This window comes from Populus trichocarpa, chromosome 11 (genome assembly GCF_000002775.5).
Source record: "Populus trichocarpa isolate Nisqually-1 chromosome 11, P.trichocarpa_v4.1, whole genome shotgun sequence".
Classification (NCBI taxonomy): domain Eukaryota; kingdom Viridiplantae; phylum Streptophyta; class Magnoliopsida; order Malpighiales; family Salicaceae; genus Populus; species Populus trichocarpa.
The window spans coordinates 3,711,098-3,999,455 of NC_037295.2; the positions used below are offsets into that span (position 1 = coordinate 3,711,098).

The 288,358-nt window shown below is 33.2% G+C and overlaps 21 protein-coding genes, 1 long non-coding RNA gene, 1 other non-coding gene and 1 pseudogene across 52 annotated transcripts; 12 read left to right on the top strand and 12 right to left on the bottom strand.

The window, feature by feature from the left end:
• Positions 1–889: 889 nt before the first annotated feature.
• LOC18102981 (TIR-only protein) lies at positions 890–2,079 on the bottom strand. The gene is made up of 2 exons (XM_024611572.2): positions 1,469–2,079; positions 890–1,296 (listed from the first exon to the last, which is right to left on the bottom strand). Exons 1-2 carry the CDS (start codon positions 1,957–1,959, stop codon positions 1,182–1,184), a joined length of 606 nt encoding a protein of 201 aa, XP_024467340.1. The 5' UTR covers positions 1,960–2,079; the 3' UTR covers positions 890–1,181.
• Positions 2,080–12,039: 9,960 nt separating this feature from the next.
• On the top strand, positions 12,040–17,812 carry LOC7485568 (COP1-interacting protein 7). Its single transcript, XM_024581508.2, has 9 exons — positions 12,040–12,430; positions 12,554–12,730; positions 13,340–13,476; positions 13,604–13,656; positions 13,753–13,805; positions 13,903–14,055; positions 14,474–14,739; positions 15,374–17,064; positions 17,149–17,812. Exons 1-9 carry the CDS (start codon positions 12,363–12,365, stop codon positions 17,338–17,340), a joined length of 2,790 nt encoding a protein of 929 aa, XP_024437276.2. The 5' UTR covers positions 12,040–12,362; the 3' UTR covers positions 17,341–17,812.
• A 4,001-nt stretch (positions 17,813–21,813) lies between these two features.
• On the top strand, positions 21,814–26,907 carry LOC7485567 (uncharacterized protein At4g04980). Its single transcript, XM_002317190.3, has 9 exons — positions 21,814–22,234; positions 23,382–23,567; positions 23,660–23,755; positions 23,854–23,983; positions 24,180–25,521; positions 25,637–25,802; positions 25,909–26,073; positions 26,161–26,313; positions 26,440–26,907. The coding sequence occupies exons 1-9, from the start codon at positions 22,004–22,006 to the stop codon at positions 26,638–26,640; spliced, it is 2,670 nt and encodes an 889-aa protein (XP_002317226.3). The 5' UTR covers positions 21,814–22,003; the 3' UTR covers positions 26,641–26,907.
• A 4,384-nt stretch (positions 26,908–31,291) lies between these two features.
• On the bottom strand, positions 31,292–32,309 carry LOC127903994 (polyphenol oxidase, chloroplastic-like). The gene has a single exon (XM_052445375.1). The coding sequence runs from the start codon at positions 32,244–32,246 to the stop codon at positions 31,515–31,517; it is 732 nt and encodes a 243-aa protein (XP_052301335.1). The 5' UTR covers positions 32,247–32,309; the 3' UTR covers positions 31,292–31,514.
• Positions 32,310–36,532: 4,223 nt separating this feature from the next.
• Positions 36,533–38,546, bottom strand: LOC7485450 (polyphenol oxidase, chloroplastic). Its single transcript, XM_002316596.3, has one exon. The coding sequence runs from the start codon at positions 38,502–38,504 to the stop codon at positions 36,732–36,734; it is 1,773 nt and encodes a 590-aa protein (XP_002316632.1). The 5' UTR covers positions 38,505–38,546; the 3' UTR covers positions 36,533–36,731.
• A 10,880-nt stretch (positions 38,547–49,426) lies between these two features.
• LOC18102982 (uncharacterized) lies at positions 49,427–50,667 on the top strand (annotated as a pseudogene).
• Positions 50,668–52,265: 1,598 nt separating this feature from the next.
• LOC7485564 (dof zinc finger protein 4) lies at positions 52,266–54,158 on the bottom strand. Its single transcript, XM_002316595.4, has one exon. It carries the CDS (start codon positions 53,660–53,662, stop codon positions 52,745–52,747), a length of 918 nt encoding a protein of 305 aa, XP_002316631.1. The 5' UTR covers positions 53,663–54,158; the 3' UTR covers positions 52,266–52,744.
• A 7,856-nt stretch (positions 54,159–62,014) lies between these two features.
• On the bottom strand, positions 62,015–68,773 carry LOC7485563 (uncharacterized). The gene is made up of 18 exons (XM_002316594.4): positions 68,451–68,773; positions 67,603–67,719; positions 67,352–67,480; positions 67,190–67,252; positions 66,965–67,072; positions 66,081–66,158; positions 65,070–65,162; positions 64,885–64,971; positions 64,292–64,393; positions 64,052–64,171; positions 63,877–63,939; positions 63,626–63,774; positions 63,235–63,316; positions 63,056–63,114; positions 62,859–62,904; positions 62,609–62,700; positions 62,457–62,526; positions 62,015–62,267 (listed from the first exon to the last, which is right to left on the bottom strand). The coding sequence occupies exons 1-18, from the start codon at positions 68,685–68,687 to the stop codon at positions 62,196–62,198; spliced, it is 1,767 nt and encodes a 588-aa protein (XP_002316630.2). The 5' UTR covers positions 68,688–68,773; the 3' UTR covers positions 62,015–62,195.
• Positions 68,774–76,959: 8,186 nt separating this feature from the next.
• Positions 76,960–78,731, bottom strand: LOC7485449 (uncharacterized). Its single transcript, XM_002316593.4, has one exon. It carries the CDS (start codon positions 78,503–78,505, stop codon positions 77,159–77,161), a length of 1,347 nt encoding a protein of 448 aa, XP_002316629.4. The 5' UTR covers positions 78,506–78,731; the 3' UTR covers positions 76,960–77,158.
• A 6,095-nt stretch (positions 78,732–84,826) lies between these two features.
• On the top strand, positions 84,827–87,004 carry LOC7485562 (flavanone 3-dioxygenase 2). The gene is made up of 3 exons (XM_002317189.4): positions 84,827–85,498; positions 85,962–86,322; positions 86,714–87,004. Exons 1-3 carry the CDS (start codon positions 84,963–84,965, stop codon positions 86,936–86,938), a joined length of 1,122 nt encoding a protein of 373 aa, XP_002317225.4. The 5' UTR covers positions 84,827–84,962; the 3' UTR covers positions 86,939–87,004.
• Positions 87,005–92,663: 5,659 nt separating this feature from the next.
• Positions 92,664–95,470, bottom strand: LOC7485448 (protein RTF1 homolog). Of its 4 annotated transcripts, none has more exons than XM_024581458.2 (2): positions 95,334–95,470; positions 92,664–94,958 (listed from the first exon to the last, which is right to left on the bottom strand). In XM_024581458.2, exon 2 carries the CDS (start codon positions 94,944–94,946, stop codon positions 92,946–92,948), a length of 2,001 nt encoding a protein of 666 aa, XP_024437226.2. In that variant the 5' UTR covers positions 94,947–94,958; positions 95,334–95,470; the 3' UTR covers positions 92,664–92,945. The 4 variants fall into 4 exon arrangements, with proteins under 4 accessions (XP_024437226.2, XP_024437225.2, XP_024437227.2 ...); XM_024581457.2 differs by having other exon boundaries at positions 92,664–94,970; positions 95,334–95,450; XM_024581459.2 differs by having other exon boundaries at positions 92,664–94,954; positions 95,334–95,444.
• A 6,998-nt stretch (positions 95,471–102,468) lies between these two features.
• On the top strand, positions 102,469–104,997 carry LOC7485447 (uncharacterized). 2 transcript variants are annotated; one of them, XM_002317188.4, is made up of 5 exons: positions 102,469–102,606; positions 102,692–102,906; positions 103,730–103,903; positions 104,173–104,408; positions 104,510–104,997. In XM_002317188.4, exons 1-5 carry the CDS (start codon positions 102,537–102,539, stop codon positions 104,760–104,762), a joined length of 948 nt encoding a protein of 315 aa, XP_002317224.2. In that variant the 5' UTR covers positions 102,469–102,536; the 3' UTR covers positions 104,763–104,997. The 2 variants fall into 2 exon arrangements, with proteins under 2 accessions (XP_002317224.2, XP_024467445.1); XM_024611677.2 differs by lacking the exon at positions 103,730–103,903.
• An 18,997-nt stretch (positions 104,998–123,994) lies between these two features.
• Positions 123,995–126,238, top strand: LOC112323384 (uncharacterized). The gene is made up of 4 exons (XM_024581386.2): positions 123,995–125,438; positions 125,508–125,712; positions 125,810–125,973; positions 126,069–126,238. Exons 1-4 carry the CDS (start codon positions 123,995–123,997, stop codon positions 126,236–126,238), a joined length of 1,983 nt encoding a protein of 660 aa, XP_024437154.2.
• A 563-nt stretch (positions 126,239–126,801) lies between these two features.
• Positions 126,802–194,589, top strand: LOC7485446 (flavonol sulfotransferase-like). Of its 20 annotated transcripts, XM_052445653.1 has the most exons (4): positions 126,802–127,621; positions 136,792–136,842; positions 151,329–151,501; positions 165,478–165,841. In XM_052445653.1, the coding sequence occupies exons 1-4, from the start codon at positions 126,839–126,841 to the stop codon at positions 165,488–165,490; spliced, it is 1,020 nt and encodes a 339-aa protein (XP_052301613.1). In that variant the 5' UTR covers positions 126,802–126,838; the 3' UTR covers positions 165,491–165,841. The 20 variants fall into 20 exon arrangements, with proteins under 20 accessions (XP_052301613.1, XP_052301614.1, XP_052301612.1 ...); XM_052445654.1 differs by lacking the exon at positions 136,792–136,842 and having other exon boundaries at positions 151,278–151,501; XM_052445652.1 differs by lacking the exon at positions 136,792–136,842 and having other exon boundaries at positions 126,804–127,742; positions 151,399–151,501.
• LOC127904052 (uncharacterized) lies at positions 150,400–165,074 on the bottom strand. Its single transcript, XR_008056849.1, has 3 exons — positions 164,943–165,074; positions 155,573–155,879; positions 150,400–150,629 (listed from the first exon to the last, which is right to left on the bottom strand). It is a non-coding gene; the product is annotated as an uncharacterized LOC127904052 (long non-coding RNA).
• On the top strand, positions 174,492–175,540 carry LOC18102986 (cytosolic sulfotransferase 11-like). The gene is made up of 2 exons (XM_052445663.1): positions 174,492–174,931; positions 175,009–175,540. The coding sequence occupies exons 1-2, from the start codon at positions 174,521–174,523 to the stop codon at positions 175,075–175,077; spliced, it is 480 nt and encodes a 159-aa protein (XP_052301623.1). The 5' UTR covers positions 174,492–174,520; the 3' UTR covers positions 175,078–175,540.
• A 4,353-nt stretch (positions 194,590–198,942) lies between the features above and the next one.
• Positions 198,943–207,671, bottom strand: LOC18102992 (wings apart-like protein 2). Of its 2 annotated transcripts, none has more exons than XM_024581129.2 (13): positions 206,969–207,671; positions 205,915–206,014; positions 205,117–205,456; positions 203,450–203,562; positions 202,509–202,637; positions 202,282–202,375; positions 202,077–202,187; positions 201,379–201,977; positions 200,986–201,251; positions 200,102–200,252; positions 199,808–199,905; positions 199,647–199,728; positions 198,943–199,361 (listed from the first exon to the last, which is right to left on the bottom strand). In XM_024581129.2, the coding sequence occupies exons 1-13, from the start codon at positions 207,484–207,486 to the stop codon at positions 199,278–199,280; spliced, it is 2,685 nt and encodes an 894-aa protein (XP_024436897.1). In that variant the 5' UTR covers positions 207,487–207,671; the 3' UTR covers positions 198,943–199,277. The 2 variants fall into 2 exon arrangements, with proteins under 2 accessions (XP_024436897.1, XP_024436896.1); XM_024581128.2 differs by having other exon boundaries at positions 201,379–201,980.
• Positions 207,672–215,909: 8,238 nt separating this feature from the next.
• On the top strand, positions 215,910–225,201 carry LOC18102993 (RNA polymerase II C-terminal domain phosphatase-like 1). Its single transcript, XM_024581244.2, has 17 exons — positions 215,910–216,716; positions 217,720–218,196; positions 218,506–218,716; positions 218,884–219,041; positions 219,200–219,270; positions 219,421–219,526; positions 219,680–219,763; positions 219,996–220,628; positions 220,717–220,780; positions 221,097–221,224; positions 221,357–221,410; positions 222,152–222,248; positions 222,728–222,963; positions 223,066–223,152; positions 223,722–223,787; positions 223,904–223,977; positions 224,387–225,201. Exons 1-17 carry the CDS (start codon positions 216,399–216,401, stop codon positions 224,493–224,495), a joined length of 2,973 nt encoding a protein of 990 aa, XP_024437012.2. The 5' UTR covers positions 215,910–216,398; the 3' UTR covers positions 224,496–225,201.
• A 667-nt stretch (positions 225,202–225,868) lies between these two features.
• LOC18102994 (clathrin light chain 2) lies at positions 225,869–228,869 on the top strand. Its single transcript, XM_006377264.3, has 3 exons — positions 225,869–226,421; positions 227,950–228,103; positions 228,193–228,869. The coding sequence occupies exons 1-3, from the start codon at positions 226,054–226,056 to the stop codon at positions 228,643–228,645; spliced, it is 975 nt and encodes a 324-aa protein (XP_006377326.3). The 5' UTR covers positions 225,869–226,053; the 3' UTR covers positions 228,646–228,869.
• A 530-nt stretch (positions 228,870–229,399) lies between these two features.
• On the bottom strand, positions 229,400–234,370 carry LOC18102995 (cold-responsive protein kinase 1). Of its 4 annotated transcripts, none has more exons than XM_024581369.2 (7): positions 234,057–234,370; positions 233,536–233,643; positions 232,399–232,514; positions 231,477–231,687; positions 231,144–231,381; positions 230,374–230,524; positions 229,400–229,961 (listed from the first exon to the last, which is right to left on the bottom strand). In XM_024581369.2, exons 2-7 carry the CDS (start codon positions 233,612–233,614, stop codon positions 229,632–229,634), a joined length of 1,125 nt encoding a protein of 374 aa, XP_024437137.2. In that variant the 5' UTR covers positions 233,615–233,643; positions 234,057–234,370; the 3' UTR covers positions 229,400–229,631. The 4 variants fall into 4 exon arrangements, with proteins under 4 accessions (XP_024437137.2, XP_024437136.2, XP_006377327.3 ...); XM_024581368.2 differs by having other exon boundaries at positions 233,536–233,667; XM_006377265.3 differs by having other exon boundaries at positions 233,536–233,646; positions 234,057–234,369.
• Positions 234,371–250,660: 16,290 nt separating this feature from the next.
• Positions 250,661–262,169, top strand: LOC18102996 (mediator of RNA polymerase II transcription subunit 16). Of its 3 annotated transcripts, XM_024580983.2 has the most exons (17): positions 251,225–251,374; positions 252,172–252,352; positions 252,878–252,946; positions 253,179–253,267; positions 253,433–253,545; positions 253,764–253,865; positions 254,362–254,447; positions 254,973–255,560; positions 255,890–256,508; positions 256,665–256,744; positions 256,905–256,987; positions 257,716–257,952; positions 258,360–258,531; positions 258,783–259,306; positions 259,570–259,746; positions 259,914–260,282; positions 261,331–262,169. In XM_024580983.2, exons 5-17 carry the CDS (start codon positions 253,511–253,513, stop codon positions 261,478–261,480), a joined length of 3,222 nt encoding a protein of 1,073 aa, XP_024436751.1. In that variant the 5' UTR covers positions 251,225–251,374; positions 252,172–252,352; positions 252,878–252,946; positions 253,179–253,267; positions 253,433–253,510; the 3' UTR covers positions 261,481–262,169. The 3 variants fall into 3 exon arrangements, with proteins under 3 accessions (XP_024436749.1, XP_024436751.1, XP_052301215.1); XM_024580981.2 differs by lacking the exon at positions 252,172–252,352 and having other exon boundaries at positions 250,661–251,374; positions 254,357–254,447; XM_052445255.1 differs by lacking the exons at positions 252,172–252,352; positions 253,433–253,545 and having other exon boundaries at positions 251,294–251,374.
• Positions 262,170–263,169: 1,000 nt separating this feature from the next.
• On the top strand, positions 263,170–264,888 carry LOC18102997 (uncharacterized). The gene is made up of 4 exons (XR_008056807.1): positions 263,170–263,502; positions 263,687–263,701; positions 264,370–264,514; positions 264,688–264,888. It is a non-coding gene; the product is annotated as an uncharacterized LOC18102997 (transcript).
• Positions 264,889–267,501: 2,613 nt separating this feature from the next.
• On the bottom strand, positions 267,502–268,816 carry LOC18102998 (stem-specific protein TSJT1). Its single transcript, XM_006377268.3, has 3 exons — positions 268,479–268,816; positions 268,138–268,378; positions 267,502–268,038 (listed from the first exon to the last, which is right to left on the bottom strand). Exons 1-3 carry the CDS (start codon positions 268,688–268,690, stop codon positions 267,724–267,726), a joined length of 768 nt encoding a protein of 255 aa, XP_006377330.3. The 5' UTR covers positions 268,691–268,816; the 3' UTR covers positions 267,502–267,723.
• Positions 268,817–281,667: 12,851 nt separating this feature from the next.
• LOC18102999 (subtilisin-like protease SBT5.3) lies at positions 281,668–285,574 on the bottom strand. The gene is made up of 11 exons (XM_006377269.3): positions 285,429–285,574; positions 285,061–285,170; positions 284,896–284,993; positions 284,623–284,787; positions 284,178–284,280; positions 283,549–284,080; positions 283,302–283,399; positions 282,976–283,218; positions 282,768–282,879; positions 282,417–282,630; positions 281,668–282,307 (listed from the first exon to the last, which is right to left on the bottom strand). Exons 1-11 carry the CDS (start codon positions 285,507–285,509, stop codon positions 281,751–281,753), a joined length of 2,313 nt encoding a protein of 770 aa, XP_006377331.3. The 5' UTR covers positions 285,510–285,574; the 3' UTR covers positions 281,668–281,750.
• Between the last annotated feature and the right edge of the window lie 2,784 nt (positions 285,575–288,358).

A 288,358-nucleotide genomic window follows, 5' to 3' on the forward strand; every position in this document is an offset into this window, starting at 1 on the left:
CTCCAAGATTTTACTTGAGCCTTTTGTTCCTTCTTAGTCTAGCTCTATTACTATATGTTTAATTTATTGGCTTAGGAATATTTATCCAAATAGTTTTAAATTTTTTTTATTAATATTGGTGTCCGGTCCAGTTTGTGTGCATCTCAACTAATCTCACGGGTCCTGAAGTTAACGACCATGTAAGCCTCCAATGGCCCTAAGATTTATGAGACTCGAACTGATGACCTGTAGAAAGCAAATCTAGGACCTGATCAGTTGAGCTACACCCCTCAGGATTAAAATAATCTAAACTTTCAATGTAGATGCATGATCCACTTTCATTTATTACATATTACTCTCCTATTCAATACGCTTAGTAAATGCAAGAAATTAAAATATTTCTTGAGACACCATTTAATTGTTTATTGTTTAATTAAATTTTGAATTGATTCAACATAGGAGTTGTTTTTTTTATAAAGTAATTATTATTTTAATCCCTCACAGCTATATTATTATAGTTGAATTAAATCGATATATATAAAGACTAATTCATCTAATTTCACACCAATTAATCTTTTACTCGTACATATTTTAGGTTTCTAGAAAAGCCCAGGAAGAATTTTATGGCTTTCTTGAAGCTCACCACCTGCCACCTTCACAAAAGCTTCCTGGAAATTTATTAAGGGTGGCTATCTCTCTCCTCTCTTATGTGTCGAATGATTATTTATTAATTTAGGTTTTTTGTCTTCAATGCACGCATGCAGCATCGTGCACCATCTTTCTTTTAGCCGGCCTCTCCGTCATAAGACACAACCAAACACGCTCTTAACTTGTTAAATTAATGTAGGCATATTGCTGAGGTATTTTCGCAGCAAAACATCGCCAATTTCGTTGTTCTAGGGGGAGAGAGAATGCATTCATAAGAACAAAAGAAATGGAATACAAACACAAACATACCAAAAAAAAATTTATTTGAACATGAACATATGAACATTGTTAGATTTTTACCTCGCTAGCTCTATAGTCTCTGGTCTCTTTGTATTTTGTTTTTTCTATTGTTTACAATTACAAACAACAAAAAAATCTCCGAATGAACAATTGATCGTTACAAAAATTAACAAATGAAAAAATTTCATGCTTATTTAATCAAGTCACGATGCATGTGGTTTTGGATGCATTTATGTGTGCTTCATCTTGATTTCTCAGAAATAATTCTTCATAAAATATTTACGCTCCTTGTGTGTTTCTTCTCCATCCACCTCGATCAAATTATGAACGACGGCCTCCGCAGCGGTTGTCAAGAATTTAGACCAATCCCTGCATAAAAAAAAAGATCAAGATTAGAAACATTTAACCATATATAAATTAATCAGACATTAAAATTAACACTATAGTAGAATGAAATAATAGGTAATAATACTAGTAGAAGTAGTTAGTATTTTTTGTTCAACATTTTGTGCTCCAAAGTAATTAAAAATGGTACACATACCCTTCGAGGGTGTCAAATGTAAGTCCAACGGTGTACTTTGCCTCTTCAAGAGCATAGGCAAACCTTTGCAGCTCTTTGGGAGGACAACGCCCGTTATCCTTAACATGAAGCTGAGATGGCTTGACATCACAAAATATAGGTATAACTCTTTTCTTTGTCTCCATTAACAAAGCCAATTCATGGAGGCAAAAGTATGACTCGCAATAACGCGGCGAAAACACAGCAATCCCAACTTTGCATTCATGGATAGCTCGATCAATGCTGTCAAATAATTTGTCACCAGGTCTCATGTTCTTGCTATCCAAAAATGGATGGAGCCTGAGTCTAGAAAGATGATCGAAGAGCAACCCGGAGATGGTCCTCTTGGTATCGATGCAACGATGATTAATGAAGACATCACAGGGTGGTCGTCTGAGGGATTGGATTTGGTTGTGGTGGTTCCAGATTTTACGAACCAAGTTCTTGGCTGTCGATGCTGAACGCTGCTGCATGGCTTGATGAAGAAGATGGGCAAACAATAATAACAAAAATCTGTGGACAACAATGTAAAGAACTTGGTCGTATTATTTGTGATTTTTATAAGTCCTTCAACTGGGTTCGACGCGTTAGTATTTATAGATTACAAAGTGAAATTGATAGAAAGACTGAATTTTATTGCTAGCTAGTTTGATTTCAAGGTAGAGAATTCTAAATTTGGACCGATCAGGAGAAAATACCAGGCATTTGATTAGGCAAGACACAGCAAAAAACAAATAAAAGGAAGTAAAGAGGTTTGAATTATTTGACTCTCTAGGTTTACGTGCATAAACCTTCAAACACGTTTATTATAAATTTTTTTTTTTGTAAGTCCGCTGACATGGTCGCTCTAATTGGTTGTCTGTTATTTTTCAAAATTCAACTTTCTTTTTCCCCCTTTATTGTTTAAGGATTATCTATCAAAAGGTGAATTCTTTTGGCCCCATCACAGTCCTTCGTTGTGGTCCCTGATCAAGACTTTTTTTTTTTTTTTAATTTCTGATTGCCCACCAACATTTTCCCAAGGTTCTGCAATTAATGCGGCTATTAAAGATCTTTTCACCAACCTTGATACTCTTGTCGCTCGAACCATTAAGAAAATGACACTTCTCTTAAGAACTTACCACAATAATTAATCCTCTCTTAATTAGATATACGAAAATATTAGTTGCGATAACTGCTATCTGTTTAATCTTTTTTTATACATTTCAAGCCACTGTGCAAAAACCCAAGGGTTAATCAATTAACTCTCCCTTATCTTGTAGAGATGTCAATGAACGTCTATGGATCGGGTAGCGTAACATTGTATTTTAATTTAAACCTAAAATAATTATTTAATCTCAACTTGAACTTGAATTCGTATCTATTTTCAACATCCAAATCCGATATAACCCGGATCCAAACTTGAAAATATTAGTTGCGATAACTCGATCCAGTTTTGGATATTCAATAACCCGGATCCAAACCTAAATATAATAATTTATAACTATTTAGTACACAATTAACTTAGCATATATGTATGCATTTAAAAGAAAATTAATGTTATTTATTTATTTTGGATTGATTTCAGGTTTAAATTCAGATTAAATTAACTAATATTCATTCCTAATCTAAGACTTAATTGTAAAATTTGTTGGGGTTGCGATAATTACTTGTAAAATTTTCTATAACATGTTTTTTTGTATTTCTATAGGTTGCGTACGTAAGACACTCAAGTTTTCATTTTGAAAATGAAGTTTCTTTAGGATTGTCGTAGATTCTGTGCAGTTTAAAAAAATAAATTTTAAAAAATATTTTTAATTGTACTTTAAAAAAAATACATGTTTAATTAAAATTATCATAAAATATATTTTTAGGAGCAAATTAAACAAATAAAAGCATGCCTCCAAGAATAAAAAGTATTTTGTTATAACTTCTACGAAACTATGGTTTAAAATATAATTATATGTGAGATTCAGTGCAAAAAAAATAGAAATTATTTAACAAAACAAATAATTTTTTTTCTATGATTGTATAAAAAAACAAAAATTACTACAGTACCAAACCATATTAAAGTCATTAATAAAGTGAGGTCGATGCCCGCATAATTAATTTATAAGTATTGCAGTGTGTGTGTATATATACAGCATGCTGTTGCGAACAAGATTCTGTCTGAAGACTCTGAACAGATTCAATACTGTCGTGTGTGTGTCAGTGTGTGTCGTCTGTAGACACACACACACACGACAGTATTTAATCTGTTATACACACACACACACACACACACACACACACACACACGACAAAATTTAATCTGTTCAGACAGCATGCAGTTGCAAACAAGATTAGCGATCAGTTTGAGATATACTTGTGGTTAGACGTGGTGATGATTGTGCATGCATTAATTCTATTTAAGGTGACAGCTGGTTTTGATTTTATGTGGAAAATGCGGTACGTATAACCATCTAAATGATTTATAATCGTGCAAGTACCCCTAAAAGTCTCACATGTAATGACTAATTTTTGTTGGTTTATCCATCGATAGATACTACCGACATATTGTCAATAAATCTCATATTTCCAAGGATAATCAGCAGAATTATTGACAACAGATATCTATCGATGATTATCTTGGTATAAATCAAAACACTAAACAACTTTATGTGATTCTCCGATGAAAATTGACGCATTTAGCCAACAAAGTTTTTATTTTTGTTGGTAATTTCATAGATGGAGTGAATAATGTTTTTAACCCTATCACAAAATAATTTGACATTAAAAAATATCATACCAAAAATTTAACTTAAATAATACATTTAATATATATTGAGAGTAAATATTTATATTTGTTAACATTAATTTAAAAGTAAAAATCAATTATAAATGTTTAAGAACATTAAAAAGAGGTTGCAGGTGGAGAGGAAAGGGGAAGAAAAATACTCTGGAGGTCCGTAAGGAGAATGATAATGACTGGACATGTATAAAATCATCTCTTCCAATTACTTCCTTTCGTGTTGTTCACATTTTATATATATTTTGGCCCTCAAATCACAAATTTGTTGTTCAACCAACTTCTTAACGGCTCACAATCTTTATTTTTAGAAGATGCATCATCATAACATATTATTGGTAGAACTTTTTGTTTTTACACTTCATATATAAATATCTAATTCCACCTCCACTAATATTCTTTGGATTTGAAATACAAAATTAATAAAAGTCTCAATCCCTTTACAATAATCTTCCCTACACAACCCTTGTGGTGAATCTCGATACATCCAATAATGATTATTCATTACTTAGAAAACATATATAAAATAATGATGACAACATTTCTTAATAATATAACAATTAATTCAAAATTCAACTTTGGTAATTAAAAATGAATTCACAATCTAGTAATCAATAATAATTTTTTTTTTACAAAAATGTAATGATCGATGCATCAAAATATTAACCAATTAAATCCAGTTAACAATATTTAATCGGTATCCAACTAATTATCTATTATTTGTTCAATTCAAACTTATTCAATCTAAATTAATACCATTTAATTGTTATCAATTCAATAAAAAAAATCAATTGCCCTAAAATTAACAACATAACAATAAAACTAACAAAATATTTTTGTTACCCATTAAAGTTTACATCATTTCTTTCATTATAACACACCTAATTAAGTTTCAAAATCAATTTCGTTAAATTACAAAAAAAATCAAAATTTTCAAATTCACAAACAAACCCTAACATACAAATCAAACTTTAATTTTATATGAAAAGGTTGTTGAACACTTAAATATACAAGCAAACTACACTACAAATAATCCATCTCAAATGAATACATTATCTTAAAACATACGTGATATAGAAAATATTTTAAAAAAAATGGTACCAAGAAAATGATACTCACACTACAAAGTGTTGGATGATCAAATTTATGATGATGGGCCTAGATTTATAGCAAAATAGGTGGCAGGAGTTGCTATTTTGATTTGCAGTTCAAGAAGAAGAAGAGGAGAGTGGGGTTTTATAAAACTTTTAGATTTACCGACAAGATTTTTGACGGATTATTGCGACGGAAAATACCAAAAGTAAATTTGTTGAAAAATAATGATGTGTCATATTAATGATGAAATCACCAATATAATATTTTTATTATTATTATATTATGTTGGTGATTTTATTGGTAATTAACAACATAATATATTCAGTTGGAAATGGCTGATAGAAATATTTTGTCACTATTATAATAAAAAAATTACCGTTATAAAATATTATATTAGTAATTTTGTTGTTATTTTACAATTTTATGGTAGAAATAATCGAGGAGTGTAATAATTAAATGCATATAGTCATAAATTCATAATCATCAAGTGAACATATATAACTATCAAATCAGAGTTGCAGCAGGTTTTAAACATAGAAAGTATAGGTAACAGATTCTCTTGAATTTCCAGTAGTAGCATTATCCATTATAATTAATTGCCGGGGAACAAATGTTATTTGTTTAATTCAAGTCATTTTATGTAAATATAAAATAATAATTAACTATTAGAATAATAAAGCATAGAATTGTATTAAATTAAATGAGCATAAAATAAATTATATGGTTTAAAGTAATTTTTTTTAACTATAGCAGGAAAGACAGTTAAAGAAAGTAGAAGGAAGACAAAAGAGGCACAAGAGCAGATTGTTCTATCCTGAATAGCACCAAACCCTTATTTATATAGAAAATTAATGATATATATATATATATAAACAACTCAAGTTTTAGAAACAAAAAATAATTTTTTCAAATTAAAATATTATTTTGCAATCAACCCAGATCCCAATCAGAGCAGCGTTTGAGTAATTTAAGTTGAAAGCTCACATAACATAGGCCTCCCCCACTCTAAAAGTTTTGATATTCGAGGAATTTAATTTCAACTTTTAAAATTTTAACTATATAAACAACATGAAAATCTTGTAATTTTTTAATGTGAAATTGAGAGTTTAGATTTTAAAAAAATAAAAATCGTCAGTCAAAGATTTTTTAAGATGAATTTCTCGTTCATGTACAATTTGAACCATTTCACAATATTAATTTTGTTATATATTATATATTGATCCGAAAAGGAAAGGAAATTTCTTATATTTGAGGAGCATGCATGCCCAGAACTTGATGGGATGTGTATATTGGACACAGTATTGTATCCATCCAAATTACTATGCACGCTGTAATGTAGGAGTACAAGCAGGTTCGCTTTCCCCTTCTTGTTCTTTGTTTATCAACCAAAGAAAAGTAATTATTTTAGTTTAGTTTGTATGAGTGCTTGACTCGTGGAATTGACAACGCGGATCTTGACTCAGTTAAGATCCAAACAGTGAGGACGGGGGACCTATTCTCTTCCTCGAGGGCTATAAAAATCGTCACCAAAGTAATTATGAATTTCCACTGCAGTCACCTTTGGGGACAATCTTGAATAGTATTCTTGTTCGTTTCTCAAGTAAGAATTAGTATTAAGGCTTGAATCTCGAGAAGAATATTAAAACTTTGCGGGGCGACTCAAACCGGTCCATAATTTTTGTTTTCGAAGAAATCGAGTAGTGTTCGTTTAATTAATCATCAAGGCTTGTACTCTCTAAGATGATAAACATTCAAGAATTTGCATGAATTTGAGTAAAAAACTGAGCATAAGCACTAATTGGGTACATAGATGCTCATCCATGCTTGAAATCCACTTGCTAATGGAACTTTCGCCTCATATAAGCATGTTTTTTCTATCTAAAAAGAAATGGATATTGTCTTTTTTATTTTATTTTTTTTTAGTGTTAGAGAATAATATAAATCATATTCTAAAACTTCATTTAACAGCTTAAAATATTGGGTTGAATTGATTCTTTGATAAGGTATCAGAGCCTTGATGATCAAGTGATCACAAGTTCGAATATCATCATTCCCTATTTAATTGATAAAAATTAAACACAAAGTAATTGAGTCTGTGCATAAATCATATCCTAGAACCCTTACTTAACAGCTTAATCTATTGGGTTGAGATGGATCTTTGATATTTAGTGCATGTTTGATGTTATGATAGCTTTTTTTTGAAAAAAATTATTTTTTACTTGAAAAAAATATTAAACTAATTTTTTTATGTATTTTTTGATAATTTCTATGTACTGATAATAAAAATAAAAAAACAATTATAAAAAATTATTTTAATATATTTTCAATTAAAAGTTATTTTTATTATATGTTTATAGGTATTTAATTACTTCTATTATATCCATCATTCGTAGTAAAATCTTCGAAAGTTCTTCCGATGACAATTAGACTCTACATTAGAGGAAATTATACATGTAATTTGCACGTAAACTATAAGTTTACAAGAACATGCAAGTAAACACATAGGAAGGAGGCTAGGAGACATGAAGGCAACGGTGCTTTCCTTTTATTTTATTTTATTAATTTTTCTGCCCTGAGCAAGCTTGCTCTGTTTGTAATTGGGCCTATACTAAAGGTTAATGTCCCAATCGGCTTCAAGCTTTGTTATCTTAAGAATTTGACCATGTTTTATGGGCTTTCATGCTCTCAAAAAAAAGTGGATGTCTCAGAAATATCAGTGATTTGCCTCCGTGTCTTAAGAATACGTGTTTAGATAATGTTTTATAATAAAATAAATGGATAAAAAAAATTAAAAAATATATATTTAATTAAAAAATAAAAATAAATTTCTTTCTAGAATATATATTTAATTAAAATATATATATTTTAAGGTTCTTCTCATTTAACAAGGGTTTTCGCTTGAAACGTGAGCTGCCGATACTTTGCTTGCTTGCTTGAGCATAATAAAATGTCGGCTAACCCCACCAGCGGTCTATTTCCAGCTAAGGTGATATATAGCTGTCTCTTGGTTGGCTTGAATCCAACTACTACAAATTGATGTTGAGATTCTGATAATTCTCCCGAAGGAAGGAAAAAAAAAAGATAATTCAAGTTTCCTAAAACAAAATCTGAAGGGTTCACCTGATAATCTAGAACGAATATAAGAGGTAATTTTAGATTAATGTTTTCTTTTCTTTTCTTTTCCTTCTCTTGGATACAAAAATAAAACTTCAGTATGAATTTATATGGTAAAAGAACCATTTCATCAAAAAAAAATTAAACTATTATATGGGATTTTAAAATATAATTTATATAATTCTATAACACATGTCCTCGAGTAAAAGATTTTCGGGCTTAAAACTTACACGGGCTCTCATACTCCTTTATATTTAATTTTTATCAAATAAAATGAGGGTATTGAGAATCGAACTCGTAACCACTTGATCAACAAGGTTATAATACAATATCAAATAATCATGACAGCTTAATAATTTAAAATATTAAATAAAGCTTCAAGATATAATTTTATATTATTTTATAATACATAATTTCAAGTGAAAATCCTTCAAATTTAAAACAAAACAATATTATTTGTATTGTGGATAAAATATCCCTCTTTTCTACACCATTTCACGTGCAATATAGTGAATGAGACCTCTCGCATGACATAACTCTATCTTGAGCAAAAAACTTTGGGGTTATTCTATGATTTCGTCTAAGTGTGTTTGGTTGAGTGATTGTTTCTGTGTTTTAAACAATCATAGTAATTCAACCATTTGGTAATACTCCAACAACAAATTTATACTGGTGAGGCCTACTATTAATTGTTAATTGTGGCACGACCATAAATTTACAAGAAGCAGCAATTTCTTGCTTCTTGAGCTGGAAAACTCGTGAACAGTGGAGCATGCTCCACTGTTCATGGGTTTCCTTCCATGCTCCACTGTTCACTGTTCATGAGTTTTTTCCATGAACAGTGGAGCATGCTTTACTGTTCCGGCCGGACCGGTCTGGTTCAACGCTTAAAATGCATTGAATCGGGTCAGATTTAACAAAATAAAAAAATATTTTTTTATTTTTAATTGTGTTTTATTCGAAAAACTAGTGTTAAACATTATTCAATGACACTACATAAATTAGACGGAGATCGCTTGATGATGTAATATTTGTAAAATTTGATCGCGATCCTAATTTTATTCCTGATTATATTTTACCTATGTTGTTATGCTCTTAAAAAATTTAATGGAACAATAAAAAATATTTTATATAAAGTATTATTTATTTCATGATATAATAGTAATAGTTAAATCTACAATATTTAAATTAAAAACCATCAATATTAATATATATTTTTTAAAATTATTTTATAACCTTAATTTCAAAAGCATTCTTAATCAAACACATTAAACTACTTTTTCTTCAACCTCAATTTCAACCACAGTTTTAACCAAACACCTATTTTTTCAAACCAACCTCAACTAAAAGTACTTTTTATAAAATAATTTTTTTCAAATCACAACCACAACAGCGATCGCAATACCAAACACACTTTAGAATATATATATATATATATATATATATATATATATATATATATATATATATATATATATATTGTAAAGTGAGTAAATAATTAGTGACTATCAAAAAAGCAATATTAGGTAGCATAGATGTGGTCCAATAACATTGTACAGCCATGATTTTAGTGTCTTTATAGCACTTTTTAATAGATTTGTTATTGCTAGTTGATGGTGATTAATATTGTAATAATCTAATAATTTTGAATTTTAAAATTTTCAACTAATCAATTATGTGAGTTTTTTAATATTAAATCTTTGAAATTCAAAATTCACTTTTTATAACTTTAATTACCACTAACTATAAATTGAGGATTAGCCATGCTTTTTGCTTTTCAAAATTAAAGTATTTTTTATAATATTTTTATAGATAAATGCTAAGATAAGTAATATCACCGACACAAAGCATGAGAAAGAACAAAAGTTAACCTTAACGGGTGTAGTTCACTGGTCAGGCTCTAGGTTTGTTCTTTAGAGGTCACCAGTTCGAGTCTTATAAACCTCAGGACCACTGGAAGTTTTCATAGTCGTTAACTTAGGATCCATGGGATTAGTCGAGGTGCGCGCGCAAGCTAGTCCGGACACCCACGTTAATAAAAAAAAAAACAAAAGTTTCATAAATCATGTTTATCGCTTTTGTCTTGTGCATTTTAAAAAAAAAAGTGTTAATTACTTTTCTCGCATATTTGTATCATAGAAATTTTAATTAAATTTCATTTATATTTAGAGGATAATTTTTCCAGGGAAAAAAATATATTCCAATAATAATATAATCTTCAATTTTCATACTAATTGAAGAAAAACTTACACATAAATACTTAGGATTGCTCATTTAGTGTGTATTTATATCATAATAATACAGGATACCCTTTTCAGGGAATATATATATTACAATTATATAATCTTCAATTTTCATACTAATTGAAGAAAAACATACACAATAATACTTAGAGTTTCTCATTTAGTGTGTATCTATATCATAGTAATTTCAATTAACTCTTATTCATGTATATTTAGAGGATATTTTTTTCAGGGAGAAAAATTGTATTCCAACTATAATTTTCATACTAATTATAGAAAAACATACATATAAATACTCATGGAAAAAATTAGGAAAAACTGCCCTAACTATTCTATAGCTAGACTATTTTTTCACTTTGTTTCCATTTTTTTTCAAAATCAATCATAAACTCAAATATATATATATATATATATATATTATAAACTTATCACCTTTCAGATCTGAGCCCAGAGCATAAAATAGTGGTGCTCGGTTTGACTGAATTTGGTTCATTTTCTAAGAAAATGAAAGCAAATCGATAGTGGATGGCAAAATTAAAAAAAAATGCTCCTCCTTTCTGAACCCATTCAATCTCAACCATGTGATTTACTTTTGCATCCAACACTTTTGAGAATTGAATTGATCAGGGCATACGTACATAGAAGGAATACTTATTATTTGTTTGCTAACTGTGAAGGAGGATAGCCTTTACATGCATTATGTTTTATGATCTGTGGAAGTTTTTAGGCAATTAGGTATTTGATAAAAATCTAAAATAAAATGGTAATTGTAATAATTTTGACGGGATAAAAGCATTTTAGTTATTGATTATATTTTATAAATAATTTGATTTTCTTGTTGATTTTCTTGTGGGATATAAATTGTTATCAACTTAAAAACTTTAATTTTTAAGAGAATTGAGGCAAAGTAAAAAAAATAACATAACTACATCATCATCAAAGTAAAAATAATAATTATTATAAACTTTAATAATAATAATAATGAGCAAATTTACTTAACTACCAAACTTATTTTTTAAAATTTAAATACGATTAGATGAGGTTGAGACACCTATATTAATAAAAAATATATTAAATAAGATATTAAAAATTAAAAATATTTATTTTATTACGTTATTACTTTGTGTGCCAAGAGGACCATGACAATGCAACACAAAGGAACTAACATTAATATTAACCTTATCCATTAAAAAAAAAAAGATTAAGAAAGCAAAATTGAAGAGACGATTATGATCCATGTAATTGTTGACTAAAAAAAATCATCACAAATCAATCAATTTGTAACATGTTGATGATACCTTCACTCAAATCCAATCTCATAACAAAGGACGTTTACCAAATCTGGATGCCCATTATTTGTGGGGTCGTCCCTTCTAAAGACAGCCAAAATTACTCCTTGCTCCTGCATGTGCAAAGCTTCATCATCTCTTGCTGTCGCTTCTTACATGATCATGTCCAGTTCAGCTTCACCTAAGCATATTCAAAGGGTGATGCCCACGTTCAACAACATTACTATTCCTTAGCCTCAACATGCATGACTGAATATTATACCAAGATTTCATTCAAAGAAAGCAACCTCTCTACCCTAATACCTTTCTTTTGATCCAAGACCATGCATTATGTTTGAGTCCTTTTGACTTCCCTCTTTGCTTCTCACATGGTCACAATGAATTCTTCAACTCTTCTTGACTATGCCCTCTTTCAACTCACTCCAACTCGAACCAGGTACGACATCAATATCACACTTACTTTCACTCTCTTTAATCTCAATTCACTTCGAGGTTTTTGTCCTTGAGGCTAAAGATCTCTTCTTTTTTTATTCGTATGTTGTTGTTTTGGTGTGTGCAGGTGTGATCTGGTTCTCTTCTATGGAGGCAAGAATGAGAAGCTGGCTTCTGGGTTATTTGAACCATTCATTTCACACCTTGAATATATTAAAGATCAGATTTCCAAAGGAGGGTATTCCATCAAACTTTGCCCACCAACCAAAAATGCTCCTTGGTTCACCAAAGGCACTTTTGAGAGGTAATGAATCTAACGTGTTACTCTGTTTTTTCTTGCTGGGAAATTTAGATGTTGGGCTTTAAATCTATTGAGCTATTTGATTGAATTGCTGGATATCATGGATTTGTTTTTGAATTTGAACAATGGGTGAAATTTGTTCATTTCATCATAGTTGTTGCATATTATTGTTTCCACTTCTGTAAATAGTGTGAAAGGTTGTGGATTCTTCATTGAATGAATGGAACTGGAATTTATTATCTACACAAATACAGAGTTGCTCTTGAATTGTGCTCGAAGTTTTTAAATTTACTATCGGTTCTGATTCCATACGAATCCCCAAATCCTAATCTCTTGTTAATCTTCTTAACAAAGAAATTGCTTTTCCATGGATTTGGTTTGGTCTTTGCCATTTGTTGGCCATGTTCAAAGTTAAAACAAACTGGAATTTGATTTTGGCACTGAATTTAGCCTATGTGATTGAGTGTAAGCTATGTGATGTTTGTGTAAATTTGAAACTTTACCCGCACTAAACCCAGGATATTACCAGAGAACCGAGGAGTTCAATTGCTATTTTGTTTTTCTGTTTTGTGGTGGTGCACTGAAAGACGATTTATCTTTTCTTTTGTCTAGATTTGTTCGCTTTGTTAGTACACCAGCAGTGCTCGAGAGATTTATCAGTCTAGAAAGAGAAATTCTGCAGATTGAGGAGAGTTCCGTTCAGGCCAATGAATTGTCAAACACAAATGTAGCTGGACAGCTGGAGGAAGGTATCATCATCAGGATCTAAATCATTATTGGCAATAGTTTCGATCTGTGTTGGGATTGATTTACTTTAATCATTTGTATAATATGTACCACTTTTCAACTCTGTACTGAATAGCTTTGTTTTATCAGGGAGTGGACCAGCTGCCAATCGTATCACACGGAAGTCAAGCGATTCCTCCAAGGTATATCACTTTTCCATGAAATTTTTTGATTAATTGTGATACTTAGCAGAAAATCACATCAATTCTTTAATTATCTTCACCGGTAATTGTTCTCAGCTAAAAGGTGAACTTGAGAAAAGTGATCATGCTGTGCCTGAGGAAAACTCCAAGTAATCCTTCTTTTTCTTTTTTTTAGCAAACTTTGTGTTTATGTACGTGTTATCTTTCTGGAAATGTCACTCATTGATCGTTTGTTTTGATATCAAGGATCCAATTTCAACGGCTTCTGGAAGCCCGGAAAACATTGCTTCGCAAAGAGCAAGCAATGGCTTATGCCCGTGGTCTTGTTGCTGGATTTGAAGTGGACAACATAAATGATCTCATCTCCTTTGCAGATGTTTTTGGAGCTTCACGGTTAAGGTATGACTTGGAGATTCAGTAACTGTTATTCATTGTTTTGAGAACGAATTTGCTGACCAGAATTGATGGAAAATAAAGCCAAAATCCTTTCTTTAGTCACTGTGTGTTCTTTTTTAATTAGTGGATTTGCATCTTGTGTTTCTAATTTGGTTAATTTGAGTACAAAAAAAAAAGCCAGATTTTTAACAGTAAAAATGAATCCATTTTTACTGGTTGAATTCTGTTGGCTGTAAATATGTATTTACATGAATAGGAGAAAATGTCATCGGAGTCATTTGAGCTTTGGGATGGCGGCTGAAGCGGCCATTTATTCCTTTGTTTTGGCCAAATATCTACATTCCATTAGAGTAATAAACTCCATTGCAGATTTATCTGAATAGATCCTGCAGCCTTGAAATCTAGTGGTGTTTGTATGCAGGGAAGCATGCAACAATTTCAAGGAGTTATGTAAAAAGAAGCATGGGGATGGTCTTTGGATGGAAGAATTAGCAGCAATGGAGGCATGCCCTCCATCAGAACTGTCATTTTTGGGAACTTCAGGAATTGTACTTGCAAATGAAATTAGTGCCCTTAATCAGAATGTCATGCTAAACTTGGCAAACAATGGGGTATCCACTGGTGATTCTGTGCCCAAAGGATCTTCAGATGCATCAAGATCTGATTCAACAGCAGACAGCAAAAAGGGTATTGTGTGTTCTTTCCTTGCTCACTCCTTTCTTCATCATGCATTGTCTCGAAGCATCATCTATTTTGGTTTATTTATGATAGATTACTCGAATAGATCTAGGGACACATTCAATTCATCACACATTAGTGTACTTTTCAATATTGTTGTTAATCTCCTGTTACTTGCTGTGTAAATCTTTCATGAACCTGAGGTCCTGTGCTTTTTTTGGCAAATATGTAAAGCGTTTTTTCTCTTTCTGAGTATGGTGAAATTAGCAGTACTCATTGTATAGTTAATGCCATTCATGTATGATGTAAAAAGCACCGCCGATGACCCCTGTTTTGATGCCCAAGCAACAAAAGACGGCTCCAACTACTACTCGCGGATTTTAAATTTTTGAAAAACTTTAATCTTGGAATAATAAAGTTGAGATTAGTATGATCTGATTCCTTCTCTTAATTTGAAGTAGATAGTTTCACAGTACATTAACTACAGGTAATGTAGTCAAAATAGTCTCTGTTGCCCTTGATTCTTGGTGTTTGCTAGGTTATTCTGTTGTTATTTCTTGCTTGTGCATAAGGCACGAAGTCTCCATACTACTTTCCAATAAACAATTTTCTGTTCTCTGATGTCAAATACATTAATTTGCAGATGGAAGCATGGCAACATCTGACCAGATACCATCAACTAATGCCAAAGTTCAAGTACCAATGCAGTGGCCATATATGTACAATTTCCAAGGCCCTGTTCCTCAATTTCCTCCATATCAAGGATATCCTTTCCCTACCATGCAGCCTATTCCTCCTCATTATCCAAGAAATATGCAGTGGCCTTCTAGTGTGAAAGAACTTAGTCCAGGAAAGAAGGATAAATCCATGAACAAAAAAGGATATGAATATTCAGGAGAAGAAAGACAAACAGAGTCCAGTGACTCTGATGTGAATGATTCAGATTCCCATACGGATCAGGAAAAAAAGCGCTCTTCTACAGATGTTCATTACAAGAAAAAACACAGGAAGAAGTCATCTAAGACCGTGGTTATCCGCAACATTAACTACATCACCCCCAAGAGAAGAAATGGAGGAAGTGGTAGTTTTTCTGATGAAACTTCTACGGATGAGGATGATTTCATTGATGAAGATACCATCAAACAGAAGGTAGATGATGCAGTTGGACCGTTGGAGAAATTGCACAAGTCAAATTCCAGTACACATAGAAGAAAAGGTTTGAACAAGAGTAACCACAAGTCAAATGAATCAAGTGATTCTCCCAACCAGGATTTTGCTGATGGCCTTGTTTCAAATACATCCAAGGTAGGAAGAACAAACGAGAATTGGGATACTTTCCAGAGCCTTCTGATTAAAGATGATTGCACGGTTAATGGAGTAGAAAAGTTGCAGCCAGTGGATGTTCGGGAAGAGCATTTCATAATCAGAAGTGCTGGAGATGGAACTTCATCAGGGATCAATCCTGCTATGGAATTGGGACCAGAGAAAGTACTGAACAAAAGGATGGCTGCGGGTGATTCATTTGTTGTGACTCAGAGGGATGGGGAACATGAGGATAGAGTTAGGCCGGAAGATATTGAAAATGCAGAGGGTTTTAGACCAATCATGAAGAGAAGGGACTCGTCAGATGAAGATTTGCTAATTTCACGAAGATTAGAAGAATCTAGTGGACTTGGAGGTATCTTATCTCGTACTAGTAGGACATCCATAATCAAGCCTGGAAAAGGAGATGATTGGTTTGTTATCAATCATTCAGGGAAACCAGAAAGCCAGGATGCAGCCAATTGCATGCTGTCACTAGAGGGTGATTCTTCAAATGCCAAGCCAAGTAGAAAAGACGTACTTGTTGATGATTCTTTCATGGTTCACGCTCGATCAACTGCAGATGATCCATATGATTCACAGTGGAAAACTGACATAAGAATGGCCGCGGATCTAACTTTATCTTCCCAGCCAGAAAATGGAACTGCAGATCATAATCATGAAGTACTGGATGCCTATGAACCGAATGACCTTTGTGCGGTCCTTGAACGGCATTCTGGATTTGAATCTACAAGAGAATCCTGGGACACAGACCGGGGAATTGACATATCATTCATGGAAGCTCAGAGAAGCCCGAACGTTGAATCTGGAGATCAAATTGAGAAGAAGCTTCCTTCAAACACTGACAAGACCGCCATCAAGAAGAATGGAATTATTGGGAGAAAAGTTCCAGAAGTGAGGTCTAAAATTGTGCAAGGATACCTCGGTAAGAGCAAAACTGAGATGACGTCTAAAGGCAAGAAATCATCACTTGCCAGTAAGCCCGCAATTCAGAAGAGCAAGCAAGAGAAGGTATTGATTAGGTTGCTTATTCAAGCTGTTCTTTAATATGTTTCACAAACTTTTCAACTTCTTACAAAACATGCTTGTGAACAGGAAGAAGAGACTAGGAAGAAAATGGAAGAGTTAGTGATTCAACGCCAAAAAAGGATTGCTGAAAGAACTGCAGCAGCTGCCGGTGCTCTGGCAGCAACCAAGAGAGTATCATTGGAGAGCAAAACAGTGAAAGGTTCTCCCAAGTCTGACAAAAGAAATCATTCCTATACCCCCGAGAGACAAACAAGATAGGTTACCATCAAAATCAGGACAACTCAAGAAAGAAAGCTCAGATGGTGAATGTGTAGATCCTCAGTTACTGAAATCAATGCTTCACTTGGTCTTGAGTTCGATGGGATTAACAGTATGCAAGATAGGTTACTATCTACAAGAAATGATCCCAAGACATGTGCCATAAAGTGCCTCAGTCAGTCCCACTTAATCAGATACTCTGCCATGTTCTCGATATTTTCCTTTGCAAGCAATAACTCGACGGGTTGCTTATATACTTTTAAGATTCATATAATGAGCGATGATGTATAGTTCTCATGTGCTATTCTTGAGACTTTGCCTATTTAAATTCTTTCACATTATTGTGCATGGAAATAATCTCCAGCTTGTTTCTTCGACGTCACAGGTCTGTAATTTGTATCTTGCAATGTAAGGCTTCATTATTGCCAAACAGGTTTCATGGTTGCTTCTGTAGCACTTCTATTTTCTGTAACACTTGCGTTTAATTTGTCGCAAATTGTATTTGGTCCCATTCAATCCTACCTCAAGGCTGCCAGCATTGTGGGAGGACTGAGAAATACGCAAGAACAAAAATCTCATCCTAAAAGTGGCAGGCAAAATGAAAGGAATGAGCACACCAGCAATGCTTCCTGTACTAAAATAACTTCACTACTGACATGAAAACTGCAGTCACTGTACAGTATTGTAACAATCCAGAACTGTTTTCTGCCAAAATTGCGATAATCATGTCCTCAAATGTTGGTACTGCCAATGGGTGCAGCATGCCTTTGACTGTGCCTTCAAGAACTTTTCCATCTATTTTAAGGCACAAAGCTTAAGGTTCCAAATAACGTGAAATATGGAGGTAGAAATTCCATAAATATGGTATTGCATGACCCACCCCAGTCCCACCACCTCCACCTCCATTTCCACCTTATCTCAATGCCTCCATTGTCCTCAACATCTCCAGTCCCACCACTCCCACCTCCACCTCTACCACCACTTATATCACCCTGTCCATTATTATCATTCTGTCCATAATTACTGTCATCAACCATCTCTGCATTTTCTGAACCGACCACCACCACCCTCTCTGCAGGATAAAACAAGACATGGGTAAGCACCATTGTGAAATTATTCCGGGAAGCAAATTACATATGGATGGAGGTCCTGACTGTTTCACGTAGCATTACCACAGATAAATAAATAAAATAATATCACATACAAAATCAAACTACAAATAACTAATTCAAATAACACGAGTCCTTTACTCCCATAACTAGTCATACATACATACATGTGAGTGTGTTACATACAAGTAGTAGGGTGTTTGCAGGTCCTGTTAGACCCTTACAAATAGTTCTCTGCAACTTTAAATTAATCCTCAAATAGACTTTATTAAAGATGAATTCGCAAAAAAAAACTTCTACAAGATTTGGATTTTTCATGATTGTGATGGACTGAGGTGGTTGGTCTTGACCTTTTCCAATAAATTTTCACATGAAAAATAAGTCTCATGTTAGAATTGTCTATTTCCATCAATAAATGAAGAGTCTTTTTCTTTAATTGAATTCATGGTACGCTTCACTACTTAAGTTAGTAAGTGAGATATGTGTGAAGAGAAGGTGTATGAAAGAAAAAAATGAGTATGTATAGAATAGGTGAGCACTATAAGTCAAGTGAACTTGAGTCGTATTTATTTTTTCTAGTAACTTGTGGTATTTATCGAAAAGTTACATAAGCTTACTTTATAAGAGCATCTCCAATTGGAGAGGCAAATGGAAAGGTAAATTTAAAAACATGTCCTTTTAACTTTTGTTTCTTTATTTTATCATTCCAACGCAGTAGGCAAAAAAAAAAGCCAAAATGGCTATTCAATTTGAGAAGAGCTATTTCTACAGGTTTCTGTAAAATAGCTAAAATGGAATTAACGTTGCCAACAACTATTTTTATAGCCGTTGGTCAACAGTGTTTTTTTTCTCTTTAAAAGCAAGGAAAGAAACAAGAAAAAGTGTATGAAAGAAAAAAAATGAGTATGTATTAAATAGATGAGTACTATAAATCAAGTGAACTTGAGTCGTCCTCCTTTTTTCTAGTGATTTATGGTATTTATTGAAACTAAAAGTTACGTAAGCTTACCTTATAAGAAGGAAAAAATTATAGATATATCTACTTTTTTAGAAATGTAGTTATTGATTGGTGTGTCATGCTTGTTATTTATGGATATATTTACTTTTCTAGAAATATAGTTATTGATTGATGTGTCATACTTGTTATTTATAAATAGGTTGGTGCTTGAAAGCAAGTCATTGATGAAAAACATAATCAGGCTAAAAAAATTGGTGAAAAGTCAAACTTAAGAACAGGCACTAAGGGAAATGGTTGTCAAGGCTGGAGAACAGAGTTAAGCTAGTCTGTTTGGGAGTGTGGTTGCGGTTGTTTTTTAAAGTATTTTTCATGCTGAAATGCATCAAAATGATGTTTTTTTATTTTTAAAAAAATTATTTTTGAGATCAGCGCATCAAAACGATTTAAAATATACAAAAAACAATTCTTATAAAAAAAATTAAAATTTTTTAGGAACGCGGTTCCAAAACCTTTTCTCTCATTTGTTTTTTCTACCTTCGATGGGTATAAATGAAGGGTTAGTTGGGCCAAGACTAAAGAGAGTTGGGTAGGAGAGAGAGATCGAGAGTAGGGAGAGGCCCAAAATAGCCAACCCTGGTTAGGCTAGTTGTAGCCCATTCGAGGGCTGTAAAAGATAAGGCAGCCCAACCAAGGGTTGCTAAAAATGGCAACCACGGTTAAGCTAGAGGCATCCCATTTGATGTTATCATTAGCTCTAGCTTTTTAATGGTTGAGTGTAGCTGTGGCCATGAGAATGATTGGTTTTGTACAGGGAGATTGCATGGAAACTTTGCTCTTGGCTATATTTTTATGTTTTAAAGTATTTTATATTTATAAATATATTAAAATAATATTTTTTTTATTTTTTAAAAATTATTTTTGATATTAACGTATCAAAATGATCTAAAAATACCAAAAAAATATTAATTTGAAACAAAAAAATATAAAAAAATTATATTTTTTTAAAAATACTTTTAAAATACAAAAACAAACAGTGAATAACCGTAACTAGCCTTATAGCATGATCGATAACTAGTGAATGATTTATTTATACTCCTAGCTCTTAAAAGTTTTTAATGGAGGAGGTGAATAATTGGAGGAGAAGCTACTGTTCACTGTTAATTATGGAATTGGGCAGTTCATCGGAGGAAAAAAGGTTGCATGTCAGTTCGATCTAGTGTTTTTCGTATAGAAAAAAACATTAGTTAACTATGATGCTTATTAGTTATTGGGTCGTGTCTTGACATAAAAGATAAGTAAAGCTGTGTGCAGAAAATAATATTTTGTGCATGGAATGTTTATGCGTTGACTTCTGAAAACCCAGAAAAATACATAGAAATACATGTCAAACATAAATAATGAATTAATCTTTATATTTAAATACTTAATTTTTTTTTAATCCAAGAATGAACACTGTCAATTTATCCAAGAATTTAAGATGTTAAAATAATGAATTAATCTTTATATTTAAACACTTAATTTTATTTTATTTTTCTGCTACGAACCAATGTAAGATGCGCACCTAAACTAATGCAGATTTATAATCTTGTGCTATAACTAATTACCAGTTAATCAGTTTCACAGGCAGGGGCAGTCATCATAATTATCAAGCTAATTACTCATGTAAAGTCTCTGAAAAAGTAATTAAGTTTTAACAGTTTTACTTAAGCTGAATAAAACTTAATCTTTTGTTTTTTATTATTATTAATTTGTGTTGCTTTAAATTTATCTAAATCAATCCAACCATCTATTAATTTCAGAATTATTCAATATTAATTTAAACCAGGTCTAATGACCTCTGATAGGTAGGATGTCTGGAATAGTGATGGTAATTTATTTTTAAAGTATATTTTATTTAAAAATACATTAAAATAATAAATATATTTAAAAAAATTATTTTTGATATTAGTATATTAAAATTATTCTAAAATATTTAAAAAAATTCAAATGTTGTCCTAAATGAACACTATGTTGGGCACACGGTTTTGATTTTCGACTGCTAAGTGGGAAAATTCAGAAATATTGTGTTAGGAATGCCATATAAAAAAATCAAATTATATGATTTTTTCTTACATTTAATAAAATACTATAAAACTACTATAGTTAGACAAGAACATAGAGGGTTTAGAAAGAGCTACAAGGGAGAATAATTAGAGTTTTGTTTTTACTTTTTCCCCTCTCTATTTCCAGTAAACACTATTAAAACAGTCAAAGTCTGGAAGGAAGGAATTATGATTAATTGCGAAAGAGATTAACACAAATCACAAACTTAGACAGGACTATACAATCTTAGTTGGCAAACTCCAAAATTAGGCCTATCCTAGTTAGTCTTAGTAACATATCCCCCATTATCCTCAGACAGTAACCTAAAAGAGTGGCACGTAGAATTTACGAGGAGGAGGGAGGGTAGCTGATGATATAAAAGGTCACCCACTCGTTCCATTTTGCCCTGGCTTTCTCTCTGAGAATAGTTCCAAAGCAAGGATTTTTCTCGTTTTTCTCATTTTTTTCATCCCCTCTTACCATCTAACTCTTACGGGCTGCACGTTAATGTTTCATGTTCGAACTCCCCCTGTACTTTGAATGTTTCTGCTGTTCTTCACGACAGAAACTTGAAATATCCCCTCTGTCAATCTCTTGTTTGAACAAATATCTATGGTTTACCATCATTTTCATTCTTGTTACGTTTCTTTATGTTAATTCTGGTTCTAGCTTAAAAGTTATGTCAACTGGTATCTTCTGTGGTTTAAAGCCTTTGCTTTTTGGAGGCAAGACTTCTAGATTTGAGGTACATGAGTTTTCCTCCTTTTTTCCTTTTTAATGTTTTTCACTTGTTATCTTGTTGATATGATTCTTGTTGTAGAGAAGGAATTGTCCCAAAGTGAGAGAACGTTTTAGGCACAAGCTAATACAATGAGTTCTCTGCTAAATTTATGTTCATCCTGTCAAATACTATACTCTGCGCAGTTTTATGCTTTCATGGCAGAGAGATTCATGTTTCCTCTGAAAGCCATTTCATGGCACTGCCTTATGTTTCCTCTGGTTTCTTTTTCTTCAAATTCATCTAAATTTCCTGCCACATCTTCCTGAAACTACTTGATTATAAAACAAATAAAGCAGAAACAAAATTCCATGACTTTTCCGATCAATAAATCTGTTCCTCAAAACTTGATTCATTTTCCATTTCACAATACAAATGCTTGAACTGCTAAAAATAAGAAACTTTATTTATAGAATGTATGATTTCAATTAACCAACTCGGAAGTATATATAAATATATAGGAAAATAATCAAATAATTATGAAAATAAATCATTTGATGTGGTACTTGATTTTCTCCACGATTAGTGACTGTATTCTTTTGATTTCAATCTAAAATATATTTTCTTGATTTGTTTTCTAAAAATGCACCCTCAAACTTATGAAGATTTAAAATATAATTTGAAGTTATACTCCATAAACAAGAGAAATAATATAAAAGCCATAATAAAAAAAAATGATCTTGATTACAAGAACAACAAAAAAAACAAGACTGGTAAATTATAGAATTAGAGTTTTTTTTGTAAGGGATGTACCGTGATGATAGAAAAATAATGCCAAGAACAAAAGAAAATAAATAAAGATTTAAAGAAACTAATGTTAGGCAGGCAGCAATGATAAATAATGTTATCTACTAGCTAGTAAGTAAAAAACTGTTTAAAGAAACAAATTGTTTGATATGGTAGTTGATTTCCTTCGTAATTAATGATTATATATATTAAATGGATTTCAATTATACTGTCTGCTGTGCAGTTCTTAAAGTAATTTGCTCATGTCAACTTGATTTTAATGAATTATCATGAGATAGGAAAGGCTGCAACACACACACACACACAATGAACATCCGGAAACAGCATTGGCTTAGCAATATTGACATGAAAAGGAGTGATATTGCAGGTGGTGAAAAGCGCTCACCTAGTCAAGGGTCAGAAGAAGGAATCACAAGAACCAAAGATGGAGCGTTCACGTTCTCGTGGATCTCCAGGCAACTTCATTTTGATGATGGAGCTCAGGAAGAAAATAATTACCTTCAGAGACATCATTGACCTACCACCTTTCGATGGCTCTCTGAGCATAAACGAGGTATCTATCATATTTAACACAGGATCATCTGTTGAAAGCAGTTGGGATTTGAGAATCGTGCCTTGAATCTCAAGTCATTTGTCTTGTTGCAGCTGGTGATGGGAACAATGAAAGATCTGCACAAGTTTTACCCTGAAATCATACCCAGTAGTCAACTGTCAGAAGTTAAAGGAGCATCTATCGATAAGGTTTAGTAATTAGTTTCATCATGGCTAGGCCTAGACAGTTGTTGGATGCTCTTCTTTTAAGATTTCAAAGCTGATCATCCAAATGTATGCTCAAACAGGTTCTCATCTACTTTTGTGAGGCTTTGAAATCAATTGGGGATTCATGGATGATGAATCAAGAATGGATGGACAAAGCTACATACAACATGTACAATAACAATGATCACAGGATCAATTCAGAACAAATAGGTATGTCACACAACATGTACAACACATCAGTGTTTTCTTATCCATGTTTTCGGATCTTGTAAGGAAAAATGGAACAGAAACTAGATTGAAAGAGGTTTAGAAAGAGTCAGTGTGAGAAGCTTGATTATTTCCATTTAATTTCTCTTGTACAACTAAAGGTCATGACTTCTGTTCAATTTTTTTCCTGATTTCGTAGTTGAAATTGCTTTGGCGACACTCACCTGCCTGATTAAGATACCAAGAGAAATGTTTGATGTCATGGATGAATATGAGCCAAATAAAGATTGTTCAAAATCCAACGCATTCAGCAAAATCTTGACGGGGTCCTATTCAGACATCAATAGCTACAGCCCATGTGGTGCTTCTCCAGAGACTCCTACATCAGTTCTTCCTCAGTTTATGGGTTCTCCTGCCTCGGTAGAATTTGCAAATTTTTATTGCTCTTCTCCTCGTCTCCGGTCTCTGAGAGCTCAGGCACTTGGGAAATTGAACCCCATGGACATAAAACGTCTCTCGTTCCAATACATGCCTTCAAACCTGGAAACTCAAGACGGCAACAGTTTGAACAGAAAAGACTCTGTGGATGATGAAACAATGGCAGAAATGGAAGCAAAGAGCAAACCTTTGTACCAAACGAGCAATTCAGATGAGGAACTGATGTTTGAAATGGAAGCAAGCAGCAATTCTGAAGTGAAAAAAGCTTCTGGCATTGAGGATCCCAGAGATTACAGCTCCAAAACACGAATGCCACAGATTGCAGCATCTGAGATTACTATAGTGACAACTAAAGCCACAGGATTGTTAAAGCCATCAGCAGCATTGTCACAAAATGCATCACAAGTTCCACCAGCGCAGCCACTCATATCCTCACCGATGATGGTAGACGTGGTAGCAACACCACTACAACCACCATCTACTCCGCAACCACTGAAGTTGCAACCAGATGTAGCAATCCCACAGCCACCACCTCCACCGTCACTGCCACCAATTGTGCTGCAGCCAACGACTGTTACAGTGGGAAGTGTACCACTTCCGCCGCCGCCGCCACCTACTATGTCAAAAACTGTAGCAGCAGCAGCAGCACCTCCACCGCCACCACCCATGGCATTTGGAACCGCAACAGTGGCACTCCCACCACCACCTATGTTATCAGGAAGCGGAACAGTATCACCGACGCCGCCTCCGCCACCACCTCCTCAAACATCAACTGCAAGAACTGCATCACCTCCTCCCCCACCACCCATGATGTCTTCAAAAGGATCCATGCCATTGCCGCCGCCACCACCACCGATGCCACTCGGAAATGGAGCTGCTCCACCACCTCCTCCACCTGGTGCAGCAAGATCCTTACGTCCCAAGAAAACACAGACTAAACTGAAGAGATCAAGTCAGATGGGTACTCTGTATCGGGCTCTTAAGGGGAAGGTGGAAGGAGGAAATCAAGTTACTAAATCATCTAGTGGAAGAAAGGGTCCAGCTTCAAGCAGTGCTGGTGGAAAGCAGGGAATGGCTGATGCACTAGCAGAGATTACAAAGAGGTATGCTTTACGAAGAACTTAACAATGAAAAACAATCTGTTTGGTTGAACTTTATTTGAAGGGCAAGGAAGAAGTCATGAAGAGAACCAAATGCGTTTCTTTCTCTGTGCATCAGATCAGCATACTTCCAACAAATTGAAGAAGATGTTCAAAAGCATGCGAAGGCAGTCACAGAGCTGAAGGCTACCATCAGTAGTTTCAAAACGAAAGACTTGACAGAATTGATCAAGTTCCACAAGCATGTTGAATCCATTCTTGAGAATTTAACTGATGAAACACAGGTGAACATAGCAGAAAAAGTTTGTTATTTTCACTATTCTTCAATGTCCGCATGTCCTGTCCTATCTATTTCTATCTCATTATGACCTGTATTTCTTCGCATCGCAGGTGCTTGCAAGATTTGAAGGTTTTCCTCAGAAGAAACTGGAAGCATTAAGGACTGCAGCTGCCCTAGGCTCGAAGTTGAATGGAGTAGTCTCTGAACTGCAAAATTGGAAGATACAGCCTCCACTAGGCCAACTTCTTGACAAGGCCGAATGCTACTTCAACAAGGTAACTTTGCCAGCGTCCTGAACTCATTGTAAAACTACCTTCATTGCAATATTTTGGTAAACAGCTAAAAGAATTGATAACATACAGATCAAAGGAGACCTTGATGCCTTGGAGAGGACCAAAGATGAAGAATCCAAGAAATTTCGTAGTCACAACATCGACTTCGACTTCTATATCCTTGTACAAATCAAAGAGTCAATGGTGGATGTTTCTTCAAACTGCATGGAATTGGCACTCAAGGTAGATTCACTTATGAATCACATCTTGATGCAAAACTAGATGCTAAATTTAAACAACTTGATGATCATCTCAGAAGGTGATTCCACTTTAGAAGAAGATTTTTCTTATAATTTTCTTCTGCTTCAGGAGAGGAGGCAAGCAAAAGCAGCAGGGAAAGCAGTAACTAGAACCAAAACTGAACCTAAAAAGGCCTGTGCTAAAATGCTTTGGAGGGCTTTCCAATTCGCATTCCGGGTTTATAGCTTTGCTGGTGGACATGATGATCGAGCTGACAAGCTGACAAGAGAATTGGCCCATGAAATAGAGACTGATTCTCATGATCAATGAGTAATTAAAAATCATTTAAAGAGAAAAAAAAATAGAAAACGAAAAGAAAAACCCCACTAAATAGCTATGCTACTCCCATTTGTAACAAGTAATTTTGGAGTTCATATTCTTAAGCGATTGATTACTTCTTTTTTTAAAAAAAAAAAAGAGTCAATTGATGATTGAGGGAATTTGGACTTAGAACCTCATTTTTGGAAAAACTTGGCTACCGATTATGCTGTATCTCGGCCATGTAGTTGATTGTTAATTCTGTCAAATTTTTTTGCTTCCCGACTTCCGACAAGAAATGTAAGAAGCGGCATCTCAGACATCACTGTCTTTTCATCTTATACATCAATGCTCAAATTTAAACACAATATCAATGACGTTCTTGTCTAACAATTATATTTTGATTGATACCGGAAAATTCCAACACTACTAGAAAAGAGGGTAACTAACATCGATGCAATTTTAATAACAGATTAACAACATATATATATATATATATATATATATATATATATATATATATATATATATATATATATATATATATTAGTAACGGATTTAGTAACGAAAATTCAGACTAGCATTGTGAATGACAATGTGGAGGATAGATAGGTGTAAGGATAGTAGATGTTCAACATTTTAGAGAAATAGAAAACTCATAAATCTTAGTGATACATACCTTCAAAGAGATTGGAATTTAGATAACTCATCACTTGTTGAATCCACCAAAGAGTACAAACCGATGAATAAGAAAATGCTTAACTTGATGATATGTTTTCGTGGTTGGAAAATATTTTTATAAAAAATTAAAAAAATTATTTAATTTTTTTTATTATTTTTTTGTGCTAATATTAAAAATAAATTTTAAAAAATAAAAAATATTTATTTTAATATATTTATTTTCAAATATAAAATATTTCAAAATACAATTTATATCCTAACTCTCTCGACAATTCACTATCTTCCACGTCAGGAAAATAATACGAAATTCAGACTAGCTAGCTGCTAATGGGTGATAAATTCTTCAAGTTGGCAGACTTTTCAACAAAATATCTGTCATTATGTGCACCTCCTTCTAGTCTAGTTAGCCTATGTTGCTGTTTATATTGACTGATAAGGCTATCTCCATACAAGTGCGTTGGAGTGAAGATATATTGTCAAAGCTCCACTAAAAATTTGTTGACAAAGAGGGGAAATCTTGCTGGTTGTAAAATATGGTAGAAAAATCTTCAGGTCTACTGATTTCTTGGTTTCCCGGCCTGTACTCTTGTCAGTAAAATTACTGTAACTATTGGTAAGAAGCACCAAATCATTCACCGTTTAATGCGTCCAGAACTAGACACATCCAGCGTTTCAGGGATATATGGCATTTTAAACTTCCAAGGTCTTTGTTTAGCACCAGTTATCTCATCTTCATGTTTCCATGTACCGTTCCAATTTATAAGGATTGCTCCTGCATGGCTGCATCATTGATTCTGATAGTAAACCATTGATCAATGGTCATCGTCTATGGTATCTGCAATTTTCTGGTCTTAGTTGGTGGCTAACGGTAGCAAAAACTCGTAATTTTAACTCGTAAATTCGAGGGAGGTGTAGGAGACACCTCCTCTACACATGTGTCGTTGGGAACCCAAAGCATAAATTCGTAACTCTGTCCCTGCACATCACTCAGGCGTACAGTAGAATTTGGTGTTTTAAATGTGTAGCAGATGTTCCATCCAGTGACTGGGTGTACAAAGCATGTATTTTCAAGAGCTTCCTGCACGTCTTTTTTTTTTTCATGAACTAATATAGTGATTGATGAGTTATATGAAACAATATGCATTATCTTTCAGTTTAGCAACAAACAGTAGTAACCAAACAGTTGAACTTAGCCAGGATTTGTCGTGTGTTGATTTTTTTTTTAATTTATCTCTCAATATTGTTTCATTAAGAATTTTGTTTTATTTGTATTTAACTTTTATGGGATTAGTTTCAGTTTGGTGACTACAATCTTTTTAAAGGTTATTTTAGGTCATTTTATAAAATTAATTTATTTTTAATCTTATATTTTAACATTTATATTTTTAATTGGTGTTCATGTTTTTTATTTTACTTTTTTTTATGTAGGGTTATCACAACCCTATATCAATAGTCACCGGATTAGGGAGTTAACTTGAATTTTTTTCGTTGTTTTTTTTTAAAAAAATTCAATTTCATCCATCAGCATTTTTCTTATTGAAATTTTGCTTTGTTGTTTTTTTAGGTTGCCTTTTATACAGTCAATCCTGACTTCATAACCATGACCACAAGTTTTGAAGGTTAACACAGGTTAACTTTGAATTTTATAGGTCCTTTTTTAAAATTAATTTTTTTTCAATTTTATTTTTCAACTTTTAATTGATTTTTTTGTTTTTTTCTTACACTTTTCATTCTATGGAGTTATCTCAATCGTGTACTCATGGTTGCAGGGTTAACAAGTTAACCCGAATTCACCCAGATCTTTTTTTTTCGTTGCTTTTTTTATATAATTAAATTTTTTTTACTTTTGCTATCCGCCATTGAGTTGTTTGATGGTTGAGCTTCATGATTTTATTCAATTTCCTTTCATTAACGACTTTTTTATATATTTTATTGACATGGATAATCATTTAATTTAATAAAATATTTATTCTAAGAAACAAAGTTAATTAACATAACTGAGTACATGGCTCCTGCTATGATATTAAATATTTTAGTTTTAATTATCTCCTGATCAAATATTAATTTATTTAATTTGATGTGTATATCAACCTTTTAATTTATGATTGAATTTTATATATATATCCAAAATATATTAGAAATGCATGTATATTCCTCTCTTTTTTCTAGCAAAAAAATATTTAGTCCGCGGAGAAGTACGGATGAAATAGCTAATTTATTATCATAACAAAGGGAAAAAAACATAACAAGTTTACTCAATCAATAAATAAATAAATTGAAGAAAAAAAACGACTACAAGTATTTCTCATATAGACATAACAACTAAGATATGGTAGCTGATTTCATAAAATTTACATGCATTCATTTTCCCCACTTTTGCTTGGGGGCCGGCGGGGGTGTTTCTGACCGATTTCTCTCCATAGGCTCTGCTGCTATTAATCCTTGTATACACATATAGTTGTTGGATCTAGTTTAAACATGATAAATAGTCAAAGTAATTGGATTGATAAGTCAATTTTACAGATTATTCAATTAATTTATTTTTTTCAAAAAAAATATCTTAGTCTTAATCCTATCGTTAAAGTCAATCTAATTATACACCAACCTATTAAATAACTTGAATTTAAATTAATAAATCAATATTAAAATTAATTTAAATTAAAACTTGGGTTAAAGATTTGTGAAGTTAACTTGTAGGCGGGCAGAGTGGATATACATGTTTCACCATTTTGGTTTCCTTAAGTAAAATCCATGCCCCTTTTTTTATCCAAAAATTAGTTTCACTCATAGTTTTGAAATCCGGTCTGGCCCGACGGGTCAACCTGGACTGGATTGAAGAAAAAATAAGAAAAATCATGATTGGGTATGACCCGACCAACCTGGTGGGTTGACCCAGCAAAACCCGGTCAAAAACCCGTTTGCAACCCGTTGATTTTTGTTTTTTTTTTGTTTTTTTTTACTAAAACGACACCGTTTTGAATTTTCTTTAAAATAGGGATTAACTTGGCCGACCCGGTGACCCGGTTAAAACCCAAAACTCAGATCTTGGACCGGGCCAGCCACCAGACCGGGTTTAAAAACTATGGTTTCACTAATTCAACTAGCCACTCTGTGTTTAGATGAATTGATTGTGATTATATATATATAGGTGACCCTCGGACGTTTAGCTTATTTGTCTATAAGTAGATAGGCTCCTCGTACTATAATCCAATCAGATTAATGTAAGAAATAATTTATGAATTCAAATATATATGAGGTTGATTATCTTGGTGTTCTTCGGATTTCAAGGTTGGAGTACTAGTTTCCATCGGCAGATGACTGCAAACGGCCCTTGCTAGTGCCTCAGAAATTTTACCATATGAGGGCCTAATCTTGCACTTCAAATTATAGTGCATAAATATAATTGACTCAAAGCGTGATTTTAATAAATTTAACCCGAATGAGCAATAAGACGAGTTCAGGTGCGAGCTCAATTAGGTCAATTGCAGGATCCAAGCACCATAGCTTAGCATGATGGGAATAGTCGAAAGGATTTTGTCCCTGAAAATTATCTACCGAGCCAGACCTTCATGGGGCCTAGGCCTGAAAAGGGTCGCCTGGCTATGCAGATTTGATGGGGTTGAACGGCAAGCTCGAGCTATTGTTGGAAAATGTTTTCAGTAGTTTCAATCTCCTTGTCTTTTGATTTGATGTGGTTGAGGTGCTGCCGAAGCTTTATATGGAAAATATCAATGTCGCTTTCATGTTAATTCATGAAGTTGGACTACCTCCAATAAATTTGGAAAATAATATATTTAAAATAATACTTTATAAATAACCGCTGTATTCTCAAACACCCGATGGAAATTGTGAAAGTTCGATCAGCATCTATTTTTTAAACCCATGTTTGATACGAGGCATCTCAAGTTTTTTACATAAAAGATGAACAGATTCGAAGTCATAAGCTTCTTTGCACAGAATTGTAATGAATTTGCACCAAAAAAGAAGAAAGGAAAGAAGAGAGAATCTCTTTCCTTCATAATATTTTTAGATCTTGAAGACAACATTTATTTGCTAAACATAAGATTACTACACGCAGAAATGAAATTAAAGCACATTATATAAGAAAGACAACATTTCTTGCTAAACTCAAGAAGCCAAAAAAGTTAAAAAAAATGCATAGCATATATTTACACACAAACGGACATTCTCAATCTTGATGACGATCATTCTTTTACATATTCAATTTTGACGCCACCAATAACAGGGCTCTTGCCGGACCTAGGGACCAAAGTCACCACCACGCTATCATCATCTTCAGCCTCCAAATTGTTCAACAATTCATTAATGGCTAGTGTCAAACTAGCCTTCCCTTTCGTCCTACTCGTATGAGGCACATTCACGAAGCTCCCAGCAAACTCAGCCTTGTTCGGTCCTCTGGGTGATGGATCATCCTCGTCATTAACATACACATCAAACTTCACAAACTCACCTCTCTCAAAATCAATCCCTTCTATCACTAAAACCTCCTCTTCATCTTTTTTCTCCTTTTTACTTCTTGATTTCTTTGGCCTCGAAACCTCAGTACTCACCACTTTATCTAAATCTAAAGGGAAAGCGCTGATTGCTGTCAATACCATGTTCTTTGTTTCAGCTGCCTGTGCTGCCTTGCCAGGGCCAAGATCCCCTCTCCCTCTTCTGGTTTTGTCTACAGCTGAGACTGGCTTTGCATCATTGGCATATGCATCACAAAGAGCACTGCTTGCATAATAAAGACCTCCTAAACCAAAGAGGACATCTCTTCTGTTGGTAGGCTTTTTGGGATCGAGATCATTAGTAGCTTTGCATGAAACAGTGCTAGGCGTTGAAATATGTTCGAGTACCTTAGGGGAGAAGGGGCGGAGGAAGGAGCTCCTAAAAGTGGTTGGGGAGAATGATAAAGAAGAAATATACGCCATCGTTTCCTTTTTTTATATGTCCAGATAAAGATGGTGCTCGATGGTTTATTTATCAAGACAAAGGATAATTTCCGTCGCTATATATAAAATAAATCATGTACAAATGAGTCGGCAAGGATGTTTGATGTGCTTTGGTGCACTCTAAATTATATCTTTAAACTCGGCTCTATCTTGCTAATTGATTTGAAAATCTCCAAGTTTGAGAGCCTATCTTCGAATATTTAGTTAAATTACATGAGATATTAATCTGACCAAATTTATTAAACTTGGTCAGAATTTCAGTGAAGTAATCTAAATCTAAGCTAGAAAACTAATGTTGTTGTTTTAATAAAAATAATTTATACTCAAATTTTTTTTAGTTAATCTCCAATTTATTCTATAATTATTATTGTTAAAATCATTCATTAAATTGTAAAATTATATAATTTTACGAGTCAATATATATATTTAATATTTAATTTTAAAATAAAAAATAAAAAACTAATAAAATTAGATTTTATCCAATTAAAATCATACAAAGTCACCCTATTACATCAATAATGATTTTACATATTTTTATTCTATTTACTGGGAAATTCATTTTTTTATTTGTTAATTAATGTGGGTATCCGAACTAATTTACGTGTATCTCAATTAATCATATAGGTTCTAAAATTAATAATCATATAAATTTTTGTTCTGATATTTATAAAATTTAAATTATAATATTTAAAAAATAAATATAAAAAATAACTAGTTAAATCATGGTTGGCATTGCTTCCACGTCTCTCAAAAACAGAAAATGTTAATTAAAAAATATGATGAAGAGTTCAAAATGTTCAAAATGCTTCCACGTCTCTCTGACATTTGTTTTACGTCTAATCGCTTCAAATACGCTTTATGCTATATCTGTTTTTTATATATAATTTTTAATTAACCTTAATTACAGAAAATTCCAATTAAATTTTAAACAAAACATCCACACTTATATTAAAAAATTCATATAAAAATTATTTTCGGATGTACAAAGTGATGATAGTGTAAAAAATATACATTAATTCTTACTAAAATAAGGTTTTATATATATGTATATATATCGAGAGAGAGTATAAGAGAAGTAGGTGGTCAAAATGAACCCCTGTAGAAGGATATTGAATTAAATTCCCGTAGAATTCCCACTAAAATTCCACAAACAAAATGTTATGTTATTCTACCTCAAGCTCTCTTTTCTAGTCGGTAGAAGACTTGTGGCTCACCCTCCCTCCCTTGTTAACTATTCAACGCTTCAGATTATTACGGAAAGGAGAATTAGATAAACCACTATTCACAGTTATTCAATTGAAGATGATGAATACTACTTGAAAAATACTATGTAATTGTTTTTAATGCTACAATGACTGATTAATTAATATCCATTATTAAATGGATTTTTTTATCCATAAATGTTATACCGTAAAATTAAACAACAAAAATAACCTCGTTGATTTACAAGATTTGACAGCTTTATCCAGGTTTGCAGGTATTTATTTTTGTTAGTTTTTTTATTTTTTTTATTTCATTTTTTATGAGATTGGTTCGGTCTCATAACCATGATTATGAATTTAATATGCTAGCTCGGGTTGACACAAGTTGTTTTATTTTGTTATTTTTTATTTTAAAATTAAATTATTCTAGAATTCAACTTTGTTATTTTTCTTTTTTAATAAGCTCTCTTTTCTTTTTGTTATTGTTATCACTTTTCTTTAATAAAATTTGATTCATATACTATAATTGTTTTTCTACCATAATATAATTGAATTAACTGAATTTTTTTTCTTCTCTAAAATACGTTAAAGAGCGCCGGTGCATTGTTTTATTAAGTTTTTTTTATAAGAAAAAAACCCTGTCCTGCTCACTGCCAGCGCATACCCACCAGTATAGTACTTTCAAATTGCAAGTGCTAATAATTTATTGTGTTTATTTATGAATTCCTGCTCCAAAGCTAAGCAACCACAAAAAATACGGAAGCATGCATTCAATATGAGATGAATACATTTAAAGAGTATTATATATGTTGCCGGCTTGCCGGTAGAGTTATCACCGGGGATAGCACTTCTTCTTCTTCTTCTTGGTTTTTTTTTTTTTTAATAATTCCATATCTAATATTTTTCTTTATACTAGAGCCAATGTTTATTTCTTATATTTCTCCAGTTTATCTAAATTTTTTTTTTTAGTTTAAGGCTTTATCTTACTTGTTTTTCTTTTTTCTTGTCACTTACTCTTTTATGGGTTTTTATATTGCAATCAAATTTTATATAGATGGCTAATATTGTAATTTACATATATCATTTGGTCAAAAGATTGCATACCATGTGAGAGATCTGGACAGCAGAGGAATTGATTAATTTTTACAAATGAAGTGTTAGTTATTTGTTCATTTGTAGAATAATATCAATTTCTTACTTTTAGTTTTCTTCGTAAGATATCATAAAAGTTTGAAAGTGTAGTTATAGTTATTTTTTAAAAAAAAAATTATACCGAAATGTATTAAAATGATTTTTTTTTATTTTTTAAAAATTATTTTTAAGATCAGCGCATCAAAACGATTCAAAACATACAAAAAAAAAATTAAATTTTCACAAAAACAAATTAATTTTTTTCATAACTTGCACCGGATTCCCAAACGTTATCATAATGTTTTATCTTAGCTCCCGTAGGTTAGCTTATTTTATTTTCTATATATAGACAATCTTATTGTATTGTTTTTAGGAACTTAAATAGTAATATAGTGTAATATAAAATTATTTTTAAAATTTTATTTAATAGTTTAAGTTTTTTAGTTGAGATAACTTTTTAATATAATATCAAAACTTTAATGATTAAGTAGTTATGAATTTAAATTTTATAATATTTATTTATTTAATAAAAATTAAATATAAAATAATATAAATTCATACAACTTTCAAGTTTAAATTACTTTTATTCAAGTAAATGTGTTAAAAGAATAAAATAAATTATATATTAAATTATATATTAAAAGTTTTGAAATCCTGCCATTATGAGGAGATAACACGGCGATCTGTATCAGGACGAAAATCAATTTAGATAGTTACGTACGTGAGGTATCATTTTTATATATATTATCGAATTAATGAGCGCCGCCCTCATCAATGAAGGCTAAAGTCCTTGTACAACGATACCAGTTATAAATTAATGGCTTTGGGGTAAATATTAATGACCTGCTTTTAATTAACAAAATTTACGCATCTAGCCAATCGGCTGCCAAACTATTTAATTTGATGTTTTTTTTTTGTTTTAAATTGTATTTAGATATATTTTAAAAATATAGCTGATTTAAAAAATATTATATTGATTTTTTTAGTGTTTTTTAATAATTTTGATATATTAATATTAAAAATTAAAAATATTATTTTAATATATTTTTAAACAAAAACTATTTATAGAATTTAATATCAGACATAACATTTAATTTGCATGGTGGCTTCAACTGAGATTCGCCAACGAACTAATTAAAGAGCATTAACTGATATTATAGGTATGGAGAAATTTCGACACTGGTTGTAGATTTAAAGCATGTTTGGCAGTGTGTAGCAATTATTTTTTAATTTTTTATGTTGAAATGTATGTAAAAGATATTTTTTTATTTTTTAAAAAATTATTTTTAACATCAGCATATCGATCCAAAATATACAAATCATATTAAATTTTTACAAAAAAATATTTTAAGAATATAAAATACCGAATAATCTGAAGTGTTGAATAGTTAACGAGGGAGGGTGAGCCACAAGTCTTCTACCAGCTAGAAAAGAGAGCTTGAGGTAGAATAACATAACATTTTGTTTGTGGAATTTTAGGGGGAATTCTACAGGAAGGTGATTCTCGTTAAAAATGTTTTTATGTTTTAAAAATATTTTAAAAAAATTTTGAATTTTTTTTATTTTTTTTTTGCTTTAAATTAATATATTTTTAAATATTTTTAGATTATTTTGATGTGTTAATATCAAAAATTATTTTTAAAATATAAAAAATATATTATTTTGATACTTTTCTGAATAAAAAATATTTTGAAAAACAATTATAACTATGGGCCTAAATGGAACTACTTCTCTTATACTCTCTCGTTTTCATATATATATATATATATATATATAACCTTATTTTAGTAAGAATTAATGTATATTTGTAACAATATCATCACTTTGTACATCCGAAATTATATAACATTTTGTGTAGTATTTCTTCATTTATAAAACAGAAGGAAACATCGCAGTTGTTACTGTAGAGACAGGAAAAGAAGGCATATCAGCAACAGTGAAATCGATCTTGCTTTATTTGCTGCAAATAAGACACGAACATACATATGTCCTTATTGCCACTTGCCATATGGGCACATATGATAGCAAAATGATTAAAAAAACAAATTAAGAGAAGAAAAAGGAAAATCACATCATGCTAATCCAATTGCTCCACGCACAAATCTCCGAACATGTTCTTGATGATCATCAATTAATCTTGATCAAACTCAATCTTGATGCCGCCAATTTTTGCTAGACCCTTGCCATACCTTGGCACCAAAGTCACAATCAGACTGTCATCACCCTCAACATCCAAATCCTCCAAGAGATCTGTAAGAGCCAACCTGAAACATGTAGTCATTTTCTTCCCATGTTTGTGCTTATGGGGCACATTCACAAAACTTCCAGCAAACTCTGTCTTGTCTGGTGCACTAAGGGAATCATCCTCATCATTAATGTACACATCAAATTTCAAAGCTTTAGTTTTGTCAAACTCAAGCCCTTGAATTACCAGAAGCTCCTCCTCGTCTTCTTTCTCCTTTTTGCTTCTCGATTTCTTTGGCCTTGCAACCTTAACACTGATCACTTTATTCAACACTAGAGGGAAAGCAGTGATTGGTGTCAATGCGTTCTTTTTCTTTTCAGCTGCAATTGCTTCCTTTTCATGGCCAAAGATATTGCTAGCCACTTTCTTGGCTGACCTTCTTGGTGTTGGCCTGGATTGTAGCCAAGGAATTTCAACATCTTGATAAACATATCCTAGGTTTCTTGAATCCAGGCAATCTCTAACCTTGACACGAACAGGATTGGCATTTTCATCGTAGAAAAAGAATGAGGCATTAAGCCAATCAGGGTCAGTCAGGTCAGTTCGCCTGCCTCCTAATGTCTTCCATACTGACCACATTCGGTCAACGTTCGAGTGATGACAGAAAAAGATTGGATCTCTAGCAGCTGAGTAGAAATTGCCCATGTCTTCAGAGTTTGGTTGAGTGTTGTCACCTGTCCAGATATGAACTGGACCGTGTGGAATATTCTCAATTGGACCTGGTTCAGGGCCTGGTTCATCACCAGCACGGTATGCACCACCGAAAAAGAGCCTAGGAGTCTTTCCATTGGACACCATTTGCCTGTACATAATGGTAAGGTTGCTAGATAACTGCTCTTCGTTTGAAGTGGGGGTGTCTGTGCCACTCCAATCAAGATCAAGCAATGTTGGTGGTTGGTGATTCTTGTTGCGGAGACTATCATACAGTGGTGAATTAGGATCGGCATACATGGCTGGCAATTGCATGCCACCAGGAGAATCCCAGTTCCAGAAAGGCAAAGCAAAAGTTGGATCATCAATCAATTTGCCTAAGATTTTCTCATAGAAGTAAAGATAGTATCTATGGAAAGGAAAGAAGAGCCAAGAGTTGTGAACTTGAATTTCTAAATTAGGAAACCCCACTTGGTCATAAGCACCATTACAATAAGCACAATGAACATCGGCTTGTTGCATGAAGCTACGTGGATCATCTTCAGGGAGAGCTTTCATGAGCTCAATGGCTTTCTTGTATTTAGCTATGTAGTCCTTATCAGCTAAATGAGCTGCTGGTCTAACACGTAATGGGGCATTTGAAGGAGGGCGCTTGAAGTCTAGGATCTTGGTAGATGGTACTGGAGGGCAACAGTTTGTTTCATTCGCACCGGTGGGCAAGTCTGCCCTGCCACATTTGGAGATATCAGGAGCAGACACTGGCGCAGCGAAGGCAAATGGATCACTAAGACTTGTTGCCCCATACAGGCCTCCTAGACCAATAAGTAAATCTCTTCTGGTGGTAGGGTTTTGCGAATCATCATTTGTGGCTCTGCATGAAAATCTAGGGGTGTAACGATGGTTTCTCTTCTTGATCAAGGAAAGTTGGGATGTTTTAGGGAATGAAGGGAAGAAAGTGGAGCTAGAGATGGTGGTTGGCGTGGTGGTGGAAGGAGAGATAGAAGCCATGTTTTGTTTTACGAGTATGTTAATGATAAAAACTGAACACCTTTTGCCATGGTTTTATAATGAAATGGCCAAAACTTTTTTTTCTTTTTTCTTTTTTCTTTTTTCTTTTTCTTGCATCCACAAAAAAAAAAAAAAAAAAAAAAAACGAAGACTTTTCCCAATCTTAAATAGGAAAACAAAGTTCTAAGTTGACAACTTGATATTTATCAAAACAGTGACCAATAGCATCGTGGGGAAGCGAGGAATTCAGGCAGCAAAAGGTATCGTGTAAAGACCAGATTCCGAGGAATTATCTTGTTTATGGTACGGCATGCATTCACATGTTAAAATCTCCAAGTTTCAAGCCTTTCTAGCTAGCCATGCTCGAGATTTTCAAAGAAAAATTGATTTTAGAAGGTAGCGCGCATGTGCATAAAATGTTAAACGGGTTAGTTTACCAAATCAATTAATTACTTAGCAAGCACACCATTAAAATACTGGAAAATACCTTGCAAGATGTAAGAGGGAAAACGACATTGTAAAGGCTGCTAGTGATGGAAGATGCATGCATCGGGCTCTCTCTCTCTCTTGTATATCTATTCGGAAAAACATGCAGAAATTATTGATAAATATTATAATAGAAAAAAACTTGAAAAAACACAAGGTTTAACAATGTGTTTATATTTATAGGAGCGAAGAATTTTTATTTTTTATTATATTATATTAAAATAAAATTATATAATATATATTTATAATAAATCTTATACCATTCCTCGCAACCCCCAACCTCTTAATCATTATTAGCTACAAAACAGAAAAATAAATCCCGAAGGTGAAGATTACTGCTTCTCTTTATGAATTACACATGAATCTGAAACACCAATCAAGGACGGGGAGGTTAACGAATGAGATCCATGACTGATAAAAGTAGGAAAAAAAAAGTTTAATTTGTTTGATATTTTTAAATTAGTTTGTTCTTACAATATTTTATTTGGTTAAGGAATTCCACCAAACAATATTATCCTCTTTTTCTTACAATCATTTGGTTTTTTAAATTAGTTTTTATATTCCAAAACATTGTATATATAGTTCTCTTACCCAAATTATAAAAACAATTCAAATATTTTTCACATTAAAGTTTTGTTTTTCATGGTCCAAGTCTCAATTGAAGTCTTGAGATGGGAAAAAATAATCACCTCTATACTATCAACGATCAGACTAATCCTCTTTTATCACTTAAGTTCACAGCACTTCAATTTAAAATAAAACAAAAACAATCTAGATATGATTAAATATGAACACCCCCACTTGCCCTCTGGCGGAGCAGATCTACCAGAGCATGCACGTCAAGGGATTTGATTCGGGGGACAGAGTGGTTTGTGCCTGTAAACTGCTGCCGGAATACAATATTTTTTTAGCAAGTGACATGCCACTACACATATTTAATTGATTTCTCAGGCACATTAATTTACATCGTCGGAGAGACTACTAGACACCAGCGAGTTGGTGGCTTGGTGCAGACGGCGAATTTATTAATGAGAAAAATAAGCGACAAAACCATAAAGAAAGTCCTCGATTACAATGAACTTTTCAAAGAAAGTGAGATACACTGTTTTATCCACCGGTGGTCAATATTATCTTATTAATTATAGACTTTTCTATTAGACTTGTAGATAACCTCGAGGTTCGAGCCACTAAAAACCCGTGGGCTGAAGACCACTTGGCACGTGGAAGAATCAAAAGATAGATTTGAGAGCAAGTTCTGAACAACTCATTCGGTCAATGAAAAGCCATCTTCTTGGAACCCGGTATTTTTTTTTATTTTTTTAGAAATATTTTAAGATAATTTTCTTAAAAAAATCTTAAATAGCTTTCTAGATGATTTCATGGAAGGAAAAAAATAAAAAAAGCTTGAAAACCCTTACAAGAAATGTCTAAAATTCTGAGGGATTGAATAAAGATCACCACACATGCTATTTATTAGGACAAGTACAAACACAAGATGGGGAGTGGAAGATTATGATGTTCAGAATTGCAATTGACGTTCCTCTTCGTTGAATTTAGGGTTAAAGTAATGGCTATTAGGCCAAAAACAATGAAGATTCATGACAAGTTTTGATTCTTACTCCAGCTCCATGTGCTAGAACCACCGCCATTACATCGGCGGTCAATGATCCGTGTAAGACTGGCTCGTTAACATGGAGTTTTCTTAATTAATTGCTGAATTGTTCAACCGACACTTCAAGTTTCGGGGAGAAATAAAAACAGTAATAGGGTTTGCAAAGGGCCGACATTAGGTAAAAATCATGCTCGAGTACCTTCACTCTGTACACCTTGCCAGACCAATCTTCTATTGTAAATTTGGTGAGATCAACTCGTCTACCTCCATTAAAGCTAGTTTGAGTTCCTCTTGTAGTGCATTCATTAAGGAAATTAGATAGAACGGGGCTAATTTGATCAAATTTAAACTAGTAGCCTGGTTCCATCAAACTCGGAATGTTAAGGGGACCATGCATGTCTTTATGATTTGTGGACGAAAGTTAAGGGCTTGAACCTCCACTTTTTCCCCCCACCATTTTCTCAACCTCCAAAATAGTGTTGTATTTTCGCTGTGAGTTGAATCTAAATTTTTCAAAACATAAAATAAATAATTAAAAAAACTAAAAAAAATTAAAAATCGCCTACTACTTATATAAATATAATAAACGTCATATAAACAGTAAATTTTATACTCAGTTATGCCGTGAGCTATCTAAGTTCCAGGTCAATTTATAAGGTTGATTCAGGTTTTATAACTAAGGTTATAATACTATTATTAGTTTTAGTTTTAATATTTAATATAGACTAAAAAATATCTAATTATTATTTTTTAAATATATAAATTTGTGAGTAATTCATAATAAAAGTATAATAGATTTTTTTATATTTTATTTTATTTTATTCATTTTTAATTAAATATGATACAAAGATAGTAAATATATCTTACACAACGTTACCAAATACAATTTTACTTTTATCTCCTATCATGTTTTTTTTTTTTTTGTCTTTATTTATTATGTTTTCAGATAATAATAAAATATTAATTAAAGTGTCAAACTAGTCCAACTTTAATATAATGAAAACGAGCATAACTTCTCCTATAGTTAGGTGAGAGGTTGAAATTTTTCATGAGAACATAATTACATAGGAACACCTATTTTTGTTTTAGACTTTTAGGCCAAAATTAGGCCTGGTTTCAGAATTTAAATCTTTTCATGTGCCAGTCCCTTCATTTTGCATATTTTTCCAAATCAAACCTCCTACTATAAATTTGATCAAATCAATCCATCCACCTCCATTAAAGCTAGTTTGAGATCCCATCGTAGAAAATGGCATTCCTCTGGCCCATTGATCTAGTGAAGAAGTTAGACAGTACAGCTTAAATCACCTCTAATTAACACTACAGGGCTAATTTGATCAAATTTAAACTAGAAGCTTGGTTCCATCAAACTCGAGATGTATAGGACAATGCCTGTTCTTTTGATTTTTGGACAAACGTTATGGGTTTGCACTTTGCAGAAGAAGCATGAGTTGGGTTCCACACAGGGCCTGTTTTATAGCTTCTCAACCTTCATGTGGTTATCTGGCTTCATGGAACTCTCATCTGCTCCTCCTGTTTTAGCCCCTTGACCATTTTCTCAACGGCGGAAGGTTGAATTTGTTTTTTACTGGTTTTTATGTTTGTAGTGAAACAAATGTAGTAAGGTGTTTGGTTATAAATTAAATTGTGTTTTGTACTGCAAGACCAACTAAAAAATTGAGTTTGAAACGTAGTTTTTGTAAAGTAATTTTTACATGCGTTTTAACTGAGTTTTGTAAAACCCTATTTATTTTTGCGTTTCAAAAGCGCTTTTGAAAAAAATTGAATTTTTTTTATTTGTTTCTTTGCTTCAAATTAATATATTTTTGATGTTTTCAAATCATTTTGATGCGTTGATATCAAAAATAATTTTTAAAAAATAAAAAATATATATTATTTTGATGTGTTTCCAAGTAAAAAAATTTTGAAAAGCAACTGCTATCACACTTCCACCAAATGTTTTATACATGTTTTTTTGCTACACATGGACTTCAACCATAATTTTTACCAAACACGTATCTAAATACAACTAACCATAATTAATCATAATTTTTTTAAACTTATTTTTTAAAAAACCACAGCCACAAAAACTACTCAAAAAACAAACTCTATGAAATAGAATGTGCCCCTAATTTTGGATACCAACCTCAGTTTCCACAGAGGTAACCACCGTTATGGTGCCTATTTTTAGAGGGTATTTGAATGGGAGGTGGCTTGTGTTTTTTTGAATAAAAAACATGTTTTTATAATTTTTAAAAATATGATTTGTGCTTAAAAGATATTATACTTTAATAAAAAAACCACCACCCCTCCAAACCAAACACACCTTTAAACATCACGACTGTCATGATCAGGTCGCAGAGAGTCATTTGTCACGAATATTGTTTACTTCAAGTATGCTTGATATTTTTTTATATGGATGGAGAAAAGCTTATAAGTGGTGATTAAATCTAGTCAGCCAATGGTTATCCACAACTAATTCCATAGCCGTGTACTAATTATATTCAATTTGTACTTAGTTTTTCTTTCTCGTGATTAGAAAATATGCAAGTTGTCAGTTTGCAGCCATTAATTAATTACGCTGTTTCATAAATTATTACTTGAGAGAAGGAGATGCTCGATTGCAAGGCTGTTCCGTGAGGACAGTGCTCTCGAGACTGGTCAATATGAGACTGCTTCTGAGAGGGTATATATTTCTACCTTTTCAATTATTTACTTGACTTTTTTTTTTTTGGTTTTTTTTTTTGTTTGCTTCAAATTGCAAAATGCTGGTGGTAGACTAGCAAATCACTACCAAAAAAAATAAAAATAAAAAATGCTGAAGGAATATATCTTCAGTATATCTATCGGTATTAAAAAATATCAACAGAAACGGCAATGAAATACTACTAATAAAAAATATCAGTCAAATTTAATATTTCTTTAGTATTTTATAGGGGTAATTATTTTCGGTTCAATTCTTTTTATTTTTATTTTTTTTTTCCAACTTTCTTTTTTGTTTTATTTATTTTTTTTTTTAAATTATCTTTGTTGATTTTACTTTTTAAATATTGAACTGGTTAAAAATTTTGCTTTGTATTTTTTTTTCTTGTGTTTTTCCACATAGTTTTTTTTTAAAAAAACCAAAACCGGTTCAAACCGACCGGTTTCGCTTCGGTTTGGTTTTTTAGGACAAAAACTGGCTCAAACCGGTTTGGCTTGGTTTTTCGGTTTGGCTCAGTTTTTGTCTGGTTTGGCTCGGTTTTTTTTTTCCGGTTTTTTCCGGTTTGGGTTCGGTTCGGTTTTTTCGGTTTCAAGCTTATAAAACCGAAACCGAACCGAACTGGTCGGTTTTTTCAAAATTTTAATCGGTTTGATTAGTTTTTTTTCACGGTTTGATTTTTTCAGTTATTTTTTTTTAATTTTCTCGGTTTAATTAATTTTTCAGTTATTTTTACTCACCCCTGATATTTTATTTTATAATATCGAAGAAATATTTGCACTTAAAAATCAACTTTTACAGTTCATTTAACATTGGAAATTCCATCGCTATTTATTTTCCTGGAATTTTCGTTGCCTATTCCATCCATAAGCTGTTACATATTCTGAAAGTATTTTTTTATAAAAAAAGTTTCAGAATGGGTGCAAAATTTCCCATGAAAAGTAACCTAAAAGGCTTTAAGCCTTGAACATTTTTTTCTCATAGTTTATATGGCTTATGGCCCAAATGATAAGTAAGCAAACCCAACAGAAGTCTGGAAACCTGTTCACTTATGAGGTTGGCAATTGTCAAATCTTGAGCCAACATGTCTTCCATTATTCTTATGTCGAATTCTATCCCTTCGAGCTTTGTTTTCAGTTCTGTTACTCTTATGTCACAGGTTACAGAGAAACAGAGTTCATCACTCATGGTATTCATGCTTTGTCGTGGTTCGAGAAATTTATTTTTTATGTAATAAAAATGTTTGGCTAGAAATAATCCAAGAATCTTTAGTTTAAATAGTAATTTAAATAATATAACAAAACAATAACAAAATAGATATAGGGAAAAAATAACAATATATATATCAAACAATTTAATTTTATTTTTTTAAAAAAAGCCTATCCGGTCTACACCTAGGAGTTTTTAGCACTTTTACTTGTCTTAAACCCATCTCGAGAAGCAAAATCATTCGATCTTATAGGCGTGTAAATAGCTGAATTTAATATATCAATTACGTTTAATTAATGGTATTCATTAACTTGGTATTTGTTTTTTAAATTAATATGAATCTCCGGATCAGTTTGTATGCATCTCGATTAATTTTATGAATCATGAAGTTAACAACTATATAACTCTTCAGTAGTCTTGACGTTTGTAAGACTTGCTAGCAGTTTACCCCATGATGTGGAATGTAGTTTGTAAAATCTAATTTTATTTAGATTTTTTATAATTAAAATAGATATTTGTAAAACACATCATGATTTAAATTCTTCAAAACATATATATTTATTTAAATGAATTTTTTTTTCTTATTTATGTATTTGTTTATCATATATTTTTATTAATAGTATATTTCTTGGATTAAAAGTGAAGTTAATTAATATAATTTTTAATAATTTAAAACATATCTCTTCAATCTAAACTTCATTTTCTTATTAATGTATTAAAAAAAACATGCATTTTTTTTATTAGAAGTATTGTTTTTTAAATAAAAAAATTATCATGATCTAAAAAGAGAGTTTCAATACGAGAAAATTGAAAATCATGAATTGATATTTTGTATACAATTGAAAAAAATAATAATTAATTTGATAAAATTTTGTAAAAATATTATAATAAAAAACTAACAAAATCTAAGTTTTATTTTTACTGAATATTCATGATCCCAATATTTTTTAAATTGCATATTAGATTTATATATAATAATTAATGAAATGATTGATAATATCATAAGAAAAGACTATAAATGTATTTGAAATCAAAGCCAAAATTGAATGGTATTTATATCAGTGTATATGGCTTATAGCTAATCTGATTGTTAAATGTGATACTAAATTTGTTCATGTAAAAGTATATTTATTATTAAATAAATGATTTCTTTATCTTTAATATTCATTTATGTTTAATTAATGAATAGAGAGTAAAGATAAAATCCTTGAGACAAAAAATTTTTGCAAATAAAATTATAAAGTTGTTATAATTATGAAATTTTTATTACATCAAAACATTGTTCCTAAATGTTCTCGGTCAATACTCTATTAATATTGAATATTAATTAGAGTCGTTGAGATTAATACATATTATGTTTCTTTTTTTTATGAAAGAAAGCAGTTGTTCTCATAAACTGAGATATAAGGAATACTTGGAACTAATATATAGGTGCTTGTCACATAACATGTACACTATACTAACTCGCATGACGATTCCATATGAAAAGATCATTTATGTTTATGGAAAAAATCATGTGACAGTTGTGTAAGTTCTCATAAGCTGAGGTATAAGAGATAATTGTAACTAATATATAGATGCTTGTCACATGACATGTACACTGTACTAACTCGTATGAGGATTCCATATGAAAAGATCATTTATGTCTATGAAAAGGCTTATATGACAGTTGTATAAATAATTATTGAACTTGATATTATTAAGTTATCTTATATAGAAAATGGTATGCTTTGATCCCAACTACATGTTGTTCTAATCAAGGATAACAAACAAACATATATTGAGTATAACATGAACTATATGAAAGTATTTGAGTGATCAATAAAGGATTCATCACCCTATATAAATTAGAAAAAATGTTACTCATGTTCTTAAATAGTATTAATTGTGAAATCCTTGTGCATGGTGTAATGATATCTGAAAACAATTTCAAGTCTTATTCAAATGATCAATAATTATGGAGTTGAGAACAAACATTATTTGATAAAGAAGAAACACTCAATGCTATAAAGTCTAAATCAGAATATTCTTGACGAATGAATAATAATTACACTGATAAACTACTTACTGGAAGGTTGAGTTAAACAACTTATGACTTTTCTAATATTTAAAGGATCATGACAATTTGCTAGATGATGCACTTGATCTTTAAATATAGATCAATTATTGAATTGATGATAAATTGAATTATTGAATTTGTTTAATCCTATTTTATTTAGAATTGTGATTTATAATTAGGCCCATATATAAAAAAAACCTAATGGGTCATATATATAAAAACTATTAATAAAAAATTAAACTGGGATAAATAATCAAGTGAGATTTGATTGTGAATAAGTTTTAGAAATTGAGGATTACAATGTAAGTAGTATAAGGGTTACAATTCTAGACCTAGAAAAATTAAGCAGGTACTTGGTTGAATAAATTTATAAAAGTTGTCATGAAATAATAAACGTGATATTATTTAGAGGAAATTTTGATATTTTTCTATTTATATGGTTATTAGGTTTCCTTATAAATAGAATGATATGCTCATATTTTTTATGTAGAGAAAAATTATATAAGTTACAGAATCTACGATAAAGAAACACCTGAAAACATAAAAGATAGAGCTAGCACTCAAAGGCATAACGATTCCTCTCTCTCTCTCTCTCTTAAATGGATTTTAGGTGACTTTTCTCACTCGTGATTCATATAGATTACTGTTAGAAGCTCGATACTTGGATGATTTGTGGTTTGCGACTCATATAGATTACTGTTAAAGGCTCGATACTTGGATGATTTATGGTTTGCGACAACTCATCCTTAAAAAAGTTGATCAAACCTTAGAAAGAAGATCTAATCTTAAAGTACTCATTGCTCAAATCCTAAATGACCCTAGATTGTTTAAATAGATCTTTGATACTACCAAAAAAAATTAAATTATAACTTCTGTTGCGAGATAAATAAAAAACTAAAAAGCAGTATAAAAAAAAGCTAGTCACTTTAACTAAAAATGTTAGGTCAATGCTATTGTCCTGATACAAAGAAGGCCAAGTAAGTGGCTTGCAAGCGAGCTTATAAGGGTTAGGCTTGCGTCCATATTCTTCTTGCTTTTTTCTAAGAGGGTAGACATTTTTTTTAATAAATAAATGATGTGTTGTTTTCTGTTGTAGATGACATGTCATTTATTGGTAAAGATTTTTGTCATTGGAGATGGTCGAAGAGTTAAAATCTAAGTTTTGGTATTCAAAAATTCATTTTCAACTATTTTTTATTTAAAAACACTTAAGAAACACCCTAGCAATCTTGATACCAATTTATAATCTCAAAACGTTTTTAAATTGACAAAAAAAATTCAAAACTAAACTAAATAAAAAAAAATTGAGCTTCAATCTATTTTTTTATGCAAAATAAAAGTTTAAAAATATCTTAATGGTAAAAGAAACTCAATGACACTAAAACTAATGTTTTTTACAAGATGGCTAGTTGATCATATTTTCTCTCGTTACTTATTTTTCTGCTACTTTTCTCCCATATTTTAAAACTCAAGGATTGAAACGTAAAAAGATAAAATTTACGACTTAAATATAAAATTTTAAAATTAAAGAAATAAAAAAAATAATTAAATAGAGAATCTTTGAACAAAAATGAACTTTTTTTCATGAATTTGAAAACAGCTAGGATTTTTTTTTTGGTTTTATTTTTTGTCATCCTCTTACTTGATTTTTATATTATAAATTTAAATCTAATTTCATCAATTCTATTTCATTTCTGAAAGCAAAGAATAAGCAAAGAAAAGAAAATAATCAAGACAAAAAATATCACAAATATCAGGATGAAATTGAGAAAAAAAATAAAGTTTAGTGATCAAAGTGAAAAATGAAAAACGACACTGTTCATTCAACACAGCCATCCGTAGTGATTTGTGAGTGACTGACAGTGGCATGTTTTCTTTTGGCTCGATTGCCGGCAGTGCTTTCTGTTTGAGTGAACAGCAAGCAAGTTTTCTTTTAACTTGATAGTATGATGTGTATACAGGAGTAATAAATAGTTATTGTTTGTATATTTAACACCTTAGTTCCAACTTTCCATCCATTTTATTCTCGTGTGTTGAGTTGAGAGAAAGAAAAGGTAGAGATTTTTTTCTGTTTTTTGGGTTTGGAAGATGGGTTCCTTAACATCATTACCGGAAGTGGTTTTTGGGGTTTGATCTGATTGCTTTGGCTCTTGCTGTTACTGCTGAACAGAGAAGGAACACTATAAGTTTTTCTTCTTTTGCCTTTGCTTTGTTTTTTTAGAGAAAGCATTTTTTTTCTTCTTCTTCTTGTAGCTTTTTAAATTGGTGTTTCTAGGAGTTGTTGTTATAGTTGTGGTGGAGGTGGAGGTGGATTATGAGTTTTGCTTTGTGGGTTGTAGAGATACGAGGGTTTTTGTTAAACTGGTTGTGCAAAAATTAGAAAGTTGTTGGCTTTTCCACTTTTAGGTTTCTTTAAATGCCTGGTTGGTTTTGTTTCTTGAGTCTGGTTGGTTTTGCTTGACAATTGTTAATTTATGTGGTGATATCTTGTAGTGTTTGGTCTGTGAAATTTGTGAGCTTTGTGCAAACAAGAACTTTGAAGGAGGGCAAAGAAATTAAGGAAAAGAGAAATTTCTTGTGCAAACAAGAAATATCTTGTAGTTTTCTTTACTAGATTTGGTGTTTAAGTCCTTTGTGGGAATTATTTATGTTTCTGTATGAGTGCGTGTGATCTTAAGAGAGATAAAACACTTGACCTTTTCCTCCTTGGTCCGGAGAAATTTAAAGAATTTATCATCCGAAATATACAGAAATCAGTAATGAATGCTACGGTCTCTTCCCTGCCATTGCTTATGTTGAGTGTTTTGTTTATTTCTAAGAGCTAGCTGCCTTTTGATTTGAGTGTTAGGTTAAGCATGTCACTGAAAGTATATAAAGATGACATTTGCCTGGTAAAACTACACGGAAAACTGTATTTGGAGCATATTGATTTCAGGTTAGCAAATGCTGTGTCATTCACTGGTAATTAACCAGCAAGACATTAAAGACCTTGGTCTATGAACAATTGCATGGAGTCAATCTCTTGGAATGCTTTTATGCGTGCTGGTTAAAGGGCCTTTGGCTTCCATATATGGATACTGGGTATTAAGAACTTAGTATTCATGCATGTGAGCTGCTGTAATTGGGTTGTTCTGTGCTTGTTATAAACTTGTAGGTTCATGAGTCTGATGTTCTGTTAGTGATGGATGACCAAGTATCTGACCAAATAGTTAAATCCCTTCTTGATTGAGTACATCATTTAGTAATTTGTTCTTTTCCCTTCATGATTCGTAGGTAAGTAAGATTAACGTGAGTTTGCACCTGCCAAAATCTGGTACTCGTTCCACCACAGAAAATGGTCAATTGCAGACAATTTCTGATGGACCAATTTGAACCTATCCTTCTCTTCTTTTACAGTTAACAACTGAAAAAATAGGAAACGACAACTATCGTCACTATGATTCAGACATTGCAACTGGCTTAGGAGTCAGTGCACTCCTGTTCCTTATGGCTAGTCAACTGCTAATAGTGGTGGGCTGGTCGATGCTTGTGTTGTGGGAAGGCTACGAGACCTAGTGGGTCTAGAGCACGAGCGATTGTCCCTATTTATCACCTTCTGGTTTGTGCTTTAGCAAACCTTTTCTTAACCTTAATATTGCTTTCCAAACCTTGTCCAAGAAAAAAAGAAGAGAGGTGCTATTTTCTATTTTCGCTAATTTGAGCAACGCATTCTTGTACCAGGGTATTCTTCTTTATTGCTGAGGTCTGCTTGCTGGCAGCCTCTGCTCGTAATGCCTACCACACCAAGTACTTGTCAGATCCTTCTCACTCTTGCCAGAAGGTGAGGAAGGGAGTCTTCTGGGCCGGAGCTGCATTTGTTGTCTTGACTAGCGTTGTATCCGAGCTTTACTATGTTAGCTATTCCAAGGCTAATGATGGACTACTTTCTTATAACGGAGACACTGGTACAAGGACGGGGAATCTATAACCTGAGCTGATTTGGAACTTCTGAAAGTATTGAGTTTGTCTCTGTTTAGTTGGCCTGCATGTTGTGATCATGGACAATCAAGTGTTAACATACGTATATTATGCCAGATTGATTTTGATTAAGTACAAATTAACTTTGTAGTCTGGTTTTATATTTCATTTATTTCTTGTTCGTCAGTTTCTTCGTTAAAGCTGCTCTTGTTCATCATCTTTTAGTCTTTTTGATACACTAGGATTTAACTTATATATCTCAAAGAATGAGCAGTATGGTTATAAACAACAGTGTTTCTTGGAGATTATTTCTACTCTCATTATAAGATATAACTGCTGATCATAAACCAGAAATCAGCAGTTCTGTTCTCTTTCTTCAGATAAAGACATCAATTTTTTTTTTCAGGTGAAGACAAGCATCATTTTCGGTTAATATTGACTAATAAAATGTGTCCTGTATCTTTCGAAAATTTGATTTTGTCCAAAATAAAGCTTTCCTGGAAGCCAAATGCTTTGCAAGCTTTTAGCCTCCATGTCAATTCTTTCATTCAAAATTTGGTGGCTGATATTCCAGATCAGGTTCGACCCCATGGTTATTTGGCCTCTTGCTTTTTAATGGACCCGAAAAATTGGACGTAACGTATGCAGAACACGTGCACCAGCCAATGAACACATTTGATCACCGCAACCAGCATAAGCCCCACAAGGTAGAAGAAACAATAACCTGTCATTGAGAGTTGAGACATCACTTCTGTTTCTAACCATAGAAAGTGCTTGGCATAATTTCCCAGAAAGATCAAGTTTGTGATTGAACAAGTTGAGTAATACTTTCCTTTTTTTCCTACTTGTAGCATCAATAACACCACTTGGAAAGAAGCTGAAATATAATTATCTAATTAGATGCATTTGTCGACTTGTCCAAGAACCCTCCCCCAGAATCAGAATATACGAAAAAATTTCATTAGATGAACAATCCATCATTAAATGAAACTTCATTTTATTTGAATTTGTTTGCAAAGATCATAAAATAAAAACATCCTTTCTATTTTAGTACTTGGAGAAGGATTGCTGCCGTCAGGGCTCTAACTAGAGGTGTAAGTGGGAGCCACGGTCTTCTCGAAGTTCAAAATGATCTCTGAAGTTTAATAGTTATTTCATATAGGTTTTATCTAATTTATTTTTCTATAAAATAGCTCATTCTAATTTAAAAAGAGAGAGTTATATTTTAGTCCAAAATCAATCATTATTATATACATTTTCTTATGTGTAGAATATTTTTTTATATCAATATGTTTTACTGTTCTTCCAATCTAAATTCCCCACTAGCTGCCAAGAGAATTTCAATGTTCAAGGGGCATGCATGCTAGTTAACCAAGATTTTCAGGCTTTCTGGTCATCAATTCTGACCTTTATTTTAGCAGTTCAGTGCTGCTATAATCCATAATCAACGCCAACGGTCTTTAAAGATAGAAGAAAACAAGCCTTTGGACTAATTATAGCCTAAACTTGCACAGATTCTGCCCAACTACAGTGCCGAGGGGATAAGAACAAGCATTCTGGACAATTTACATTAACATATAATAACAGCCATCAAGTGCCCAGATATGTTTTAAGGATTTAAGAGAATCATGCAGAACTCGTCATGAGAATTCTAAAATGCTCGAAACTCACTGCAAAAAGTACTTTCCATCAGGAATATCTGTCAGGAATAAAAAAGTAGAAAGATTCCTGAACAAGTGGTGAGAAAACAAATCCATATATCCAAAGAAATATACATACCCAGAAGAATCTTCCATCACATCTACTTAATAGCCTAGCCAATAGCTGGAGAAGACCCCATCACTCATCTCTCAACTTAGATACCTTCTCTATCACAATGTGAACCCTAACCCCTTAAACCTACTTCATACGGAAACTTTTCCTTTAGAATTGAAACAGATGGAGGTAAGATAAAGAGAGAAAATGACAGCAAAAATGGACACCTTATACTATAGCCTGAAGCTGAAACTGGAAAAAAATAAAAAACCGGTGTGGGGGGAGAGACCGTTTGAAACAGTCTACTTCTAACTATAATAGTTACCTCATTAATATAGGATTGTGATTCTTACAAATGAGACTGGCCCTTCACATAAAAACATTCAAGTACTTGAAAAAAAAAAAAAACTGAGAAAGAAAGGATTTATACACACTTCTAATAAGGTTAATAAAGACCTGGGCTATGGTTTGATTTCAGAATCATCCCATGGTACATTGAGATCAGCAGAGACGTAATTCTCTATATCATCCCAATTCCAGTAATTTGTCATGTCCATTCCACTGCTTGTATTTGGCACTTGCAATGAATGAGTGATGGTGCTGCTTGTGGGAGGCATGGTGGTGGTGATGGTTGAGTCCTCCATAGATTCTCCAGTGTAGTTATAAACATTTGAGGGCTGAAAGGAGGTGCAAATTGAAGATGGATGTGTGTCAAAAGAACTTGAATAAGGAAACAGTAAGCCTTGATTTTGAGGTATAGACACAGATGAACCCAAAAGGACACCATTGTTGTTGACGTTGAAACTTTTGGTGTCAAAGTTGTTGCAGCTGATTGAATTCTGTTGCAAAACTGAAGATGGTGGATTGATCATTGCTTGATACAGAATTTCAGATAAATCCTTTTGACCACCAAGTACAAGATCGGGAAGATTCTGCTTTTGCTGCTGAGCTTGAATTGCCAACTGGGGATTAACCCAATTAGTCATATTGGTCGCGCTATTATTGTTGCTTGGAGCAGTGGTGCTTGCAGTAGTGCTTGAAGAGGTGGTGGTGTTGGAACTTGTTTTTGATGTTTTCTGCCTCTTGTTTTTGCGGCCGCCACCAACAGGAACATTTCGGAGATTGCCGCCTTTTGTCCAGTGTCTCTTGCAAGACTTGCAAAAATGCCTAGGCTGTGACTTGTTATAGTTGTTGTAATAACAAAACTTTGTGTTTGTCGACTCACACCTTGGACACTTCAAGGGCTCGAATTGCAGCTGGTTTTGTTGCTGCTGCCTCCTTATTACAGGAGGTTTAGGCAGCTCCAAAGTATGAGCCTGCAAAAGGGTCTGGCTCCAATCTAGCCCATCACCAGTAACCTGCTTAGAACTCAACCCCATCTCTTAAAACACCACAAGATTAACAACTAAATAACAACCAAGAGAGTGAGAGGAAGCAAATTTTCTCTATTTTCAGACAGAAACAAAGCAAACAAATTCTAACTGGCTAGCCCTTGGACCTTGGAGCAAGAAGAGAAATCAATATGAAGAATAACAAGAGGATGAGGTTGATCCTTGTGAGGCGAACAGTGAAATATTGCTCAAGTGAAATCGGTGATATAATTGAGTGAAATGTTGCTAGGAAATGGGTAGGAAGGTGATGAGAAGTGAGCATGTCTATTCGAGTCACTATCTATCTTATTAGTATAGTCTCCTCCCTAAATACCAGTCTATATTAAACTACTGTTCCAGGGAAATTAATGACGATAACAAGAACTTGAGAAGATCAAGCTTACTCAAGCTACCTAGCTTCTTTGTGGTCTCAGAAATTCTAGATTGATATACTCAGCACCCTTCCCTTACATCTCCACACAATTTAATATATATATATATATAGAGAGAGGGAGAGGGAGAGGGAGAGGGAGAGGGATGCTATATTGCTATATATTTACTTAGTCCTTAAGGTGGTGGCGGGTTCTTGACACGTGGGTGTTTACAGGCCCTTGATAGTGCCTTGAATGCATGAGTTGTAAAGAGGACGTAGATGTTTCTTGCTGCTTCATGCTATAATTTAGAAGTCTGTGGGGGGCGGTAAGCTAACGCACGCACAAGAATATAGTTGGAAAATTGTTATGAAATGAAACTACACTACCATTGTGCGGTCTTCTCATGTCTCTGTCCCATCCCATTTCTGTAATCAAGATATTTAGGCACAACTTTTTCCATGTTAAAATTAAGTTTTTGCTCAATCAACTCATAAACAAGATCATTCATGGATCATGAAGAACTTAATTAGTTTTTGCAATTTCATTTTTTTAGATTTGAATTCAAAATGAATACGAGTAAGAAGAAAATGATCTATCACTTGAATCTGCTCTGCAAAATCTAAGATTGTTGCTTATCAAAGCAAACCAAAAGGAAGCAAAGGGTGGTTCTTGTCAATTATGGATGGAGATCATAATGGGATGAGTTCGGACATATATTATATGATCTTGTCGGATCTAAAACCCTTTTAAATTTAGCACTGAGGTATGTATAGCAAAAATATTATCACGTAGAAAAAAACTTGATTAAAAAAAAAAACTTAAAAACCATTGGTGTTTTATTATGATCCTAAACATATTATACTATTTATTAAAACAATATAATAATAACACTTTTAACCTTTTAAAAAACCGACAAAGCTTGCAATTGAGGGTAAGATTGTATTTTTAATAAGATATATTGGATATTACATAATTGATGGAGGATAAATTAGTTAACACATATTTTTTTTAATATGATGAAATGTTAAAGAAAAAAATATATAACTTTGGTCCAAGAGCTTTTTTTATCTTTTTATTATTATTTGCAAATTAAAATTTAAGCATACTCTTTAAAGCAAAAAATAATTAAACTTAGCTTTTATATCTTTTTATTTTTTAAGAACATTGAAGTAACGAGATTGTCTTTTAAAAAAACACATAACCATGGTTTCAAGGGTAACCTCAGTCTCATGATCTGAGACAATTATTTAAAGTATTAGCCCGGTTTAAGTTCGGTTTATTTTTAGATTCTTTATTAAAAATTGATTTTTTTCAACTCATGATTTGATATTGGGTTATTACGTCTTGAGCTTTGTAGGTTTATTTCGATTTCATATCACAGGTGACGGGTTAATCAAGTTAACCAAGGATGACTCAGTTTTTTTTCTCAATGTCTCCTTTTAAGAAATTGATTTTTTTTCCGATTCCATCCGTTAGCATTAAGTTATTGACCTTTGAGCTTTATAATTTTTCTATTTTTTTTTTCTGCGGGGTTATTCTAAGTGCGAGTTAGTCAAGTTAACTCGAGTTTTTTCATATTTTTTTACTTAAATTCAACCTTTTTTGCTAGGTCTCTTTTTTTTTAAAATCTTGTTTTTTTTCTCTCGATCTCATATCATGGGTTAGTCAAGTTAACCCTTGGTTACTCTGGGTTTTTTCTTCGACATTATATTTTTTAAAATTAATTTTTTTTCAATTTCATCATTTGATAATAGGTTTTTGGGTCTTTTGCTTTGTGATTTTTTTCTCTTTATTTTATGCGGGGTTATCTCGATCTTATATCTCGAGTCGCTTGTTAGTCAAGTTAACCTAGATGACTCGAGTTATCATCGCTTGAACAATTTTTTTTTGTTAGGAAGAATTTAACCCAACCCGTGGCTTAACACAGACCTCCTATCTAGTATATGATAATGATGATGATGGATATATTAGAAACTTATTTGTTAGTGCGGTAGCTTCCATTTTTAAGTGCTTTTTAAAAATGTGTTTGTCTTTAAAAAAGTTAAATTGATGGTTTTTGTAATATTTTTTGATGATTTTGATGTAAAAAAAAATTTAAACAAATATATTTTAATTTATTTTCAAGAAAAAACCACTATTAAAAAATATATTACATGTCAAATACCAAACACGCATTAAATACAAAATAAAAGCAGTGTTATTTATGGAGTTCGGTCTACCAGGTCAAGAGACATTAAGACTATGGATTAAAGGAGCAAAAACCTGCTCGTTTCTCATGCTACATCAGATCAAGGGTTTCTCAACGAGCAAACTGGGCATCCACTGCCATGGATCCATAACTTGATGAATTAAATAGTAGGGTAACAAACAATTGCCATCAATCACGTGATAATATATATATACCTCAAGGATGTTTCATGCCCAGCAGCATAAGTTGATCTGAAGATGTTCTATATAATGGAATAAAAAATATATATTAACGAGCTTCTAATTTAATGATGATGAGTTCCTTTCATTTAAGAAAATTACTAATTTAAATCTTATTTCCAGAGTATTTAAGCTTAAAATATAGTAGTAATTGTAAGAGGTCGCCAAAGAAGGATACTAGCTGCTGCGAGTTGTTGGATCATCAGTACATAGATGATCAATTACCACTGATGATCAGGTGGATTACAAAGTAACTCAATTTGGAAGTTTACTTCAACCTATTTGAGAGTCAAGTAGCTTTCATGTAAACAGTCAACTAGATCATTTTTTTTTTTCATTTTCAATTTTTTCTCATTTATATCCTTTTATAGCTTAATTAGAAGAGATTAAGCTCGAAATTATACTCGAAATTATAATTTTAAAGATAAAAAACTAACATGTAATTAAAACACATAAAAAATATATGGCTAATCACACATTAACGACAATTTTTATTTTACTTCAAAAATTTATTTTCTCTATTGTTCATTTCCTGGGCTACAGAAAAAATAGAGAAACTTGCTTGAAAATGACAAAGAAAGAGAAAGTGGTTGGTAGATATCGATTTTAACCCAAAAAAATCTATTTTATTATTAAATGATTCTATTTGACAAGAGAAGTTTCATGATGAGGATATTCTTTAATCTTCAACTTGCATGATATGGTAGTTTTGGACTTAGGAGGTTTTATAGATTTAGTTTGATTTTTTTTCAATTTTGTTTTAGATTATTTTATATGGGTGAATGACCATAAAAAATAATAATATTGGCTTAAGCACGAGGTGCTGTCTTTATCTTAGGCTCGTACATGCATGTTATTTTCTTATTAGCTCTCTGGAGCTTTATTTTTTTATTTTTTTAATTTAATGTTGTATTTTATCATTTATTGTAAATTAATTATTATTATTTTTTATCACATGTTGCGAAGGAAATGAGAGAATTATATCTAACTAGGTGGCCGTCACATACAATTAGGACCACGAGGGCCACATGTATATGATTAAGCCACGAACAAGGCATAAAAAATTAGTAAGCTCAAGCTTATCTGAACAAAATCAAACCTTTATTGAATGTTTTTTTAAGGGAATGTGAATAAATAGAAATCAAATACATGGTCGGTTGGTTAGGTAAAGTGACTTTGTATGGGCATTTCCACGTACATCATCAGAAATGACAAACCAGAATGTCTGTCGAACAATTTAGAAAGTGACATGCCATTGCTAGCTTAGCTTAGCTTAATAATGAATCATGCTCCATATGAACTGGTCTAATCCGCCCAGCTGAGAGGCTAATTAAAAACATTTCTTATTAATTAATACTAAGCTCATCTTGACTGATCATGTCAAGAATTTATTATGATTTCAAGTCTCGAACAACCACCTCCTGGGTGGCTCTACGTGGATAGTGAGCTCACTAGCATGTTATCTTTCGAAATTAGACGGTGTCATGATGAAGAATTTTTCTCCGAATAATTGTTTATAGTTTAATTAACTTGATCGCGACATGATTAAAAAAATCTGGATTTGAAGTTTGGTGGCTATCGTATTTCCTATGTTGTTTAATTTTAAATTATTTTTTTTATATATATATTTAGATATTTTAATAAGTTGATATAAAAAATAATTTAAAAAATAAAAAATACTATTTTGATGTAATTTTAATAAAAAAAAACTTTAAAAAACAACAATTACTATATTCTCGAGTATTCTTTTACTATCATTGTCATTAACCAACTAAATATGATAAATTTAATGTGAGATATAATGATCCGAAGATTGTCATTGGATGTGTGGCTGCATCAAGGGCCTATCCGGTTGGACCACTCGTGGAATTCCAGGGTAGATCGACCGTGGATTCTCAAGGTTGGTGTGCTTGAATGGTCAATTCCCTTGCGTTTGTTCTTGGAATTGATAAATCTAGATGTTACATCATGGCTTATGACCATTATAAAGGATCATCACAACATGGCAAGCAATATTCCACATGATCAGAACAATAGATTCATCCAAATTCGACATCGAGCTAGGTAGGTTTGACAAAATGGTTTATGATCTCATAAAATCAGCATTTGAATATCAGAGCTAATCAGTGAAAATATATGTACACAGCAGTTTGTACGAAACGGGTCGTGGTGATCATGAGGATGTAGGGTTAAAAATTCCTGACGTTGCCTCATAGAGATTTAGTCTAGTACAGTGATAAATAATTTATTTTTCTTCTAGGGTTTCCATTTGAAAGTTTCAGGTTAAAATCCCCAGAAGGATGAGAATGGAGATTTACAAATGAACAAGTTCATACTCATTTTGAAAAAATAAAAACAAAGGTTATAAAGAATGGTTTGCAATCATGAATTCTTGAGTTTTACTATTTTTTCAAAGTGTTTTTAAATTATTTTTTTACTTAAAATTAAAAAATATTAAAATTAGAGTTTTATTATATGTTTTTAGATAATTTTAATATATTAATATAAAAAAATCATTCTAATATATTTTCAATCAAAAATCATTTTATATCATAATATCAAACACAAAATCAACAAAAGTTGTCGTATTGAATAAAGAAAACATGAACCAATTTAAGACACAATTGTCATTATATATAGATGCATGCATCTATGCATTACTTAAACCATGTACTCGTGCAGTCAGTCATGAAATTGTTTTGATTTCTTCCATGAAAGAACCAAAAAGCAGCTGCTGATAACAGCTCTAGCTAGCCTTATCAGAATTATTCCTCTGTGGAATTGTTCTGTAAAGCTTTGTTCTTTTCGAATTGGAGACTTTGAACACGATGCTGATAATTAATTTCTCCAACAATTCTTAGTGGGAATATCTGGCTAGACTTAGGCTTTGATTCAGATAGCAGAAGTTGCTGAGAAAATAACTCATGAAGGAAGAATATGAATGGCTTTATGAAGAATATTTTTTGACTATTCTAAATTATTTGTGATAGAAACCTAACCAAGCTATCAGTTTAGTTTCATGCGGACCATGCAATCAGCTATCCTTAGATATACACTTACTAGTTAGTGTCAGATCGTATATCATAAAAAAGATTCTTTGAATTAAGCATTTGTTTGGTATTGGATTATTGATTGTTTTTTAAGTATTTTTTATTTAAAAATATATTGAAATAATATTTTTTTTATTTTATTTTTCACATCAAAACTATATGAAAATATATAAAAAAAATTATTCTCAAACAAATAAATTTATTTTTGTTTTATCAAAATTGCTTTTATAATGCAAAATCAAACAAGCTATAAATGTTTAGATTAAAATAGTTTTTTTTTTACAATATTAAATTTTATTTGAGATTTTATTTAAGTAAATATGTTAGAAAATAATATAATTTTTTTTTAAAATTTTATCTAATAATTGATTGAAATGATTCTTTCATAATTAGGTGATGATAATGATTTTTTACGGGGTGTTTGAGAGTATCATAATAGTTATTTTTCAAAGTATTTTTATTTAGAAATATATTAAAATAATATTTTTTTATTTTAAAAAAATTATTTTTGATAAACACATTATTATCAAAATAATGTAAAATTATTAAAAAATATTAATTTAAAATTAAAAAAATATATATAATTTTTTTAAAAAACACTTTTTTAAGACGCAGCAAACCGTTACTTAATTTCTTTCTCTACGCGTGTGAATATCATATCATATAATATCATGTCATGTCCAGAAGTTTGCCTCGAAAACTTAAATCGAAGGAATATTCACTGCAGCATTTGGAACATTCAGACTCATCATCAATGAATCTGATTAAGTTGACGAAAATGTAAGAGATGACAGCCCAAGTCCATCAAGCTTGTCAAGAATGATGCTTCAAATCAAGGGCACCGCACAGATTATGCACAAAATGACCATTTTTAGTGGTGAGCACAGGAGGACCGTCTCGTCCTCTACATAGCCAGACACACAGAATCTGTTCATGAAATTATTATTATTATCCACTCATACCCTTCCAAATGCGGCTGCGAATTGCTGTGGAGGAGGTGATGGTGGTGGGTCAGTCTGGGGAGGGAGGCAAGGGACTGGAAGAAGCAAGGAATATGATTAAAGTGCGGTGAGTAGTCATGCTGCATGGACGTCTAGCTGAAAGCTTAGATTTTGGTGTCACCAACAGGTACAAGTGCCAAGTATTAGATTCTTTGTTCACTGAGAAAACTTAGTGCCAAAGGAGGAGGGTCGCTTTCATGGGCTGCTGTGTGGTGTTTTTTTTTTTTTGCTGTGTGAAGTGTCAAATATGAGGCCTAGCCACAAGGCCGTGTGTAGGATCATTGTTTTACTGTTATTTGTACCTTCGTCTTTGTTTGAATCATGGATTTTATGACATTTCATTTTCTTCCCCACCTTTTTTTTTTTTTTTTAATCTTCTTTTGTTACATGGGATTGATTGGCTCCCAAGTCAAGTGGTGGTGGCCGATACAGAAACCAAGACATGCACATCTTCGTGGATTTCCTTTTGGGATGAAATGGTATTGATTAACACTTCTTCTGTTAATATATATATATATATATATATATATAAAGTTGTGTGTGGAATCCATTTGTGAAGTGCACTATTTGTACGACTATTTGGCCCCATATAGCGGTTTATAAAATTTTGATTTTTTTATTTAAAATTAATTAATTTTTTATTTTTAGATAAAAAAGGCATTTGAGTTCCATGATTTATTATTATTTTTACAATCGCATGATTAGCGAGTTGATAGTTCATACTGTTCTCTCGTTGCTTAACAGGGAAGTAGCTTTAATGCTACGAGCTATCATGGAGGATTATGAGAGTGCCTGTTTTAAACTAAATTATATATATGAAAATAAATTTATGATTTGAATTCAATTATAATAAATTTATGTATTTCATTTTATTATAAAAAGTATTTTTTATTTAATTACAAGGACCCTTATATTTACCACTTCTTTAACTACCATCCCTATAATATTTTAAAAACTTATATATGATTTAATCTAAACAAAACAAAGACTTTGGTTAAATTGAAATTTACAAGTTCTAAGTAGTCAAGATGCTTACTGTTCAAAAACAGGTTGGGTTGTGGTCCTCTCTGTACCATTTTCTCTTTATGCCGAGTAGCGGAAATCGAATTCTAACACTCCTCTTTTTTCGTTCCTATTTAAATAATCTGGAAGGGATAAATACTCTCATACAAGCAAGCTTACGTAAGCTTGCTAGTTCTATTCATATTTTGACAGTAGAGGTAGAGAGCCACACTAGAAGATACTGAATGAGACCGGGAGTTGATTTTTTTTACACAATAAAGGTTGTTATCAAGGAATCCTTTCACCAATCAAAACATAGCTCCATCCGTTTCTCCTGGTTTTAGCCTCTTGGAAGCTAGCTAGCTTCCATTGCCATCCCCTTCTTTTAAGGATTCCGTGGATAATTTTCTACTTGTCTATTTAGAGAGGTTCTCACGTACTGATATTTTAACCATAACTCCAAGTGGTAATCAGAGAAATCAAGAGCATAGGTTGAGATTGATTGCATGGTAAAACAAGTGGGCATTGCTGGTGGCTCTTCATATTATATCAAAACCCATACAACAATGCTGAGAATTCATGAAATCATCTCATGCAAGTGCAGAATTAACCAGAATATGCTTATAATTAATTCCCTCAAGACTGTTGATCTCCATTTCTAATAAATAGCCTAATAAGCATAACCACCTTAGAATTTGAAATCCTTTTTCTTCGATTTCCCATCCTTTTCCTGCATCTTACGCTTCCTCTTCTTCTCATTCTGCAAAAAGATTAAAAACAGTAAAGATCTCAATACCGTAAATTATTAATGGCGATCAAGGCCACCTCTCAAGTTTTAGGCATATCTGGAATGAGAGGTCTAGCCAGCCACTCCAATTAAATCATTAACTAGTTTTATCTGAAAAACAAAGATCATATCATTAATTTGATAAACAAGTAAATGGCAAACCTCTGCAACCATGTCACTGAAATCCTCTCGCTGACTACGTAGCTTCTCCTCCTCTCTTGCTTCCTCATATCTGTCAAATGCACCAAAGTTAGAAACCAATCTTACATAACATTCATGATTTGACGACAAACATTTACAAGAGTTCCACTTACTTCGAAGGCAAGACATTATCCATAACTTCCAATTCTTCAGGTAGTAGAGTAACATCAACTCTATCTGTTTTCTGACCTCTGAGCAGATCAACCTGCAAAAGATTGACACATGTTACGCTTACTTTTGTGCCAAAAATATGCATAATCAGAACAGAAACTGCGAAGGCTGGTTCTTTTATTTGAACATTTGTTACTACATTTAACTCCCTTCAAATAGAAAACGTAACACAATCCCCGGTGTATTACTTACCCTTTTGGCTGCTGTCTTGTCCTGGGAGCCAGTGTTAACCACATATCTGCAAGCAAAATCAAGTTGAAGAATGAGAACAATATTAAACAAGAAGACGACCACACACACACACACACATATATATATATATATATATATATATATATATATATATATATATATATATATAAAGAAGGTGGTTTAGTTATATTGCATACGTGTGTGTTGTTCCAAGTAGAGTCCCTGCAGCAATTCTCTCTTGTTTTTCTTCAAGAACCTTTAAGATAGGCAAAGACAAAAAACATACATCAGAACTAGCTTTCTCATCAAAATGCTAAAAGTATAGTTAAGTATAAACATGCATGAAACTAACACAATTTTGAATAGTGAAACTCACTTGATAAAGAGGCCTCTCAGGTTCCTTTCTCTGCTGCTTACGAAGGTCAATAACATCAGGAGTCTCAACTCCAGTTGGTGTGCTGCACAAGGAAAACCAATTCAATTCACTGAATAAAATCATGTACCTTCAACATGATGAGAAAAAAGAAAAAGTAATACTAGATAGACATTGGCAAAACAGTGTGCTTAAAAGTAATGAAATGGCCAGCCATATGATTGCAATAGCACACAATCATCGAATCGTGATTAACTACACAATTGCACGCATAGAAGGAACAGCTGGCAGCATGATGCTTAAGCACACAATGACCTCGATTAACAAACAATAAACATAATTGCAAGGTGCACGCACTAGTAAACATCAAAAAGTGAGGATTTCAACCCAATACCTTGAAAGGCTATCAACAGATTGAACACCATCCTCCAACTCCTCTTCATCAAGCTGTTCCTCCTCCTCTTCCTCCTCCTCCTCCTCCTCCTCCTCCTCTTCTTCTTCCTCCAAATCACCCCAATGCTTGGACTTATCAACTGGCTCCTCCTGCATTGGGATCCAACAGATATTAGAACTAGTACCAAGTTATACAATCAGAAATGAATGATGATTCCAAATTACAAAGGAGAAACTAATTAGGGAAAGTACCTCATAGTTGGGCTGTTCTTGTATCTGAACCCCAAAAACATCTCCATATAAAGGGCGCCCGTACTGTTCACAATTGATGGAAGTAAATAAGAAATGCATTGAAATAATTTTGGGTGGACAAATAGGGACATAATATGAATCATGTAAATGTGTTGGAACAAGAAAAACAGCTTACTTCATCAACAGGAGGCTTGCCCCAGCCACCAGCATGATATCCAAAGCTAGCTCCAGGAGGAATAGGAGCATTAAGTCCAGGAATTTTTAGATGCGGATATGATGGAGGAGGGCCATATCTCTAGAAGAGGCAAATCAGTCAATATAAACATTAGAAATACAGGTAAAAAGTGAAATGAGCACCACTACAGACAAGCAGTGAACTTCAACATCAAGTACAGGAAGTTATAGTCAATCTGACCTGCATATTAATAAGCCAGGGAGGAGGTGCACCCTCCGGCATACCAAGAGCTTCTTTAAGTTCTTGTGAAAGACTGCCTGGCTTCATCTCCCTAAGCTTTACCTGCACATCAGAGGAAAAATTAAATCACAAATGAAATATATTACATAAACGCCCTCAACATGTTCATTATTTTGTAGCAAGCTTAAGCCCGTAAAATGAAGAAATTTATCATGTCATCTCATTTTTTGCTTTTAAGATAAACAACCATAAGTAATGCATCAAAACCATGAGGTTTAATTTTGTCCAAAGTATGGAAGATCAAATCTGCCTCGCGAAACAATCAAATTTTATAGTTTATGCACAAGGTTTTTCAAGAGCCAACTTCATATGCCCTATACTCGACTTTCATACTGCACAAATATCTACAGAAACTGGTTAATGAGCTTCAAAATATCTCCTTCATCTTACTTCAAGTAGAAGATTCTCTTACTGTAGTATAAAAATAAACAAAGTCACTGATATCAACAAAACAATAATAAACATAGTCATCTAATTTTTTAACATGAAAGAGAAACATGCACGCATAGAAGAAGCATAGTATAAAAAAATACCTCAAACTCTTTTCCTTCATGATATAAGTCACCATGCATGGTCAGCTTTGGCTTTGTTTGATACTTGAAAAAAGCATCATGGAGAACCTAACAAACAAAAACCAAAATGTAAACAGAAAAGCAAAAATTGGCAGAGAAACATCTCAAGGTCCTAAAATGAAAGCAAATGTATAAATGCAATGAACCTGATAGTCAATATCCATTTTCCCCATCTTTGGCTGCATCCGCTCACGTTGCTTTTGTTTTAACTTCTTACCGTCTTCCTTTTCAATGTAAGCCTGCACAAGTGAAGGTGAATAACAATTGCTGTAGAATGAGAAGAGGGATTCAAAACCCCTAGAATCCAGTGGGCTAAACCCTTGAAATCCACAAGGGATGACTCCACAAGAAACTAGGATTCTTAAAATCCACAAGTAAATAAAATATACAAAAATTTACAATTCAATGGCAATATTATTCAGAGATGATCTATTCAATAGATTCCCTCAGCAATAATGAAATTCCAAAATTTAATTTTCACATGAATATCAAGCTATTAACCAATAGTGATAGTTAATTTGGAAAGTCATCATATTATCATGTATTCTATATGAAATATCTCAAAGGCAGTATTGATATCAAGACCAAATCAACAGTTCCCATGGCTGGCATTATCATGCCATTTAACAATTCGAATAATGATATATTAGTTGAGAAAAATTAAATTTTCTTTTTTAATCTCCAATGGTCTCAAGTACAATAAAGTAAAGAGAGGGTGGGAAATCCCATTGATTTGCTGAAAATGTTTTTAATTGTTACACTGAGTGCAAGAAAAGATCAAAAACTGTTGTGGTATTATGGAAAAACTGGATCACTTGAGCAAGCATTAAGTGATCAAAAAGCCAAAGAAAGATTTTTTTTTCTGATGACAAGAGACTGTATATGAACAGAAAAGTGAGCAGCAATGGTTATTCTCATCATGACAAGCATGAACATGTGAATAACTCGTAGCATCAGAGCACCAGCATGGTATCATGCAAGAACTACTGTTAAGAAGTCATCAGAGATCTGATGAAAGGATTCTTTTCAGACAATTAAAATATGTACAAGTTCAAAAAAGCCCGCAGCAATGATACATTCTTCATCATGAAAAATATGAGCATGTGAAACATAAATGCATAATTATAATAGTGAACACGTCATAGCAATGAAGTTACCTGTCTAATTTTCTCAATTCCTGTTGCAGCAATAAAATCAGGAAGTTGAAAAGGTTGCTTTTCAATACCACGCTTACCCTGCAAAACCAATCAAAACCCTGATGAGATGCCAACTTTGCAAAAATAAGTGCTATCAGAATAAATTGACATCCAGTTCAGGTTATTTCATGCTAAAAAATAAATTGAATAAATAAATAAAGTTATACAAATCTAGCCCCAGCATTAAGCACAATGGAAAGGCATCTGAAAATTCAAAAAAGATTAATTAGCACCTCAATAGCAAGAAAAAAATATCCCCATTCTGTAGCTTACAAATATAAGTCAAAATCTTACTAGAAAAATAAAATTCCCTGACACATGTAATGTACAAAGAAACATATTAACTTGCAGATCAGGCAGCAGGAGCATTCCATTTGGTTATAACGTGTTAAAGAGTCTCAGATGACCTAGAGGAGCAACCAGTTGTTAATAAGAATTTAAACAGAGGTTAAATTTTTAAGTCCAAGGTTTGAAGGTTTGCTGAATTTGAGATATTTCATAAGAGCTAGATCATACTGAGACTCTTGACATACCATGGCCAGCAGGAACCTCCTGCTGCATGGTCTTGCAAGAAATTACAGTTCATATAGTATCTATGTCTCAAGTCGCACTATAATATATATTAAAAGAGAAATCACTTAAAGGTCCTGTTTGCCAAACACATACAAGTCAGGGCTCCATGATTGTCACAGCCGCTCCCCTGCAAGAACCACATGTATACATATAAGAGAAACCTCATCGAGCGTTATCTTTCCTCACCCCATCCCTAAACCTCTCATGGTATACCATTCCCATTTATCATGCATATTCTGATCCATTGAGCTCCTTTTACAAGAATTACTAACCTGCAGAAACTTCCTTTTCTGGCACCAGTGTCTAGGAACAGGAACAGTATTTCTGTACGACTTCAAAAACACTAAAAGCTTCGGATCTGCAGAAGTTGCATCCCATACCTGAAAAGTGAATAATTTGGTGAATAACCAAAAACTAATGAAAGTATACATTATGTAATAACCAAACACAAAACGGAAAAATAATAAACCACTGAAACGTTAAAAAAGCAATAGCACCTCAACAACATCAGGTCTGGAGCATATCTGTTTCAAATCAGCAATTTTCATCCGCCGTTGAAGCTGGAAAAAAACCACCATTCAGTAATGGGACAGCCACTATTCATTCTATTAATGCAAAAAAGCCAGCAACAATAATACTGCATCGCTATAAAAGCAAACCTTTTTCTTCTTGTTTGACACGCCTTTCTCCTTTTGTTCATTATCTTCTTCTTCTTCTGAATCTGAATCTGAGTCGGTTTTCTTCTTGGCATCTGCATTTTGGATTGATTCATCCTTTTTATCATTCTCCTATTTGAATTAAGAGAACATAGGATTCAGATAACCGTTCTTGTAAGGAGAAAAATCATGAAATGGTAATGCATAAATTGTCAAAAGAGAAAGGGATAGAAAAGAAAAACCAATCCTTTTACCTCAGAACCAGCACTTTGAAGGAAATTGAACTTCTCAAAAACATTCCTGAACTCATCCATGCCATCTTCTAACTCTGCCTTTTCAGGGACATACTCAATTACAACTTGCTCCATAACCTACAAGTTTGGACCAAATAAGAAGTTGCTAAGTTAAAATCTACACATTAGAACTTGCATTTTTACAGTGAGATCAACATATAAACACACGGTTTTACTACAATTTCAAATTAACCTGTGCTCCAAATTAACCAAGCAATAGCAACGATGGCATTGATTCATAAAAACTCTGTCTAATTATACAAAGAACTGCCAAACAAACAGTGAAGCGAAACTCAGAGTGGCAACTTGATTACATTTCTAAGGACAACAGGCTACAGAAAAGAATGAAACGGGGACAGTCATAAACTCCAAGTTTTCTCCCATTTGCTTAAATCAGCATTTACTGTTTTTAAGATAACATCAAAATCATTTTCAAATTTTTATTCTTGATTTTATTTACCCAAACCACCACAATCAGTACCATAAATTCCCAATAATTACAAGTAATTTTTCCCCATTCTCAAAAAAGCTAATCAAAGAGAGCAGCATTAGCGGGAAATCATGCCAACATCGACTAAATAGAATATAAAACCCTAGCTTCAAATCACCTAAACTACCAAAAGCAAAACCCTAACGTCTCATTTCTAGAATGGAGTATAAAACCTTAATTCGGAAAATTCATACAACAATAATAACCAACTCACACCACAAAATCAACTACACTACCTCAAATTCTTCAATGATTCAAACAAATAGATAGTGACAATAGCATTACCACCACAAGAAAACCCTAGAACTAAACTACGAACCTGTTGAGGATCGGCGTTCTCCTTTGCATCGCCACCATCACCATTGGCGGCGTCGCTGTCGTCTCCGTCTGCGGCGGCGGCTGAAGCGTCGGGTGCCTGAGACTTGTTCTTCTTCTGCTTGCGTCTGCGACGACGGCGTTCGCTCTCTTTGGATTTCTTTGTAGAGTTAGGGTTAGTTGAGGCTAGATCTCCATTGGAGACTACGTGGTTTTGATATGGCAGAGTTTCTACGGTCATGGTTTTCGTGTGAATTAGAAAAAAAATAATCGATTAATTTTAATGGCGATTTTTATCAGAAAAAGGAGTGTTTCCGGGAATCTGGCTTCAGGATGATGGCGAAGGCGTATAAATAGGGCCTGTTATCTTATATATGGGCCTGGATGCTTGGTTCATTGGGCTCTTGGACGGAGCCTCGAGCCTGTTAATGTATGCCAACATTTTGGCGGGAAGAAGGCGCCATTTGGGACGCGGCCCAACCCCTAACGGCATTTCACAAAAATCTTATTTTTTTAAATTAAAATTTTTATATTTTAAAATTGTTTTTATATATTGATATCAAAAATAATTTTTAAAAATTAAAAAATAAATATTATTTTAATATATTTTTAAACAAAAAATCCTTAAAAAAACCATTACTGTGCTTTCAAACACTACTATTATTAGGATTCAGTATTAATTTTAGTACTTAAACATTGTATTTTGCTATCTCTTTGAAGTTGCTATTTTGTTTGTAGGATAATATTTTTAAAAGATTCATTTTATAATTATATATATTATTATTTTTTAAGATGTTTATAACAGTTGCTTTTATGAAATGATTGTAAAAATTTATTGCATGGCAATAATAAAGAATAAGACGTGAATTTACTTAAAGTATATTTAAAATTTTCAAGAAAACAACAAAACTAAAAAATAAAACTTTCCTAACTTATAAACACACAAAATAGGAGGAAAAATAAACTCATTAATTTAATCTAACCCTTTGAAAATTGATTGCATATAATAACTCCCAATTTGGATAGCAAGATTCATGCACACACTCCTCGAGAAACTTAATAATCTTCACACGACTTAAATATTCCCATATTAAATTTAGTCTCGATCTTATAAATTAATTCTATAATTCACTCATTCAAAACTTAATAGAGTTTGAATTTTAATTTGAATTATTTTAAATATTGAATTGATTAAATATAAAATCACTTCTTTTTTTAGTGTTTACATTCATAACCCTTCTTCTGGTTTCCTCTCATTAAATGGTTGCATACACATTTGCAAAATATGGAAGTTCTGGATTCATAAGTATATGACTTCAGAGATCTTCATAGTCAGGAGATAGATTGGCCAAAAGTTGGAAAATCTTGTCTTTTTCAACTCGTTTCAATAATGTTGTAAGATCAGTAGTGTGAGGTCTGTAAATTGCTAGCTCATTCCACAAGCTTTTCTTGCTTCCAAGATATTGAATAAAAGATTTACCTTCTTGTTGTAATGAAATATCTTTCTTCAACTGAAACACATGTGCAACATTGTTTCAATTCCCATAAATCTCCTTTACTGCCTCTCATAGATCTCTGCAATAGATTCTGAGCAACCGAAGATTTCTGCAATATATGGTTTCATGATATTAAGCAGCTATGATTGACCCATTTGATCATTCAAAAACCAAGATTTATATTGGGTTGACTTAGAAGGAACAACTGAGGTTTCCATTTCTTTTGACAAAAAAAAATCTATTTAAGCAAATACGAGAAAAGATAGGTGGATGCTAACATGCTCTGATACCATGTAAAATGTCAATCTTTCATGCATTGTTACACGTTGTTGTTGTTGTTGTTGTTGTGTGTGTGTGTGTGTGTGTGTGTGTAAAAGATTGCATTATGGTCTTAGTTTAGAATCAAGTAGAGGATACGTAATTACATATTCAAATCTCTTAAAATTAGGAAGAACCTATTAAATCTATTGATTCTGCATCTGCTAATTATGCCAAGGAATTTGACGGCATCTGTCAATTATGTCAAGCAATCTGCCAGAATCTGCTAATTATCCCAAGTGATTTGCAATTGCCACTTTGCTTCTACTAAGAAATCTGCTCCCGCCAATATTGTATTCCACAGACAAAAGAGTGCATACATAGACGTTGGTGTAAATTTGATGGCATTACTGTTAGGTTCTCCAGCAGTTTCTCTTCTTTTTCCTCCCATGGGGTGTGCAAGTTCTCTGATGTAATAAAGGAAACTGATACTTCTTGTTAGTTGAAAAATGCAAAGATAGCTGTGGCTTTTATAAAGCCTTACAAAACAGAAAAATCGAAATACAAGGGAAAACAAATCAAAACAGAATTGAACTGATCAACTCCTACAAACTAGCTTACTTGACAGGTTAAGCAACAATTCCTGCCTATTATTCAGTTATTACGTTGTAGACCAAATCAATAACGACCAAGTCAATAATTCCAACAAATTTCTCCCCGTAAACTGAAAATGCATCAGTTTACTTCTTCAAGTCGTCGAACGCCAAGCCAACTTCTGAGTTGCACAAATTGGTCCAACTTAATTGGTTTAGTCATTATGTCTGCCACTTGATCTTTAGTTCTAACAAAACTCAACCTCACAGCTCCTTCAGTTGACAGATTGCGCAAGTAATGATATCTAACATCAATGTGTTTTGTTCTTCGATGCATAACTGGATTCTTTGACAACTTAATGGCTGAACTATTATCACACATGATATTGACGCACTCACAGTTTTTGACGCCTAGCTCCTGCAGAATTCCTCTAAGCCAAACTCTATGACATGCACATGCAGTGGCAGCCACATATTCAGCTTCTGTGGATGATAGAGTGACAATTCCTTGCTTCCTTGAACTCCAACATATTGCTGCTCCACTTAGAAGAAAAACATAGCATGAAGTGCTTTTTCTATCATCTACATCTCGCGCATAGTCGCTGTCTGTGTATCCTAGTAGATTTCTGTCATTCTCATCTCCTATATAGTGGCTGTCTGTGTATCCTAGCAGATTTGTATCTGTGCTCCTTTTGTAGTAGACTCCGAAATCTAAAGATATCTTAGTACCCTCTTAGCAATCATCATATGTTCTTTTTTAGGATCAGCCATATAACGAGAAATCAAACATACCACAAACATTAAATCAGGACGAGTTACCGTTAGGTACATTAGGCAACCTATCAGCTGTTTATACGGTGTTACATCAACATTTTTGCTGCCTAACTTTGACAAGACAGTGCTAGGAACTATTGGATTCTTTACAACATTGCAGTCCCACATATTAAACCTTTCCAAGACTTCCTTAGCATACTTTTTTTGGCATAGATGAATTCCTTCCTTGTTTTGATAGACTTCAACTCCAAGGAAAAACTTCATTTTTCCCAAGTCTGTCATCTCAAACTCCTTCTGCATGGACGACTTAAAATTTGTGCACATATGCTCATCATCTCCTGTGTAAATCAAGTCATCTACATAAAGACTTACCAGCAACAATTTATCTCCATTTTTCTTCAGGAACAAGGTGTGATCATAATTGCTTTTCTCAAATCCTTCCTTCTTAAAGTAGCTCTCAATTCTGCTAAACCAGGCCCTTGGAGCTTGCTTTAAACCGTAGAGAGCCTTCTTTAGTCGATACACCTTATTTTCTTGTCCTCTTATGACAAATCCTTCTGGTTGATCAACATAAACCTCCTCCTTCAATTCACCATACAAGAAAGCACTCTTTACGTCAAGTTGAAAGATGCACCATCCACGTTGAGCTGCTAGTGCCAACAGAACTCTGATTGTATCCCATCGGGCTACTAGCGCATACACTTCATTGTAGTCAATTCCTGCTTTCTGTGAGTATCCTTTGGCGACGAGTCTAGCTTTACATTTATCTACTTTGCCTTCTTCATTGAACTTTGTTTTGAAAACCCATTTGACACCAATTTTCCTTGCTTGATGTGGCAGTGACACAAGCTCCCAGGTCTGATTTCTTTCAATAGCTTCTATTTCAAGCTTCATGGCCTCCTGCCACTTCTTTTCTTTCACCGCTTCATCAAAATGTATTGGATCATTGTTGGAGATGTGAAAGGCTAGGCTTTCGTCTGATTCTTCTTCTTCAGGAAAACGATTACCACTTTCATAATCACGCATCCAAACAGGCTCTCTTCTTCTTCTTGTCTGTTGTGGAATTCCAGAATTTGAAGACTCCCCAATTTCTGGAATTACTTCTAAATTGCTGTCTTCTGCTTCATTAAATTCTCCATCAGTTTCTTCACCTTCAGACTCTTCTGTGGTAATATCATCATCATCATCTCCCCAAGCTAACTCATTCTGCTCTGATTATGTTGTACTCAGGTTCCACTCCCATTTTCCACCTTCTTCAAATATGACATCTCTGCTTATGATTATTTTCTTTGTCACTGGATTATACAAACGGTAGGCTTTAGATTCGTCACTGACTCCAAGTAAGATGCATTTGTGACTGCGATCATCAAGCTTAGTTCTCTTTTGTTCAGGGACATGTACATGTGCAATAGAACCGAATACTCTGAAGTATTCTACATCTGGTTTTACTCCTGTCCACCTCTCCTCAGGTACCATGTCTTTGACTGCCTTTGTGTAACTGCGATTTAAAACATGGGCTGTCCATCTAGCTGCTTCTGGCCATAAAGATTTCGGCATCTCCTTCTCAGACAACAAGCATCGTACCATGTTCATGATGGTCCGATTCCTTCGTTCTGCAACTTCATTTTGCTGGGGAGTGTAAGCTGCTGTTAGTTGTCGTTTTATGCCATTGTCTTGGCAGAATTTATTGAATTCATTTGATGTGAATTCTCCTCCCCTGTCAGTTCTGAAACCACAAATGGCTGTTTTTGCTTCTTTTTCAGCAAAATGTTTGAAAATTTTGAATGTCTCAAAAGTTTCTGATTTATCTGCAAGAAAATAAATCCATGTTTTTCGAGAGAAATCATCTACCAGCACCAACAAATACCTCTTGCCACTGTGGGAGATTGGGGTGATTGGTCCACAAAGATCTCCATGAATTAATTCCAATTTATTCGATGCTCTCCATTTGCTTTTCTTTGGAAATTCTTGACGTTGTTGCTTTCCCACATTGCATATTTTGCAAACATTGTATGCTGCTCCTTTGAATTTTGGCAGTCCTTTCACCATTTGTTTCTGCTGCATGGACTTGTTGTTTAGGTGCCCATATCTCCTGTGCCAGAAAATCTCCAAGTCTTCTTCTTCCATCTTCAAGCAGTTACCAGGCAATGGCTTTATCTTCGCATAAACCAGGAACATGCGATTTGCAGTCATTTGTGTATTTATTATCAAGCCCCTTTGTTGATGATAAATTCTGCAGGTTCCTTCTTTGATTAAGATCACCAAGCGCTTCTCTTGTAGCTGGCCAATGCTAAGCAAATTGTTGGTGAGATTGGGGATAAAATATACATTTGACACGGTTTGTGTGATACCTTCCACCTCAAATCTGACATTGCCTTTTCCTTCAACTGCCATTTTCGAACTATTTCCCAATCTGACAGAGTGTTTGAACTTTTCATCAAGCTCAATAAACCAAGTTTTATCTCCTGTTATATGATTTGAGCACCCGGAATCGAGGAACCAAATGCCCTTTCCTTCAGCTTTACTAGCTTCTGTGTGTGCCATCAAAAGTAGTTCTTCCTCCTCGTCAAATTCAGCATAGTTGACGACTCCCTTTTCTGAGCTCGAGCATTCAAATTGATAATGTCCTTGCTTTCCACATCGAAAGCAGTTAATGGCTGACCTGTTGACAAAAGGTCTAGCTCTTCCCCGTCCTTTAGAGTGAATTCTTCCTCTCTGAAATATCCCTCTGCCTCTTCCTTGTGCATTCCTTGGCTCGTTCATCACCTGTAGAACTTGCTCTTCGCTCCTCTTCTCAACCACCTTTTGTTCATGTACAAGCAGAGATGCTTGTAATTCATCTACTATGAGCTTGTCAATGTCTTTTGATTCCTCAATTGAGCATACTACGAAGTTGAATTTTTCTGTGAGACTCCGAAGTATTTTCTCAACGATTTTGACATCGGGCATATCTTCCTCGCAATTCCTCATGTCATTAGCAATAGACATAACTCTTGCAAAATACCCAGACACACCTTCTCCTGACTTCATTTCTAGAGTCTCAAATGTTCTGCGAAGTCGCTGCAACTGAGCTCGCTTCACTCTAGCACTTCCCTGACACTTGACTTTCATGGAATCCCACAATTGCTTGGCAGTCTCCTTCTGAGTGATGGTTTTCAATATGCTCTTATCTATGGATTGAAATAGATAATTCTTTGCTTTGAGATCCTTGAGTCTTGCGTCGTCGATTGCTTTTTGTTGTGCTGCATCTATGACTTCATTTCCCTTTGGTTCTTCGAAACCAGATTGAATAACGCTCCAATACTCCTTAGAACGCAGGAGATTTTCCATGATCAAGCTCCAGTGATCATAGTCTCCGTCGAATTTTGGAACACATGGTGTTGTGAAGCTTCCTGAATCAGTTGCCATTTTTCTGTTTTGTGTTTTTCCTCTCAAACACTCAAATTGTATGTTTCTTTTATCAGGTCCGTGTATGCTCTGATACCAAATAAAGGAAACTGATACTTCTTATTAGTTGAAAAATGCAAAGATAGTTGTGGCTTTTATAAAGCCTTACAAAACAGAAAAATCGAAATACAAGGGAAAACAAATCAAAACAGAATTGAACTGATCAACTCCTACAAACTAGCTTACTTGACAGGTTAAGCAACAATTCCTGCCTATTATTCAGTTATTACGTTGTAGACCAAATCAATAACGACCAAGTCAATAATTCCAACATGTAATTGTTGTGCATGCTAAAATGGTAAATGTACGTTTTATATACTGAAACTAGCAAGAACAATATCCAATTACTCTCTTATCTTGATCCTTTTGTTTGTTATTAAAAGAATAAGAATAATGCATGATTGAAAATGCTCGAAAGTGAAAGGTCATAAAAGCCACATGCAGCCAGCGAGAACGATGGAAAACATCAAGACGGTCCATCAATTTTTACATAAATGCCCATCATTCATGTTGATGCAAACATGAGCTACGTCCAATCTAACCCTACATGCAGACATGGTTAAGACATGAAGCTTCATCTTTGCTAATTCATGGTGAAGTTCACAGGAGCCATGTTAAAGGGTGAAAACAGAAATAATACAAAATATGTGGGCACAGCACGGACCAATTTCTGTACAGGTTACTATAGCCATGTGCACCCAATATTAAACTATTACACCGACTAACAACTGAGACGGGGTTCCATGCAACATGCGAGATCAGCAATTAATCCATCCAGACTTCGACAATCACATAAAGTCTATTGCCTAGCATGTTCATCCTAATTTTAGATAGTTTCCTTGACTTCAATTGACAATGTTGTTATTTAAACATCCTTTCACAGTTCAAACTCAATACCTTCTTTTGTTTTTCTCCAAGAAAAGAAAGATTCCATTGAAATTAAGGGAAGCAATTCGCTCATCAGTGGACACAGCCAAAACCCAGAGTGAATTAAGCACTTGCAGTCATATAGAAAAGATCAAGTTCATAAGGGTAACAATCAGCAAGCAGCTTGTGTGTCACTAATAGCTCCTATTTGATAGATAGATCACCTAAGTTTCATGTGCAAAAACCATCAAATTTGCATGAACTTGATTGTCCACGATGCAAGAACCCCATGATTATAAAAAAAGAAAAGAAAAGAAAAACTAAAATTGATCATGCCATGTAACTATATTCTGGTGAAACATATGTTTATGGCTCTATCATGTCATGGAATGACCAGGACTGGATCTACTTAGCTGAGAATTTATTGAAAATTATGGTCTCTTGTCATCAAATTAGTGATTTACAATTCCCTTACTATATGGGATTTGAAAGTATGAAGTTCAAGATAATTGTTTAGTCAGCAGCTGTGGTAAATGGTTTTTCAGGGAAAAGGAGAACAAAAAAAATAAATTTTCAATGGCATAGCATATGTCCCAGAATGCTATTGTAAATCTACCTCAAATATGCAAAGTCTAAAGCATATGGATCGGTGATAATCAAACAAAAATAAATAGGTGACGTGCATGTGAGGCCAGAAAGTAGGTGCCCGTATTAATGGAGGCTGAAAAATCACTTTCAAAACTTATTTTAATAGGCATGGTCTTCGACCTGATTACATATTCACAACTTCTGCTGACAAATCAGAGTTACCTTCAAAGACTCAACCTTGCTTAATACTTAATGTCCAAATGGTGTTATTTTTTATGCTGTGCAAGAATATGCAGCAAATTACATGACAATCGAAAGGGTCATAGCTCTTAATGGATAATTTTTTCTCTAAGAAATAGTGGAGTGATTGGATCGGTCCATTATCTACCAGGTCAACAAACCAAAACTATTTATTAGAGAAGAAAATAGCATTAATTAAGCTATTTCTGCACCTTATCATAAATGCAAGGCGGCTGAAAATCGCAGTAGATACAGAAGGTTCTTATTAGATTCCATTTTCATATCTTGGAAGAAGATACACATCAAATAAATAATAAGAAAAAACCCGATGGGTTCTTTCTTCAAACTTCATCAACACTGTAATGGTGGAATGGATTGAGTTAGTCCATAACCACAGCAAGAAATAAATCTTCAACACTTCAACTTCCATCATTTTTTTCTATGATAATTTACAAACTCGAGCTGGAAGAATTGCAGAAGACACAACAATCCAACATTATATAATTGATTATGCTTCCACTTTCCACTTTAATCTCCCTGCTCTGCTTGTTCCATAAGTGAACTGCAAAACTTTCACTTTTAATCTGCTCAAGTTTTTCATGCAACCATGTAGAGTGAACCTTATCTCTAGGCCCTCTAAAGAAACTTCTAATTCGACTCCAATCCACCGGATAAAATGCAGGAGGAGGCAGTACGGTGAAGTTAAACCCAGGCCTTCCATTGACTCTCGAAACAACTCTTGAAACCAGATAAGGACCATTGTGACCCCACTTGTTTCCATCAAATGTGAGTGCAAATTCTTCGATGAATTTGAAGAGTAATGGATGCTTCTTATCAAAAATCAACACAGCATTATTCAATCTGCTCCAATTCCTAGTTTCAAGATCAATAGTTTGTGCCCCTATAACATTTCTCAATTTGGTAAATCTCTTCAACACTATCACATCAGTGTCCATATAAATACCACCAAACTTATACAACAAAGCAAGCCTAAGCAAATTAGACATGTTTTGACCCAAAGAAACTTCTCCAGGGCTAACATTCCCTTTCTTTAACCCTTTAAACCATTTCTCAGCATGAGTGTCCTTGAATAAATAATCAAAATCAGGCTTAATAGCAATCAATTTAAACCGTTTATCCAAAAATGGCTTTAAAACAAGACTCCCACTTTCAGAATCCATGGAATTAGAAACAATAACCAAACAAGCATCTGGATGAGACCTGAACAAACTCTCAACAGAAAAAAACTCTCTATCACCAAACGACTTCAAAGAAGAAATCCAAGTCATAAAGAACCTAACCTTACATCCATGATTCCCAAAGAATTCTCTTACTCTTGTTGAGAACCGCTTTAAATTGTCGGCAGACCTCAGCATCCTCTTCACAGCTTCGTATCCGTGAGTCTTATTTGGCTTAAAAACCACAGAATGGTTAATTGGTATCATTGTAATGGCTGGATTTTGCAAAAGTGGCAAAAGGGTCTTTAAAATCACGGGTGGGGTATCTTCTTTCACTGCATACATCACTGAAGCTGGGAGCTTTTTAAAAGAATTTTTAGCAAGATTTCCCTGTGAGAAATTGGCGGGTTCTGGCAGAGGATTGGAGGGAAAGGGAAGGTGAAAGTAGAAAACAGTGAAACCATTATAAAAAAGTAAGAGAAAGAGTATAAGAGCAAGAAGTGAAGTTGGTATGCACAGGAGAAAGGCAAAGATCGATCTTTTTATGTTTTGCAAGTGCTGCATATAGACCAGACAATTCGGTTTAAATTTGGTGATGTGGTAATGCATAGTGTTCATTAGCTAAAATGTGGTTCTGGGTTTGGTTTTCTTGCTCATTTGTGTGCTAATGAGAAGCCTTAAGAGCTGCAGACAGAGAGAGATGATAATGGAGAGTATGTGAGACGGGAGATTTTAATGGAGGCGGCAAAATATCAAAAAGATAAATATTTTTGAGTTATGGGTTTTGGCATTGGGAACCAAAAAGGATAGTCTACAAGAAGTGGGAGTGGCCAGTTCACTTTGCACAAGGAGAAAAAGGTGAATTGAGAGACATATAAAGAGAGAAATGAAAGCTTGGCTTGGCTTGGCTTGGCTTTTGTTTCGTTTTAGCTTGAACTTGAAATTAGGCTCATATTTTGAAGTAGAACGATGTGCTTTTTTTCCTTTTCTTTTTTTTTTTAGGGTTTTTTTATGTTTATTTTCATTTAATTTGTTTTTGTATTTTAAAAAAATTAATTTTTATTTTAAAATTATTTTAATATACTAATATAAAAAATAAAATTTAAAAAATAAAAAAATTATTTTAATATATTTTTAAATAAAAAATAGTTTAAAAAATAATTGTTGTCACAATACCAAATTTAAAATTGGTTAGTATTGTACAATTATAATCATGAAACCGTATAAAGAAACATTGTAAATACTACGAGTTGTTGAATTCAAAGGATTTGTTTTTTATTTTATTTTAGACAATAATATTCAAAGAATTAATTGAATGTGATTTAACTATAACCACTGGATTTGTATTAAGATTTTAATTTAACATTTTAAAGTGCTTATAGAAATACATTATAAAAAATGATGTCTTACAATACATAATATGCTTCGCTTTGAATTTATTTAAGTACATCTTACATGATATAACTTTACTTGAAGAACTCAATGAATCTCACTCAATCTCAAGTTGTAACTCCTTGATTTTATATCTATTCATATTCTCTTAATTTTGCAATTTTTCACTAAAAAAATTCAATGAATCTCACTTAATCTCAATAATATATATATATTTTATTTTTTAAAATTTATTTTTAATATCAACATATCAAAATGATTTAAAAATATAAAAAATCAATTTTTTTTTTCAAAATTTTTTTTCAAGCCATAATTTAATTAGACCCGTTTGTTTTTTCTGTTTTAAAAATGTTTTTGAAAAAAATTAAAAAAAAAATTATTTTTTTCTTTACTTCAAATTATTTTTTTTTTGTGTTTCCAGATCGTTTTAATATACTGATATTAAAAATAATTTTTAAAAATAAAAAAAAATATTATTTTAATTTATTTCTAATAAAAAACACAACTTTTAAAAATAACTATTATTATACTCTTAAACCTTCCGTAAAAATAATTAGTCTACGGTCCCTGTCGTATAATTATAGTTTGACCAAAAAGTTGGACTAACAGCTACGGTGCGCGCGCGCGCTCTCTTTACTCTCAACATAATTTTAAGGCTGCGCCCTCAACGTTGACTTGGTGTATTCAATAGAACAAATTCTTCTGTATAATAAACTCGAGGTTTGAGCTCAAAAGCCAAAACGTTATTAAGCTAGAAACCTTTTGTTTATTTTTATGTTTTAAAAATATTTTTAAAAAATTTAAATGTTTTTTATTTTTTTCTTTATTTTAAATTAATATTTTTTTATAATTTTAGATCATTTTAATGTGCTAATATCAAATAATAATTTTTAAAAAATAAAAAAAATATTATTTTGATGCATTTCTAAGTTAAAAACACTTTAAAAAATAACCGCAACCACATTCCCAAACACGCAAGGAAGATGTGTAAAACCTCCTTGACCACCAAGTATTATGTCCCTTAGAGTTACAACTATGGTATATACACACATGATAAAAATAAAAATAAATTTTGATTTTCCTCTAAGGTTTGAGAAGTATCTCAATTTCATCTGAAAACTTCATTTTGTGTCAGTTAATTTGTATAAGAATGAGAAAATTATTAATTTCTATTGAAATTTACCATGATAAACAAAATAAAGGTTAGATAGTGATCAATAGTGATGGACTATGGCAAAAATATTTCCTTTTGAAAAATAATGCTATATACAAAAGAAATTAAAACATTATTAATAAAAGAATGAGATAAAACAAATTATTGATTTTGCTTTTTTACCAAAAATTCTATTAAAGTTTCATTTTTTAAATTCCTCTATTTGATCTTTTATATATTGATCTTTTATGTATTGATCAAAGTACATTTATTATATGAAAAAAAAGCTTGCATACATTTAATAAGGGTATTTTTAAATAAACATGCTTGATTGATAGCATTTGAAAGCATAAAAGTTACAATAAAAAATAAATGATGTTTGATTACGTGCATGTTTGGCTTTATTATGTTTTTAAACCACAACTAGTTTTAGATGATTTTTTTTAATCCAAAACAACAATTTGTTTATATTAAATGAATAGTGCTATGTTGCATCTTCGCGCTATTTGTTTTTTAAAATGTTCAGGTGCTCAGATACATATAAAAAAAAATCTAATAACTTGTGTTATCGTTTCGACTAGCTAATTAGCCCTAAAAAAACTTATTCAAACCCATTGATCTTTTTCTTTTCAAAAAAAAATAATGCTATTGTTACATATTTATAAAATAAAAAAGAATTAACCTGGTTCAACTCACCTAACCCTAGATAATTTAAGTCAACCTATCTCACTCGAGACTTACTTTGGAATGATCCCCAAGTCTAGTTCGAAAGTATATGATAGATAACTTAAAAAATCTGTAACATGAGTCATTAGAACAGAAGGATCGTCCATGGAAAAACAGAAAAGTTCAATCTTCAACAAATCAAATGCTGAAGGATGAAATCGAAAAAAAAAAATCAATAACACGAAAGGATCTAAAAAAATAGCAATAAAAGAATAAGAGTGAAAATTAAAAATAAAATGAGAAAAATTATTTGATCAGAGGGTTAAATTTTAATTTCCCAGCAAAATGAATTTTTCATTGCTAAGTTTATATATATATATATATATATATATAAGGAAGGACATGAAAGTAATTGTAGTCATTATGCTGGCACGTGACGCTGCCAGCGGAAATTGAACTTAGCAATGAAATCTTGATTTTTATTTTATTTTTATTAAAAAAAACCTTAGTTTGCAATATAAGTATTTAGTGGGAAATGAAATCTTGGATTATAATACAAGGATTTTGTTTGGTAATTAAGTTTTCTTTAACCTTCTCTCTCTCTCTCTCTCTCTATATATATATATATATATAGACGCACACACTTTCTTTAAGCTTGAGTTAAATCTACTCCCCGAGACGACACTTCTTTTTGACAACTGTAATCTTCTTCCTCCTCCTTATCAACTTATTAATTCATCTCCTTGCAAATCGGTATTCTTGAAGGGTAAATTAATCTTACCCTCCATCAAATAAATATTATTTCTTTTCTCTCTTCCATTTTTTACCAAAATACGCATGGAATTTATTTTTAGTTATCTCGTACTAATATTTTTTTAATAATTTAATAATTCCTTTCTTTCTTTCCACCAACATAAATTAACCCAATACTATATAATCCATCTCTATTTTTTTTACTTTAAACCTATAATCAAACACCACCTTCGCAGAACCTTGTCGTTAGAGCTTAGAGCTGGTTATGGGTTGGTAATGGAGCTTCTGGCTTCGGACTTCAGACATAAGATATTCAAGGCCCGATGAATAAAAGATGTCAGGCTCGGTCCAAAGAGCTGCAAATTAGACAAGAAAAAAAGGCAAGCTTTTCTCCACAAGTACATGTGTCATACCCAGCCATGGTTGTGCTGCTTGACAATGTGTCGAGCTACATGTTGGATCCGACATTGGCCAAACACAGCCATGGTTGCTATACCTTGTGCTCGGGTTTGGCAGTACGTTAGGCCAGGTGCAACTTGGATTTGATATCTATCAAACCTAGTTCTTTGTGTCTACCAAACCTAGCAACGGAGTGGGCCTGATTCGTGTTTTCTGAAAGTATTGAGCTTGGAATTTTTTGTTACTGGGCATGCATGACCGAATTTGCTACACTACATATTCAAGTGTAATACCGAAATTTAACACTATTAATTTTATAAATTTTTATATAAAATTATAGATAAATTATTTTTTAATAAATAAATTTAATTAACAAGTTTACACTTTGTAGCATCATTAGATATATTAAAATCTTTCATGCCTCTCTTACTTTTATTTTTTAGCCGGATAAAATGGCTTAAATGCAATTCAAAATATTACAAAGATAAAATTATATTTTTTATTTACAAAAAAATAAAATTCATGAATTATAAATATATCATGAGATATTCAAAAAGAAAATTCACAATCTTCATTCTCTATTGTATATATATTTTTCAGAATATTTTTCTATAAAATATTATTGTATTTTTTTAAAAAAAAATATTTATTTTTAAATTATTTTTCTGTAGAATATTTTTTATGACACATAATCAATTTCTACCTAGGCTATAGAAAGCGAGAAAAATTAACTTGTTTCCACGGACACTTCTCACCAATAAGAGCGTGTTTAGCAGTGTGGTTGCGAGTGCTTTTCAAATAACTTTTCGTGCCAAAATGCATGCCAATGATGTTTTTTTATTTTTTAAAAATTATTTTTGACATCAGCACATCAAAACGATCCAAAACATACAAATCATATTAAATTTTAGCAAAAATAAAAAAATTTAAATTTTTTAGAAACACGGGTTGAATCGCGTTCCCAAACATTTCGTAAGAATATTAACAACTTATTAGTTAGGTGTAATTCATCACCCAGGCCGTGTTGACGACCCGAGAGAGAGAGAATGACAGGGCCAAGGAAAATGTTTAGCTCAGTATTCATGATGGTGATCCCATGGAGGATCCGCATATCTACAGACAGACCGTGAGTTCTCTCCAGTATGCTTATCTCAAACGGCCTGACTTAGCTTTCTTTGTCAATAAGTTATGTCAAATCATGGCTCTCCTCAACACTCTGGCAGGCTTGCAAATCTGTACAACAGTATATCACGACAGTACCTTGCACGAAGGTCTCATCTTCACTCCCTAGTCCACAAACGAGACCTGAGGTCTATAGTGACGCGGATGACCGCGCTGCACTGGTGAATATGGAGTTTACTTGGGCAGAAATACTGTTTCTTGGCCAGCAAAGAGGCAACCTACTGCTGCTCGTTCACCTACAGAGAAGCAGAACATAGAGCAGTTGCTAATGTTATTGCTGAGCTAATTTGGATTCGTTCCTTACTTCAAGAATTGGGATAACATGTTAGTCAACCAGCCATCATCTGATGTGACAATGTTGGAGCAGCATAAACATACGGAATACAGACAGTTGAGCTTCTCTCCAGCTTTATTTCTTCCTCTGCTAACTTTATCATATCATTATTAATAACACAAACAACAAACGTAATTAAGATCTTGACAGGTATCCACCACAAGGCATTAAGATAATAATTGTACTTGCATCCAAGTTAATTTCGAGGCGTTCACGTGGGAATCATAAGTGATGCACTCGTTCGTCTCTACAGCAGTTGCGATGAATGATTACAGCAGTCGATCTCATGAATCCATCCCTTTTGGCCTGGATTGTTAGTGGAGATCCATGAATGCATCTTTTGTTCCATTTTCATGGAGTACTTCTAATTTACCTTCATTTATATGGCTTCAATTTTTAATTATTTGTAAAACAGATACTCTATTCATGGTTTATGTGATTCATTTATATATATATATATATTGATTATTTTTATTTATCTTCACCCCCGTCTCCATGAAAATAAAATTTCTCCCATATCCACCTCCAATCAAATAATGCAACGAACCTCCATGGAGGCATATTTATGTAATTAACATCTCAAATAGAACAAAGTGAATCCTCATTATCATAATTGTAGAATCTAATTTAAAAACTAACCCTGAAAAAGAATTTGAGTTACTGGTTCACGAGGTCAATTGTTTTTATTAAAATAATTATATTTCAAATATTTTTTTAATGTTAATTCAATTAGATTTAGATTAACTTTGATCAAATTAACTAGATTATAAAAAATATAGTCGGATCAATCATGCTTTATAAGATTACTGTTTTGTTTGATTTAGTTCAATTAAAAATTTTAATTGGTTAAGCTTTAAATTCTAGATTTTCCAAGTTAATCCTTTAAATAAAGCCGAGTTTAACAATTATGATGAATGGTGATTGATTCACTATGAAAGAGATAAAGCATCAAAGTGAAAGTTGTAAAGCAAGATAAAAAGAAAGAAAAGCGCATCAAAGAAAGTTGAACCATGCCAGTTATGATTCTTTAAATGTCTATAATGTTCATAGACATGCCATCATTGCTGCTGCTTAAGACTATTTCTTTCCTTGGTCAAAAAAGAAAAAGGAACGAAAATAAGAAATCTGCATCCTTATCAAGCAGACAAACTTAATTGGTCATCTTAAGCAGTATCAGCAAATAGCCTACCATATTGATGGCTGTTTCACCTGAATACATGCCAGAAAATCCCATTGATTTTCGTGCTCCGCCGCCCTCTCCTATCGCCTCTGGCCGAAGATCATCCGTCACCAATGATGGAGTTCTCAATGAATTTCTTGAGCACTCTCTACGTGTTCCGGATTTGATTTTACCTGACAATTTCTTTCCAAAACAAAAAATTGTTGAAACACCTCCAAGAATCGATTGTCAATCACTGAATTCTAAGGAAAGTAATTCAGTTCTCAAGACATTGGATTCAATAGCAAGAATCGGGTGCTTCCAACTAGTTAACTTTGGAATTCCAAGTGAGTTTATAAAGTTGGTGTCGGTCATGGCAGCAGGAATCTTTCAGCTTCCTTCTGAAAAGAAGGCGGCGGTGATGAAGTCACCAGAGAAGCCTTATGGATTCGAGGAAGTTCATGGCGATCAAGAGGCCGAGAATGAATTAAGTGAAGAGTTTGTGTGGAGTAAAGATGAGAGTTTGAAATTGGATATGGAGAGAATATGGCCAACTGGGTATTCAAATTTCAGGTAATAATTTACGCAAAAAATATATAGTCTTCATATTTTGTTCTTCTTTGAAAGTGGTATTATCAATCTGTTCTTGCGTACGTGTTGTTGTGTGTGAATTGTTGTTGTCTGCATTAATTGCCGTTACTGTTAAAAATCGAGGCATGCTTCAGCAACGTTGCATGGCTGTAGGTGAATAGTAATCTCTGAGTTTGGTAATTAACCTGCACCAAAAATTGTTCTAATGATCTTATTAATTGATGTTCATCCTTTTTTTTCTTCCTTTTGGAGATTTTTTTGGTGAATTCTTGAAGGTTTTTTTTTGTTATACATTACAATAATGTTCGAATACAAGTCTGGACTGCTGGTTTCAGTCTCCCAATACAAGTGCCAATCTTAACATCTCTTCAAATATGAATACTGGTGTGTCGTACGTGAACTATGATGAAGCTACATCTTATGCCCAAGTTCTCATAATTCGCAGCGAGAAAATGGAGACCCTTTCGTCAGATTTAGGGAATTTGGCTGCGAAGATTCTCCAAGTTCTCCAAGAAAATTGTCCGAGAAAATCAAAGTATGCAAATGATATGATGCAGAGGCAAGATCGCATTGGCCCAGTCTGTTGCCTTTACAAGCATAGACGTGACATTCCAGCTGATCGACTGGCTAGCTCCTTGGGATATGATGTGTTCAGCATGCTAATTAGGGGAACTGACTACTCCCATGCCTTGTGTTTGCATATATGTGATGGATCATCGCAATTTCATGTTTACTCCAAGAAAAGCTGGGTGTCTTTCTGCCCAGATAAAGATGCGTTGATTGTCACAGTTGGAGATCAAACACAGGTATTACAAAAATTACTTAAAAAAAGTAGAATAATTACCCTAGCTTTTTGTCCAGTACTACATCAATTTGTTTAACCTAAAAAGATTCCTAGCATATGATATCAAAAGCAGCTATGCTCTCTTTACAACTGTGATAGTAATGATATGGTATGTATGGAAATTAAATTCAACATCATGAACATAATCATAAACAACCTCTAATCAAAGATTAATTCCTGTACCTTAACTTATCATTATGTTTCCTTTATATCCAATGACAGCGATTTTGATGTGCTCTAATCATATCATGGGAGATACTGTAAACTAAACAAGTTTATGGAGAAGATGGTAACAAAACGTTCCATATTCTGCCATCCATGTACGTATTGATAGCCTCTCTTCTCTTATACAGGCTTGGAGTGGTGGCCAGTACAAGCAAGTTCTAGGAAGACCTATCTTTAAAGGAGAGGGTGAGGACAATATTTCAATGGCTTTTCTCTATTCTCCTCCAAACACCATTATTTGCTGCTCCAAAACCACCAAGGGAAAGACTCTTTCCCTTGGCCAGCAAGCTATATTGGCTATAATTTTGACTCTGGTGTACCATTTATTAGTTTATTTTTACAAGAAACTTTGATGCTCTCAAATGGATTCATCAACTAATAAGAATATACGTATTCATATTATTATTATTATTATTATTATCATTGTAATGGCTATCATTTTATTTTTGTTGTTGTTAGAATGTTAAGCTATTTATAATATTATAGAGATTGAATATACAAACTGTTTATAATAAACAGTGATTGTACAACATGAATCCTAATACAATTCATATTTTCTTTTCACATATGCCTTCTCCTGAATCATTTGTATGAATTAGAACACTAAATGTAGTGCAACATTCACCGACAATATTAATCTGCTAAAGTATTTTGTTTTGAATAGAACTTCTCGTGAAACAATAACTTGAATCTTTATTTTCTTGGTTAATGATTAATTTCAGCCATCACTTCTCATAATCAATTGTACATCATGAATCATATCCAAGAATAATTATTTTTTGTTCGGTTCAGTTTTTAACAAAAAAAAAATAATCAAATCATTTTTTTTAAAAAAACCAAAACCGGTTCAAACCGACCGGTTTCTGTTCGGTTCAGTTTTTTAGAACAAAAATCGGTTGAAACTGGTTTGGCTGAGTTTTTTCTGGTTTGGCTCGTTTTGTTCGGTTCGGTTCCAGACTTATAAAACCGGAACCGAACCAGTCGGTTTTTTCAAAATTCTAATCGGTTTAATTGGTTTTTTTTTCACGGTTTAGTTTTTTCAGTTATTTTTTTCCGGTTTTCTCGGTTTAATTGGTTTTTTGGTTTTTTTCTCACCCCTATATTGTACAATTCATATTTTCTATTCATTGATGCCTCCTCCTGCCATTTGTAAGTATTAGAACACTAATTATACTGTAACATTAGCCAACATTAATCTGGTAAAAACTTTTGTTTTGAACAGGATTTATCGTCAAACAATAACTCGAAATATCCTCGTCTTCTTGGTTACTGATGAATTTCAACTATCACCGGTCTTAATCAATATATTTTGTATAAACATAGGGCAAAATTATCCTCACCAGAAGTTATTCATAACCTAGCTAACCATTAAACGTGTTGGCTTCACGTTCCATTTTGTTGCCATAAACTCATGATTTCAAAAGGATCTAAGCCTGAAAAACATTACCAAACAGATTAAATTCACTAAATCTTGCACTCAAATACGAACAATGGTAATTCTAATGACCGTTTCCCTCAATCAGCATAACATCCCTCTAGATATGTCATTAAAATCAATCAAAAACACTCGGCTTCTATGGAAAAGCCTTCATAAAGAAAGGGAGTTGGAGAGGAGAGGGAAGTCCACCCCTCTAGATGGAGGATCAAACCATAGTATTTTTTTTTTCTAGAAATTAGAAGAGCTATATGATATTTTATATTTAATTTTGAATCAAAGGATAAGTATTTGGGTTTAAAAAAAAACTTGAGGTTTTCGGATTTTGTTTTTTTTCTTATTTTGAATTTTAATTTATCAGTTTTGATTTATATTTAAACATAGGTTTCTTTGGTATAAATCTAATTTATATATCAAATACTTTCTAGAAGTAGAAAATAATTAAAATAAAATAAATTAATATAAATCAACACTCAATAAAGGAATTTAGTTTCTTGAAAAAGAGAAGAAGAAAATCAACTCAAATAAATTTGCAACAAATAAATAACAAAAATAAAAAAAATAAAGAACAACAACAAATAAATAAATCAACTAAAAATAATTTCCACCTAATCTAGAAAACCTATTCCAGAACCCATAATCCAGCAACAAATAAATTCATTTAATTGAAACTAAACAATAAAATTAACTAATAATAATTAAAATTAATCCTATACATTTAATTGAAATTGAACAAAATTTTTTTAAAAAAAAATCCAACTAAAATTCAATAAAATTGTTTTTATATGAACAAAATTTCTACAATAACATTCATACAATTATTAAGAACATAAAAAATAAAACAATATTAAGAAAACAAATATAATGAAAAAAAACACAAAAAAGAGAAGAAAAACAAAATCTTACCTTAATTTCATTGCGAGTGAAGCTGAGAAGAGAAAAAAAACAAATTCATAAAGTATGTTAATTAAAAAAAATCTAAGAAGATAAAAGAAGAAGAGAGGAGAGGACATACTTGCATGTGAAGGAGAAGAGAAAGAAAGAGAGGGACATTGGTGTTTTTTATAGTAGGGGAAGAAGAAGAAGAAGAAGAAGGAGAAGAAGAAGAGGTGTGTTTGTTATGAAATAGGTGATTCTGGTCTTTTAATTGAGCTTTTTTACTGATGAAAAATTAAATATTAATATTTTTAATCATTCTGTCGGTGATTTTGCTTGTAATAATTAATTTTAATTTTCAATTTAATCAAAGATTCTCAGAAACCCCTCAAATATCACCGTCGACTTTTCAGTTCATTGTTGATTTTGTTTGGAAATAACAGTAATTAACAGTGCAATTGAGAAGTGAACTTTTCCAAAGCTCTTTTGAATATACCTATAGACTTAATTTGTCGGGGATATCCTCTGTATTTAACACAATGAATAGTGCTAGGAAGAAGGGAATAATTTCAACGCTCTTTAGAATATACTGACAGATTTATTCCGTCGGTGTATCTATTGGTATTTTACAGTTCCAATGCTCTTTTAAATATTACAAACGGATTTTATCGATGGATTGATATTGTCGGTAATGTTGTCTGTATAAATGACATGTCATCGTACTTCTTGGATTGTTTTTATTTTTATTTTCCACTGTAATCCTCTCGGTATATATCGACAGAATATTTTCGTTGGTGTTTACCGATGGATATAGCAAGGGAATATTTTATCGATAAAACTCATTGCAATTTACCGACATAAATATTTCAGGTATTGTGAATTCTTTATTAACAAGAATACACATCGATACATAAAAATCATACTTAACAATGAAACTCTAAACAACAAACATGGTAGCTACAATTTCTTATAAAGTTAAATTTCTTCACATAAAAAACATTAGTGCATTGCTTTAATAAGATTAGCAACATCTAACTAACTCAAGATAAATCATGTATTATGATCACAAACAATTTGTTAAACTATCATTCTCTATCAAAAAGTAAAACAAAGAACATGTAAAATTACCTTGTCGACTTGTGCTTGTCATGCGAAGGGTGTAACATAATTCCATTCATTTCAATAATGGTTAGAATTCCAAGCACTCAAAATTGTAATTATAAAGGGCAATGCTTTAGTACATGGTAAAAATCAAGCAAACTCATTAAACAAATCCTAGTGATTATGACAAAAAGAGTTGGAACCTATAAGATGATGAGAAGAGAACAACTAAAAATATGGAAATATTTGTACAATAAAAGTTTACATGAGAATATATTAATTATTTTTAAAACTAACATAATATTATAATAGAAACAATCAACTACATAATGTCCTATATCATTACAAACCTCATTTATGTACTCGTGTCCCTCTCAAAACACATCTAAAATGACTAGAAATAATATGAATAATTTTGCGTGTCGGAAAGAAAGAGAGCAACCCACCCACTTGGATGACAAAAGGTCTTTGCTTGACATGGATTCATTTACTTAGTGAGACAGATGCAATCATAGCCTAAAGAATTTGGGACTGATTTCTTTTGTTCAAACTTGACACAAACAAGTTGCTGAGGCTAATTAATTTGAAACACTTTTCAAATAAGTATGGACCTCCTCTCTATACATACATATCGAGTCAATTGCTGACGGAAACATCAGCTTTCAAGCAATGTTCGATCGGGATATTTTTTTTTATTAACATTAATATTCAAGTTAATTTACGCGTATCTCGACTAATCTCACAGGCCTTGAAATTAACGATTATGTAAACCTCCAGTAATCCTAAAGAAACTCGAACTCGTGATCATTTTGGAGTAAATCTAATACCTGACCAGTTAAGCTACCCCTCAAGACTACTCGATCGGGTCAGCTTGTGCGTACCTCGATTAATTTCACGAGTCCTGAAATTAATGACCATGTAAGCCTCAAATCCAAAACCTGACGCATTAAATTATACTTTTTTTACTATATTTTTAGTTGTGTTTTGTCCCTCTCAAAACACAACTAAAAATATAGTAAAAAAAAGGTCGTTTTGATTGGTAGCTTGTATTTATTACTAAACTTTTTATTTACACATCTAAAATCATTATGTCAAGGATCAAAAAACAGTGTACATGTATAACATTGCAAGATAAATTTTGTTTTCTATTGCAAAAAAAGTAATAGCAAGATAAAAGAGATCGATTCATCAAAAGAGGTCTTTTATATCTTGCAAATCAAGAAAGTGTGAAAATATCTATAAAAAATAATAGCGAGATAAAAAAAAATCATTTTGGCTCTTCATTTAGCTCTTCCATTCCAGCAAAATCAAGGGAAAAAGCTAAAGATTTAGTTTTTTTTTTTTTAACTCTTCTTTTGCTCTCTAATTGGAGATGCTAATATCTATCAAAAAAGCTAAAAGAATTAAAATAAATTATTTAAAAATTCCTTCTTTCATCTCCATAATTTTCCTTAATGACTTTGCTTACAAAAACCAAAAGTTAATATTAAATTTATTAAAATAAAATCGGGTTGTTAAAATAACTTTTTTTCATTGAAGTGTTTATAAAAAAAAAATACATTGTTTAAAAAACTATATCAATAATATTACTTTTCTAAATAGCTTTTGTCATTGAAAATATTCTAATAGGTTACCTTTCTGTTTTAGAATTTAACTATCACACAAGGAAAACCCGGAGAAGTAGCTCAACAAGTGAGGAGCCACTGCTTTAATGATTTAGGTGTCACGAAGTTTAATCTCAAAGAAAATAGCAAACTTGGCTAATAGAAAGTAAATTTTGATGTGGACAAGAACAAAACATAAATAATTTTGTTACATATTAAAAGCCTAAAAAATAATAAATAAATAAAAACATTATAAATATAAAAAGACTTTTTACTTAATTTTATCCATTCATGTTTCTCCTTATCAAAAGACTATTATAATTTTTTTATATATATATAAAAATTAATCAAGAAAAATATCTATTTTTCTAAAAAAAACTCATACATTAATCTTATTGGATTGAAAGGAACTCGTTCTCGAGTTCTCTATTCAATTAAAAATTATTTTTCATCAAAAACATCATTTTGCATGTGGGTCATATCATCATTTATTCCTAAAACTTTTATGTATAATGCCTCGTCATAAATCCTCAACACAACACGTACGCACTTCATCGTTAATCTTCAACACAAACAAAAATAACATACTAAGTTTTGAACATTTTTTTTAGTGCAAAACCTCCGTAATTGTTTTATAGCACAACAAAAAAAAAAAACCACCAAGTATTATTAGGTTAATTTTTCAAACATGTTTTTTCTACAACACATATAGCAAAACAAAATAACCATAAAAATTCGTTGAGTTTTAATACCAATTAATATAGAAAAACAAAAGATAAATGAATTTATTTCATGTCAAAATCTTAAAAGACCAAAAACACCAAACCTAGAAAGAGTATCAAGATATTTAATTTTATTCATTTAAATCTTCATTTTTCAAAGACTATTATAATTTTTTATATTAAAAAAATAAAACTCACAACAATATTGGATAGAATAAAATAAATTAGAAAAAATATTCCCCTTAAATAGGAATAAAAATTACAAAAACATCATACTAAAAAGTAAAAAAATAAAAATAAGTAAGAAAAATATATTTTCCTAAAAAACCACTGCATCAAATTCTCTCCACAAAATCTGAAATACATTAATCTTGGCATCTCAAACAATACCATTCAGAAAATATTGCATTAGCGCCATCAAAAGTACGTAACACAACGCCAAACGTCAGTACTAAAAACGATTTAATCTATACAGTGGTCTCACAGTTTAAACCACTTGCATTAATGTACTCAATAACAGCATAATCAATTAATCATAACTCATCAGATTTACTGTAGACCGCGAACCTGAGGTTGTTATCAGAATCATTAAAATAGATGCTGTTTGGTGCATCATTGCATTTCAGAGAAGCCCTCGTCTTCTCTTGTAGTCACCAACAGTCAAGGTCAAAGCATGTCTTCTCCCATCATTCTCACGGACTTGGCATCCAACATTTGCTTCTATCCTCTGTTTCCTAGCCATGAACCCTGCATGGGCACCCTGAGGTCCACGAAACTTCTGCAGTGCAATCAGTGAGATTTCAAGCTCAAAGTTATGCATTGTATTTGACTCAGTGCCTTGATCCACAGGAGCACTGGTATCAACCAACTTCCCAGCATCAGCTGCCGCATCCAAGGCAGCTGCTGTAGCAGCAACACCAGACTCCGAAATTGCCCCTGCTACCACATGATTACTATCTGCAAGTGCCGCTGTGTCATTTGCCTCACTATTCGATGCTGCAACAGCATCATCTCCTCCAGCAGGGTTTGAAACATAATAATTCCTTGACCTTGTCCATCTCCTTGAAAATGGATCGTACCCAGCTTCTCCGGCTTTTAGACCTGTATTTATAGGCTTCAATTCTGATGCATTTCTGAAGTTCTCAACCCTGTTCTTTCTATTCATTTCTGCCAACCTAAGAGCCTTAGCATCTTTCACCTTAGCCTGCCGAGATGCCTCCAGTTCCAGAATCCTTGCCTCTATCCTCTCAACCTCTGCCTCATCATGCCTACTTTGTGCAATTTCCAACTCCCTCCTCAACCTGTCCTTCTCAGCAGCAACATTTAATGGTCTCGATGATGCAGATTTTTTCTCCTGCAGCATCTGCTTCACAGTGGCTGCTGAGTACACAAAAGTGTTTGACTTACGTATGGCCTCCTTCTTTTCCAAGATATCTTGTTTGCTTGGTAAACGGCCACCACCACGCTCTGCCTCTCTAACCCACTGTTTATACTCTTCCTCAGTTGGTGCAGAATCTGACACCATAGCCATCTGCCACCTGGCAGCAGAGCTATCAGCACCCCAAGTAACATTCAAATACTTATAAGTTGACTTATTCTCCAGTTTGTATGGTTTGTCAGGTTCTGCAGCATCAACATTCCGGACCATGCAGAGCCTGTACACAGGCCCAGTCTTCGATCTACCAATCCCTACCCTCACAAAACAACCAATAATCAATTCTTCAAACCAAGGCTCCATAAACCATTTTGCAAGTTTTGTTCTCCGAATTGTAATTTCTTTTATATCTTCATAAGTTGGCCCCCGGGACCCAGGATCCCCATCCTCATCACTATCTGCCATTCCACCATCACCTGTTGACCCTTCATCCTCACTGTGAGACCTACTTCCACTCTCACTCTCACTGCTAGAGCTACTCAGACGTGCTGAAGTGAAATTATTCTTCTTGACTTGTGCAAAGCCCCTGCTGCCAGCAGATCCTCTAGATGCATCCCTCAACTTGCGATGAGCCTCCGGGTCCTGCTGTTTTAATCGTTTAGCTCTCAATTCATTCAATGCATCATCTTTAGCAGCAGCCCTGTCAGCTGACCTAGCTGACGAACGCACTCCACGCGACGATGGAAGAGGTGGAGTCTCTTTTCTAGATCGGGTTGGCTTATCATTGTCCCTTTTCGATCTGATTTTCTCAGTCAAATGTTTATCCCCTTTCTTGTCTGCCCGGTCTGCCAATATCAACTCCCTGTCAAGTTCACTCATCTGAGCAAGCTTCTGCCGATCATTCTCGTCTTTGTAAAGATCATCACCAATATCCGATCCATCACTACTCTCACCCTCACGATCCGAACCACCATCATCATAATCACCTTCTTCCTGACTACCCCCCTCATCATCCCTCTCATTAGTTTCCAGTCTCTTCTTCAAAGGCACTTGAGAACCAGATGGCTTCCTACTTGCATACCCACGATCATCATCCGAACCATCATCCCTAGAATCACTTCCACCATCCGAATATGAACCCTCCTGTTTTCGCCTCCTCGATGGAGGTAATGAATTCCTGTTTCTTCCTGATTTCCCAGTCCTTCCCGCTGCCTCAAGCAGCAAATTTTCTAAATCCGCCATCGTCATACACTACACTGACTTCAAGTACCACTGGAATTAGTCCCCAAGTGTCAATCCAACAAGTTAACCAACCAAATATACAAAAACATGAATTGGTTATCAAAAGCAAATCTTTTTAACTCTCACAATTAAAAAAAAAAAAAAAAACCGCAAACCATAATCTACAGCAGCTGATTGTGGGGTGATAATTCCCACTATAATCTTTATCAACCCAGTAAATTAAAAACGACCCAAATTAAAATCTACAGCTGATTGAAACCCTAATATCATAAAAATCCCTTCTTTTTGTAAAACACTAGAAATCAAACGCAAAATTTAAACCAATACCAACCGTGAGAAGGAAGCAAGAAAGCTAAGCTGAATTAGGGTTTGGAGAGGCAATGGAGAGCTTACCGTCTGAGATTTTCGAAGGCAGGATCGAGCTAAAGATTGAATCTTTGCAATCTAGAATGTGCGTGGAGAGAGAAACAGAGATCATAGATTCGCTAGAGGATATTTTTTTATAAAAAAATCAGGAGTTCAGTTTTAACTTTTAGGAACTAGAAAAGTCACACGTCAATTGTCAAATCAGTCCTCTATGTTAAAGTTCTTAACAAAACACTACTATGAGTCTAGAATATTACGATTCAGCCACCCGAAATTGGTTGTCACAAGGCTATCTCCAAGAGATAATAATAATAATAATAATAGGGGAAAAGCCTTGAAACTATATAGTAAAAATTTTATACAGACTGATGTAATGGCTTTTTAACCTGGTTTATATGATTTTCTTGGTTCGTATTGATATAATAAAAATTAAAGAAATCGTTATTATTTGCATAATTTTTGCATAGCAATAAATAAAGGAAGATTTTATGAATAGTTAGTAATTATTTTATTAACTAGTTTAATTAAAACACCTTGACAGATGTAATTAAGAACAAAAAAAAACTTGGGACCCAGAGGTTTTGCTTTCTCTGTGGTCTCAGGTTCGAGCCCTGTGGTTGCTCATATGATGGCCACTGGAGGCTTACATGGTCGTTAACTTCAGGGCCCGTGGGATTAGTAGAGGTACGCGTAAATTGGCTTGAACACCCACGTTAAACTAAAAAAAAAAACAAAAAATAACTTTCTATAGGCATAAAAAAACCCCTTTCCGATTTGGTTGAATATATCATAAGAATTAAGAGCTAGTACCTATATTAAATATTTTTTAGATAAAAGATAAAGTATGATGAGGGGATTTTTAATTAAAAAGTTTCGAGAAAGTAAGTTAGAATCAAAAGCCACAAAAAATAAAGGACTCGAGGTTTTTATCTCATAATTTTGTTTAGAGAATAAAAAGGAACTAAGGAAGAAAGAAAAACAACATTAAAAAACAGTAATAGTTTGTAAGAGAGCTTTTGGAAATGTCGGTCAATTTATGTTTTTAAAAATTTAAATTATTTTTTTGTCAAAAAATAAATTTTTTTATGTTTTGGATAATTTTGATGTGCTGATCTCAAAAATAATTTTTTAAAAATAAAAAAAATTATTTTGATGTATTTCAGCATGAAAAGCATTTTGAAAAATAACCGCACTCATACTCCCAAACAGGCTAATATGTACTCATTTTGATGATTTTTGTTTTGGTGTTCACACTTCACTGCTTGGTGAGACCCTAGTTATTAAACTCGAATCAATCTAGCGGGTCGATTTGAGACTTGGTGGTTGGATCGGTTTGGGTAAGGTAAAAGACTGGCTAGTGCAAAAACCCTTTGGTATATGTATTCTATATTCATAAGAAAAAAATTGTTTTTTCAATGTTGGATTTGAAGCCCTTTAGTATATATATTCTATGTTCACAAAAAAAAAAGTTATTTTTTCAATGTGGGATTTGAAACCTTTTAGTATATATACTCTATATTCACAAGAAAAAAATTATGTTTTTTCAATGTGGGATAAAAAAATTTAGTTTAAATACTTCAACTTAAAAGAATAACATGATATCTTTTAATGTGAAATTTAAAAGATTTGAAACCCTTTAGTATATATACTCTATGTTCACAAAAAAAATAACTTATTTTTTAATGTGAGATTTGAAGCTTTTTAGTATATATACTTTATGTTCACAAAAAAAAAATTATGTTTTTTGAATGTGGGATAAAAAACTTTTTTTGTTTAAATACTTCAACTTAAAAGGATAAAAATATATCTTTTCAATGTGGAATAAAAACCTTTTTGAAATATTCTTTTAAACTTCATTATTTACAACATGTATAGTCTATATTCACATGAATTGTTTTTTAATTTTTTTCATATGAAATATTAAAACTTAAAATATTTTTTTTAATTTTTCCGGGTTGACCCGTGTAACTCGCGACCCGGCCCCTTGATCGGGTCAACCCCCGGATCGGGTTTGATAACTATGGGTGAGACTATTTTTTATATAAAAAAATAATGTTAAAGTATTTTGTAATTTATTATAAATTTATAAATAATATATTTTCTATAAAGTTACATAAAAAATAAAAATAATTTAATAATTGTTTGAGATTTAAATGAAAAACTAAAATAATTTAATAATTTTTTGAATTTTAAATGAAAAACTAAAATAATTAAAATTTATTTTTAATAAAACTTAAAATGGAAAATATATTTCTATTAAAAAATTATTAAATAGGTTAAACATGTGGAATAATGAAATGAAAAAACAATATCTAGTGTTTCAAATATGTTAGATAAAAAAAAATAAGAGTAAAAGAGATTTTTTACATTCTGTATTATTTTCCACCAACCTAACATAATAGAAAGACACTCACTTTGTAATATATGAATTTTTAGAGAAAAAATAATTTAATTTCTTTTAGTTTAGAAATTTTATTCTTTTTTTTTTAATTTAGTATTATCATGCTTAATCGTAGCTTTTGAAAAGTGAAACTAGAATAGGAAAAAAATAAATATTTTAGATTTTTCATTATAATTATAGTATTTTTCATTTTTTATTTTTTTAATTTATATATGAAGACAAACTCTATTATCCTTGGTCATCAATTACCTCACCTTATTTTTATATCATTACTAAATATAACTTACATTCTCTATATTATTCAGTCTTGTCAGTTTAAAAATATAAAAAATATATTTTTTTTATTTTTATTTTTCAATTCAGTGTTATTATTCTTCATCCTAACCTTTTGAAAAGTGAAACTTGAATGGGAAAAAATTAAGAATTTTAGATTTTTCTTCATAGTTATATTATTTTTTATTTTTAAATATTTTAATTTATAATAAACTCTGTTATCTTGGTTATATCACCCATAATTATTAAATCTGGACCTGCCTGATGGGTTGATCCGGGACCCGAATGACCCAATGGCTAGACCAGTCCGGGTAAGATAAAAGATCGGCCTGAGTAAAAACCTAGCAAAATCTGGTCAACCTGTCAGATCGACCAGTGACCCGGGCGACCTGACAAAACCCAGTAGAGACTTTTTTTTTCAAATGTGTTTTTTCTCCTAACCAAAGACCACTCTTTTTTATATTTTTTAGTTGGCTATTGACTATTTTCAAAGTTCACAATATAAATACTAGAAGAATGTTTTATTTTTTCAATATGAGATTTGAAATCCTTTAGTATATATATTTTATGCTCACAAGAAAAAAGTTATTTTTTCAATATGGGATTTGAAGCCCTTTAGTATGTATACTCTATGTTCACACAAAAAAAGTTATGTTTTTTCAATGTGGGATATTTTTTATCCCACATATGAATAATAGAAGAATATATACTCTATTAACCCTTTTCAAAGTTCACAATATAAATACTAGAAGAATGTTTTATTTTTTTAATATGGGATTTAAAACCTTTTAGTATATATATTTTATGTTCACAAGAAAAAAAATTAATTTTTCAATATGGGATTTGAAGTCTTTTAATATATATACTATATGTTCACAAAAAAAAGTTATGTTTTTTCAATATGAAATAAAAAAAACCTTTTTGGTTTAAATATTTCAACTTAAAAGAATAACATAGTATCTTTTCAACTTGGAATAAAAAAACCTTTTAAAATAATATTTTAAATTTTATTATTTACAACATGTATAATCTATATTAACATTGATTATTTTTTAATTTTTTTATATAAAATATTAAAACTTCAAATATTTTTCAAATTTTTTTAATAAAATTTTTTAGATTTTTTAATTTTATACAAAAATCTAAAAAATAAAATAAAATTAAAAAATATCTTGGTGAGACGAGGAGATAAGCCATGAATCTCCTTCCTTTTCTTATTATTAGAGCATCTTTTAGTTTTGACTGTAAGAAAAGAAGAATATAAGAGAAGCATAAAGGGAATGTGTGTTTTATGTTGTTGAAAAAATGTTGTCTGCAATTTCAAAAACAAAAGTGTGATGAAGGCTTTTCTGAAAGACACAAAGGGGCTGGGATTTTTAATTAACTTCATCTCTCTCTCTTTTTTTTTTTTTATCACCTGGAAGGTAATATCTGCTTTAGTTTTGTTGTTTAAGGCTTAGGTTCTCCAAAGCCTTTATTCTGTTTTTTTTTGCCGAACACACCTTAGATTAATTTTGAATTTTGAAGGACCATTTTGCAATTAATTCTTGGGTTTTTGATATCAATTTTTCACCCTTTTATATTTAATATTTGGAATTGTGACCTACACACGAAGTATTTTTCCTGTATTAAATAAATTAGTTTTTTTCTGCAAAAACAACAAAATTTTCCTTTAAAAGAAATGCATTTAGATATTTTTATTGCATATGTCCAAGTTTCTCAAAAATAAATCATATTGGTATAATTTAATTATAATAAAATAATCACAAAAATAGTTTTTATTTTGCATGCATATTGGATTCAATAACTAATTTATTAAAGTCATGAGAATTTAGTTTGTATTAAAAAAAATTATTTTGTTTCTTTTAATATACAAGATTATAAACTTATACGTAAGACATATTCTCTATATTGAATAAAAAAAATTCTTTTATTTTTATGTTGTGATTCTAGAATGATTAGACTTGATCCCTAAAATTATGGTACACTCTACTAGGGTGGGCTAACTTTAATAATTAAACAGGCTAACACTTAGAAAACACAACATTATCTTAGTTTATATCAGGCAAATAAACAATACAGCTTATCTTGAGTAAGGTGTGCTAAGGGTGATGTGTCTTCCCTATACACAACCAGTCCCCTTATCTAGACTCGAGATTAGTTAGGGTTTCTAAAAACCAAAAATACTCGGTGACAACTCCTTTTTTTTTAACTGAGAAAGATAAAAAATTCTTTATTCTTTTCACCCATTACCATGAAGATCCCAGTCTGGAAAAACAATCGTCGCAACGCCGCATACATGCAACACGTCATGTATTTACAAAAAAAGGTATTTCAAATTTTATTACTTTCCATTCTCATGCTATCAACAGAATATGCATCACTGAATCAAACTGATGCATCAATGTTAGTTGAATGGTGAAATTTATATCATTTTAAATTGAGATTAGGTACTGATTTGTAATTTACCATCATAAGTAAAAAATTGGGTAGGATACTTATTTTCCTTATATATTAAAAGAAAAGCTAAAAAGTGTGGGATTTTCACTTGTATATATGTCTTTATTTATTGTGAATCTTAATAATAAATTGAAGATTTTGCCCTTAAAAAAAATCTTATTTAAGTGCATTTTTAGGAGTAAAATAGTCTTTTTATTTCACTCATTTGTCATTTGTGAATAGTTAGGGGTGTCTTGGCTTTTTTATCAATCTTTTGCATAATTAAATGACTTTTTCGCCCTTAAAAGTAAATAATTAGTTAAATATTGTTTATGATTTTTTTGGCATTTCATATTTTTTATTTGCAGTGTAATGATTCTATTACTCTTAAATATAAATTTTTTAAAGCTTGACTTGAGATTGAGATGTTAATTCATAATTGCAAAGTGGTTTTTGTTGTTGTTGTAATAATGCTTGGGTTCTGAGGATAAGATGATGTTTTTTAAAAAAGACATTAAAAAGGGTTGACGTGCGTCAACTGCTCCACCGCCTTTCGGGCAGTGTGTGCTACTACATACGGTTGTAAAAAAAAATGATTCTGCTGCGTCATTAGATTCATCTCAGCCTTCTCTTTCTCCATGTCCATCACGTGTACTCATTGGACCTCTGATGAGTTGTTGACATTCTTTTTTTTTATTATTCTCTCTTTTCTCCTAGAAAATCATGCTTTGCCCTCCACATTTTCATATTAGCCCTTTAAGTTTATTTTCTTTTGATTTTGTCCTTGATTTTTTTATATCTATTTGTTTTGTTTTAATTCATTTCTCAATTTTGCTTTTCAATTGCATCCTCCTTTAATTTCCTTGTTTACTATATTTTTTCCTTATTCTTTTGATTTTATTTTTTCTATTTTGTTGATCTATTTGTTGTTGGTTTTTCAAAATCAATCCTTTTAGTTTTGATTTTAGTCATTTTCTCTTTTGTTAGAGTTTTATTTGTTTTCAATTTAATCCTTCAATTCTAATTTGCATATATATAATGTTTTTTGATTTGGTCATTCTGCTTTTGATTTTTTTTCCTTGGCTCTTTTGTCAAAAAATTTATAGTTTTTAATTTTATCCTTTAAATTAAGTTTATAATTTTTTTTCAATAATAATAATATTAATTTCATTTTGGTCCTTCTTCTTTTGATTTCTTATTTGTTTCCTTCGCCCTAAAGTTTTTTATCGTTTTTAATTTATCCTTAAAATCAAGTTTATTGTTTTTATTATTTTAATAATAATAATAATGGTAATTATAGTGGTTGTAATAATAATAATAATAATGGTGATAGTAACAATATTACTAATAATACTATTAATAATGATAATAATGTTAATAATAATGATAATAATAATAGTTTAAGTAGTGGTAGTGATAATGATTATAGTCGTAGACGTAATACTAGGAGTAGTAGTGCCAACAACAACAACGATAGCTATAATGATAATAATAATAATAATAATAATAATAATAATAATAATAATAATTGTTTATTATAGTAGTAGTAATAGTAGTAATAGTAGTGATAATGATAGCTATAATAATAGTAATAATGGTAGCAATGATAATAATAATAATAATAATAATATTAATAGTGATAGTAATAATATTGATAATTCATCATTCAACGTTAGATTTATTGGGGGTTGAGTTTCACTATTTTTCTATATACGGTATTTCCATTCTAATAACCCAAGTTACATGTTTGAAAAGTTTATGTGGCCTGACGTTCTTTTTTATTTTTTTTCTTATTGTTTTTCTCCTAATTTTATCATTTAACAATAGTTTTTTTTAAATAAAAACCAATCATCTAAATTTCCTTTAAATTTATTAAATAAATCAATTCACGTCTTATATATTTTTAGTAAAAATATGTGCTAGGTAAATATCCAATTCAAGAAATTTCAAGATTTATTTTCTTTCATGAGTTTAATAGTATTGCAAAAAGATCCCCGCGGTATTAGTGTTTTATTTTTATTTATTTTTACGTTTTTTTTTTAAATAGTTAAACAGCATATAAAGCACCCAAGAAAAAAACACGAGTACATTAATGACACTCTCCTCTGAAAAAAAGTATGGACCAAATCCAGCACAAATTCGTACAAGTCCAAGGATTAAAGCTCCACGTAGCAGAGATCGGAGCAGGTAAGAATCCAACACACTCATCCCAACAACTGTCATGAAACTATCACTGATATTTTGATCACTGGCCTTTCATTTTGATCTTCAGGTCCCAAAGTGGTGGTGTTTCTCCACGGATTCCCTGAGATATGGTACTCATGGCGCCACCAGATGATTTGTCTTGCCAACGCAGGATTCCGGGCCATCGCACCCGACTACAGAGGATACGGGCTATCCAATCCGCCACCTGTGCCGGAAAAGACCATGTTTGTTGACCTTATCAGCGACCTTCTCGCAATCCTGGATTTCCTCGAAATTACTAAGGTACTGCTGCTTTTACGGTTTTACCCTCGACCCCCACCCCATCGTAGAAAATTTTAACTGCAGTACAATAACCTGCTGTAACATTAATTTTTGTTTCCCCAAAGTACTCTTTTGTGACCTTAATAACCCCAAGAAACCTAGGGGTAGTTTGGGTATTTTCGAAACAACGAAAGGAATTTTAAAAAACTTAATGGTCATCATAGACAATCAAGAGACTAAATCATGGTTTCTGAAACAAAAGGACTGAGTTATTATATCGCTTAAACCACAGGGACTAAATTATTATTTTGACGTCAACGAAGTTTGTGTATCCCTCATCCCCTGCAAGGTCTGGGTTCAGACATCTTTTTTGTAAAAAAAATATTGCATGCACACCAGGTCTACGCTGCTAACCGCATTTCAAATTGCGGTTGGTCGCTCAAAAAGCATCAAAGTGATCCTTTTTTGCGCGGCCACCAGTAACATGAAACGTGGGTGGTCTCATAGACAAACGGGCTGTTAGTCCCGACTCTCAACCGGTCTGATGATACCTTAATGTTAAAGAAACGAAATTCCACATCAAGAATATTTTTGTAACCGAAATTTTCCAAGAGGAAAGTGATGGTATGGAAAATATAGCTAGAAAGAAATTACTACAGTACGTGAGCAGCTGTTTTAGTGTGGGAGAAGTGACGAAAAGAAGAGACTTTTGAAATGTTGACTTCTGATGGGTTACTGAGAAATCCAAGCAAAATTAAGAAGAAATCTCAGAGATTGTGAGTTTTATCATTTGTGGGGTGTTATTGATTTGATTCTCTCCGTTTTGTTACTTGAATGATCATAGGTTGTTCTTGTTGCAAAAGATTTTGGAGCCAAGCCAGCTTACTTGTTTGCACTTCTGCATCCAGAGAGGGTCCTAGGGGTTGTGACACTGGGAGTGCCATTCATACCACCAGGTCCAGGTCCAAGTCAATACCAGAAATACCTCCCCGAAGGCTTTTATATATCTAGATGGAAGGTCGTTTTCCATTTTATATTCCTTGCTCTAAACATTCGATATGGCATGCCTTTTTTTTTCTTTTCTCTTTATTTTTTGTATCTGATAGTTTGTAAGAATGTATAGAAATTCTAAATGACCATCGAATACTAACTATGCATGCATCGACTAGGACATTTACATGAACGGTTTAGAATTTAACAATCTACATGCTCGAGACTGTCTAATTTGCTGAAGTCTAAAAATCATTTATCTGATTCCTTATTATTTTTTCTTTGAGTTGTGTGTAGAAACCTGGACGAGCAGAAGCTGATTTTGGTCGACTTGATGCAAAAACGGTTGTCAGGAACATCTACATTTTGTTCTCTAGAAGTGAAATACCAATAGCTGCTGAAAACCAGGAGATTATGGATTTGGTGGACCTATCCACTCCTCTTCCCTCTTGGTTCACAGAGGAAGATCTAGCGACATATGGAGCCTTGTACGAGAATTCTGGATTCCAAACCGCGTTACAAGTTCCATATAGGTAAGTGGCGTGTCTATTAAAGGAGTGCCAGTCTCTGCTAATTTGTCTGACTTGTTTAATGTTAGCATCTTATAAGATTGGTTTGATTGTATACTTTGTAGGTCCCTTGATGAAGATATCAACATAACAGAACCAGTAGTTGAAGTTCCAGCACTTCTGATCATGGGCGACAAAGATTATGTCTTCAAATTTCCTGGGATGGAAGCTTACATAAAGAGTGGGAAGGTCAAAGAGTTTGTCCCTGGTTTGGACATCATATATTTGCCTGAAGGAAGCCATTTTGTTCAGGAGCAATCACCTGACGAGGTGAATCAGCTCATACTTACTTTCCTTAATGCCAGAATCTGGTCGTGAGGATTTGTTGCGAAGTATGTCTTAATATCAATTGGCCTTAATGCTGCAACCTTGGAACACTGGAATCTAATTCTGATGCTGAGTTCTATGATTGTTGAGTATGCAGAGAACTGTTAATTCAGGACCACTGCTCTCTGCCTCTGTATCTGTGGTCGGACCTGTTTGTATTTGAGTTTGAAGAAAAACCATGCATCATACAATTCGAGTTTTAAATGGATTTTACTGTTTTCAATAATCATAATTTTGTACGCATGCTGAAATATCTTGCCTCACCATAATGTTAAGCTCCATGTGAATTCTTCACACCTTAATGTTAAGCTCCATGTGAATTCTTGGAAAAAAATTTCGTGGAGGTTGAATGGATAATGAAAGTCATAGAAGGAGAACACTGCATTACGTGGTTTTCCATGAATTACAGCTTCATATGGTGTAAAGCTGAAGAACAGCACACAAATCCGCTATTCCTAATAAATTCTCTGAAACTGGTAAGTTTCCTGGATAAAAACTGTAGTATCAGTGCCAGCTCAAGCTCAGAATGCCACATCTATTGATTAACTTGCCAGTTACCAACACGAGGAGACACACACAGCAACTTAAAAAAGGGCATTATATAGTTAAACCAAGAGAACAATTATTATTATTATAAGAAAATCTAAATGGAGGCGGAGGATTCAATGTGCAATCTGCACTGTTGATCCCCAAATAAAATTAAAATATTGATTTTTTTATTTAATATTACATTTTTTTTTCAGTTTCTCCATCCAACAAGATATTATTTTATAGTTTTATTCAATTGGTTTTTGATAACAATTTTTTTTTATCTTTTATTGGCATGAATAATTATTTAATTAAATAAAATTTTATTATAAAAAAATATTGTCAAGTCAAATATTTTAATTATGTATGTATATATTTTGATTTGTTATTAAGAAATTTTTTATATAATTTTTTTTTAAGAAACCTGAATATTTATTTTTCTTTATTAAAACAATTATATCAACTAACTACGTAAGATAAGATTGGGAATTGAGAAGTTTATTTGTCAGCAGACAGTAGCTTCAGTAGATGGTAAATGTGGACTGGACTGCTGATCACTCGATCAATTCCCACCTTCATGAACTTGTTTTTTAGTACAGAAAGCTTCATATCAGTCAACTCTCTCTCTCTCCCAATGGATCAGATACAACACAAATATGTTGACATAAGAAGTGGAGCTTCATATTGAGCTTCAGGTCAGTTTTCTGTATTAAAATCTCTCAAGGTAGATCTGTGAACATCATGCCAGACGCAAATGATATTGAATTGGTAATCATTCAGATGCAAATGTTATGAATTTGGTTATAATAATAATTTTTAATTTTATTCTTGAAATCAAATCTATGAATGTTTTTAATGGTAATATATTTTTTTATCAAATTTATTAATAATTATATTAATAATAATGAAAATAATAATATTAATACAAATTCTTATATTATTTAATTTTATTCTTCAAATCAAATTTATAATTATTTTTTTAATAATAATAATAAACTTGGTTTCTAGATGGATAGTGACCTCCGTCTGGCTTAACATGAACAAGTCGAGGTCAGAACTAGCCGGTAATTTTGGAATTTTAGATGGATATAATGTAAAAACAAAAAACCTCTTAAGGCCGCGCGACATATAATTAATTTTTTTTATTAATTTTAATTTCAATTATTTGGATTGTAAGAAAAAATAATAATTCATTTTTGATTAATTCATGCTATTGGTTAGCCAGAAACCAAGCATGCTAGTCACCTTTCAAGGCCGCATGGTCCAGTTGGATTTGAGGTACCATGCTCCTTTAGCCAAAAACTGAGTGGGAAGCCTCTGCTGTAATGTTCATTGATCAATACAGTTGACACTTTTTTTTTTTTAATAATTATGAGGTGTTTGGCTAGCTTACACGCATATTGATTCATCCTTCAAAATCATAAAATTAACAATTAGATAAGTCTCGAGTAACTTTAAGATTTACAACACTCAATCTTCGACCATGTCTTGAAAGATAGCCAGTTTAGTTTGGTGATGTCTAAAAAAAAAATTCAAGAACTGCCGAGTTAGCTTCACCCCTGATAATTAGTTTACACCAATTTAATTCTTGACGTGCTAGCTAGCTCATGGCAATGCTAAAACAGTACTGTAAAGGAAACGTGTAAAGCTTTTGACACTGCTCCTCATCTTTGACAGTGCTTCCATCCTCAAGACATGGATTGTGCTGTGTCGACTACAAGCAAATCAAAAGGAGCCACTAAAAAAAGAAGCCATTATTGAGCAGAGAGGCGGATGATGAAAAGCCAAATGGGACCGAGAGGGACGATAGAGGAAAGGGAAACCAAGGGGGAAAAGGAAGCATGTGGAGAGGGAAACTTCCAAAGCCTTGGATTCTATGTTCATCAAAGCATGCTGGTCCATTACCACATCCATTCTCATGGGACAAGGCTACGATGCCAGAGAACCCAATTCAACGTCATGGTCCCTCTCATGCGCGTTTAATTATATCCGTTTGGCTGTACCTAACTCCTATTTTTTTAATTTTTTTTTAAAATTAATATAGTAAATTAAAAGTTGTAATAGAATAATATCATTTAAAAGAAATTAAAATGTTGAGATGGGGTTTGAGAGTGAAGGATAGCCTTTTATACTATATTATATAAGTATAGTTGTTAGAACCGGTCCAAGAACTTGGTATTCAAGAACCTACCCAGAAGAAAAAATAAGGGTTATCTAATTACATTATCAACTCACGGGTTATTAAATCAATTTACATGTTATCAAATCAATTTTTTTTTCAAAATAATGTTTTTTCATGCGGTTTGGTTAAACTCCATATACCAAACTTCTTAGATACCATCATATATATATATATATATATATATATATAGAAAAGAACCTGTAAAACAAAATAATATCAACCAAGTTTAAAGGATGAAATTAAATTAGAATAGAGTAACTCAGAAGTCAGAACATGAATTATATAGATTAAGGGGGGTCGCTTCATGCCAGCCAAACTTGCACTCCGCGTCTTTGTATCCTTTTCCTGTGTTTCCTTGTTCTAAGAACCTGTAAAACAAGATGGAAAGCAGGCCAACAGGGAGGGAAGCCAGTGGTTTTTTCCCCCCTGTTTTGTTAGAAGTTTTCTTGAAAAAAATTTAATTTTTTTAATTAAAAAATAAATTTTTAAAAATAAAAAAAATATTTTAATATATTTCTAAACAAAAAATATTTTGAAGAATGATCTTTATCACAATAACAAATATAATATTAATATGAAATAAAATCTAATTTTATGACATGTGATCAAGAATATTAAAATAGTGTAAACTAGTAAGATTGTCCATATTATGTTGCGGGCATTCATAAAGAATAATGAACGGTAGTGAAGAAACATCTTCTAAGATTGATGGTCCGAGCATTGTTGCGAACCGATTTATAAATAATATAAATCATTATGATAATGGTAGTAGGAAGTTAAATTTGTGAACAACATATCAGACGCAAGCACCGTAGGTCTGGTTATAATAATAATAATAATAATATTTAATTTTACCATTGAAATCAAATCTATGATTTTTTTTTAATAATAATAAAATGTTTTTTCAAATTTATTAATAATTATATTAATAATAATAAAAATAATAATATTAAACATGTCTGATTCAAGTTCTTATAGTTTTTAATTCGTATCCTTCAAATCAAATATATAGTTTTTCTTTAATAGTAATAATATTTTTTAAAAACTCAATAATAATAATAATAAGACTCACGTTCTTTGGCTCTGACATCCCTTACTAGACCGAAGTTACCACAACCAGACCCAAGTAACTTGGGTGTGACGTCCCTGCTAGACCCAAGTTATTTAGGTAAGACATCCCATACTAGACTCATGATATTCAAGATCCAAGGTGTTGAGATCTAATAATCATACCTACCCGAGCCCTAAGATGTGATTGCTTTTCTAGACCCGAGCGCCAAGGCACCAAGACACTATCCACCATAAGTCAAGTCAATGTACAAATCAATCGATTTTCAAGATAAAGGTTTTTTTTATTAAAAAACAAAACTTTTATTAACTCTGAAATAACTTGTAAAATTATATTTTAATATTATATCTGAACAAAATTAATTTGAAGTAAAAATAATATTAGAAAAATATTGAGAAGCACTTTTTTATTGTAAAACCAAACACACTAAAATCATGTAGATTTTCATTTAAACATTAAAATTCAAGAAGAAATTAAGTTCACAGTACTATTAATTCAATCGATGAAGGATTAGTCGCAACTACTTTAGGGCCACCATTGACATTGATTACTTTGAATAATTTATAGGCATAAAAAATTAATACATATCTTTAAGCGGATCAATTTTAGATTATCTCTCTCTCTCTCTCTCTTTCTATTTTTTTTTTTGGTTTTCAAATATTTGACATTTTCGTTTAGATAAGCTCTAGTGTGTGTTTTTTTTAGAATATTTTAAATTAATTATGTTTCTTGAAATGTCAAAAACATTTCATGGATTAATTTAACTTAATAACGCCAAAAAATTAGGAATTAAAACTGATAATTTCCACCAAGTAAGAGTACCTAATTGAAAATTTACTTTCTTATCATTTACCTCAATTAAGCGGAAGCATGATCATGAGAAGGGATTTGGGAGGCACTTAGATTAGGCTCTTCTCTAGTCTTGAGAAGCAGAACCAATAGAGACGTGATTGCGCACTCCCTGAGCTATATAGTAAGTGGCTGCAAACAAATTGTCAGCACCAATTCAGGTCCGGAAAATTAAAGCATTGAAGCATAAAAGGTGACCTAACCTGATTAAGCAAATTACTACTTATTCCAGCATCACCTAGGAGTGAGACAGCCAGCCCATCCAGTGTCTACATGGTAAGGGAATAATTCCTTCAAGAACGCAGAGAAAATTATACTTGCAATACAACTATAAACGAGATGGTACAGTGCGGAAGGCAAGATGTTAAATCAATTGATCTTATTATAATACTGTGAAATATGATCAGGACAAAAAAATAAAGAAAGAAAGAAAGAGTTGTTTATTTTACAATGATCGATATGATGCTTCTTTCCATGTGGAATCTTCGTCAAAGACTTGTTGAAAATGCCAAATTGTGATCCACTTTTGGCTGTGTCAAATGCATGGGTGGGGTTTTCACACAGAGCTATTACCCTTGTGTAAAACTCAACGCCAGTTTTCATGAGTTCTTTGGGATTCTAACATAGTAAAAAAAAAGAAGATAAAATAACAAAGTGTAAAGAATATTTAGTGAAATAGATATTTGTGATTAATCAGTTGCAATTGTTATATGCTGGCTCTCTCGGATTTACTGGACAGAAGATTTATTAAAAAGAGATGAGAAAATAATTAAAAGAGAAAGAAAAGAAAAAAATCTTCAAGGTATATCAAAACTCTGATAATGATATTACTGGTATTGTTGAAACAAATCTAAAAATATCAATGAAGGTCACCAATAATGATCATAGTAGGTCATACGAGTGACCGAGATAAATGAGTCTCAATACTTTTAAACAGCTCATATAACCTATTTTATTCATTATTTATATTTTTTTTTATGTTGTTAAATTCATCTTGTAATGATACCAATAATATTATCATTATAATTTCAATATATTTCTATTATTATTATTTTTTGTTTTGCTCTCTCTCCTCTCTTTCCTTATAATTTATGAAGAGTTAGAGGGGGAAAAAAAAAACCCTAGTCTTCCACTTTAATCTGGCTGAATACTACTCTATCTCAATCTTATTCACTACTTTGTCAATGCAAACTATATTTTTCCTTAAATAAGATCTAATCCACCAGCGGATAGGTGATCAAGAATATTAAATTAGTGTAAAACTTGATTTAATTCAACATTATAAATTCGAGGTGCTATAATAATGTGAAAAAAAAGAATAAAAAAACTAGATGATGGCGACCACATATCAATAATTCCAGACATCACGTGGAGCACTTTCATCATCATCATTATTATATTAGTATAATAATGTTTGTCACTTTGTTGTATTATTTTTTAATTGTTTAGTTGTTTACTATATGTTAAAATTTCAAGATCTTCAAAGATTGGTAAGATCTTAAGGATCTAGAGTTACTATGGGACCGTCTTTATTTTCCTATTTGGATTTTTTTATTTATATTAAGAATTTAAATTTAATTAGTATTTTATTATTTAAAAATTCTAACGGTAAATTGATTCTATTAGTCAGGCCAATTTTAAGTATAAATTATTTTTTTTATACAAAATTTTAAATTTAGAATTAATATAAATAAAAATGTTTAGTTTATTTTTTAAAGTGTTTTTGTTTAAAAATACATCAAAATAATATATTTTTAAATTTTTTTTTATTATTCATCTTTTACATCAAAACATTTAAAAAACATAAAAAAAACAATTAAAAAACGCAAGATTGCGTCAATGCTAAATGCAATCTCAATCTCTCTCTCTCACACACACACACACACACGATCCACCTCTGGTGTCAAATGCATAGTGATGTTCCACAGCGAGCCACTATCTATTATGTAAAATCTCAACAATTGAGAAATGTCATAGATCATTTGGTCTAATTTACGGGGACAGAGTTGTGGAGTTGGGGGCTGTAAATATTCCTCAAAAGATCGAGTCTTAAGGTCTCGGAGCAATTATACGACGGGGAAAAAAAAATGCTACAAGGGTCGAAATAAAACATTTTTACTGGTTGATGATATCCAAAAATCCAACAAGCAATAATAAATTTTTTTGAGTTGGATAATCGGTTAATCAGTTGGTCTAATAATTTTCTTCATTCTTCTTAGTTAAAATAGTTAATAGTTTATAATTGATCCTTGATAGGTCAAAGCCGCTCATAGTTAGTACTTTCAAAAGGTCATTTTTGGTGGAGGTAAGGACTCTCCAATGTTTAAATAATAATTTTTTAGAGAGAGAAAATAAATGAATATTCTATAGAGAGATGCTCTGCAAATACAAATGCAGCTAAGGTTGTTAATTCTATTCCGTTTCGTCTGGAATGGCCAAAACATTTCATATCAATTCAAAAAACAGAACAAAACGAAACACTTTTCACCTCATTTCAAATCTCGATCCTTTCCGGATTTTCCGGATAAATTGGAGATTGTAAACCTTTGTTCTAAAGGTCTCATGATATATTTATTACTCATGAGTCTTGGTCTTTTGTGAAAATGAGGGTTTGCAGTGTAATTACTCTGATAACATTAATAAGAAATAAATATCTCTTATCTAATGGGAATATGGTGGGTTCTCGAATGACTTTTATACGTCTAAAAAGGTATAGGGAGATTAAAGTTTAAGACATTAAGTGTAGCTAAGCCTATAGAGATCAAGTTCTTTTCTGAGATTAGATCCAAGGGAGGTTGTTCATTCCCCTGGACATGAGAAGGAAGAATGGTCATTATCTTGGACTTAGTTGGCTGTCAAATCTAAGCACCTTAGGTCTGACATGCGTGTCAGACCCACGCTACCTTAAACTTGACTCACTTCCAAGTCCAAACATCTCGGGTCTGACATGCATGCCAACCCACGCTACGTTGGACTTGCACTACAACATTATCCAGTTTTACCGACAAACTCATTCCGTCGGTGACAACAATGAAATCTGTCGGTGAAAAACATACCAACGGACTCACCGACGAAACACGTCCGTCGGTATAACAGTCGTCGGTAAATCCCATTTCCGTCGCAAATAAAAAAAACACCCACCGACGGACACACCGACGGTATTACAGACAGATACGCGCGCGCCAAAAAAAAGTTCCCCGCGGGAACATTACCGACGGAATAAATCCGTCTGAAATTTCAAGGGTACTTACCGACATCCTTACCGACGGAAATTCCGTCGGTATGTATGGCATGGCTGGTAATTTTGTTGCAACTCTCTGTGTAATACCGACGGATAATAGCCGTCGGTACGTCCGTCGGTAATTATGGCAGGGCTGGTAATTTTGTTGCAACTCTCTGTGTAATGCCGACGGATATTATCCGTCGGCAATGCCGTCGGTATTTAATCGCCGATGGATAATATCCGTCGGCGATTCCGTCGGTAATGATGGTAAGGATGGTAAGTGTTCGCCAATGATATATCCGTCGGTTGGTATTTAAAATATATATATATAATAATTTATTAATTGTAAAAAACCTTAATAAACAAATAAAAATGCATTAAACATTAAAAATGTAAAAAGTAATGTTAAATAATATTAATTACAAATTTAATGTGTTTAAAAAACAAAATTAAACTAGAATAGCGGCAGAGCTGGAGGAGGAGGCGAAGGAGGAGGAGGCTGGTTGTTCCCGGGACCATACGGCCAAAAAGAAGCTGCACAAGTATCGTCACCCATCTTTGATCTCATCTCCATGACTATTTGACGGAGCTCATCATAATTCGTCGAGAGTTGTTGATATTGTTGTTTCAACGCAATGAACTCCTCAGACTGGGTGTTCGATACTGATGGAGAGCTTCCAACAGTTGAGACACTACGAGTCGAACGCAAGTTTTCAGCCGTAGTGTTGGAGAGCCCGTAGACCCTATTTTTATCGGGTTCACCAGACGATCCCGCTCCATCCACAAATCAGGATCGAAATCTGGATGGGTCGACGGATTGTCACCATATCTCTCCCTCAACCGGCTATTATAGGTCTCCTGAAAATTCCATCGGTAAAAAAATCATCAAATGCAATTCAAGATGCAATTCAAGAAAATAATAACTTACAAAATAAAATGAATGAACGAACATACCACGAACTGCTGAGCACGATTGTCCACGAACTGCTGCACCCCCTTTTGGCGGTCTTGACTCCGCACATGCGTCTCTAGAAACAGCTCCATTGGACTCGGTTCACGTCCAAGAGACGCAGCCTGTAAGGAAAAAATAGGTTGAAAGTTAAATATATTATAAGGAACGACAAATTAATTAACGATATATTTCATTAAAATTAATCTTACCATCCGCTTTGCATGTGCGCTGAATGGGACGGATCCACTAGTGTGCGTGGTCACCGAACCATGAATTTACCGGTTCTGGTTGTCGGCGCCGGACTGTGAGCGCCGTGAGAACCGCTCTGAGGTCACGTGCTCAATATATGCCGTCCATATTTCCCCCGAGATGAATGGCGGTTTGAATTCCTGCCAAACCGCCACCTCATTCCATCCTTCAAGACCGTTATCCCTCGCATGTCTTTTTGATTTTTTTTGGGTGTCATACCAAAAATCACGCAACCTACTTCCATAGTAACAAATTAGAATTTAAAACATAAAATTATAAAACAAAAATAAATAGTATTTTCGATGTTACCTAGTTGCCGCGTGATTCTCCCATACCCTCCTCACAACATTGTTGTTCGCCCTATCCCACTCAAATTTGTTCTGTGTATATAAATAATGCATATAAAATAAAAATAGTACAAGATATAAAATTATAAAAATCATTTATTAAAAATAAGCTGGAAATTAAAAATTAACATCGACCTGAAATCGCTTAAACCATGCATCGATATTAGGTTTCCACTCAGGATGTTTGGAAACCTAGCTCCATTGAAACAATGGAATCTCCATCGACGATTTAAACGCCAATGTTATAGTCCTTGCAGCCTCAATGTTTGTGAACCTGAAATTAAATAAAAGTAGTAATTAATATTAATTAGTTGTTCATAAATTATGTTATAAGTATATAAAAAAAAACTAAAACCTAAACAAACTTACATTGAGAGGTCATCCTTCCATTGTGCCTGGTACTTGCGGGTGAATTGACCCCGTTGTGAAGGCACACTGCTTCTGCGCTGTGAAACCGCGCTAGAAGAGGCAGCATCACAAGTTGGCATAGATTCCTCGCCGTGATCAGCACCTAAGGATACGTCCTCCTCGCTACTAGAAGAACTAGCTGCAATCGTCTTCTGACGACGTGCTGTAGATTTCATTCTACGCATCTACACAAATGTATATGAATAATTACATAATTAACTTCGATTATTTAAAAAAAAATCAACAGAGTATCCCCTGTACTGGGGGGTCCCAAGTTGTCGACAAAATCATATTACACTTTCAATTTTATTTCACATCCCGATCCAATTATCCTGGATCTCAACCCAACTCATCATCATCAACACAACATTTTATTCAATAACATCATATAGAATTACAACTATGAACATTCATTGTTAAATTGGTACTTAGAGTTACAAACATTAGATTAAAGTCATACATTCAAATTTACGGATTAATATTATTAAGATAAACTAATTAAATGCAATTCTATATATATAAATTAACATTTTTAAAATAAATCAACAATAACAATTATATATATAAATTAACATTTTTAACATAAATTCAACAATAACAATTATAGCAATACAAACAATAATATCCTAAATTAAGATAAACTAATTAAATGCAATTATATATATATATAAATTAACATTTTTAAAATAAATCAAAAATAACAATTATATATATAAATTAACATTTTTAACATAAATTCAACAATAACAATTATAGCAATACAAACAATAATATCCTAAATTAAGATAAACTAATTAAATGCAATTCTATATATATAAATTAACATTTTTAAAATAAATCAACAATAACAATTATATATATAAATTAACATTTTTAACATAAATTCAACAATAACAACTATAGCAATACAAACAATAATATCAAAACTAAAAAACTAAAATTAATAAATAAAATTAAAAAACTAAAAAACACTACACAACACACAACATAAACACAAAACAAACAATACACAAAACTAAAAAACATTATATCAATTCAAAATAAATTTGGGAATAAAAAATGCTTATCTTAATAATGTGTTGAATTTAAGATTTTATCTACAAACAATATACAAAACAAAGAACACCAAAAAAAATAATCATAATTAAAATAAAAAAATACAAAGATAAAGAAAAAAAATACATACCTTTTAAAACTACCACCAAAACAATAAAATCCTTCTAAAAGCTAAATATAAACAAGAGAAGAAGAGAAAGGGAGAAGAGGAGAAGAGGAGAAGAGAAAGGGAGAAGAGGAGAAAATGAACAAAGTGGGGGGGGGGGGAGGGCGGTTTATAAAGCAATATTTCCGACGGAATTACCGACGGAAATTAATTGCTGTCGGTGGAATTAAATTCCGTCGGTACTTCCGTCGGAAATTAATTGAAATGCGCACAAAAAAAGTTCGAAAATCCCGCCAAACTTTTCGATCCGTCGGCAAATCTGTCGGAAATGCCGTCGGTAAGGGTACAGACGGACACGTGTCAGACATGCGTGATCCGTTGGTAACGGTGCAGACGGACACGTGTCAGACATGCGTGATCCGTCGGTGATGCCGTTGGTAACAGACGTCGGCAATACCATCGGTATTCGTGCAGACGGACAATTGTCAGACATGTGTGCGACATTCCGTCGGTGACTCCGTCGGTATTGACGTCGGAAATCCGTCGGTGAATGTGGCAAAATCCTATAATTTTTTTGCAACTCTCTGTGAAATACCGACAGGTTATATTCCGTCGGTATATCCGTCGGGGAAAAGGTAAATTTTTCTTATTTTTTTATGTAACCCTCTCAAAAAATCTTGAATTGCAATCTTACAGCACACACAACACAATAACAAAGGCTGGCCCTTAAAGAGGAATAAATATTTCATGTTTCAAATTATTACATTATAAAAATAAGGCTTTATAACATATTTAGTTAGTCGGAATTTTCATCTTCGTCCTCTATTGAATTGTTATCATCAGCTTCATCGCACTCTTCAATTTCGTTATCATCTTCTTCAACAATATTCTTTTTTCCACTAGTAGAGCTCAGAACAACATTCAACTCCTCTGCGTCAACATCAACAAGACTATCGTTGAAAACACGAAAATTTGAATTTTCTTCTAAGTCAATCGACGGAGCAACTCGGTATGGTTCAACCAACTCACTAGCTTGAAAGACTTCATCTATCACACTTGTGTCTTTGTTCTCATCCTGAACAACCTCGACACGACCCTTGGGTTTTGTTTTTAAAACGGATAACCAATCAACTCTTGATCGGTCCTTTCTAAAGGAAGGGGTGTATGTGTAATAAACTTGTTGGCATTGCTTTGCGAAAACAAAGACGTCGTTTACGTTGCGGTGTCTAGCTTTTGAGTTGATTTCAACGAGACCATAGTGAGGATCTACTCTGATTCCTCTGTCAGTTGTGTCATACCAATAGCATTTGAATAAAAACACTCTATTTTGCTCGCTATGATATTGCAGTTCGATGACCTCTTCCAATCTACTGTAGTAGTCAACTTCAAACTCACTAGAAGTCGATCCCTTAATACAAACACCGCTGTTGTATGTCTTTCTTCCATGCCCATATTCTTCAGTATGAAAGACATATCCATTGACAAAATATCCATTATAGCACTTGACTTTTCTTTCAGGACCCAGACATAGTAAAGACAGTGAAATAGCAGCACTACCTCCCATTTGATAAACCTAGCTTGTAAATTAAATACAACAATAATCAATAAACGGATATTATGTAACATTGACTACAATTAATTACATTGCAAGAGATAATGAGTTTGTGATAGGACTTACATGTGTTCTAAACCATGTGGCAAATTGTTCATCTTGTAATTGAAAGATCTGGGATTCGGTCAGCTGTGAGTTATTGGACAGTAAGTATCGTCGATGTTGCCTGAAAGGTTGTTACAAATTATATGAGTGTATGGTATCACAAAACATAAATAGTACACTCTTGACAAAGTTTAAGTCGAACATCTACTTACTTAATAAAAGGTCTCAGCTCATCACAGTTAAATAGGACATAATTGTGTGCTTGTCTGAACTCTATTTCAGACAAATATCTTCCCCTCACGACATTTTTAGGTGTGGGTCGTCCAGGATTGGAGAATATTGACAAGTTCTCACTTGAATGCACTTCACCACCATCATCATGCCGTGGAACACGGTTTATCCTCGTTCTCAAATGAGGTTCGAAATAGTATGAGATAAACGTTGAGATCTCCTCAACAATATACGCCTCACATATTGACGCCTCAACATGCGCCTTGTTCTTAACCTTTTTTTTAAGATTGAACAAGTACCTGCATATATATATTAATAAAAAATTATCAATTAAAAACATTAAAATAAAAACAAAAACATTTAATTATAAATGTCATAGCAACTGTAATATCTAACCTCTCGAATGGATACATCCATCTGTACTGGACCGGTCCTCCAACTTTTACTTCAAACGGTAAATGTACAGGTAGATGCTCCATTGAGTCAAAAAATGATGGAGGGAATATCATCTCAAGTTTGCATATTATCTTGACGATATTCTTTTCAAGCCTTTCAATGTGATCAACATTCAACTTGTTGGAGCATATGTCTCTGAAGAAATGACTAATCTCCGTTAGTGCATATAATCTGCATTCCTCCGTATTAACCAGCCTTGATATGTTCGAGGCATGTCCTTCGGGGAAACACAGACTCTTAAGCCATTTGTAGACTAGTAGTTGTGCGTTTTTCTCTAGCACGAAGCTTGCTCTTGGTTTTGCGACCCGTGACCATCACAAACCAACTCCATATTTTTACGGTTACAGAACAGCGCTACATCCAATCTAGCCTTGATGTTGTCCTTTGTCTTCCCCTTCACATCCATGACGGTGTTGAAAATGTTCTCAAACACGTTCTTTTCAATGTGCATGACGTCAAGGTTATGGCGGAGAAGATTGGTCTTCCAATAAGGAAGTTCCCAAAATATACTTCGCTTCACCCAATTATGGGTCAAACCAAAACCAGGAAACTTCTGCTTACCTGATTGGAGACCAAACACAATTTCACCGTACTCTGACACAACATCAAACAATTCTTCACCGGAAAGACGCGGGGGTGCAACATCATTTTCAACTCTGCCAACAAAGAAATCCTTTCTGTTCTTTCTGTACCTGTGGTTATGTGGCAAGAAACGACGGTGACAGTAAAAAAAAGAAGCTTTACCCCCGTTTGTTAGCGTGGATGCCTTGTTGTTCTCCATACAATATGGACATGCTAGCTTTCCATGCGTGCTCCAACCAGAAACCATTCCATAAGCTGGGAAATCATTGATAGTCCACATCAAAACCGCTCTCATAACAAAATTTTGTTTCCTCGAGATGTCATAAGTCAAAGCTCCAGAGGACCACAACTGCGTCAACTCATCAATCAACAGACGAAGACAAACATCTACATTCCGCCCCGGACTGCTCGGACCTGGTATGACCATAGATAAAAACATGAACTCCGGCCTCATACACATCCCCGGTGGCAAGTTATAAACCGTCAGTATGACCGGCCAACAAGAATAAGGAGCAGCAAATGACCCGAATGGGTTGAATCCGTCTGTAAACAACCCAAGACGCACGTTCCTTGATTCAGCTGAAAAGTGAGGATGCATACTGTTAAAGTGTTTCAAGGCTTCACCGTCAGAAGGATGAACCATCACTCCATCAACCGCATGGTGTGATTGGTGTCATGTCATGTGCTCAGCAGTCCTTGGTGACATGAATAACCTCTGCAGTCTAGGTGTGATTGAGAAGTATCTAAGTTTTTTATATGCCACGAGAGTCTTCCCTCTACCAGTTCTGGGTTTGTAACGGGAATGCCCGCATGTCATGCACTCGGTCATCTCAGCATTTTCAAGGTAGTATAACATGCAGAAGTTAGGGCATATATCAATTTTCTGGTATCCTAAACCGAGGGGTTTCATCATGGACTTGGCAGCATAGAAGTTCTCTTTCAGCCTGTTCCCTTCAGGTAAAATGCTTCTCGCCCATTCAATAATCTTGTCATAACCGGCCTCACTCAACCCGTGATCTGACTTGATGGTGAACACTTGTGCTACGGCTGATAATTTACCGTGGTTCGTGCAGCCATCCCATAATGGTTCGTCAGAATCTCTCAACAGATCAAAAAACCTAGCTGCATCTGCATTAGGTTCTTCTTCTACGATTGGACATTCCCTGACATTACCTTCACTCATTCTCATTGCATCCATAACCATATTCCTGTAAGGATTACTGTTCTCATTTCCAACTTCATGCATGTTGCTAGCACTAGAAGTTGACCCAACCACCTGTTCTTCCATGCTCTCATCAGGAACAAATAGTTCTCCGTGAGCATACCAACATAGGTAATCTTCCATGAACCCTTTGGTTAGAAGATGCATCGTTACAACATCTTGATGCAGAAACTTTAAATTTTTACACTTCCTGCATGGACACCTAATACCGCCATCAGTAAAATTCCTTGGAATAGATGTTGCGAAATTAATAAAACCCTGGACACCGTTACAATAATCCATCCTCCGCAATCCTTGGGGTGAGTCCCGATACATCCATGAACGATCATCCATGACTTCTATTGAACCTCTATAAAACATAACAAAAATATTGGTTTTCCCCGACATTATCCGACAAACTAAAACAACACTTATGTTAAATATTCATTATCAATTATCAACTATCAACGTTCATACATACAAATTTATACATATATAAATTTACAGAAATCACAACTTCGAAATATAATTGATAACAATTAAACAAGACACTTAAACAAGCTATTAATTATTTATTTCATCACAACGACACATTTAATTCGGTGTAATTCAAACAAAATTTCAACAATTTACAAACAAATATAATTTGATAAAATCTAAAACAAACTATAACAACTACAAAATTATACATTCATACTACAAGTTTCTTTGACAAATAACAATTAAACAAGTACAAACGTTAACAAAATGCATATACTAAAACAATAAAATTCACAATTAAATATTAAAACTAAAAAGGATAGATTTACTTACAAAAAAATGATAAAATCTACAAGAAACGGATATTGTGACCACGTACAAGATATAAGAAACTTGAGTGCTCGTGTTGAGAATATATAGTGGAGAGTTTGGGATGGGTGTTTGGCTGCAGTTTGGGAGGGGAGCTGCAGTTTGGGAGGGGAGAGGTGGGATGGGAAAGAAGAAGAAGGAGAAACAGAGGAAGAGAGTGTCGGCAAATGGGTGCATATAATGTTTTTTTTCGACGGACTCACCGACGGAAGTATTCCGTCGGTGACAGTGCCACGTCACTGTACGACTATCTCAGTTTGAATCCCCCGGTAATTTCCGTCGGTAAATCGCTTTACGTCACCACGCCGTTGCATATTTCCAGACGAGCTGTAAAATTCGTCGGTATATACCGACAGATTTTGAGACGGAATTATTTCCGTCGGTATATATTACCGACGGAAAAATTCCGTCGGTAATTCCGTTGCTTTTCTCCGGTTTTCTGGTAGTGTTGGTGCACTACCAAGTCTAAGCGCCTTGGGTCTGGTATGCGTTTTAGATCGATGTTATCTTAGGCTTGATGCATTACTATGTCCAAACACCTTGAACTTGAATGATTGTCAAGTCCATGCATCTTAGGTCTAACATGTACGTCAGATCCATACTACCACTACAAAGCTAAAATGCCCTGAATTTAGTATTTGTGCTAGATTTATGCGTTTTAAACTAAATAAAAAATTGACTCATCACTAATCTATAAATACTATCTACATAATGGAGCTTAGTTGATATCTTCTACCACTCACTACTTGAATAATGAAAATGTTTTTTTTCTTTTAATGGAAAAGACATTTTAACTTCATCTTCAATTACTTTATATAAATGTTTCCTTCTATCTTAGATATTGGGTTCTGAAAACACAATCATGCTAAATTTATTATCGAATATAAAATGTATTTAATTTTGTATTTTAAAAATATTTTTTGAATTTTTTTATTTTAATTATTTTTTTGCATTTTGTGCTAATGTCAAAAGTAAACTTTTAAAAAAATTATTTTAATATATTTTTAAATTAAAAATATTTTAAAAAGCGACCGCTATATCAGTAACAACAAGATTTAATATAAAACAATTCTAATTGCATCAGCTGAGAGGTGATCAAGAATACTAAAATAGTGTAAATTTTGACTTAATTCAATTATTAGAATTGGGGGCGTAACAATATTTTGAAAGAAAATGGCAGAAAAGAAGGGCAAACAGTACAAATACCTTGGATAATGGTGACCGAATATTTGTAATTTGAGACACCGAGTTCTCGCAAGGAAATAGTTAATAGTGCCAATAATTAATCTGCTCTCAACTTGCTACAAATCGCTGCCATAACCACATATTCAAAAAACAAATATTTCTTACTAGTTTAGAAATATTATTTTTAAGGTATTTATTGGAAAAGATATTTTTTAAAAAAATTATTTTTTTTAAATTAATATTTTTTAATGATTTTAAATTATTTTAATGTATTGAAATAAAAAATAATTTTTAAAATATAAAAACTTTTTTTTTAATATATTTTTTAAAAAATCCTTTTAAAAACAGAGGTTATAACCAGTTTTTTAAGACCCGGACCGGCCCGGCAGGTCGACCCGGGACCCGGCCGACCCGGGCCTGGGACCGGTCCGGGTGAAGGCAAAAACCCGCTCGGGAATTGACCCGGCGAAACCCGGTCGACCCGGGACCCGGTCCACCCGGTCAAACCCGGGTGAGACTCGGTCAATTTTTTTTTTAATTGCAAGTCATTAAACGACGTCGTTTTTATCATTCTAAAATGCCAAAACGCTGAAGACAGTGTGAAGAAGAACGAAGCAAAATCATTTACAATTGGCAAACCTAATTTACTCACTCTGTGAAACCCAGCTGCCCAGCTGATGAGCAGAGGACGTCCCTGCGGATTCTGCCTATTGATTGTGAAGGAGCTGAGGAGCTAAGGTCATCTTTGAATCTCCTTCTGGAACGCAGCGTTTTTCGTTCTCTCACATCTTCCCGCCGCTTCTTGCCTCTGCCTCTTCTCTTCCTTTAACCACCGCGTCTCGGCATATTGCACCGCCTGCCTCTTCCGGTCAGTATTTCAAGTTTTCAACTACTATTTCTTTAATTCTTTTTGTCTCTGTTAGACTGTTAGACTTGGGACTTTTGAAGCATAAATAATTGTGGTTAAAGATTGAATGTTGATCTGTTAGGTTTAGTTTTTGTCCACGGTTTTTAGCTTGAATGAGGTTGATAGTGAACACCCAAATAGGTTTAGTTTTCGTTGCTTTTTTGTCAAAAAGTTTAGAAGCAGTTTACTCTGGCTCTTTTGTGGGTAAGAAAGAGGAGTTTGGCATGCTAATTATATCTGTTTCTTTTATATTGTTGACCCAGCATTTTGTTAATTATTGATCTGTTTCTTTTATTTTGGTTGATCAAAATTTTGTTGATCCAGGCTCGGGGGAATATTTATTGACCCAGCATTTTTGTCAAAATTTTGTGGATTCTATTTCTCTGCGTAATATTTTGGTTGGTGATTCATCGGGGGAATATTTATTTTCTAAGATCAGGCTCACCATTGCTTGCTTATATATATATGTAACAAGGGTGGAATATGAATAGTAGAAAATATGAATAATTTCTACTGTTAATTTGTTGTGGTCCTTCGTTAGTATTATTTTGATAAATTGTTTATTTCTACTGTTATAAATTGTTTATTTTTAATTCTTTTGCATTGAATGGAAACTATGGGACTGTCATTGTTAATTTATGAATGGATTGCAAAGTGAGTTGGCTTGAAATTATATTCCCTCTTATAAATTATGTCAGGTCTTAAAATGTCTTCACATGATGGTAGTACTCCAAGTAGTGATCCTTCAACGGCCCAATCATCTCAACCTTCAATTTCTATGTCAAGTAGTAGTAGTAGAGGAAGAACAGATTTGGCATGGGGTCATTGTAGAGAAGCTCATGAACTTAGTGTTGGGTGTAAAAAAACAAAATTAGTTTGTTTATATTGTGCTAAAGTATTTGCGGGTGGTGGCATTAATCGATTTAAGCAACATTTAGCTGGAGCTAAAGGAGAAGTTGAACAATGTCGTAAATGTCCTCCTGATGTTCGACATCAAATGCTTTTGAATCTTAAAGGAAATGCTGAAACAAAAAAAAGAGTTAGAGAAATGCAAGCAGAATTCAATCCATTTAATGCACGACAAAAGGAGCATGAAGAGATGATGATTAGGCAATTAAAAGATGATGATGATGGTGATGATGATGGTGATGATGAGGATGATGAGGATGTCAGTACTAAAAAACATATGTTACCACCGAAGGTTGCAAAAAAGAAAAAGATTCAAAGCACCAGCACTGTAAAACAATCGACTACAAGTTGTGGAAAGCAGAAGAAATCTGCAACATTAGGGACATATTTCATGCCGAGAACAACTCCTGGTGCTCAAAAGTCTATTCAGAATTGTTGGCAAAGGAAGGAAGCAGTTGAACGGTGTGATCTTGCTTTAGCGAAGTGGATGATTGATGCATGTGTGCCATTTAATGCTGTTAATTCTGTGTATTATCAGCATGCCATAGATGCTGTAACAGTCATGGGTCCTGGTTATAAAGGACCAAACTTGCATGCTATTCGTGGTTATTACTTGGCAAAAGCGGTTGATGAAGTCAAGATTTATGTTGAGACTTATCGAGAGATTTGGAAGAAGACTGGTTGCACATTAATGGCTGATGGATGGACAGATCAGAAGAGGAGGACTTTAATTAACTTCTTAGTATATTGCCCTAAAGGAACAGTTTTTTTGAAAACCGTGGATGTATCAGATGTCTCAAAGACTGCTAGATTGTTGTATCAGTTGTTTAGAGAGGTTGTTTTGTATGTTGGGGTAGAAAACATTGTGCATATGGTGACTGATAATGCTGCAAATTATGTTGCTGCTGGCAAGTTATTGATGGAAGAATTTCCTTCAATACTTTGGTCTCCTTGTGCTGCTCATTGCATCAACCTCATACTCCAGGACATTGGTAAATTGCAGTCGGTTTGTTGTGTTGTTGAGCATGCTTCTGGTATCACAAAGTACATTTATAATCATTGTTATCCATTGTATTTGATGAGGAAGTTCACTGGAGGAAAAGAAATACTTCCTCCTGCTCCTACTCGTTTTGCTACCAATTTCATTGCATTGCAAAGCATTTTAGCTCATAAAGATGAGTTGAGAGCTATGGTGACATCTAGGAAATGGGTCTCATCTGCTTATGCTAAAGATAGCAAAGGAAAAAAGTTTGTTGAGAGTGTGCTAGACTCTCTGTTTTGGAAAGAATGTGCAATAATTGTGCGAATGAGTGAGCCTTTAATTCGAGTTCTACGAATGGTTGATGGTGATGATAGGCCTTCGATGGGATATTTGTATGATGCTATTCATCATGCAAAAGAAGAAATGATGAGGAGATTTCAAAAGAGAAAGGCTAGAGTGAAACCTTTCATAGACATTATCAGTAATCGGTGGGATGGACAATTTTATAGACATCTTTATGCAGCGGCATTTTGGTTAAATCCTCGATTTCAATATGATGCAAATATAATGGATAAACATATGAGCACCATTTCTGGACTTCTAGATGTTCTAGAGAAGTATGCACATGGAAATCTACCATTGCAAAGTAAGATTACAAGTGAGATGAAGTTGTTTAGGAATGCTGAACATGACTTTGGTCGAGTGTCCGCAATAAATAATCGCACCCTTATGCCTCCAGGTATATAATTTTTATATTTAAAAATATTATTTGACATAGTCTCCTTTTACTTATTATTTTTTTATATAGATGAATGGTGGATGACATATGGAACCAGCGCTCTAAATCTACAACAGTTGGCTATACGAGTGTTAAGTCAAACTTGTAGTTCTTTGGGATGTGAGAGAAATTGGAGTATGTTTGAACATATTCATTCCAAGAAGAGAAATAGATTGGAGCACCAAAGGCTTAATGACCTTGTTTACGTCCACTGCAATCTAAGATTGAAACAAAAGTATTTTTCTTTTCTCTAATTCCTTAAATATTATTTTATCTTGTTTAGTAACATTATTAATACTTATATTGTGTTTATCTTCACTTTTAATATATAGGAATTATTGGAAAGGACGAAATTATGATCCAATTAATGTTGAGACAATTTGTGACATTGAAAATTGGGTAGTAGAAGATGACCCGTCAATCTTGACAGCTGAAGAAGCAGAGAGTTTTCACCAAGCTCTATCAACTATGACCATACAAGATACTTTAGATGATGGTAATTAATGATTGATTATTTAATGATAAATATTATTTAAAATAAAGTTTTGTTTAACACATAATATTTATTTATTAATTGTGTTTGAAATGTAGATGTCATAAATGTTAATGATATTGAAGATGATTGTGACGATGAAGTTTCAAAGGAGCATGCTGATGATTTATTAGGTGTTGACGAGATTGGCTCAATTCCATCGACATTTGATCCAAATTTTGCTTCTATGGACACAGAAGAACTTAATGTGTTCATTCAACAAAAGTGAATGTGTTATTTATTTAGAATTTATGTGGTTGGATGTTTTGTTTTAAATATTTTAGAATTTATGTGGTTAGATGTTTTGTTTTAAATATTTTAGAATTTATATTTTGTTTGTGTTTTGGATATTGAATTAAATTTATGTTGTTGGTTTATAATTTAAATTTGGTTTATGTAAGTGTTGCATTGTAACTAGTTATGTGTTTTTTTTTATAGGTTTTTTTTTTGGGTTGACCCGGGTCAACCCATCTGACCCGTGACCCGATCACTTGACCGGATCAATTACCGGGTCGGGTTTCAAAACTATGGTTATAACCTTCCCAAACTTCACATCCCCAAATTATTGAATTGCCATTTAAAGCTTGTAAGAGAAACCACACTATCACAGTAAAGATTTGCTTCCAATAAATAGAAACCACACAATCACGCTAAAGATTTGCTATCGAATATAATATGAAATAAAACTCAATTGCATCAGCGGACATGTGATCAATAATATTAAAATAAGGTAATAGTTGATGGGGCCACAAATTAAACCAGCTCTCAACTCGCTACAAATAGCTGCCATGGCCTTTCATTCTACGTTATATTTTCATTTTTTACATTCATGGAATCCTCTTTGCCTTCCACCCAAATCTGGGATTCTGGTGACAGTGCAGAGAGGAAAAATGAAGCTAAAAATTACAATGAAGTGATGGACGCCCTTCCAAAAGTTAAAGGCTTGAGGGGGAATGATTATTACCTGTACCAAGGCTTTTGGTACTCTTCCTTCTTCTTGGAAGGACTCATGTCTGTTCACGAGCACTTCAATCCTCAATCCACCGATATATTTGTCGCCAGTTCTCCAAAAACTGGCACAACTTGGCTTAAGGCCCTCACTTTTGCTATTCTTACACGATCCCGTTTAAGTGGTTCAACAACTAGTTCTTTACTTACCAAGATGCCACATGACTGTGTTCCTTTTTTGGAATATCACCTTGCTCGGAACCCAAGTAATCGGGACTTGGCAATTCCTCTGCTATCTACTCATGTTCCTTACAGTTGTTTACCTAAATCTATCATTTCTTCTAGTTGCAAGATTATTTACATTTGCAGGGACGCAAAGGATGCTTTTGTTTCTTTGTGGTGCTTTGTTTCCGCGCATCAAATGTCGAAAAATGTTGAACCTCTTCCTCTGGAAGAGGCCTTTGAGATGTTCTGCAATGGAATTTCAATCTTGGGACCATATTGGGACCATGTTTTAGGGTATTGGAGAGCAAGCTTAGAGTTCCCTGAGAAGATATTGTTCTTGACATACGAGGAAATTAAGAAAGACACCGCTGCTCATGTTAAGAAACTAGCTGAGTTCATGGGTTGTTCTTTCACCTTAGAGGAAGAGGAGGAAGGGGAGGTGCAAGAGATAATAAGCATGTGTAGTTTTGAGAAGTTGAGCAACTTGGAGGTGAATAAAAATGGGAAGCACCGTCTAGACACATCAATTGCTATTCAAAATAGTTTATACTTCAGGAAAGGTGAGATAGGCGACTGGGCAAATCACTTGACACCTGAAATGGGAGCGCGTCTAGATGACATAATGGAGCGGAAGCTCAAGGGTTCAGGCTTGAAGCTGCCCAGGTGACCGTGCCTGGGGTCCCATTTGCTTATGATTATTGCCGAAGTGGGTTCATCAAAAGATGTTATCAGCATGTCGTGAAACAGCAACGTGTATCCCAATAAATACCCTCTCTGTTCATAGCAAGTATTCACATTTTGTGAATCTTCCATGTGAATAAGCAATATTCTTTTGTGAATCTGTGTTTGTGACTTTCATTGATTTCCTTGCATGTTTGTAAGAATTCAAAATGGGATTCGTTTTTTTTTTTTTTTAACACAAGTGCATGCATTCCATTCATCAGTTTGATAAAAAATAAATTTACTCTAATATATAATATTAGAGTGTTTTCTTCACAGAAATTGCAGTGTGTTTTTCTTCACAGCTATACATGTTTGAAAAGAACCGAGACAGCCATACATGAGGGCGGAGCAAAGACCAACCGAGACAACCATCCATTAAGATTGTTGAATTGCAGATCAAATGAACGTAGGAGAACTCGTGTTTTCCACTCCTAAAATAAGCCCAGTTGCCGGCTTCATTTGCAACAGAGACACATAAAGAATCTGAAAGCAGTTTTTATGCACTATCAGCAAAATAATTTGACCAGTCAGAATGATGTTTTCCCCCTTACTAGGCTCAGATCACAATCCTTCTTACTTCAAACAAGTCTTTTGGAACCGATATGTCGAGGGATGGCTTGATTTATACCGGAGATTTTGATGGAAACTTAAAGAAGCGTGGCTTAATTATACCTTGGATGCGCAAATTGATTACAGGGAAAAAATGACAGAAAGTGAGTTGCAGGGAATGAAAAAGGCATTAGTAAACTCAACACCTTTCAGGGCATCGTTCCTTGGTTTACTCCCTTCTATTTCTTATTTTGTTTTTCCTGCCATTGTCTAATGTTTTTCTAACTCGCAGTCTGGTCTCTGCAGAGAATGAGAAAGCAAAAACTCTTTAAGAGAAGATATTCTCCGGCGATGGCATCAACTAAGTGCGTGTTTGGCGCTCCGGCTATGTTTACAGAAAAAACATCGTGGTCATGTTTTTGGTTACAGTCTAAACATAATTATCTGTTTGTGGACCCGTTATCATTTGCTTTTAAACCGCAAGATAACCAAAAACAACTTCAAGCTGCCTTCTGTGTTGAGTTGCAAACTTTATAAACAAAGGCCACAAGAAAAAGAGCAGAAACATAGCAGTGAATAATGAACAGTGGAGAGCAGCTTCCTCTGACCACCGGCATCCGCCGTTTTCACCGCCAGCCACTGCTCATCCTCTTCCCCTTCTCTTTCTCCTTCTTCTTTGTCTTCTGCATTGTCCACTGTTCACGTTGCATGTGAACAGTGGAGAGCAGCTCACCACCGGCCTCCGCTGTTTCTACCGCCAGTCACTGCTCTTCCTCTTCCCCTTCCCCTTCCCCTTCTTCTTCTACATTCTCCACTGTTCACGTGAACAGTGGAGAGCGTCTCCACTATTCATGGCCGGATTGGGTCTGGCCCAAACCTAAATGCATTGGACCGGGTCCAACCTAAATGCATTGGACCGGGTCCAACCAAGTAAAATAAAAAAATCTAAAAATATTTCTTAGATATTGTGTTTTATTTGAAAAACTAGTGTTTAAAATTATTCAATGACACTACATAATTATATTAGAAGGAGATCGCATGATGACGTAGCATTTGCAGAATTTGATTGCAATCCCAATTTTATTCCTAATGATATTTTACCTGATGTGATGATATTTTACCTGATGTTGGTGCACGTTCAAGAAGCCATGAAAACTGTAGTTTTTGTCGGATGGATTTCGTACGTGATTGAATTGCAAATAATTTAATGAAACAATAAAAAATACTTTATATAAAGTATTATTTATTTCATGATGTAATAGCAGTAGTTAAATCTATAATATTCCAATTAAAAACCATCAATATTAATATATATATGTTTTTTTTAATTATTTTATAACCTCAATTTGAAAAACATTCTTTAAACCAAACACATTAAACTACTTTTTGTTCAACCTCAATTTCAACCACAATTTTAACCAAATATATATTTTTTCAAATCAACCTCAACTAAAAATACTTTGTATAAAACAACTTTTTTAAACTACAATCATAACAGTTATCACAATACCAAAAACACACAAAGCTGTACTGATAAGCAAGTTAAAGTGCCACCATTGATTTAGGATCTGCTTTAGATCTTATAAGGTGAAAGTAAAACACAAGGAAATGCATGCATGCACACCACTAATCTTTGATTCTGGCGAGAACAGTGATGACTACACACACAACCATATAGAATTACATTCCAAGATGAAGAAATTAATAACAGAGCAGTGCTATAAAGCTAAATGTGAGAACCAGAGATTAATAAGCAATGCTGAAAATTTTATCATGCATAAGATGAGAGAAGCATAGGACATATTTTATCAAATCTATAGTTTTTCTTTAATAATAATAATATTTTTAAAAAATTTAATAATAATAATAATAAAAAAAAAAACTCATGTTCTTTGATTCTGACTTCCCTTACCAGACTGAAGTTACCACAGTCAGACCCAAGTAACTTAGGTGTGACGCTCCTGTTAGACTCAAGTTATTTGGGTATGATATCTCATGCTGGACTCATAGTATTCAAGATCAAAGGTGTTGATATCTAACAATCATACCTCACCCAAGCCCTAAGATGTGATTGCTTTTCTAGACCAGAGCGCAAGGCACCAAGACACTAAGACACTATTCACCATAAGTCAAGTCAATGAACCAATTAATTGATTTTAAAGATCAAGTTTTTTTTTTAAATAGAGAAACAAAACTTTTATTAACATTGAAATAACTCCTAAAATTTTAATAAAATTAATTTGAAGTAAAAATAATATTAGAAAAATATTTAGAAGCACTTTTTTATTGTAAAATCAAACACACTAAAATCATGTAGATTTTCATTTAGACACTAAAATTCAAGAAGAAATTAAGTTCACACAGTACTATTAATTCAATCGATGAAGGATTAGTCCCAACTACTTTAGGGCCACCATTGACATTGATTACTTTGAATAATTTTAATTTATAGGCATAAAAAATTAATACATATCTTTAAGAGGATCAATTTTAGATTCTCTCTCTCTCTCTCTCTCTATTTTTTTTTTGGTTTTCAAATATTTGACATTTTCGTTTAGATAAGCTCTAGTGTGTGTTTTTTTTAGATTATTTTAAATCATGTTTCTTGAAATGTCAAAAACATTTCATGGATTAATTTAACTTAATAACGCCAAAGAATTAGGAATTAAAACTGATAATTTCCACCAAGTAAGAGTACCTAATTGAAAATTTACTTTCTTATCATTTACCTCAATTAAGCGGAAGCATGATCATGAGAAGGGATTTGGGAGGCACTTAGATTAGGCTCTTCTCTAGTCTTGAGAAGCAAAACCAATAGAGACGTGATTGCGCACTCCCTGAGCTATATAGTAAGTGGCTGCAAACAAATTGTCAGCACCAATTCAGGTCCGGAAAAATAAAGCATTGAAGCATAAAAGGTGACCTAACCTAATTAAGCAAATTACTACTTATTCCAGCATCACCTAGGAGTGAGACAGCCAGCCCTCCAGTGTCTACATGGTAAGGGAATAATTCCTTCAAGAATGCAGAGAAAATTATACTTGCAATACTACTATAAACGAGATGGTACAGTGTGGAAGGCAAGATGTTAAATATGATCAGGACAAAAAAATAAATAAAGAAAGAAAGAGTGTTTATTTCACAATGATCGATATGATGCTTCTTTCCATGTGGAATCTTCGTCAAAGACTTGTTGAAAATGCCAAATTGTGATCCACTTTTGGCTGTGTCAAATGCATGGGTGGGGTTTCACACAGAGCTATTACCCCTTGTGTAAACTCAACGCCAGTTTTCATGAGTTCTTTGGGATTCTAACATAGTAAAAAAAAATGATAAAATAACGAAGTGTAAAGAATATGTAGTGAAATAGATATTTGTAATTAATCAGTTGCAATTATTATATGCTCGCTCTCTCAGATTTACTGGACAGAAGATTTATTAAAAAGAGATGAGAAAATAATTAAAAGAGAAAGAAAAGAAAAAAAAAACTTCAAGGTATATCAAAACTCTGATAATAATATTATTGGTATTGTTGAAACAAATCTAAAAATATCAATAAAGATCACCAATAATGATCATAGTAGGTCATACGAGTGACCGAGATAAATGAGTCTCAATACTTTTAAACAGCTCGTATAATCTATTTTATTTATTATTTATTTTTTTTTATGTTGTTAAATTCATCTTATAATGATGCAGATAATGTTATCATTATAATTTCAATGTATTTCTATTATTATTATTTTTTGTTTTGCTATCTCTCCTCTCTTTCCTTATAATTTATGAAGAGTTAGAGAGGGGAAAAAAAAACCCTAGTCTTCCACTTTAATCTGGCTGAATACTATATTTTTCCTTAAATAAGATCTAATCCACCAGCGGATAGGTGATCAAGAATATTAAATTAGTGTAAAACTTGATTTAATTCAACATTATAAATTCGAGGTGCTATAATAATGTGAAAAAAAAGAATAAAAAAACTAGATGATGGCGACCACATATCAATAATTCCAGACATCACGTGGAGCACTTTCATCATCATCATTATTATATTAGTATAATAATGTTTGTCACTTTGTTGTATTATTTTTTAATTGTTTAGTTGTTTACTATATGTTAAAATTTCAAGATCTTCAAAGATTGGTAAGATCTTAAGGATCTAGAGTTACTATGGGACCGTCTTTATTTTCCTATTTGGATTTTTTTTTATTTATATTAAGAATTTAAATTTAATTAGTATTTTATTATTTAAAAATTCTAACGGTAAATTGATTCTATTAGTCAGGCTAATTTTAAGTATAAATTATTTTTTTATACAAAATTTTAAATTTAGAATTAATATAAATAAAAATGTTTAAATTTTTTTTATTATTCATCTTTTACATCAAAACATTTAAAAAACATAAAAAAAAACAATTAGAAAACGCAAGATTGCATCAATGCTAAATGCAATCTCTCTCTCTCTCTCTCTCTCTCTCTCTCTCTCTCTCTCTCTCTCTCTCACACACACACACACACACACACACACACACACACACGATCCACCTCTGGTGTCAAATGCATAGTGATGTTCCACAGCGAGCCACTATCTATTATGTAAAATCTCAACAAGTGAGAAATGTCATAGATCATTTGGTCTCATTTACGGGGACAGAGTTGTGGAGTTGGGGGCTGTAAATATTCCTCAAAAGATCGAGTCTTAAGGTCTCGGAACTATTATATGACGGGGGATAAAAAAAACAAATACTACGAGGGTCGAAATAAATATTTTTTACTGGTTGATGGTATCCACAAATGCTACGAGCAATAATAAAATTTTTTGGATTGAATAATCAGTTAATTAATTAGTTTTAATAATTGTTTTTTATTTTTCTTAGCTAAAGTGGTTAAAAGCGCTTATATTTATCATTGATAGGTCAAAGCTACTCGTTAATACATTTAAAAGATTTTTTTTGATGGAGGTAAAGACTTTCCGATACTTAAATAAATAATTTTTTAGAAAGAAAAAATAAATGAATATTCTATAGAGAGATACTCTGAAAATACAAATGCACAAGAGAATTGGAGATTGTGAACCTTTGTTCTGAAGATCTCATGATGTATTTATAACTTATAAGTTTTGTCCTTTTGTGAAAATAAGGGTTTGGAGTGTAATTACCCTGATAACATTTAATGAGGAATAAATATCCCTTGCATAATGGGAATATGGTGGGTCCTCGAATGGTTTTTATACACCTAAAAAGCTATAGGGAGATTAGAATTTAAGACGTCAAGTGTAGCTGAGCCTATAGAGATCAAGTTCTTTCCTGAGATTAGATCGAAGAGAGGTTGGTCATTCTCCTAGATATGCCAATAGAGAATGATCAATATTTTGGACTTGGTTGGCTGCAAAATCCAAGTACCTTGAGCCTGATATGCGTGTCAAATCCACCCTATCTTGAAATTGGAGCACTACCAAGTCCAAGCGCCTTGGATTTGACATGCATGCCAGATCCATGCTACGTTGGACTTGGTGCACTATCAAGTCCAAACACCTTGGGTCTAGTGTGCGTGTTAGACCCACATTATATTGGGTTTGACGCATTACTATACATGTCCAAGCACCTTGAACTTGATTGATTGTCAAGTCCATGCATTATAGATTTGATATATGTGTCAGATCCATATTACCTTAAGCTTGACGCACTATTAAGTTAAAGTGTCTTGAATTTAGAATTTCTCAGGATCCATAAATTTTAAAGAACCAAACAAAAACTAAATAAAAAATTGACTCATCACTAATCTATAAATACTATCTACATAATGGCCTTAGTTGATAACTTCTACCACTCACTGCACTTACTTCAATAATGAAAAATATTTTTTCCTTTTAATGGAAAAGACATTTTAACTCCATCTTCAATTACTTTACATAAATGTTTCCTTCTTTTTTAGATATTGGGTTTAGAAAACACAATCATGCTAAAAATTTATTATCAACTATAAAATGTATTTTTTTTTATATTTTATATATATTTTTTAATTATTTTTTATATTTTCATAATGTTTTGATGTGCTAATATTAAAATTAAATTTTTAAAAATAAAAAGTATTATTTTAATATATTTTTAAATTAAAAATATTTTAAAAAATAACCGCTAACACAATAACAAACAAGATTTAAATAAAAAAAATTATAATTACATCAGCAATCAAGAATACTAAAATAGTGTAAATTTTGACTTAATTCAATTATGAGAATTGGGGGCAGCGTAACAATTTGAAATAAAATGGCAGAAAAGGAGGGCAAACAGTACAAATACCTTGAATAATGGTGACCAAATATTTGTAATTTGAGACATCTCGTTCTCGCAAGGAAATAGTTAAGAGTGCCAATAATTAATCTGCTCTCAACTTGCTTCAAATAGCTGCCATGTCCACATATTCAAGAAACAAATATTTCCACTAGAGGTTTATATAGTCGTTAATTTCAGGGCCTATAGGATTAGTCGAGGTGCGCGCAAGCTGACCCGAACACCCACATTAAACTAAAAAAAAAAAAATATTTCTTACTAGTCTAGAAATGCTATCTCCTAAATTGTTTATTGTTCTATGATTCAACCATCCTGTTTTTTATAAATATATTGATTTCTTCATAAATTTTTTTAGTATTTTTAAATTATTTTAATGTATAAATATAAAAATAATTTTTAAAAACTTTATTTTAATATATATATTTTAAAAATTCCTTTAAAAAATAATTATCACCGCATTTCCAAACTTCACATCCCTGTATTAATGGATTGTGTTGTCCCTGTATTAATGGATTGTGTTGTGGGCTCCACGCCATTTAAAGCTTGTGAGAGAAACCACACCTATAAACTGAAACCACACGATAACACTAAAGATTTGCTAATTCGGGAGTGTTTGTTTTTATATATAAAAGTATTTTTTAAAAAAATTAATTTTTTAATAGTTTTATATTATTTTAATGTATTAATATTAAAAATAATTTTTAAAATATAAATTTTTTATTTAATATATTTTTCTAAAATATAAAAATACTCTTGAAAACAGCGGTTATAAAATACTCTTAAAAAATAAATAAAAATACTCTTGAAAACAGCGGCTATAACCTTCCCAAACTTCACATCCCCAAATTATTAAATTGCAGACGTTTGGCAGTGTGTTCAAAAACATATTTTTAAAAAAAATTGATTTTTTTTATTTTAAATTAATATATTTTTAATATTTTTAAATTATTTTGATGTAAATCTTAAAAATAATTTTTAAAAACTAAAAAAATATTATTAATATATTTTTTTAAATAAAAAATATTTTAAAAAATAACCTCAGCTATTCACACACAGCCGGAAAGAAGAGAAACCACACAATCACGCTAAAGATTTGCTATCGAATATAATATGACATAAAACCCAATTGCATCAGCGGGCATGTGATCAATAATATTAAAATAAGGTAATAGTTGATGGGGCCACAAATTAAACCAGCTCTCAACTCGCTACAAATAGCTGCAATGGCCTTTCATTCTACGTTATATTTTCATTTTTTACTTTCATGGAATCCTCTTTGCCTTCCACCCAAATCTTGGATTCTGGTGACAGTGCAGAGAGGAAAAATGAAGCTAAAAATTACAATGAAGTGATGTCCACCTTTCCGAAAGTTAAAGGCTTGAATGGGTATGATTATTACCTGTACCAAGGCTTTTGGTACGCTCCCTTCTTCTTGGAAGGACTCTTGTCTGTTCAAGAGCGCTTCAATCCTCAATCCACTGATATATTTGTCGCCAGTTTTCCAAAAACTGGCACAACTTGGCTTAAGGCCCTCACTTTTGCTATTGTCACACGATCCCGTTTAAGTGGTTCAACAACTAGTTCTTTACTTACCAAGATGCCACATGACTGTGTTCCTTTTTTGGAATATGACCTTGCTCAAAACCCCAGTAATCGGGACTTGGCAATTCCTCTGGTATCTACTCATGTTCCTTACACTTGTTTACCTAAATCTATCATTTCTTCTAGTTGCAAGATTATTTACATTTGCAGGGACGCAAAGGATGCTTTTGTTTCTTTGTGGTACTTTCTTGCCAGGCTGCAAATGTCGAAAAATGTTGAACCTCTTCCTCTGGAAGGGGCATTTGAGTTGTTTTGCAATGGAATTGCAAATTTTGGACCATATTGGGACCATGTTTTAGGGTATTGGAGAGCAAGCTTCGAGTTCCCTGAGAAGATATTGTTCTTGACATATGAGGAAATGAAGCAAGACACAGCTGCTCATGTTAAGAAATTAGCTGAGTTCATGGGTTGTTCTTTCACCTTAGAGGAAGAGGAGGGAGGGGAGGTGCAAAAGATAATAAGCATGTGTAGTTTTGAGAAGTTGAGCAGCTTGGAGGTCAATAAAAATGGGAAGCACCGTCCGGACACATCACTTGCTATTCAAAACAGTGTATACTTCAGGAGAGGTGAGATAGGCGACTGGGCAAATCACTTGACACCTGAAATGGGAGCACGTCTAGATGACATAATGGAGCAGAAACTCAAGGGTTCAGGCTTGAAGCTGCCCAGGTGACTGTGCCTAGGGTCCCATTTGCTTATGATTATTGCCCAAGCGGGTTCATCAAAAGCTGTTATCAACATCTCGTGAAACAGAAACTGTGTATCCCAATAAATACCCTCTTTGTTCATCTCTTGTATTTCCTATCAAGTATTCACATTTTGTGAATCATCCATGTCAATAAGCAATGTTCTTTTGTGAATCTGTGTTTGTGACTTTCATTGATTTCCTTGCATGCTTGTAAGAATTCAAAATGGGATTCGTTTTTTTATTTATTTATTTAACACAAGTGCATGCATTCCATTAATCAGTTGGATAAAAAATAAATTTACTCTAATATATAATATTAGAGTGTTTTCTTCACAGAAATTGCAGTGTGTTTTCTTCACAGTTATACATGTTTTAAAAGAACCGAGACAACCCATACATGAGGGCGGAGCAAAGACCAACCGAGACAACCATCCATTAAGATTGTTGAATTGCAGATCAAATGAACGTAGGCGGCACATCTGCTGGAAGGATCTCGAAATGCCTTGTAATTGGTTAAAATAAAGATCAAGATCTGTAGGAGAACTCGTGTTTTCCACTCCTAAAATAAGCCCAGTTGCCGGCTTCATGTGCAACAGAGGCACATAGAGAATCTGAAAGCAGTTTTTATGCACTATCAGCAGAATAATTTGATCAGTCAGAATGAAAACCCCCCCCCCCAGGCTCACAAATCTTCTTACTTCAAACAAATCTTTTGGAACCGATATATATGTCGAGTGATGGCTTGATTTATACCGGAGATTGTGTTGGAAAATTAAAGAAGCATGGCTTAATTTGTACCTTGGATGCGCAAATTGATTACAGGGAAAAAATGACAGAAAGTGAGTTGCAGGGAATGAAAAAGGCATTAGTAAACTCAACACCTTTCAGGGTATCGTTCCTTGGTTTGCTCCCTTTTATTTCTTATTTTGTTTTTCCTGCCATTGTCTAATGTTTTTCTAACTCGCAGTCTGGTCTCTGCAGAGAATGAGAAAGCACAAACTCTTTAAGAGAAGATATTCTCCGGCAATGGCATCAAAGAGAAAAGTCCGACGTCAACTAAGTGAGTGTATAGCGTTGCTGCTGTGTTTACAGAAAAACACCATTGTCATGTGTTTGGTTACGGTCTAAACATAATTTTTTATCGGTGGGACCCATTACCATTTGCATTTAAACCGCAAGATAACCAGAAGCAACTTTAAGCTGCGTTTTGTTTTGAGTTGCAAACTGTGTTATAAATAGAGGCCACAAGAAAAAGAGCAGAAACAGAGCAGTGAATAGTGATTAGTGGAGAGCAACTCCCTCTCACCACTGGCCTCCGCCAGCCACTGCTTTTTCTCTTCTCCTTCTCTTCTCGTTCTCCTTCGTCTTCTGCATTCTCTACTGTTCACGTGAACAATGGAGAGTGGAGAGCAGCTCACCATCAACCCCTGCTGTTTCCACCGCCAGCCACTGCTCTTCCTCTTCCCCTTCTCCTTCGTCTTTTACGTTCTCCACTGTTAATGTGAACAGTGGAGAGCAGCTCACCACCGGCCTTCACTATTTCCACTGCCAGCCACTGCTCTTCCTCTTCCCCTTCCCCTTCCCCTTCCCCTTCTCCTTCTCATTCATCTTCTGCATTCTCCACTGTTCATGGCCGGACTGGGCCTAGCCCAAACCTAAATGTATTTGACTGGGTCCGACCCAGTAAAATAAAAAAAAATCCAAATTTTTTTTCTTAAATATTGTGTTTTATTTGAAAAACTAGTGTTTAAAATTATTCAATGACACTACATAATTATATTAGAAGGAGATCGCACGATGACGTAGCATGTGCAGAATTTGATTGCAATCCTAATTTTTTTCCTAATGATATTTTACATGATGTAATGATATCTTACCTGATGTTGGTGCACGTTCAGGAAGCCATGGAAACTGTAGTTCTTGTCGGATGGATTTCGTATATGATTGAATTGCAAATAGTTTAATGGAACAATAAAAAATACTTTATATAAAGTATTGTTTATTTCATGATGTAATAGCAGTAGTTAAATCTATAATATTTCAATTAAAAACCATCAATATTAATATATGTCTTTTTTAGTTATTTTATAACCTCAATTTGAAAAGTATTCTTTAACCAAACACATTAAACTATTTTTGTTCAACCTCAATTTCAACCACAGTTTTAACCAAACATATATTTTTCCAAACTAATCTAAACTAAAAGTATTTTTTATAAAAACAATTTTTTTCAAACCACAACAGCTACCACAATACCAAACACACACAAAAAAAACTGTACTGATAAGTAAGTTACAATGCCACCACTGATTTAGGATCTGCTTTAGATCTTATAAGGTGAAAGTTGAAAGCTAGCAAGAATCGTCACAGAGATGAACAGAGAAGTGAATAGAATTAGAGGGAGATACTGCAATGCAGAAGAAGAAGAAAAACATTTCTGTGTATATTCACTTATATTTTTTTACCAGCGCTGTTACATTCATTTTATATGAACCAAGATGAGAAGCTTGTTTACGTAATCTAATCAATAGTAACAGACTTTGTTAACTGTCTAACAATATTAACAAACTTTCTAACCATTGTATTCTCTATTCTCTTGACAGGTGGCAGAAGCAGAGCCTTTGATATCTTGACATTCCCCCTCAATCACAAGCGTGAAGGAACCAAGCATAAGATTGGAACAGTGACGCCGAAATAAAGGAGTGGAAAGACCTTTAGTTAGGATATTAGCAAATTGATCGGTAGAAGAGACATGTTGAACCAACAAATCACCTTTGACAACACGTTCTCAAACAAAATGATAATCAATTTGGAGATGCTTCATTCTGGAATGGAAGACTGGATTGGAAGCAAGGGAAATAGTTGAGATATTGTCATAATGAATTAACGGAGGGATATGTAAAGGAATGTGAATGTCACAGAGCAGCTGGCGAATCCAGGCAAGTTTGGCAGCAGCAATTGCTAGAGCCCGATACTCAACCTCAGTAGATGATCGAGAAACAATATGTTGTTTCTTAGAAGCCCAAGAAATAGGACTGGAGCCGAGGAAAACAATAGAGCCAGAGACAGAACGTCGATCATTGGGATCGCCAACCCAGTCAGCATCACTATAAGCTTGTCGATTAAGAAGACTAGGCTGAAAATGAAGGCCAAAATCAAGGGTACCTTTAAGATACCGCAAGATTCTTTTGACAGCCACAACATAAGAATGCATGGGATTATGCATAAATTGACAAGCTCGGTTCACAGAGAAAGCAATATCGAGCCTGGTGAACGTGAGATACTGCAATGCGCCAACTATGCTCCGATATTGTTGTGGATGAGAGTAGGGTTAGCCATCATCTTTGAGCAAATGATGATGAGGAAGACAAGAAGTATCAAATGATTTGGAATTTTGTAAATCAACTCTAGCAAGTAAGTCTGTGATATAACTTATCTAGGACACAAACAAACCAGAAGGGAGATAAGAGATTTGCAATCCCAAAAAATAATTCAACTTACCGGTATCCTTCATATCAAATTTCTGAGTCAAGGCAGCAATGACTGAAGAAAGAAGAGAATAATGACTGCTAGTAAGAATGATATCATCTAAATAGAGTAGCAATATCACAACACTAAGAGAAGAATGTTGAACAAACAAAGAGGGATCGACAAGAGATGCTTGAAACCCCAAACATGGTAAAAAAACTGGTAAAACGTTCATTCCAGGCACGAGGAGCCTGTTTAAGGCCATACAAGGACTTTCTTAGTCTGCAAACAAAGTTAGCAGGATAAAGCTTACTCATAAAACCTTGGGGTTGAGTCATATAAACCTCCTCATGAAGAATACCATGCAAAAAGGCATTGGTAACGTCAAGCTACCGTAAGGACCAGTTAAACTGAGCTGCAAGAGTAAGAATTAAACGAACCATAGTAGGTTTTATGACAGGACTGAAAGTTTCATTATAGTCAATTCCTTCCTCTTGACTGAAACCCTTAGCCACCAATCGAGCTTTATGCCTAGCTATAGAACCATCCGCATGCTTCTTGAGTCGGTAGACCCATTTACAGCCAACAAGATTCTTAGCAGGTGGGAGAGGCACCAAATCCTAAGTACCTTATGCATGAAGAGCATCAATTTCCTCCCGCATAGCAGACTGCCATTCTGGAAAGGTTGAAGCAGCCTTGAAGGAACTGGGTTCAACCTGAGAAAAAGCAACAGACTATACAGAGGTAAAGTAAGCCTTTCTTTTGGAAATACCATTCTTAAACCTGATGGTCATTGGATGAAGATTCATCGGTGAAAGAGGTAAGACCACACACAAATTCTCAGGTTGGAAGTCAGGATCAAATCTAGTGACAAAGAAGCGATTGGTTTGAATACAAAAACAGAAATACCCTTTATACTGACCAGCATACCCCAGAAAAATACAAGTGGAAGTTTTGGGCTGAAGTTTGTTAGTATTATAAGGCTTGAGTAAAGGAAAACAAGCACAACCAAAAATCCACAAATGAGTAATGACCAGTGGAGAACCATATAACAGGAAATAAGGTGATTTGAGTTGAAGAATTTGACAGGGCATTCTATTAATCAAATAAATAGAAGTAGCACAAGCACGAAACCAAAATTTTGGAGGTAAATGGGCAGTTTGTAACAGAGTGATGGCTGTTTCTAAAATATACCTATGTTTGCGCTCAGCAAGGCCATTCTGTTTCGGAGTATAGGGACAGGACATTTGATGGACAATACCCTTGGTAAAGAGGTAATGTTTGAATTTAGTACTAAGATACTCACCACCCCCATCACTTTGAAAGACTCGAAGAGTAGCAGAAAATTGAGCAACTAAAAAGGTATGAAAGTAGGCAAAAATGGAATAAACCTCTCCTTTATTGATCATCAGAAAAAACCAAGTAAATCGAGTACATTCATCAATGAAACTAACATAATATCTGAAACCTTCAACAGATACAGTGGGAGAAGAACCCCAAACATCACTATGTATGACCTCTCAAGGTTTAACAAATTTAACTGCGGGATAGGGAAAAGGAAGTTTAGCAAGTTTACCCTCTAAAAAAGTGGTACAAACGAATTTGGATGTGTTTGAAGTGAAAGAAATCTGGGATTGATTTAACAGAGTAGAGGTGACTATGTTAGAGGGATGACCAAAACGCTTGTGCCAGAGACTTGTGTTGACCTGTTTACCAAGATAGCAAACTTGATTATTTTGAAAGAGAGATTATGAAGGAAACGAAATGGAGAAAGGAATAGGATATAACCCAGCTCTACACAGTCCCTTGAGAAGGACATTTCCCATGAATTTGTCCTGAATCCAAAAACCAAAATCATCACAAATAAATCGACAGTTGTTATCTTTACACAACTTATGAACCGATAATAAGTGTTGAGATAGCTTAGGCACATGCAAAACTTGCTTTAATTGTAATGAGCATTGATGAACATCTAAAATAAAAGAACCAATATTAGAAATGGTCAAACCTGAACCTCCTGTAGTGGTAACAGTATCAGATCCTGAGAAAGGTGTAGCCAGATTGAGTTGAGCCAAATCAGAAGTCATATGTGTTGTGGTGCCATTATCAGCCAGCCATAATTGTTCAGGAGGGGAAGAAGATGGAAAATTGGCATGCATAGCACTAAGATTACTGGAGGGAGGCCTGCTTTGATAGCTGAAATTACCTCTATGATAACATTGAACGACAGAGTGCCCAAATTTTCAACAAATTTGACATTGAATGGAAGTGGCAAAAGTACTTAGCAGAGTGTGGCGTTGATAACAATTAGCAGCTACATGACCTTTTTTAGTACAAATTTGACATGTAGGAATGTCAATGCCAGAACCAAGAATGCCAGGATTAGAAGTAGGTGGAACCTAATAAGGGCGTGGACTAGATTGATAATGATTACGTCCTCTGCCATAACCCTTAAAATTAAACCCCTGATTGCCAAAGTATCCTCCAGTAGAACCATGAAAGCTACTGTGATGACCATTAAATCCTCCATTGAAACCAGAAGGAAATTAAGATGGTGGAGCAGACTTGGAGCTAGAAGGATGAGAATTAGAGTTACCTTTATCAAGAGCAAGAGCCTTGCCAGGAGATATTTGATGTTGAGCCATCACTGCAGGAACAAACAGGGAAGCAGAATAAGTTTGCTCAAGAATGGCTTCTTCAGCTAGCAATTGAGACCGAAAATCTTTAAGGGATAACACGTTGTCTCGGTCGCGAACAATACACCTAAAGGTGTTATAATTAGAAGGAAGACCATTGAGAGCCAAGATTACAATATCATCATCTTCAAAATAAACCCCTGCTACAGAAAGATGGTCTCGAGCATCTTTGATCTTTTACAGATATTGAGACACAGAATCTGAGCCCTTCTTGATGGTTTGAAGCTCACTTTTCATCTGAAAAATATGTGCCTTAGTAATTGTGGAAAATCTATTCTTCAGTTGAATCCACATGTCATGAGAGCTAACACATTCAATAACATAGGAGATTGCAGTTGATGAGAGAGTAGCAATAATCAACTGCATCAATGTCCGGTCATACATTTTCCAAACCTGATGATCATCAGTTTCAACACATTCAAGGTCAGCATCTGCATCAAACCGATTTGGACACTTTCTTGATCCATCAACAAATCCTAAAATACCATGACTCTCAAGTAGAATATGCATATGAAAATTCCAGATGAGATAATTTGTGTCATCCAGCTTGACTGTTACAGCTGTTGAAACTGTAGGAAGTAAACAGGTAATAGGAGATTGAACAATTAAAAGTTGAGAAGTAGTCACCATTTTAGAGTTCAAGAGATAGCGAGGAAGAGAATCACATACGATAGGCATAGTCCCAGATTTGAGAAGAGAGTTGAAGAAGAATTTTTCAGTTTGACAATATATCAAATAGATGATAGGTAGATCAATTATTATGAAAGAATTGGTTGATTAAGGCGATAATAATACCAGAAACAGAGAGTAGCAAGATATTAGAAGCAGAGAAATCACAGGATCACAAGATAATAACAATCCTAAGCTCTGATACCATGAAAGCTAGCAAGAATCATCACAAAGATGAACAGAGAAGTGAATAGAATTAGAGGGAGATACTGCAATGCAGAGGAAGAAGAAAAACATTTCTGCATATATTCACTTATATTTTTACCAGCATTGTTACATACATTCATTTTATATGAACCAAGATGAGAAGCTTGTTTACGTAATCTAATCAACAATAACAGACTTTGTTAACTATCTAACAATATTAACAAACTTTTTAACCATTATATTCTTTATTCTCTTGACAGGGCAGAAGCAGAGCCTTTGATATCTTGACAAAAGTAAAACACAAGGAAATGCATGCATGCACACCACTAATCTTTGATTCTGGCGAGAACAGTGATGACTACACTCTGAACCAAATAGAATTACATTCCGAGATGAAGAAATTAATAACACAGAGCAGTGCTATAAAGCTACATGTGAAACCAGAGATTAATAAGCAATGCTGAAAATTTTATCATGCATAAGACGAGAGAAGCATAGGACATATTTTTCCCACAATTGAATATGTGAATTGAGCACAGATTTCCCTGTTGCAAACTGTTCCTAATTTCTCAAATGATTAACTAGAATACGAGTTGCACTTAAAATTTTAAAGCAACATATATGCTCTTGATTTTTAGTGAATTGCTGAAACAAACATACAAGCTCGATCACACCTCTAGAACAGAGTGACAGTTCATGGTGACCTCAAAGACTGCATCAAGTCCTCCAAGCTCTCGTAACTTTTCCCTAAAGCCCCCCCCAGTCTTCCTTAATTACCATGCCAGATGTATCTGAATGAATGCAACCCATACAGTGAAATGAATAAGCAATCAGAAAAGGAGAGAGAGAGAGTGAAAAAATTTGTCACAAAACTAGATAATGGCGACCACATATCAATAATTCGAGATATGACGTGGGGCACTTTCATCGTGATTATTGTTTGTCCAATAATGTTGGATGTATTATTTCTTGTTAAGACTTTTTAGGTTGTGAAAAGTCCAAGATGTAGTATAATAAAATAAATATAACCTTTGATTTTATCATTTATATTGAGCTGAAATTTTGACATACAATTCTAAAGATTTTGTGGTTAAAATTTCAAGATCTTAAAAAAAAGACCTTTAAATAAGGATTTAAAGTTACTATGAGATGGTCTTTATTTACCTATTTGGTATTGTTTTTATTTATATTAGGAATTTTAATTTAATTAGTATTTTATTATTTAAAAATTCTAATAATAGATTGATTCTATTAGTTAGGCAAGTTTTAAATACAATTTATTTTTCTATACAAAATTTTATATCTAGAACAAATATAAATAAAAATATTTAGTTTATTTTTTGTTCGGGTATTCATATTATTATTAAGATTTTTTAAAAATATTTAGAGATTTTTTTTTATTTCGCTATTGTGTTAGGACTATAACCTTAAGGTTTGGATGTTTGTGAAAGTGGAAGCGGTTACTTTTTAAAATGTTTTTCACTTAGAAATGCATCAAAATCATATATATATTTTTTATTTTTTAAAATTAATTTTTGACATCAAAACAATGCAAAAACACCAAAAAATTAATTTGAAAAAAAATCAAAAATTTTGAAAACCTCGATCAAAATGTTGTACCAAACACCCTCTTAGTTTTATCTTATTTTTAAAAAATAATTCTTGATATTAGCAAACAAAACAATTTAATAACACAAAAAAATTAATTTTAAAAAATCAAAATCTTAAAAAACTCTCGTCTAAATGTTTGCTTTTAGTTTTATCATCGTTGCACTGCGTAAAGATGCTAAAAAGAAAATAGTTGATATAGCCACCTAAGTGCTGGTGGTGTTTCAGAGTGTAGTAGCGATTGTTTTTTAAAGTGTTTTTTACTCGGAAATGCATTAAAATAATATTTTTTTTATTTTTAAAAAATTATTTTTAACATCAGCATATCAAAATCATCTGAAAATACTGAAAAAAATATTAATCTAAATTAAATAAAAAAATAAAAAAAAATCAATCTCTTTTAAAAATACTTTTAAAATGCAGAAACAAACAGGAGCTCTCAACCTGCTACAAATAACTGCTGCAATGGCCTTTCTTTAATATTTTACTTACACCATTCTGCACAATATTTTCTTTTGTACATCCATGGAACCCTCTTTGCCTTCTACACAAATTCAAAGCCCATGCTAAAAACTACAAGGAAATGATCTCTACCTTTCTACAAGTTAAAGGCTTTTGGTACTTTCCGTCCTTCTTGGGAAGACCCATCTCAGTTCAAGAACACTTCGAGCCTCAATCCACTGATATATTTGTCGTCAGCTTCCAAAAACGAAGGAAATCTTTGGTTAATGTTCTCTAATAAGTACTAACACCTTTTCTCCTTCAACAGTGAAATTTACGTGCCTTTCACACCTTTTTACGTTCGAACATTTCATTTGTTCTTGTGCTCTAAATTCTAAATTGAGTCTGTTTTTGTGAGTTCCATTCTTCTATTTAAAAGATTAGAAAACGCAAGATTGCATCAATGCTAAATGCAATTTCAATATCTGTGTGTGTGTCAAATGCATGGTGATGTTACATGATGTGTTTGTTTTTACGTTTCAAAAATATTTTTTTAAAATTAAATTTTATTTATTTATTTTTTATTTTAAATTAATATTTTTTAGTTTTTTCGGATTATTTTAATTTACTGATATCAAAATTAACTTTTTTAAAATAAAAAAAATATTATTTTAATACATTTCTGAGTAAAAAATACTTTGAAAAGTAACTGCTACTACACTTCCAAATATACCCTTAAAAAAACAAAGTTATGGAGTTGGAGGCTCTAAATATTCCTCAAAATATCAAGTCTTAAGGGCTCGGAGCTATTATCCAGTCTTAAAATTTTTGCATTTTAAAAATATTTTTAAAAAAATGAATATTTTTTACTTTTTTTTATTTTAAACTATATTTTTTTCTTTCTGTTTTTATATTGTTTTTATGTAAAAAATAAATTTTAAAAAATATTAAAATATTTTTTAAAAACAATCACCATACAATAACAAATAAAATATTAATATGAAATAAAATCTAATTCTACCAGCAGACAGCTGATAAGAATACTAAAAAAGTGTAAATTTTGACTTAATTCAATTATTAGAATTTGGGGCAGCGTAACAGTGTCAAAGAAAATGTCAGAAAAGTAGGGCAAACAGTGCAAATACCTTGGATGATGGTGACCAAATATTTGTAATTTGAGACATCTCGTTCTTGAAAAGAAATAGTTAATAGTGCCAATAATTTTTTTTTATTAATTTGAGGTGTTCAGACCAGTTTGCATGCACCTCGACTAATACTTACGGTTCTTGAAGTTAACGAATAAATAAGCCTCCAGTGGCCATCAATATTAACAACTACAAGGCTCGAACTTGAGACCACAGGGGGGCAAACCCCTTGATCCAAAACTCTTACCACTTGACCACCTACTAGATGGTTAGTACCAATAATTAATTTGCTCTCAACTTGCTACAAATAGCTGCCATGATCACATATTCAAGAAACACTAGTTTAAGAGCTTGGGATCAAGAGGTTTGCTCCCTCTGTAGTCTCAGGTTCAAGCCCTGTGGTTGCTCATATGATGGCCACTGGAGGCTTACATGGTCGTTAACTTCAGGGCCCGTGGGATTAGTAGAGGTGCGTGTAAGCTGGCCCGGACACCCACGTTAAACTAAAAAAAAAAAAACACTAGTTTATAAACCCTGAGGGGTAGCTCAACTGGTTAGATTTTGAGTATGTTTCCTAATAATCACGAGTTTGAGTTCTTTTAGGCCAACTGGAGGCTTACATAGTTTTAAACTTCAGGACTCGTGAAATTAGTAAAGGTACATACAAATTCAGTGGTGGAGCCAGAAATTTTTAAATGAGGAGGCAAATTACTAACAAATATTTGATATTATATGCTATACATATATATGTTATATATAGAAATGAATTTGAAATACATGTGCCTCAAGTCAAGCAAAATTAATTTAAGAATACTTTTAAAATGAAAAAAACTTATGTTATAATTGTTTTCTTCGAGATTTTATATTTTAAAACTGCTTCATAATAATTTTATTTTTAATTTCATTAAAAATATATTTCTCAATATATACAACAAACTTTCATTTATCTATTTCTAAATCTTCCAAGTACTAGGAAAGTTGTTGACAACAATTTTATGCTGACATATGGTACATAACATCTAAAATCATATCTTAAAAGAATTGTCATAAATTGAAGTTGTTCTTACTGACTTGTTGTTTTGTACAAGTAGATTAAATATAAATATTAAATGTTTTTTTAAATTTATCTATTATGTCTCTAATTTTTTTAGTTGTCTTATACTTCATTTTTAATCATTAGTAAATTCATTATCATCGTTTTTCATATGAAATTCATAACAAAACTTATCAATTCATCAAAACTCATTTCAATTCATATCCATTAGCATATAATATTACCCATACACATATTAATTCAACAAACCCATAAATTATTATAAACCCTAACATTTTTAATAACTAATTTTTGGAGATGTAGACCCAGTATTTTTGGAGCTTCCATATCTAGTTGACCTATCAGGAAGAGATGAAGTTAACGTTTGGGAATGCGGTGCAAACCATGTTCCCCTAAAATTAAATTTTTTTTTGTTAAAAATTAATTTTTTGGTATATTTTGGATCGTTTTGATGCGCTGATCTCAAAAATAATTTTTAAAAAATAAAAAAACATCATTTTGATGCATTTCGGCACAAAAAATACTTTGAAAAGCAACTGTAACCACACTCCTATACAAGTAAAGTCTCTAACAGCACAAGTATAAAAAATATAACTGCTGGGCAAACCAACTCTTTTCTCAAACCCATCAGTTGCCTCATGATATATATATATATATACACACCATGCATAGAATTCATGGATAAAAGAAAGGAATTGGATCTGATTTGAGGTGGGGGGATTGCCCCCTCTTGCCTTTATGTGGCTCCGCCACTATATAAATTAGTTTGGATATTTACATTAATTAAAAAAAAAATACTGGTCTAGAAAAGCGATCTACAAGGTGATTATTTAGTTGACTAATTGAATCTGTTTTTTATAAAAAAAATATTTTAGAAGATAATTTTTAATAATTTTAGATTTTTTTATATATAAATATCAAAAATAAAATTAAAAAAATAACAAAATATTATTTTAATATAATTTTAAATAAAAAACACATTTAAAAAAACTTAATAGTATACTCTCAACCAAGGTTGTCAATTCCGTTTCGGTAGGTGTTTCGTTTTTTTAATTGGAATGGAATGTTTCAGTTTCGGAGTGTTTCGGCGTGCCGTTCCGGGGTTGTACTGTTCATATATATATATTCAACAAACATAATTCAAATTCAAGATAAATTAATTATAAATTATGCAATACAAACACAATGCCAAACAAATATAATTTCAAAATTTAAAATATTTCTAAATAGTCAAGATTAAATAGATCTTTACCTTAAAGTAATTCAACTTAAACAAAATATCAAAATATTATGAAAGTAAAATGTTTTAACATAAATATTTTAAATATAAAGTTAGGTCAATGTTATCAAGGCTAATTGAATCTAAAGCATCCCTTGGTTTGCTCAAATTTCTACAAAGTATAAACATGAAAAAAAAACATGAATATAAACCTTATATATTAGTGATAAATCTAATTTTAAAAAATTAATATCATTGTTAATGAAAATAGTAATAATAATTTTCAATATTATTATTAATATCATTGTTATTGAAAATAGTAATGAAAAAGAGCCTTTTATAATTGGGTGATTTAATTAATTAAATTGAACAAAATTCAATTTGATTCAATGGATTTTCAAGAACGGAACGAAACAAGTGGAATGAAACCGGAACGTTCCGGGTGGAATTTAGCCGAAAAATACAGAACAGACCGAGATTTAAAATAAAATGAAATTTATTCTGTTTTTTAAATTGGTATGAAATATTTCATATATTTCATACGAAACAAAACAAAACAGAATTGACAACTTGCTCTCAAGCACCCAAAATAGAGGATTCAATTGTATTGTGGGTTCCACACCATTTAAAGCTTGCAAAGAAGGATTTGAAACACAATCACACTAAAGATTTGCAATGGAATATAATATAAAATAATACCCAATGGCATCAGCGGACATGTAATCAATAATATTAAAATACAGTAAATTTTGATTTAATTCAATTATTGGATTCTAGGCAGCGTGACAATGTCAGAAAATCTTGGATGATGGTGACCAAATATATCAGTAATTTGAGACAACACGTTCCCGAAAGGTAATAGCTGATGGTGCCAAAAATTAAACCAGCTCTCAACTCGCTACAAATAGCTGCCATGGCCTTTCATTCTACCTTATATTTCTTTTTTAACTTTCATGGAATCCTCTTTGCCTTCCTCCCAAATCTTGGATTCTGATGGAAATGCTGAGAGGAAAAATGAAGCTAAAAATTACAATGAAGTGATGTCCACCCTTCCAAAAGTTAAAGGCTTGAGGGGGGATGATTATTACCTGTACCAAGGCTTTTGGTACGCTCCCTTCTTCTTGGAAAGACTCATGTCTGTTCAAGAGCACTTCCATCCTCAATCCACTGATATATTTGTCGCCAGTTTTCCAAAAACTGGCACAACTTGGCTTAAGGCCCTCACTTTTGCTATTTTCACACGATCCCGTTTAAGTGGTTCAACAACTAGTTCTTTACTTTCCAAGATGCCACATGACTGTGTTCCTTTTTTGAATTATAACCTTGCTCAAAACCCCAGTAATCGGGACTTGACAATTCCTCTGCTATCTACTCATGTTCCTTACAGTTGTTTACCTAAATCTATCATTTCTTCTTGTTGCAAGATTATTTACATTTGCAGGGACGCAAAGGATGCTTTTGTTTCTTTGTGGTACTTTCATGCCACGTTGCAAAGGTCGAAAAATGTTGAGCCTCTTCCTCTGGAAGAGGCTTTTGAGCTGTTCTGCAATGGAATTGCAAATTTTGGACCCTACTGGAACCATGTTTTAGGGTACTGGAGAGCAAGCTTGGAGTTCCCCGAGAAGATACTGTTCTTGACATATGAGGAAATGAAGAAAGACACCGCTGCTCATGTTAAGAAATTAGCTGAGTTCATGGGTTGTTCTTTCACCCTAGAGGAAGAGGAGGAAGGGGAGGTGCAAAAGATAATAGGCATGTGTAGTTTTGAGAAGTTGAGCAACTTGGAGGTGAATAAAAATGGGAAGTGCCTTCTAGACATATCAATTCCTATTCCAAATAGTATATTCTTCAGGAAAGGTGAGATAGGCGACTGGGCAAATCACTTGACACCTGAAATGGGAGCACGTCTAGATGACATAATGGAGCGGAAGCTCAAGGGTTCAGGCTTGAAGCTGCCCAGGTGACTGTGCCTGGGCCCCGTTTGCTTATTATTATTGGCTTAGTGGGTTCGTCAAAAGCTGTTATCAACATCTCGTGAAACAGCAACCGTGTATCCCAATAAATACCCTCTCTGTTCATCTCTTGTATTTCCTAGCAAGTATTCACATTTTGTGAATCATCCATGTCAATAAGCAATATTCTTTTGTGAATCTGTGTTTGTGACTTTCATTGATTTACTTGCATGGTTGTAAGAATTCAAAATGGGATTCATTTTTTCTTTTTGATTAACACAAGTGTATACATTCCATTAATCAGTTTGATATGAAATAAATTTACTCTAATATATAATATTAGAGTGTTTTCTTCACAGAAATTGCAGTGTGTTTTCTTCACAGCTATACATGTTTGAAAAGAACCCACACAACCATACATGAGGGCGGAGCAAAGACCAACAGAGAGAACCATCCATTAAGATTGTTGAATTGCCAGATCAAATGAACGTAGGCGGCACATCTGCTGAAAGCAGAGGCGGAATCAACGGGAGGCAAGCAGGGGCCCGGGCCCCTGCAAAGAAAAATTATGATGACTGATTCTGTAGGTTTTATTGTCCTTAGCAACAGTGTAAGAAGATGTAATATTTAAATAGGAGGCCTTCTAATAGTAAATATATTTGTTGTTCATTGACTTTAAAATTATCGTGGAAATGGAAAGAAAAAAATATAAAGTTATAAATAATTTTTTTAACTTAATGGATTTTACCCTTTTCTCTTGTTGCAGCCCTAATATGAAAGGTAAAATATAAAAATATAAATATAAATAGCAAACAGAAAGATTGAAGGAGAGCTCTATTAATTAATTTTTTTTATCAAACAAATCAAGGTTCGATGGAGCATTGCTAACCCTAAATTTAAAATTTATTTTTATCTTGTTTTGAGATGTTTGTTAAGAATTTGATGAGATTTTTTCATAATTCTATTATTTTTGCTTCTTTTTGTTTTTTTGCTCGGATCTGCTAGTTTTACCAAAATTTTTTTGAATTCTTGTTATAGTAATGTTTTTTTTCTAATTAATTAGATATATTTTATTGGTTTGTCTTAATTATATTTTTTTTTATGTTTTGTTTTTAGCTGAACCATCAAAATTACCAAATTTTTTTCTCACGATGAAGATGAAATTAACTTATCGCTTTGACTCAATTTGGTATTGCTCAAAACCTTTTACCTTGTGCAAAGATCATTATATATTTTTATTTTTTTATAATTCATGTATAATAAATTAAAAAATATTATATCTTGTTATATTAATTTTGGCCTCTCCTAATAAATAATCCTAGCTCCGCCCCTGGCTGAAAGGATATCGAAATGCCTTGTAATTGGTTAAAATAAAGATCAAGATCTGTAGGAGAACTCGTGTTTTCCACTCCTAAAATAAGCCCAGTTGCCGGCTTCATGGGCAACAGAGGCACATAGAGAATCTGAAAGCAGTTTAATTTGATCAGCCAGAATGATCCCCCCCCCCCCCCTCCAGGCTCAGATCACAAATCTTCTTACTTCAAACCAATCTTTTGGAACCGATATATATGTCGAGTGATGGCTTGATTTATACCGGAGATTGTGTTGGAAAATTAAAGAAGCATGGCTTAATTTGTACCTTGGATGCGCAAATTGATTACAGGAAAATATCAAAAAAAAATTTCCTTTCTTTATAACTTATGAAGAGTAAAATAAAAAAAAAGTTAATAGTAAAACAAAATAACCCCAAGTGTACATTATCAATGCAAAACTAGATTTTTCCTTATTTTATATCCCTTTCTTTTGATATACTTCTTCTTTTATGCCCCTTTCTTTTGGTATATCTCTTCTTTGTATCTTTTGGTGTTAATCACTTTGTTGAATGCCTCTGTTGATATCTTTTATAACTCACTACAGTGATTTGAACATTGAAAATGTTTCCTTTTAAAAAAAAAAAATAGAGAAGGCATTTTGATTTCATCTTCAATTTTTCTGCATGTCTTCTTCTTTCAAAGTATTGGGTTTAAAACACAATCATGCTCTACATCATGCTTTGAGTTTTCCAGGTTATTTTCAGAAAGATTTGATATATTTGACCTGAAAGAAAAAAAGGATGTACAAAGCTTTGCATTTCTGGAACGTCTTTTCATCATGCTCTACATGATTCAATCACATTGCTCACATCTACATGAGTAACCAGAAAAGCAAGTATTTCATCGGATTCTACATGATTCGATCACTTCGCTCACAGCTTTATGAGTCTCTGGTGATATCGTGTTTAATTAAATAGAATATTTATTATAAGAAACAGATTTATCAAATATAATTGAGTATATGCCTCATCATATCAAATATTTTAATTAGATGTAACTATCTAGGTGGTGGTTCAGTGGTAAAAGTTTGGGACCAAGATGTTTGTTCCCTCTGTGGTCTCAGGTTCGAGCCCTGTGGTTGCTCATATGATGGTCATTGGAGGCTTACATGGTCGTTAACTTCAGGGCCCGTGGGATTAGTCAAGGTGCACGCAAGCTGATCCGGACATCCATGTTAAACTAAAAAAATATATATATTTTAATTAGATGCGTGTGTACAAGTATTTTAATTTATGATTAAGAATTTTTTTATATCAAAAAAAAATTAAAAAGTCTGTATATTTATTTTTCCTTGTTAAAACAATTATCTGAAATAGCCAGTAATCAACTAACTATGAAAGATAAGATTGAGAATTGAGAAGTTTATTTGTCAGCAGACAGTAGCTTCAGTAGATGGAAAAAGACTCTCTAGATCACCGGATCAATTCCCACCTTCATGAACTATTTTTTATTAGTACAGAAAGCTTCATATCAGTCAAAACTCTCTCTCTCTCTCTCTCTCTCTCTAAATGGATCAGAGACTACACAAATATATATGATGACATTAGAGGTGGAGCTTCACATTAAGCTTCAGATCAATTTTCTATTTTAAAATCTCATAAGTTTGGTCCATTGATTGCCCTAGATTTTCCTGTGTTTTATATCCTTTTCTTTTGACATTTTTTTTAATCTTTTTCCAGGCCAAAATCCTAATTTAATGTTTGAAATTGAGATGATAATTATTTAACTAGAAAATATATTAAAATAATATTTTTTATTTTTAAAAATTTATTTTAATCATCACCACATTAAAACAATCTAAAATTATATAAAAAAATTAAAATAATAAGATTTAAAAATATTTTTTAAACACAAAAACAAACACAATCATCACTCATATATCATGAGATTTGCATTTAGACATTAAAATTCAAGAAGAAATTAAGTTCACCGTACTATTAATTCAGTCGATGAAGGATTAGTCCCAACTACTTTAGGCCACCATTAATTACTTTATTTAAATGTATACTTCTTTATTAATTCAGTCGATGAAGGATTAGTCCCAACTACTTTGGGCATTTTAACTCCATCTTCAATTACTTTATTTAAAGGTATCCTTCTTTCTTAGATATTGAATTTTGAAAACACAATCATGCTAAAGATTTGTCAACGAATTGTTTTTTAAAATAAAAAAATATTTTAAAAAATAATTAATACCATACTACCGAGCAAATGAAGTTATGTGGAGGGTTCCGCACCATTTAAAGGTTGTAAAGAAAGGTTTAAAACACAATGACGATAAAGATTTGCTATCGAATATAATATGAAATAATAATACCCAATTGCATCAGCGGACATGTGATCAACAATATTAAAATTCTGTAAATTTTGATTGAATTCAATTATTGGAATTCCAGGCAGCGTGGCAATGTCAGAAAATCTTGGACGATGGTGACTAAATGTTTGTAATTGGAGACGGCACGTTCGCGGAAGGTAATAGTCGATGGTGCCAAAAATTAAATCAGCTCTCAACTCGTTACAAATAGCTGCCATGGCCTTTCATTCTACATTATTTTTTCTTTTTTCACATTCATGGAATCCTCTTTGCCTTCCACCCAAATCTTGGATTCTGGTGAAAGTGCTGAGAGGAAAAATGAAGCTAAAAATTACAATGAAGTCATGTCCACCCTTCCAAAAGTAAAAGGCTTGAATGGGTGTGATTATTACCTGTACCAATGCTTTTGGTACGATCCCTCCTTCTTGGAAGGAATCATGTCTGTTCAAGAGCGCTTCAATCCTCAATCCACTGATATATTTCTCGCCAGTTTTCCAAAAACTGGCACAACTTGGCTTAAGGCCCTCACTTTTGCTATTTGTACACGATCCCGTTTAAGTGGTTCAACAACTAGTTCTTTACTTTCCAAGATGCCACATGACTGTGTTCCTTTTATGGAATATGACCTTGCTCAGAACCCAAGTAATCGGGACTTGGCAATTCCTCTGGTATCTACTCATGTTCCTTACACTTGTTTACCTAAATCTATCATTTCTTCTTGTTGCAAGATTATTTACATTTGCAGGGACGCAAAGGATGTTTTTGTTTCTTTGTGGTACTTTCTTGCCAGGCTGCAAATGTCGGAAAATGTTGAGCCTCTTCTTCTGGAAGAGGCTTTTGAGTTGTTTTGCAATGGAATTGCAAATTTTGGACCATATTGGGACCATGTTTTAGGGTATTGGAGAGCAAGCTTAGAGTTCCCTGAGAAGATATTGTTCTTGACATACGAGGAAATGAAGAAAGACACCGCTGCTCATATTAAGAAAGTAGCTGAGTTCATGGATTGTTCTTTCACCTTAGAGGAAGAGGGGGAGGGGGAGGTGCAAAAGATAATAAGCATGTGTAGTTTTGAGGAGTTGAGCACCTTAGAGGTGAATAAACATGGGCAGCGCCGTCTAGACACATCAATTACTATTCAAAATAGTATATACTTCAGGAAAGGTGAGATAGGCGACTGGGCAAATCACTTGACACCTGAAATGGGAGCACGTCTAGATGACATAATGGAGCGGAAGCTCAAGGGTTCAGGCTTGAAGCTGCCCAGGTGACTGCGCCTGGGTCCCATTTGCTTCTGATTATTGCCGAAGTGGGTTCATCAAAAGCTGTTATCAACATCTCGTGAAACAGCAACTGTGTATCCCAATAAATACCCTCTCTGTTCATCTCTTGTATTTCCTAGCAAGTATTCACATTTTGTGAATAATCCATGTGAATAAGCAATGTTCTTTTGTGAATCTGTGTTTGTAACTTTCATTGATTTCCTTGCAAGTTTGTAAGAATTAAAAATGGGATTCGTTTTTTATTTATTTATTTAACACAAGTGCATGCATTCCATTAATCAGTGATAAAAAAAAAAAAATTACTCTACTATATAATATTAGAGTGTTTTCTTCACAGAAATTGCAGTGTGTTTTCTTCCCACTGCAATACATGTTTTAAAAGAACCGAGACAACCATACATGAGGGCGGAGCAAATACCAACCGAGACAACCATCCATTAAGATTGTTGAATTGAAGATCAAATGAACATAGGCGGCACATCTGCTGAAAGGATCTCGAAATGCCTTGTAATTGGTTAAAATAAAGATCAAGATCTGTAGGAGAACTCGTGTTTTCCACTCCTAAAATAAGCCCAGTTGCCGGCTTCATGTGCAACAGAGGCACATAGAGAATCTGAAAGCAGTTTTTATGCACTATCAGCAGAATAATTTGATCAGTCAGAATGATCCCCCCCCCACTAGGCTCAGATCACAATTCTTCTTACTTCAAACAAATCTTTTGGAACCGATATGTGGAGGGATGGCTTGATTTATACCGGAGATTTTGTTGGAAAATTAAAGAAGCATGGCTTAATTTGTACCTTGGATGCGCAAATTGATTACAGGGAAAAAAATGACAGAAAGTGAGTTGCAGGGAATGAAAAAGGCATTAGTAAACTCAACAGCTTGCAGGGCATCGTTCCTTGGTTTACTCCGTTTTATTTCTTATTTTGTTTTTCCTGCCATTGTCTTATGTTTGTCTAACTCGCAGTCTGGTCTCTGCAGAGAATGAGAAAGCACAGACTCTTTAAGAGAAGATATTCTCCGGCAATGGCATCAAACAGAAAAGTCCGACGTTAACTAAATGAGTTCATGGGTCTCTTGTCTGAATATAGAAGTGCAGAAACTAAGCTTGACCAAAAACCCCCATGCTACCAACTACAACTCAACAAGCAACAAATCAAATGAATTGTGATCCGCCAGTAAACAGCGAATGGACACTGCCCCAGCAATAGATCATACAAGCTCTGACCAACCGGTCAAAGATCACGAGGACCCTACCCACTGCCCACTGACTGACAATTCATCAAATAGATTTATTGCCGTTCACCACCTTATTTAGATGTATTTTTAAATAATATCCGTGAACTCAAAAAAAAATCACTCAAATATCTCCCTAGAAAACTGACCTTGAACTCTTAACTAGGAGAAAAACAAAGAGGAAAAATAGAGCTTATAACATAGGAAACTACGCTGAAAACTGAGGTGAAAAAAAGTGTAAGAAATTCTGTAAAAATGTCCAGAAACACTTTTTATCACTTTTTACAGAGGATTTTGAAACCTAAACCAATGTAGATTTACTTTTAGTAATTATTAAAAATTAATTTTTATCATTATCAATCTTAATTATCCGTTATAAATTAAAATTAACCTTAACCCTTTTAGCTTTAAATATAATGCTTTGTTAGAATTATAAAAACCATTCAAATTGAAAAAAATTGCTTAGGCTGAAAAAAGTGTTCAGACTCTATATTCATTGACAGTACAAACTGATGGATTAGAAAGAAAAAAAATATATAGGCCAAAAAATTATAAATCCAAACCCAAGTTTAAAATATATTGATAAAAATTAATTCTTTATAGTTTACAATAAAATCAGACTTGGGACAAGCAAGCCAATTAAGCATGGGACTTCAACTCAAAGTTTACTTTACTTAGGTTTTTTTTTTTTAATCTGAGTGTATTTTAATCCAATTTTAATTCTTTATATTTTTAATATATAATTAACAATAAAAATGTTGTTTTTTTTACGTGAAATAAAGGTTTTGAATTTCACAAAGATATATTCATCAACAAAATTAAATTTTTATTTATTTATAATTTATTTTAATTATTTTAATATTTTATGTTAAAGAGATTTGGTTGGAGAATAAGTTTCAATAAAATTTAAATCCGAAAAATAAGTAGATTTTATTTTTAATTTTATTTCAAATATATTTATTTTTTATGTTTTAAAACAAATTTTATCTCATCTATGTATGTATAAATATATAATCACAATTCTCAATACAGCACTTATAGTTAGTTATCGAACGAAAGAATGTTATCTCTTTCAGTATGCCACAGATATTCAAAACACGGCGGTCACCCTTATTAGCTTGCAGTCGTCTATCGAAGTATTATCGCCAAATCCACAGAAGCAAGGCAAACCACAGTTTTCTCTAGTTATAGGACTAGACGGTACTGCGCTAGACTGCAGGTTTACAATATTTTTTCGATAAAATATTTAAATCATGAGAAAATCATGCATGATTAAAAGAGTAAAATTCAAATTAAAAATATCAATACATGACAAAATAAAATTAAAAAAAATTAAATAAAATTTTTATAAAAAAACTAGAATAAAAGAGAGGACTGAAACCGAAAAAGTTTAAACAAAAAGGACATACCTGCAATTTGAGGGGGGGAGGGAGGAGGAGAAAAAAAAAGGTTCATCAACAACGAACTGCTCGACCTTCACCTACATGTATCGCACCATGAGAAAGAGGAAGCAGTGATGCTTCCAACAACACAATAAAATGTTTATTTTTACAACTAGAGGTATTGCATGCTATACTTGAAGTGCTAGCTTTTTAAATTTTAATATTATTTATTTTTTTGTTAAAAGATTACAATGCGCAAACTAAAAAGAAAAACAATATAAAAAGATAAAGTATAACCTTGACCTAAAGCTTTTCTTTTTCTTTTTACTTCAAGGATATTTAAGTAAGTTTAGTGTACATTCAAAAGCATTTAATGAAATACCCTTCGACCAAGGTTTTTTTTTTTTTTAAAGTATAAGACACTTAACAAAATAATAAATAACAAAAATTAAAAACTTAAAAAGACAAAAAATACCCTTCGACCAAGGTTTTTTTTTTTTTACTCCAAAGCATTTAATGAATCTCGCCCCTAACGACAGCAAGTCTTTAAAAAGTGGATTTCCTAGATGAAACCTGGATAGTATCAGTGCCAGCTCGAGCTCAGAATGCGGCATCTATTGATTAACTTACCAGTTACCAACACAAGGAGACACACACAACAACTTTAAAAAGGGCATTATATAGCTAAACATTGATTATTATTTTTATTTCATTTTTAATATTATATTAATTTTAAATATATATATTTTTAATTTCTCCATTCAATAACAAGTTGAAATTCATAATTTTATTTAATTCATTTCTTATAATAATTTTTTTCCCATCATTTAATTAAATAAAATATTTATTATAAAAAATAAAATTATTAAACATAATTGAGTATATGGCTTGTATTTTTAGGTTAAATATTGTAATTAGATGTGGGTATAAGCATTTTAATTTATAATTAAAAAGAAAAACTATATCCAAAAAAGAATTTAAAAAACCTGTATATTTATTTTTCAATTATCTAACCTGCAGCAGTGAAGTGCAATTGAAATAGCTAGTAATCTAACTAAACAATTTAAGATAAGATTAAGAAATGAGAAGTTTATTTGTCAGCAGACAGTAGCTTCAGTAAATAGAAAATATAGACTGTACTGCTGCTGATCCCGGGATCAATGCCCACCTTCATGGATTATATATATTCAATGTGAGATATTAAGTCATTTAGTACATACTAGTTAGATGACTTGTTCGGTGCTGCGAGTTAATTTTTTTTGCATCAAAATATATAAAAAAACTAAAATCTAAAAGTATTAGGTCTTTTTGCAAAGCTATACCCAAGAATCTTGGGTTTGGCTGCAACGCCTGACCCAAGAGTAATATTTATAATATTAATTATAACATTAAACTTGCATGACTCAAGTTTAAATGAGTCTAGATGCAATACCATACCCAATAGTCTTGGATGTGGGTCTGGCTGCAAGGTCGTGTAATAAAAGTGTGATAATTAAATAGATTAATTAAAAATAAAAAAAACAAAGAAAAAAACAAACATGAAGAAAAAAACTAATGAAGAAAAAGAAAAAAAATTTGAATTAACTGGGTTAACCCTTCAAACCAGGTTAATCCGTCAAACCTTGGATTCGTGTCGTGAAAGTTTGATAACTAAATTAAAAAAAAATGAACATTAACAAACTAAATTAAATGAAAAAAATAATTAAAAACAAAAAAAAAAACATCAGCCTTTTCACTGTGGACTGCACTGTGCAGTCCAGAGTCAAATGCATAAAAACAACAAAAAAGCAAAAAGAAAAACTAAAGGCATCAATCGATAACTAAATAGAAAAAAATTTTAATATTGATGAACTAAATTAAATAAAAAAAAATTAAATAAAAAGAAGAAAAAACTTATAAGAAGAAAAAAACTAATGAAGAAAAAGAAAAAAAATCTAAATTAACTGGGTTAACCCGTCAAACCTGAGATCCGTGTCATGAAAGTCTGACAACTAAATAAAAAAAATTTAATATCAATAAACTAAATAAAAAAATTAATTTAAAAAAAAGGCATCAGCCTTTTCACCGTGGATTGCACTGTGCAGTCCATAGTGAAAGGCATGAAAATAAAAAAAACAAAAAAAAACTAAAGGCATCAGCCTTTTCACTGTGGACTACATAGAATATTAAAAGATGAAATCGGAAGAACAAAACTAATGAGGAAAAAGAAAAAAAAAATCTGAATCAACTAGGTTAATCCGTCAAATCAAGTTAACCCGTCAAACTTGAAAGTGTGATAACTAAATAGAAAAAAGATTTAATATTAATGAAATAAATTAAAAAAAGATTAATTAAAAAGGAAAAAAGCAAAGAGAAAAAAGACCAACAGGAAGAAAAAAACCTAATGAAGAAAAAGAAAAAAAATCTGAATTAAGTGGGTTAACTGGTCAAACCTGGGATTCGTGTCATGAAAATCTGATAATTAAACAGAAAAAATTTAATATTAAGAAACTAAATTAAAAAAAGACAAAAAAAAACTAAAGGCATCAACTTTTTCACTCTTAAAAAGGAAAAGAGAGAAAAATAAAAACAATAGCAAACGCCACGGGTTAATTTTTTTTTTCTTGCATAAAAAATATTAAAAAAGACTAAGATCTAAGAGTATTAGGTCTTTCTGCAAAGATATGCCCAAGAGCCTTTGGTTTAGTTGCAACGCTTGACCCAAGAGTAATATTTATAATAATAATAATAATAATAAACTTACATGACTCAAGTTTAAGTGAGTCTGGCTGCAAGGTCGTGTCATAAAAGTGTGATGATTAAATATATTAATTAAAAAGAAAAAAACCAACATGAAGAAAAAAACTAATGAAGAAAAAGAAAAAAATATGAATTAACTGGATTAACCCTTCAAACCAGGTTAACCCGTCAAACCTGAGATTCATGTTATGAAAGTTTGATAACTAAATAGAAAACAAAATTGACGGGTTAACCTGTCAAGCCTGGGATATGTGTCATGAAAGTCTGATAATTAAATAGAAAGAAATTTAACATTAACAAAATAAACTAAACGAAAAAAAATTAATTTAAAAGAAAAAAAGTAAAAAAAAAATTCTAGGTTAACTCATCAAACCAAATTAACCCATCAAATCCGGGATCCGTGTCATGAAAGTCTGATAACTAAATAAAAAAATAACATTAACAAACTAAATTAAACAAAAAAAATTCATAAAAGAAAAAAAACACAGAAAAAAAACAAAAAAAAACATAAAGGCATAAAAAACAAAAACAAAATTAAGTGAGAATTACTGATGTGCTTTGCCAAGCTTTGCAACAGAAATCTCAAGACATTTTAAATGCTATGCATTTGCTGACTACCATAAAGACTTTAATTTAGAAGTTAAGAGATGATGGATGGGAAACTCTTTTAGAACAAGTGACATCATTTTGTAAGCATAAAAACATTGAAGTTCCTGATATGGATGCTTGTTTTTCTAGTGTGGGACGATCTCGCTGTAAAACAAAATCAATAACAGTTGAGCATCACTATCGAGTTGATATATTTATAGCTATCATTGATCAATAGTTGCAAGAGCTAAATAATAGATTCTATGAGCAGGCGATCGAGCTTCTTAAGTTGAGCATAGCTTTAGATCCTAAAAATAACTATAAATTATTCAGTGTTGAAGATATATGCTAACTTGTTGACAAGTTCTATCCTGAAGACTTTTCTGACCAAGAAAAAACTCATTTGAGATTTCAGTTGCAGCATTATGAGCTTGATGTACCCAATCATCCAAAGTTAAAGAATATGTCATCGATTGCTGATTTATGTCAAGGACTGGTTGAAATAGAAAAATCAACAATTTATCTACTCATTGATAAGTTGATTCGACTTATTTTGACTCTTCCTGTTTCGACAGCAACTACTGCACGAGCTTTTTCAGTGATGAAGATTGTTAAAACAAGACTTCGCAATCGGATGGAGGATGATTTTCTTGCAAATTATTTGATTGTCTATATAGAAAAAGAAATTGCTGAAAGATTCACAATTGATATGATAATCGATGATTTCTACTCCATGAAAGAACGACAAGAACAATTAAAATAAATATGTAAGAATCATTCTTTATTACTTTTTATTTTATTTAAAAGTTTTATCAAACATAAATAATGTATCGCTTTAGCTAATGTTTCTTATATATTTTGTATGTTTATATTTGATAGGTACAAAAACCAACAAAATTAAAGTGATGAATACATTATGAAGATGAAATTAACTTCATAGCTTTGACTTAATTTGATATTTGCTTTAAACATCTTATCTTATACAAAAATCATAATATGTTTGTAATTACTTTTTTGAATAAAACTAAATCATGTCGTTTTTGTTTTTGTTTTTATTTTTATTTTTATGTAAAGTAAATTTTTAAATAAATTATATCTTTTATTATTTTAACCCCCATTCAAATAATCCCAGCCCCTGACCGCAATAACAATCAAAATAAAATCTAATTCTACCGGCTGCTAAGAATACTAAAATAGTGTAAATTTTGACTTAATTCAATTATTAGAATTCGGGGCAGATAACAGTGTTGAAGAAAATGTCAGAAAAGTAGGGTAAACAGTACAAATACCTTGGATGATGGTGACTAACGCCGTTTGTTTACGCGGGCGCGGGTGCGGTTGCCTTTTAATTAATAAATATCGGTAGTTGGAGACTTCTTGTTCTCGAAAAGAAATAGTTAATAGTGCCAATAATTAATCTGCTCTCAACTTGCTACAAGCTGTCATTACTCATTACCAAAATATTAAAGAAACAAATATTTCCTATTAGTAGAAAAGCGATCTAATAAAGCGATTGTTCAGTTGACGTTATTGAATTGCTTTTTTATAAAAAGTTAATTTTTAAATATTTATAGATTATTTTATATATAAATTTAAAAAAAATCTTAAAAAATTTAAAAATATATTTTAATATAATTAAAAAAAACATTTGAAAAACAATTAATAGTATAGTCTCAGGTCTCAACCACCCAAAATATACATTTGAAAAACATTTTATATACCTTGGATTAAATTGTGTTGTAGGTTCCACACCATTTAAAGCTTGTAAAGAAGGATTTAAAACACAATCACGCTAAAGATTTGCAATCCAATATAATATGAAATAAAACCCCATTGCATCACCGGACATGTGATCAATAATATTAAAATACTGTAAATTTTGATTTAATTCAATTATTAGAGCTTGAGGCAGCGTGACAATGTGAAAGAAAATGTCAGAAAATCTTGGATGATGGTGACCATATCAGTAATTTGAGACAGCAAGTTCTCGAAAGGTAATAGTTGATGGTACCAAAAATTAAACCAGCTCTCAACTCGCTACAAATAGCTGCCATGGCCTTTCGTTCTACATTATATTTCTTTTTTTACTTTCATGGAATCCTCTTTGCCTTCCACCCCAATCTTGGATTCTGGTGAAAGTGCAGAGAGGAAAAATGAAGCAAAAAATTACAATGAAGTAATGTACACCCTTCCAAAAGTTAAAGGCTTGAGGGGGAATGATTATTACCTGTACCAAGGCTTTTGGTACTCTTCCTTCTTCTTGGAAGGACTCATGTCTGTTCAAGAGCACTTCAATCCTCAATCCACTGATATATTTCTCACCAGTTCTCCAAAAACTGGCACAACTTGGCTTAAGGCCCTCGCTTTTGCTATTCTTACACGATCCCGTTTAAGTGGTTCAACAACTAGTTCTTTACTTACCAAGATGCCACATGACTGTGTTCCTTTTTTGGAATATCACCTTGCTCAAAACCCAAGTAATCGGGACTTGGCAATTCCCCTGCTATCTACTCATGTTCCTTACAGTTGTTTACCTAAATCTATCATTTCTTCTAGTTGCAAGATTATTTACATTTGCAGGGACGCAAAGGATGCTTTTGTTTCTTTGTGGTGCTTTTTTCCGCGCATCAAATGTCGAAAAATGTTGAACCTCTTCCTCTGGAAGAGGCCTTTGAGATGTTTTGCAACGGAATTTCAGTCTTGGGACCATGTTTTAGGGTATTGGAGAGCAAGATTTGAGTTCCCTGAGAAGATATTGTTCTTGACATACGAGGAAATGAAGATAGACACCGCTGCTCATGTTAAGAAACTAGCTGAGTTCATGGGTTGTTCTTTCACCTTCGAGGAAGAGGAGGAAGGGGAGGTGCAAAAGATAATAAGCATGTGTAGTTTTGAGAAGTTGAGCAACTTTGAGGTGAATAAAAATGGGAAGCACCGTCCCGTCCGGACACATCAATTGCTATTCAAAATAGTTTATACTTTAGGAAAGGTGAGATAGGCGACTGGGCAAATCACTTGACACCTGAGATGGGAGCGCGTCTAGATGACATAATGGAGCGGAAGCTCAAGGGTTCAGGCTTGAAGCTGCCCAGGTGACCGTGCCTGGGGTCCCATTTGCATATGATTATTGCCGAAGTGGGTTCATCAAAAGGTGTTATCAGGATGTCGTGAAACAGCAACTGTGTATCCCAATAAATACCCTCTCTGTTCATAGCAAGTATTCACATTTTGTGAATCTTCCATGTCAATAAGCAATATTCTTTTGTGAATCTGTGTTTGTGACTTTCATTGATTTCCTTGCATGTTTGTAAGAATTCAAAATGGGATTCGTTTTTTTTTTTTATTTAACACAAGTGCATGCATTCCATTCATCAGTTTGATAAAAAATAAATTTACTCTAATATATAATATTAGAGTGTTTTCTTCACAGAAATTGCAGTGTGTTTTTCTTCACAGCTATACATGTTTGAAAAGAACCGAGACAACCATACATGAGGGTGGAGCAAAGACCAACCGAGACAACCATCCATTAAGATTGTTGAATTGCAGATCAAATGAACGTAGGCGGCACATCTACTGAAAGGATCTCGAAATGCCTTGTAATTGGTTAAAATAAAAGATCAAGATCTGTAGGAGAACTCGTGTTTTCCACTCCTAAAATAAGCCCAGTTGCCGGCTTCATTTGCAACAGAGACACATAAAGAATCTGAAAGCAGTTCTTATGCACTATCAGCAAAATAATTTGACCAGTCAGAATGATTTTTTTCCCCCTTACTAGGCTCAGATCACAATCCTTCTTACTTCAAACAAATCTTTTGGAACCGATATGTCGAGGGATGGCTTGATTTATACCGGAGATTTTGATGGAAACTTAAAGAAGCGTGGCTTAATTATACCTTGGATGCGCAAATTGATTACAGGGAAAAAATGACAGAAAGTGAGTTGCAGGGAATGAAAAAGGCATTTGTAAACTCAACACCTTTCAGGGCATCGTTCCTTGGTTTACTCCCTTTTATTTCTTATTTTGTTTTTCCTGCCATTGTCTAAGTTTTTCTAACTCGCAGTCTGGTCTCTGCAGAGAATGAGACAGCAAAAACGCTTTAAGAGAAGATATTCTCCGGCAACGGCATCAAACAGAAAAGTCTGACATCAACTAAGTGCGTGTTTGGCACTCCGGTTATGTTTACAGAAAAAACATCGTTGTCATGTGTTTGGTTACAGTCTAAACATAATTTTCTGTTTGTGAGACCCGTTATCATTTGCTTTTAAACCGCAAGATAACCAAAAGCAACTTCAAGCTGCCTTTTGTGTTGAGTTGCAAACTTTATAAACAAAGGCCACAAGAAAAAGAGCAGAAACATAGCAGTGAATAGTAAACAGTGGAGAGTAGCTCCCTCTCACCACCGGCATCCACCGTTTCCACCGCCAGCCACTGCTCTTCCTCTTCCCCTTCTCCTTCTCCTTTATCTTCTGCATTGTCCACTGTTCACGTTGCATGTGAACAGTGGAGAGCAGCTCACCACCGGCCTCCGCTGTTTCCACCGCCAGCCACTACTCTTCCTCTTTCCCTTCCCCTTCTTCTTCTTCTTCTACATTTTCCACTGTTCACATGAACAGTGGAGAGCATCTCCACTATTCATGGCCGGATTGGGTCTGACCCAAACCTAAATGCATTGGACTGGGTCCGACAAAGTAAAATAAAAAAATCTAAAAACATTTCTTAGATATTGTGTTTTATTTGAAAAACTAGTGTTTAAAATTATTCAATGACACTATATAATTATATTAGAAGGAGATCGCATGATGACATAGCATTTGCAGAATTTGATTGCAATCCCAATTTTGTTCCTAATGATATTTTACCTGATGTGATGATATTTTACCTGATGTTGGTATACATTCAAGAAGCCATGAAAACTGTAGTTCTTGTCGGATGGATTTCGTACGTGATTGAATTGCAAATAGTTTAATAAAACAATAAAAAATACTTTATATAAAGTATTGTTTATTTCATGATTTAATAGCAGTAGTTAAATCTATAATATTTCAATTAAAAACCATCAATATTAATATATGTTTTTTTTAATTATTTTATAACCTTAATTTGAAAAATATTCTTTAAACCAAACACATTAAACTACTTTTTGTTCAACCTCAATTTCAACCACAATTTTAACCAAATATATATTTTTTCAAACCAACCTCAACTAAAAGTAATTTTTATAAAACAACCTTTTCAAACTATAACCACAACAGCTACCACAATACCAAATACACACAAAGAAAACTGTACTGATAAGCAAGTTAAAGTGCCACCATTGATTTAGGATGTGCTTTAGATCTTATAAGGTGAAAGTAAAACACAAGGAAATGCATGCATGCACACCACTAATCTTTGATTCTGGCGAGAACAGTGATGACTACACTCAGAACCATATAGAATTACATTCCAAGATGAAGAAATTAATAACAGAGCAGTGCTATAAAGCTAAATGTGAGAACCAGAGATTAATAAGCAATGCTGAAAATTTTATCATGCATAAGATGAGAGAAGCACAGGACAGATTTTATCAATTCTATAGTTTTTCTTCAATAATAATAATATTTTTTAAAAATTTAATAATAATAAAAAAAAAAAACTCATGTTCCTTGGCTCTTTCTCTTGCCAAACTGAAGCTACCATAGTCAAATCCAAGTAACTTAGATGTCACGCTCTTGCTAAACCCAAGTTATTTGGGTATGACATCTCATGCTAGACTCATAGCATTCCAGATCAAAGGTGTTGATATCTAACAATAATACCTCACCCGAGCCCTAAGATGTGATTGCTTTTCTAGACCCGAGGGCCAAGGCACCAAGACACTATTCACTATAAGTCAAGTCAATGAATCAATCAATCGATTTTAAAGATCAAGTTTTTTTTTTAATAGAGAAACAAAACTTTTATTAACATTGAAATAACTCTTAAAATCTTAATAAAATTAATTTGAAGTAAAAATAATATTAAAAGAAATATTCAGAAGCACTTTTTGATTGTAAAATCAAACACACTAAAATCATGTAGATTTTCATTTAGACATTAAAATTCAAGAAGAAATTAAGTTCACAGTACTATTAATTCAATCGATGAAGGATTAGACCCAACTACTTTAGGGCCACCATTGACATTGATTACTTTGAATAATTTTAATTTATAGGCATAAAAAATTAATACATATCTTTAAGAGGATCAATTTTAGATTATCTCTCTCTCTCTCTCTCTATTTTTTTTTTGGTTTTCAAATATTTGACATTTTCGTTTAGATAAGCTCTAGTGTGTGTTTTTTTAAGATTATTTTAAATCATGTTTCTTGAAATGTCAAAAACATTTCATGGATTAATTTAACTTAATAACGCCAAAGAATTAGGAATTAAAACTGACAATTTCCACCATGTAAGAGTACCTAATTGAAAATTTACTTTCTTATCATTTACCTCAATTAAGCGGAAGCATGATCATGAGAAGGGATTTGGAGAAAGAATTATAAACAGAGAATAAGAGAAAATGTAATGTGTATAGATTTTCTTAATGAATTAATTATGATACAACAGAAGCTCATATATATATATATATATATATATATACATTCTAAACTAATCAGTTATGAAATGTTATTACAAATATAATTTGAATTTCAATTTTAAAATCATGATTAGTGCAGGTTTATCAATGCAGCAGAATATCCATCATAAACAAGAAGTTCACAGTTACAAAGTTTGAATCTTTGTAACTGTAACTCTCTTTTGAAACTCTCTTCTTGGTCTTCAATATCCGTTAGCTAGCTGGAGATGTAACAGTTACAAAGTTTGAATCTTTGTAACTGTAACTCTCTTCTTGGTCTTCAATGTCTGTCAGTTACAAAGTTTGAATCTTTGTAACTGTAACTCTCTTATGCTTAACATTCCCCTGCAAACTGATGGGGATAGGAATCACCATCAATTTGGACCGTAAAAACATAAACCTTGCTGTAGTATGACCTTTGGTGAAGACATCTGCAATCTGGTCATATGTTGAAATATATCGTACAAGAATATCCTTATTAAGAACTTTTTCACGGATGAAGTGATAATCCACCTCTATGTGCTTCGTTCGGGCATGAAAAACAGGATTAGAGGCAAGAGATATTGCACCTACATTATCACACCATAGTGTAGGAGGTGACGACAATGAAATGCCAAGATCTTGCAATAACATTCGAAGCCAATATAGTTCAGCAGTGACAAGAGCCATGGATCGATATTCGGCCTCAGTACTGGATTTAGACACAACACTTTGTTTCTTTGCACTCCAGGATATGAGATTTTGGCCTAGAAACACAACATAACCACTTGTAGATTTTCTATCATCAGGATTCCCAGCCCAATCTGCATCACAGAAAGCATCTAATGTTGTTGTCGATTGAGTGTAGTGAATACCATAATCAATTGTTCCTTTCAAGTAACGAAGAACTCTTTTGGTAGCAATCCAGTGTGGTTCTCGTGGAGCATGCATGAATTGGCATAATTGGTTCACTGCATAGCTGATGTCAGGTCTTGTTAAAGTGCAATATTGAAGAGCACCAATAACTTGATGATATTCAGTTGGATCATTCAATATCCGTTAGCTAGCTGGAGATGTAACACTTACAAAGTTTGAATCTTTGTAACTGTAACTCTCTTATGCTTAACATTTGGGAGGCACTTAGATTAGGCTCTTCTCTAGTCTTGAGAAGCAAAACCAATAGAGACGTGATTGCGCACTCCCTGAGCTATATAGTAAGTGGCTGCAAACAAATTGTCAGCACCAATTCAGGTCCGGAAAATTAAAGCATTGAAGCATAAAAGGTGACCTAACCTAATTAAGCAAATTACTACTTATTCCAGCATCACCTAGGAGTGAGACAGCCAGCCCATCCAGTGTCTACATGGTAAGGGAATAATTCCTTCAAGAATGCAGAGAAAATTATACTTGCAATACAACTATAAACGAGATGGTACAGTGCGGAAGGCAAGATGTTAAATCAATTGATCTTATTATAATACTGTGAAATATGATCAGGACAAAAAAATAAATAAAGAAAGAAAGAGTTGTTTATTTTACAATGATCGATATGATGCTTCTTTCCATGTGGAATCTTCGTCAAAGACTTGTTGAAAATGCCAAATTGTGATCCACTTTTGGCTGTGTCAAATGCATGGGTGGGGCTTCACACAGAGCTATTACCCCTTGTGTAAACTCAACGCCAGTTTTCATGAGTTCTTTGGGATTCTAACATAGTAAAAAAAAGAAAGATAAAATAACAAAGTGTAAAGAATATTTAGTGAAATAGATATTCGTGATTAATCAGTAGCAATTATTATATGCTGGCTCTCTCGGATTTACTGGACAGAAGATTTATTAAAAAGAGATGATAAAGGAGAAAGAAAAGAAAAGAAAATCTTCAAGGTATATCAAAACTCTGATAATAATATTATTGGTATTGTTAAAAAAATCTCGACAAGACAAATCGAAAAATAACAATGAAGGTCATCAATGACGATAAAAATAAGTCATACGAGTGGCCCAAGATAAGTGAGTTTTAATACTTTTGAACAGCTTGTATGATTCATTTTATTCACTATTTATAATCTTTTTTGATGCTGTTAAATTTATCTTGTAATGATGTTGATAATGTTATCATTATAATTTCAATGTATTTTTATTTTTATTATTATTTTTTGTTTTGCTCTCTCTCCTCTCTCATTGTAATTTATGAAGAGTAAGAGAGGGGAAAAAAGAAAACCCTAGTCTTCAAATTTAATCTGGCTGAATACTACTCTATCTCAATCTTATTCACTACTTTGTCAATGCAAAGTAGATTTTTCCTTAAATAAGATCTAATCCACCGGCGGATAGGTGATCAAGAATATTAAATTAGTGTAAAACTTGATTTAATTCAACATTATAATTAGAGGTGCTATAATAATGTGAAAAAAAGAATAAAAAAACTAGATGATGGCGACCACATATCAATAATTCCAGACATCACGTGGAGCACTTTCATCATCATTATTATTATTGGTATAATAATGTTTGTTGTATTATTTTTTAATTGTTAAGTTGTTTACTATATGTTAAAATTTCAAGATCTTCAAAGATTGGGAAGATCGGATCTAAAGTTACTATGGGACTGTCTTTATTTTCCTATTTGGATTTTTTTATTTATATTAAGAATTTAAATTTAATTAGTATTTTATTATTTAAAAATTTTAATGGTAAATTGATTCTATTAGTTAGGTAAATTTTAAATATAAATTATTTTTCTATACAAAATTTTAAATCTAGAACTAATATAAATAAAAATATTTAGTTTTTTTTTGTTCGAGGATTCATATTATTATTTAAATTTTTTTATAAATATTTAGAGATTTTTTCTAATTTCCTATGGTGTTAGGGATTATAACCTTAAGGTTTGGTTTGAAATAATGATGACAGTTATTTCTTAAAGTGTTTTTCACTTGAAAATACATTAAAATAATATTTTTTTTATTTTTTAAATTTTTTTTTGATATCAGCATATCAAAACAATTCAAAAACACCAAAAACTTAATTTGAAAAAAAATCAAAATTTATAAAAACCCCGGTTAAAATGTTTTACCAAACACTTCTTAGTTTTTAATATTAATACATCAAAACAATCCAAAAATATTAATTTAAAATTTTTAAAAACTCCGGTTGCGTTTGTAAGATGTGTTGCGGCTCTCAACTTGCTACAATGGCCTTTCTTTAATATTTTATTTACACCATTCATGGAACCCTCTTTGCCTTCCACACAAATCCCGGATTTTGGTGAAACTGCTAAGAGGAAAAATGAAGAGCTTTCCAAAGGCCATGCTAAAACTACAAAGAAGTGATCTCTACCTTTCCAGAAGTTAAAGGCTTTTGGGACGTTCCGCTCTTCTTGGGAAGACTCATGTCAGTTCAAGAACACTACAAGCCTCAATCCACTGATATATTTGTCGCCAGCTTTCCAAAAACGAAGGAAATCTTTGGTTAATGTTCTCTGAATCTCTCCTTTTCTCCTTCAAGAGTGAAATTTATGTGCCTTTCGTACCTTTTTACGTTAGAACATTTCATTTGTTCTTGTTTTCTAAATTGAGTCTTTTCTATGCGTTTTATTATTTTATTTATTGGGTATTTGAGAGTGTAGTAATAGTTATAATTTAAAGTGTTTTTATTCAAAAATATATTAAAATAATATATATTTTTAATTTTTTAATATTCATCTTTTGACAACATCACTCCAAAACATTAGAAAACATAAAAAAAAAAAAAAACAATTAGAAAACAATTAGAAAACGCAAGATTGCATCAATGCTAAATGCAATATATATATATAGGTGTGCGCGCGCGCGTGTGTGTGAGAGAGAGAGAGAGATCCACCTGTGTGTGAAATGCATAGTGATGTTCCACAGCGAGCCATTATCTATTATGTAAAATCTCTGAGAAATGTCATAGATCAATTGGTCGATATAGCAAATTGATAGGTTAAAGCTGCTCATAATCAATACCTCTAAAAGATTATCTTTGGTGGAGATGAAAACTTTTTGATATGTAAATAAGTATTTTAAAAAAAATTAAATATTCTATAAAGAGATGTTCTGAAAATACAAATGCAGTAGAGAATTGGAGATTGTGAATCTTTATTATGAAGGTCTCATGATATATTTATAGCTCGAATCTTGTCATTTTGTGAAAATAAGAGTTTGCAGTGTAATTAACCTGATAACATTTAATGAGGAATAAATATCATTTACATGATGGGAATATGGTGGGTCCTCGAAGGAGTTTTATACACCTTAAAAGGTATCAGAAAATTAGAGTTTAAGATATCAAGTGTAGCTGAGCTTATAGAGATCAAGTTCTTTCTTGAGATTAAATCCAAGGGAGGTTTGTCATTCCCCTTGACATGCCAAGGAAGAATGGTTATTATCTTGGACTTGGTTGGTTGCCAAATCCAAGCATCTTGGGCATGACATGCGTGCCAGATCCACACTACCTTGAAGTTGGAGCACTACTAAGTCCAAGCGCCTCGGGTCTGACATGCATGCCAGACTTATACTACGCTGGACTTGGTGCATTACTAAGTCCAAATGCCTTGGGTCTGATATGCCTGTTAGACCTATATTATCTTGGGCTTGACGCATTACTATATTCAAGCACCTTGAACTTAATTAATTGTCAAGTCCATGCATCTTAGATTTAGATCTAACATATACACTAGACTCATATTACATTGAATCTAGCGCATTACAAAGTTATAATGCCTTGAATTAAGTATATGTGCCACATCCATACATTTTAAAAAACCAAACGAAAACTAAATAAAAAGTTGACTCATCGCTAATCTATAAATACTATCTACATAATGGCCTTAGTTGATATCTTCTACCGCTTACTACATTTACTTGAATAATGAAAATGTTTTTTTTTTTTAATGGAAAAGAGATTTTAACTCCATCTTCAATTACTATATAAATGTTTCCTTGGGTTTTGAAAACGCAATCATGCTAAAAATTTATTATCTAATATAAAATAAAATGTATTTGTTTTTATATTTTAAAAATGTTTTTTTTTTAATTTTTTAATTTTCATCTTGTTTTGATGTGTTAATATTAATAATAAATTTTAAAAATAAAAAAAATATTATTTTAATATATTTTTTAAATTAAAAATATTTTAAAAAATAACTATTACAACATTAACGAATAAGATTTAATATAAAAAACATTCTAATTGCATCAGCTGAGAGGTGATCAACAATACCGCATTCCCGAACTTCACATCCCTATATTAATGGATTGTGTTGTGGGCTCCACGCCATTTAAAGCTTGTAAGAGAAACCACACCTCTAAATAGAAACCACACGATCACGCTAAAAGATTTGCTATCGAATATAATATGAAATAAAACTCAATTGCATCAGCGGACATGTGATCAATAATATTAAAATAAGGTAATAGTTGATGGGCCACAAATTAAACCAGCTCTCAACTCGCTACAAATAGCTGCCATGGCCTTTCATTCTACCTTATATTTTCATTTTTTACATTAATGGAATCCTCTTTGCCTTCCACCCAAATCTTGGATTCTGGTGACAGTGCAGAGAGGAAAAATGAAGCTAAAAATTACAATGAAGTGATGTCCACCTTTCCGAAAGTTAAAGGCTTGAATGGGTATGATTATTACCTGTACCAAGGCTTTTGGTACGCTCCCTTCTTCTTGGAAGGACTCTTGTCTGTTCAAGAGCGCTTCAATCCTCAATCCACTGATATATTTGTCGCCAGTTGTCCAAAAACTGGCACAACTTGGCTTAAGGCCCTCACTTTTGCTATTTTCACACGATCCCGTTTAAGTGGTTCAACAACTAGTTCTTTACTTACCAAGATGCCACATGACTGTGTTCCTTTTTTGGAATATCACCTTGCTCAAAACCCCAGTAATCGGGACTTGGCAATTCCTCTGGTATCTACTCATGTTCCTTGCACTTGTTTACCTAAATCTATCATTTCTTCTTGTTGCAAGATTATTTACATTTCCAGGGACGCAAAGGATGCTTTTGTTTCTTTGTGGTACTTTCTTGCCAGGCTGCAAATGTCGAAAAATGTTGAACCTCTTCCTCTGGAAGAGGCATTTGAGTTGTTTTGCAATGGAATTGCAAATTTTGGACCATATTGGGACCATGTTTTAGGGTATTGGAGAGCAAGCTTCGAGTTCCCTGATATTGTTCTTGACATACGAGGAAATGAAGAAAGACACCGCTGCTCATGTTAAGAAACTAGCTGAGTTCATGGGTTGTTCTTTATGTTGCATTAAACTCAATCTAGAAGGTTAAGGAAGGCAACCACCACTTGCAGCCACTAGCTGTCACCGCCTAGCCGCCAGCCGTCTTCATACTTGAAAGTTGAATTATCTTGTTTTTGAATTCTGTGTATAAATAGATAGCTAAGTGGATGTTATTCTGTGTGGAAAGAGAAGAAAGAAACACTAGAGAGAAAGAGAGAGGGAGTGTGTAGCTTTTGTTTAATTATTGTAAGCTTTTATTGTTGAAATAAAACAGTGTGTTTTATCTCTTCTGAGTGTTTCAAAGCCACCACCAGTGGTTTCTCCCACCAACAATTGGTATCAGAGCCTCGTTCGTCACAAAACACAAGTATTTTGGGAGATACACGAATTTTCAAAGTTGTCAAAAACAATTTTTGATCATTCCACAGTGTAGAGCTCATCCATACGAACTCACTGGTGCAAAAATCAGCTTCATCGGAGCCCGAGGTGATCCCCACGCGCCTCCTGAAATTCCGGTAACTGTAGCCCAGTCTCACCCACGCGCTCCAGAGGTTGAAGACGAGTGTCGTCCACGCGCGCCATATTCGAGCCGATCCCCAGCCGAGCCGATCTTTAGCCTCAGCCGAGCCGATAGAATATTCCCCAGAATATTCCCGGTTCAACCCCAGCGAACCGCCTAACGTCCAGAATCGGTTTTCAGACCGGTTCAGCCTATTTCTGACCCATTTTCATCCAAGTCAGGCCGGTTCCCTACTGTTTTGAGCATTCTGGATCCATCTACGGTGTCTGTTTTGCCAAATTCAACTCCCAGAAGGTGATATAGTCATTCAAAGAGCAAAATGACTACAGAAAATGCACAAACACTCATCCCGAAGCTGACCAAAGACAACTATGATAGTTGGTGTATCAGATTGAAGGCATTTCTTGGTTTACAAGAGTGTATAGAGATTGTGCAATATGGTTATGATGAACCAGAGTCTAAAGAAGTAGAAGATACTTTAAATGAGGCAGAAAAGCAAGTCCTCAAAGCAAATAGAAAGAAAGACAACAAAGCAAAGACCATAATCTATCAAGGTCTTGACGAAGCTATATTCGAAATTATTGCTTCCGCAGAAACATCAAAAGAGATATGGGAGGCTCTCCAACAAAAATACAAAGGTGCTGACAGAATCAAGAAGATTCGTCTCCAATCTTTGCGAGGTGAGTTTGAATTATTGCAAATGAAGGCCTTAGAATCTATTTTTGACTATCACACAAGAATTATGGTGATAGTCAATCAGATGAGAAGAAATGGAGAAGCCCTCACAGATGCTCGGATTACAGAGAAAATTTTGAGATCCCTATATCCAAAATTTTATTTTGTTGTTGTCGTTATTGAAGAGTCCAAAGAAGTGGACAAGTTGATGGTGGATGAGCTTATGAGTTCTTTGCAAGCTCATGAGCAAAAGATCGTGAAAAGAAATAGAGATAAGGCAATTGAGCATGCCTTACAAGCAAAGTTGTCTCTCAAAGACAGATATGAGCAAGGGGAGACTTCAATAAGTGGATATACCACTCAAGGAAGAAGTCCACAAAGACGAGGAGGATTTCAGCAATTCCAAGGAAGAGGATCTTGGAATACAGGTTTTAGAGGAAGAGGTGGCAGATATACCACTAGAGGAGGCCGAGGACAACAATCATTCACTCCTAAAGGAAGAGGAGGCGGTTACAATAACCGTGACAAGAGGAATATCCAGTGTTATAAGTGCAATCAATTTGGGCACTATAGCATTGAATGTCAAAGGAAAGCTCCATTAGAGGTACGTGAGCATGCAAACTATGCAGAGGAGGATGCCAACAGCAGAGGAGCAGCTGCATTATTTGTCCAACAAGGACTTGACAAGAATCAAGAGAATATTTGGTATCTTGATTCTGGAGCCAGCAATCACATGTGTGGCCAACGAGATCTATTTGGCGATCTAGATGAGACCATACAAGGTCTAGTCACCTTTGGAGATACATCAAAAGTTCCATTCAAAGGTAAAGGCAACATCCCAATCAAGTTGAAGAATGGCGATCATAGCTACATCGCCAATGTCTACTATGTCCCAGCCATAAAGCAAAACTTGGTGAGCATAGGTCAACTTCTGAAGAAAGGTTATACACTTTTCATGAAGAATTGTCATCTGACAGTTACAGACTACAATGGGAGATTAATTGCCTATGTGAAAATGTCCAAGAATAGGATGTTTCCTTTAAACATCCAATATGATGCAGCAAAGTATTTGAGTGCCATCACCAACAGTGAAGAGTGGCTTTGGCACCTGAGGCTTGGACATCTGAATTTCACAAGTCTGAAGATGCTAGCAAGCAAGAAGATGGTCAAAGGTATGCCCCACATTGATCATCCAGATGAAGTCTGTGAGAGTTGTGTCCTCAGCAAACATCACAGATCCAATTTTGCCAAAGAAGTCAACTGGAAAGCAAACAAGCCACTGGAGTTAGTGCACACAGATGTGTGTGGTCCCATAAAGCCTATGTCGACTGGACCAAATAGGTACTTCCTTACTTTCATTGATGATTTTAGCAGAAAGACGTGGATATACTTTCTGAAGAGGAAGTTAGAAGTGTTCAATTGTTTTAAAGATTTTAAAGCAATTGTTGAGAAGCAAAGTGGCTATAAGATCAGAACCGTGAGATCTGATCAAGGTGGAGAATATACAGCAAATGACTTTGAAGCCTTTTGTACACAACAAGGCATCAAACATCAGACAACACCAGCTTATACACCACAGCTGAATGGTGTAGCTGAAAGAAAGAATCGAACGATTCTTGACATGGCGAGAAGTCTACTCAAAGCAAAGAAGCTGCCCAAACAATACTAGGCTGAAGCTGTATCATGTGCAGTGTATCTACTGAATCGCTGCCCAACCAAAAGTTTGCAAGCTGTCACTCCACAAGAAGCATGGAGTGGTCACAAACCAAGTGTTACTCATCTTCGAGTCTTTGGTTGTGTGGCATATGCAAAGATCCCAGATGCAAGAAGGACCAAACTCGATGATAAAAGCGAGAAATGCATCTTTGTCGGATATGGTGAGAGAAAGATGGGATACAAGCTGTATAATCTCATCACAAAGAAGGTAATTATGAGTAGAGATGTTATCTTTGAAGAAGATAAAACATGGCAATGGAAGGATGACCAAGAAGCAGTCAAATGGATCAGCACTGATTTGATCCTTGAAGATGAAGTGGAAGTACCACCAGTACTTGCAGAAGGTCTGATATTACCGGCAGATGAGCCACAAAGTTCGGTACACAGATTCCCTGTATTCAACAGGAGAAACACACCAGAATCATCATCAGCATCCTCATCAGAAGGACCAAGAAGGATGAGAAATCTAGACGAGTTGTACGATGCCATGCAAGTCATGGAAGATACAACTCTATTTTGTTTCTTTACAGATACTGACCCACTTAGCTTCAATGAAGCTATCAAAGAAGAGAAGTGGATATAAGCAATGGATGAAGAAATACATGCTATTGAGAAGAATGACACCTGGAAGCTGACTAATCTACTAGAAAACAAGAAAGCAATAGGTGCCAAATGGGTCTATAAGACAAAGAAGAATGCAAAAGGAGAAGTGCAAAGATACAAAGCAAGATTAGTAGCAAAAGGCTACAAATAAAGAGAAGGCATTGACTATGGAGAAGTATTTGCTCCAGTAGCCCGGCTAGAGACAATCAGACTGATGATCTCACTAGCTGCACAACATAGATGGAAGATCTATTAACTCGATGTGAAGTCAGCATTTCTGAATGGCTTCCTAGAAGAAGAGATCTATGTTGAACAACCACTTGGATACATCGAAGCTGAAAATGACGGCAAAGTATACAAGTTGAAGAAAGCTCTCTACGGTTTGAAGCAAGTTCCGCGTGCTTGGAATACCAGAATTGACAGGTATTTTCAAGAAAATGAATTTGAAAAATGTCCATATGAACACGCAATATATGTGAAGAAAGAAGCAGATAACAACATATTATTTGTGTGCCTATATGTTGATGATTTGCTATTCACCGGCAACAACCCAACCATGTTTGAAGCCTTCAAGAAAAGCATGGTACAAGAGTTTGAGATGACAGACATTGGTCTGATGGCACACTTTCTTGGCTTAGAAGTGGTGCAGAAAGAAGAAGGGATTTTTGTATCCCAAAGCAGTTATGCCAAAGACATTCTTGAAAGGTTCAAGATGGAAAGCTGCAATCCGGTATCAACTCCAGTTGAGAATGGAGTAGAATTGAGGAAGAGTAAAGTTGGAAATGTTGATCCAACTTACTTCAAAAGCTTAGTAGGAAGCTTAAGGTACTTGACATGTACCAGACCGGATATACTCTACGGAGTTGGTCTTATCAGCAGATACATGGAGACACCAGACCAGTCTCACTTGAATGCAGCCAAGAGAATTCTTCGCTACATCAAAGGAACAATCAATGAAGGTATGTTTTATACCTCAAGTACAAACTTCAATCTTGTTGGCTACTCGGATAGTGATTGGGGTAGAGATCTGGATGAAAGGAAAAGCACAACAGGGTTTGTCTTTTTCATGGGAAATACATTTTTCACATGGTCATCCAAGAAGCAATCGATAGTAACGTTATCAAGCTGTGAAGCTGAGTATGTTGCTGCCAACTCAGCTGTATGCCATTTAATATGGTTAAGAAATATGCTGAAGCATTTGGGATTTCCTCAAGAAGATCCCACAGAGATTTATATTGATAATCGATCAGCGATTGCATTAGCAAAGAACCCGGTGTATCATGAACGAAGTAAACACATTGATACACGTCAACACTTTATCCGAGAGCATATAAAGAACAAAGAAGTCGAGCTGATATCCTGCAAGACAAATGATCAAGTTGCAGATATCTTTACAAAGCCATTGAAGGGAGAAACATTTATCAGACTGAAGTTCATACTTGGCGTGACATCCCTCGATTAAGTTTAAAGGGGGGATTTGTTGCATTAAACTCAATCTAGAAGGTCAAGGAAGGCAACCACCACTTGCAACCACCAGCTGTCACCGCCCAGCCACAAACCGCCCAGCCGCCAGCCACTAGCTGTATGCCGCCAGCCTCCAGCCGCCAACCGCCTTCACACTTGAAGGTTGAATTATCTTGTTTTTGAATTCGTGTATAAATAGGTAGCTAAGTGGATGTTATTCTGTGTGGAAAGAGAAGAAAGAAACACTAGAGAGAAAAGAGAGGGAGTGTGTAGCTTTTGTTTAATTATTGTAAGCTTTTATTGTTGAAATAAAACAGTGTGTTTTATCCCCTCTGAGTGTTTCAAAGCCACCACCAGTGGTTTCTCCCACCAACACTTTCACCTTAGAGGAAGAGGAGGAAGGGGAGGTGCAAAAGATAATAAGCATGTGTAGTTTTGAGAAGTTGAGCAACTTGGAGGTGAATAAAAATGGGAAGCACCGTCCGGACACATCAATTGCTATTCAAAACAGTGTATACTTCAGGAGAGGTGAGATAGGCGACTGGGCAAATCACTTGACACCTGAAATGGGAGCACGTCTAGATGACATAATGGAGCAGAAACTCAAGGGTTCAGGCTTGAAGCTGCCGAGGTGAATGTGCCTAGGGTCCCATTTGCTTGTGATTATTGCCGAAGCGGGTTCATCAAAAGCTGTTATCAACATCTCGTGAAACAGCAACTGTGTATCCCAATAAATACCCTCTCTGTTCATCTCTTGTATTTCCCAGCAAGTATTCACATTTTGTGAATCATCCATGTCAATAAGCAATGTTCTTTGTGAATCTGTGTTTTTGACTTTCATTCATTTCCTTGCATGCTTGTAAGAATTAAAAATTGGATTCGTTTTTTTTATTTATTTATTTAACACAAGTTCATGCATTCCATTAATCAGTTCGATAAAAAATAAATTTACTCTAATATATAATATTAGAGTGTTTTCTTCACAGAAATTGCAGTGTGTTTTCTTCAGTTATACATGTTTTAAAAGAACCGAGACAACCATCCATTAAGATTGTTGAATTGCAGATCAAATGAACGTAGGCGGCACATCTGCTGAAAGGATCTCGAAATGCCTTGTAATTGGTTAAAATAAAGATCAAGATCTGTAGGAGAACTCGTGTTTTCCACTCCTAAAATAAGCCCAGTTGCCGGCTTCATGTGCAACAGAGGCACATAGAGAATCTGAAAGCAGTTTTTATGCACTGTCAGCAGAATAATTTGATCAGTCAGAATGATTCCCCCCCTCTAGGGCTCAGATCACAATTCTTCCTTGAAACAAATCTTTTGGAACCGATATGTGGAGGGATGGCTTGATTTATACCGGAGATTTTGTTGGAAAATTAAAGAAGCATGGCTTAATTTGTACCTTGGATGCGCAAATTGATTAGAGGGAAAAAATGACAGAAAGTGAGTTGCAGGGAATGAAAAAGGCATTAGTAAACTCAACACCTTTCAGGGCATCGTTCCTTGGTTTACTCCGTTTTATTTCTTATTTTGTTTTTCCTGCCATTGTCTAATGTTTTTCGAACTCACAGTCTGGTCTCTGCAGAGAATGAGAAAGCACAAATTCTTTAAGAGAAGATATTCTCCGGCAATGGCATCAAACGGAAAAGTCCGACGTCAACTAAGTGCGTGTTTGGTGTTGCGGCCGTGTTTACAAAAAAACATCGTTGTCATGTGTTTGGTTACGGTCTAAACACAATTTTCTATTTGTGGGACCCATTACTATTTGCATTTAAACTGCAAGATAACCGGAAGCAACTTCAAGTTGCTTTTTATGATTAGTTGCAAACTATGTTATAAACAGAGGCCACAAGAAAAAGAGCAGAAATAGAGCAGTGAATAGTGAACAGTAGAGAGCAGCTCCCTCTCACCACCAACCTCCACCGTTTTCACTGCCAGCCACTGCTCTTCCTCTTCCCCTTCTCCCTTTCACGTGAACTGTGGAGAGTGGAGAGCAGCTCACCACCGACCTCCGCTGTTTCCATCGCCAGCCACTGCTCTTCCTTTTCCCCTTCTCCTTTTCACGTGAATAGTGGAGAGTGGAGAGCAGCTCACCACCGACCTCTGCTGTTTCCATCGTCAGCCACTGCTCTTCCTCTTCCCCTTCTCCTTCATCTTTTACGTTCTCCACTGTTAATGTGAACAGTGGAAAGCAGCTCATTACCGGCCTCTGCCATTTTCACCGCCAGCCACTGCTCTTCCCCTTCCCCTTCCCCTTCCCCTTCGTCTTCTGCATTCTCCACTGTTCACGTTGCATGTGAACAGTGGAGAGTAGCTCACCACCGGCCTCCATTGTTTCCACCGCCAGCCATTGCTCTTCCTCTTCCCCTTCTCCTTCTCCTTCATCTTCTGTATTCTCCACTGTTCACGTGAACAGTGGAGAGCGTCTCCACTGTTCATGACCGGACCGAGTCAAACCCAAACCTAAATGCATTGGACCGGGTCCGACCCATTAAAATTAAAAAAAAAATCCAAAAAAATTTCTTAGATATTGTGTTTTATTTGAAAAACTAGTGTTTAAAATTATTCAATGGCACTACATAATTATATTAGGAGATCGCATGATAACGTAACATTTGCATAATTTGATTGCAATCCCAATTTTGTTCCTAATGATATTTTACCCAATGTGATGATATTTTACCTGATGTTGGTGCACATTCAGGAAGCCATGAAAACTATAGTTCTTGTCGGATGGATTTCGTACGTGATTGAATTGCAAATAGTTTAATAAAACAATAAAAAATACTTTATATAAAGTATTGTTTATTTCATGATTTAATAGCAGTAGTTAAATCTATAATATTTCAATTAAAAACCATCAATATTAATATATGTTTTTTTTAATTATTTTATAACCTTAATTTGAAAAATATTCTTTAAACCAAACACATTAAACTACTTTTTGTTCAACCTCAATTTCAACCACAATTTTAACCAAATATATATTTTTTCAAACCAACCTCAACTAAAAGTAATTTTTATAAAAACAACTTTTTCAAACTATAACCACAACAGCTACCACAATTCCAAATACACACAAAGAAAACTGTACTGATAAGCAAGTTAAAGTGCCACCATTGGTTTAGGATCTGCTTTAGATCTTATAAGGTGAAAGTAAAACACAAGGAAATGCATGCATGCACACCACTAATCTTTGATTCTGGCGAGAACAGTGATGACAACCATATAGAATTACATTCCAAGATGAAGAAATTAATAACAGAGCAGTGCTATAAAGCTAAATGTGAGAACCAGAGATTAATAAGCAATGCTGAAAATTTTATCATGCATAAGATGAGAGAAGCATAGGACAGATTTTTCCCTCAAATGATTAACTAGAATACGAGTTGCACTTCAATTTTAAAGCAACATATATAAGCTCTTGATTTTTTGTGAATAGCTGAAAGATGAAACAATCATACAAGCTCACACCTCTATAACAGAGTGACAGTTCATGGTGACCTCAAAGACTGCATCAAGTCCTCCAAGCTCTCGTAACTTTTCCTTAAAGTCCCCCCCCAGTCTTCCTTGCCATGCCAGATGTATCTGAATGAATGCAACCCATACAGTGAAATAAATAAGCAATCAGAAAAGGAGAGAGAGAGCTGTGTGAATAAAGAATTGTCACAAAACTAGATGATGCCGACCACATATCAATAATTCGAGACATGACGTGGGGCACTTTCATCGTGATTATTGTCTGTACAATAATGTTTGATGCATTATTTCTTGTTAAGACTTTTTAGGTTGTGAAAAGTCCAAGATGTAGCTTTTGATTTTATCATTTATATTAAATTGAAATTTTGACATAAAATTCTAAAGATTTTGTGGTTAAAATTTCAAGATCTTCGAAGAAAGACCTTTAAATAAGGATTTAAAGTTATTATGAGATGGTCTTTATTTACCTATTTAGATTTTATTTATTTATATTAAAAATTTTAATTCAATTAGTATTTTACTATTTAAAAATTCTAATAATAGATTGATTATATTAATAATACAAATTATTTTTCTATACAAAATTTTATTTCTAGAATTAATATAAATAAAAATATTTAGTTTATTTTTTTGTTCAGGATTCATATTATTATTTAGATTTTTTATAAATATTTAGAGATTTTTTTTATTTTGCTACTGTGTTAGGACTATAACTTTAAGGTTTGGGTGTTTGGGAAAGTTATAGCGGTTACGTTTTAAAGTGATTTTTATTTAAAAATACATCAAAATAATATATATTTTTTATTTTTAAAATTAATTTTTGACATCAAAACAATGCAAAAACACCAAAAAATTAATTTGAAAAAAAATTAAAATTTTTGAAAACCTTGATTAAAATGTTGTACCAAACACCCTCTTAGTTTTATCTTATTTTTTAAAAAATAATTCTTAACATTAGCAATCAAAACAATCTAAAAACAAAAAAATAATTTTAAAAAAATCAAAATCTTTAAAAACTCCCGTCTAAATGTTTCCTTTTAGTTTTATCATTGTTGCACTGCGTAATGATGCTCAAAAGGAAATAGTTGATATAGCCGTACTTGGGGTATTTAAGAATGTGATAGCGGTTACTTTTTAAAATGTTTTTCGTTTAGAAATGTATCAAAATAATATTTTTTTTATTTTTAAAAAATTATTTTTGATATCATCATATCAAAATGATATGAAAACACTAAAAAAATATTAATTTAAAGTAAAAAAAATAAAAAAAAATTAATCTTTTATTAAAATATTTTTGAAATACAGAAATACTACGAGCTCTCAACCTGCTACAAATAACTGCTGCAATGGCCTTTCTTTAATATTTTACTTACACCATTCTGCAAAATATTTTCTTTTGTACATCCATGGAACCCTCTTTGCCTTCTACACAAATTCAAAGTCCATGCTAAAAACTACAAAGAAATGATCTCTACCTTTCCAAAAGTTAAAGGCTTTTGGTACTTTCCGTCCTTCTTGGGAACACTCATCTCAGTTCAAGCAATCCACTGATATATTTGTCGTCAGCTTCCAAAAACGAAGGAAATCTTTGGTTAAGTTAAAACTCCTTTTCTCCTTCAACAGTGAAATTCACGTGCCTTTCACACCTTTTTAAGTTCGAACATTTCATTTGTTCTTGTGCTCTAAATTGAGTCTTTTTTGTGAGTTCCATTATTCTATTGTGTTTGGTTTAGCTTTTGTAGTTGAGGTTGTGGTAGGGTACAACCCATTTATGTACAAAACTCAACCACAAAAGCTAATTTTTCTTGTTTTTTATGGCTTTTTTAGTGGGTTCCACACTCAACCTCAACCTCCATCTCAAATACAAATACACACTAAAAGATTAGAAAACGCAAGATTGCATCAATGCTAAAAGCAATTTCAATCTCAATGTGTGTGTCAAATGCATGGTGATGTTTCATGATATGTTTGTTTTGACGTTTCAAAAATATTTTTTTTAAACTGAATTTTTTTAATTTATTTTTCGCTTCAAATTAATATTTTTTGTTTTTTCAGATTATTTTGATGTACTGTTGTTAAAAATAATTTTTTTAAAATAAAAAATATTATTTTAATACATTTCCGAGCAAAAATCACTTTAAAAAATAATTGTTATTACACTTCCAAACACATCTTTAAAAGGACAAAGTTATGGAGTTGAGGGCTCTAAATATTCCTCAAAATATCTGGCCTCAAAGCTATTATCGAGTCTTAAAGCTTTTGCTTTTTAAAAATGTTTTTAAAAGATTGATTTTTTTTATTATTTTTTTTACTTTAAATTATATTTTTTTTTTTATGTTTTTATATTGTTTTGATGTAAAAAATAAATTTTAAAAATAAAAAAATATTATTTTAATATATTTTTAAATAAAAAAATATTTTAAAAAACAATTACAGTAAAATAACAAATAAAATATTAATATGAAATAAAATCTAATTCTACCAGCAGACAGCTGATAAGAATACTAAAAGAGTGTAAATTTTGACTTAATTCAATATTTCAATTATTAGAATTTGGGGCAGCGTAACAGTGTCAAAGAAAATGTCAGAAAAGTAAGGAAAACAGTACAAATACCTTGGATGATGGTGACCAAATATTTGTAATTTGAGACATCTCGTTCTTGAAAAGAATAGTTAATAGTGCCAATAATATTTTTTTTTATTCACGTGACGGGTGAGCTTGTGTGTATCTCGATTAATTCCCACGAATCCTGAAATTAACGATCAGGTAAGTTTCCAGTGGTCATCAATATTAACAACCATATGGCTCGAACCTGAGACCACAAGGAGGAGCAAACCTCTTGATCTCAAACTCTTACTATTAGACTGCCTATTAGATGGTTAGTGCTAATAATTAATCTGCTCTTGACTTGCTACAAATAGCTGTCATGATCACATATTCAAAAAACACTAGTTTATAAATTCTAAGGGTATCTCAACTAGTTAGACTTTAAGTATGTTTTCCAATAATTATGAGTTCGAGTCCTTTTAAGATAATTGAAGGTTTACACGGCGTTAACTTCAGGACCCATAAAATTAATCGAGATATATACAAGTTGATTCAGATAACCATATTAATTTAAAAAAACAAACACTAGTCTAGAAAAGCAATATACAAGGTGATTTTTTAGTTGACTAGTTGAATCTGATTTTTATAAAAAGTAATATTTTAGAAGATAATTTTTAATAATTTTAGATTTTTTAATATATAAATATCAAAAATAAATTTTAAAAAATAAAAAAATATTATTTTAATATAATTTTAAATAAAAAAACATTTGAAAAAACAATTAATAGTATACTCTCAACTACCCCAAAATATAGGATTAAATTGGATTGCGGGTTCCCCACCATTTAAAGCTTGCAAAGAAGGATTTGAAACACAATCACCCTAAAGATTTGCAAATGGAATATAATATAAAATAATACCCAATTGCATCAGCGGACATGTAATCAATAATATTAAAATACGGTAAATTTTGATTTAATTCAATTATTGGATTCTAGGCAGCGTGACAATGTCAGAAAATCTTGGATGATGGTGACCAAACATATCAGTAATTTGAGACAACACGTTCCCGAAAGGTAATAGTTGATGGTGCCAAAATTTAAACCAGCTCTCAACTCGCTACAAATAGCTGCCATGGCCTTTCATTCTACCATATATTTATTTTTTAACTTTCATGGAATCCTCTTTGCCTTCCTCCCAAATCTTGGATTCTGATGGAAGTGCTGAGAGGAAAAATGAAGCTACAAATTGCAATGAAGTGATGTCCACCCTTCCAAAAGTCAAAGGCTTGAGGGGGGATGATTATTACCTGTACCAAGGCTTTTGGTACGATGCCTTCTTCTTGGAAGGACTCATGTCTGTTCAAGAGCACTTCAATCCTCAATCCACTGATATATTTGTCGCCAGTTTTCCAAAAACTGGCACAACTTGGCTTAAGGCCCTCACTTTTGCTATTTTTACACGATCCCGTTTAAGTGGTTCAACAACTAGTTCTTTACTTACCAAGATGCCACATGACTGTGTTCCTTTGTTGGAAAATGACCTTGCTAAAAACCCCAGTAATCGGGACTTGGCAATTCCTCTGCTATCTACTCATGTTCCTTACAGTTGTTTACCTAAATCTATCATTTCTTCTAGTTGCAAGATTATTTACATTTGCAGGGACGCAAAGGATGCTTTTGTTTCTTTGTGGTACTTTCATGCCACGCTGCAAAGGTCGAAAAATGTTGAGCATCTTCCTCTGGAAGAGGCTTTTGAGCTGTTCTGCAATGGAATTGCAAATTTTGGACCATACTGGAACCATGTTTTAGGGTATTGGAGAGCAAGCTTGGAGTTCCCTGAGAAGATATTGTTCTTGACATACGAGGAAATGAAGAAAGACACAGCTGCTCATGTTAAGAAAGTAGCTGAGTTCATGGGTTGTTCTTTCACCTTAGAGGAAGAGGAGGGAGGGGAGGTGCAAAAGATAAAAAGCATGTGTAGTTTTGAGAAGTTGAGCAACTTGGAGGTGAATAAAAATGGGAAGCACCGTCCGGACACATCAATTGCTATTCAAAACAGTGTATACTTCAGGAGAGGTGAGATAGGCGACTGGGCAAATCACTTGACACCTGAAATGGGAGCACGTCTAGATGACATAATGGAGCAGAAACTCAAGGGTTCAGGCTTGACGCTGCCCAGGTGACTGTGCCTGGGCCCCGTTTGCTTATGATTATTGGCTCAGTGGGTTCATCAAAAGCTGTTATCAACATCTCGTGAAACAGCAACTGTGTATCCCAATAAATACCCTCTCTGTTCATCTCTTGTATTTCCTAGCAAGTATTCACATTTTGTGAATCATTCCATGTCAATAAGCAATGTTCTTTTGTGAATCTGTGTTTGTGACTTTCATTGATTTCCTTGCATGCTTGTAAGAATTCAAAATGGGATTCGTTTTTTTTATTTATTTATTTAACACAAGTGCATGCATTCCATTAATCAGTTTGATAAACAAAAAATTACTCTAATATATAATATTAGAGTGTTTTCTTCACAGAAATTGCAGTGTGTTTTCTTCACAGTTATACATGTTTTAAAAGAACCGAGACAACCATACATGAGGGCGGAGCAATGACCAACCGAGACAACCATCCATTAAGATTGTTGAAATGCAGATCAAATGAACGTAGGCGGCTCATCTGCTGAGAGGATCTCGAAATGCCTTGTAATTGGTTAAAATAAAGATCAAGAACTGTACGAGAACTCGTGTTTTCCACTCCTAAAATAAGCCCAGTTGCCGGCTTCATGTGCAACAGAGGCACATAGAGAATCTGAAAGCAGTTTTTATGCACTATCAGCAGAAGCTGAGAATGAGAAAGCACAAACTCTTTAAGAGAAGATATTCTCCGGCAATGGCATCAAACAGAAAAGCCCGATGTCAACTAAGTACGTGTTTGGCGTTGCTGCTACGTTTATAGAAAAACACCGTTGTCATGTGTTTGGTTACTGTCTAAATACAATTTTTTGTTTGTGGGAGCCATTACCTTTTGCATTTAAACCGCAAGATAACCAGAAGCAACTTCAAGCTGCCTTTTGTGTTGAGTTGCAAACTGTGTTATAAACAGAGGCCACAAGAAAAAGAGCAGAAACAGAGCAGTGAATAGTGAACAGTGGAGAGCAGCTCGCTTTCACCACCGGCCTCCGCCGGCCACTGCTCTTCGTCTTCTCCTTCTCTTTCATCTTCTGCATTCTCCACTGTTCACATGAACAGCGAAGAGTGGAGAGCAGCTCACCACCGACCCCTGCTATTTCCACCGCCAGCCACTGCTCTTCCTCTTCCCCTTCTCCTTCGTCTTTTACGTTCTCCACTGTTAATTTGAACAGTGGAGAGCAACTCACCACCGGTCTCCGCTGTTTCCACCGCTAGCCACTGCTTCTCCTCTTTCCCTTCTCCTTCTCCTTCTCCTTCTCCTTCATCTTCTGCATTCTCCACTGTTCATGGCCGGACCGGGTCCGGCCCAAACCTAAATGTATTGGACTGGGTCTGACCTAGTAAAATAAAAAAAATCAAAAACAATTTCTTAAATATTGTGTTTTATTTGAAAAACTAGTGTTTAAAATTATTCAATGACACTACATAATTATATTAGAAGGAGATTGGATGATCACGTAGCATGTGCAGAATTTGATTGCAATCTCAATTTTTTTTCCTAATGATATTTTACCTGATGTGATGATATTTTATCTGATGTTGGTGCACGTTCAGAAAGCTATGGAAACTGTAATCCTTGTCGAATGGATTTCGTACATGATTGAATTGCAAATAGTTTAATGGAACAATAAAAAATACTTTATATAAAGTATTGTTTATTCATGATGTAAAAACAGTAGTTAAATCTATAATATTTCAATTAAAAACCATCAATATTAATATATGTCTTTTTTAGTTATTTTATAACCTCAATTTGAAAAGCATTCTTAACCAAACATATTAAATTACTTTTTGTTCAACCTCAATTTCAACTACAGTTTTAACCAAACATATATTTTTCCAAACTAACCTCAACTAAAAATGCTTTTTATAAAACAACCTTTTTCAAACCACAACCACAACAACTACCACAATACCAAACACACATAAGTTCAAATAGGAATGAATTTATTATCAGGGATGATGACTCAATTTAGAATAAGTAAATCACAAGAAGACTTCGATATACAAAAGAAACTGTACTGATAAGCAAGTTAAAGTGCCACCATTGATTTAGGATCTGCTTTAGATCTTATAAGGTGAAAGTAAAACACAAGGAAATGCATGCATGCACACCACTAATCTTTGATTCTGGCGAGAACAGTGATGACAACCATATAGAATTACATTCCAAGATGAAGAAATTAATAACAGAGCAGTGCTGTAAAGCTAAATGTGAGAACCAGAGATTAATATTAAGCAATGCTGAAAATTTTATCATGCATAAGATGAGAGAAGCACAGGACAGATTTTTCCCACAATTGAATACGTGAATTGAGCACAGATTTCCCAGTTGCAAACTGTTCCTAATTTCTCAAATGATTATCTAGAATACGAGCTGCACTTAAATTTTAAAGCAACATATAAGCTCTTGATTTTTTGTGAATTGCTGAAAGATGAAACAAACATACAAGCTCACACCTCTACAACAGAGTGACAGTTCATGGTGACCTCAAAGACAGCATCAAGTCCTCCAAGCTCTCGTAACTTTTCCTTAAAATATAAAAACAAAACAAACAGGCTAGGAGCTCTCAACCCTGCTACAACTAACTGCTGCAATGGTCTTTCTCTAATATTTTACTTACACCATCCTGCACAATATTTTCTTTTGTACATCCATGGAACCCTCTTTGCCTTCTACACAAATTCAAAGCCCATGCTAAAAACTACAAAGAAATGATCTCTACCTTTTGGGAAGACTCATCTCAGTTCAAGCAATCCACTGATATATTTGTCGTCAGCTTCCAAAAACGAAGGAAATCTTTGGTTTATGTTCTCTAATAACTCCTTTTCTCCTTCAACAGTGAAATTTACGTGCCTTTCACACCTTTTTACGTTCGAACATTTCATTTGTTCTTGTGCTCTAAATTGAGTCTTTTTTGTGAGTTCCATTATTCTATTTAAAAGATTAGAAAACGCAAGATTGCATCAATGCTAAATGTAATTTCAATCTCAATGTGTGTGTCAAATGCATGGCGATGTTCCATGATGTGGTGTTTCAAAAATATTTTTTAAAAAATTGAATTTTTTTTATTTATTTTTTTCTTTAAATTAATATTTTTTTGGTTTTTTTGGATTATTTTGATGTACTGTTATCAAAAATAATTTTTTTTAAATAAAAAAATATTATTTTAGTACATTTCCGAGAAAAAACACTTGGAAAAATAAGTGCTACTACACTTCCAAACACACTCTTAAAATGACAAAGTTATAGAGTTGAGGGCTCTAAATATTCCTCAAAATATCCAGTTTTAAGGTCTCGGAGCTATTATCGAGTCTTAAAGTTTTTGTATTTTAAAAATACTTTTAAAAATTGATTTTTTTTAATATTTTTTACAATAACAAATAAAATATTAATATGAAATAAAATCTAACTCTACCAGCAGACAGCTGATAAGAATACTAAAAAAGTGTAAATTTTGACTTAATTCAATTATTAGAATTTGGGGCAGCGTAACAGTGTCAAAGAAAATGTCAGAAAAGTAGGGCAAACAGTACAAATACCTTGGATGATGGTGACCAAATATTTGTAATTTGAGACATCTCGTTCTTGAAAAGAAAAGTTAATAGTGTCAATAAATTTTTTTTTTTATTTATGGGAAGGTATCAGGTCAGCTTGTATGTACCTCGATTAACCCTCACGGATTCTGAAGTTAAAGACCAGATAAGCCTCTAGTGATCATCAATATTAACAACCACATGACTCGAACCTGAGATCTCAGGGGAAGCAAACCTCTTGATCTCAAAATCTTACTATTGAACCACCGACTAGATGGTTAGTGCTAATAATTAATCTGCTCTCAACTTGCTACAAATAGCTGCCATGATTACATATTCAAGAAACACTAGTTTATAAACCCTGAGGGTAACTCAACTAGTTAGACTTTGAGTATGTTTCTCAATAATCATGAGTTCGAGTTCTTTTAGGGAAACTGGATGATTACATGGTCGTTAACTTCAGAACCCGTGAAATTAATCGAGGTACATACAAGTTGGTTCAGATACCCACATTAATTAAAATAAAAAAAGAAACACTAGTCTAGAAAAGCCATCTACAAGGTGATTTTTTAGGTGACTAGTTGAATTTTTTTATATAAAAAATAATATTTTAGAAGATAATTTTTAATAATTTTAGATTTTTTTATGTATAAATATCAAAAATAAATTTTAAAAAATAACAACATATTATTTTAATATAATTTTAAATAAAAAAACATTTGAAAAAAAAATTAATAGTATACTCTCAACCACCCCAAAATATAGGATTAAATTGGATTGCGGGTTCCACACCATTTAAAGCTTGCAAAAAAGGATTTGAAACACAAATCACACTAAAGATTTGCAATGGAATATAATATAAAATAATACCCAATTGCATCAGCGGACATGTCATCAATAATATTAAAATACGGTAAATAATATGAAATAATACCCAATTGCATCAGCGGACATGTAATCAATAATATTAAAATACTGTAAATTTTGATTTAATTCAATTATTGGATTCTAGCCAGCGTGACAATGTCAGAAAATCTTGGATGATGGTGCCAAATATACCAGTAATTTGAGACAACACGTTCCCGAAAGGTAATAGTTGATGGTGCCAAAAAGTAAACCAGCTCTCAACTCGCTACAAATAGCTGCCATGGCCTTTCATTTTACCTTATATTTCTTTGTTAACTTTCATGGAATCCTCTTTGCCTTCCTCCCAAATCTTGGATTTTGATGGAAGTGCTGAGAGGAAAAATGAAGCTAAAAATTACAATGAAGTGATGTCCACCCTTCCAAAAGTTAAAGGCTTGAGGGGGGATGATTATTACCTGTACCAAGGCTTTTGGTACGCTCCCTTCTTCTTGGAAGGACTCATGTCTGTTCAAGAGCACTTCAATCCTCAATCCACTGATATATTTGTCGCCAGTTTTCCAAAAACTGGCACAACTTGGCTTAAGGCCCTCACTTTTGCTATTTTTACACGATCCCGTTTAAGTGGTTCAACAACTAGTTCTTTACTTACCAAGATGCCACATGACTGTGTTCCTTTTTTGAAATATAACCTTGCTCAAAAACCAAGTAATCGGGACTTGGCAATTCCTCTGCTATCTACTCATGTTCCTTACAGTTGTTTACCTAAATCTATCATTTCTTCTAGTTGCAAGATTATTTACATTTGCAGGGACGCAAAGGATGCTTTTGTTTCTTTGTGGTACTTTCTTGCCACGCTGCAAAGGTCGAAAAATGTTGAGCATCTTCCTCTGGAAGAGGCTTTTGAGCTGTTCTGCAATGGAATTGCAAATTTTGGACCATACTGGAACCATGTTTTAGGGTATTGGAGAGCAAGCTTGGAGTTCCCCGAGAAGATACTGTTCTTGACATACGAGGAAATGAAGAAAGACACCGCTGCTCATGTTAAGAAATTAGCTGAGTTCATGGGTTGTTCTTTCACCTTAGAGGAAGAGGAGGGAGGGGAGGTGCAAAAGATAATAAGCATGTGTAGTTTTGAGAAGTTGAGCAACTTGGAGGTGAATAAAAATGGGAAGTGCCTTCGAGACATATCAATTGCTATTCCAAATAGTATATACTTCAGGAAAGGTGAGATAGGCGACTGGGAAAATCACTTGACACCTGAAATGGGAGCACGTCTAGATGACATAATGGAGCAGAAGCTCAAGGGTTCAGGCTTGAAGCTGCCCAGGTGACTGTGCCTGGGCCCCGTTTGCTTATGATTATTGGCTCAGTGGGTTCATTAAAAGCTGTTATCAACATCTCGTGAAACAGCAACCGTGTATCCCAATAAATACCCTCTCTGTTCATCTCTTGTATTTCCTAGCAAGTATTCACATTTTGTGAATCATCCATGTCAATAAGCAATATTCTTTTGTGAATCTGTGTTTGTGACTTTCATTGATTTCCTTGCTTGTTTGTAAGAATTCAAAATGGGATTCATTTTTTCTTTTTATTTAACACAAGTGTATGCATTCCATTAATCAGTTTGATATGAAATAAATTTACTCTAATATATAATATTAGAGTGTTTTCTTCACAGAAATTGCAGTGTGTTTTCTTCACAGCTATACATGTTTTAAAAGAACCGAGACAACCATACATGAGGGAGGAGCAAAGACCAACAGAGACAACCAGCCATTAAGATTGTTGAATTGCAGATCAAATGAACGTAGGCGGCACATCTGCTGAAAGGATCTCGAAATGCCTTGTAATTGGTTAAAATAAAGATCAAGATCTGTACGAGAACTCGTGTTTTCCACTACTAAAATAAGCCCAGTTTCCGGCTTCATGTGCAACAGAGGCACATAGAGAATCTGAAAGCAGTTTTTATGCACTATCAGCAGAATAATTTGATCAGTCAGAATGATTTTCCCCTCTACTAGGCTCAGATCACAATCCTTCTTACTTCAAACAAATCTTTTGGAACCGATATATATGTCGAGGGATGGCTTGATTTATACCGGAGATTTTGTTGGAAAATTAAAGAAGCATGGCTTAATTTGTACCTTGGATGCGCAAATTGATTACAGGGAAAAAATGACAGAAAGTGAGTTGCAGGGAATGAAAAAGGCATTAGTAAACTCAACACCTTTCAGGGCATCGTTCCTTGGTTTGCTCCCTTCTATTTCTTATTTTGTTTTTCCAGCCATTGTCTAATGTTTTTCTAACTCGCAGTCTGGTCTCTGCAGAGAATGAGAAAGCACAAACTCTTTAAGAGAAAATATTCTCCGGCAACGGCATCAAACAGAAAAGTCCGACGTTAACTAAATGAGTTCATGGATCCCTTGTCTGAATATAGAAGTGCAGAAACTAACCTTAACCAAAAACCACCATGCTACCACCTACATCTCAACAAGCAACAAATCAAATGTTTTGTGTTCCGCCAGTAAACAGCGAATGGACACTGCCCCAGCAATAGATCATACAAGTTCTGACCAACCGGTGAAAGATCATCAGGACCCTACCCCATTATAACCAATGAAGCAGACCATACTCCATTGACAATTCATCAAATAGATTTGTGCCGTTCACCACTGCATTTTTAAATAAGATCTATGAACTCAAAAAATATTCACTCAAATATCTCTCTAGAAAACTAACCTTGAACTCTTAACTAGGAGAAAAACGAGGAAAATTAGAGCTTATAACATAGGAAACTCAGCTGAAAACTGAGGTGAAAAAAAGTGAAAGAAATTTTGTAAAATTTTCCAGAAACACTCCTTTATCCCCTTCATAGAGAGGATTTTGAAACAAAAACCATTATATAACTAATTCTAGTAATTATTAAAAATTAATTCTTACCATTATCAATTTTAATTACTTGCTATAAATTGAAATTAAACCTGATATTTAGCTGAAAAAATTGTTTAAATTGGAGAAACTACTCAGACTTTATATTTATTAAAGGTACAAACTAAAGGGTTAAAGAGAAAAAAAAATTATTTAAGGGTCCAAAAAACTATAAACTCATACCCAAATTCAAAATGTATTGGTAAAAAATAATTCTTTGTAGTTTAAGAAATTACAGTAAAATCATACTCGGGACTATCCAAGTCAATTTAACACATGTGACTTAAGCTGAAAGCTCATTTTACTGAAGTTTTTCCTTTTCTAAAAGCTTGTGTTTTTTAAGTTCAATTTTAACTCTTTATATTCTCAATATATAATTAGCAAGAATTTTTTTTTTTCTATGTGAGATTAAGATTTTGAATTTCATAAAAACGATTTTTTAAGATCAATTTCTTATTTTTTTATAATTTATTTTAATCATTTTAATATAAAATGTTAAAGAGATTTGGTTAAAGAATAAATTCTAATAAGAATTTAATCCTAAAAATAAATAGATCTTATTTTTTATTTGATCTCAAATGTATTTATTTTTCATGTTTTAAAACAAATTTTCCAATATATATATATATTGGTTATATATATTGGTTATATATATTGTAAATATTCAAAATATGGCGGTCACCCTTGTTAGCTTGCTATTTATCGAAGTATTATCGCCAAATCCACACAAGCAAGGCAAGCTACACTGCATATTCATACTGTTTTTCCTGTAAAATATTTAAATATTACAAACATGTTTGTTTATATATAAAAAAAATTAATAGCTCGTGTTATGGTTTTCACCAACTAAATAAATTAGTTTTATTTGAATCATATAGAAAAAAAAATAATGATTAAATGAAAAAAATAAATAAAAATAAAACAGCAATAACAATAAATTGAGAAAAAAAACTTCATCCATGAATAAAAAGATGATGTTGTTTAATTTCTAACTAATTAAATATAAAAGAATGAAATAAAATTAGAAAATGGATAAATAAAAATTTGCGTGAGCTAACCTGAGCTAATATGATAAACATGTAATATGGGTATTAAAAGGTGAGCCAGTCCAATTTAACCAAATCCACACAAGCAAGGCAAGCTACACTGCATATTCATACTGTTTTTCCTGTAAAATATTTAAATATTACAAACATGTTTGTTTATATATAAAAAAAAATTAATAGCTCGTGTTATGGTTTTCACCAACTAAATAAATTAGTTTTATTTGAATCATATAGAAAAAAAATAATGATTAAATGAAAAAAATAAATAAAAATAAAACAGCAATAACGATAAATTGAGAAAAAAAAACTTCATCCAAGAATAAAAAGATGATGTTGTTTAATTTCTAACTAATTAAATATAAAAGAATGAAATAAAATTAGAAAATGGATAAAAAAAATTTGCGTGAACTAACCTGAGCTAATATGATAAACATGTAATATGGGTATTAAAGGGTGAGCCAATCCAATTTAACCACCAAACCATGTTCTAAGACATGAAGTCGGGATAATCAGATAGAAAAGTTTTTTGAAGAAAATCTCACAACCATTTATTTATATATATATATATATATATATATATATATATATATATATATATATAAAAACAATGTCAAACGACAATGTTGGAAAAAGAAATAAGCCAAAAAAATATCGGCTCCTATTAACTTTTTAAACTCATGACCTGAATCTATAAAAAATGAAGTGTTGAAGCATGAAATTGAAAGAAAGATTACATAAAAAAATTCAAAATAAGACAAAATAGCAATAAAGAGAATGATGGTTGAAATCGAAATAAATAAATAAATTAGAGGGTGATAAAAAAATTTCAATTTGAAGGTTAAATTGAAAAGAATTAAAACATTAAGAAAATGATTAAAAAAATTAAAAAAAATGAGGACCAAGATAAAAAAAAATAACATTAAAAACTTTAATTGAATGGTGGAATTAAAAACAATAAAAAATTATAAAAAGATCAAAGGAAAAAATCAAGAATCAAAAGAAAAACACCAATACATGATAAATTAGAATTGAAAGATTAAATTGAAAAGAAATAAAACTTTTATAAAAAGATTAGGGATAAAAAAATAAAAATAAAAGAAAGAGAACTGAAACCAAAAAAGCTTAATCAAAGAGGAAAAACTTGCAATTTAAGAGGGTGAGGAGAGATAAAAAAGATTCATCGGTGACAAACCGCTCGACCTCCACCTGCATGCATCGTACCATGAGAAAGAGAAAGTAGTGGTGCTTCCAACAACATGATAGAAAGTCTGATTTTACAGCTAGAGCCATTGCACGCTCTGCTTAAAAATGCGTGAGCACCTCCCTCTCGCGGACAGCTTTTTTAATATTAATATTGTTTATCTTTTGTTAAAAAATTATAATGCCCTCAACAAAAAATAATAAAGAAAAACAACATGAAAAGATAAGAATACCTTGAAACTAAAGTTTTTTTTTTTTTTTACTTCAAGGATATTTAAGTAAGTTTATTGTACGTGATCATAATATTCTCAACAAAACAATAAATAACATAAAAACGAACTTGAAAAACAAAAAAATCCCTTGGCCGAAGGCAATATTTTTTTACTCCAAGGACATTTAAGTAATCTCATTGCACATTTAAAAGCAAAAAACCAAAACTGTCCCTAGATGCTACTAGGTAATGTTAGACCCATAATTAAATCTGCTTCCATTGTATTTCAATTTTGGCGAATTAAGCTTTCCTTTTAACATGGGCTGATGATTCATGATCAGGAACTTGTCTGCTGTGACAAGAGTCTTGGGGAAGCTGCCTTTTGTATCATTGTCGGAGGTGCAATCTAGCAAACCTAGGATTTGATAACAAAGATTTGGCAGGGAGTCTTGGTAACATTTCTACAAAAGATTATGCAATCAAGCACTACATATGGAATCATGGCTTGCATCACTCTCTCTGTATAATAAACTCTTTGATAATGGTCGTGTGATGAGATGTTCATGACACTCTTTTATCCCTCAACGGTGGTATAGTTTAGCTTTCACCCAAAACATTTTTCCCTGCTAGTGTCGCCTCGGGAAACATCCGATTGCAATACATAATAAAACCTTGAAGAGAGCATACAGATAGATGTGTCATGCACAAAGAAATACAATTTGATTCTGCTTTCATTACTGTATACAAAGCGTCTCGCGTCTCGGCCTAGGTCATACAAAAAGAATGATATGGAATATGGGTAAAAGGAAAGAAAAGAAAGTGGGGAAGTCTGGAAAAGGTAAATCCGTCCAAGGCAGGCTTGCAGTCAGTTCCCTGGTGTCCTACGACAAGCTAAAACCATCTGTGTACAAAAGAGACTTGACCTGAAAGAAAAAAAGGCTGTACAAAGCTTTGCATTTCTGGTACTTTCCATCATGCTCTACATGATTCAATCACATTGCTCGCATCTACATGAGTAACCAGAAAAGCAAGTATTTCATCGGATTCTACATGATTCGATCACTTCGCTCACAGCTTTATGAGTCTCTGGTGATATCATGTTTAATGTCAAGTGAAATGCCTGGAGAAAGCAAAATGTATAATTTATTAGAGAGAAATAATAGCCTACTTCTTTGTTTTCACTCCTGCATGTACATGTCACAGCGTGCTAGCTAGCTACAATGCAAGGAACGTAGTGATTATTTTACCAAAATGCTCCCTGATCCATTTTTTATATAATGCAATGCTTGTTTTAAAAAAAAAAGAAGCAAAGAATGTTGATGCAGGGAGGACATGGATTTCAAAGTTGCAACTAATCTCATGCCTTGATGTACCCTAGGACAAAAAAGAAAAGAACAAAACATACCACAAATCTCTCCAACACAGGAACAAGGATAGCCAGGTTGTGATTCGGGAGGCAATCAGCAATGGAATCATGTATGCTCTTGCTGTCATTGAACAAGGACAATTTGAGAAACATCGGACCAAAAAGCATGTGCAAGAACAAAAGAATGGAGCACAGCAAACCTTTCAGTTGATAGGAATGCAAGTAGCAGTGCTGAATAAGCTTCAACAATCATCTTCTCTGCTTCCTTCTCTCCTTGTAATACAGCTGCCTCATCATTCTGTACAATTCCCAATAACATTAAAATTTTGGAAACATAAATTACAATTCAATTTATTCAAATTGAATATTACAGTATTAGGAAAATGAACAAGAATAAACATTCAATATTACTCTATTATTTGCATGCATCTCCACATACATGTGTAAACAAATTGCATTTAATAAAATTCCTAGAAATTAAGCAGGTTGCTCACCCAAGACACGATGTTTCCTTCTCCAGCTGCATCACCTGCACCTTGGTTGGCTAGAAAGATGGAGCACAGTAGTGGAATTACATCCTTGCGACTCTCATCTTCTGACCCTTCTGAGCTTGACAGCGAAATACTTGTTGCAGCAAGCCTTGATCTGCAATCAACTTTAACCATAAATTTTGGTAGGCAATAAACATCACAATTACTTTTTCCACCAGAAAATTATGAATATATAAAGAAACATGAACCATATGCCTCCGATACGATCAAAAGAAGGGAACCCTAATGAGCAGACTGCTACTTAATTGAGAGATCTAATCATCAAAAAGATATCCAAGTGGGGTTAAGCCAGTCCATAAAATGAAGGGCAATTGCTAAAATTCATCAAATGCAAATCTGAATAGAGATTATTGGAGTGTTCAAAATAAGAACATCTTCTCATCTAACATGAAAAATAAAGAATTGGAAATTTCACAGAAATTTGAATGTAATCAGTCAATAGCACAAGGAATCTAGGTAACACAAGGAGAAAGTTGGTTTGAGGAATTGTTGCTTAAATACAAGCACAAGTGACACTTCCAAAGGATGGTCAGAAAGCAACACCAATACAAGTTCAATCCAATACATGCAGTAGCCATCTAAAATCAAATTTTCAGAAATTCCTAGGATGTATATATCTACTCGTATCATACTTACAAAGATAATAGTTAACATGAAGGAAAGCTTCAGCAGGTTTAAAGCAACACAGCAAGGATAATAAATCAAGTTTCAATAGGTTAAATTCATAATAGCAATAAAGAACAAGAAGCATTTCACTGTGCCATCCACCAATTGCAAGTAAACAATATATGCATTAGAGCAGTGATTATAGGGCAAGTAAAATTGACCTGTTATCCCCGTCCTTTTCTACCAAGTTCACAAGTAGGCCCAATATAGCAACAAGCAAATCCAACTCTTGATCAGTAAGATGAATATCATTCTGATTTTCTAGTGGAATGCTTGAACTGTCCTCTTGCATCTCACCAAAGAAAGATATAGATGAACTGAACAAAGGGAAGTGGCCGGCAATCAATGAAGACATAGTCTCCAGTCCTCCACAAGCAGCAATTTGTTGACAGCCAATAGGATTGTCATTTGTTAAATTCATTAGAACCTGCCAAGAAAAGATTCTGACTACAACGGCAAAAAAAGGGCATATGCAGCAACCTTCTCTTACTTTGACAGAAGAAAAGAAGGAATGGAACATGGAAGAAATTCCTCAAAATGGTTCAGAGGAATACCTTGATAGCAGTGAGAAGACAGTCTGCCAAAAGGCTGGAATGTTCTTCATCAGGAACATTGCAATAAGAGCTTTTCTGTGAATCATGATGTTCCCTGTTACTTGATTTGTGTAGGCCATTTCCACCATTACTTGATTCTTCCTGACTCACTAGCTTATATTGACACCCATTTTCAACTTCTTTGGGGGTTACCCTACCATTATGAGTTCGAGAGATTTTTCGTTTCCCAGATAGCAAGTCCCACTTCGAGGGCTGAAAATCATCTTCATCAAATGCATAAGGATCTTGGCTATCATCTAACAAGTCACTGCAGGCATCTTTTGTACAATTAGTTTTTTCAACAAGACCAAATTTGGTCCTTGACCTATTACTATCATAACTCCTTAATGTCTCACTACATGAACTGGGCATGGAAGGGACTCTCATCTTCAGTTGACAAGTATTTTTCATAAATCGTGTGGCAGTTTCAGAACTGGAGGCAGAAAGACTCAACCGAGCAATGGAATTCTGAGATACATTTAAGCGTTTCCCAGAGGAGGTCCTCTCTTCATTGCAGCAATCTGTAGAAGAACTGATACAAATAACCCCATTGCTGTCTACTGCTAATACAATTAAAGATGCATCATTAGTAAGAGAGATAGAGAAAGAGGAGCAGCTGCCAAACAGAAACACTACAGTGATATTAGGCTACCACACACCTCTGTCATCGTCAATCAAGGCCAAATCAGAAGCATTATCACTCCTTTCAGAAAGACTACAATGGTTTCCATCAATGGAAGCAGCAGGAGAACTCTTAAGTAGATGAAGACCTAAAAAACAATGCCATCAATCATCAGAAAACATGCCAGACAAAAGAACTCTAGTTAAGAACCGGAAACAGACAGAGCAAGAAAGCACTGTTACTGGATAGAATTTTTATGATGCTTATTATGATTTTAGTAAAAGATAGCCGATGCCCATGAGAATCTGAGTTCCCCCTCATTCCAAGCAGATGAGTCTGTATTAAAGAAGAAAATAATGAACATTAAAATCCAATAACTCACTTCAAATGGCATTTTAAATCCCAATAACTAAGTAGAGGAAGAATAAACAGGAGAAGAATAACATAACAAAATCGCGTTTGATTGCACCTGATTATCGGTACTCAAAAATGTAGCATTTTCCATAATTTTCAAGCATTTCAGAAGCAGCACCAGGCTCAAGTGACGCATGTCATCTTTTGTATCCTGAATGGAAGATGAATTATGTTTTGTCCACCTCTGCAAATAAATTTGTGTTCAATAGTTACCATCTCCAAACAATCACTAATTAGAATGTCAAAGACAGAAATGGACTGAGAAGGCATGAATTTATTATCAGGGATGATGACTCAATTTAGAATAAGTAAATCACAAGAAGACTTCCATATACAAAACAGATGCATGTCATCTTTTGCATCCTGAATGGAAGGTGATTTATGTTCTGTCCACCTCTGCAAATAAATTTGTGTTCAATAGTTACCAACTCCAATCAATCATTCACTCTTTAGAATGTCAAAGACAGAAATGGATCGAGATAGGAATGAATTTATTATCAGGTATAATGACTCAATTTAGAATATGTAAATCACAAGAAGACTTCCATATACAAAAGAAACTGTACTGATAAGCAAGTTAATGTGCCACCATTGGTTTAGGATATGCTTTAGATCTTATAAGGTGAAAGTAAAACACAGGGAAATGCATGCATGCACACCACTAATCTTTGATTCTGGCGAGAACAGTGATGACTATAGAATTACATTCCAAGATGAAGAAATTAATAACAGAGCAGTGCTATAATGCTAAATGTGAGAACCAGAGATTAATAAGCAATGCTGAAAATTTTATCATGCATAAGATGAGAAAAGCATATGACAGATTTTTCCCACAATTGAATACATTAATTGAGCACAGATTTCCCAGTTGCAAACTGTTCCTCATTTCTCAAATGATTAACTAGAATAAGAGTTGCACTTAAACTTTAAAGCAACATATAAGCTCTTGATTTTTTGTGAATTGCTGAAAGATGAAACAAACATACAAGCTCACACCTCTATAACAGAGTGACAGTTCATGGTGACCTCAAAGACAGCATCAAGTCCTCCATGCTCTCGTAACTTTTCCTTAAAGCCCCCCCCTGTCTTCCTTACCATGCCAGATGTATCTGAATGAATGCAACCCACACAGTGAAATAAATAAGCAATCAGAAAAGGAGAGAGAGAGTGTGTGTGCACGCATGCATGATCATGCATGCAAGGTTCTATTGCTTAGAGAAAGACTTGCACATATGGCACTGCATATACATATGATTATGGGTTTTGCTAACTTGTCTGTATTTGAGCAAGTTAGCATTGTGCCCATTTTTCTATGATAAAAATATTACGAGTGCCTTTTATATTTAAATTAAAATGTGGGTAGAATTGTAATTTCATAGGGTGTTTCTTATTCCTTCTCCATCCTTGCTTTAGAAATTTTTGCAGTAAAAAGAAAAAAAATTAATTTCACCTCCCAATCACTTCCTTATCTAGAACAAAGGAGCAAATCTCTCCCTAATAACAAGTGCTTGTTTCCCACTAGAGATTCCAAACTCTTTTTAGTTTTCATTATGTTTCTTATTTCATGAATTCCTAGAGAGAGATTGAGATAAAAAGATTATCCAATGATCAAACAAAATGCTGCCGTCTAATGAATCATGCTTAAAAAGACTTGCTTGTTTCTTCCATAAAATGGAATCTGTTTATGTACAAGATGAGTAATTATCAAACACTGATAATGGGCTTCCGAAACCATTTTCTTTACAAAGACACTATCATCCAGATATGAATGAGCTGCTGCATACAATTTTAATAGAATTTAGGTTTCAAACGAAAGAGATAAAGATTTGATAGATTAGCCAACTAGCTCACAAAAACACAAAAGCCTCAGCAACATTAATTTAAAACATAGACATGTACTCCAGAAAGAGAATTGGGCATTTCCACCTATCTGAGATTACATTTGTACCCTCAATTAATTTTTCAATACAAAATGCACTCAAGGGGTATTTTTGTTATGGAAAAATGGGCAGAATGCTAACTTGCTCTAGTTAAGATCATGCAAAACAATCACTAAGCATTTGAAAAATAGCATCCCAAATCCTCAACCAACTTATCATGCAATTCTTGAAGATGGCCTGCATTCTTCTTGTTCCATGATATAAAAAAAAAATCATAAATTTCAATAGAAAATGTCCATATAGAATAATTAAGTTAAAGAAGTCTGTAATAAACAGCAATATGCAAAACTCTTTGTGCCTAGATCATTTTTAACTCAAGTAATTAATAAATATCTAAAAACAAAACTACACCAGCATGTAATCAAACAAAAATAGACACCACTGAAACTTGCAAATAAAAATGCCAAAGAAATTATAAAGACATGCTGTTCATTACATAATGGTGTATTTTAGATCTATTTCAAGAAGATAAGTCAGAAGAACGAAGCAGAAGTAATGAAAAGCTAGTGTAAAAGCATTTGCATCAACAATATCAGCTTTATAATAAATGGTATCCAGGAATTTATTCATAGTTCTGATTAACAAAACCACTATTCATCCTTTGATAAAAATAAACCATAAGGAAACTAATAAATGGCGGGCTGCATATGGAAAGTATGCAACAGAAATGAAAAACTAACACTTCATTATCGACAAAATTGGAAGATATGATATCAAGCATACCTTCAAAAGATATCTTAGATAAACAAGCTTTCTCCATGGACAACAATGCAATCCATTTTGGAGTCAATTCTGGCCTCTCCGTTCTACTATCATCACCGGAATGTGACTTCATGTCCTTGCAATTAACAAGAATTTCCTGAACTTTGGCAGCAATGGCAGTAGAGCTAGAATCTGCCAGCTTACTTGTATCTCGTAAGATGTCAGAATCCTTGCGTAATGCTAAAAGCTTACTGCCTATATTTCGAGTCTTATCTTCAGTGGCAGTAGAAATGATGGGTTTTAACAATTTAATAAGAAAACGAATGCAAGTTGGTGACTCTAAAATGTGTTCATCTTGACCCTGAAACAGTGAAATTAAAGCTGTCAAAACTATTCTGATGGGTGACAATATACATGGAGAAAATGAGTTCCAGCCTTGAGAATCAAATAAACAAACAAGAAATAACCAACTACAAGCAGCAGCATGTGATTTGAGAGCATTACAACGTTTGAAAACTGAAACTGAAGAGTTGTGCTTGTACAAACATAGAACTCCATGTGAACTTAATTATCAGTAAAGTTACAGATTCTACTTGCTATTATTATGTCTCTCAAAATAACTGATGTCAGTCATTGCCTTTTATCCATGCCCAGACAACAAAAGACAACACAACCGTATCTAAGAACTCAGAGGGAGGTAATGCTGAATTCCCAATTGCCTTTGTATAGATTTCAGAGGTTCGTTTTGAGGTTTTCAACAAAACATGTACATGCACAAGAGAGTGCAGAAAGAAAAGGTATAAAACATAAAGAACTTACATCACTCGTCAAAACATAGAAGAGTGCAGCAGCAGCCAGATTGCTTGTTGAGTCATCAAAGCTGAGGCCCAGAATAGCATCAATTATTGTCTTGGCCATCCTGAAAGCACAAAACTTTAGAATTTTAACATGCAACAGAAATAAGACATGAAACTTGAGGCCGGTAAAATGAGAATAGTAAATACATGATAGCAGACCAACAAAGGAGTGATTTTGTGTGCATAAACCAAAACATCTAACAGGAGAACCCAACATGCTGTTTTTCATTCACCAAATGGTATAGGGAGTAATAAGTAGAATTCATAACTTTCACTTCTCAGAGATCTTCCTACTTTTGGATATGCATACTGAACTCCCATATTAAATTTAATTTTAAAATATTCCGCTCATTCCTTGATTAGGTACTTCAAAGCTTAAACAGAAAACCCATAAACCATTACAAAAACCAACAAATGACATAAATTCCATACGCATAGTAAAACAAAGTACCAAATTCCGAAACCAAAGCAAGATCACCCACGAAACAACCCATCTCTTTAATTTCAAGAACTTTAAACAGTCCAACAACTACACTCAAAATCAAACAGAACACTCTCCAAGAAGCCATAAGAAGATCAGGAATTTCAAAACTCAACAAGAAATTCTACAAAACACCCATGTAAAAGAAACAAAAAAATAATTCAAGAACTCACGATACCCTTTAAACTACACTAGAAAAATTCAAAACGAAGACTCGAGAACCCATCAACCGAAAACAACTCTTTGAAATGCCAATAACCTCTCCCCATCAAAAACCTTCCAAAACAATCCCAAAAATTTCTAACGCAACAACCCTCAATTCAGTCTTTCTAAATTCAAACCCAGCCTTTCAAGAACTCAAAAGGTCCCGACAATTTCTAAAGCAATAACCATCAATTCAATCTTTCTAAATTCAAATCCGCCTTTTTTTCTAAATTCAAGAACTCACAGAATCCCCAAGACCATTACAAAAATTAAAAAACACGAAATAATTCCAAATTCAATCTTTAAACATCACAAAACAAAACCCACATACCCTTGAGCCCTCAAAAGCCGTCTCTGTTGTTGAGTCCCACAAATCCCTAACAAAGACAACAAACTAGCTCTCTTAATTCTCAAAGGCTGTCCTTTCTTTAACCCATCAAGTGCAAAATTAACCTCGTCAACATGCTCCATCATTTCCCCAAATTCTTGAGCCTCCATTAACGTCGTCGAGCTAGTCAAAAGATTAGAATTCCCAATACCGTTTCTCTCAGATTTTGACTTACTACGCCTCGGCTTCTTCGATTTTCTTGGGACGACGCCGTTAGGGATGGGATTGTCGTCGAAATTGTAGGGATCGAGATCGAGAGAATAAGAGGTGGATTCTTGAGAAGAGAAAGGGAAGTTATGGCTGAAGAAATCTTGATTAGATTGGGTAGTTTCTTGAGAGAGAGAAAAGGAGTCGCTGAAGGAGTAATTATGGTCAGCTACGTCGTCGTCTAATGAATCTGAATAGGTACTCGTTAGGCTTCCTCCGTCTCTGTTTCGCCGACCGTACGTTCTCACGATCATGCTTTTTTGAATTTCCCGTTTGCTTAACTCAGGTGAGGAGGGGGAGGGGGAGAGAGGAGGGTAAGTTTGGCATAGAGATGGAAAGACGAGGGCTTTTCGGGGGAAAATTTTGAATTTCACTTTCTTTCTGCTGGGGTTGCGAGCTCGAGAAACGAGAAAGGAGGGGGGGGGGGGGTTAGGGCAATCAGACAGACGGAGAGAGGGTCGTTAGTTGATTATCCAGCAGCAAGATCTAGAAATATAGTCTATAGTTTAAAGTTTGTTTTAGTCCCTAGAGATTCAGTGATGTTTCAATTTGAATCATGTAGTTTAATGTTTATTATTTCAAAAAGATCACAACAGTACATTTGCGTGGGAGAACATAATCACAGCGAAGTTGGGCATGGGGGACAGATGGGGATATGGCATTAAGCCTTCTCACAGTCCGATTATGTAGCATTTTTGTGTATATAAATTATTTTTGTTGGATTAATGAATAATTTTGAAATAGATTTACTATTGAATTGAATTCTATGTATGTGAGTGTTTGACAAAATAACAAAAGAACCTTCACGGCTCAAAACTTAGCTGTTGAAATTGGGTCAACCAAGTCTAGTGTTATTAGTACGTGTTTGGTATTGTGGTGAAGGGTTTTTTTAAATGTTTATTTGTTTGAAAATACATCAAAATAATTTATTTTTTTAGATTTTTTTTACTTTAACACATCAAAATTATCAAAAAACACTAAAGAAAATATTAATTTAATGTTTTTTCAAGGTCACATACTTTTAAAAATCACTCAAAAGTGGAAGCTACTGCATTCTCAAACGTGGACTAAATGCCTAGTCAAACAGTTTGAGCAAAGAAAGAAACTCAACCAAACAAAGGGGGGAGGAGACAAGAAAAGGAGAAGTGGAAGAAAAAAGGCATAACCAGGTATCATAGCACAATCAAGCCCAACAATGAACAACCTAGTCAAATAAGGATGAGAAAAAAAGAAAGAGAAAGAAAGAGAGTCCAGCCAAGGCCTAATCAAACAATCCTAATCAGCCCACTTGAGGAAGAAGAGAAAAGCAAGAAGAAAGGGAAGAAAAGAAAAAAAAAAGAAGGAAAATGGCAATCAAGCAACACTTGGGACCAACACTAACCAACCTAACAAGAGAGAAGGAAATAAAAGAAAGGAGAAAGGGAAGAGAAAGGCCCAGCTGCGCAGCACTTGGGCATAACACTAAGCATCCCAACAAAAGAGGAAAGGAAGAAAAGAAAGAAAAAAAATGAGAAAAAAAGGGAAAACCCTAACTAGGCAACACTTAAACCTAACACTAAATAACCCAATTAGAGTAGAAGGAAAGAAAAGAAAAAAAAAAGAAGAAGAAGGAAGAAAAAAGGAAGAAGAGAAGGAAAAGAGATAAGATAAAGCCTAATTTAGCTTAATAATGCTATAAAGGCCATATGCTCTTCGTTTTTTCTTTAATCAAAACAATAACTCTCATTTTTTAAATAGATATGGCACCCCAAACGATGTTTAGGCACATGCAACAACCCAACCAAATTCTTTATCATACAAGTTATCGATATGACATTCACTTGAATTTCTTGTCTTTCAAATTCTTTATGCACTTACTTGAAAGCCTTGTTTCACAAGTTAGCAAAATGAGCTTCTACATGAACAATTCATTATACAAACTAATTACATAATCATTCACAATAAACTCTATGATTACTCCTACGAGTAAGTCTGCACACCCTACTCCCCACAATTGAAATTCATGAGATTCATGTATAAAATATCAAGGTTCGCCATGTATTAAACCCAACACACGCCCTATATTTACAATCACTAAAACAAAACACTCTCCTACAATTTTTTTCCCTTTTTTACATTACATTTATCTTTGCACTTTACTAACTTAGGTATTGGGGGGTTCTCTATTCTATAAAGAGAGCTTGTTTTGTAAGAGTACGTAAATCACAACCAGCTCAACTTTAAAAAAAAATCAATGCTCATCAAATAGTTGTGGAAAGGCCTAAAATCATTTGAAGTTTTTCCAACTTTTTCGGTGTTGTTTATATCTTTTTCATGTATTGTGAACAATATATTAATATTCAATATTTTTATGAAAATAGTTTTACATTGCCTACCCATTTTAAATATTAAATTATAATTGCAAAAATATATATTTTTATCGATAAGAATGCCCACATTCAATGGTCACTTTTAAAAAGAATGAGTATAAGATATATTGTTGCCCTATTGTTTTTTACCATTTAGTGATTCAAACTTTTGCACATGTATAGGATATGGTCAATAAGGGTTTTTTTTAATCTTCTTTGGTTTTTTTAGTTTGAAACTCTAGATAGATATGTAGTGAATATTTAAAAAAAAAACAATAGATTGTATTTATTAAAAGAACATGCATTTAAAATTATCTAAAAAAACATAATTTATTATTAATTAATATAGATTTGTTTGAAAATACACTTAATGTTTAATAAAAAAAATCAATTTGCAGATTTAGCTTTTATCAACTATCTAATGTCTAAAGACTATATTGAAACCGAAACTTTTCTTATCCAACTTGAATTAGGGGCGGAACTAAACCATATCTTGGGCCACGACACCCTAAGATTTTATAAAATATTAATTTTTGTCCTAAAAGTTGTAAGACTTTTAAATATATCCTTGAAAAAGTCAATTATATATTTGACTAGACTAGAGTGATGCTAAATAAAGCTTTTCATTGGATTTTGTATCATTATTTCATCAACTAGAAGGTATGTGATTATTGGTATTGACTTGAATCATAAAGAATTTAAAAGAAAAAAAGATTAGTGCGATGAAATATAACAATTTGAGCTAGTAATATAAGATTTGGTCATTTAAAGAGTATAACATGTAAGAGACTCAAAGACTTGGGCCACGCTCGTGTTGTTCAATAAAAGCTATTTCTAATGGATTAATGTAATCGTATAAAAATGTTCATTCTACTTATATTTTGAAACATTTATGTCACCAAATTTTGCAACTTTTTAAAAGTCAAGCAAGCAGTAATCCGAGAAAGAGAATGGAATAAGAGGAGGATAACTAGAGGCACAAATGTTGGTTTGGAATCGCAACACATTGATAATATTATACGTTGCATTTCTCTTTGTTAAATCATGTTTATTTTTCTTTTATTGTTCTCTCTTTTTTATCTTTTTAATTCTAAAATCTTTATGATGAAGTTACGAAGACTTCACACAGAAATGAACTTTCTAGGTTATGTCTTGGGGGCTAGTTTAAACGTGGGGTTTATTTTTTAAACACAATGTTTCCTCAAAACTAAGTTTTATATGGGAATAAAGAACACTCTAATACTTAAGTTAATAAATATAAAGGTTGAAAATATAATGAAGTTGTATGAAGTATTTTTATATAAAGCTTGTTGAATTGCGTTGAATGATAGTTAATTGCCCTTAAATGGGTGAAATATAACTTAACTTGCTTGCCTGGTGACCAAAGCATTTATAGACCCATGTCATGTCTGCTTACCTCATGAAGTGTGGAGAGTAGTGTTGCAAGTACCTCAGTGTGTGTGGAGAATTTGGTGATTGTTGGTGGAGATTGTGGTGCTTGCTTGATTGGGAATTTGGTGATTGTTGGTGCTAGAAACAATCATTCATATAGAAATGTAGTGCATGCTTTGCGTAAACAATGTGTGCTGTATAGAAAATTTATCTATTGCATATTATTGGGAACTAAAAAATGCATAGAGGTGTGTGTCAGGGTAGGGATAACCTGACTTGGTAAGGAAGAAAAAAGAGAAAAAGGAAAAGAGATAAAGAGAGAGAAGACCAATCATTTGAGCTAACTTAAATGGCTAGAAGGTAATTGTCTAGTGCCTGTAATACAAGCGCTAGACGAATGAGCTGCCTTATGTATTTTGATAACATGTGTGGCTTACTCTGGCTTTGTATGGTGGCTTTCCTTTATATTTGTAGATTTGCCTCTTTGATATCTTTCTAATAGTATTAGGGTATCATAATCGAAGCTCTAGTGCATCTCTAATGTCCCTTTCTTTCTTTCTTTCTTTCCTTTTCTTCTCCATTTTCTTTATCCTGCTTTGATTATTATGTATCCCATTTTTTTCTTCTCTACCATTAGATCTTACTCTTTTCTCTTGGTCATTTGATCTGATTACCAACCTAGTTGTTAGATATTCTTGTTTCTTCTTTAGTCATTAGATATGTATACAAGTTTTGATTGATTATGAAAAAATATTCATTTTTTTAAGAGACTACATATTTAGGGGAGAGGGATTACTGTGTCTCAACCTAGCCATTTAGGCTAAGCTCAAATAGATAATAATTTATTTTTCTTCTTTTTTATATGCTATCACTTTAGACCACTTTTTTCCCTTCAAATACCCGAATAATCCATTCTTGTGACATATATTGCATATTAATAATCCTTTCAATTTTGTTTATTCCATGACAACAAAAATCTTACTCTTATTGATGTGCTTCTCCTTTTCCTTTGGTTAAATTTATTTGTGTCGTTACAATAAGTTCTAACATGCATTTCTTTGTATAAATTGTAACATAATAAAAATAACAACAACAACAACAACTCAACATTACTAAAAAATAAGTGATTTGCGATCATAAAATTAGTCATAAATTCAAAGTTTTTGAAAATTTTGGTGAGACTCTAAAACCATAAAATTTATTAAAAATAAATAAATAAAAAATGTACTTCATCGTAAATAAAAATAAAAACAATAAATTCTAATAACAAATGATTAATTTTTTAAAACAAAAATATTATTAGCTAATAATAATAATTATCATCACAATTTTAAAAGAAATTGTCAATATTAATTACAACCATCATCTTTTTTAATTTAAATAACATAAACAAAATCTTTAAATTAGGTTTTAGTTGATCCATTTTAGTGAGAACTAGATTAATGGCATGCGTTGTGCCGTGGCAAGGCTAATTTTTGTTTTAATGTAAAAAAAAAATACTCATGTGATGCTAGAGTTTAAAAAAACAAGAAAAATCCAAGATTCGGGTTATTAACTATACTAGGTTCACTAAGCACAATTAATTTAATAAAAAAAAATTAAAAAAAATGCAATGACAGTAAATAAACGAACTAAAAAAAGACAATGATTAATTGTAAAAAAAAATGAATGCTTGACAATATTATAAGAAACAATCCTTACAATATTCTTAAAAGGTCTACATGATCTTATTTAATAACAAATAAAAAATAAAATGAGAACGAAATAACCCTATAAAAAGTAAAGTAAAAAAAAATAAAGCTTAATTCTTAACAAATCAAATGTTGAAGAAAAAAATTAAAAAAAAATCAATTTTTAAAAAGGTTATAAAAACTTGACCTGAAGTAGTCAGTTAGGTTCGTGATCTGGTTGTGAAACCGAGATAACCTAGTAAAAATCAAATTGAATAAAACTATGAAGCTCAATTCTCAAATGAACACAATGCTAAACAACAAAACTTAAAAAAAAAATTAAAAAAACAACTTGAGTCAACTTAGGTTAATCGCCAAAACCGCGATTCAAGACCTGAAATCTGAATAACCCCATAGAAATTAAATTGAAAAAAAAATCATGAAGTCAATTTTTTATCAAACCCAATCCCTAACAGACCCAATATTGAAGGTTAAAACTGAAAAAAGATCAATTGTAAGAAAGGACCTAAAAAAGATCGAAGTTAACTCGAGTTAACCTTCCAAACCTGTGACCTGGATCATGAGATCGAGATTACTCCATAGAAGGTAAACCCAAAAAAATCATGAAGCCAAATTCTCAATCAACAAAATACTGAGGGATAAGATTAAGAAAAAAAATCAATAAAAAAGCGACCCAAAACAAAAGAAATAACAATGAAAAGAATGAGAGCCAAATTTGATATAAAATTAAAATGAAACCAAATATCAAGGAATGCAATTGAAAAAAAAAACAATTAAGAAAATGCTTCAAAATAAAAGAAATAGCAATCAATATAATAAAGATCAAATTTAATATATAAATCAAATAAAACAAAAGATTGAGGAATGACATAAAGAAAAATCAAATAAAAAAGGATTCAAAGCTAAACAAATAGCAATCAAAATATTGAGGATCAATTTTGATACAAAAACAAAAGAACATGACACCTTTTAAACTTGGCAAGGTTGGCCCGAATCTCGAGGAAAAGATAGAGAAAAAAAGGGTCGTTGAAACCAAACCACCACCCCTCCACTGCCATGTGTCGCTTCCAACACCGCCGTGAAAATATATGTTTAGCTGCTGGGAGATTCCTCATATGCTGCCTAAATGCTCTAAGAGTTAAGGTATGAAAGCTTGGAGGGTAGAAAAATCTGACCTTTTACCTAAATGGTTCAAATGGTATTTATAATCCTTAAACCTTGTCGTTTTGATGGAGTGGAGAGACTAAAAAGTCATTTTCTTTTGATGACATTAATAAGATGAAAATATGGTAGGCCATTGAGAGACCCAAATATATTGAGTTTAGTAATTTGGCAAACTCACGTTGACTTAGGCTCGGTATATTGCTGAACCCAAGTAAATTAGGTTTAACAACTTGCCACACCCACGAAGCCTTGGGTTCAACACATGGCTAGACCCAAGTATATTAGGTCTGATAACTTGTCAGATCTATGATGCATTGGGCTTGGCGTATGGCTGAACTCAGGTATATTAGGTTTAACAATTTGTTGAACCTAGGATGCCTTGGACTCAACATATGACTGAACCCAAATATGTTGAGTTTGACAACTTACCAAACCCATGTTGACTTGGGTTCAGCATATGGTTGAACCTCAATATATTAGGTTTGACAACTTGCAAGACCCACACCACCTTCGGCTCAACACATGGCTAAACCCAAGTATATTGGGTTCTACCAATTTGTCAGACTCATGTTAATTTGAGCTCAACATATAACTGAGCTCAAATATATTATGTTTTAAACTCTTTCAAAGCATCAAAATATTGAGCCAAAAATTCAACTCATCAATAACATTTTATATACTGAGTCAAGAATTCATGAACTTAATTAACAAAAAAAGTATGAAATATTATAGGTTTATCATTTATGATTGATTTTTATCCATTATAAGTGAAATATTATAAGTTTACCACCAGTCTTATCTTTTCTTTCCTTTCTCATTCTACATGGAAGAAAAAAGAAAAAAAAAGGCTATTTCTTGCTTTTCATTTGAGGGTTTTGTTTCACATCCTCTCTCTCTCTCTCTTTCTCTTTCTCTATGAGTCTGTTTGAGAGTGTGATTGCAGTTGTTTTTTAAAGTATTTTTCATTCATAAATGTATCAAAATAATATTTTATTATTATTTTTTAAAAATTATTTTTGATATTAGCGCATCAAAATAATCTAAAAACACTAAAAAAAATTAATTTAAAACAAAAAAAAAGATAAAAAATAATCTACAAAAGTGATATATATAGATTCAAGGTAAATTGATGAACAAAACAAGAATGATTAATCAAAAGGCATGGACAACAAAAATCAAACTTTAATTTGTCATCTAGTTATTCAATGGAGTGTATATATAGAAAAGTGAGAAGATGTAACCCTCAGTACTCGTTATAATTTACAATTTACATGCCATATTCTAGATAAGCAAAATCTAAGACATGCAACTTATAATTTTAAATACTATTTTTCAATCTCTACTTATTTTTAATTTATACCAATTCATTCAATAATTAACCAAAAACAAATTGCATCCATGCAAAACAAAAGGAAAAAAAGAAGGAAAATTAATAGCATACCTTAAGAGGAAGAATAATATTTTGTTGAGGATTAACATATGTATAGAAAGAAAAGAATATTGTACTCCAGGAGTTTTTGGGAGGAAATAAAAAGGTGTATGAGAGAGACATAACAAAAATAAAATTTGTGTTAATATGTAAGTATTTTTAGAATATTTTTTCAATATTAATTACTTAGTGTAGTAAATAAGAGGGTATCCCTTATTTATTTTTGCATATTCTTTATAAATTGAATTTTATTTAAAATTAAAATCAATTTTTTTAAAAATAATTTCAAATTTAAAAATTTCAACTCACAAAGTCTCAAATCAAGCTATAAATAACTAATTTTATTTTTTTATACTTTGCTTTAAAGTAAATTAGTAAAAGATAGAAAAAAACCCTAGAGGTTTCATCCATGGTTTAGCAACAAGGGTGATGATCCCTCGTATCTCTCTTTGTGGAAAAGGTTCCAGAAACAAATCGAAGAAAAATTCTAAAATTTCGTGTGCAATTTTAATTTTATTTTTATTTTTTGGGATTTCTCACAACCACAAAAAAAAAAAAAAAAAAAAAACAAGAAATTAGAATAAAAACCCCCACCCGACGTGGAGTCCTACTTCATGTTAACTTGTGTTTTCCTTTTATATTTTCGGGGGGCTTAATAATATAATTTCTTATCGGACGAAACCAAACCACAACGCTTGGAGTGCTATTCTTGACCTTTCCCTATCTGGATCTAGGGTTTCTCCCCCTTTTCTCTGCAGACTTCACCATCTTCAACTAAAGAGAAAACAAACAAACAAACCCTAGCTAGCTCCACCTTGACTTTTAGACTGGTAATTTTATCAATCAATATCATCATCGAAGGAACTTTCTAGTGTTTTGATTTTTGGATCATCATCATCAATTTACAGATCTATCCGTGTTCATCTTAAAAATCTGACCAAAAACAACAAAAAAAGTTTCCTTAATTTTGTTCCTATTTTCCCTCGAGATCTTTTTCCTGTTGTAATTTCAAGGAAATCGGATTCAGATCATATAATGACTTTCTTTCATGGGAATTTATGATCTTTGATGGACTTCGAATCAAAAGCTTGAAACTTTGAAGCAAAGATTGGAAATTTTTTTGGGGGGTTTTGTGGAAAAAGATGTATAAATCAGTGGTGTATAAAGGAGAGGAGTTACTGGGAGAGGTTGAAATATATGCACAAGAACAACAGCAAGAAGAAGAGGAGAACAAGAACAAGAGGAAGAGAGTAATTGATGAGATAGTGAAGGGAATCAGAATTAGCCACTTCTCACAAGCTAGTGAGAGATGTCCACCACTTGCAGTGCTTCATACAATTACATCTATTGGTGTTTGCTTCAAAATGGAAGAGTCAACAGCATCATCATCAACAAAGATCTCCTCTCAACAAGAATCGCCGCTTCGCCTTTTGCACTCCTCCTGTATCCAAGAAAACAAGGTATAGCTAATTAATAATAATGAACTTAATAATCAATTTAAAGGAAGCCCGTTAAAGGATTTGATCGAAATCATTGGATAAAACCAGAAAAAGTTTCAAATTTTATAACCCAGTTAACTGGGTTTGTTGTACACGGGACTCTGGACAGCTTTGAACAAGGACCCAGAACCCAATTGATTTTTCTCAGACAGTTTTCGGTGAATGAACCTCAAGTTTGTGGCAAATTTGTGAACTTTATTAAGTAATTAATTTGACCCAGATGATTATGAGCTGAATTTCTTGACAATTTTGCCATGATATCATGAGAACTGCCCGAACTAGCTATATTTTTCCCAGTAAATTGTTATGAACAATTGAAGTGAAGATGTGCTTTCATGGAATTTGAAAGTGAATAATATGTGCTGTCATGGGATCTTAATGCTAAAGATAGAACTAATTTTATCATGAGAATCATGTGTTGCTGATATAGCTGCTTCATATGGAGTTGAATATTTGCTTCTATAGGAAGCAACTTTGGGGTTTTGCTGAAATTGAATATTGAGTGAATAGAAGCCTGGAATTTTGGATAGTTACTCTGCAATATTGCCCTCTTATTCTCGTTTTATGGCTGAGGGACTTGAACAGAAACTAAGAGGAGGCTTTTTTGCTGGCTTTGTCTCATTTTGTCAAGGGTTTATTAATTGTTGATGTAGAATAAAAAATTAATGATTATGCACGAATGATTTTTCTGACATTGGTCTTGTTGTTAGTTTGAGAAGAAACCTGGGTTGTTATGATCTGGCCTTAATACGAATTGCACCTTTATGATTATACGAAACATGACTTCTGGTAATTTGTTAGTCATGTTGTTTTATTGTATTGAAAGCTTTCTTTTGTTCACTATGCTTATTCTTCCTTCTCATTGTTCATGTTCATGTGCATCAGCAGATTTATGTTGAATTCTTTTTCTTCTTTTTTCATGCTCTTCTTTCTTTTTGGATATTGATGGTGATGTTATTTTCAGACTGCAGTAATGCATCTGGGAGGTGAGGAGCTCCATTTGGTTGCAATGCCCTCCAGGAGTAATGAAAGAAAGCATCCATGTTTCTGGGGATTCAATGTTGCATCAGGACTTTATGATTCTTGTCTTGTCATGCTGAACCTCAGATGCCTTGGCATTGTATTTGATCTTGATGAAACTCTCATAGTTGCAAATACAATGCGCTCATTTGAAGATAAAATTGAAGCTTTGCAGAAGAAAATAAGCACCGAGGTGGACCAACAGCGAATTCTTGCTATTATTTCAGAGATCAAGAGGTATCAGGATGACAAGATCATTTTGAAGCAATACGTGGAAAATGATCAGGTTATTGAAAATGGAAAGGTGATCAAAACACAGTTTGAGGTCGTCCCGGCCGCGTCTGACAACCATCAACCTTTGGTTCGCCCATTGATACGGTTGCCAGAGAAGAACATAATTTTTACTCGCATCAATCCACAGGTGTGTACTTCATGGATTCTAGAGTGAGACAAGCTGCAACCTTGTTTTGATGTTCTCTGTACTGCTGTTTTTTTTAACCATGTCACTGCCTCGAAAAAGTTATCATTTGTCTAGTTCCTATTCGCCATTTAGTAGATATGTAATGATCTTTATTTGCTACAACAATGAATTTAGATTTTTTTGGAATTTGTATCAGGAATCGATAGGCTACTACATGCTCAACAATGTTTGATAATATTTAGTTTCTGCTGAACATGTGCATTAATTTTGGTCCAACAATAAAAGGATTTTTGTTTTATTATTATGTAGATTCGTGATACAAGTGTACTTGTGAGGTTGAGACCTGCCTGGGAGGATCTTAGAAGCTACTTGACTGCAAGAGGGCGCAAGCGTTTTGAGGTTTATGTTTGCACAATGGCTGAAAGAGATTATGCTTTAGAAATGTGGAGGCTTTTGGATCCAGAATCAAACTTGATAAACTCAAATGAATTGCTAGATCGGATTGTGTGCGTCAGCTCTGGTATGTGGCATCCAGCTTGCAGATGGCTTCTACTCTTTTAGCTGGTTATGGAGTCAGATGTAGTTTGTTAATACGACTTTTTTGCTCACTGTTGAAAGTCTTACAAATGCATGAGCAAGCATGCTCATTTATGCTAATGCTTATTTTATTTCTGTATGTAATTACAGGTTCAAGAAAGTCATTATTCAATGTCTTTCAAGATGGAATATGCCATCCTAAGATGGCACTTGTGATTGATGACCGCATGAACGTGTGGGATGAGAAGGATCAATCGCGTGTGCACGTGGTTCCTGCTTTTGCTCCTTATTATGCTCCTCAAGCTGAAGTATAAACTATATGCACTTTGTTTGGTGTAAACTCCAACATTGCAATAATGCTCGCACACACTACTCACTCAAAACACCCACACCCACACAACACATGCTTATGCACTTTTTTCCATGTTGTAGTAGCACCCACTCATCATATGTCTTCCTGTCATAGGCAAATAATGCTGTTCCAATCTTGTGCGTTGCGAGAAATGTTGCTTGCAATGTTAGAGGTGGTTTCTTCAAGTAAGAATACAAAATCTGAAGGGCATTTATTTACTCCCACACTCCTATATATTTCACCATTCTACTTGTGTTACCAATTAATTTTGGATCAATTTTGTTTATGCTTGTGATATTGTTTGGGCATAGCATGACCTTGGAATATGACTGCAGAGAATTTGATGAGGGTCTTCTGCAGAAGATACCTGAGGTTGCATATGAAGATGATACCAGTAATATTCCTTCTCCTCCTGATGTGAGCAACTACTTAGTTTCAGAGGTTAGTCATGGCAACTTTCTTTGCATTTGAAGTCATGATGTCAGAATGTGTTGTTACACTCTGCTATGAATATACACAATTTTATGATCACCTAGCAGACTTAATATGCTCTTTTTTTTTCCTGTTCATAATTAAATTTCTTATGGCATTCAGGATGATGCTTCTGCTGCAAATGGAAACAGAGATCCACCTTCTTTTGACAGCACGGCAGATGCTGAGGTTGAAAGACGGCTAAAGGTATTTAGACCTGTGTATATTGATGCATGTTTGTTTGGAAAACTGCAAGTTCAGACAAAAAAGTACATGTTCATTTGGTTTACAAAGGCCTATGGGAGTGCTGAAGTTGTGATATGGAAAACTTTTGTTTTATATTTCCTGATCTTTCTGAGGTGAATGTGTGTTGTCTATGTGTGCATTCAAGTTGAAATGGGGTTTCTTTCTATGCTGTATTTTTTCCCCAAAATTCCAGGAAGCAGTTTCAGCTTCTTCAACAATCCCCTCAACAATTCCTTCAACAGTCAGCAGCTTAGATCCAAGGCTTCTTCAGTCTCTCCAATACGCAGTGGCATCTTCTTCAAGCTTGATGCCAGCATCACAACCATCAATGCTGGCATCACAACAGCCAGTGCCAGCATCACAAACATCAATGATGCCATTTCCCAACACACAGTTCCCTCAGGTGGCTCCACTAGTTAAACAGTTAGGCCAGGTTGTTCATCCAGAACCAAGCTTGCAGAGTTCTCCTGCTCGAGAAGAAGGTGAAGTACCTGAATCTGAATTAGATCCTGATACAAGGAGGCGGCTTCTCATATTACAACATGGGCAAGATTCAAGAGACAATGCACCAAGTGAATCCCCATTTCCTGCAAGACCTTCAGCACCAGTGTCAGCTGCACATGTGCAATCTCGTGGAAGCTGGGTTCCAGTGGAGGAAGAGATGACCCCAAGGCAACTTAACCGAACACCCAGAGAATTTCCTCTAGATTCAGATCCAATGAATATTGAAAAGCACCAAACTCATCATCCATCCTTTTTTCCTAAGGTTGAGAGTAATATTCCATCTGATAGGATGATTCATGAGAATCAAAGACTGCCAAAAGAGGTAACTTTCCTTTGCAGCGTCCCACTTTAGCCTACTTTTACCTGTAACTGATGAAGAATATCAAACTTCCACGATCATTTATTTGCAGGCACCTTATAGAAATGATCGGATGAGGCTAAACCATTCAACTCCCAATTATCATTCTTTCCAAGGTGAGTGATGATATATTTCTTCTCTTAAAAATGGAACCATATTGTGTACAGCATCAATCTCATGTTGCCTATCAGCAAGAGTAGGATTGGACTGATGCTATCACTTAGCTTGAATTTCCTGTGTTTTTTTTTTTTTTGAAGGAATCTTCTATATTAATTTGTTTGACATATAAGCTTTGTTAGCTTTTGCAACAGTTGCAATGACTTTTGCAATATTGCTTTTGGTGTTTTTGGTTTGTTTCCTTATAGATTTAGTTACTTAGTGCAATGAACTTAATTTTGTTACCTGAAGTCATATTTTGAGTTTTTGTTGAAGTGGAGGAGACTCCATTGAGTAGATCATCCAGCAACAGGGACCTTGACTTGGAATCTGAGCGAGCTTTTACAATTTCTGAAACTCCAGTTGAAGTTTTGCAAGAAATTGCGATGAAGTGTGAAACCAAGGTAAGGGGACAGATTATATTTTGGAGCTTAAGTTAGACTGAACAATTTATGCACCTTAACCTTTATGTTCCATCTAAGCTTTTCTTTTCTTCCATTTTTCTCACTCAACTTTAATTTAATGGAAATCTACAGGTGGAATTCAGGCCTGCTTTGGTTGCTAGCATAGATCTGCAGTTCTCCATTGAGGTTTTCTCAACTCACTGGCTTAAAACTTAAATTGTTGCTTTATTATCAGTAATATGAAATTTGTGTATGTTCAATCAGAAGTAATTGATCCTTTCTTTTTTTAAATATGGGATTTGCGCTGCAATTTATTTTCTTAAATTCATGGAATACAGTGTTTAGTTTGTCTATATGGTGGGATGATCCATGTATATTTTAACCTTTTCTCTTGCGCAACATATACTAGCTTGTGAAAGAACTTGAAGACATTTCTGGGCAAGACTATTTTAAATTGATACACAATTAGCATACTGATCTCTGATAAATCTATACAAAAGCAATTTGGCACCCAAGCAAACATCAAATAGTTTGCATTCCAGTCATTTTAAATAACCAAATGGAAGATAGAACTATGATGGCATTTTTTTATAACCCGGTAACTGCATTTTACTTACCTAGCTTATCCAAATAATAACTCTTTTCTAATACTGAAAAGGATGCACAGTCACCTTACATGGAATACAGTGCGCCTACGCCCTGAAGAGTGAGGAAATTAAAGGATTGCCAACTCCATGTAATTTATTAGGTAGCTGTATGAAACTGTAAAAATCCAATATGTTCTTTTAGTTCTTAACTGATATCATTGTATGTCTTTTGCTTAAAAAACGAGAAAAATAGGAGGGGAGAGAAGGCCACAAAGGACATGATTTTGCTAATAGAGAAATGGTATGGCTGCTTATCCTTTCTGTTTTTTACTTTTTGCAGGCTTGGTTTGCAGGAGAAAAGGTTGGTGAAGGAACTGGTAAAACAAGAAGAGAAGCCCAACGTCAGGCAGCTGAGGGTTCTATTAAGAAGTTAGCTGGTAAGATCTCTTTTACTACTTGTTAGTATTCAAAGTCATTGAGTTGAATCAGCCTTCTGATTATTAGCATGCTTGTCATTGTGCATTGTCAATGTTGTGCCTGTCCAGTGTATCATACAGCTGCTCAGCTAAGTTCTCCATGGAATTTGTTGTTTATAATATCTGGTGCTTACTATTGTAACTGATGTGTATAACATGGAATCTAGTCTGCATCTATTCAGTTTTTAAAGCTTAAGACTGCTCTGAGCTTATGGTCTTGATCAGAATCCAAGTTGAGCTGGTTGCATACCAGTGCGCTAAATGTCTTGAAACCTGCCATATGATGCACTTTTTAATATTAACTTAGCATGTCATGTGTCTCATACGTTGTTATGCACGGGTGATGTTCTTAAAGTTTGATGTTTCAATATCTTTGACACTGGAAATTCCTTTTGTCCTAACATCTCTGCTCAGTGATGCTGATGACAATGTTTGTGCAGGCATATATATGTTGCGTGCGAAGCCTGATTCTGGGCCCATGCATGGGGATTCAAGTAGATATCCTAGTGCAAACGACAATGGTTTCTTGGGTAATATGAATTTATTTGGAAATCAGCCTTTGCCTAAAGATGAGCTAGTTGCATATTCAGCTGCTTCAGAGCCATCCAGGCTTCTGGATCCAAGGCTGGAAGGCTCTAAGAAATCATCGGGTTCTGTCACTGCACTCAAAGAATTTGTAAGTTCCAATGAGTTAGGCATGACTCTGCTATGTTTCAATGGTTATTAAATATGTTTTTTATTACTGATATGTCATGGATTGGCATTTAATTGTCCACAGTGCACGATGGAGGGACTTGTAGTAAATTTTTTGGCACAGACTCCACTTTCAGCTAATTCAATACCAGGAGAGGAAGTACATGCACAGGTTTGTATTAGAACACATTTTAAAATTTTCTTTTCCTTCTTACTTATACTTTTCCCTTTAGTTTTTTCACAAGATCTTGACTCCAGCCAAAAAAATTGCAGAGTTTTTACGGAATTCCTTTTCTTATCTCAAGGAAACTGACTGAATTAGGGGTCCTCTATTTTATAGGGTAACACTCCATATGAGAAAGAATTTAGAACCATAATTCCATTCACCTTGAGTTGACATTTTGAAGCTTTATGTTTTCCTGGACTTCATTTTGCACATTTGGTTTGTGTGACTGTCCCTTGGTCATGAATTAATATTTTCGCATGTAAGAACAAAAGAAGTAAGATGCTCTAGCTATTGAAGGTCTACATGTGTTTGGAGAGTTTAAGCCAACTGAAACAGCAAGGGTTATTTCTTGTTTGAGCTGCCAATCAATAATTGCATGGTTTGTTTGAGTGGAAGAAAATGTCATTTTTTTTCCTTTTGCTCGTCATTTGACTTTCAGATCTTATCGTTATCAATCATTTTCCAACACAGCTCCAATGAACTTTTTTTTTTTGTCTGTTTATATCATGGCTTAGGTTGAAATAGATGGACAGGTTCTTGGGAAGGGGATTGGGTCGACATGGGATGAAGCTAAGATGCAGGTATGTATTGTTTCATATTCAGAATCATCTTTTGTGGGACCAGAATTTATATTTTTTATTAAATCTTTATATATCTTTATTTCATCTGGCTGAGCACTCAAACATTCTTTTCCCAGGCTGCCGAAAAGGCCCTTGGAAGTCTAAGAACAATGTTCGGTCAATATACACAGAAACGACAGGGTTCCCCTAGGTTTGTGATTTTGTGATTGCTTATTCTTCTCATTTGAATATTAGTTGCGTGCTACCTCAATATACTTTATCTTAACAGGCACTATTCCATTCACTATTAATCTCCACCACCTGGCATGAATGATGGTTTTTTTCGCTAACTGCTGTTATGGCTCTGCACTACAAAATTAAAAACTAATAAGAAAGTTGACATGTATAAACAGTAGACATTGCAGCTTTGTCCTTAAAGTTCCATGGTTTACTTGTCTTCCCAAATCCTCATTGAATAATGAGTAGTCTCCTTATCATCTCTTTTGTTTCGATTTACTAGCTCAAAGATAGTTTGTGCGGGGAGCATGGATTTCCAGCTTGTATTTTATTTTCTGTTTTTATTTCTTATTTCTTATTTTATATTTTTTATAATGTTTTAGGCCAATGCAAGGGATGCCAAATAAACGTCTAAAGCAAGAGTTTCCGCGAGTTCTGCAGCGCATGCCCCCTTCTGCTAGATATCACAAGAATGCTCCTCCTGTTCCTTGAAGACCATACAGTACCTCCTTTTTCCCACTGTGTTGTAATAAATGCCGATTGTTTGATCCCGAGCCACCAGTTGAATCAATGGTTAAGTCTTTTGCGATGTGTAACATGAATCCAAGAAGAGCCCCCCCCACCTGACCAAATCTTATTGCAGAGTTTTTTCGAAGTGACTGCAATTCTGTGATGTTCATATATTTGTGATTTCCAGCTGCTTTTGTCTCAACTCTCCGCGTCAAAATGCACAGAAGACTTGTGCATCAAGAAGGGCAAGGGCTACAAAGACCCGATCACTGCTGGGCAGTCGATGCTGCCATTGCCTTGGGAGAAGTCACTAGGTCCGGACTGTTTATGATGTGTGCATGTTTAACCGAAGTAAGAAATTGATGATGGAGAGTGGTTTCTGGCTACATGCTCAAAGTCTCGGAACATACTTACCATTGACAGTGTTGATGTAAAAAATCTAACAAGTCAGTTTATGTTGGCTCTCTCCACCTTACTGGATAAGTTCGATCTTGAGTTTAACCTAATAAGCAAACGTAACAGCTTCATTTGTTTAAATGGGTTTAAATTTGTCATTCTCTCGTTCATTTCTGTCCCCTGGTGATTTTGTGGAAACAGTTCTAGTCACCTTTAATTGACCTGGTTATCTTGTTCCAAAACAAACTGGAACAGATTTAATCTCTCTAAGAATCTTGGCTTCTTATGGAAAGTCCTTCCAAATTCCGGCAAGAAAGTTCAAGTTTTGTTCTTGTTTTTTTTTAATTTAATATTGTTTAGTTTTACAGAATCTAATTATTAAATTGAGTGAGTTTTTTTTATCTATTGTTATATATAAAATTTTAATATTGTTACATTTATTTTATACATTATTATATCTCATGTTAAAATTTTAGTGTAATTGCTGTTAATATTTTTATAATTTTGTTCAGAAAAGTTATTTTATTATGTTTTTTTAAAATAAATATTTTTTTTAATTTCATCTTTCAACAATAAATTTATCAAATTTTATTATTATTATTATTATTATTATTATTTATATACACTTGCATACTTAAATATTTTAAAATAAATATAATGCAGACCCGCAGCACGTAGCGCAGCAAAGTATAGAGCTCCACTATTTGTCAACCGAAAAAACCATGAAAGAAAAGGAGGCATGACCTTTAGCCCACTGATGAGATACCTTACTACTTTGACGTCTGCGTTAAGTTAAGAAAACAACGTCGTTTTCGGGAGCCAGCCACCAAATCTTTTATTTGTTTTTTTCACTTAAAGACAGTAAAAGTAAAAGTAAAAGTAAAAGTAAAATTGTTTCGTTTCGTTTCCTCTCATTTCTGTCGAGACGACGTCACCAGCAGTATATAAATAGTCAAAAAGAAAAAGGCAAGGCGAGCGAACTGCATCTCTTCAAAGTCACCACCTTGGCCTGGTTTGGCTTGGCTAACACACAGAGAGAGAAAGAATCCAAAATCTTACAAAAGAAACAAACCTGTGCTTATTTCTAGAGAGATAAATTCTTTGATTTCCTACTTTTTAGAGAGAGAAACACAAAACCAGTAAAATGGCTGCCTTTGATGCATTTGAAGACATTCAACCTTCAAATCACACACCTTTCGATGAAGTAGACGATGAGAGCTACTCCAACTTCAGCTCTTACTCCACCGCCGCTGCCGCTCCCGGTGAGTTCTCCGGAGGAGGTGTGTCCGTCGATCACGTCAGTGCTTCTCCTGATGTGTTCGGGTTCGGATCTAATGCGGATCCCGGTTATCCTCATCAGAGTCCGTTCGGGTCGGTACATGTTGAGAACGGGAATGGTAGTAATGGATATAATGGAGCGGACGATGGCTTCTTTGTGAGTGATGGACCGATCCTTCCTCCGCCTACTGAAATGGAGCCTGAAGAGGGTTTCGCTCTTCGCGAGTGGCGTCGGTGAGATATATTTTTTCGTTAGTTAATTTGATTGTTTTATTTCCTTTTAGATCTGTTGGTTTCTTTACATATAGCAGAGGAAGTGAATTGATTGATCTGTTAATAGCAAGTGATTAGCTTCAGACTTTAGTGTTAATTTGTAACTTAGTTTGCGCGTTAGGTTATATATACTTTGATATTGGAGTTATAAGGAAGTGGATTCCGGTACTGATCTTGGTGGTCCATGCTTGGAATTGGTGATTTCAAGTTGAGCTGCGTGGAATTGAATTGTGGGAAAGAATACTGCTTGAATCTATATTTCAGCTGAGCTTTGACTTTCCAGTTCCGATTTAGTCAGTTGTTTGGTCCTGATGTATGTATGGGATTTTGTTTTGGTGCATATTGTACCGGGTTTGGTGTTTCACTATTGACTGTTAGTTGACTGATTTGTTTTAGGATGAGAGCTTGATTTAATGCCATCTTTTAGATGCTATTAGCAAGTAGGGGCAATATACGACAAATCTGGTACCAATTTTGGTGTACTAATCTCTGCTTGCAATTATGTCTTGTGAGATTGACACTGCAGTTTTATGCCTAGGGATTTTGGAATTTGGATCTGTAGTTTTATATTTTGAGCTTTGAGGAATTGTCCGAGTGGTAAGTGCTTTATGCCTCAGTGCTATCAGATAATGAATTGTGAGAGTTTGCTAGTTGAATCAATTGGAATTGAGTTGTGGCTATGTTAGCTATTTGAATTGAGCGTTGATGGATCATTTACGATTACTCAACTTTTTTATCATAGCCTATGCATTTATTGAGGTGCCAATTTTGGTTATTTTGACAATTCTCTATGGAAGCACTTGGGATTATACAAACTGGACAGTTTACTTATTTTAGGATTTTGTTTGTAGATTTCTGAGAGCATTCCTATATCTGTGTAGTTATTCACTCTGTTGAATGGGCTGAAGCATGGTTGTAAACTACAAATTACCAGATGGTATGTTAGCTGCTTTGGCAAGTCATTTATAGTGGAAGGTTGATGTGAAGATGGAAAGAAATCTTCACTTGTTTCTCGTTGTTTGTCACATCTACCTGATTCAGGTATCAAACATGTTTCTTTGCAAATATCCAGTGAAGAGGGATTCAATCCCTGGCATATCGAAGTATTGCTGGGGGTCTGCTATGAATTTGTCATGAAATTATAGAAATTTTGAAAGATTCATAAGCATATAATATGCTTTGGAGAGATCAATCGTCTCTTAAGTTTCTGTGATGATGCATGTCTTGTCAACACTCCTAATATACAGTAATTTGTTATTCCAAAAAGGAATTAGTAACATATCATCGGCATGTAAATTCACATCTCTCTTGGAAGTTTCTGTTCATCAAGATTTATCACCTGTTTGGGTTGGGCAGTCAAGAATATCCATTAATATTGTTATTCCTGTAGGGACCACTCACTGTTCAGAAAATGATAGGTGCATGTGTGTTCATAATTCTCCAGAACCTTTCTGCTTATCCAATTTATGACCTGTTTTGAGTTTTGCAGTCAAAATGCCATGCATCTTGAGGAAAAAGAGAAGAGAGAGAAGGACATGAGGAAACAGATAATTGAAGAAGGGGAGGAGTATATACGTGGTTTCTATGAGAAGAGGAAGCTCAATATTGAGACCAACATAGCGACTAACAGAGAAAGGGAGAAGGTAATTGTTTCAAAGAGTTTTGGATCTGCTAGGTTTTTATGTATATACCATTTTCCATATTTTGATGATGAGTATCTGTATTGGAACAGTTGTACTTCGCCAATCAAGAGAAATTCCACAAAGAGGCAGACAAACAGTACTGGAAAGCAATAGCGGAGCTTATTCCTCGCGAGGTTCCTAATATTGAGAAGAAGAGAGGCAAGAAGGATAAGGATCAAGATAAGATGCCATCAATTACCGTAATCCAGGGCCCAAAGCCTGGAAAACCCACTGATCTTTCAAGGTTGCGCCATTTACTTGTTAAGCTGAAGCACACACCCCCACCACATATGATTCCACCCCCACCTCCTCTAAAAGATGCCAAAGATGGGAAGGAAGGAAAAGATGCAACAGCAGGTGCAACTGTGTCAGGAACAAAGGGGGAGGCTGCTCCAGTTGCCAAAGAAGCCACTGCAAATGGTTCCTCCAACACGCCCAAAGAAGATGTCGCTGCTGCCAATGCCCAGCCTGTCGCAGAACCAGAGTCAACACCAGCTGCCTAATCCCTCACATCTCTCTCTTTCCACAGTTGTTCAGCTCTATATTCTTTTGTATCATCTTTATCAAGGTTTTATTTTGTTGTTCGGCGTCTCTCCCGTCGTTGACCACATAATGACCAGGTATGGAGGCTCGTCCGGCTTTATTCTCTTTTTTGGGCATATATATATTATATGGACCGAGATTTGAAATGGGTTTTGTTTTATCAAAATTTAATTTTTTTTTTTTATGTTTTCATGTTGTTTTGATCTTGATATGTTGATTTTAAAAATAATATTATTTTCATGTATTTTTTTAAAAATATATATTTTGAACCGCAACTGTTATCATAGTTTTTTTTGCTGATTCCAGGTTTCTAAAAAAATTAGAGCATTGCTAAGAGTTTTTAGGCTCGGAAACCATGATATTCAGCATAGATGGGAAATGGCAAGGGGAAATTAATTAAGCTTGTCATGCTGTGATAATGAAACCAAACCGACCAGCACCAGGAAGAAGATGCTACTGCCGAATTGTTCTTTGATATATAAACCTTGAAGCGTTGAAGTGTCTCAGGTCGGGTCCCAAAAGTAAATTTATTTTAATTACAAAATTAAATAAATTATTTATGATTATAAAAAATAAGTTAAAAAAAATGCATGCCAGTTCATTCAGGGAATAAACCAACAGTTATATCAGCACTGCTAGTTGAACCGAAGCCTGGCAAGCTCACCATCCTATTCAGTTCTATAGTAAGAGTAAAAAACTCTCATCGCTCTCGAATCAAGAAAAATAAAAATCATATAATTGCATGTTGAACACATTTGCAACAACAAAACAACTTTGCCACCTCAATTGGGCATCGAGTATGATCATCTTCCTAGAAATGAACTGTGTGTGTGAACCTATAACTGAACACTGATAGAGTAATGAAATACGTGTGCCCTAGTAACTAGTTCCTGTTGTTCTCCACCTCGGACATTATGATGCTTAATAGCAAATACTAGATTATACTTCATCTGGGGGTCACCTCAGTGATTCTAACTGGAACTGAGCTCATCTGGAAGCAAGTAGAGTCGGCATAAGATCCTTTCATGGAAGAAGGCCCCCCACTGGGACTGTCTGAATCTTGGAAGAAACCTGGAGCAGTTAGTTCCTTGTCATTTAGCTGGATTTGCCTCGAGAGCATGTCAACTACCTGGGTCATGATTGGCCTTCGGTTTGCCGCTGATTGGGTGCAGAAAAAAGCTACTTTTATGTACCTAATGACTTCCTCCTCGGGAAACTCTCCCATCTCTGGATCCACAAGTTCCAAGTGTTTCCCTTCTTCGTGAAGCTGCCACGCCTACAGAACAGGCATGAGTCATCAAACAGTTCAGGATTGCTAATGAACAATATCAGATCCAGCAAGGAAAATTAGGCTTCATTCAATATAGCTCTCTTCCTATTCCAGAGCTTATTGCTGTTTTTGACATTCAAATTAATCCACTATATCTTATGAAAAGGCATATTGATTATTCTGAGCAGAAATGTAAAATTTCTGATGTTGATCTGTTACCTACGTAATCATGAGGAAAATATTCTACTTCCTGAACAATAACCAGGAGATACAACAAGAAACAGAAGATGGAAGTTACAAAATGAATCCATACTATGAAAAGCTCCAACATTCTGGTGATCATAATGGCAATATAAAATATGATTTTGAAAGCTACGAGGAAGTATATTTGAAGATTGCAGAAGTAAAATCGACGTACCCATTCTAAGAGTAACTTCTGCGTCCCTCCCCAGCTTGGCTTTGCACTACTTCTGCCACTAACTATTTCAAGGATAAGGACCCCAAAGCTGTATACATCAGCCTTCATTGTTAACTGACCACCCAATGCATATTCTGGTGCCAAATAACCACTGCATAAGAAAAAACAGAACAAGGTGATGCTTATCTGGTTTCCCTTGCAACACAGAACTTACAGAGAAACCACAGGGCCAAAATCAGAATGAACGAGTAATGACACTCCAACTAGGAAACAGACAGGTAAACAAAATTAAAGAATAAGAAACACATGAAAGGTTTATTTCATGAAGTGAAACTGAAGAGCCTGTCAGTACTATAGATCTAGGAACAACCTTTCTTTTCTTTTAAGAAATGTATTTCAAAGTTCCAACAATGAAGAGATTGATTTTGACCCAGGGTCTGATAGAAACTATATATGGGATTGTTGATGGCTTCAAAAAATGAATTGCATCTAATTCTCAGATGATTTTTAACTAGTCAGAAATTATTCTGCATGATCATTAAGGAAGTAACATCATTGATGCTCACAATGCAGCATTACTTGTTTAGTATAAGTAGTTCCCTCCGCTATCATTACAGGAGGAAGCAAAAATATTTTTGAACTTTAGCAACTTTAAGGACTGAAAGACAAACTTATTGATTATGAGGATTTAGCAATTCATCACTGCTGCTCAGTGGTTTGTCTAAAGCAACTGCTTAAAGTAAAATACTGTCAAAAGAACAGCAACGTACGTTGTTCCAGCAATTCTTGTGCTAATATGGGTGATATTATCTGGGAACAGTTTAGCCAACCCAAAGTCTCCAATTTTTGGGTTGAAGTCTTTGTCAAGGAGTATATTGCTAGCTTTGATGTCTCTATGCACAATATGTGGAACCACTTCTTTGTGAAGGAAATCAAGACCCCTAGCAATACCCAAGCAAATAGCAGATCTTCTTCCCCAGTCTAGTTTAATATCTGTACTCCTTGAACCTGAAAGGGATAGCACATTATTGTACATTTCTGTCTTGCCATGATAGGAAATAACCAGAGTTCAGCTTTCACAATAAAATTTCTGTTCAAATTACCTAACAATGCACGATCAAGGCTGTTATTTTCTACATATTCATACACTAGAATCCGATTAGATCCTTGAGCACAGCACCCTATCAACTCAACAAGATTTGGATGCTTAACTTTTGATATAGTTTTGATTTCATTCAAAAATTCCTGCACGCCTTGATTTGATTGAGCAGAAAGTGTCTTCACAGCAACTTGTGTTCCACTTTTGAGGGTTCCCTAGCAACAATTTCAAGTAGAAAATAAGTCTTTATAAATGTAAATTGGTCAAAATGACGAGCGCATCTTCGATACAATGATACCAAAATATAGATAATATGTCTTGTCATTCAAGAATGATAACTGAGACAATTGAGTTAAATATTAGTTTAGGAAAGAAACTGGCAAAGAGAGTCCTAAAGATTGGTGTTTTAAGCTCTCTTCAACAAAATTAGAGCAAAATGAGCTTAAGTAAACACATGAGAGATATCAATAGGAGAATCTCAGAATATCTCAAGTAGCAGAATAGTTTTCCATCATACTTGCATGATAATTATGGAGGAGCATTACGTGGTTGACAAAAATCATAGTGTATTTGATGGCAACATAAGTATATAACTTCAAGCATAGTAAGAATTTGAATAGATTAGGAAAGAAGCGGTGTAGATTGTTGCATGCTTCATGTTTTGCCACGATAAGTTTTGAAACAGACCATGACTTTTTCCTTTACTACTCCATTCAATGATTTGAGGTTGCAAGTTATGACAACAATGAATGAAAAAAGACCATGAAATTTAGATAGGAAACACATTGCAAAGAAAAGAAAGCTATGTGTTTCATTATTGAATGAATTCCAAAGGATAGTATAAGTTCGTCACTTTCAACAAAATCAACAAGCTAATTAATTTGATATCATTGTTATAGCTAAACCATCTGAAAATTTCTGACCACCTTGTAGACAGTACCAAAACCTCCTCGTCCTATCTTATTGCTTGTATGGAAGTTATCTGTTGCTGATCTTAATTCCTTGTAGGACAAATGATTAATATCCTGAATAAGCAAATCACCTACCAACGACAAAAAGAGGAAGCATCATAAAGAAGTTGCAAGGAGAAAATCACAGTTTAATGATACATGAGAAAGGATTATTATTATTTGTTTTTTTTTTTTTTGGGGGGGGGGGGGGTATCAATTTGAATTATGGTTAAATTATTACAATTGATTGATTGACAGCTAGAATTTGAAAGAAAAAAAGCACTAAGATAGTGCTGGCAAAGTGCGATCTAGATTAAATAATCTGTAACATATATAACTGCAGAAAAAATGGCCTTTATGGTATCTGTATTAGATTGAAGATGAACCACAAAGTTATAATACAGGTCATGCATTTGTTGCATTAGAATATATGCCATGTGCACTGGCACTGCAACAATACATGAGAGAGTTTTATATTCTGTCTGCATGTATTGTAGCTTAAAAATCTGACTTGTCTGACACAATGTCTAAAACCCAGAATTTATTGTAGCTTAAGAATCTGACTTGTCTGACACGGTGTCTAAATCCCAGAACAGCCAAAGAATCTAGCAGAAGCCAGCACATTTGTTCAAGTCACAAATGACAGCCCCACAAGCATCAATGATAGTCATTAATCTTGCCCAAAAACAATTCAGCAAAATCTACATGTTAGACGAGTAGATTACACGCTTAGGCTCTGAAAATCTGGGCTAATAATACCATCCCTCCCCAAAACTGGCACTTAATGCAATTGAGTAAAATCTACATGTTAGATTTTCCAACCTTACTAGCATCAGGTTATGCACTTATGGGAAATCTGAGCTATAATAGTATTATTCTTGCTAAAAAATTGCCAGCAAAGATTGTGACAGTACTGAAAGAGCAGAAAGATAACAGTTCACCATGATTGAAACTCTAATGCATGAGTTAGTTCCTTTTCGATCGACGACTAATGTAATGAAAAAAACATGCAACTCTCACAAAACAAACATAACAGGATATAGATTTGAATTTGCATCTTCTTCTTTAGTAGTTCATAAATATATCTTGTTAAATAATTGACAAAATTCTCACCATTTATACCATGAAGAGTCCCAGCAGCAGGCCCTTTTTTTCTATCTACCCTTGGTCCTCCAAAACAGCTACACCTCATATCCGCGCGCCGCAATTTATGACCTCTATCTTCTACATCACACAGTTATCAACCTTCCAAGATTAAAAAGGTGACTCCTTACTGAAATCCTTGATTTTGCAATAAAATGCTTAAACTAAAACTTCCAATGATAAACCAAACTACATTCTCAAATTACCATTTCTTGATTACATGTAATTACTTTGAATTCTAACTAGCCTTTCCCTGATCACAAAAAGAAAAAAAAAGGAAAGAAAGAAAGAAAAAGGAAAGCTACCCTTTTGAAAGTTTCATACTTTTCTTTAATCAAACCTAATCCCAGTACCTTTTCTAGCTCAAAGATATCTCTCAATATGAACTTTTCTTTCAGACTATTAAGAACCCTTTACTTCAACTTCTATGCAAAGCAAAAAAGAACAGGAAAAAGAAAGGATTAAGCTGGTACTTAAGAAGAGGTCATTACCTGATTAGATGCATAAACAAGGTGATTAAGAAGTCTCCAAGTTGTACAGTTTCTATATGAAAAATAATAATAGAGAAACACAGAGCATGAAATTGAATCCAAAATTTTGAGTATTTCCTTTTCTTTTATTTATGAATACTGTTGAGGTTTTGACAAAACTTTCTGAATATTTTTATGAATGATTTGAGGTTTTGAGTATTCTTAAAGCTACAATACATGCTGTTTGTGACTTTTGCGTAGTTGTTTTAATGAAAAGGAGAGAAGGAGAGAGTGGAGCTTTGCTTCTCATTTTTCTGCCGTCCATGGCCCCTGTCGCCAGCCAGTCAATTCTTTTACTTCTCTCTGTCATCTCGTCTTTGTTTTCACATGGGACCGATTCGCTTTCAGCCTTGGAGTCCATTCTACCTAATTCGTCGTTTAAAATTTTGACTTAGAATTATTATTTAAAAGCCGTTTTTTAAAAGTAATTTATAATTAAAATAATTCTAATTAAAAATATGTTTGTTAAAAATAAATTTTAATAGTTTTTCTAGTGAGATAAGTAGTCTAAGTAGAATTCATAAGTTAAGAATTAAAATTTTAATTTTTCATCAAATTTAGATTTCTATTCTATTCTATAATAAAAATTTTATTCGGATCAAAATTTATTTCTAATAAAATATATTTATAACTTTTCTGTGAGTCAAGACTTAAAAGTTAAAAAATAATTTAAATTAATTTACAAAAATCATAGTAAATTCAAATTTTAAGTTATTATTGATATGTGGTTGGTCTTTGAACTTTCTGTTATAGTGTAAAGGATTTTATTTAATTTGACTATCTCAAGTCAATATAAAATATATGCTTTTAGATTAGTTTTTATAAGGAATATTATTATCAAATATTCTAAAACGCGTGGGGAAAGCTCTGTAGCTTTCTTAACGCAACCTTTTATTTATTTATTTTTTCGTTTTTTCCACAGTTATTATTATATTATATCTATTACGGAGGTTGAAAAGTGAAGATTGGTTCTGGACCAGGTCATGGTGATATGCTTGATAAAGGTTAGCTTTACCCATGTTTTTTTTTTTTTTTTGCTTATTTTCCCCTGTTTTTTTGTCTTAGATTTTTTTTTCCAAAATTCACTTCTTCTTCTTTTTTTTGTTTTTTTTAAATTATCTTTGCTATTTTTTTAAAATATTGAACTGATTGAGAATTTAGCTTCGTAGTTTTTTTAAAAAAAAACACTGTTGATTGCTACAGTGTTTCTCCCATACAATTTTTTTTTTGCTGCAGTGTTTTCCCACATGTTTTTTTTTTAAATTATCTTTGTCGAATTTATTTTTTTAATATTGAGCTGGTTGAGAATTTAGTTTTAGCTTTCCCCACATTTTTTTTTCCATTTTTTCCCCAAAATTATCTTCTTCTTTTTTCAGAATTGTTTTTGTCGATTTTATATTTTTTATATTGAGCTGGTTGAGAATTTAGCTTCGTAGTTTTTTTTAAAAAAATATTATGGATTACTACAGTGTTTCCTCGCATGGTTTTTTTTAATGATTTTTTTTGTTTTTTTCATAATGATCTTTATCGATTTTATTTTTTATATATTAAACTGATTAAGAATTTAAATTTATAGTTCTTTAAAACACTGTGGATTGCTATAGTGTTTCCTCACATGATTTTTGTCATGCTACAATGTTTCTTCATATGCCTTTTTTTATCGATTTCTTTTTTAAATTATCTTTTTCGAATTTATATTTTTTCATACTGAACTGGTTGAAAATTTAGCTTTGTAGTTTTTTTTTTTAAAACACCGTTGATTGCTATAATATTTCCTCACATGATTTTTTTGTTATGATTTTTTAAAAATTATCTTTATCGATTTTATTGTTTTTAATATTGAGCTGGTTTAAAATTACAACTGTAGATTTCCTCATGAAACACTATAGATTGCTACATTGTTTCCCTGCATGGTTTGTTTTTTCCTTTCGTTTTTTTTGTGATATTTTTCAAAATTATCTTTGTTAATTTTATTTTTTTTAATATTGAGTTGGTTGAGAATTATAATTGTATATTTCATCACAAAACACTATAGATTACTACATTATTTTCCTAAATGATTTTAATATTGAGCTGATCGAGAATTTAACTTTAACTTTCCCCACATGTATTTTTTTTCTATTTTTTAATTTTTTAATTTTGCTTTTTTTTCCCAAAATTGTCTTCTTCTTTTTTTTTATTTTTTTGTGTTATTTTTTCAGAATTGTTTTTGTCGATTTTATTTTTTTAATATTGAGCTGGTTGAGAATTTAGCTGTAGTTTTTTTCTTTAAAATACTGTGGATTGCTACAGTGTTTTAACCACATGGTTTTTTTCTTTTGTTATGAATTTTTTTCTAGAATTGTCTTTGTCGATTTTATTTTTTTCATATTGAGCTGGTTGAGAATTTAACTTCGTAGGTTTTTTTAAAAACATTGTGGATTGCTACAGTGTTCCCTAAAGCAAATTATAATAGAGAGAGATATAACAGAGTTTCAAATTGGGCACGCCATTGTGGAAAGGTGGAGGGAATTAATTTCTCGTTTATTTGAGCTGTAATGTTGAGAGCAATCAGTGGATTCTCTGTGTGGGAGGTGGGTTGGTTGGTCAGATTTTGAGATAGAGACATGTTGGAAGCAGGGATCGTAGTCTCGTTTGAGTTATGGTGCTCTGATACCATAAAGCAAATTATAAAAGAGAGAGATATAACAGGGTTCTTCAACAGAAATTTTCCACACTTTATTACTGTTGTTGAGCATTAGATTTATACACAATGTATGCTAAATGTAAGGAGTTACAGAGGAATTACAATAAGTTAAATATAGAATGATTTGCAATTGTTTTCCTAGAATGTTGCTGCATTGTCTGTCTGCATTAATATACATGATTCTCGGCTAGGAGTCTGGTGGATCTGGTTTTCCATTAGCTGTCCTAATATTCCCCCACATATTTTTTCTTTTATGATTTTTTTCAAAATTATCTTTATCGATTTTATTATTTTTAATATTGAGCTGGTTGAGAATTACAACTTTAGATTTCCTCATGAAACACTATAGATTGCTACAGTGTTTCCCTACTTGGTTTTTTCCCTTTCATTTTTTTTAATAATTTTTCCAAAATTATCTTTGTCGATTTTATTTTTTTAATATTAAGTTGGTTGAGAATTTAGCTTTATATTTTTTCCTTAAAAATATTATGAATTGCAACAGTTTTTCTCTATATAATTTCTTTCCACAAACTCACAACAACGCACAAACATGCCACAAATCCGCGGCATCGCGCGGGTATGACATCTAGTCTAATACAAAGTTTGTTGCAGATGTTTGGCTAGTATATACTAGAATAAAATGATGTTTTACTGTATAAATAGCACAATTGAAATTTTCTCAAGGTTTTTTTTATTATAATGGTGGCAAATTTGTGATTTTTAGAGATTGTTTTAGAAAAGAAAATAGTATTTTACTGTACAAATAACACAGTTGAAATTTTTTGTAAAATTTTTATTGTAGTGGTGACAAATCTTTAATTTTTGGTTGTTTTTTATTTTAGAAAACAATTTTTTCTAATATTTTTTTCTCTTTATACTTGATATTTTTATCATTTTATACTTGGATTTTTTATCACCATTTTTTTTCATATCTTCATTTTTTTGTAATATATATATTTTTTTTTTTCCTCTTTTTTGTTTATATTTTTTTGGAAAAAAATTATTTTTTATTCTTTACAATTTGAATATTTATCACTCTACACATAACCTATTTATATCATTCTTTTTGTTCTTATCTTCATTTTTTTGTAATTTATTTTTTTAATTTTTCTGCTTTTTTTATTTACACTTTTTTAAAAAAATATTATGCAGAGACTAAGAAAATAGTGTTTCAATGTAGCAATTGCAACATTGTCTTATTTTTCTACTATGTTAAAAATGATTTTTAGATCTTATATGTTTTTAATAATGCATATGATCTTCATTGTATTTTATTATATGTAAGCATTGATTTTTTTATTCATGATTCTTTATTTTTACTTCCTATCAGAAAACATATTAATAACACTTACACATTAATTCATTTACGTTAGAAAAAAAAATTATTCAACTTGCAACTAGACAAGTTAAATAGACTTGTTAACACTTTCTTTTGTATTTATTAGCACATATAGTTTTTTATTTATTTATTTAAATGTATGCATAAGCTTTTTTATTTATAATTAGGGTTCTTGTTGTAAAACAATAGATTTAAAAAACTTGTATATTTATTTATTTTTACAAGAAACATTTACTTAACCCGCAACGAAATACGAGTCAACTAACTAGTTCATTATTAATGTATGAACTGAAAAGGATATATTTCTTACTTTTAAAAAAGCAAATTACTGGAATAAAACTCCCTAATTGTGTTAAATATAACTACATGTAGGCAACCTACAAGGGCAATAATACATCCAATGGGGAAAAGAAAAACATTTTGTTCACCTTGTGTCTTGTCTGACTAATGTGATAATTTTGTCCTTCCAAGTAAGTTGACTTCATTAATCTTTTGCTAAACCAATAGAAAGTTGGTATTTAAAAGATTTAGTTTATGATCCATGTTAAATATTTTTAGTATGATTTAAAAGCAAAAAAAAATAAAAAATTATGAAAACCACCTCTTATGCTAAACCAACCCATTTCAAGTCTTTTAAATACTTTAAAAGTTTATGATAGTTTTCATTCTAAGAATACGTTTGGAAACGCGGTACAAACCGTGTTCCTCAAAAATTTATTTTTTTTTATTAAAAATTAATTTTTTTTTGTGTTTTGGATCGTTTTAATGAGCTGATTTCAAAAATAATTTTAAAAAAATAAAAAAATATATTATTTTAATACATTTCGGCATGAAAAACACTTTGAAAAGCAACCACGCTTCCAAACAAACAAATAAAAAAATTAAAACAAATATATTAATAACAAGTTGAAAAGAGAAATATTTTTTTATCTAGATATAAGAGAAAAAATATATATTTTATGCAGGTCAAATCATATCAAAATCTTTCACCTTCAAGTTGTTCACGAGTCCATTATTATTGATTCTTTATCATTTTTTTATCATACTCTTTTTTTAAAACAATTAATTATGCAATAGTATTTATTTTAAAAAATAAGAATAATTAAAGAATTAAATTCAATATGCATTAAGAAAATAAAACATATTGTGTATTCTTTAAAAAAAATTACCTTTTGGTTTTAGTTTTAGGATAGAAGTTTTTTGAAATTCAATTTCAATCAATGAAAAATTTAAAAATTGTTACTGAGCTGGAAAAAATAAATGTTATAAAAATTACAAAACAATTAATTAGATTAAACATTTTTATTGAGCTGGGAGGGTCTCTGTTGAATATTCCAGGAATTCACGACGAGCCTCCTTAAAAAGTCTTCAGGACGGCAGTGGTCAAAGTGCACAGTTGAATTTAGAATTTTGCTCTTTCATTTTCTAGGATTTCAAATTATTCAAGGTGTTGACCATTGAGGAATCATGAAACTCTCTACCTTTAATGATCAATAATTTGACAAATTTTAAAAACTTTTATAACTTTGCCGACCAAATATATGAGGTGACTGTTTCCTAATTGTTTCTTTACTATTTATATAAAAATAAATCAAAATAATATTTTTTAAAAAATTTTATTTTTAAAATTAATGTATGAAAATTATTAAAAATTCTAATTTCAATTTTATATTTTTCAAGCAAGAAAAGTTTAAAAATAAGTTATGCAAATAAAAAGCTTCAGTGTTGTTCAGTCTCTCATTAAAAGAAAAAAAATAATGTTCACGTGCTGAAATGAAATGAAAACAAAAAGTAAAAAAAAAAAATAGTTTTTTGTCAACCCAAATCAGTATAATATACATGTAGCCATGATAATTAAGGTCGAGTCGGCCCAAGATATTTTGTTAAACCCATAACGCAGATAAAAAGATTCGAATAACTCATTAAAAAAAGATCATAAAAAAACTCGTGACCCTAGTTAAACCCAAAGCACCTAATCTGAAAAACTCTTAAAGTTCAATTCTCAATCAATCAAATATTGAAAAAAAAAATTATTATACAAAAGGATTAAAAAACTAACAATTAAAAGAATGAGGATCATAATTGAAAAACATAATAAATATTATATTTGATTCAATAGTGAAATTGAAAAGAAAAATAAATTTAGTAAAAGGACTAAAAGAAATTTAAAAGAATAAGGATTAAAATTGACATAAAAAACAAAATCAATGTTTTGATTGAAGAGTGAAATTGAAAAGAATAATAAGTTTACAAAAGAGCAAAAAACAAAAATTAAAAATCAAAATAATGAGGATCGAATTGGAAAACATAATATCATCAATCTAAATTGAATAAGGATGAAATTGAGAACAAATAAAACTTCTACAAAAGAGCCATGACTATAAATTTGAAATCAAAAGAATAAGGACTAGAGTTGAAATATCGGCAACTAAGAGGGTCAAGCTATAATTTTTGGGGAGGGGAGAGAAAAAAAAAAAGAGGTTCACATATGACAAATCAAACCACCACCGGACACATGCGCTGCACCAAAAGAAAAACAAAACACATCGATGCTTCTAACAACACTGCAAAAAGGCATTTTTAGATGCTTCGAAGCGCTGCACACGACACCCAGCAGGCACAGGTGCCTCTCAAGTGTCTCTGGGTGCATCATACGTTCATGTTCTTTTGTCTTTTTATTTATTTATTCAAATATCAAATTGTTCATAGTCTAACATGTTAATATATATATATAAAAAACCTTAGAAAAAAAGATGAAAAACCCCCCTTAAAACCATGTTTAATTTTTTAACTTTCAAAGATATTTTGATCGTTTTCGCCGTGCTTTTGATTACTTTATTATTTTATATGTTCGTAAATATACAAAATTTCCCTCACTTAAATGATATTCATGAAAAAACTATTTTGAAAGTAACAAATCGCCCTTTAATACTAGTATTGAGATTTTTGTTTTAAAAGCTTTTCGGTCTTTTTAATATATTTTTAAAATATAAAAAGATATAATTATCCCTAATCAATTTAAAAATAACAAATGCCTTATAAAAAAAAACCTTAACATCTCTACTAGCTAGTTATAAATTTTTCAGTGTAAAAAACAACAGTAATGGATGTAAGTTATAAATTCAAGCTTCAAAATATCATTCACTGAAAAAAATATAAAAATCATTCTTGAATCTCATGTAATGATTTAAACCTTTGCTTGAAAATGTTTCTTTGACAAAATACACATCAAAACAACCAATGGAAAAATAAAAATTGCTCCAATTTTTCACAGACACTTCATTAATGCACACTGTTAAGGTTTCGTATAGCCACTTCAGCTGGCTTACGTGATGCGAACTTTTTTCAATTATCATTAATTAATTCCTGCCCTAGCAAGCAAGCAAACCTCGAAGGCTGCATATTCTTGCCGTAGCAAGCAAGCAAACCTCGAAGACTGCATATTCTTGCCCTAGCAAGCAAGCAAACCTCGAAGACTGCATATTTGTGATAATTGGGCAAACCCAGAACTTGAAACTCTCCACATGATGAGACATAGATTAGATAATTGGCCAATGAAGCAAAAAGCTTTGAGTATCAATCAATCTAGTACTTGTCTAAGCAAACTTAAATTTATATCAAATGGAATTTTCTCTGTAGGTTCAACATCCATTGCAAGGTGGCGAGCCCCTGTCCCCAGAAGTTTACTCGGCAAGAGCTCCTCAAGATGTGCATGAACAACTTCAGGAACGACTTGTCGTCGATACTCCTGCCCAGAACCTTTAAGGGATTCGACGACTTGTGCACTAAAGCTCACGATGTAGAAGCACACCTTAGCTCACGAAAGGACTGCATCATCCATTCTCACTTCACCATCAGATTCTGGATCCTGTTTAATAATATAGTTTCAAGCAAAAAACTTTGAATAATCAATCTAGTACTTGTCGAAGAAAACTTGAATTTATATGAAATGGGATTTTTTCTGTGGGTTCAACATCACGAGGGGACTGCAATTTCTATTCTCACTTCACCATCATATTCTGTATCTTGTTTAATAACGTGTTTGAAACTATGTTTTTTAAAAGTTTGAATATTTTTATGTTTCTTTATTGTTTTGATGTATTGATTTCAAAAATATTTTTTTTAAATGAAAAAATTATTATTTTAATATATTTCCAAACAAAAAACACTTTAAAAACAATTATTACTATAGTCACGTACACTCTTATGGTCGATGAAACTTGGATAATTACTTGGATATTATAACATTATGTTGACTTAGTTGAGCATCTCTTCGTAATCTATCTTGTCTTTCAATTTCCGGTGAATTCATTTAATATTTATTAAAATATTACAGAAAAAAAAACAGTTTTTTTTTGAAGAATTTCAATGTTGTATTTTACTACCGTCATTACGATTGGGAACGCGGTACAAACCGTGTTTTCAAAAAATTCATTTTTTTTTGTTAAAATTTAATATGTTTTGTATGTTTTAAATTGTTTTAATGTGTCGATATCAATTATTTAAAAAATAAAAAAATATCATTAACATGCATTTCAGTACAAAGAATTATTTAAAAAACAATCAATAGTAATCTCACTACAAAATACTCAAGTCAATCACCGGCCGCCCTTCTGTATGCAGTGAAATTAAGAGAGTTATTCCATGATTCTTGGATAGTATTGTAAACTCTTCCCAACTGTTAGTTAGAACTTAAAACTTGATGGTTTTTAACTTTTTAGAAATGTTCTCCATCATGTCTTAAAAGTTCTGTCGGATTTCTTTTACAAATTTCACAGTTTTGTCAGACATGAACAGACGTATGTGATTTCAATCTCATTATTGTCTTGTCTTTCACCAAAAATAAAACATGTGTTGACATTATGCTATCAAAATCATTGGGGGGAAAAAACATCAAAATTAGTATTTTTTTTTTTGTTCAAATATATATTTTAACAATTAAATTTAGATTTTGGTTGTAATGTTTTTTATTGTTAAAATTTATGCTAATGAACATAAATCTCAATCTGATATTGTTAGATCAGATTGAGATTTTACTAGAAATTTTCATAGATATTATTATATATTGCAATACAAATTAAAAAAATATTATATGAGTTTTATTATTTGTTTTTTTTATTTGTAAACTTTTTATTTGAAAATGATTCTTTTCCTAGTGATAAAAGGATATTCAATAGCTTATTTTGAGAGTTTTCTAGTCCTGCAAAGAGGATTAACAGGGGCAACAACTTTTCTTACTTGGAGGGGATTATTTAAAACTATAATTAAATTGTTCTGGCCAAGAAAGGAAATAAAGAGGTGGTAATTTCAGATCTAATTCTCCTGGCTTATATGGATTCTTAAGAGGCAACAATTGTTATCCTAGCCTCTTGAGGATATAATTTCAACTATAAAAATATTTAAGCTAGGAAATTATACTATCTTAGGTTATTTTATTTTTATATATGCGACAATTTTGATATAAGGATCAGATTTGTTTATTTTTATTGTTTTAATATTTTTTTGGCTTATTGAATTTATTATGAGTTTAATTGTATCTACCCATAAGTTTTGGGTAATAGTCATTGTTCAACTTTAGTTTAGTTGGGTTTTGTTTTGGATTTTTGATCTATAATTCATTAGGGGTTATTAGAGTTGTTTGTTGAGACTATTTAAGTTATTTATTGCTATTAAATTTTAGCAGCTATGAATTATTAAATAAAATTAATGTATTGCTCTAGAAATAAAACTGTGTGCAAGAGTTGGCTCTTACTCTCGATTTTTCAAGGAACTACTCTAACTTGTCGAAAAACTAACCAAGTTTCATAGCGTCTTTTATATTTTTTATTCATGTTTTTTTATAGGTATTAAGTAGGAGTTTATATTTTTTTATTCGCATCTCTTCATGAGAGTTTAAATTCCAATAATATTGGTGTCTCAATTTAAAGTAACTGTTGTTTTTAACTTTTTAAATTATGTTAATCTTACTTAATTTTTTAGGGCAGCACAAAACTTTCAACTTAGGGTATGGTACTTCTCCAGGAAACTTTGAATTCCTGCGAAATGATTTTTTTTTTTTCCATGGAAAAACAATCGAGTGGCTGCCATATCTATTGTGACTGGGTCAACGGTTTCCTGTCAAAAGTCCAGTTTCTGAGGCCACTACTTTCAAGTCTCTGTTCCTCGAATTTGAAGTTGAATAAATACAGGCTTCGCAAATTCTCATTGACAGTCAAATTGAACTAGCACCAGAATAATGGCGCAAGGTTCCTTTTTTTCTTTTTTTTTGGGTTTCCTGTTAAGATTTATCAATCGGGCTTGATTAGTTTATGGTCGTGCCCAGTAATGGCATATGGGCTATAATCTAGCCTAGACAATGAGCCCAGCTACAAGAGGCTCCAAAAAGTGGGCAATTGCCCGGCCCGTCTAAGCTAAATGAGGCCCAACTCTTAACTCAAAATGCTGCAAGCCTACAACCAAGTTATCTACTGACGTTTGCTTTCTTGTCCCCTCGTTTATTTTGGGCTATAAAGTAGTCTTTTCACTACTGTTAGTCCAATTGCTTATGGGCCGGACTATTCTGAATCTGGGCCTGGCCTTTTGAGATTTTCTTCGTGATATATTTATATTTAAATAGTTTTATTGTTAGAATAATTCAAAGTTAAAAACTCTGTTTGTTTTTACGTTTCAAAAGCGGTTTTAAAAAAATTTAAAATTTTTTTATTTTTTTTCTTTAAATTAATATTTTTATTAATTTCTTGATATATTGGAGAGAACAAACCCTATATATTGTTTATTTTTATTGTCATATTATATAGTTATCAACTTTATCATATCCTTTGATTACATGCCTTTTATCATTGTAACCTACCAGTGGAAATCTTATTTTTTTTTTCATTGTGCTCCTTATGAATCACAATGTCATGCATGTAATCAACATCAAAAAATTTTGGTTAAAAAACTAAGTTTCTTGAATTTTAATAAATAAGTATGATTGTTTATTTTAGAGATTAGCTAAAAAATGAAGAGCATGGATGTGAATGCTATAGTAAAAAAGCCATCTTCTTTTAATTTGTTTAATAATGTTATTTTTTCCCTTTTTTCTAGTCAAACTTGTAAACACAAAACCATGACTTTTGCAAGCTTTATGCTATATAACAACATTTCCTTCATGTGATGTGCAAGTGCATTGCATTTATCTCCTCTTATTTATTTGAAGTCGACACACGTTATTTAAAGTACTTTTTACTTGGAAATGCATCAAAATGATATTTTTTTATTTTTTAAAAAATATTTTTAATATCAACACATCAAAATAATTTGAAAACACTAAAAAAAATATTAATTTAAAGTAAAGAAAAAAAATTTAAAATTTAAAATTTAAAATTTTTCAAAAACGCTTTTGAAATGCAAAAACAAACAGGGCCTTAGATTCTCCAACTTTTGCATATATTAAGAAAATTGTGTCAAGATTTTATTTAATTAACTTGCTTAGTTTACAAAATCAATGGTGAAACCATAGTTTTGAAACCCGACCCGGTCAAGTGATCGGGTCATGGGTCAGATGGGTTGACCTGGGTCAACAAAAAAAAACACCTATAAAAAAAAATCTCTCCTTTTTTTTTTGTTGCAAAAGTTGAACTGCTCTGTTTTGATTCAAGCAAATAAACATTTACAAAGACAACCATTGTATAGTATAAATGGCATTTCAGGAAAGTATAGAAATAATCCCAAACCACTAAGTCCTATAATAGCTACAAACTCAAATTTTCTATTTCCATAGGCACCCAAGCATACCTTAGCTGCGGAACTTACTGTCTCAACCGCGCTAGATTTCACATCCATTAGATAATGACAATGAGACACCAGAAAAAATTCCACAAAACCACATATCAACAATTACTTCAAAAAAAAAACCCTGAAAAAAGGACCGTGACCAAGGCACTTCAGTTGGCTTAGAAGAATGCTTGCTTCCTTCGCCGTGTTCATTTGGTTTCTTGTCTGTTTCTTTGCTCACACCACCAGACTCCACCTTGGCAGAATCCGGACCAGACGGGGTCTCAAGAGGCAATGCATCTTACAACCAGCGCCGATTCTTTTGATCTAAATTAGAGTCAATTGTTACTCTCTCTGTCTCTGGTTTTCCATCTCTCCTTGACCTCTTAGGACTTCAAGAAAACCAAAAATCATTTAGCTGGGTTTCAAAGAGCTGATTTCCTCTTTCGATAATTAGGTTTGCAACTGTCCCCAATATTGCTTCGTTCTTCTTCAGCGTTTTGGCCTTTTAAAAGGCAAAAACGACGTCGTTTAATGACTGCTAATATTAAAAAAAAATAGATCGGGTCTCACTCGGGTGGACCGGGTCCCGGGTCGACCCACGGGGTCGACTGGGTTTCACCGGGCCAACTTCTAAGCGGGTTTTTACCTCCACCCGGACCGGTCCCAGGCCCTAGTCGGCCAGGTCCCGGGTCGACCTGCCGGGCCGGTCCGAGTTTTAAAACTCTGGGTGAAACTAAACAGTACAACTTCAATCGAGCTCAACAAATAATACCCCATCAAATGCTTCCTCATGATGTAAAGGATTTAATAAAACAAAATTTGTCATCGGATTCTTAAACACCCAATACTATTTTAATATTTCACTATTAAATGTTTTGAAGTTAAATTTGTGCCTCTTGTATGATTGGATTTTAGATCCAACATTCATATTCATAATAATACATTAAAAAAAATTCTTTTGAATGTTTGAAGATTCTCTGAACTAAAAAAAATAATGTGAAATAAACTCTGAAATTATATTAATTACTAGCAGTACTCCATTAATCATGCTTATAATATTGCACATGAGCAAATAAGTTGGTTCTATTTTAATTATACGATAGAAAAAATAGATGATAACAAAAAATGAACTATTTTTTTAAATGATCACGATAATCTAGGAATTTGTTTTTTCAAAAAGGAAACAACTAGCTCTATTTTCATTCCGTTAAATAAAGAATGATAAATTTGGGTCAAAAAAGAATAAAAAAATTAGCCCAATTTAACATAGGTTAGTGCATAGTTATCAAACCCGACCCGGGGATTGACCCGACCAAAGGACCTGGTCCCGGGTTTTATGGGTCAACCCGGGTCCACTCGAGTCAACCTGAATCAACTCAGAAAAATTAAAAAATATATATTTAAAGGTTTAATATTTCATATGAAAAAATTAAGAAAAAATTCATATGAATATAGGTTGTACATGTTGTAAATAATGACGTTTAAAAGAATAATTTAAATTTTTTTTATCCCATATTGAAAAGATATTATGTTATGGTTTTAAGTTGAAGTACTTAAACCAAAAAAGTTTTTTTTATCTCACATTGAAAAAACATCATAACTTTTTTCTTGTGAACATAAAGTATATATACTAAAGGGCTTCAAATCCCACATTGAAAAGATATTATGTTATCCTTTTAAGTTGAAGTATTTAAACCAAAAAGTTTTTTATCTCACATTGAAAAACATAATTTTTTTCTTGTGAACATAAAATATATGTACGAAATAGCTTCAAATCCCACATTGAAAAAATAACTTTTTCTTGGGAACATAGACTATATATACTAAATGGTTTCAAATCCCACATTGAAAAAACATAAATTTTTTTCTTGGACACATAGAGTATATATACTAAAGGGTTTCAAATCCCACATTGAAAAAATAAAATACTTTTATAATATTTATATAGTGAGCTTTAAAAAGTGTTAATAACCAACTAAAAAAATATGAAAAAAGAGGGGTATAGGAGAAAAACCACATTTAAAAAAAAAAATCGGGTCATAGGTCGACCCGTCGGGTCAACCGGGGTTGGGCGGGTCGTTGCACCGGCCGGTCTTTTGGCAAACCCGGACCGGTCCAGCCACCGGGTCCCAGGTCGACCCGCCGGGCCGGTCCGGGTTTAATAACTATGGGTTAGTGTGACAAACCTATAACTCGAGTAATAAAGGCCAAGTCAATCCCGATTGACCTGCCAAATGCACATCTTAGGTCATAAGATTAAGATAACTCGATAGGAAAAAAACAAAGAAAATCTCAAAGCCTATTAAAAAAAACATTGTCAAATAATTAAAGCTAAAAAGAAAAAATGTATTTTTTTAAAAAAATAAATGTCAATCTACGTTCACTTTTCAAACTTGTGACCCAAATCATTAGACCAAAAACAGTTCATCTAAAAAAACCGAAAAGCTCAATTCCCAACCAATCAAATATTGAAGGATGAAATTGATTTTTTTTAATTATATAAAAGGATAAAAAAATAACATATACAAGAATGAGGATTGAAATGGAAATAAAAAATAATTTTTATTTTTGATGAAATGGTGAAATTGAAAAGAAAAATCAAATTGAAAAAAAAGAACAAAAAAGAAAAAAACAATAAAAAAGAACAAGGATAAAAATTGAAATAAAAAATAAAAATAATTTTTTGATTGAATAGTGAAATTGAAAAGAAAAATTAATTTAACAAAAGAACATAAAAAGAAAAAAATAACCAAAAGAAAGAGGATCACATTGAAAAAAATAATACCACAAACTAAGATTGAATGATGTAATTGAAAACAAATTAAAATTTTATAAAAGATTCAAAAGTAAAAATTAAAAATTAAAAGAATAAAGACTGCAATTGAAATCTCAAAATAACAAGTGACAACTCTAAAATGTTGCATGGGTAGCGCGATTTTCAAGAGAAGAAAGAGAAAAGTAAAGGAGAAAAAAAAGATCGTCATCGACGAACCGCACCACCACTGAGCACACTTGTCATCCCTTAAGAAAAAGAGGGTTACGTTGCATCTAATGACACATGAATATTTTTTGGCAGGAGGAGTCGCACTGGCCGCTGGAAAGGCGTGAGCGCTTTCTATTCGCTATGCATGCACCAACTACTTTTTTTTATAAAAAAATATATATTATATTTGTTAAAATATCAAATTGTTCCTTTATCCCACTTCATTTATAATGAAAAAACCGGCATGAAAAGACAAAAGTATCCTTGTATGTCAGTTTTAAATTTTTTTTATTTCAATAATATTTTAATTATTTTACTAGGCTTTCTATATGAAAAATCATTTTTTTTTAGCCTAATAACTAATAAGTCTTATGCAAATATCAAACTACACTTAATTGCTGGTTTAAGGTTTTTTGTGAGAAGAACACAACCATGCTCTTAATCTTGGTGCGCACTGAATCTATTCCAAGGGATCTTCAGTTTTGTCAATGATTTATAACAACACCGGCACTTGAATAATTATAACCATGCCAACAACTATACACAACACTTCTCCAAGAACAAATTGCAATGCACACAACTTGCCAATTGTCATGTCATGAGCATTGAAATTGGTAAACAAAAAAAAGCGAACAAACCAAAGCAATCTATAACCTTTTTTTTTTTTTGAAAAATAGCATGGTTTGCCAAACGAGTTGGAATAATAATACATGTTAAAAAAATACTTGAAAAATAGTATAATTTAAATATAATTACGTGTTAAAATATTGTTTTATATACAACTGTTATTTAAAATAATAATTGCGTCTCAAAATATATTTTTTTCTACACAACCACTATTAAAACAATAGTTGTTTAGTGAATGTTTCGAAACATCTTTATAAAAAATAGTATAATTTGAATATATTTACGTGTTAAAATATTTTTTTATATACAATTGTTGCTTGAAAAAATGATCGTGTCTCAAAATATATTTTTTTCTACACAACCACTATTGAAACAATAGTTATTTAGTTAATGTTTCAAAACATCTTTTTTTTTACAAATTAATTAACCTAAAAAAATAACCAATTTTTTTATAAAGATCTAATGGCTAAAAGATGAGATTCAAGATCAATGGCTAAGAAAGAAATATGAGATAAGGTGACATGACATGAAAGAAGAATGAGGAAAAAGAAAGAAAGAAAGAACGAGTCACTAGGGATACATCGAAACTCTATTTTTGACACACCCGTTACTGTTAGAAAAATCTTGACGAGACAATTTTAACTACTTCTTAGAAGAACACCAAATGAGGTTGCAATTAACTCTAAATTAACCATGAACAAAACCCATAACAAATTACGATCATATTTGATAGTATTTCAAGGTGCAATTATAATTGTTTCATTGAGATCTTTCCAACGATATTAAGTATGTTGAAAACAGAGCTTTGACATGTCCATAATGACCAATTATTTATTGACAATTGAATCTTCATAAAATTTTGGATTGACTTCTTATACTTGTTATTTAAATTAAGAGGGATTTAGTTTTCAAAACTAGCATTATTTATAATAATAATTGTGTTCAACCGCTATTTTTAACACGACAGTTATAATAAAACCGTGCTATTTTTTTAATATTTTTTTAACGTTTATTATTTTTCAAAATTTGTTATTAAATCATGTTAGAATTCTAAAATAACCAATCAATCCAGCACACAATCTCAATTCTCAATGGAAGCACACGATCCCAGCACGCAATTTCAATCCAATCACACGACACAGCAGAAAGTCTATACAATTCCCATATGCTGACATAAAAAAACCCATCTCCTCCCTTTTCATCTCAAATCAAAATCATGAAAAGAACCCCACTTCCCTCGACACATCCAGCAAACTGTAAGGATTTCTGACATAAGCAAGAACCGAAGAAAGGAAGAAACCTTAAAAAAAAAAACCTTACCTTTATCTCTCACTCTCTTTATCAAGGAACACCTGGAATCTCATTCTCCCATTCTTGTCTCTCTTCTTTGTAAAAAAAAAACCCCCTAAAAAGCCGAAATCCAACAAGAAAATAAGAATAAAAAACCTCAAAATCCAACACTAACCCCACTCCTTATCTCTCTTTCTCTAAACAGTCAGTCATACCTGTCGCCTTCAATTGCGACTTTTACACCCATCACTCACGAAATTCATCTCTCTCCCTCTAGTAGTATATATAAAGTTTAGATTTTTATTTTTCAAAATGACTTCTTCTTCTTCTAACAAGGAGACAACGGAGGAGGAGCAGACTGCGCCGGAGATTTCGCCTGCCGAAGGTGGTGGAGGTGCTAGTAGTGGAGGAGTGGGGAAGGCTGATCCTGTCAGTAGTGGTGGTGAGGAAGAGAGTGGTGGTGCTGGTGAGAAAGTCGACGATCCAATGGAGGAGGACTCAGTGAGTCCAGCTACTGTGTTTTGTATTAGGCTGAAACAGCCACGGTCTAATTTGCAGCATAAAATGAGTGTGCCTGAGCTTTGTCGCCAATTTAGGTAAAGTTCTTGATGGATAAAGCAGGGTTTTTAATTCTAATTTGATTGATTTTTGGCTGTTTAGGGTTTGAATTTGTCGTTTTTTAACTGAAATTCGATATGGGTTTGGAGTATTTTTTGGATTGGCTTCTATTAAGTGGAATTTGAGCTTCTTTTAGACTAATGGAGTGATTTGTGTGATAGTTTTGAGGGTTCTTCAAAGTATTTTTGAAATATGACCAAGTTCCTGGTTCTGAAAGTGAATTTTGGATGAATTCTGTTTTTGAATAAAGTTATGCTTTCCAAGTGAATTTTGATGGGATTTGAGTATTTTTTTAGCTCATCGATGGTGCGATTATGGGTTCTTTTATGGTGCGATTATGAGTTCTTTTATGGTTGGGATTGAGTTTCCTTTGCAAAAATTTCAGTGATGTGATTATGTCAAGTTATTTTTTTTTTTTTGAAATGGTGCACCTTTTTTATTCAGTCCTTCAAGAGAATTGTGTTTGTGTGCAGAAGAAGTTGTTTAGTGTCTAAATTTGTTGATTTTAAGTGGAATTCGGTAGAGGTTTACGGTTTTTAGTCGGTTGATTGGAGTGTGGGCTCTTCCTTTTGTGGAAATTGTGTTTTCTCTTCTGCAATTTGAGTTTAGTGTGTTTGTTTTTGGTTATTTTACTTTTCAAAATGTTATGGAATTTGAGTTTCTTATTTGTTTTAATCTCTAGGCATTAATGGTTTTGGCATCTAATCTTTAGATTTCCTGGAGTCCTCGAATTACTAATTTATGCTTTGATTTTGTTGGTTTTGATGCTACCTAGTTTGGTAGTTAGTGTGGGAAGTTGAAGTGAGTTTAGGATGAACAAGAAATGAAGTTTGAGAAAACAGGAGAGAGAAAGAGAGTTTTACAAATGATTAGTGGATGCATACAGGATACAATGAAGTTGATGAAGTGCTGTCAATTAAGAACTATATCATCGAGTTATTCAGTATATGCTAGATGTAAGCTTTCTGTTGGCTGTTGTTAAATATCGACAATCACAATCTTTGCACCTGTATTAGGGTGATTAATCTTTTTATTTCTGCGATGCCTAGTGTGAGTATGGCATTTTATAGCACAGAAAATAAGGCGAACTATTTGCATTGCCACTAAACAATCTGCCACAGGGGGCAAAAGTAGAACAGAAGGTAGTGCAAGAGGAGATCGTAGATTTCACTTGGAGATTTTTTGATGCATCCTTGCTAGTTGCTACCATAGTATATCACTCTTACATTCACTGGCTGTTCTCATCTATTTTAAACTTGAAACCTGATGCCATTACAAGCATCACATACCTGTAGCCAAATGCAGTTGATATGAGAAATCGTGATTGTTAGAATATGATACTCCTAATATAGATATTGAGATTCTAGTAATGGCTGTCTTAAAAGTAAATGAGGTGTTGTTATTTCAAGCATCTTTCCTTGTCCATTAAAATTCTTTTACTGATCTTTGCCAAATTCTTATTTTAACGTTTGTTTTTTCAGTGCTGTTGCTTGGTGTGGCAAGTTGAATGCTATAGCTTGTGCATCAGAAACTTGTGCTAGAATTCCAAGGTCAGTGGATTTTTGCACTTCTAATGTGTTTCAGTCTAATAAGGAGAGCATATGCTTTACATAGTTGCTAATCAGGCTTATAACTTTCAAATGTGCTTGAGAACAAATGTTAAAGCATAACGATGTTTGTTATTGTTTACTATTTAGGGTTCTTCTAATAGGAAAATAAGCTTGTGCCTAGTGTTCATCAATTTATATTTTGATATCATCTTTCACTATATTTTTTTTGTAGCTCCAACGCAAACCCACCGTTCTGGATCCCCATTCATGTTGTTATCCCTGAGAGACCAACTGAATGTGCTGTTTTCAATGTCATAGCAGGTATTTTGAGTCACCTTGCATCTTTTACCTTATCTTCCAATTTTTTAGTTTAAATTAGTTATTATGTATGCAGAAATATGTCTATTATATGTTAGATTTTCCATTGATATATTGGTTCCCTCTTCTATTGGGCTCTAATTTCTTAAATCACGAGTCCCTTGGCAGATTCTCCTCGTGATTCTGTTCAGTTTATTGAATGGTCCCCTACTTCTTACTCTCGTGCATTATTAATTGCTAATTTCCATGGAAGGACAACTATCTGGACTCAGCCTTCTCAAGTAAGCTAACTTGATGGATTTTTGTACCCAAATATATAATAAGAAGATGCCTTGTTCCTCTCACTAATGCTTAACTAAGGTTTTCATGTTTTACTCAACTCAAGAGTTTTGGGCTGGCCCTGCACTGGTTTTTACTCTTTGCTTCTCCGTGTTTATGGCATGCCACTTACTCAGAATTTTAAAAACTTGTCTTGCTTATTTTTTATCTTGTCATACAGGGTCCATCTAATTTGGTACGTGATGCTAGCTGTTGGCAGCGTGAGCATGAATGGCGGCAGGATATCGCAGTTGTTACTAAATGGCTATCCAGTGTCTCTCCAGTATGTGGTTATTATGTTTTCTGTTATCTGATATCTGATTCTGAAATTATCCATGTATTTTGCTTTGCATATGTTAGAGAATAATATAAATCATTTATTGGGACCTCATCTAATAGCTTAAGCTATTAGGTTGAGATGGTTCTTTGACATGGTATCAGAGTCTTGATGACCAAGTGGTCACGGGTTCGAATCTCATCACCCCCATATATTTGATAAAAATTAAACATAAGGTAGTGTGTGCCTGTGTAAGTTTCAAGCCCAATGAGCTTTCACTTGAGGGGGTGTGTTAGAAAATAATATAAATCATATCTTGGGACCTCATCTAACAGCTTAAGCTATTAGGTTGAGATAATTCTTTGACAGCATGCATGTGGTAGTAATTTGGTATTCATCTGTGCTTTTCAGTTTCCTGGTTAATCTATGTTTGTTTTCAAGTTATGTTGGTATTTGGTTATACTTTCATTGTAGTATGACTTCTCTTAAAAAATCAGTACAGGTGGCTTTCGTCAAAGTCTAGTACTCCCACAAGCTCAAAGTCAGCTTTTGAGGAAAAATTTCTTTCACAGCATTCTCAAACTTCAGGTTTGTTTGCTTGATTTCTCTTTGTAAGCATTTTTAGAAGCTCATGTGGGAACTTTAGGACCGGTTCTATTTTTAACAAGTAATGTGTGAAATTGGGGCTATGCCTTTTGACTAGCAACTTTACATCCAATGAGTTGGATTATTTTGCTGTTGCTTTGAGAAAAACAGGTCAGATTTTTTTGAATAGCTGTAAATTTAGAATAGTAATTTGGCTGCAGTTTCTGCAATGCTTTTATTCATAATTACATCCATGGCTAACTACTGTATCGTGAATGCTTTTAGAACGATGCAACGAATGACAAGCATACAAACTTTTAAAGTGAGAAATTTTAATATCTGCCATTTTTTTTATTCGAATGAACTAGTGCTTTTGACAACCTTTAGATGGCTGCTGCTAATGCTAAGTATTGCAAAAATGGTGATGATACTTTTGGTCATCTGTTCTTTCCACTATTGAAAAACTTCCACCTGACTGATGTAACAGCATCAAGACCATCACTGACGTGCTTTCTCAATTTCTTACAGCTCGATGGCCAAATTTCCTTTGTGTTTGCTCTGTTTTCTCATCGGGTTCTGTTCAACTTCATTGGTCCCCTAGCCAGAATAATACATCACCAAAGTGGTTTTGCACGAGCAAAGGACTCTTGGGTGCTGGCCCTAGTGGGATTATGGCTGCTGATGCTATTATAACAGACAGTGGCGCAATGCATGTTGCAGGTGTTCCAATTGTCAATCCTTCAACTGTTGTTGTTTGGGAGGTTACTCCTGGCCCTGGAAATGGATTTCAAGCAACTCCAATGGCAAGTGTTGGCAATGGGGTCCCACCTTCAGTTAAGCCACCCAATTGGTCAGGTTTTGCTCCTCTGGCTGCATATTTATTCAACTGGCAAGAGCATCTGATGTCTGAAGTAAAGCAAGGGAAAAAGCAGACGGATGAAGATTTCACAGACACCATCACACTTCATTGTTCACCAGTTTCAAATTTTTCTGCATATGTGAGTCCTGAGGCCGCAGCTCAATCTGCAGCAACTACTACTTGGGGTTCTGGAGTCAGTGCTGTTGCTTTTGATCCAACTCGTGGTGGCTCCGTGATTGCAGTTGTTATAGTTGAGGGTACCTATCAGTATTCTGACTTGCAGTTTTAGTTTTTGCCAGTTCCATGTTTTTCCATAACAAATCCTCTTTTAGCGTGTGTATGCGTGTTTGTGTGTGTTTATATGATTGGTGTGATTATGCTTGTGCAACAGTTTCCTGGGCTCTCTTTCTTCCTCCACTTAAATTTATCGTTGTACTAATAGAGAGATGCGAGGCCTAACTTTCATGTTTGAGTCAGTTGAAAGAGATGTGAGGCCTAACTTTCATGTTTGAGTCAGTTGAATATCCCTTTATCTGCCTACAGTTATCTGGATTCCATATGTCAATAACTGATTTTACACACGCAGGACAGTATATGTCCCCTTATGATCCAGATGAGGGTCCTTTAATCACAGGATGGAGGGTGCAACGCTGGGAATCATCTGTTCAACCTGTAGTTCTTCATCCAATATTTGGAAATCCAACTTCTGGTTTTGGTGGGCAGGCACCCATGCAAACTGTATGGGTGTCCAAAGTGGATACAAGCATACCTCCAACAAATGATTTCAAAAATTACCAACCAGCTGCTGCAGGACCAATCTCTGATGTAAGAAAGACATCTGATTCTGGTGCTGAGAAGACAAAGAGAGTCATCTTTGATCCCTCTGATCTGCCCAGTGATGTTAGAACACTTGCTCGAATTGTTTATTCTGCTCATGGTGGTGAGATTGCTGTTGCTTTTCTTGGGGGTGGAGTTCACATTTTCTCTGGGACAAACTTCACATTAGTTGACAACCACCAGATTAATGTTGGATCTACAATTGCTGCTCCTGCCTTCTCTTCCACAAGCTGCTGCTCAGCTTCAGTTTGGCACGACACTAGTAAGGATCACACTGTATTGAAGATAATTCGTGTTCTTCCTCCTGCTGTTCCAAGCAGTCAGGTGAAGGCTAACTCAGCAATCTGGGAACGTGCTATTGCTGAGAGGTATGTGGCAAGAGTCATTTGTTGGGAAATACTTTGGAAGTCCGCATATTAGTGGTTATGGACATTTCCTTTGGCTAAAAATTAGATGAAGGTTCAATTTGCAGATAATCTCAACACTCTACATGGTCATACTGATATTGAGTTTTGCCAGAGCAGGTTTTGGTGGAGCCTTTTGGTTGGAGTTGATTGGTGGGATGCTGTTGGCTGTACACAGAGCGCCGCTGAGGATGGCATTGGTAAGAATAATTAGATTCTCTGGTATTATTGTGGTTTATGAAAAAGAAAATATATTGATGAACAATGTCTTTTCAAGGATTCCTATTTAAGATTTCCTTGCAAATAACACAAATCCTTGGGTGACATCTTCTGCTGATCTGGTTCTTTGTTTCCTTTCAGTTTCACTTAACAGTGTGATTGCTGTCTTGGATGCGGATTTTCATTCTCTTCCCACTTCACAGCACAGACAGCAGTATGGTCCTGTATGTTTTTCTGCACTATTGCCATTGCACCACTATTTCTTTTAAGATAATCTATGATTATGATAATTAGAATGACAATATTGAACAAAGACATCTATTATTTTTATAATTGCAGTAATTTCCCATGTCAAAATCTTTTTGTTATTTGTTTGGAAATAGTCTGCCATGGTGGTCTTTATTTTCCTTTTCCTTTTCTTTTTCAAAATCAATTATAATTTCTAGAGTGAGCAAGGGCATCTAGAATAATTGACTTGTAGAATAGTTGACGTGGACTGGATGTAGAATGGGTTGTGGAAATTGAGGTGGTTAGAAACTTAGAAATTTACTGTGCCCTCCGTGGATCCTCAAGTTAGAGTTCTTGAAACCAGAAAAAAAGAGGAATATGCAAAGCTGCAAATATGAAAATTACATTTAGCGATCATCTGCTTCTAGCCAAATAAACTATGTTCTTACAGAAGGTGTGGCATGTAACATGTGTTATGAGCACACAGTTTATTGTGGCACATTATAACCCAAAAATGCCACGCAAGACATGAATCACAATCAAATAAGGAAACAAGATACACTAACATGCCTTAATTCTGATTTCTCTTAATTAACCGATTGCACAGGTACCTTTTCCTTTTCCTTTAAGTTTGTTGTGACAATTCAAAGCACATGTGACTACCTGTCCCAGGTTCTAGAATGCCCTGATTGGGTAAGGTAAACTTGTTTTTTTAATGATGCAGAGTCTGGACAGAATAAAATGTAGACTGCTGGAAGGTACAAATGCTCAGGAGGTTAGGGCAATGGTTCTTGACATGCAAGCTAGGTTGCTGCTTGATATGTTGGGCAGAGGCATTGAGTCAGCGTTGATAAATCCTTCAGCATTAGTATCTGAACCATGGCAGGCTTCTGGTGAGACATTATCTGGCATCGACCCCGAAGCAATGACAGTTGAGCCAAACCTTGTTCCGAGTATTCAGGTATGCTTTTATCTCTTTATTGTCTCATGTTAAATTTTGGTTCCTGTTGAAGTTGTGAGTGTAGTACTGAAGATCTACTGATACCCCCAATATGAGGCTTCATCAAGATCTGATTGCCTGCGATGTGGTGCTTATATTTCTACATGCTAATGATAAACCTGATATTTTCAATGTGTTAATGATGGTTGCATTGCTTGGGCCATACACTGGCTTTTTATGGCCTACAATCTGATTCCTGAACCAGCAATATATTTGTCACCTTCTAGGCTTGCCAGTCTGCTGTATCCAAGCACTCAGATTGTGCTTGTTGAATATTTCCCTGCCTCCAGTCAGCTCAAACATCTGTCCTATGTTGATGCAGGTTTACTGATTTGATGATTTTCACTAACCATGAGAATTTCATGCAGGCTTATGTTGATGCAGTTCTTGATCTAGCTTCACATTTTATCACACGTCTACGGCGTTATGCAAGTTTCTGTCGCACACTGGCTAGTCATGCTGTTACAGCAGGCACAGGCAGTAACCGCAATATGGTGACTAGTCCTACTCAAAGTTCAGCATCTCCTGCGCCAAGTCAGGGTCAGTATGCAGTGTCTAGTGTTCTGATACATAAAGGGGAGACCTTTATTCAATAATTTGTGCTTACTAAAGTTATGCGGTGTTGACTTCAAAAGCTGGTGAAGTGCCTGCAATTTGATCTTTACTGATTAAGAGGTTACTGCCACAGTTGCTGGGGAAATGTCTCCAGAAGATCTTGTATATTTCTTCTCTCTTCTGCTCTCTCTGGGTTATTGTGATCAACACTCTGTTTTTTATTACATTTTCTCCAGGCGGTCAAAGTGGCTCTACAAGTTCCACTGGAAGCACTCAGATGCAAGCTTGGGTTCAAGGTGCCATTGCTAAGATTAGTAGCACGACTGATGGAGTGACCGGTTCAACTCCGAATCCCATAAGTGGTCCATCTTCCGTTATGCCGATAAGCATTAACACTGGAACTTTTCCTGGAACACCAGCAGTTAGGCTCATTGGTGACTGCCATTTCCTCCGCAGATTATGCCAGCTCCTGCTTTTCTGTTTTTTCTTTCGCCGAACTCAACTACCTCGCTTTGCCGGAAGTGCACAGAGAAATTCAACTGATACAAATGTGCAAAAACCTCAGTCTGGTGCTCCTGGCAAAGTGGAGGAGATCAACACTGTTACTTCAAAGCCAGCACCAGCTATGGTCAGGTCGGATGAAGGTCAGACAGCTCGAGGTGGTCAAGTAATGCCTGGAGCTAAACCAGTCGAAGATGGACCTGCTGGTAGGCACAGAGTAGGCAGTGGCAATGCCGGCCAAGGATACAGTTTTGAAGAGGTACATACTGGTGCTCTTTAATTCCTTCTAGGCTTTACATGTTATGAACAATCTTCATTAGATTTTTGGTTGCCTGTCTGGCTAAATATATTCTTTCTGGTGTACGAATGGAGAAAAAGCTGCTTAACTTCCATGACAATCACTGTCTTTGGGCATCCAAAAAGTTTCTGATAATTCTATTGGTTAAGGAATTAATTAATCAATCAGCAGAGGTGCCCTCGCGCCCTAGATTCAGATAAAGGCTCATTCATTGCCTCGTGCAGGTGAAGGTCCTTTTCCGCATTCTCATGGATCTTTGTCGGCGAACAGCAACTCTGGCACACCCATTGCCAGTTTCTCAAGTAGGAAGCAGCAATATCCAGGTGCGGTTGCATTATATTGATGGCAATTATACAGTATTGCCAGAGGTTGTAGAAGCATCTCTTGGCCCACATATGCAGGTATCCATGCTTATGATTTAATCTTGTAAATGACCCTAAGGAGGTTTCAAAGTAATTTTTTTTCCTCTTTCATAGGGATAAACCTCCCCATGCTTTTATTTCTTCCCTTTCTTGACAAAACGACTGTTTTGTTGACTTTATGTTAAATTTTGTTATGAAATCCACAGAACATGCCACGGCCTAGAGGTGCAGATGCTGCTGGTCTGTTACTACGAGAGTTAGAACTCCACCCTCCATCTGAAGAGTGGCACAGGCGCAATATGTTTGGTGGACCCTGGTCTGATGCTGAGGATATGGGTTCAGATGATACTCTGAAGCTTAACTCAGATCCACTTGATTTCAGCTCACTCGAAAACTGTGATGTTTATTACAGTGCTCATGGCTTATGGCCAAGGAAGCGCAGACTGTCTGAAAGAGATGCAGCTTTTGGCTTGAACACTTCTGTTGGCCTGGGAGCTTATCTTGGCATAATGGGATCTCGAAGAGATGTTGTTACTGCGATGTGGAAGACTGGTCTTGAAGGTGTTTGGTACAAGGTCTCTCTCCATTTTTCTCCTCTCTCTCTGATTTGAATTTTTCTGCTATTCAGCCTTCTTGTTCTGTAGGATCACTGAATTCAAAAGAAAATCCAATTTTATGTCATTGGTAGGTTTTATGTCCGGTGTCTCAAAGAAGGTACTCAACACAATTAAGCCTTGAAGTGAATTTAGTTGTGGCAAGCTATGAGAATTTATTCCCCTGTTCTGCCCTATTTACTGCCATATCCACAATGTGCTTAAAACCCAATTTCTTTTAATACCTACTTAGCTGTACCCTAATCCTGTTCGGTGCACCCAAGAGTGTTCATAGTACATGGATAGTCCCACCAAGGAATTCCTCGAGTTATGAATCTCTTTCTTTGGTAAGCATGAAGTGGAAGACATCTAGTTGGCCGTAAATGCATCGTGCAATTTAATTCCTGTCCAAGTGCATCTTGTGTTAAGGAAACCAACAATCATCCCTCTGCATCATCTTTTTTTCTTATCTTTAATGATGTATCATTATTGGACATGCATAATCCGTAAATCCACTCTAATATGGATGTTTCTTTAGAGGTTGTGGTATTAATGACATCATTGGAGATATATGATGGTGTTGAATTGATATCGGCAGCTGAAAAATGCTCATAGATAATCCGTGAGAGGTACTCCCCAACTCACATAAAAGTAGGACCCACCATGATAATCACTCGCGGTTCCCACTTTAATGTGAGTGAAGGACTAGTACTCTTGTATCTCTTCTTGGACATGGGAATGAATAGTTAAGAGGTGATCATTAGGTTTTTGTTTTTGAGGTTCATAAGATAGGAATGATCTGACATTCTTTTCAATTTAATTCTGGTTCTATGGAATGAAACATACGAACTGTTTAGCTTATGACAAGGTATCTTTCCCTTGCATAATATGTTCCTACCTGAGATAGCATACTTTATCCATACTCTTTTTTATTTCTTTTACCATATCACCAATCTTATGTTTATTTTGTTGCCAATTCCATTCCTTGCTCTGCACGTGTTTCTATGTAACATCATTGCTATTAATGCAGTGTATAAGATGTTTGCGGCAGACTTCAGCATTTGCTTCCACAGGTGCTGCGGCAAACCCACCTAACCAAAATGAAAGAGAGGCTTGGTGGATCAGCCGTTGGGCTTACGGCTGTCCGATGTGTGGGGGTACATGGGTTCGAGTTGTATAGACAAGACTGCGATTACAAATGTTAACCAGATGCGCCTCTTTCTATTTCTTGACAATCAATTCAAGGCTGTGCGTGCATAACTTAGCTGATTCTTGACTGCTAAGCAGAAGATGATGCAGACTTGGGGCATTTGCAGGTTAAAAAATAAAACCCTTTTGATAGTAAATGATGTATTTCTTTTTCTGAGTTGCTGGTTGGAGCTTGGAAGTAAAAAAGAGGACCGTAGCCCTACAAGATTGGAAATTCAACCGTGATCCAAGATGGGAGGCAAAACTACTTCGCATACTTCCTCTGCATCAGCTATCTGGTGTTTATTTTAAGGTATTCAGCTCGACTGCAATATTTTTGGAAGGATGCATGGGAAGGCTTCGGGGTATGTTGCAGGACAGCTCCATTAGTGATGGTTCCCAGTATTTCCATAACATTTGCTTAATAATGAAATACAAGTAGAGATAATGAACAATTGATCAGGATAGGGATTTTTACTTGTAAATACAACAGATCCAGGTTTACTAGGTACAACGTTAATCATTTAGTTTGGATCCCATGGTTTCAAGTAAATTATTTTAACAGAACAAAAGTTGTCTTTGATCTTGCCTTATTGTTAATGTAAAAGAAGTATGTATGGAACAGCTGAAAGCTTATAAACCGTAGCATTTTGAATTAATTATCAAATATTTTTACAATTTTATCTACTCTTAGTTGAATTTAAATGGATGATAAGTACACGAACTTTTATTAAATAGTTTTCAAATTATTTGGATATTGTATTGGGACAGAAAAGATAGATTTTATTGTTTTTACTTTTGTTTTACATATCTTAATAGGATAAGTTTGCAATTAAAAGTTTTTTATATGAATATTTTAGAAATAAAAAATATTATATATGAAATGTCTTTTTATATACCTTATATTTCTAAATTATACCAAGATAAATTTATTTTTATGTATATTTATTTAACTAAATATATTTATGTTTACATTATCTTCGTCTCAATATCTAATTACATTTGTATCCACATTGTCTTATGACGTCATTTTAGAAATGAAACGACACCGTATAAGCAAATCAATTTCATTCCGGTGTCTTCTACAACTTCTCCTTCCCTCCCTCCCTCCTCCCTGTGCTTGCTTGCTGTTCTTCTATTCTTCTTCTCTCCTCCTCATTGGCAAAATTTCAAACAAAACTCTCAAATAATAATTCAACAAGAACAAAATCACGAGGAGCACACCTCCAGCAACTCAATCACTAGCCTTTCGTGCTATGCGATTATGTCAACCTTCATTCCTCGTCGACACCGCTCTTCTTCTTGACCCCTCCGATCTCATCGTCGGTGAAGAAATCTTCGAAGACCCTGTTTTCTCCACTCACCTCCCTCTACTCATCAACTCCCACCTCTCCGTCTCGTCCGATCTCACTTACCGCTCTCGATTCCTCCTCCATTATTCCTTCGATTCCTTCGGTCTCTCTGGCCTCCTCGTCCTCCCTCAGTCTTTCGGGTCCCACTCCTCCCCCCTTTCTCTAAAATTTCTCCTTTTCTCTTTGCTAGAACTATCCTTTTTTATTTTTTATTTTTTATTTTTTTGGGCGTATGGCTATTTATTTGGGAAAGACGGGTTGCAGTTACATTAACATTAATAAAAGTTATAATGTTGAAGTTAGAGACGATATAATTAAGGTTAGTCAATCTCTTAATTACTATACTGTGATTTTGAGAGAAAGGATTTTACTATTACATACCTCAAAAGCACCGGTCGAATCGATTCGAGCCAGTGGTCGTTATGATTTTATTGTTGAACATGATGTGAAAGAACTCGGAGCTCATATGTGAATTTTTCTTTTTAATCTAATGCGCGCGCGTGATGCACATACAGTGGTTTTGTTGTTTGATGGTAGTGTGTGGTGTTGTGATCTGTAGGTTGGTTTGTACTGCATTGTATAGTGATGGTAATGGTGAAAGGAAGTATCTTCCGCAGTTATTCAAGTTTATTGTTGCTAATTCGCTTTCACGTAGGACTAAGGTATGTTTCTTGTACAGAGAATGTGTGAACAGTGTCATTAAATTTAAATGATTGCGTGTGGTTAGTGCTAGAGGCAGTGTTGCTTTGCTGCTTTGTGTTGTCAGAAACTTCCGGGTATGTTTCGGTTGATTGTTTTTGGATTTTTATTTTAATATTTGTTTTTGTGCTGTTATTTCTTTGGCAGGTCCGCGTTTTCAAGGTAATGTTCAGCTTTTTTCTACTGTAAGTGAAGATCCTGTCTAGATAAACATGTGATGCTTTTAGATTTTGTGAATGAATATAGGAGTAAATGAAATGAACACAAACACGTTACCAGTTTCAGTATTACAAGTTCTTTCTTGAATGTGCAACAACGAATAAAATTTTAGTTCTCTCTTTCTTGTTGTTGAAATAACGAATGTCTAACGTGGGGGCTAGTACGTGGATGATGCAAGTTTTATTTACGTAGCTCTGATGAAAGAGAGCTGTGTTAAGTGCCAACATGGTCTTAGACATGTTAATCCTGGATAGGTGCAAGCTAAAATTAGCTTCATTGTAATGTGAAGACCCTTTATGCAATAGTATATTTTTACTTGAAACTGTTCAGTTATTCTACTTTTGACTTTTGAGTCTTGACCTAAGGTCAATGTACTAGTGTGGTATCGATTTGTATGGTTTATTCAGCTCGACTGAGCTCACTAGTCTTTCTTGTTTAACAATTCTATAATTAATAATGATTCTTCTAAGTTTTTCTAAATGCTTTCTAAATTATGTTGGCATAATTTAGATATATTGTATCTACAATGACCAAGTTTTATAATAAGGGGTGTTTGTGTATTTTTCACATTTTGTTTATCCTTCCTATAAATGCTGCTTCTTGTATCTCAGGAAACTACATACTTGGAGGCATGCATTGAGAGTCACACAAATACAAATCTTTATATGGACCAAGTTGAGTTTGAGCCTGCTCCAAATTGGATGCAAAAATTCTAAAAGCTGATAAACAAAAATCTGAGGATGATTCTCCATCCATGTGTGTAACAGATGTATCATTTGGGATATCTTTCCTCAACTTAACAAATTGTATGCTTCATTTCATTTTCATTGCACGTAATTGAATTTTCTCATGAGCTTTCAGAATCTTGAGCGATACTGATGTTGTCAAACCTTTAATCTTTTCTACCATTGATCATATGCTGCTGACAGGGAAATATTCAAGCCACCTGTCCTTGTTACATCTGATGGAGGAATTCACATCTATCTTTACCCATTGTCATTGTCTTCGCATGGTTCACACACAGCAATGTTCTTGGTAAGTTTTGGATAACATGGCGCACAAATTTAGGTGAACCCAGTTGCTTACAGATACAGCAAATACTTGGCACTGTGAGTGTGTTGCTATGGTAGTGAAAAAAATAAGGAAGCTTCATTTCCATGTTGACATGCCATCACTTACTGAAAGGAACGTTTGTCTAGAATTTCATTTATTTTAATATTTTGTTATACCCTGCATCTTATCTGTTCTCTTGCTGTATTAATTTACTCATACATCATGATATGGTTGTCCATGGAAGCATGTTAAAATTGGTGGCATGACTCTGCTTTGGCTTTCCTTTTTGTGTTGCTTATGTTATGAACCTTAGGTTAGCAAATAGTCAATTTAGTTTGCACAGAACATTCTCAAGAACTGCTGCACCACATAATCAATCTGCACTATAGCTTTTTATATAATTTTATTGGTGAGTGCAAATATTTCTTCCAGTTAACGGTTCATGAGCTAAATAGAGTAGGATGAAAATAGAATTGTTGCAATTCAATATAAAACTTGCAGCCAAATTGCCACCAATGCTGCTTTTAGGATTCTATTCAGATATTATGCGCATTCATGGACATTTTCCTTGTGTCTACCCGTGTATAGGACACATGTATAGATATATTGCTTCATAATTGTAATTAGCATCTGGGAATTTTCTTCTGCAGCCCACCATGCCTTAGGAGATTGAGTTGCATGTTGTGGAGGTTCCATCTGTCATCAACTTGGATAGACCATTTTTGGTGATTCCAGTTCTATTTTTGGTATTTTAATAAGTAATTTAGTGGCAGATAGAATTCATCCTTTTTGTCATGCATTTTCAAGTTCACCATATAATTTCCTTTACCAAATTTCATTTTCCAAATGTTGCTTTTTATGAACTTTTTGACAGTTTGAATTGTTCTCAAATGAAACTCACCTATGAAGTATTGCTGTTTGTCATGACAACTTGTCATTGAATCATCATGAGATATTTATAGGTTTGAGCCCGTGACCTCAACTTAGTAGCGCAGCTGAACTATGTATTTTGTTACTTAGTGCAAGCAAACAGCAGCTCGCTCTATTTGTGTTTGTTTTCTGAATTAAGGGTGTGGGTTAGGATATAGGATAAATTGCATGATCTGAGTTGATGAAATATTCTAGGAACTCATATAGTTGTAAAGGATCTTCTATGTTATGATTATTGATTTTTTTAAATATACAAGAGTCCTGGTTTTTTTTTTTGGACTGATTTGTGGTATGACCCCTGATCTTAGGAATTATCCCAGCTGGAAGCATTTGGACATTTTCACGTGGTATATAGAATAATTGTGATCTGTAAATTGTACACTGATTTAGTTTCTGGTGCTGGATGTCTCTTTTTTGCAAGTAAATTTATTTTGTTTATTCTGCATGTCTTTGTGCAAGGAACCTTTACAGTGCATTATTTTAATGACAGTTCGCTCAAAAAAGAATTCACATTCTTCTTGCTGCTTTCACTTCTGCAGAACCTCATTGCTACTAAGGTTGGAGTTTAGAAAATAACAGGCATTACAGTATTTGACAAATCAGAGAAGAAAATTTACAACCCACTGCCTGATTTAGGGGTTAGCTATGTACGGCAGGTGCAGTGTTTTTAGTGACCATTAGCATTTTGAATACCATATTCTGATGTTCCTTAATTTTGTTTTGCTTGATGCTCTAAATATGCGGCTCAATGGATGGTTATTCATTTCAAACAGTCAATTTGGCAAAAATTACCAAAGAGTTCTATTAGGTTAAATTGAATCGTTGGTCATCTTTAGTCCTATCCAGATTTGGGAATCACTGCATGTGTATTGCTGCCTTTATTATATATCGAAATGCATTTGTTAGCATCTTCTAATGAGATTTTGTTTTTCCAATTAAGTAATTTCTATCCTTGGCAAATCATGTGCATGTAAAACGTTGAATATGAGATCTGAATCTAGCTTTAGATTATTTATCTTGTTCAACTAGTCACCTCCAGTTCATCATATGTGGACAGTTCAGGTTTAATGCATGATCTAATTGCTGCTATTATGAATCCTTGCGTACTCGTAGGATCTCTCACTTGTAGCAGATATTCGTAGACATGAATCCTTATCTGTTTTCTGTGCCGTGAGCAGTCCATGGAGCAAAATGTGTTAATATATGATCCTACGAGCATTCATCAATTTATACAGAAAGCCCTTGTTCAACTATCCTCGTGGACTATTTTTTGTCCCACCTTGCAGCTGCTTCAATGACTTGCTGCTGTGCTTCACTACTAATCTCTCCATTCCCAGGAGCAAGGCCAGATGGATTCCTGTAAGATGATTCCAGGATTGGGGAGAGTGCTGATGTATAAAACATCATTCGCAAGCATTTACTGTGATAAGAAGAATTCAGCCATGGCGTTTTTCAGTTGAGATACTGAACTCATTTTATCTTGATTCATGAAACTCTACCTGTATCACGAAAGCTAGTTAGGCTTTCGAATCAGTGAATCTAATGATTTTAGATTGGATCCTTGGCATTCATTAATTATCTGCTTCCAGTACAAGACCCACTATGCACGAATTGTAACCTAGGTAGGCATCACGATGCCGAGGCCATCAAAGACAGAATGTTTAATCTTTACCTTACCATCTCTGCTAGGCATGAAATAAGTGAAGATTGCTTCTGGATAGATTTAAGATTTGATTATAATGTTTGCATGAGAGAAAAAGTTGAGAAACACAGGACGTGGGTAATATAAACATGAAAACTGAAAATACAAAATGCAACAAAGCTTTAAAGGATTGCCAGGGGGGAGATTCATCGGCCGCTAAATTTCTCAATAAAAGCCGATGATGGAAGCAAATCTAGGATAAGAAACATGTACAGGAAGCTGGAAACAAGAAAACTGAGAATTCAAAATCAATCTAAAAATCACTGCAGTCTTTGATTAGTTAGGCTGTTGAACCTCCCAAAGCCCAGTTGGCTTCACTTCCCACGCGAGGCATGCTGCTAATCCTAGAGTGAACATCAACCTTGAAGTTAGCCCCGCACATTGCTCCCTCACTGTCAATCCTCGGCATTGCTTTCATTTTGCTGCTTGGATGCTCAAAGCTCATCAAGCCCTGTTCACTGTGGAACATGCACCCTGATGGAAATGGAGCAAATGATTTCGCACAGCTTCCTTTTATCACCTCCAAGTCGTCAGAAATCACCACTGACCCGTCAGCTGCAATACCCCAGAATAGCCCAACACCTTCATTTTCACCCTGCATTACAAATGCTTGCAAAATTATTTCCCATTTTCCACAGTCATTAAACATAATTTCGTCCATTCTTTAAGAGTTTCTAGAGTGGCTTAAGCTTACCAGTGCAGCAAACACCTGTCCAGCCTTGGTATCGTAGACCACAAATCCAAACCTGCCATCCAGATCCTGAAGAACCTTGTGAGCTGGATATGGGCCACGGTCACGGAGGGTACGATATGCTTCAATGATAAACATAGCCTCGTTGGTGCACTTTGATAGCCCATACTGTTTATTGAGACTGCAGAGGTTGTTCAGGCTCCCCAAGAAAATGCAGTATATGCCATCCAATCCACAGAGCAGCCTGCAAATCCGTCATGTTCAAGATCAGTTCACGGGCTACATTAAACTAGACAAAAACAAAGAGTGAAGACTGAAGATCAGATCGAGATGTAATAATTTACCTTTGGTGTCTGGGGTAAGAATTTCCTGGTTGAATATAAGCAAGCAGTGCAGCATCTCCAAAGCTCAGTGAGAAAGCATTAGGAGGATTAGCAGAGACAAAATCCTTCACAATCTCCTCAGGAAGCTTTGGTTTTCTCGACGAACATAAGGAAGCTGGGCTGTACAGCTCCTGGGGTGGATTCACTAACCCTTTGTTGAATATTGCCAACATCTCTCTCTTTCTAGGTACCCTTAAATGCTAAAAAAAACCCAGAAATCTTTTTAATCAATGAGATTGAAAGCAGAAAAATAACAATGATGGGAATCTCAAGAGGATACTAATGGTGGAAAATGAGTGAGGCTTGCTTCTCTATATATAGTGCTAGGGGAGTGATGTGTGGCATAGCGTGGCAACATTATCCAAACTCGTGGATCCCACAAATTTTTTTTCCAAAAAAACGATATACTTTCGTTAAATGGATAAATAAAAAGATAATCTTTTCCTTAAATTTTGCTCTAAGAATATTCAATGATTTAATTGAGGAAGAGCATGTGACCGGTGAGCGTGATGACGCTCTTTTTATAGATTTTTTAGACGAGGATATAGCATAAAAAATTTATGAAACGAGGGAATTAGTCTTTGTCTTATCCAGATGAGGTGAGCTGACGCTGACAGAGAAATGAGGCGGCAAAATTAGGCAACTGGTTAAAAAACGCGTGCCATGTCTGGATTGCGTCTGAATCAACCAGCTCCAACCCAGACCGGTAGTTGTATCAACAGGGGCGGCCTAACGGGTTGACTAGGTGACTGGATCGATTCGGGTTTGTTAAAAGACCGGCAGGTGCAACAATCCGGTAAAACCCATTCAACCCGACGAGTTGACCCATGACCCAGTCGATCTGGACGAACCTGGACGAGACCTTGTTTTTTTTTTTTTTTTCAAATGTGGTCTTTTTCCTATATCCTTCTTTTTTATATTTTTTTATTTGGTTATTAATATTTTTTAAAGTTTACTATATAAATATTAGAAAAATATGTTATTTTTTCATTGAAACTCTTTAGTATATTACTTTATGTTCTCAAGAAAAAAATTATTTTTCCAATGTGGTATTTGAAATCCTTTCATATATATACTTTATGTTCACAAGAAAAAAAATTATGTTTTTTTAATGTGAGATTTGAAGCCCTTTCGTATATATACTCTATATTCACAAGAAAAAAGTTATGTTTTTTCAACGTGGGATAAAAGACTTTTTGATTTAAATATTTTAACTTAAAAGGATAACATAGTATCTTTTCAATGTGGGATTTGAAGCCCTTTCATAAATATACTCTATATTCACAAGAAAAAAATTATGTTTTTTCAATGTGAAATTTGAAACCCATTAGTATATATACTCTATGTTCCCAAGAAAAAAATTATTTTTTCAATGTGGGATTTAAACCCTTTCGTATATATACTCTATGTTCACAAGAAAAAAGTTATGTTTTTTTTAATGTGAGATAAAAAAATTTTTGGTTTAAATACTTCAACTTAAAAGGATAACATAATATTTTTTTCAATGTTGGATTTGAAACCTTTTAGTATATATACTCTATGTTCACAATAAAAAAAAAATGTTTTTTCAATGTGGGATAATTTTTTTTATTTAAATACTTCAACTTCAAAGCATAATATAATATCTTTTAAATATGAAATAAAAAACTTTTTAAAATATTTTTTTAAACTTCATTATTTACAACATGTACAGTCTATATTCACATTGATTTTTTCATATAAATATTAAAATTTTAAATATATTTTTTAAAATTTTTCCGGGTTAATCCGGGTTGACCCATAAAACCAAAGACCCGACCCCTTGGCCAGGTCAAACCCGGACCGGGTTTTATAACTATGACATGAAGCAGCTCTAACCCAAACCGGTGGTTGTCAGCTCTAATTAATTTTGTCATTATAAATAAAAGAAAAATAAATAAATAAAGAGAATGGACATTAATCCAAGCATTGAGTTAAAAGAAGGGAAATAATCTTCAATTAGCTTTTTTATTCTCTTCCTTGCAATGGCCAGGCGTGCTGGGCATAGGCCCGTGCGTCTCGATTTTTTTTGTTTTTTTTTTAAATTTTATATTAGATTAAATTTAAATTTAAATTAAAAAATTATTTAATTCTATTAAGTTCATGATTATAATTGTAGCTTGAGCGGGTTAAACAACAACACTCGAGTATTTTTTTTTAATTTTTTTTTAATTGATATATTTTTTAAAAATAATTTTTTTAATTTATGTTTCAATTAATAACTCTCATATAGACTAAAAGTATGATTTTTGAAAACATATAAAAAACAAATAGGGGTAAAAAATGGTTATGATAACTATCTCTTCTTTACAATGCTCACGACATAAAGTCATAGAAAAATTTATTTATTTTTTGACTTTGTATATTAAGTTTATAAAGATAAATAAAACCATATATTGTTTTTTAAGAAATAAAACAGTCTCTTCGAGAGAGATTACCCTCAAAATAATTTTAAAAATTAAAATAAGTCTTATCGAGAGGAGACTATTCTCACAAAAATCAAAAATCAAAATAAGTCTCATCAAGAGGTGATTATTTTCAAAGTAGTCAAAACAAACACAGTTTCATCAGGAAACGGCTACCATTTTAATTAAATAATCAAATAAATAATCTCATTAGAAAATAATCATTTTAATAATCAAATAATCTCATTGAAAAGCGATTACCCTAAACAACAAACATAGTCTCATCGATATGCGACTACCCTCGTACCAAATAATTAAATTAATAGTCTTATTAAAATGTAATTACCCCAATAATTAAATAGTTTTATTGGAAGACAACCACCCCCCAGAGAAAATAAAACAAACATATTCTTATCGAGGACGACTACTCTCGTATCAATTAAACAAATACAAATAGTTTTATTGGAGCTCGACTATCCTTACATCAAATAATCAAACAAATAGTCTTGGAGGCAACTACCGTTTTGGTTTTAAACCCTTTTCTGCTTTTGGTTCTCGTATTCCTTATTCCCAACTCTACTATTCAAGAATATCTGTCGTGAGATCCATCAGCTTGGATTGCCCCAAGTCTCCTTTTTATGATCGAGTTCTCCTTATTAATTTAGCAAACTCATGCATATCTTGCTCACCTCACTTTTCCTCATCAATTGCAATTAATTTTTTTTTTATTGAAATCAAGCTAAATATTTTTAAAGAAATTATTTCATATTTTTAGGTAGTGGTCGTTTTGGATATTCCTGCAAAACATGCAGTGCAAATAAAAAGATAAAAAAAAGAAAGCAAACAAGACGTGCAAAGAAATTAACTGCATGGCCTTTTATTAATATTAAATGAATACACTTAAGCTAATAAAAAAGGTTATTTCCAGCGTCATCTGCCAGATTTATTGAAAATACAACGGTAAAATAAAAAAAAAAAACAAGAACTACTTAAAAATAATAGAGATTTATATATTCGGTGAACCAATTATTGAGTTCCTCAACATCTAGATATTTTCTGACAAGTTAGGCTATGTCCATTTCTTCACTCAATGCACTGATGGATTAATAATGTATATAGGGGGAGAAGTGTCGTGAATATAAGGAATATACATCCTCTCATCATCAGGCTCATGCTCCTTTATCTCTTCTCCCCTTAAAACTTCGTCATCATCTGGTAGTCCTTGTGTTTAGAATTAATACCTAAACCAAAACATTGATCCGTATCCTTCAACTTCATATTCTTACACCCTTTGATTCAATGTATAACACTGTCATATTCTTCAATACTATCAAGGTTTCTTCAATGTTCATGATAACTAATCTTCTATTTGCAATATATTTAAACCTCTAATGTAAAGAAAAAGTGATAGCTCATGCCAAATGAATCCAGGTTCTTTTTAACAACATATTGTAGCTTGGTTGAATGTCTTTCACTTGTAAAGTGACTTGGAATTACTGAGGTTCAATCTCCAAAACAATTTAAATATCACCAATAACGTACTTAATTTGGTGTCCCATTACAAGCTTGAGCTATCATCTTACTAGATTGCATAAGAGATATATACCTCAACTGATAACCTTTCAAGTATACACTTTAGGACGATATTAAAAGATGACCCAATACCTTCCAGACCTAACTCATCTTCTATAAAACACAAGTAATTGGTAACTTTCATGGATTCGAAAGAAATGTCTTGAGAAATATGAGACTCATTCAAGATCTTTTGCAAGACTTTATAGTATGGTTCTAAGCTCAATATTAATGAAAGTAATGAGATCATGACTGATGTCTTTTTTAATTGATCAACCACACTATATTTATTGTGCTTAATTAGCTTGAGGAATTTGACAACCTCCTTATCATCCACTGGTCTCTTCACCTTAGGTGTTTTCAGTTGAACATTCAATCATTTTCCTTTTTTTTAAGCTCTTCTAGGGTGGAGCATCATCCATTTCAAGTTAAGTTGCCCACCTCTTTTATTTTAACCATAAAAGTCTGTATGAATACAGGGGATTGGTTAGTGTGGAAATGATATCCATAATCATGAAGAAGTGATTCATAATTATCATATTTATGAGATATAAACTTCTACAATATCAACTTGGGTGGCCATTCTCATAAGATTGACATCGATAAGAAGTAGACTCTACCTTTTCAGTAGATACCATACCAATCTCTCATGCTTCTTTATATTTTTAAACATAAGGACACCAAGAATTACTAAGGTCTAAACCTCTTGTTGGAACTCTTTGCAATCATCAATATCATGCCCCTAGCTTTTGATAAACTTGCAGAAATGTTCTGTATGCAGTTCATATTGTATTTCTTTCATGCTACTAACATAGCCGGTGACTTTCAATATATCAAACAATGTTGTTATTGGCATCTTCACAATTGCTTTATCTTGATCAATCATTGTATCTTCAAATACCAATATATTCACACTCCTATTATTTTAGCCTATATGATTCGGGAGATGGTTGATATTTATATTAGGTAAATTTGAGTCTCATTCAAAAGCTATCAACTTATATTTAATAAGCAACATAACCCATTTCTTAATGCATTGCAAGTGACAATGCTATAGCCTATCATCCTCGAATGATAATCATATTTCTTCTTCATCTTGTACCGGTATGGGTAAGGTGGTTGGATATATAGTAGGTGGTTGGATATATAGTAGGGGCCAATACTCCTTGTTGATAAAGTGGTAACACTAATAAAGGATAATGAGCTTTTAGGAATTGGGTATCAAATGACATTCCAAGGAACCCAACATTGATTACAACCTTCAATTGAGTACTCCTCATCTGGCATAGGTGAAGACTTGGTGGTATGTTTGCTGTTGTAGGAGCCATGAAAATGTGTTGTGGAGTGTGTATTTCTAAAGCATTCTCTTTGGAGGTTCCTTTCCCAAATGGCCTAGTTTACAGGCATGCTCAAGCAAACTAGTGAGCTTAGGTATTTCGCTCCTTATCCGTTCTATTTCCTTATGGTAATTTTTTTTTCTAGGAGTCTTTTCTTTGTTTTCTATTTTCATTCTCATTCTAGTGTTGTAAGTACATGAAAGAAGTTCGACCTTTTAAGGATGAGATATGTTTTATCATCTGTTAATGAATGAATGAACACATGAATATGCATGCTAAAAATTAGATAATATAATGGGTGACAATGGTTGTAAAAATTATCAATATTATTTAAGAGTTATTCCTAATTTATAGTCTTTTAGAAGGCGAGCTTTCTTTTCTGATTTTGACACAATCATTATTCAAACTCAGTCCTAGGAGAGTATTTTTAACGTGTGTCGATTGATAGAATTAAACTATTAAAACATATTAATCCATTTATTTTAAGAATAAAACTTGAAAACTTTCATTCATTTGAAGATGTTAGAAATAATTTAATACATTGTCCATACATTTTGGGAAGGTGATTTGTGATCTCTTTTCTTCCTAAAATATGAAAATAACCTAAATTATTAACCCATTCATTTTGAGAGGTAAACATTTAACATTTAATCTATTAAAAAATATGGAAATATATAAAAAATAGTTCACTAATACAATTGACTACTCCTGGCCATATGCTATATAAACTCTACCACACTTGTATATCTATTCTAGAAAATCTTGACAATGTGCTAGGTAGATCTTGAAATCTTTGGGTCTATATCCTAGCTCTTGATCGACAATGCGGCGAGCAAAGGCTTGCAATCTATTAGATATTATAGATGCACCTATTGCTTAGCTACTTTTATATATATATATATATATATATATATATATATATATATATATATATATATATTTCAAATATGCTAAATTTGTATAATTAGCCTTAATCAAGACATCATTAAGGTCCATCCAGTGCTCTAGTTGCCCTTGTTATTGGCATTAAAGTTCTTCATTGTCTCTTTTAAGCTTAGTTGCATCACTATTAGCATGCTTTTATAGTGTTACGGGGTGGGCTTATTCTTTTGTGGTAAAACAATTTGCTTTCTTAATCTCTTTATTAACATTTTATGCTTCCTCGAGTTTGTTCTTGAGGCTCTTCATCTTTTCCCTTACCATTTCTCATTCTTCTTCAGCTCGAAATCTAGCTAGTTTTTCCACTCTTATATCAACCTCTAGCTTTTGGTACTTGAGCCATAGTTGTTCTGTGGTAACCTTTCCATCTTCTTCACCTAACTTTCTCCTTTTACTTTCTAACCCCATGTTTTCATCCATGCTTGAAGTGTCTATCTTTTCTAGCGTTTTAACATTTATTTTCCCTTTAGTGGAATTTAATGTAGCCATCCTAATGATGATCTAAGGTAAGTAATTGCTCACTCTATTTTGGAGCCATTATGTGTATAATTCAGAAATCAAAGGTCCATGCTCGAACACTACTTGTTCAACCAATCCTCGAGTCATCTAGTCCTGTTTAATTTGTTTCAACATAACAAATAAGGTCGTATCTTTATGACTACCCCAAAACTGAGCAAGGTCTGCAGCTCTTAGAATACATTGTCAATACCCCAATTTCCTTGCAACAGAGAGGGCACATGATCGACATATCTAGTTGCCCCAATCAAAGGAACATATAGATGTTGTCCACAATAATCCATATATGGTTTTGAACCCGACCAAATTGCTCTCCAAGTAAATGAGGTGGTCGATAATTTTATGGAATAGCTTAATCCACTTTTCTTCCGTAAGTGTTCGCCAATTAATGTTTATAAACTCCTATAAAGGTTTTTGGTTCACCTACTAATCAAATAAAAATATTGATTCTCCTATGATCATGTGACTAACCATCCAAATACATAAAAGTTATACACAACAACACATAGTTCAAGACTAATCAAACCTAATGCCGAGAGAAATAAAACTAGCCTAAAAATACCTAATGCCAATATCTAAATCTTGCCAGTAAGCCATCTTGGACTTTTAACTTTTTATTGAATAAATCTTCCCATGTCTCCCAAAGTTAACTTCTAGTACCTGACTTCTTCTTTACTATACCCATCTTCTCATCAGTATTCAAAAGCTTTGAAATCCATCAGATGGCCTTGTTGTCAAAGAATCAATTCAACTTAAAAGCTTAAGCTGTTAGATGAGGCTCCAAGATATGATTTATATTATTTTCTAACACACCCCCTCAAGTGAAAGCCCTTTGGGCTTGAAACTTGCACAGACTCACATTACCTTGTGCTTAATTTTTATCAAATAAATGAGGATGGTGAGATTCGAACTCGTGACCGCTTAGTCATCAAGGTTCTGATACCATGTCAAGGAACCATCTCAACCCAATAGCTTAAGTTGTTAGATGAGACTCCAAGATATGATTTATATTATTTTCTAACATTTGTGTGCTGATGATGGTAATAGATAATGTATACAAAATAAGATATTTGCAGTAACTGATGATATTCTTCAATAATGGATACCATATCAATTGATTCGAATATGAAGCATTGATATGATGAGTCTTAAAATTATGTCATAATGGCTAACTTCTAATAAGGTATTTTAAAACTTTTGCCAAGTTTTCATACTTCTATCAAAATTCATGTTTATTGAGGATGTCTAGGTTTTCCTGACATATCTAAAGTTTGTTAATATTACTGATGAAGAGCACATACCTCATATAAGGCAAGTCACCAATCGATTTATGGCGTAGACAATCTTCCTCTTATGGTTGTAATGTTTCTGATTCTTTTTAGAACTGCTCTTGATTATAGTTTATAATTTTGGTTATCTTGTCACCTATTTCTAAAATAATATAATCAAATTTTAATATTAAATTCATGAATTCATATTACAAGGAGACAACCTAGAAAATGACTTTATCTATTATGTGTGGGGAGGTTGGCTAATATATTTGTCTTAAAAAGAATCCCTTATCACCTAAGTAATCAAACTTAAAAAGGCTGACTCGAGGGAAATATAGACAGGGAAAAACCCTATTGGTTATTAATCGTGACCATATAGACTTTCAATAAAAGTCTTGAGTTTCATTAGTGTTAGTCTGAGGTATAACCCATCAAGGCACCACCGATTTTTCAATGCTAACTTAAGCGAAGTATATGAAAAATAAAGTGTCATGTAATGAGGGCACAAGAGCAAAACAATATTTTGGGTTTATCAATTACTAGTAAGGGAAAAGTCATAAATGCCATACTACCCTGTAAACTAAAAATTCATTACCTTAACAGGCCGGTTAAAGATGAATAGGCAGGTTAGATCAAAACATGGTGCGTCGTTCTTCTTTACCTTCGATCAAACTGCCCAGACACTCTTTACAGATTGCTATGAAATATGTCTCTTCTTGTCTTGACGGGTCGTGCTTTAAGGATGGCCAAGGATCACTCACTCTAGCTCATTCTACGTCTTGCACTCTCTCTAATTGCATCATGCAACATGTCTGACTCCCTTAGAGTATCTGTGATAAAGTGGATAAAACCTTGGACAATGATCGGCATAAAGCTTAACAACACGTTGTGCACAGAATTATGAGACACACACACTCATAAATGATAGTATATTCCTATTACACTCTTTTTATACAATGAGGTGTGAGTGTTTACAATAAATTTTGAAAGATGTAGGGTTATAAAATTAATAAAATATAGTTTAGAACTACAAAAGGATAGAACGGGACAGCTAAATAGCAATAAATTAGCTTTAACACTTGTGCCATGTTGAAGGGTACTTTTCAAAAGATAATTTTTATTTAATTATTCAATGATTACAATAAATATTTGTAAAGGTCTGAAATATTTAAATTGTGAAAGATAAAATGCATTTTTTAAATTGAAGCCCCCATTTCTTATTTATGTATTTTTTTTTGTTCTGAAGAAAAAATATTTTTTTATTTACAATGTTGTTTTTTAAATATAAATCCAATATAATTAAAATAAATATTTGTAAGAATTTAAGAAATTTAAATAATGAAGTGAAAAAAATATATTTCTTGAACTAATTTTTTTTAATGAAAACATTGTTTTTATTAATAACATGCTTTTTAAGCAAAAAATCATCATGCTTTAAAAAAAATATCATCATAATTTTTAGGTGACTATATACAAAATAAAAAATAATAATTCATTAAAACAATATAAAAATTAACAATCACAATATTGTTGAATTCTCATTGAACATATTAGACTCATATATAATTGTTAAACCAATGGTTGCAAATATAAATATAAAAGATCTCATGAGATCGAGATAACTTCATTGAAAGAAAAAAAATAAAGCATGAAACCTAATTTTCAACTAACCCAATGTTTAATGATAAAATAAAAAAAAGATTAAAAAAACAAACTAAGTCAACTCGGCTTAACATATTAAACCCGTGATTTTGTTCATAAGACTGAGATAACTTTATATAAAAAAAAAACACAAAGCTCTATTTCCAATTGATCCAATTTTGTTGGTTGAAATAAATAAATAAATAAACTAAATCCATGAGATCGAGATAACTCCACAAAAGAATTGAAAAAAATTACGAAGTTCAATTCCCAAACAACCTAATATTAAAAGATGAAATTGAAAAAAAAAATCATAGTGAAAAAAAAAAGATTGAGTTGTTGGAAGGTGGAATTAAAAAAAATCAATAAGAAAAAATTATGAAGCTCAATTTCTAACCAACTTAATGTTGAAGAACAAAATAAAAAAAATATTAATTAGAAAAAGCGGTCCAAAATAAAAACAATCCAGGTCAACTTGGGCTAACCAGTTACACCCACAATATAGATCATGAAATCAAAATAAATTTATAGAAAGTATTAAAAAAAAATTATGAAACCTCACTTTTAATAGATCTAATATTAAAGGTTTAAAGAAAAGAAAATTAAATCCACGAGATTGATATATAACCCAACAAAAAAAATATCATAAAGCATAATTCTTAAAACAATCTAATATTTAAAAATAAAATTAAAAAAAAATTATATTGGTTAATAGTGATAAAATAAAATAATTCTAATAAATAGTATTTTATGGGAATGGCTACACTGACTTATGACTTATCAACATCCTTTAATGTTTGTTAATTAAAAAGTATGACATAATCAAATGACTGGTTAATAGCATTGCAATTGTTAATTTAAATAATATTTTATTTTAAATTAAAAAAATAATTTTCTGGATCTAACAGTTAACACCCATACCTTTGGTATATAAAAAAGGAAAGGGCAGGTGCATGTGCTCCTGCACCCTTTTATATTGAGCGGGCAACGTGTCGTATATTCAATATAAAAAAACATTGTAGCAGACAGCTCGCCATTAACTGCCATAATTCTCCATCCATTGGAGGCGAGGTAGTGAATTTCATTTCGTTTCAGTCGGAATGACCAAAACATTTCATATCAATTTAAAAAATAAAACAAAATGAAATAATTTTTATCTCATTTTAAATCTCGGTTCGTTTCAGATTTTTCAGCTAAATTTCGGCTGGAACATTCCGATTTCATTCCACATGTTCCATTCCACTCTTGAAAAGCCATTGAATCAAATTGAACCTTATTCAATTTAATTAATTAAACCACCCAAGTATAAAAAGCTCCTTTTCATTACTATTTTCAATAATAATGATATTAATAATAATATTGAAAATTATTATTACTATTTTCATTAATAATAATATTAATTTTTTAAAATTAGATTTATCACTAATATATACGGTTTATATTCATGTTGTTTTTTTCATGTTTATACTTTGTAGGAATTTGAGCAAAACAAGGGATGCTTTAGATTCCATTAGCCTTGATAACATTGACTTAACTTTATATTTAAAATATTTGTGTTAAAACATTTTACTTTCATAATATTTTGATATTTTGTTTAAGTTGAATTACTTTAAGTTAAAGATCTATTTAATCTTGACTATTTAGAAATATTTTAAATTTTGAAATTATATTTATTTCGAATTGTGTTTGTATTGCATAATTTATAATTAATTTATCTTGAATTTGAATTATGTTTGTTGAATATATATATATATATATATATATATATATATATATATGAACAGTACAACCCCGAAACAGTACGCCGAAATACTCCGAAACTGAAACATTTCATTTTAATTGAAAAAACAAAACACCTACCGAAACGGAATTGACTACCTTGATTAGAAGTGTTCAAAAAAACTGAAAAACCGATTAAACTGAGAAAATTGAAAAAAAAATAACAAAAAAAACCGATTAAAATTTTGAAAAAACCGACCGGTTCGGTTCGGTTTTTTAAGCTTGGAACCGAAAAAACCGAACCGAATCGAATCTGAACCGGAAAAAACTGGAAAAAAATCGAGCCAAAACCGAGAAAGCTGAAAAAACCGAGCCAAACCGGTTTGAACCGGTTTTTGTTCTTAAAAACCGAACCGAACCGAAACCGGTCGGTTTGAACCGGTTTCGGTTCGGTTTTGGTTTTTTTTTAAAAAAAAAATTTGATTTGATTGTTTTTTTTTATAAAAACCGAACCGAACAAAAAATAAACACCCCTACCATCCATCTCTAGTTGTCATAGAAAAATTGAGCTTGAGGTTTTTGAGCTGTAAGCTCAAATTTTGAGCCCATTTTAACCATAATTCTCCATCATATTCTATTCTCCATCTTCAAAATAAATACATTAACAGTAAAATTAATCTTTTTATAGTCAGGATATTGCTGAATCAAAAGTTTGCGCAGGCACCTAGGCCTAAATTGAAAGGTCTATAACCATGCATACTGGGCCATCCAAGCTAAGCCCGCATGCTTGCATTTTTTTTAATCTATTATTTGTTTAGTTCTTTTATTTCTTTCTTCTTCTAATTCAATCTTTCAATTTTGAGTTTTTATTTAATTTTTTTATTTGTTTTTTTCCTTAATTTTAACAAATTTATATGATGATTTTTAATAGATTTAGTTTTTACTTAGTTTACAAGTAAGAATTCAACATTTTTTTTTTTTTATATTAGGAGGCATGCTTTCTATGTGGCTTTTATTTTTTAATTTTATTCAGTTACGTTTCTTTTCATGTCTTTTTTTATTATTATTTTATAAAATAAAATATTGGTTCCAAAAAATAAAGTTATTAAAATATCTACATCTACATTCACATCTATCTATTGTTAATTATCATTTAGTTTTTACTTGGTTTTAACATAAAATAATAACATATTTTTCTAACATGTTCATCATGTAACCTTGCATTTTTTTTTCTTTGATTTTATTCAATTGTTTTTATGTGTGTGCATTTATTTATATTATCATTTGATTAAATAAAAAATAAATTATAATAAACAAAATTATTAAACACAACCGGGTATATGACCTATGTTATGAGATTAAATATATCTTGATTTACATTTATCTCTCGATTTTTCCAGTTTGATCTTTACTTATCATTAATGATTTTGTTTTTGTATTTATTAACACAAATAATTCTTAATTTATTTAATTGAACGCATTCATAAATTTTTCGATTTATAATTATGATTTTTTATGTAAAAAGGAAAGTTTGAAAAAATCTATATATTTAATTTTTTTTTGTTAAAAAAATTATCCAATCTAAGCGAAGCACGGGTTAGATAGCTAGTGAACTATTATATCGTGTTCGGTTAAAAACATTTAATTGTTTTGTAAACTACTCTTGTAATGTTTAGATTAAAACATGAATGGTACAAATATAAATTTAATACTTTTAAAAAATGAAAATGAATTATTTGTAGGCTTGTTTATTTCATTGATAAAACATTATTTTTTTAACATAATTCAATCTTAGACCAGGTAGAACAAATTCAATTAATTCAAAGTTGGGTTAACTGCCTTCCTGACCACAATAGGACTCTTAACACGGTGCACACCATCTGACCATGTGAGCCCTCCAAACACGTAAGAACTGTCAAACCAGTTGTCCTTGGCCTTCAGCGTGACCTTGAAAGTTTTCTCTTCATTTAGCTTGCTGAATTTCAAACTCTCTGGCTCTACCTTAACTAATATTCCATCAGGCTTCTTGACACGAACTGTGTATAATCCTGGAGTTCCCACGTTCTTTAAGGTTCTAGTCAACGTGACATTTCCTGAGAGATTAGGGACAGTAATTGAAGGATAGTTGAAATTCAACAAACTGATATTCTTCGGTGGGCAAGCATATGGCTCTTCGATGAATATTGACATCTGGGTTGCATTATAGCCGATGGAGCACAGAAAATTCAAGTAATCCGTGGTGGTTAAGTCATAGACCAACCCTGGATCCATCGCGCGGTTTGGCCGCAGATGTCCTGAACCATAGTTGAAGGGGGTTGCCTCCGCAGCAGAAGCTTTGACTATTGGCTGTCTAGCATTGCTACATGTTCTAGCTGGAACATCATAAACATGAAAAGTTTTGTTAGTATGTTGAATTTGAAGTTAAATAAAATCATAATATAGAAACTATAGTGGAGAGCCAACAAATAGAAGCTGAACTACCGGTGGTCATGATTGCTGACTTAATTGCGGCAGGACTCCAATCAGGGTGCATGGTTTTGAGAAGACCAGCAATGCCAGAAACATGGGGGCATGCCATTGAAGTCCCAGATATAACGTTGAAGGAAAGAGGGCGCTGGTCTATAAGCCGAGATAAACGCCTTGGTGCTTTTGTATAGGCAGCTAAAATACTGACTCCAGGTGCAGTGATGTCTGGCTGGAATTTTTAACAAAATTTTGATGTTATGAACACAACAGAGGAATTTATTGTCTCAAAGTCCAACAATAACTCGTCTTTGTTTTTCTTAAATCAAAATAACCAATCATAGAATAGAAAAGAATCCTGCAGCGTACCTTGAGGATCTCTGGTGTAATTTCATTTGGTCCAGTTGATGAAAAGAAAGCCATGACTGGTGCAACCACTTTTCCAATTTCAGTAGAGCCACTTATATATGCTACCGGTGACCTGAAAAGATAAAAACATATTGGTTATATAGAATACTGACTTGCTACAAGATTTGAAAGATCGAAACCAATCAATTAGTACAGAGAACTTAATTACTTTGTGCTGTAGATGTAAGATAAAACGGAAAGACCATCAATTGCTGAGACAATTGAAGTAGGAACAAAGAAACCTTGAGGCATGCTTGAACTCTCTGCAGATTGATCAGCGAGGATCATCCCAACACCACCAGCCTGAGCAACCACCAAGCTCTTCTCGACATCAGGTATCATACCACGAAGACAATACACAATCTTTCCTCTTACCTTTGTTGGGTTGAGGGATTCAGGATAACATAATTGTCTGCCAATCACAAATGCATAAGGATATATATATATATATGCTCAATTAAATAACCAATAAGTCAACATGAATCGGTAGCTTACGCAAGTTGAGCAGAGGCATTTGCAACTTTAGCATCCACAGAATAAACTATAGGGTAATACTTCCTTGCTGACAGGTTATTGGTGTTAAAGCTCGTGCCCTGTTTATAAAAAAAATTCCAAGAATCAAGATATAATGATACAGTTGAACTATGTCGGTTGTTGTAGAGTGTAAATGGGACAGCTTTCTTGTTGCTCATATGCTAAACATAAGAGTTAATTGACTGGATCGATCATCCACTATACTAACCTTGAATTCCTTGTTATTTCCAAGGACAACATTCGATGGAAACTCCCGATCAATTGTGCTAGCCGCAACGGTGAGAACCCACGGAGCTACATTTGAAGTTGTTCCGAAGCTAAGGAATTGTCCGGAGTTCCCAGCCGAGCAAACTACAAGAATCCCGTTCTTAACAGCCTGAAAAGATCCAATTGCAATACCATATCTGAAGTAAGGGATAGCAAGTGCCCTTCCAAGTGAAATGGACAAAATGTCAACCCCATCTTGAATAGCAGCGTCGAAGGCAGCCAATATATCAGCATCATAGCAACCCGGCCAGCACACCTTGTATGAAGCAACTCGTGCATTAGGTGATCCTCCTTTCGCTGTCCCGTAGGCTGATCCTAGGAAATTCGCACCTGAAACAAAGCGACCACCAGCTGTAGATAGAGTGTGGGTACCATGACCATTAGTATCTCTTGCGGTGTTATTGGATGAATCAAGTGGACGGCCTAGAGCTGCCTCATAACCCTTGTTGAAGTACCTTGCTCCGATCAACTTCCTGTAAGTAATGACATTGATTTCTTTTTTTAGAACTTGTATCAAGAAGCATTTTTCACTGTTCTTAGTAATGTTAGAGAGCAGGCGAAGAAAGAAACCTATTGCATTTAACCCCATCATTTGTTTCACAATATCCTTTCCACCTTGTTGGAATTGGTCCCATTCCTTCATCGTTGAAGCTCTCTGATTCCGGCCAGACACCTATCAATCAACCACGAATTAATCAAGAGAAAAAATTAAAATGTTACACAACTAATAAGAAGAAAAAATAAAATAAAGAGGACCATTCAAAAGCAGTTGCCGACCAGTGGATAGCTTAATGAAACATTCGGAAGATGTGTCATCATCGATAATACATTAAGGGCAGCCGCAACGAGGATTTAAATATTAACGTTCTAGAGCTAATAAAATACATTAAGGGCAGTCTTTATGGACCATTCAAAGCTGATGCTCGCTCGTCCAAAGATGAAACAAAGCAGTAGTAAATAGTAATTATGAAACTAATAAAATACACTTTTCCAAGTCAAACACAAGTAAGATTACCAGTGTCAAGATTTCCAATAATTACGTCTTCACCAAATCTTGCCTTTAACCAGATTGAATCAGCAGGGATCTGTCCATTTCTCTCTAGTCCAAGAAACTCCCATGACCGAGTTGTATGCAACTGATTTACTTCATTTGGAAAAACTGATACAACTTCCGGACGGTCTACAACGAGAGGAAAGAACAGTAAACAATCAAAGATCCGAAAATATATTAGACTGTGAAATGAAGCAGAAGGAATGACAATATCATCAGCTTGCCATGTTTTCGTACTCGATAATTGATCCACTTCATCATCTTCGAGGGTTGCAGCAAAGCCATTGATATGACTTGTGTACAAATAAAATATTGCTTCTTTAGCTTTTTCCTTGCTGTTTAATTCACAATTTATCAGTACAGCAATGGAGATGGAATATTTATGAAATTAGTTGTCATTACCTTTTCAAACAAGAACCCAATAGATCATAGTAGGATTCGGTCATTCTATCATTCCCCAAGGTTGAAGGTTTAGAAGTGTGTGAATTTCTCCCGAGATACACCACATAAGACTGAACCATGGAAATCATATATATATTATCATTGGAAAAATAACAGAAAACATGCATAGTAGTTGAGAGTAGGTTTTAACACTACGGTGCTTAATTCCATGCTCTCCGCCCTCTTGTACATGTCAAGACCTTGGCATATACTCAGAACTTGGGCTAAATTTATTTTGATCATGGCAAGCAAAAGCATTGCATGAGTATAAAAGTAAGCAACTGAGAAAGCAAAGGACATGATGATCAAAGGTCAAGAATGATACTTGCCTTTTTCACCGCTAATATTGGACTGATCTGCAGAAAGGACAAAAGGGAGAAAAGAAGCAACAGAGAAGAAATAATCTTCATATTTCCTATACTTTCTTTTCGCTATACAAATGAAAGGCTGCTAATTCTACCCTTTATATAGGATCGTTATCTGAAAATTATCTGCGAAAATGTCTTTGTAATTAATTAAATGAAGCGTGTATGAAGTTTTCAGATGTTATTACTGGTCAATAAATGATAATTAAGTTCTGCTGCTTAGTGACGTTGTCAGATTAATAGTATATTATTGCAAGCAATGCAATAGAAAATCTCAGGATTTGAGCAAGTCCAATCATATGACAGTGTAAGTGATTAGAGAATGTCTGCGTTGCCGACTAGCGAAATGTATTAAGACGTACTTTATTATTTTTAGGACAAGTTACCTTTCAGACATTTATTAGGTTAAGATCAACAGGGAAATTTCCAAACTTTTGAAGTGGGTTATCCTGTCCTTTCCAGATTTAAAGATTCATGACTCGGATAATTAATTCTACACATCTCTTTCCCGGAAGAGATCAAGGTTAATGCAACAACTAAAGGACTTGCCATCTTGGCCAGTGCCCTACTTGGTTTTTTTTTTTCCTTAAATCTTCTCGGGAAGGGGATGAAGGAAACAGATCAAGACAGAGTCAAACATTTAGAAAAGAAGATTAATATGAAAATTCAACAGGGTTTGAAGATGAAATTAGTTCCATCATGCAAGATAAGAGCTTATTATTAATGTCCAATTAGAAAGATTGTGAAATATGAAGAAAATCTTAATTAATTTCATGTTTTGAGTACACCATCACACGCTGTTGGAGTCAATATAAAACTATTTTTAAGTATCAACCAACAATTTATTTTTTCTATTAAATGCATATATATATTTTCGATGTGGTATTAAAAGTCTTAATAACGAAATAGAACAAAAAATAGTATTCAATCTGCTGCGCAAGTTTAAACATAATTTTTTGAGTTGGTAATTATACTTCTTTGCTTCAAAAAAATATATCACGACTTTTGTTTCTCTAGAATCACGTAGATAATAATAGTTGAAGCATGGAGTTTAACTGACATATCTTTTAAACTCTTATAGAATTCATCGAGACCGTATAGGGATTGTTTCACATGTCAATTAATATAATTAATATAGGGAATGTTTCACATGTTAATTAATATAGAACACTATTATAAAATTATCAAATACAAAATACTGAAGAAGAAAAACCGTCATTAAATTAGGTGATATTTACTAACGGAACATAACGTAATTTTTTCTGTCAGTGAATACCAAGAAAATTACGGATAAGAATTAAGAAATGAAAAAGAAGAAGCAGGTATTCCCTCATTATTTTCTCGGAAAATATTATTATGTGTCAATAATTTTAAAAAAAATTATAAATTAAATATAACTGTCGTTAATATTCGTTAGTGAATTCATTGGTAATATTTAAGCTATAACCTACCAAATCTCCTATCCCTCTCTTTCATTTCTTCTTCTTCTTTTTTCATGCAGAAAAAAATACTATTTCCTTTTATTTTGTCACAGATCAAGCTCTTATCATCATAAATTTAGCTATCCCAACTTTGAGTTTGTCAATATCTATGTTCTAGTTTAATTTTTTGAGTATTTTTTATTTGGAGTAAGCAAATCTAAATTTCTTCTTCCTCTCATCCATTATGTTCTCGATCCCTTTTAATATATGGTGTGAGCTTTTGAACTTTTTTTTATCATAAAATATTATTTAATGCGTGCACGTGTATATGATTATGTTTATACCGTAATGTTTAGGAACTAAGGAGAACGTTACAAAAACATTAAAAATCGAACTGAAAACAGAAAAAAATAAGGAGAAGATGTACGCAAAATTAAAAGCTTTTGAACATGATTAGTTGGAGAGTAGCTTTTGCTAAAAGAGAGCAGTTTCTTGAAGACTAACCGTAAATAGGAAACTTGGAGTTCTCAAAGATGATTCATAATTGAGCGCCCTACCTTACCACTTTACTAGGAAGGGAAAAGTAACAAATTTCATATTATCTTAAATGAGTTTTAAAATCCAATATGTTTAGAAATAAGATTGATATATTAAATAATTGATTAATCTTTTAGTTCAAGCAATCTGATTTATTTTTTCTAACCAATGATATGGAAAGCTCAGGTGGTTGGTAGTAGTAGGTGATGTCAGGTAAACCAAAGTGACCGATAGCTGTGGTAGTAGCAGATGATGTCTGGTAAGCCAATGTGACCAGTAGCTGTAATAGTAATAGATGGTGTCTGGTAGCTGATACCTGTAAAAGATCTCATTTATAGACGTGAGAATTCTCTGATGGTAAAGTCAATAACTTTGTAGAGAGAGAAAGTGTGATTATATTTTAGAGAGATAGACTCTAAAAATATATGTGCTGAAAATATTAAGAATGAAAAGATTGTGAACCTTGTTCTTGAAGGATTCATGGGGTATTTATAACTCACGAGTTTTTATCCTTTTGTGAAGAGGATTAGGTTAAATGTAATTTCACTTTTGTGATATTTTGAGTTGTACTCCACTCAAAACAATACGTATTGGATCAGTATAAAAAGCTAGATACTCATGTGGGGTCCTGAAAAAACTCCTAAGAGAAAGTTGGGCTCGAGCAATATGTCTAAGCCCATTAGAGGTAAGAAATTAGTCCAGGTGTGATGCTTAGGGCGAACCTATAGAGTCATGCTCCTTCCCTAGAAAGAGCCCATGAAGAGGCTGGGTACATTAATTAAGGGGGGTGTTTTAGAATGTTTTTTTAGATCCGTTAATTTTGGTTTATCAATTAGGAAAAGTCACAAATACCATACTACCTTGTAAACTGAAAATTCATTACCTTAATAGGTTGATTAAAGATGAATAGGCAGGTTATGACGAAACCACAAACCA

Coding starts and splice junctions, on each gene's coding strand:
- LOC7485562 (XM_002317189.4), top strand. CDS start 84,963: ATGGCTGTTTCACCTGAATACATGCCAGAAAATCCCATTGATTTTCGT. Junction 85,499..85,961: donor ACTGGGTATTCAAATTTCAG/GTAATAATTTAC, acceptor CATAATTCGCAG/CGAGAAAATGGAGACCCTTT. Junction 86,323..86,713: donor CAGTTGGAGATCAAACACAG/GTATTACAAAAA, acceptor TCTCTTATACAG/GCTTGGAGTGGTGGCCAGTA.
- LOC112323384 (XM_024581386.2), top strand. CDS start 123,995: ATGTTACCACCGAAGGTTGCAAAAAAGAAAAAGATTCAAAGCACCAGC. Junction 125,713..125,809: donor AATCTAAGATTGAAACAAAA/GTATTTTTCTTT, acceptor TTTAATATATAG/GAATTATTGGAAAGGACGAA. Junction 125,974..126,068: donor ACAAGATACTTTAGATGATG/GTAATTAATGAT, acceptor TTTGAAATGTAG/ATGTCATAAATGTTAATGAT.
- LOC18102994 (XM_006377264.3), top strand. CDS start 226,054: ATGGCTGCCTTTGATGCATTTGAAGACATTCAACCTTCAAATCACACA. Junction 226,422..227,949: donor GCTCTTCGCGAGTGGCGTCG/GTGAGATATATT, acceptor TGAGTTTTGCAG/TCAAAATGCCATGCATCTTG. Junction 228,104..228,192: donor CTAACAGAGAAAGGGAGAAG/GTAATTGTTTCA, acceptor GTATTGGAACAG/TTGTACTTCGCCAATCAAGA.
- LOC7485446 (XM_052445644.1), top strand. CDS start 126,839: ATGGAATCCTCTTTGCCTTCCACCCAAATCTGGGATTCTGGTGACAGT. Junction 127,846..194,534: donor TCAGGCTTGAAGCTGCCCAG/GTGACCGTGCCT, acceptor TTTTCTTCACAG/AAATTGCAGTGTGTTTTCTT.
- LOC18102981 (XM_024611572.2), bottom strand. CDS start 1,959: ATGCAGCAGCGTTCAGCATCGACAGCCAAGAACTTGGTTCGTAAAATC. Junction 1,297..1,468: donor ACATTTGACACCCTCGAAGG/GTATGTGTACCA, acceptor TTTTTTATGCAG/GGATTGGTCTAAATTCTTGA.
- LOC18102998 (XM_006377268.3), bottom strand. CDS start 268,690: ATGTTGGCAATATTCAACAAAGGGTTAGTGAATCCACCCCAGGAGCTG. Junction 268,379..268,478: donor TCTTACCCCAGACACCAAAG/GTAAATTATTAC, acceptor ACGGATTTGCAG/GCTGCTCTGTGGATTGGATG. Junction 268,039..268,137: donor GACAGGTGTTTGCTGCACTG/GTAAGCTTAAGC, acceptor TTTGTAATGCAG/GGTGAAAATGAAGGTGTTGG.
- LOC18102996 (XM_024580981.2), top strand. CDS start 251,091: ATGACTTCTTCTTCTTCTAACAAGGAGACAACGGAGGAGGAGCAGACT. Junction 252,947..253,178: donor ACTTGTGCTAGAATTCCAAG/GTCAGTGGATTT, acceptor TTTTTTTTGTAG/CTCCAACGCAAACCCACCGT. Junction 257,953..258,359: donor ACCTTGTTCCGAGTATTCAG/GTATGCTTTTAT, acceptor AATTTCATGCAG/GCTTATGTTGATGCAGTTCT.
- LOC7485450 (XM_002316596.3), bottom strand. CDS start 38,504: ATGGCTTCTATCTCTCCTTCCACCACCACGCCAACCACCATCTCTAGC.
- LOC7485447 (XM_002317188.4), top strand. CDS start 102,537: ATGGACCAAATCCAGCACAAATTCGTACAAGTCCAAGGATTAAAGCTC. Junction 102,607..102,691: donor CGTAGCAGAGATCGGAGCAG/GTAAGAATCCAA, acceptor TTTGATCTTCAG/GTCCCAAAGTGGTGGTGTTT. Junction 104,409..104,509: donor GCGTTACAAGTTCCATATAG/GTAAGTGGCGTG, acceptor TATACTTTGTAG/GTCCCTTGATGAAGATATCA.
- LOC127903994 (XM_052445375.1), bottom strand. CDS start 32,246: ATGGCGTATATTTCTTCTTTATCATTCTCCCCAACCACTTTTAGGAGC.
- LOC18102995 (XM_024581369.2), bottom strand. CDS start 233,614: ATGAGGTGTAGCTGTTTTGGAGGACCAAGGGTAGATAGAAAAAAAGGG. Junction 230,525..231,143: donor ACAAGAATTGCTGGAACAAC/GTACGTTGCTGT, acceptor TTTCTTATGCAG/TGGTTATTTGGCACCAGAAT. Junction 229,962..230,373: donor AGAAGTTACTCTTAGAATGG/GTACGTCGATTT, acceptor CCTGTTCTGTAG/GCGTGGCAGCTTCACGAAGA.
- LOC7485564 (XM_002316595.4), bottom strand. CDS start 53,662: ATGGGGTTGAGTTCTAAGCAGGTTACTGGTGATGGGCTAGATTGGAGC.
- LOC18102992 (XM_024581128.2), bottom strand. CDS start 207,486: ATGATCGTGAGAACGTACGGTCGGCGAAACAGAGACGGAGGAAGCCTA. Junction 203,563..205,116: donor ATCTAAGATATCTTTTGAAG/GTATGCTTGATA, acceptor GCATTCATTCAG/ATACATCTGGCATGGTAAGG. Junction 202,188..202,281: donor CATCATAAAAATTCTATCCA/GTAACAGTGCTT, acceptor ATTGTTTTTTAG/GTCTTCATCTACTTAAGAGT.
- LOC7485448 (XM_024581458.2), bottom strand. CDS start 94,946: ATGACGATGGCGGATTTAGAAAATTTGCTGCTTGAGGCAGCGGGAAGG.
- LOC7485568 (XM_024581508.2), top strand. CDS start 12,363: ATGGTCACAATGAATTCTTCAACTCTTCTTGACTATGCCCTCTTTCAA. Junction 13,477..13,603: donor AGCTGGACAGCTGGAGGAAG/GTATCATCATCA, acceptor TTGTTTTATCAG/GGAGTGGACCAGCTGCCAAT. Junction 14,740..15,373: donor AACAGCAGACAGCAAAAAGG/GTATTGTGTGTT, acceptor ATTAATTTGCAG/ATGGAAGCATGGCAACATCT.
- LOC18102993 (XM_024581244.2), top strand. CDS start 216,399: ATGTATAAATCAGTGGTGTATAAAGGAGAGGAGTTACTGGGAGAGGTT. Junction 218,717..218,883: donor GATTGTGTGCGTCAGCTCTG/GTATGTGGCATC, acceptor ATGTAATTACAG/GTTCAAGAAAGTCATTATTC. Junction 220,781..221,096: donor CAATTATCATTCTTTCCAAG/GTGAGTGATGAT, acceptor TTTTTGTTGAAG/TGGAGGAGACTCCATTGAGT.
- LOC7485567 (XM_002317190.3), top strand. CDS start 22,004: ATGTTCGAACTCCCCCTGTACTTTGAATGTTTCTGCTGTTCTTCACGA. Junction 23,568..23,659: donor GCTCTCTGAGCATAAACGAG/GTATCTATCATA, acceptor GTCTTGTTGCAG/CTGGTGATGGGAACAATGAA. Junction 23,756..23,853: donor AAGGAGCATCTATCGATAAG/GTTTAGTAATTA, acceptor ATGCTCAAACAG/GTTCTCATCTACTTTTGTGA.
- LOC18102986 (XM_052445663.1), top strand. CDS start 174,521: ATGGAATCCTCTTTGCCTTCCACCCAAATCTTGGATTCTGGTGACAGT. Junction 174,932..175,008: donor GGGACTTGGCAATTCCTCTG/GTATCTACTCAT, acceptor TTACATTTCCAG/GGACGCAAAGGATGCTTTTG.
- LOC7485449 (XM_002316593.4), bottom strand. CDS start 78,505: ATGAACACTATGCATTACCACATCACCAAATTTAAACCGAATTGTCTG.
- LOC7485563 (XM_002316594.4), bottom strand. CDS start 68,687: ATGACCGTAGAAACTCTGCCATATCAAAACCACGTAGTCTCCAATGGA. Junction 67,481..67,602: donor TTCAAAGTGCTGGTTCTGAG/GTAAAAGGATTG, acceptor TAATTCAAATAG/GAGAATGATAAAAAGGATGA. Junction 63,317..63,625: donor TCTGTTGATAGCCTTTCAAG/GTATTGGGTTGA, acceptor TTCCTTGTGCAG/CACACCAACTGGAGTTGAGA.
- LOC18102999 (XM_006377269.3), bottom strand. CDS start 285,509: ATGAAGATTATTTCTTCTCTGTTGCTTCTTTTCTCCCTTTTGTCCTTT. Junction 285,171..285,428: donor CAATATTAGCGGTGAAAAAG/GCAAGTATCATT, acceptor TCCATGGTTCAG/TCTTATGTGGTGTATCTCGG. Junction 284,788..284,895: donor TGAAGTGGATCAATTATCGA/GTACGAAAACAT, acceptor CTCTCGTTGTAG/ACCGTCCGGAAGTTGTATCA.